Below are 288,358 nucleotides of genomic sequence, written 5' to 3'. Positions count from 1 at the left end.
GAAGAGAAGGCTCAGGGTAGATCTCATCAATGTATAAAAATGTGACCTGTCTACAGGTCACTCTCTAAAGAAGGATGATGAATGATTGTCTCAGTTACTGCATAGCGTGCTCTAACCAACAAGCCTTGCTGTTTTCTTTTTGAGTGCATTCTCCAGCCCTCCTTGCCTGGTACAGGCAGAACTGTACCAGACTCAGCTTTGTGCGAAGTGAGCATGGCCTCCTGTTGCCTAGCACAAGAAAGTGGTCTTTGGAGTATAGAAAAAAAACGAGACTTGCTCCCTTCCATCTCCACTGCCAATGAAGCATCCCAACCTGAAAGGCATCAAACTTTCTTGTAGTCTTTTCTTTGATGTTGTTGCCTTTCCCCTAGGTTCTGCATTTTTGGCTTCAGAGAATCTGAACTTGAACAGCAGAAAATGCTCTCACCAAAGATACGCATGGCCTGGAAGTCTGGTCAGTCTTCTGGTGACAGTGTTAATCACAATCATGCAGAATAGAAGCCAAAAGGAGGCACTGCCATCACCACCCAAGTTGGCTTGGATCCTGAGCAGATGGAGGCACTTCCTTCTGGCTTTCCATACCCTCAGTGGAAGAGACACAATGAAGCGGTGGCATAACTTTGTGTTAGAGTCCTAGTTCTCTGAAAATAATAATAAAAATAATAATAAATAATAAACAAAAACAGTGCATAAGGAAGGTCCGACATTAGATGGATTAGATACTCATTGTCACTGTCTGTAGTGCAGGGCTCCAGTCTGCCTGGTGTTGCTTGTTCCCATGTTGCCCAGAGAACAATTTCCTAGGAGTTTGTACTCCAGTAGAAGAAACCTTGCTGTCTGCACACCTGTCTTCCTCCCCCAGGGCTTTACCCCTGTTGCTGCTTTTGCAACGGTGACCTCATTTTATTCTTAATGGGAATTTTAAACCCTATCTCCTTTACCCCAGACTAGTCCTTGGCTTTCTTACTGCAGCACATATAGCTGCAGCTGCTGGCATTTCATAGGATTTTTCTGTAACCCATGATTGCTTCCAGCCTTCTGATTTCCCCTTTATCCATTGGTCCAACCCCAAACATTCTCTTTACTTTCAGTATTCCCCCCTCGCACCAGTTAATAAGTAAGTGATTTAATGATCCTTTTAAAATTTCAGAGATCTACCTGGCAACCTCTACAGCTTGCATAATTATCTGCAAGAAATTCTGGAAGTAGTAAGAACAGATGAGTAAACATCTAAAGACACAGCACAAAAGAGCAGGAATCAAAATGCTCAGAAATCCAGCCAGCATTTTTGATTCTGTCATTATCACAACATTACCAACATTAGCTCTGAAAGCCAATCAGCCAGTGGAGCTCTTGGAAGTTACCCCCGGGGCCATGCATATATTTGCACAAACACACCACATTGCACATGACTGCAGTCTACTCAGAAGTGTGCAGTCTAATCAGGAGAGGAGGAAAAACTTTTCTAGCTTCAATCTACCTGAAGCTGGTAGCAGCAGGAGCATCAGAACCAAGCATGGGCTAGCTACCCGTGTTTTATGCAAACCCCATGCATGTAAGCCTATGATTGCCAATTCTTCTCTCTTATTGGTATCAACAGACCTAGATTTCTGCCACCTTGGGTACAGCTACAAATGCTACAGTCACACCTGACTGCCCTGCAGACTTGCTGTAGGCATGAAAGCCTTTGAATGTTAGGTTTGCATACAGTTGCCACATCACATTAGCTCCATCTATTGCTTTCCAGTAACTTGCTATATCCTCCTGCTGATGACCAATCTTTCCATTATGCTGAAAGAGCATAGCCCAGCACAACTAAATTAGAAAAACAACTAGGCAAAACGTTGTAATAATAACAGCATTTGAAAGCAGAAGGTAATTCATCTGTTGAAGAATAAGACTTCAAAGAGTACAGAAGTGACCCATTGACTTCTTTCTCCCTAATCTTCTGTGCAGATCTTTCCATCGACAATGAAAATTACACAGCAACTAGTGATTAGCATACTGGTTTTTATTTTTACTTTTTCTCTTTTCTTTTTTTTTTTTTCAGTTTCTTTTTTCTTTTCTTTTCTTTTATTTATTTTATTTTATTTATTTATTTATTTTCAGACAAGGATAATTTTGTGGTATTGGATATTCTACTTTGGAGCAGCTAAGGAAACCCAAGGAAGTTCAAAGATCTTTACTAAGGCCTACACAACCATCTATCTCAGAGTTTAAGCCTTCATATGTGCAGATCAAATTACTCTATAGAGAAATATAAACAAATAAAAATTTTATTTGCTCTACCTTTAAACATGAAGATGGGAGTAAAACTTAAACATTCGGAAAAAGGGAACCAGACCTGAAGTGTCTGAAAGAGACAAAAATAGCATACCCTTCTGAAGATATGAAGCCACACACATGCACACAAACACACAAAGATCCCTGACAAAATACCGAAGCATGCTGTCCTTTCTACAAAGGAAGGATAAAAAAATGCCTCTAGTTGCTATGCCTAAAAATGGGAACTAGATTGTAACTCTGCCCTTGTACAAGACTGTTTTAATGGCGCATTTAGAACTCATTCAATTCAATAGATCAGCCTTCACCGATAGTATCTCATGTGGGGAAACCTAAGCAGTCACGTGTTGTTTCCAGCTCAACCAGTTCTGCAAACTCAGTATATAAATGGACTCAGATCATCAATGCTATAAACTGAAGAGATGACAAAGGCACCCAATGATTTAAGTGCTTTTGAAATCCATTAGGCAGCACTGGGATGAACTAAGTGCTTTCTAGACCTACAGTGAGGGCCTCTTCACATTCAAGGAGTTCAATTTATGAAACGGCAAATGCTTAGGTTAGGGAGAAACATTATTAAGTATATAGCAACTTAACAACTAATGTTGTTTGTCATACAATAAAATGGAAAAAAGCATTCAAAATGATTTAAACACAAATAAATTCAATGTAGAAATATAACAGTAAGATTTCTAATGGCCCTTAACACATTTTGCATAAAGCAGATTACATAAAAGATTTCCCATTCTTAGCATGCAAAGCAAATGATAAGTGCATAGACAAGTAAATTGCTTATTATCTGGAAAATATTGTGGCCAAAAAATAGGGGGAGTGGGGAGAAGAAGAGAGAGAGAGGAAAAAAACTGTCTGAAGAGCAAATGTTTACCATCTCTGAATAGATCGAAATACGCATCTCCCAAGCCATCTGTTTAATTTGTGACCCACTCTATTAAAGCTATTGCAGTAAATCAGACTCTGAGGCACACACCAGCATTTCTGTAGATGTGGAGCTGGTGTACTAGATGTTAACAGACATGCATGCTGATACAAAGAGATTAATTTCTTCCCAAAAGAATTCACATTTGAAGACAAGAGACAGTTCAAAGGCTGAGAATGTGAAGTACAAATGCTATAACTAACTTTTCTAGAATATTCCAAAGTTGTCTAACGTTTCTCACAGCACCTCCTAGACCAGAGAATTTCTGAAAACTTATGTGATGTGAAATATTTCTAATGAAATGAAAGCAACTAAAGAGCAAGGGGAAGTTCAGGATTCTAAAAGCACTGAACTACTGACCTGTTTTTTATGAAAACACATTTAACAAGAGGTAATGGGTGTACTGGAATAACACTACCTTTTAATAATGTCCTTAGATTACAGTAATAAGTAAAGTACTTATTTTACCTCCTCCTTCTTTTTACTGTGTATTGTAATTATAGTTTCAAAACACTAGACATTTAGAGTTAATCTTTGATAGAAGAAACACCACCATTTCTTCCTTGTAGTTCTCAGACGGCAGCCTGGGAGAATTAATTCACTACAATTGGAAGAAACTGCAGAAAAGTTCTGTACATGAGCTCAGTAGTTTTTAACAACTCTGAGGCAGTGGCCACTTAATTACATTCAGGCAGAAGCAAAGATGGTGCATGCTGACTCTGAACACATTTGACTGTATCATAGACACTGGTGATGCTTTTACAATCTCCATTCATTAAACACCGGTCTATAACAGACCGGTCTGGGAACTAATTCCGGGAACTTTCTGCTGCCATCTACAGGCTGGTGTTGCAGCAGCTTGAAGCTAGGGCACTTCTCAACGAGTGAACCTTCAGGTCGTATCAAAGACTGAAGACATTAATGTAATGGGTAAACTGACGATCTTATGCTTCGTGATCACATAAAAATTGCATCCATGGAAGTAAAAAGAAGTTATTTATCATATTTAAAGTTTATCCATGCGTACTCTGCATATATAGGCACTGTGGTTTGTGCAGGTGCAACAGCATTATTTTTAAACCGCAGCGCTAGCAGGAACTAACCCATTTATCTGTCTGTCCTCCCCTTGAGGTGAAGAGTGGTATGTCAAGGCGCTTAAATATTTGACAAAAGTGTAAATTTTTTATTGTTTGTTAAAAAAATTGAAAGTCTTCTAGAATGAACTTGGAGGACAAAATAAAATTTAAAAAGCAAATCAGAAAGAATTGCTTCAAAACACCACCTATGAATTAGAGACAAACCTTATATGAAGTGATAACTACAGGCTCAGAAATAGGCTACTCAGATTCAGTAGTGACTGACCAGAGGAGAATGAGTTTTTAAAGTGATTAATAAACAAAATTTATAAGGTTAGTAATGCTGTGCCAGTGTTAAAACAAAAATGCCTTATGAGAACATAGTAGTGTATTGGAAACTAAGAATGAAAGTAAATACTCTCCACCAACTAAAGTGAATTAAAATTCAAGGACTACATTCACAAACAGAAGTTTCATTCCTGAATAAATCACCCTCTTCTTAAAAATCTCATAGCCTCTTTACTCTCCAGCTTTCAGCCTCCCACAAGTTTTCTGTTACCTTGTTTCATCATTTCTAGATATAGAATCCCAACCACAAATCAGTTCCCCTGCATCCTTCTCTTTACAGTGCTCGTCTCCTGTTCCATCAGCAGCGGTTCTACTTCCTCTTCCACAGAGACATTGGGATGTACTTTTGTGTGAATGTCCAAGATACCTGGGTGATCCAGCATTAGCTGCTGCAGTTCCTTCATCTCTAAGCTAGGGCTGACAAAATGAAGGATCACGAGGTACTTCACAGCAAGTCTGCCTTTCAATATTTTGCTCTCTCAGGTTTAAAAGTTTCAAGCTGTAATGCCACCAGAAGCCCTTAGAACAGACAGCAGGCATGTCAAAAAAAATTAGAGAGTCACAAATATTTTCAGTGAAGAAGGCCTAGTCTAGAGCAATTAAGGACGGACTAGTTTCTTCTAACTTAGGCTAGTGTGAACATTGATGATGGATTAGACAACCCTTAATGATCACAGCAACAGCTTCTGTCTCAACAGAATTATTTCACCTTCACAGTAAGACCTGTTCAAATAGTCAGAGTTAAAACAAGCAAGTCTGACATTTGAGGTTGAGCATGTTGCTACTGTGTATCTCATCTTCAGTGTCTTGGGTGGTAGTGGTGGTGGGAGTTGGGGGTGCGCTAAACCAAAAATCCCCCAGGAATTTACTGAGATGGCTGCAGTATGACTGAGCAAGTAGATTTTAATGAAGCAGTGAAACTAACCAAGGGTCTTTTTCTCTCTGTTCTTATTCAAAACTACATAGAATCATTGAGAAGTAATGAAATACCATTTACTCTATGCCAGCACAAACAACTCCTCCACGTTAGGCAAAGAAAACACCATCTGTCGTCTTTTCTCTTCAAGTTATAGATTAGAGAACTGAATAAAACATTTTTGGGCATATTTCTAGAGGAGCTCTATCATTGCCTATGAGTAGCTACCTTGCGAGAAGACACCTGAGAGGGAAAAAACAACAACAACAACCAAACAAAAAACAACTACAACAACAACAACAAAATCTTAAAGAATCACAGAGAATAATCTAAGGAACAAAGCCCCTCAATCAACTAGTGCTACAGAGCAAACATCTCTGTACCTGGAGAGGGTCTCACGGGACCTCCTAATTGAATAGAATTGGTCAACAAGCAAATCCTAACCTCTATAAATTGGCCATTGAAGATCTACCAAGATTTAACACTTGCAAATTAATGTTCACATTGGCCAGGTTTCACCAAAGGTACAAATGTTAAGATGCTTGAAACAGGTGGTAAGCAATGTGAGGCATTTATCTAGCAGATGTTATCTTTAAATAATCCCTGGATACCTTTTTCAAAACAGGTAAGCTTTAGTCCATGCAGAAGTACTGGCTTATTTTAAATAGGTCAGACTGAAAGGACAGAGGAGAACTGCAAAAAATTAAGGGAAAAGCAAGATACATGGTCAAAAATTGTCAAAATAGTTCTGCATAAGAAATAATTAAGTGAAGACTCTTCAGTGAAGATTTCTAAGTGAGGACACTTCATGCTGGAAAAATAAACAACTAAGTGAGGTATATGACAGAGGTCAATAAAATCTCACAGCATGTAGACAGTGAATGGGAATTGACAGTTCACTCTGTGTTCCAGTGCAAGAGCTAGGAAGGGCACCAAAGGAAACTAACAGAAGGCAGATGCAAAACAAACACAAGGACGGAGTTTCCACACAGCATATGGTGAAGTTTTGGATAGTAATATTTTACATGGCTTTGAAAAGCAACTAGGCAAAATCATAGAATAAAAATACATAACTTATTATTATTATTATTATTATTGTTGTTGTTATTATTGTTATTATTGTTATATTGTTATATTGTTATATTGTTATTGTTATTGTTATTATTTTTTAATCAAAGCCATATGTGTCTTCAACTGGTCAAAGGGTGGGGGATTACATGTAAGAAAACTCATACATGGTTATCTTATTGTTATATGTTTCTAAAAGCAACTGCTTTTGGCCACTGTAAGGCATATTCTTATATTCTTTACAGTGAAATTCTGAAAGTTATTTTGAATGCTTTTAATATTATAAATGTTTTATAAGAGCATGTTGTTTCAGTGTACACTGACTGTAAATGGCATATTTTCACTGAGGTATGAATTATCTATTTATTTTTACTCTTTCCTAAACAGAGCAGGAATCTGAGCAGGAGATGAGATAACATTCTACATTTGATGTCTCTTCCTCTCATCTTTTAGGTCATGTGAAAAAATGATACAAATATTGTTCATAAGCTAATGTTGCTATGCTTGTGACTAGCTTCAAGTAAAAGTTATACAGATACGCGGCTCAACTATGTTGAACTTAGTATGTCAAATATTCTGGATCCTGTCCCTCAGTAACTCCTACGAGCAGAAAATTGGAAGTATTATATGAGATCTGTCACTTAGTAACAGAAACTCTTTTTCATCAGGAAGCAGCACCCCATCACCACCCAAAAAAAAAAAGGGGGAGGGTGGGTGGGGAGGGGGAACAACATGAAACAGAGTGCAGCAACAAAACAAGGATGAAAGAAATAACTGAAGAAATGGGTAATGGCAGTAAAGAAAAAAAGAAAAAAGAGAAAAAAAAAAAAAAAAAGAGAGAAAAAGAGGAAAAAAAAGAGGGATTAAAAATCCACTTACCATATAGACTCATATTTTCCCTTAATATGGATAGTATGGATGGATAACACCCCATCTACCAGTCTCTATAAAATGGGACTTTCAATACTAACCAGTTAGGTAGTGTGGGATAATGGAACATGGTTATCTGGGTGGCTCTACATTCTAAACCCCCTTACATTTCTCTGAAAGTAACTTAAATTCTCACAGCCCATGGTGCCAGCCAATGTCTGCTGGAATCAAGTGTTTCAGATTTTCCCTACTTGGAGATTAGTTGAGTTGTCTTTATGAGGTACAAAATTCCCAAACTGATTAACAACACAACAGCTAAAACTCAAAGGAATATACCACAGGTCACAAGACCTCCTGCGATTACAGGAGTTAATAAATCCATGAGCTTCCATTACATATCTTAGAAAATCATTTGAGAGACGCAGATGTGATTTCTGGTCTGCCTTCCATCATCTCTAGAGGTCACGGCCACCTGGAGAGACCCCAGATAACTGGAGACTGGCTAATGTGATGCCCATCTATAAGAAGGGCCGTAAGGAAGACCTGGGGAACTACAGGCCTGTCAGCCTGACCTCAGTGCCAGGGAATGTGATGGAACAGCTCATCTTGAATGCAATCACGCAGTGTATGTTGGACAACCAGGAGATCAGGCCCAGTCAGCATGGGTTCATGTCCTGCCTGAACAGCCTCTTCTCCATCTATGAGCGGGTGACCCACCTGGTGGATGGGGGAAAGCCTGTTGGTGTAGTCTGCCTGGACTTCAGCAAGGCCTTTGACACAGCCTCCCACACAATTCCCCTGGAGAAGCTGGCAGCCCATGGCTTGGAGAGCTGCACTCTGTGCTGGCTTAAAAACTGGCTGGATGGCTGGGCCCAGAGAGTGGTGGTAAACGGAGTGAAATCCAGCTGGTGACTGGTCACCAGTGGTGTTCCCCAGGGATCGGTGTTGTGGCCCATCCTCTTTAATATTTTTATTGATGATTTGGATGAAGGAATTGAGTACACCCGCAGTAAGGTTGTAGATGACACCAAGTTGAGGGAAAGTGTTGATCTGCCGCAGGGCAGGAACGCCCTGCAGAGGGACCTGGACAGGTTGGATTGATGGGCAGAGGCCAACGGGATGAGGTTCAATATGGCTGAGTGCTGGGTCCTGCACTTTGGCCACAACAACCCCATGCAGTGCTACAGGCTTGGGGGAGAGTGGCTGGAAATCTGTGCTGAGGAAAAGGATCTGGGGATGTTGGTCAATGCTTACCTGAACATTAGCCAGCAGTGAGCCCAGGTGGTCAAGAAGGCCAATGGCATCCTGGTTTGTATCAGGAATAGTGCAGCCAGCAGGAGCAGGGAGGTGATTGTCTGCCTGAACTCTGCTCTGGTGAGGCTGCACCTTGAGTGCTGTGCTCAGCTTTGGGCCCCTCACTACAAGAAGGACATCGAGGCCCTGGAACATGTCCAGAGAAGGGCTACGAAGCTGGTGAGGGGTCTGGAGCACAAGTCTTATGAGGAGCGGCTGAGGGCACTGAGGTTGTTTAGTCGGGAGAAGAGGAGGCTCAGGGGAGACCTCATTGCTCTCTACAGCTGCCTGAAAGGAAGGTGTGGGGAGCTGGGGGTTGGCCTCTTCTCACAGATAACTGGTGATAGACTAGAGGGAATGGCTTCAAGTTGTGCCAGGGGAGGTTCAGGTTGGCAATGAGGAGACATTTCTTCTCAGAAAGAGCAGTCAGGCATTGGGACGGGTTGCTGAGGGAGGAGGTGGTGTCACCATCCCTGGGGATGTTTTAGGAGAGGTTGGGCATGGTGCTTAGGGAGACGGTGTAGTGGGTGACTTTGGCAGTAGGGCAATGGTTGGACCAGATGATTTTGGAGGTCTTTTCAAACATTAATGATTCTATGATTCTATGAACCTTAGCCTGTATATGCAATTGCACTACAGCAGAGTAATAATGCCTCCATGTCAGTCATGGAGGAGAGTTTGTAGGATAGAGGTGTCTATAGTGGAAGTATTTATAAATGCACCTCACTTATACCATACAGAGGCTAGCTATGTCCCACGATGAAAACATTTCCATTGTATGAACACAGTGACTGTGTGCATCAGACTGTGAAATTCATCAGTTACACAATATGAGCAAGTTATTTTTCAGCAGGACAATGTACACATTGCTATGGCCAGAATAAATTAGACTGATATACTTAAATTACTACTTTGTGATGAACATGCAGATTCAGAACAATAAATTATGTCAGTATTTCATGTCTTTTATCAATTAGGTATTAATGAAGATTGCACTGATTAGAATCTATTCTTCTATACAGGGCTATAAAAACATGGTGAAAGATTAAACTGTAGTCAGAGACTGAAACCATGCTATCAGGACTTCTCACTGTTCAGAAAACCACTTTCATAGAAATGGATGTTAGGACTCTAGAAAATGGACAGGAAAATCCTTTGAGAACATACTTTTATTTCAGAGAGTAATGGAAATGTCATAGAGCTTCTAGGTTTCTTCCATGTATTTGAGGAACACTGTTATAAAAGTAATGTATCATGTAGCTCTGTTCAAGTCCAAATAGATTGATGTTTACATGTCATACAGTTTACTCCATCTCCCATGAGACTAGTGCAGATGGTTTCTTTCAAGACATTAGCTTTGAAATTATTTGGTCAGTAGTTATGTTAAGTATTCCATCCTCAAATTAAAAACAAACAGACAAAAACAAACAAAAAAGCACATAGTTTACCTGCATTTTTCTCTTCTCACAATACCTCACCATTGGTATAAATTGCTGTCTTTTAGCAACCTATTAAAGACCCCACAAGGGTACAAATACTAACAAGGTCTATGAATACCTACAAAAATGTAACTTACGGTTGGAACTGATCTTCCAGTGATGCATTTAATATTTAGTTTCATGTTGCACTTTGCAAGTGGCTTCTGTTTGACTGCTTGATGTCAGCAGTGGCTACACCACTTTGAGCCTACTTGATAGACCTATGTGCCGGAGTTATAAGCAAATCTTTTAATTAACTGTGATTTGGAAGTTTGATCACTTTTGGAGGGAGCTACTAGATGTGGTTACCCATAAATGCAGGAGACCAGAAATAAATGGTATTTTTGGCTACTCCTCTGAGGCTGAATTCTTTGACTGCTGACAGTGTTAAGCAGCTATTCTACCCTGGGGAAGCTGAATGGATTTCTTGGAGGCTGTCTGAGAGCTTCTTGGCAATATATTTCCAGAACCACTTCAGGGTGAAGGGGCCCTGTGCACTAACAGATCCTGCTTCTCTGTTTCTTGTCACACCCACTGGGATTTTACCCCTCTTCGAGAGAGTATAGTGTAGATTAGTGCAGTGCACTGAAGCCTCTTATGTGCTAGCCAAGGCAATTAACAATGTACAACAGACTTTACCAGAAGACCACACCATAACTGGCAGTCCAGGAGAGGTGAGGCTGCCATGGCTCCATCTCACCAGCTGAGCATATACTGTCAGCAGGCACACAATTACACTGCATGTGCACTTGTAGCAGCCAGCCAAAGACACAGGGTGCTCGTGTAAAGAGCATACAGTGACACACCACCCATCTTTCTCCTGTGGCTCCCCAAGCTCCTCTAGCAGCTGGATAGGACTTCCATGGGTCTCTGCAATAGATAGGATCCTCCTGTGGTCTGCTTTTCAGAGAGGTGCCCACATGCCTGGCTTGCTGGCCACTTCACCTCCTTGCTAGCTGGCTGGGCTTGGTTGTTTGTCACTCCTGCACTTGCTCCAGCTGCTGGTACCATGGACACAGGTCCCCGTGGCCCAAAGTCCCACTCCAGTGACTGGTGCTGGTCTGGTGTCACAGCTGGACCATGGGGCTGAAGCTTTCCTGGGACAGCCCTGGGAGTGCCCAGATGAGGTTCCCTGTCCTCAGAGTCCTCAGTCTGTTTTTCTGCCTGTTTTTAGGCCCCCGTGCTTCACAGAGCATGTGGAGATGGGCTTTGTATAGGCTGGTGGCTCCTCTTTTGAGCCTGGGAGGAGCTATGGCGGGGTGTTAGTGGGCTCTTCCATCACCACTGCCTCTCTGTGCCCCTTTGTGGGTGTGAGCAAAGGAGAGTTTATCACAAAGCCTAACAGGCATGGCCAGTGACCCAGGGGTCCCTTTGAATTATCTGGCTTCCAAAATATGAGCTGAGGTAATGCAACTGATGCTGTCCTGTATATCTGGAAGTGCTGGCAATGTGAATTCATGTCAGAGCTACCATGAGAGCTACCTGCCCTGTTCCCCTCCCTGGCGTGTCAGTATTATCCAGATGCTAAACAATTTGGCAGGAACAAAAAAAGATCAGGCCTGTGGCCAAATGTGGGGGAGAAGGGAAGAGAAGAAAGGGAGAGTGAAGGAACAGGAAGCTGTCTGAATCTAGGAGCTGCAGAGTGAAGATGAGTGAAAGTTGAGACAGGAGAGAGTATAAAGTTATCGATATTGTACTTTGATAAAATAAACAGAAAGAATGTAAAGTCAGACAAGAGTGCATTAGTAAGACTTTCCAGAATTCAAAATCATATCTCTAGAAAACAGAACAAGAATTCAGTCACACTTCAGCAGAGGCTTTTGTCATGCTGTTGATTAATTTTAACTTACTTGTTTACAAAAGTTAAAATTGCCTAGGTACAGATAACATATACTTTCTTTGTAATGGATTTCTAAGACTTGTGACAAGTTACACACTTTAACAAGAAATATTTTTGCTGTTGGTTCCTGGGAAAGATGTTTTGATTGTCTGCTTGTTTAGAACCCTGAACTGTGCTATTGTTCACATGAGCTAAAAACACAAGCGTTATGACTATCTTGTCTACTTAGCAATCACTTCACTGCTATAACTACAGACAATTTAAAACACAGCTATTATTTCAAACTATTTAGCACCACCCAAAAGCTGTGCCAAGTGGTAGTAAGCACATAAAATTACTGTTCCAAAGTATCCCAGTACTATTCCAAATATAGAAGATGGAATATTCAAGGAGAGAAAATGTACAAGAGTATGAAACACTTAAACACCTAAAATGTGCATGTACAGAAATTTGTGTGGACAAGTTTTAAAATTCTGTGATGTATAAAGATGAAGCTACTGAGGTATATGTTGCTTGACCACTGGGCCAATGACAAGATTTACTACATACAGTATATGTATCCACATGTAATATGTATAGTATACTACAAGTCAATGGATCCACCTACATCTTCTTGCCACAAGAAGAATTAAATGAGAAGCAAACTAATGCAAAATGCTTCTCTCTGGACTATCTGTCCAACATTTTTCTGTCACAGAAACAGAGCAGAGAGATTAACTATAGAAAATTCCCATTAACACACAGTTAATTTTCCAGACCTCTTAGAAAAAGAAGAGACCACTTTGGCCTTCCAGCGTATCTTGCGTTTTAATGTACTGTTCCTTTGAAGAATGTTGCTCTCTTGATAGAGTTTGAGCCTCTTACTTCTAGAGAAGTGCATGAAAGCATGTGTCATAGCATCCTTCAAATATATTAAAACTCCTTAAACTCTGAGTAGAGCCTTATTCAATCTCTACCTTGCTGTACACACAGAAAATCAATGTGACTGAAGCCACTTGAGGTTTTATGATTTCTGGGCTGTACACAGACTCTCCCTGACCTCTATCACACTGCCTTTGTTACTGAAGAATTGGAAGCTTTTAATTGTCTGAACGATACTACACAAATCATTGAATTACCTTCTACTTCTTGTTGCTTACACACACGCTTTCCTTGAGCAATAACCTTGCTTTTTGCCTCGATGGAAACCTGGTAATTTGCACAGATTTTACTCATACTTTCTTGCCTATATCTTAGCAGAGTGCTCTAGCAACTTGCTGAGTTTTAGTCTGTGTCCTGTCCCTTCCATTCCCTGCCCCCAAAGTGATCTTTCAGGATCCCATCTGAGAAAAGAAGTGCCTTTCCTTCTGGAAATGAATCATTTCCTAAAAATGTTCTGCTAGACATTTTTATCTCATCTGAGGCTGCCTCAAGGACTCTCCCCATATATATATATATATAAAAAAAAAAAAGAGAGAGAGAGAGAGAGACCAAAAAACAAAAACAAAACAAAACAAAACAAAAAAAAACAATGTAGTTGTCTCCAGTAAGTTTCAGAATATGTTCTGAATTTCTTCCCACATGCTGTTATTCTCATGTAATATTGAACCCTGAGATATATTTTAATAACAATCACCTGAAAAGACAAACCTAACACCCTGACACAGAGAAAGAACTATTTATTTGGACTATGCCACAGGGTTGCACCAAATCTCAGAAAGCAAGTCACAGAACTGAAGGATGCTTTTAAAATAATCAGGTTTAGTCTCCTGCCATAATCTTATCTGAAAAAATGGTTTACGTCTCTTGTATCCACCTGTAAATCTGAAGCAGCACTACGTTGCTCTACTAGTTTACTTACTTAATACTTCCAATATTACATATGTAAAATATAACCAGGATGAAGATAAAATCCATGATGTCAAGTGTGTTTTGGACAGACTGAGAAAACTGAGGCATTTATTAAGTCCATATCATTAGCTGATTAGGACAGAATGTGTGTTAAAACAATTACATCATGTTCATTAGTCAAAAAGGTTTGCTTATTTTCAACTGCTAATGACATTTTCACAAAGGAAATTACTCAGACATCCTAGATAAATGTATCCTACTTAACTGAAAAGATACGATACATGCTTTAAAATCTTAGAGCTGTAAGTTCTTAGCCTGCATGTGCTGTAAGTAGTTTACATTTTACAAAGATAAGGTGGCTATATTTGTAAGAAAAAATAAGACATAGGGAGTGTTCTTGCTTAAAGGAGAAAAACGACAGAATGAAAGCTACAGACACACTGACAAATTATGACTAAAAACTCTAGGGAAAAAAAATAATCCATTTATACATATAGTAACACATAATAGTAATCCATTTGTGGAAATTTAAGAGAATTAAATTTTTCAGAACATATACTATACAGAAAGAAATTGCTGGAAACAAGCATTTCAGTCTAGCCTGAAAATCCTAGGAGTCACAAGAACTCATGTTCTGTCTTGAAAATAACCATATAAAACATATGTTCATATAATCTTTATGACGATATTAGTCCTGCACACAAACAAAGTTAAAATCATAAAAGCATCTGCAAAAACAGCATATTCAAACTTCCTTGTAAAAGAATACACCCATTGTAGAAGTAAGTGTAGCGGGAAAAGGGCTTCCAGTTCTGCCGTTGTCAGCCATTAGTTCCTCTTTACTGCCTGACCCATGATTTCCTTAAACCTACTGCAGCTCAAACTGTAGGCAGAACAAATGGGCAGACAGTGAGCATGGCTACCGGTATGAGACCACTACAAGTAAATGCATATCGGACTCTGGGACTGCAGTGCTGCAAAAACTGGCTCCTTTAAACCTGTTCCCTTTCTTGGGGTGGTGGGAGAAAAAAAGGAAATGTGGCAGAGACTAAGATTTTAACAACGTAATTGCAAAAATCATAACAAAATGGGTTCCCAAAATAACACTACAGTTGGAAATTGATGGATAGTTCCAAGAAGCTTTCAGTGTAACAAATTTCTAGGAAAGGTATATTATGAAAACTTTCAGCTTAACACATTTCTAGAAGAAAGCATTAGCCTTACAAACAAGGAGGGTTAGTTGTTGCTGTGAGTTCTCCTAGACAAGTTCTATCAACAAAGCATCTTAATATTTTAGTGCAGAATCCTGTCTTCGGTTCAACATCTGCCCTTTGAAGAAACATAAACTCAGCTTTCTATTTTTGTTTTCGTATTGGTCTGATAAAAGATTTACTTTTTTAAATCTGAATTGTACTTCCTGAGTGGGACCTGAGTAATATGTCTTTCTTCTCAAGGAACACTTGCTTCAGTCATGGTGGATTTTGAGATTAACATAAAGAAGTCACTTCTGCTCTTCGTTATTAAACTTCTATCTGCACCAAATCAGGAATTCCTCAACAGGACAGAGATAATGAGTTAGAACAGGCACATGTCCACAAGTTACTCCTTGCTGATATTACTCACGCACATCACTATAATCATTGGCAATTCGTAGAAAACACAATGAAGTGACTGCTTTCAATTAAGATTACTTTAGAATATCATCCTGAGACTGGAAGGTAACAAAACAGCTTTAGGTGCAGCTCCAAACTGGTATATTCTTTCTATTATATTATTTATGTAACAAGAAAATGTGGGACCAGTAGTTCTTACAAACAAGTGTCTTACATTCCAAAATTTGTGTTAATGATAATAGTGAAGATTTTTAGTTATTATTTTTTTTTCAGGTTATGCTTTTATCCTTTTATTACCAGGGCAACCAAGTAAGCACAGACTGACCGTAATTACATAATTAGGCTGTGAACCCACAAAACACTACTCATTTCCTGTGTGTGATAAATTTCTTCAGCACATTATCTGTGCTTTTGTTCCGTGGCCAAGACACAGACATTGCACCTGCAGAATGGTGCACTTCTTGACAGGCTCAGTCGAGAACTCTCTTTGCCATTGGCATATTACCGAGGCCGTCTGTCCTAGATACAAAAGGTGTTCCTGTTGGAAAGCGAAGAGCTGGGAAGGCAGCAAGAAAGAGCAGATTAAAGACACAAAGGAAAAGAAGAGACAAAGCCAAAGATAATCCTTGAATATGTAATTGAAACCTATCCGAAATATGTTCAAAACATTTTGGAGATAAGAAATACTATTTACTCAGACTTTATAAGTGAGGGGCTTCCTGGTTCACTAAGATTACATGATTGGGTTTTCTCTTGAGGGAAAAAATATTTTTATCAAATTCAGAAAGCTATCTGGCATTTCAGAACAGGCTTGGAGGATCCCTAATACAGTAAATCATGGAGTGGCCACTGTATCAAGAGATAAGGCAAGAAAGATTAAAACCATGTGTGTAGTTGGATTTGGATCTTTTACTGAGTTTGCTGCATTTGGGAGAAATCTCAAGAACCCCTGAACATTAGTAACTGCTGCGCCAGACTGTCTTCTCTGGGTTGTAGACAACACTATGTAGGATTTTGAAGGACTTGTGGGCCAGGACTCTTCAAACAATTGATGACTGATTGTAAGACTTCACCTATACACATGCTACATACCTGGACATGAACCAGCCATGTGCCCAGATGGCCAAGAAAGCCAATGGCATCAGAAATAGCGTGGCCAGCAGGACTAGGGAAGTGATTGTCCATCTGTACCTGGCACTGGTGAGACTGCAGCTCGAGTACTGTAATTACCTTTGGGCCCCTCACTACAAGAAGGACATCGAGGTGCTCGAGTGTGTGCAGAGAAAACCAACAAAGCGGATGAAGGGACTAGAGAACAAGACTTATCAGGAGTGGCTGAGGGAACTGGGGTTGCTTCTTATGGAGGAGGCCTCATTGCTCTCTACAGCTACCTGAGGTGGCAACAAGGACAGTGTTGGTCTCTTGTCCGAGGTGACAAGTGACAGGACGTGAGGCCTCAAGTTGCTCCAGGAGAGGTTTAGATTGGATATTAGGAAGAATTCCTTCACGGAGAGGCTGGTCAAGCCTTCAAGTGGGCTGCCCAGGGAAGCAGTGAAGCCCCCGTCCCTGAAGGTATTCAAGAGGTGTGTGGAGGTGGCACTAAGGGACATGGTTTAGTAACTTGGTAGGTTAGGTTAGTGGTTGGACTTTACGATCCTGAAGGCCTTTTCCAACCTCATGATTCCAGATTCTCTATCACTATTACTGATGCTACTGCTACACACTCTAAGTGTGTACAGAACACTACTGCCACTTACACCACTCTAATGATGAAGTGTGACCATTGCTTTTGAAAGTGGAGGTGGGATAAAAACTGACCTGTTCAGATTGCACTGAAAGGGCTAGGCATGAGAGCAACAGAATTCATTCATTGGAAATCTTGTAGAAAAGATTACATTAGTTTCTTAATATCAGATGATGCAAGAAGATGAAGAAAAAAAACAAAAAAGGAGATTGCATGATACTTCCACCTTTTATTCTTCAGCTCAGGATATCTTCTGAATGGAGTCAGCATTTGAATCTCCTAACTGGTTTTACTGTCAACTTTGTGAATAATGTGAATGTTGATTTTTCTTTTTTTTTCCAAGGGCAGAGGTGGAGTGTATACTAATAAAATATATAAACCAAATCATTTAGGAAAATCATGGTTCTTCTTCCAGATATAAAGACACATTATTCTGCAGTTTGTTTTCATACATGCCATATTCCAGTGGGATCCAAAAAGGAAATATTCATGTCTAGCTTGTTTACTTGCTGTGTCTAGCAAAATAATAGCCAGTATTTTTCCTGACCCACTAACGGCAAGTAAGAAAAAGTCACTATACTACAGTATAGCACAAGTCACAGTTAGATGAGGTTAACTAAAGGAATATCTAACAGATTCCAAAATTTTATAAGGCTCTATCTACAATTTAATAAGGAAAATTAGCCCTTTTCTCTACCATGCTTGTTTTCAGACAGTTCTTTCAAGTGCAGCTGCCTCAGCAACAAAATATTTATTTTGCTTTCCTGCCATCTTGTGGCTTAACCACAAAGCACATTTCTTTTAAAAAGTTACAATTGATATTTTGTGAAGAGAGAGCTTTTTTTTTTTCTTTTTTTTTTTTTTTAAATATTATTTGGTCTAAGCCGTGCTCCACCACCACTACCCCACCCTGCACCACCTTACAGCATTATGACTTGCAGCTGCATGGACTGTAAATTCAATGGATTTCTCAGACAATTTGATCCAACAAAAAGACATTTTGTGTAATAGCCCAGATAGCCCATGGAGTTAGATGATGGGCCATTCTGTCATCCAGAGACTTGCCTTTGACTCGGGTCTGGCAAAGTCAGTGACTGTTTTAATGGATTCATATTTCTTATTTAACTATGCACACTTTAAACTGATAATGTGAGAAGTGAGACAAGTTCCAGTCTGGCTTACTATAGAGCAGAGACAAATGCTATCAGTACTATACCAATGAAACAAGGAAGACTTCTAGCTAGGCTTCTGCCCACCTGGGGAGTTGCATTTGTGAATACACTAGTGCTAAAACCTTTTGGGTTTTGCATTTACAAAGAATGGTCAAGACAGCTAACTCAACACAGCTGATTTAATACAGCTGATATTAGGAAAAAAAAAAAAAAATGAAATTCCACTTCTACAGGTAAATGTGGTCCAGCACAAAATACACAAATTCTTGCTTTCCATCACTCTGATGGAAAAGCAGCACATAGTGCACTTACCTGAATCCAGACAAAGAAGAATTAAAATAACTGTTTGAAGGTCATATGTGAAGAATATCAGACGTTTTCTACACAGGTCTTTTGTTGAGGCTTATTTTTTAATAATATTGCAGGAATCATTATCTGGCAAGCAATTCAGAACAGCTCCACTGACTGAAGTGCCTAATAGCACAAAACAAGTTCTTTGTTTTCTTCATACTTTCAAATGTTTCTATGGAAAACAAACAAACAAACAAAAAAAAAAACACCAACTTTTCTCCATCCTGGATTAGAGAGAGCCTCCTAACATGGACCTCTGGTCAGTTGCATTTAGTGGCTTGTGTGACATTTAGTGCTTGGATAACATTTGTGTCTTTTTAACATAAACTCTTAGGAGTCAATATTTCTCTGGCTGATGTTCCAAATGAGCTGGACATCAGTGTTCCTGCGGGATGAAATACTGTGCTAGCCTGACTAAAAACATCAGCAGAGGCTTAGGGCAACGCCATTCTTCCAGTCTGTTATTTAGAAACTTTTGGGTTTCCAAAAGTTTCCAAACATTTTGGATTAGTTGTTAGTTTGTTTCAAGAAAAACAGAATGTGTTGTAGTTACACGTAGACACAAACTATTCCCCCTAAGCATTGGGAAGTAATTATTTGTTGTGCTGGTGATGGAGCACTGACACAGGTTGCCGGAGAAACTGTGGAGTCTCACTCCTAGGATGTATTCCAAAGCCATCTGGACATGGTCCTGCACAACCTGCTCTGTGTCTCTGCTTGGGCAGGGCCTTGGACCAGATGGCCTCTGCAGGTCCACATCAACCTCAGCCCTTCTGCCATGATTCTGCCTGATACACAGGTATCTGTAGTTTTGAAGGGCTACAGAACCTATGTGTGTTGTGCATGGCTGAAGGTCGGGGTCTAAAAAGGTTTAAGTCTTACCATGAAAGCTGGTGGCTGTGCAAAAGTCCCAGAAGTGCAGAACTTTGACAGGTGTGGAATGTTTTCTGCTTTTCACACTTAAGAGCAGAATGTCAGAAAAAATCAACAAGGTTCTGAATCATGCCTGCAGTTTTAAATACCTTCCATTGCCTGAAATTAATGAGATCACTTTGCACTAATAAGTATTTGTAAATTCACGTCTAATGCTCTAGTAACTCTGAGCACAATATCCAGCTCAGGGAAACTGAGCAGCCAGATGAGAATAATGGAAAACATGATGTTCATGAACAAACTGAGCACTTGTCTAGGAACACATGAATTGATCAACATAATATTCTTTAATACCCTACAGAAGTATCTGAACACAAAAAAAAAAAATAAAAAATCAGTGATGTTTCAGATAAAATTGTACCAAAAAAAAAGCATGTATTGGCATGGGCATTGCAGTTACTTCTCATGACTACATAACCATTAAAAAAGGCTTGGGCTCAGAGTGAATATATTAAACTACTTTGGTGGTAGTCATTGGGAGAACCTTTGGTACCCTGCACTGATATATTGTAGTCTATTCACCAGAAAATAAGGAGTTTAGTAGTTTGGTAAGGAAGTACTGCTTCCCTCTCTCCCCTCTTCCTTCCCCATCCCCCTCCACACCCACCCTGAAAGTGTTAAGCAATATTACTTTTAGTTACATTTTCCTCCTCAGAATTTTGTATAACTGCTTTTGCCCACTCACCAGTCAAAGGGAATGCAGGTGCCCAGCAGAAGACAGCATTTATTATTTATTTATTATTATCTAATTTTTATTTATTTATTATTTTTATTTATTTATTATTTTTATCTATTTATTATTATCTCCAGACTCCTGTACGTCAATTCTGTATGCGAATTACACCTTTAAGTGTGCAAGTCTTAGTCGATGCTTGCACTTGGCAGAAAGACCCTAATTAAGCAGAAAATTACAGAAAAAAAAAATAATCTACTTTTTCAAATCTGTTAGTAAGGGCAGCCCATTAGCTTTCTTCTTAAAAGGGCACTAGTCTGCTAGTGTGTCTGGAGACATTTACATTTAAGAAAAAATACATTGGTTAACGTTAATGAGGCAGCCATGTGCCTACTGCTCTTTGTCCACCAGCAGCTGACATTCAGGCTTGATCCGGTAAACTACTTCAGCCCTGGTTTGGTTTGGAAGCAGCCCACTGAGTGTCAGATAGGAGTAAGCACATTAAATATTAGTGGCTCTATCCTCTTTGCTACAAAAGCAGAATTTGGTCCATAATCTTTGGCAAACTTCATCTATTTTTTTACCTTCCCTGCACCTCCAAGATGTGAAGGTTAGATGTATGCATTTTCTTTTATTTGAAAACAATCCACAAATATTCTTACTATGAGTTATATGCATTTCACAAAGGAACACCTTCAGCAGTCAAGCCCATTGCTAGGCACAGTTCAGCTGAAATTAAGTAGCAGTAGTTAGTCTCATACTTCTCCATAAAGTACTATTTCTAGGATGAACTATCAGCTATCCTGGGACAACTGATTGGCTTCATGGGGCTGTGCATTTTGCAGGAGAAATTTGATTTTTCAGGTATTTTCATGTCCTCCAAGCTCAAGATTGGTGCACCCCTATGAGAAAGAAGTCAAGCAAGGTGGGCAGGAGACCTGCATGGATGGCATGTTAGGAATAAAAACTGTTAGGTTGTCCAATGTGAAACAGGAACACATGAATTGTGTTGCCTTGTTGTAAGAGTAGCAAGGCGGAACTCTGGCCTTGCAATGATACACATTGCTTGTTCAGCAATATGGCACCAGGCCACAAGTCATCTGGTATGAGACAATGCTGCCATCTGCACAGGACAGGCTGGCCACACAGCTGTACACGATCACAGAAGCCTATAGAGGACTGCCCAGTGCTCCCCTGAGGCTGGGGCTGCCACTTGTGTGCTACCCTATGCTTGGGAGCATGCAGGGGCAAAACCTATAAACAGAGAAAGTTGCTCTGCGTCGGTGAGGCAGGAACATCAACTGAGGTCAATATTGCCTCCGCGGGGATGGCTGCAAGACTTTGATACCTACTGCACCAACAGGATGCCCACCATGACCTGGCTAAGTACCAACGACATCAATGACTGGGAAAAACATCACGCTCTTTGGGTCGGTATGTTAACAAGCTAACTCAGTGACAAATTCTTTGTCTTTCTATCGCTGCTTAAGTGTGAGTGTGTGTGTGAGTGAATCTGACATCCCCAAATAGCTCATTTGCTTTAGATATATATATAGTTCTTGTCTGATCCTTGCTGGGCTGAACCAATCGGCTTCAACCCCCAGAATCTAACTAGAACAGATGGGTAAAAAGCTCTTGGGAAAACGTAAACAGAAAAAAAAAAAAAAAAAAAAAAAAAAAAAAAAAAAAAAAAAAGCATAGATAATGTGCAAGAAGGGGCAGACCACTTAGGTGGAATATAGGGACATTGTCAGAGAATGCAAGGATGCATGAAGGAAGGCCAAGGCCCTGTAGAATTAAATTTAGCAAGAGACATCAAGGGTAACACGAAGGGCTTCTTCAAATACATCATCAGCATAAGGAAATCTAAGGAAAATGTGGGTGTGCTGTTAAATGAGGTGGGTGCCTTAGTGATGACAGATACAGTGAAGGCAAAGTTACTGAATGCCTTCTTTGCTTCAGTCTTCACTGCTAAGGCTAGTCCCCAAGTACTACCAAGCTTGGAAAAAAGAGAGAAAACCTGGAGAGAGGAAGACTTTCCCCTGGTTTAAGAGGATAGACGTTATTTAGGCAAGCTGGACACCCTCAGATCTATGGGACCTGATGGCATGCACCTGAGGGTGCTGAAGGAGTTGGCAGATGTGATTGCCTGTTTGCTTTCCATCATCTATCATTGGTCTTTGTCACCTGGAGAGACCCCAGATAACTGGAGACTGGCTAATGTGACGCCCATCTATAAGAAGGGCCGTAAGGAGGACCTGGGGAACTACAGGCCTGTCAGCCTGACCTCAGTGCCAGGGAATGTGATGGAACAGCTCATCTTGAATGCAATCACGCAATGTATGTGGGACAACCTGGTGATCAGGCCCAGTCAGCATGGGTTCATGAAAGGCAAGTCCTGCCTGAACAGCCTCTTCTCCTTCTATGAGCGGGTGACCTGCCTGGTGGATGGGGGAAAGCCTGTTGATGTAGTCTGCTTGGACTTCAGCAAGACCTATGACAAGGTCTCCCACACAATTCCCCTGGAGAAGCTGGCAGCCCATGGCTTGGACAGGTACACTCTGTGCTGGCTTAAAAACTGGCTGGATGGCTGGGCGCAGAGAGTGGTGGTAAACGGAGTGAAATCCAGCTGGCAACCAGTCATCGGTGGTGTTCCCCAGGGGTGGGTGTTGGGGCCAGCAGGATTCAGTGCAGCCAGCAGGAGCATGGAGGTGATCGTCTGTACTGGGTCTGGCTGGGATGTTAACTTTCCCTGCAGCAGCCCGTACAGTGCTGTGCTCTGCACTTGTAGCTGGAACAGCAGTGGTATCACACCAGTGTTGTGTCTGCTGCTGAGCAGTGCTGGCACAGCATCGGGCCTCTCTCTAACCCTCCTAGGGGGTGGGCAAAAAGTGAGAAGAGAAACATCACCAGGGCAGCTGACCTAAACCAGCCAAAGGGATATTCCATACCATATGGTGTCTCATCCAGCAATAAAAGGTGGAAACAGGAAGAATTGGGGTGGGGTGGGCTCTCGTTGTGAAAACGTTGGTCCTGCCGAACGCCGGCTACGTGCATTGAGGTCCTACTTCAAGGACGTGGTCAATCATCGCTCATTTGTGGGAAGTACAGAGTAATTTCTTTCCACTGCACTGCCACACGGCCTTTACTTTTTTTTTTTTTTTTTTTTTTGTTCCCTTTCCCCTTGCTTGTCCCCTTTCCAGTTTTTTTTTCCCTTTAGTTAAATTGTTTAATTAATAATAATCCTTCCTTAATAGTTATTTTTCCCTTTAATTAAATTATCCTTATCTTAACCTGCCAGTTGTTCTTTGCTTTACTTCTTTCCCTCCTCTTCTAAGGAGGGTGAGTGAGAGAGCAGTTGTGGTGGAGTTCAGCTGCTCAGCATGGTAAAACCACCACGTTGTCCCCCTGTACTCTGCTCTGGTGAGGCCACACCTCGAGTGCTGTGTTCAGCTTTGGGCCCCTCACTACAAGAAGGACATCGAGGTGCTGGAGGGTGTCCAGAGAAGGGTGACGAAGCCGGTGAGGGGCCTGGAGCACAAGGCCTGTGAAGAGTGGCTGAGGGAACTGGGGGTGTTTGGGCTGGGGAAGAGGAGGCTCAGGGGAGACCTCATTGCTGACTGCAACTGCCTGAAAGGAAGGTGTGGGGAGCTGGGGGTCAGCCTCTGCTCACAGATAACTGGCGATAGACTAGAGGGAATGGCCTCAAGTTGTGCCAGGGGAGGTTCAGGTGGGAAATGAGGAGACATTTCTGCTCAGAAAGAGCAGTCAGGCATTGGGACGGGTTGCCCAGGGAGGTGGCGGAGTCACCGTCCCTGGGGGTGCTCAAGGAGAGGCTGGACGTGGTGCTTGGGGACACGGTGTAGGGGGTGACACTGGTGGCAGGGGTGTGGTTGGAGCAGACGACCTTGGAGGGCTTTTCCAACATTAATGGTTCTGTGATTCTATAAATATAGTGTTAACCCAAAATCGTCATTTTCAAAGAAAAAAGCGTCATTTCCCCCCGTGCGCACTCTGACGCTACAGAACCCAACCCCGCCCGCTGACGGGCAGGAGCCTGACGGAAAACCCCGCTCCCCGCGGCCAATCAGAGCGCCCGCCCTCCCCGCGGCAGCCAACGGTCAGGCGCCCTGCGGCCGCCAGCTCGTGACGACACGCCGCCGGCGCGTCGCGCCATGCCGGGCGGCCGCGAGCTTGGGCGGGGACCGCTCCGGCCCCGCCCCGCCCCGCCCCGCCCCACCGCCCGCCCGCCGCGCGCGCTCTCCCGAGGGCGGGCAGCTTCGCCATTGGCTGCAGCGGCGAGCCGGCCGCGCTCCCATTGGCTGCCGCCGTCGGCCGTTGGGCGGCCGTTGCTCGGCGGTTGGGCGGCCGTTGGGCGGGCGGAGCGGGGCGGCCGGCGGTGAGCGGGGGGCTCTGGGACCCGGCATCGGCCTCCGTGACTGGGGAGCGGCGCCGGGCCCCGCTGGCGACCGTGTGAGTGTGAGTGTGTGTGCGGTTCCGCGGGGGAGCGAGATGGAGCCGCTGCCCAGCGCGGCGCCCCTGGCCACGAAGCTGCGGAACACCCTGGTGCAGTACCACGGCATCGCGGACAGCGAGTGGCGGGTCGCCAAGAAAACGGTGAGTGGGCGGCTGCAGGTCACCCCCTGGGAGCAACAACAGAGAGGGAGGGGTGTGATGGGGTGTGACGCGGGTGTGAGGCATCTGGCTGTTATCGCAGGGCGTTCTGAGAGGCCCTCTGAAGTGAACCTGCATGGACAGGGCAGCTTGGGATGGCAGGAGGGGTTTTCCCGGACGTAGTGTGTCATGGCTTGTAGCTGTTGATGTGGAAGGCCCGCACAGTCCTAGCTGTGTGGGGCTGGGGCTTGAAGCAAAAGGGAGGTGTGGGGAGTTGGTGGTCGGCCTCTTCTCACAGGTAACTAGTGATGGGACCAGAGGGAATGGCCTCAAGTTGTGCCAGGGGAGGTTCAGGTTGGAAATGAGGAGACATTTCTTCTCAGAAAGAGCAGTCAGGCATTGGGACGGGTTGCCCAGGGAGGTGGTGGAGTCACCATCCCTGGGGGTGTTCAAGGACAGGCTGGACCTGGTGCTTAGGGACATGTTTAGTGGGTGACATTGGTGGTAGGGGGGTGGTTGGACCAGGTGATCTTGAAGGTCTTTTCCAACCTGAATGATTCTGTGAAAATTTGAAATGCTGCTAGCGCTAGCAGTGCTGTGATATGCTCATTTGTACTTTCCAATTAACCAGCCACAGCCTTGTAGTTAGGCTCTGCTGGCTTTTGGTATCTCTTTTTGTCAATAATCATAGAATCAATTACGTTTGAAAAAAGTCTTCAAGAACACATGCTTTAGCTTCCAAATGTCTTCCTCATAAAATGTGAGATCACTGTCTGTTCCTTCCCTCATGTTGCTTCATATGTTTTCATTGCCTTCAAGCTGTGACTGTTTATCAGAGCCTCCATGGTATGAGAAGGCCCCCCCCCCTCCCTTGAAGAGAATGAGAGAATGCAGCTCCTGCTTTCCCAAAGCAGTTTGCCATATCCTTCTGTTGAGCTGCTTGGCTTCTCAGAGTTCTGCTTCATTAAGCTAAATAGACTTTGGTGCATCAACTGTAGGCTGTTGGAACACTTTTTACCCCTGTCTTGCACAGCAGGTAGAAATGTGTTTTGACATCTCAGTTTGGCAGTGTGGTGGGACTAGTGGAGGAAATTTGCGTCCCCCTCTCCTGCTATGGGCAGGGACACCTTCCATTACGTTAGATGTCCCAGAGGCCCCCTCCAGCCTGACAATGAACAGATCCAGGAATGGGGATTCCACAGCTTCTCTGGGCAACCTGTTCTCAGCACTCTCAGAATAAAGAATTTCTTCCTTATATCTAATATAAATCTTTTAGTTTAAAGCCATTACCTACTGCTACATACCCAGTAAGGTACTGAAAGGGCACTAAGTTCTCTCCAGAGCCTTCTCCAGGCTGAACAATTCAAACTTTTTCAACTTCTCTTCATAGGACTATGATTATCCTCATGGCCCTCCTCTGGACTTGTTCTAATACATCCATGTCCTTCTTGTGCTGGGTGCACCAGAGCTGAACACGGTGGTCCAGTGGGGTCTCATGAGAGCAGGGCAGAGGGGGACAATCACCTCCATCACCAAGCTGACCACACTACTTTGGGTGCAGCCTTGGACACAGTTGGCTTTCTGGGCTGCAAGCACACATTGCTGGCTCGTGTTGAGCTTCTCATCAACCAGCACCCCCATGTCCTTCTCTTCAGGGCTGCTCTCAATCTCTGTCCAGCCTGTGTTTGTGCTTGGGATTGCCCTGACCCAGTTGCAGGGCCTCGTATGTGGCCTTGTTGAATTTCATGAGGTTCTCACAGGCACACCTCTCAGCATGTCCAGGTCCCTCCGGATGACATCACTTCCTTTCCTCCCGTGTGTTGACTGCACCACTCAGCCTGGTGTCATCAGCAAATGTGCTGAGGGTGGACTCGATCCCACTGTTGTGTACTTGTGGATGCAGTACTTATGCTACTGTTGTTTAGGATGTTTAAGCCTTAGAGCTTATGTAGTCATGATCCCAAACAAAAAGTAAGTAGTATTTTCTTTAATGATGAATTTCAGAGATTTTGTATGTAGGTTCCATTTTATAGTTAGATAATAATCAGAGGTTACCATTTTCCTTATTTTATCTGGCATACTCTAAAACAAATAGACCACTTTGCAAGACATTTCTAGTCAGGCATATAGGAGGGAAGGGTAATTTAAGCTTGCTTGTATGCTATTGTCAGCACTTCCTGTACACATCTGCTTGGTCATGTGTTACAGGAGTGCAGGCACAGACTGTATGGTCTTCCTGTCTGGATAGTGGTTTTCCAGTTGCCTTTAATTGAAAAGCTGTATCTAATATGTCTTTCCGTTATTCTGTATGTATTCCTAGTAAATTGGCTTGGCCTGCAAAGCTGTTTATCTGCTCAGACTTCTAGTACTTGATACAGAGAAAGGCAATTGACTGATTTTTTTTGAAAGAATGGAGGATTACCAGCAAAGACATCTGAAAGATGTCTGCTTTTCTATAGGAAAATATACAAGAGAGCACTTTGGGGTGAGCCACAGTTAATGATAGCGTATTTTGCTTTTCATTAGAAAAACTGAGGCATTTTCTCGACATCTTAGAATGGTATGTAAGTGGCAAGTAACATCATATCTTCCATTTTATTTCAGAAAGATGCAACGGTGTGGCGTAAACCATCAGAGGAATTCAGTGGATACCTGTAAGTTTGCCTGCAGACTAGATCAATTTTTAAGGTTCCACAGATGTGCTTTATAGAGTTCAGATATGAAGGTTCTGATTCTTCACAGGAGAAGCTAAGTGGGTCATCTGGTGTGCCTTGTTGTCATTTAAAGGCCTGTACCATTTATTTTGGGTGTTATGCTTTGATGATTTGTGCTTTCTTGGTGTCCAGACACCACAAAACTCCCACTGGCTGATGTGGGCAACAACATAAGTCCAAACTTCTTAGAAATATACATCACATACAGGTTCAGTAGGTCTGCAGCATTACTGAGTGACAAGCCAGTCAGTGTTTGCACACTGTTAGTGACTATGCAACTGGTAGAGTAAAACATCAAGCATGTAGTTGTGGGCAAGATGTGTGACATAAAGACCATTCCCATGTGAGTTTCTGTCATTGGGTTCTGTAGTTAGTGGTAGGTTTAAATGGAGAAATAGTTATTAGAAAGCAGCAGTTTGAAGAAAGGAAGAGTGCTGTGTAAAGGTAGTGTTTGAAAGTACATGAAGGACTGATATGCTTGGGGTACTGCAAGTCCTGGTGAATCTGCTAGAACTGACAACCCCAGGTACCACAAGTCTACTGACTCTGTACTGGGCCACCAGTACAGTAGCATGAACACCAAGTTGTGTGAGTTAAACCACTGCCAAAAAAGTCAGCTGCTATATGCAGCTGACTCCAGGATTGTGAACACACCCTATTTAAAAAAGGACACTGAAATTTCCAAACAGCCACCAGGCACTGGCATTCTTGGTGTACACTGAGGCTGGCCACAGTCAGCTAACTATGAGTGAAAAGGGGTGAAATGTGCAAGAGAAAAAATGAATGGGTTGTGTGACTGGTTGCCTACTATTAATAAGAAGAGCTTAATGAATAAGAAGTGTTTTGAAAATAGTGATTATTAACATTTTTTCCCTCTCAGGAGAATGAGACCTAGTAATTCAAGTAATCAACATTTCTAGTATCTACTTAACATAATGAATGTTCTGTAAAGTCTTACACCAAATTATTTGGTACTCTAATAGGCCACCAAGGCATAATGTAGTTTCTTGTTAGCTTGGTTCTACTACTGTTACCTCTACTTTATGAGGACTGTGACTGTTTTTCTCATTGTATACCTGCTCTCTTTTCTATTCGCTTGTAGTTTTACTTGTCCCTGGTGACCTCCTTTGCTCCCATTGCAAGAGCAGCAAAATAACAAGCTGTTAGAGAAATAAACATGATGATTTTTATTTGAGGAAAGAGGTTGCAATTTAAGAAATACAGATTGCAGCATAAGGACAAAGCTTCCTAGAATTATGCCTATTGCAGAAAAGGATACACGCAGGGATCTTCTGTACTGTCTTTCTGATACAATTATCCACTGACTATAATTCCAGATACCAAGGCATTATAGTCAGTGTATTGTTGCAAACTAAAGGAATACTGAATGAGAATTTCTGACTTAAATGTAAACTTATGTTTCTCTAGCTACAAAGCTCAAGGAGTGGTGGAAGATGTTACTAACAGAATTGTGGATCATATTCGCCCTGGACCTTATAGGCTGCACTGGGACAGCTTAATGACTACGATGGACATCATGGAAACATTTGAGGAGGTAAAGACTTGCATACAGATTTTTAAAGGAAATGTGTGTAGGCACGTATGTGAATCTAACATCACAGAAAAGCAGTAGTTCCAATTAGTACTGATATTTTTACTTGTGTTTTCTTCAATGCATGTTTATTTGCATGGACAGTATGAATACATGCTGTGGGTAACTTCAGAAGATGCTTTCTGGCTGCACAGCCCTCTTCTGCAGCTTGACATTCAGCTTTCCATGAATGAAAAAACAGAAAGGAATAAAACCTGAAAGGTTGCAGCTGAAATGTGGGAGCTGTGGTACAATTCACATGTAGAAGAGTTATAGTGTAATATTCTACACATCAGAGGCTTTACATTCTCCTCACTTTCATCTATTCCACAGTCAATAAGGTTGTTGGTATTAATAATCCACTCGTGCTTCTACAGAAACTACAACCTGTTCCTAAAAGGTTTTCTTAGCTGTGTGGCAGGGCTTTGTGCTGAGCGCAAAAATAATTTGTACTGGAGGGCAAGACTTGATAAAGAGGGATACTTTTGAAATTGGTTATGTAGAAGTTGTTAACCTTGTTTTGGTTACTGGGGACATCCACTATGACTTTAAAACCCTGTAGGCATCTGGCTTAAACACAGATGCATTGTTTCGTGCTCTGGCTTTTCAGGAGGATTTATATGATAATGTGTTTTTGCTAATTGCTCCTTAGTATTTACACAAACTTAAGTGTCTCATAAGAAAGGCTTTTTGGAAGACTTGTTTGCATTCTGTTTTGTTCACTTGGTGGATTAAAAGCCCTTGACAGAGGATCTTAGTACTGAGTGCAGCTTCTTGCAGTTTATTCATGATCTTTTCAGACTTGCTAGGTAGTGGGAAGGGAATGTAAAATCCACATGGCTTTCAGTTCCCAGACATAACTTAAAATTCTATTGTTTTAATCAGGATGGTTTAAAGGAGCCAGATACCCTCAGCCTCTGCAGTGCTCAGTTGCAGACTACAAGTTCTTAAGAACTTCCAGCCTGTAGACCAAAAATGACACTTCCGTTAAGATCTCACTGAAGTTTTCTGGACAGCATGTAGTTGAAAGATAGCACCATCTTTTTTGGAAAAGGCTAGCTGCCTACCAGCTTAAATATCCCTGTATTCATTATAATAAGGTATTTTTGTTTTGTTACTGTCCTCGTTCTGTCACTCAACAAGAACTGCTGTGTGATGCGTTACACCACTGCTGGCCAGCTCTGGAATATCATAGCACCAAGGGAGTTTGTTGACTTCTCTTACACCACAAACTACGAAGATGGTCTTCTAACATGTGGTAAGGCACCACTTACCTTTGCTCAATTCTTATTTTGCAGCACCTGTCTGCCTTAAGATTTGGTTCAAATTAAGTATAGTTCTGTAGTAAACATTCAAAAATGATATAAAATGGTCTCCAATTAGTATTTCAGAGGTATTTTAGAGATTTTACAGATTTAAAGAAGTATACAAGTTATTGCTTTGCCCATTAGCCATTCATGTGTGACAGGACTCATTTATGCCAACTGTAGGACGGGAGTGGTAGAGACAAATTGTGTAGTTTGTCTCAGCTTATACAGCAAACTGAGTGAAGTAAAAAGCTTCCTAGTAAGTGGGAGGAATGTCTTTACTGTCCATTTCTGCTTGTTAAGCTCGGCTTATTTGTGAAGGAGTGTGGATGACAAGCAGGCAGCTTTCAGGTATGCAAGTATCCAAAAGCTTAAAGTGTTCCTGTCACTACTACTAAATTCCACAGGTAGAAACTTTTATTTTTTCTCTCTCTGAAATTAATTTTCCTTTTCTTTTTTGTTTTCCTTGACAGGTATTAGCCTTGAGTATGGAGAGGTGAGACCTGATTTTGTCCGTGGATTCAATCACCCTTGCGGTTGGTTCTGCGTCCCTCTTAAAGACTATCCTAACCACAGTCTTTTGACGGGTTACATTCAGACAGAACTGCGAGGGATGCTGCCACAATCTGCAGTAGACACTGCCATGGCTAGTACTCTGGCCAATTTCTACTCTGACCTCAAAAAGGCACTGAAAACATAGGCAAAAAGTGACTCAGAAGCCCATGCATTTCTTGCAATCAAATTACATTGTTTAGCTTAGCATAGGTTAGCTACTGAGTTCAGAGGTAACATTGTTCCTGAATGGTTCCTGAACCTTTATGTAGAAGGATCCAAACAACTTTGATGTGATAACTTAGCATACATTCCTAATTCACAGCACAAGATTTTGTTTCTTGCTCAGCACACTGCAACTGTGTGAGGAGTAGTCTGAATCTAAACACAAGATGAGTGTGGGCATGAAAAATGCATACAAACTCAGCTCTCACCAACACTATTGAGAGTAGAGTACTCAGGATTTTGTGGGTGCAGGTTGCTGTACAGGCAGCATCTCATTGGAGATGTAATTTTGTAATATATATATATATTTTTATATTTAAGTTTTTGGTTTGTGTAGTTTGTAAAGGTGCATCTTTAATTTCTGTTTTAGAAATTTGCTTTGATTTACTATTGAGATGGTCCATAGCTAAATTTTTAAACAGTACTGTTCATAAGAAAGTTATTTGCTCATGTTAGCAAAATAAGTATTCATTACTGGCATTTCTTTGATATTGTAACTGTAGCTTGATAACTGTTGTAAGTAACAGTCTCAGTGCATAGATAAAGAAATGTCTTTACAGCTGATCCAAAGCTCATTTAAGTCATCACGTGTCTTTTCATAGTATAGTGGGGTTTTAGTCATGCAAATAATTGTCAAAAGAGCAAACATCCAGTGGATCCTCTGTAATACTCTGCACTCCTAAATGATTTTTTACTTGAATTTGCATGTAATTGTGTTCTCTAGCTTAATTTTTGTCTTCCTAAACTGAAAAACCAGGAGTTACTAGAAGTACAGACAGTACCACTAACTTGCTTCAGACATAGTCATTGGTTTAACCACAAGAGTACAGACTGCACTGCACTAGGGCTTTCTGTTGATTTTTGCAATAAATGAAATGAGCATCTTAAAACACAAGGAACTGAAGGTCAAAGCACAAGCTGTAGAGTTGCTCAGAGCCGCTGGATAGTGGAAGATCAAATTTTTAAGGATATTCAGTCTCACAGTGATGCTGATGGCTATACAGGAGGGGCTTTCAAAAGCCTACTGTCTGTGCTGCTAGGAACCCGAATTCTCTAAAACATTACGTTGAGAATTTAATGTTGGTATGCATCATTTGCTCAGGTAAGATTGTAATTGTCTCTGTGCTTTACTAGTGTAAGTGCAGCTGCACAGTAGTTTGGGAAAGTACCCTAGAGCCATAATATTGTGGGACCATTGTATACATACAATCCAAGGACACAAAACAGTGGCCTCAAGTTGTGCCAGGGGAGTTTTGGATTGGACATTAAGAAGAACATCTTCATGGAAAAGGTGGTTAGGGATTGGAACAGGCTGCCCAGGAGGGAAGTGGTGGAGTCACACTTCCTGGAGGTATTTAGGAAATTTGTGGACCTGGCACTAAAGGACATGGTTTAGCAGTTGCCTTGGTGTTAGGTGGATGGTTGGCTTAATAATCTTAAGGGTCGTCTCCAATTTAAATGATCCTATGATAACAGAGGAAGCCATGCATAGACTACATGTATAGTCACTAATCTGTGCGTATTGATGTCTCCTTTTTTTAAAGCTTCTGGGCTGATTGAGGGGTTTTGATACAGATGTATAAAGAGCAAAATACTCCATTGCTCCATAAAGAGCAGAGATTAAACCTTCACAGAGCCACATCAGTGTTACAGAAGCAGGTCGAAGGGAGCTCAAGACTCTTATGAGAGGATGTTTGCAGAGCACTAGATACTGCAGAAAAGATCACAAGGTCCTTGTAGTAAATACCTATTATAAGGGCTCTAGCATCACCAGAATATCAAGCCTTATTTGTGTTAAGTGAAATGGCTTTTTACACTTTCAATGAAGATAGGCTGATGAAGCACAGAGCAGCCAAAGAAAGAAGGCTTGCGTTTAAACAGAAGAAAATCACTGGCATTTTAAGTATGAAGGTGGTTTTTATATACATTTTCTCCATGAAGGTTTCCTTTTTATTTTCCTTTATTTTATTTCCTTTTTAGTTTTCAATAACAGTCCTAGGGGTGGAAAGATCTTGTGATGAAGGGCAAATATCTGAAAGCAAAGCAGGCCTTCTATTTTGCATTGTGGTACATTATAATTTGTTCCTTTAGCACTGATTCAGCTGGCTTCATACGTTTTAACACCAGTAGTCTATTGCTTCTGCCAATGAGTCTGAACATTAAAATTAATAACAGAATAGAGATTACAGAGGCAGAGACAGGAGCTAGATGTTTTTATGTCAGCATAATACAATTCTTCTGTTTTCATATAGGGAGAAATTATGGAAGGTGCTAGCAAACCTTAAGGATTTATTTTCTTGGGGATTCTCATTCCTGTAAAAAAATTACTCATTCAAGTAAAAAAATTTCTAGTTTAGGAGCACAACAATTGACAAGGTATGCTGATTACACTGCTGAAGCAATGCATAGTTGGTAGCCCTACACTGATTATTCTAAACAGTTCATCTGTGGAGTAATACTAAACTGTAAGAAAGGTGTCCAGTTTCATATGGTATTGTATTCGTTTAAAATCAAAACTTTCTTTCTTTTTATATAGCTAGGGATTGAGAGGAGTGTTAGATCATGCAGCAGAGCTGTTCTTTAACCAGAGTACATTCAGAACGAAGAAAGCCATGAAATCAAGTACTGATCAGAAAAGAACTTCTTTCCACATCACTGCATTGCTTTCCTCCTAAGGTAATGGACAGCCTAGATGGAACAAGGTGGTACAAATAGGAAGAGAACTGAAGGGACAGAAGTGCAGGAACATGTTACTTAGCTTGTTAGGAGGTAGTTTGAGACAAAGTAAATTATTTTGTGTAGATTGCTGTCATCATCACAACAGCAGAATTTGTGCACATTTGTGAGGTTAGCCAATATTTTTGTTGGGAAGGGTCACAGGCTACATTTGTTACTTCAATTTAGTGTTTCAGCTAAACTAGAACAGGACTGTGTCATCTGAAAGCAGCTTCTGAATGAGGCACCCAAGATACCAGTTTTTGCTGGAGAAATAGCATGTACATATATATAAATGCATCAGAATTATTTTTATATGACTAGTAACTGGGGGGGAAAAATAAATACTCTTTTCAGGGGCTTAGGCAATATACCAGTTTATTTAAAGTTTGGCACTTTAACTAGTTCCTGTGTGTGTGGATGGGAAGGATGGCTAATGATAAGATGATTTGCATGTTTAGCTTTTGTTTGTCATTGAAAACCTTCATCATTGAATCTTGTGCGTAATTGTGCTGCTTGTTTTGTATTCTACCACAGCCTGCTAGGAGGTGGAACAGTACCTCAGACAGATACTCTGGGAACAGCACAAGCCTTGATCTCACATTTGATTAATTTATAATGCTTTTAATAGACCAAAATGTGATGACAGTGTGTAATTCCTTCAGTAATCATAAATAACGAGAACTATTTGACTGTGTGAACTGGTGATTAATAAACCTATAAGGTTCATTGCTGGAAAAAGAGCCATGGTTCTATTGAAACCAGTCAAGTTGTACCTATGTTCAGAAAGTATAAATCAATCTGTCTTAACAGTGGTTTTAACTGACTGTGTTCAGTGCTTAAGAGATTTGTGGTTTATATTTTGAATGCAATTGCAGAATAAATTAAAACATGAACTCCAACAGACTCATGATGCATCTTTTTCAATACTTGTGCAGTTGGATGTAGTATTTGGCTCGTTTGGGGGGAGTTGTGTCTGGTTAACTAGCATCTTCAACTGCATGGTGATGTAATACTGTCAGTCTCCATATACTTAAAAACAAACTCCAGTATCTTTATTTAAAATCATGATTCAGCCTAGGAAGATTTCAACTTCCCAGAACAACTCAGACTCATATTTCTGCTAAATTAAAATATCTTGAAAAAGATACAGGTAGGATTTTCTCATAACTTTTATGTACATATTTTTAATGACCCCACGATTGCTGTGGAAGAACTTAGTTTTCTCTTAATATTACTTGTCTTTTAACATGTTCAAGAAATGGTTTCTTAACCATCATAATTAAGTGCATCCTAAACACATGGGCACATAGCATCTTGCAAAAAATGTGTATTAGGGTTACATTCCAGAACATTTATTTTGACATGTATTTAATAAACAAGCAAAGGAAGAAAATACCAGTACCATATGCAGAATCTTTGCTTTTGTCTCTTTTTAAGCCTATAGGAAGGCGGGAGAGCTCTGTAGCATTTTACTTCAGAGCAGAGTTGCAGCCATCTTATCTTGCTTAGGAAAGGAACTGTGCCTCTGAGATACAGCACACTCTTGTAGGGAATGTAACATCTCACCGTATTACAAAGTGGGGTAGAGGTAGGTACAGAAGCTACTTCAGATCATTGGAAAATGATTAAGTATGCTAGTTAGGATTATTAAGAAAAACTGTGATGTTTAATCCTAATCTAAACCCATTTTATGATGGAAGACAGGAAGATGGAAGCAATTAATAAAATACATGCTAAAGATGAAATGTTCTGTAGGGACATCTGAAGTCCTAGACCAGAAGCTACGCTATATGATACATTCTGCCTTTTCCAGTCCTCACTGGGGTGTGCTGGTGACTCAGAATACAGGTACGGACTGATAAATGTGGAGTCCATCTTCCCAGGAACTGTGCCTCTAGCAGGGGGAAAACAGACGCAAATGATATCAGAACATGACAGGAGATGCTTGCACATGTTTCACAGTTGATCCCCACAGGAAGAGGTGTCACGATACCCTTGCTTAGGCATCTGGCTTAAAGTGCCCCCAAATCAGCACATTATCCAGAAACGTCTTTTCTAAAGTGAATTTCTCTTTCAGTGAGTCAAGCCAATATGAATACATAAGGATCCTTGAAAAGTTTTGTTTTGTTTTGTTTTGGTTTGGTTTGGTTTGGTTTTTGTTTGTTTTTTGTTTTTGTTTTTGTTTTTTTGTTTTGTTTTTTGATACAGGTGATGTCTGTGAAGCTATTAGATCAACAACTTAATTATTAGATCAACAACTTAAGAAACAACTTGCTCAGGCTGGCCAAGGGGGCTGATTTGGCTGTGCTCTCATGCCTCATAGAAAGCATTTCCTGAGCTCTCTGCCTGGGTCTTCTCACCTGCTTTGCAACACAGATCCAGCTCCTAGGCATGTTATGAGCTCAGAGTACAGGACAACAAAATACCATCCTGAGTAAGATTCCCTGACTTGCTCACGATTACTACCCGAGCACTGCCTTTAATTTGGGTTTCAGTTGCACAGCATTAAGGCTAGCACGTTGATGTTATTAATTCAGGCCTTCAGGCTCACTGGACAGTGCTCCAAGGGAGTGCATCTGAGCAGTTGCAAGCATGAGTCCTTTGTTATTTGGATGCAATCCAAAATTTTAGTAGCCTTTGGATTCATAATAAACGTTTGCAGAAAACAGATCTCCATGATAGACAAGCTGCTAACTGCAACACAATGACTCAGAACTTTATAGAACACTTTCTGGTCACAAGAATAGCAAAACAGAGATCGCTCAAGGAGTTTGCAGTGCTTCATTGCTGGAGGTCTTTAAGAACAAATAAAATGTCTATCTACCTCACATAACCCTCCATGGGGCACAGCGATACACCTTACAATAGTCCTTCCAGTCCTCTTGTTCTGTATTCCACCACTTGTAACAGATTTATCAGATTTTTTATTATTTTATTATTTTTTTTTTAATCCAACTGCTAAGCTTTTAAGGGAAGAGAAGTTGAAATGTTATGCCAAGTTGGAAGTAATTCACAACTGTGCTAGGAACTGATGAGACACATAATTTCATCTCACTATAATGATGACTACCATCCCTTATTCCACACTGAACATTAGCTGTCAGTAAATAACAGATGTAAGCATGTCTAGATTAACTATTTTATTTAGCATCATATCAGTCATGCAAGCCACTTATTAAAAACAGACTTTCCACCATAAAATTGTATTTTCACAGCTTATCAGCATTTCTATACAAGCACACAAGCAGGTACATTGGTCCCCAATAAAACACACTGAAACAACAAAGCTGACTTTTTCTGGTTCCAGTTTCTCTCCGGTTCATTTATACAGAGTATCAGAAAAGTTACTACACAAACGGGTTTAGTCTGAAGTAAATGTGTACAATTAAACAAGCAGTCCACGAATTTCTATTTAGTCACTAACATCTTTGCTAGTACAAGCAGTGTTGACAGTACAAGTTTTCTTACACGTATCTTCATTATTGTTAGGGGTCCAACCACCATTGCTCTGAGATGATGAGCTTCTGTAACAGGCTTATAGCAAACATATTTCGTGTTACAAGTCCATAGCACCATTTGTCTGTTTGCCTTAGAAGCATCAGGACATACCCTACCTGTGCAGCTTATGCTCATCTTTAATCAAGGGAAGCACAAAGCTTCCTTCTTTTGGCTTGGTCCTCATCCAGCCTCAAAGCCAAGAGCCACCAGGAGCCTCCAAACCAAGGCCAAGCCCTTCATTAGCCCTTCACGTACTGCACCACCCCCGGTGAAAAACAGCTCAGGCGGAGGAATAATGTGACTCCGAGCTCCTTAGCAAGGGGCTGGAGCAGCCAACCAGACTGCTCGGTGCCTCCCAGGCTTGCAAGAGGACATCATAGTACTGCATCTTCAAACTAACAGATTGCTTCCCCCAGGTGAGAAAGACATGCTGACCCTTCCCCTCTTCTCCTGTTCCCTACTCACCCCGCTGGATCAGCCATCCTAGCTGTTCTTCATTTTCCCACAAGCAAAGGTCTCTTAACACTGTTTCTTCTAAAAAAAAAAAAAAAAAAAGTCCCCTCTGAAACATTAAATGAAATTTCTGGTATTTAATCAGGAGCACTAGGATGGCTTCTCGTGAGCATGTAGTGTGAATAAGGAAGCGGTTCCTGTTGTGCGTAGTAGCACCAAGCCACAGCTGGGATTTGCTCATAGTAGCTAGCTCTTGTTTGCTATTAATCTTAGTAAAAGCTCTCATAGTGTTTAGTTACTGTTTCCACGCAGCCAAGAAAGTAAAGATTTGGGCACAGCAAACAAGGCACCCACTACTGCAGTGAGGGCAGTAGGTTGGTGACAGCAACTGCTTGGGACTCCACGGGTCCAATGGGTTTTATGGGTCCCCATTGTTCCCCAGGTCGGTGTTACCTAGAGAGGACACCGCTGCTGCAGGGTATAGGAAATCCTCCAGAGATTTTTTTTTTTTTTTTTCCTAAATATGCACACTGTCCATTTTGCTTAGTTTCATGAATGTTTCTCAGTGATGTTGCTCACCAGCAAAGACTACTCCAGGCCTATGGAGTAACAACATGCTGCTGAGAAAGACATGCTCCATAGCAAACCAAGGACAAGACTGGGAGCTGGAGTAATAGCATAAGCAAAACAGCTTTGATTTCTTACTCATGAAAAGAAGTGGGGCTAGGGGTGGGAATTTTCCACCTAGAAGATTTATTTGCTCTCCTTTTGTATGCATGGCTGATTGTGAGGTCTGAAAAAATAGAAAAGGACTTACAGATACATTTCCCCTTTTTCCTTGTTCAGACAACACTACGGAGGAACTCTCTTTGGTGCACTTGGTAGCAAAATTCTCCAGTATTTCTGTTGTGGGAAATCATTGTTCAGTGGTACTTAGGGATCTGTGGGGGTGGTTGTGCTTGTTTATGGAGAGTTACCATTTTTAAGTGACAAAATTATGCCTTGGTTTTCTTTTCCTCTTTCTGTTTCCCTTGGGTTTCTGTAGGTATGGTGCTTACATTTCTCACAGCTTCTTGGAACTAGTATTTGGAGGGTTTAGTGGTTAATGTCTGTAAACATTATGCATTAATCTGTAAAGATATTATCACGTGTGCCTTTATTGCTGTGACTAGGCCAATTGATATAAATTGACCAAGTCATTTTGGTTAACATCAAGTAGAAGTGTCAGATGGACCTTCACAGCAATGTTTCAGATAAGTGTCTCTTCAACAACCATGGATTTTTGCACTTTGCTCTTCATACACCCTGTTTGTTTAGTCAGGTATGGCTTAAACTGGTAATTTGCTCACTGGACATTTGCAAAGCCTACAGCTCCTCTAGCTTGTCTGGTGTGCAGAGAGAGAGCCTTGGGCAGGATTAAAACAACATTGCCTCAACGTAGCCCAAGACTATTGCTTTGCAAGGGGTCAGAAAACAGGTCCTCATGGGGCAGCAGCATCAAGGCAACTTGGATTAACTACTGTTGACTTAGTGCTATTTTAAATTTCTTAAATGAGTAACAAAAAAAGGTTGTGTATTTTATTTTATTTTATGTATTATTTTTTTCCTTTCCTGAAAGTGGTCGCTCTAAAAGACATGGCAGATAATACCAAGGGCTGAGATGATAAAGCAGAGCTCTGTGCATGGTTCTGTGGATGAATAAATATGAGTCAGTATATTATCTCTGGAAGAGATCACAGGCCATTTACAGCTATAAACCATACCCAAGGGCTTGCCTCACCTTCTGAGCTACCAGAATAACTGTCTGAAGTCTAAGACACACTAATTTCACTTAGGAGAGCCATCTCAGGTCCACCCAAAATAGGGATAAGAATTGCATTTTTTTCTCTCTGTTTGATTGACTTTCCCCATGTGTACTGATGTAGGTGAATGATTGATTCTAAAGTGTATTATATATAGACAACAATGAGGACCAAGTGTTATGAACTGACTTCGCTGTTTCTTCTGCCAGCACTCTTAAGTATTAATGCTGCATAAAGTAGGATACCATTACATGTACATCAACTGACATTAAGTACATGATACTAAAAGAACATTGCTCATAGCACAAGTGAAGTTTTTTGGGAGTTCCTGAGTATGTGTTTCTTCGGGATGGCTGAAGCCACATCTCCATGGAAGGAGGAAGATGCAGTTGATGAAGCAGGCTCCTGGTGCTCAGGAGCAGCACCTGGCCTTCTGCTGTTCTCGTGTCACTGTGCTCTGAGCCCCTCGCTCCCTCAGTGTTACCAGCTGGCAGCCACAAAGCATCTGAGGCAAACCAGGTGCCTTTGTCTTCTGTTTAGAAAATAACACAAGTTGCTGAACTCTTTGCTGGCTCTGGCATTTGTTGCATAGCTTTGTGCTATTTCTGTCAGCCAGGTATATGCTTCTGAGAAAGGAAACAGAAGGCACCAGAAGGCAGTGTGACTCTAGGAAATGGGGAGGAAGAGGAGACACCACCTGCACCCCACCTGGGAACTGACTGGCAACGACTGATCACACCAAGGACGGCTCATATGGGAATACGTTCATACTTCAGCAGTGCACCCAGACTTTTTGGAGTACAATCTATTCAAAGAAGAAGGGCAAAAGCATCTGACAGACCCAAGGGCCATGGCAGGTTTGTCAGGACAGCATATCCAAAACTTGCCAAGTGTCAGAGGCTCCTTGCCCACTGGCTGGCAGCTGGTGGCACTTCCCGGGTGCCCTGTGGGGTCTGTGGCCAGGAAAGAGGATGGAGCTTAGAGGGGAAGAAAAACAACAAGCTGTCTGGCCCTGAATGCATGTCACCAGTTCTCGAAAACAGTATTTCTACTGGAAATACACAAAAGAGCCTTTTCTTTTAAGCTTTGCTCTCTACGTATCGGCATATAGCAGTCTCCAGTGCTGCATCTCAGGCAGGCAGAAGAAAGCAGTGGATGGTCTTCATTACAGGAGGATCTCTCTGCTATTTAATAGGAGCAAACACATGGCGTTTAACGCCCTTTGGACAATAAATGTCTTCCCGGTGTACAAGTTAGGGGTTAGATTCTCAGTTCCTGCTCAGACATGCTGTGCATGGAGCACAGCTGGGTAGGGGCTTCTGGTGCTGTTCAGGGCAGCTCTCACTCACCACAAAATGCTGTACTGGTATTGTCACCCCACTGTATTGTCACCCCACACGCCCCGTGTCCTTGGCTTGCAAAAGGATGAGGACACTGAAGCACTCTTTTCCCAGCTGTGTCTTGGTAGAAAGGGGCCCAAGATGGGGAAAACTCTGTTCCGCTGTGTTTATTAATCTTTCATATGTTGATGTCCATTACACTGAATGCCATCTAGACATGATCCATGTATACAGGAATGTGAAACACTATGGTTTCAGTTCCAGCTGAGCAATGCTGGCAAATGGCAGAGGATGACTTAGAAAGTTACTGTAGCTGCTAATACAGACAGGGGTCTCAAAGACTCTTCGGCAGTCTCTGCTTCTTTCAATAACTTTACACAGCTGTGTGAGCACATGTATATATTTATATATATATAAAGCTTTAAATTTAATTTTATTGATAAATTCAGAATTGGGCCACTGTGACTATTTTGTCCTGTTCTTGCTTATGTGCCATGCCTATCCCAACAAGATCTGAACGCCTTCCCACAATGACTGTGTTTTTGTTCTCTGTTCCACTCTGGAGGGGATGAAGATCATGCAAAGCAGGTTTTCATTGTTGTTGTTTTGCAGGATTTTTAATCGTATACATGTATGTTGTTACATCCTTACGTTAGAGGATTCACGTTGCAAAGGTTACACTCTGTGTTTGTAATGACCCTCCATTGATCTTCACTTAATTACTCTGGCCAGAAGTTTTAACTCCCAGGCATAAAGCAAAATTTTGCTTATGTGGAGAATGTAGTCTTGTAAGTAGAAATGTATACATGTTCTGGAACCAATATCCTTACATTCCAGAGATAACTAGACCAGGTGTTTATTTTATTCTTATTTTTCTCATCTTAGATTCTTATCCTATTTCTTATTTTCCAGCATGGCTAATGACTTTTGTTCAATACAATGCAGTATTGTGTAGGGGCTTAGCTGGGAAACAAATATTCTTTATACAACAGCAGAATTATCTTCCACCACTATGGTTGTATGATCTAACCAGAATGACTCTAAAGGGGAAGAAAGGACATTCTTTAAGGTAATACTGTTTTGTAAAGTAGTTTTAAGGATGTTCTGTGCTGTCTCTTGGTTACCTTTGGTATCTTCAGGATTTTCTTGTATCACTGCCACTAGGTACAGCTGTATATCCTGCTTGGTCAGCAGCATTTCTGCTTTGTTCCCTTATACAAAGGTATGTTTATTACTTGAATGCCATACCTATATAGGCTGCAATCCAGTAACCTGAGCAGCAACAAGCAGAGTCAGCCACACAAAACTGAATTATTTGCCAAGAAATATACAAAATATTTGCACAAGCCAGGAGACAGGGCACTGTGCCGAGACTTGTGAGCGTTTATCCCTCTGGAAGCAGGCAATACACAGGGCACTGTGCAAGTATCTGCTGTGAGTCCTCCACCCATATTTCCATGTGATTCTCTTGAAAGAACAGGGGGCTGCATGGCAGGACTCTGCCAACAGCATGCCCCAGGATGTGTGCAGGAGCTGAGGGGCAGTTGCCACTTGTTGTTTGAAAATGTGTGTATTTTCTAGAGTCCTCCTGTACTTGCTGCTTAGCAAATACTGCTATACATCCACTAAATTGGACTCTTACAGCTCTTAACACCTTCTTCTCTCTCCTTGCTGGAGAAATGTCTTTACTAAAAGTTGTGCAACATTGGAACAGGCTGCCCAGGGAACATCCCTGGAGGTCTTCAAGAAACATGTAGATGTAAGAATTTAGAAACTTGGTTTAGTGGCAGACTTGTCAGTGCTAGGTCGGACTAGGTGACCTTAGAGGTCTTTTCCAACCTGGAAATGGTTCTGTGATTCTGTGATAACTGTGGAGGTGTCCTCACTTCCCTGTGACTTCCAGATGCATCCATGCCTCACTGGCAGCAGGAGCGGCAGGAGACAGATCCTTACTCAACAAATGCTGAGCCGCAGCCCCCACCAGCCTGTGACTGCCTGCTCCTGCTAGCCTAAGAGCCTTCCCAAAACTTTTTGGTTGCCATATTCATCCCACTCTAGCACCATGTAGCTTTTCACAGCACTTTGCTTTATTCACCAAGGCATGGGTCCTCGCAAAGGGGATGCTCAGTCACTCACCTTCACACCTGACAGCCAGCTCTCCTGCAGGGACTGAGCTGTTACTGCCCGTCTTCTGAAGGGCATGTTGGATCAAAATCCTGCTCTTATGGTCTTTTGCATTCAAAAGTTTGATTATGGTGTGCCAGCATCTTTACTTGCACAATGCCAAATTACAATTTGATAGACTTGAAAAATACAATCTTCAGCTAACAAGACATCACTGGGTGGATGCAGTGCAATTTACTGTGTCATAAACAAAACCACAAAGTATTCAGAAGGATAGGAAATCTGTTACCGTTTCAGAGTGAATCTTTCTGAACTTGTAAAAAATCCTCTTCTTGTGCAAAGGCAGGAAATCACTGTCAGTTTAACAGCTGCCAGCTCCACAGTATAACTCTCAAATTTTAGCTTTTAATTACCTAATACTACAATTTCCATCCAGAGGAAAAGTTCAGATATTTCAGGAAGATGGCAAGGTTTTCCCTTTTGTACCTGAAGAACTCTGCTGATACATTGAACACTTTAAAAATTTAAAGTTTAGGGTTTCAACAGAAAAGGATATTATTAATTTTTTACCTAGTTTATAACTGCAGATGTGGAACTGGCCTGCCTCCAATAGCTTTAGGGTGTGTTTGTATTTTTTATCCACAATATTACACAGCACTGGCATTGCACTCCCAGGTCTGAATTATGGGGTGTGATTTTCCAGACAAAACCAATGCACATAACATTTCCTTCTTCAGTTAAGTGCATACACCCTGGTGCTGCTGTTCCTTCTGCACAGTATTGTCATACCAACCATGCTATTTTCCTGAGTCACATATTGGTAATTCTTTAGCACAGACGTCCTGATTGTTTCAAAGTGAACATAATGAAAGAAAACTAAGCAAAACCATTTTAAGCCCCAGAGCCTTCATGCGCAAGCCTGAGCTGCTGCCAAGATCATGCTTTCACAGAGCAGTCTCTGGTTGCATGGAGCTGGTTCATAGTTATGATACACCACGGTGTAATTTAGCAGCATATACATTTAAGACTCAACTAGAACTATATTACTTTTCATCTCAGACACACCATGTTTCAGATGAAGATATTTCTGCTCGAGCACTGATAGGTGTGCAATGACTTTTGTAGGTCAGAAGCAACTGTCCCCACTGAAGGATGAAACATTACAAAATCTAACCCCCCTCACTGACCCAATTTCAATGCCTCCTCAGGCTGTGAGGGAGGAGATCTGTGGCTCAGAAATGCATTAGTCCTGCAGTCCCTTCATAGAAGATAAGAAAGACAGCAAAAAATTAGGCAGATGGATGAATCCATCACCTTCTCCAAAGTGGTTATTCCTACAGGATTTTTTTTCCAAGGGAAAATCTGCAAACGTGTCTTGTTGCCCTGCTCACAGTGAGAACGATAAGATCAGGCAGAGACCTCAGCATGACTCTACAGCTGCCTGGCCCTTGCCAGCCTCTCCAGCTGACGGCCCTGTACTGCCTCAAAGTGTGCCATCACCTAGGGAAAAGCTGGATGCATGTACTTTATATTTCAACCTCACTCAATTAGCAAATCTTTTTGTACGAGTTCAAAGAGTTTTAAGAAATGGAAATGGGAAAAAAAATCAAGTACAGTACATTCATTAGCATGTATCCATAACTTGTAAAGACAGTATCTTATCTCTTCTTTCTTGTGTTAAGCTAAATTACATTTTATTTAGAAAACCTACCATGTGAGTGACATCCTTGGACCTTTTATTTTAATTTCATCAGGAAATGTAGCTACTGAATATTTGAATATTTTATCAGTGACTATTTTTGGTAGCCAATATATTTTTGAAAGCAAATTGTGCGAGGCCTAACTTAAAATAAAAACAAAGCAAAAGAGGAATGTTGAGCATGTAAGGGCTTTAGGTAACTATCATCATTAAAAAGTTTAACAAACACAAACGACATTGTTGTACATAAGATTCTTTTTGCAATTTCTGTAATACATCAATAACATTATGAAATCCCCATGCTATCAAAGTGATAACAAAGAAGTGTAAACGGCCATACATACTGATTCTTGATAGTTTCTCAGTTCCTATCGATCACATTCAAAAAAAAAAGACTAAGACAGCTGAAGAGCCTGATCCTAATTTCACAAGCTGATCCATGCACATGGCTTATAACTTCAGACACAGGAGCTCTAAGTGGATGCAAGATCTGTGCTGGTGGATCATTTTGCGGGAGGGGCCCTTTGTCGGGAAAATCTGAACTAACTGCTCTGATGAGTGAGACGGGTTACTCGTGAGGTTAAACTATCTAGGAAGCAGCCAGATTACACTACTGTCTCCCAGACCTTGTATAAGAGTGTTCCCCCAGAGCAAAATCATTATGTTGTGGAATAGCTTCCTTCAAGCATTTAAAACTTTTGTAATTGCAGATTATTCCCTTAGGCCCTATAAAAACGTTTTCTAGCTGCACAGTTTAGAAATACATGAGTAAATACAATGGCATTCAAAAAATTTGCATTTACTCTAATCCCCTATTCTTCTGTCATTTCGTTTGGCTAACAGTTTACTAGAGAATGAGATAGCAGAAGTCTGAGTAATTTTGGTTGTCATTAAAATGCTGTATATAAACAGGAAAAGTCAGAGTAAGGCATTCTCAAAACAAGCTTGAGGAATGTACATTTTCATGCCCAGTCGAACTAACATTTCAATTTCTTCCCAGAAGTAGTGGAATGTTTCTTGCATATAAATCCCCAAACACTTTCTTTTTTTTTTTTTTTCTTTTTTTTTTTTTTCTTTTTTCATTATTTTTTAACTTTACAGGTAAAAAGCATTATTTCATACATTATTTTTAAAAGCTATTTGTTTGGTATTTCCTTCCATTTTGTCTACTGCAGGACTATGAATCTGAAAGGAAGCAGTTCAAAGAAAGTCATGACATACAGAAGACACCTACTTCCGTAAAACTGAATTAAATAGTATTTGTTTCAAACGCCATCTAGAAACACTGTATAGATGTATATGGAGTATACGCATTATGGTAGGTAGTTATTCATTCCCATGTTTTTTTACCTGCCAGTATTACTGCAAAGAACACTGTTTCCATGACATGCCTTATGGAACAGTTTACTATTTTCATAAGCAGTCACATGCATTGAAGGTAGAATCACCAGCCAGTGCGTTTGGCACCCCAAAGCAGAACCAGAGAGGTCAAGCTTACAAATCTCTCTTGCTGAATGACAAGTTAGCTGGTGTATGAAATGACAGATTTCAGCTGAAGCAAGGAAGCACATTGACCTAAGACATTTCTTCTGGAGCTGCTTCTGCTTCCTGAGTGGGTTTCTCTTCAGGTTTGCCATCGTGCACAGGAGATGGGTTACGGCTGGGCTTGTTGCTGTCATGAGTGCTATGACTGCTGGCGCTGCCAAGGCGAGTCGATGCCACAACTGCTTTTACTGCAGCCTGAGAAAGAGAGGATCAAACAATCATTCCTTAAAGGACACAGCCTGCCAGCACTACAGCCTTAGCATCACTGTGCTGGGGAACATTATGGTGCTTGCTGTTCATGGTAATGTCATCCAGATACCTGCATGAGCTCAGTCAGGTTTAGAAGGGCATTTGAAATACTGGACTGAGGTTTAAAAGAGCTGCTTTCATAAGGTTACAAAGTTCACCAACATGAACAGGAATTTTATTTCATCTGCACATGTGGCATTATTTTTAAAAACTTCAGACCTGCTGCTCTGAAGTTAGATGGCAAAAACAGAGTTCTTTTCCATCTTACCAATAAATGAATTACCATTGATTACTCAAGGGAAACAATATTTATCACTACTGTATATGCCAAGCACACCAGTGGATGGCATATGGGCAACTGCCCATAGGGCTATATATACACATATGCACACATATATAGGTATACACACATATATATATTTACAGACACATATACAAAGAAGTAAATTTTTGGGACAGGCTCTCATAGCGTATAAAATGTCAAAAACATCAAAAAGGGAGGACGCATATAAAGGCAGTTTTCTTAGCCCTTGCCTTTATTACCAGAAAAACAAAAACAAACCAAAACAAAACCAAACAAAAAACATAGAAAGAAAGAAGAAATACTATCTTTGTGTATGACAACTCTAGCTCTTGTTGACCTAGGTGGCTGTCTGCATAAGCATCACGGACGTGGGTCTGCAGGAAGGGATGAGAAGGTTTATATGTATTTGTGGATGGTTTTGTAGAGGTGACCATGTGAAAAAAAAATAAAGAACAAACAAACAAACAAAACAACAACAACCATTCAAACAGACAAAAAAAGATACTAATGAAAAAACAGGTTATATAAGAGTTGGCGTCAGTGAAGAATCATCATCAGAATATGAAGTCAAAATGAGTGAATAAAAGTGGCAAGAATTTTGAAGGTGGGAGTCTAGACCTCTTAAAGGAAAATCACAGGTATCTATATTAAATGGCGAGAGCATTTCAGAAAACAGGTTAAAAACAGAACAAGCCTCTTGATATTTGAATGCATAAAGATACTTTTAATGTCCTTTACTCTCACTAGGCATGTAAATATTTATGAAAAAAATCAACAAATCTATTAAAAAATATAATCACTGAGAGCTTTAGAATTATTATGTAACATATTCCTTTATTTAAAGAAAAGTCTGTAACTGGTCTTGTATGCTGGGACAGAGAGTGTAATTTTATATTATTCTTATAATATTAACAAAACAAATAGTTTTTATTCACTGCCTGTTTTTCTTCTTCGTTCTTGTTTTCATGAACAAGAATTAATTATCTACAAATTTACGGGTTGTTTTATATGCATGTAGGTATAAAACTAAAACTGTACAATAACTGCAAACTTTAATAAATTATTTTTAATTAATAATTACAGAATCGGTCATTTAGCTTTTGATGGAAAAGCAATGAAGAAATAAATTCATAAAAAGCAACAGCTTTTAAACACAGAGGTACAAATTTGTTGACTAAATTGGTCTAAATAAACTGAACATCGAAAAATCAAGCTAGTGGTCAAAGTTGTAAGACTATAGAGAGAATTAAGACCAAAACATGCAAAAAGGGCACATGGCTCTTTGTGACCTCCTGGGCAGGGAATGTAACAGTTCATTCAGAAATAATGAATTTTATGACTTTGTTCAGTGCTCTTAAATCATTTTGATGTAACAATGTTATACAGCTTCTTCAATGAATGCACAGCAATACTGCTATAAGGTTACAGAAATCTTTTGGAAGGGAGCAATGTTAATAGACACGCTTAGCCAGTTCTGCAGGGGCAAAGCATCACTGAATTATATCTACCACATCCAAGAACTTCATAAATGACAAAACTTTTTTCTTTGCTCTGTAGCAATTCTCTGTCACAGTTCCCTAATAACACTGAAAAAAATAATCAAAAACAAAATTAAGGGTAATTTCTTCATGAATTTCGTTTTGCATGATATTGTAAAGTTCACAGTCAAGATGCTTTTAACTCTTGTTCCCCAGGGCTACAAAGGCAGTTTCCCAAGTAGCTCTTGGGAATGATTTCCCTGCTGAAGTAGCCCTGGAAGTTTCTTCTAAGCAGACACAGATCTTGAACAACTGAAGAAGGGACTAGGGAAAAAGGAATTTTCCTGACATTATACCAGTTAGGTGCCCAGTCACCTGCAATTTGCACCTTATTTTTTTTTCCCTTCTTCCTACCAAGGCAGATAAATAGATTAGATTGTAAAAGAGCAATGTGGTGATACAAAATCTAATGGAATTCTCACTGCAGGTCCTGCCTGCAGTCTTGCCTTATGACACTTAATTTCCAGATAAATAATTCCACATTTGTTCTCAGAGGTACTTGCAAACACATATTTTGGGCCTATTAATCACAGCCCAAGATGTCAAAAATGCTGGCTCTAATCATACAGCGGGATGGCTTACGTTCCTGTTTCATATTGGTAAGTATTTCTATATTATCTCTCTATATTTGTATTTCTATGTTATATATATATATGTTTCTACTGTAGGTAGCTTACATATCAAAAGCTTCTGCAGTAGGCTAAATATTTTCCAGATTTATGGATATATATCTTCTTAAGAAAGTACTCAGAATTTTGTTCTTTCTGGTCAGCACTCCAAGGGTGCAGCAAACAGCACTAAGCAGGATGTATATACATGCATGCATGTATGTAGGAAGGAAGGAAGGGAGAGATTTTGGGAAATCTGTGTACACTCTCAGCAGTTCCGTCTGTGCAGAGTTTTCAGTCAACCTCATATTTTTTTGTCTCTTTGCAGACACTGATGAAATCATTTTCAAGTTTTCCACCTACGTCAGTTATCTTAAATAAAAAGCTTCCATACCACCACATGGACATTGTTCTGGAAAGTCTGCAAGGCCCCTGTAAGCTATGGATTTTACTGCACACTTTCACAGCCAAAACAGAAACTATGTCCAGAGACTTGCCTTAAGTTTACGCCGGGCATTGAATTCTTGAAGTTTCTTTTGTGCATTGTCCATATGTGCAAAATTTGCTGCCTTTCCTGTCACCCATGGGTGCTGCAAAGCCTGTAGAGTTGTGAGGCGTTTCTTGGGGTCTAAAACAATTAACTTTTTAACCTGCATCACAAAGATAAAATGCACAAGACTGTTAACCTTATTCCATGTGCAGAATTGGACCATGCAGTCATATCAAAAATCAAGTGTTTCATTCAGTCACTGCATAACCTTGTGTAAACATGAAGTGGAAAGTACCGTGTAAGTATTTCTCTCTTAGTCCACTCTGAAACTAATGCTACCTATGCCACTGTTTTTGCTGTTGTGATAAGGAGAATTGCACCTCTCTGAACACAAGAGTGGGAAATTTTGGAAACACAGCACTGCAGACATACCCCTGGATCCAATTTACTCTATCCAGTATTTTTTTGGATAAACAAATACAGCACAAATAGGCCTTACATTTATATACCTACTGAGAAAGTGTTTAAATAGACAGAAAAAAGCTGTCATCAAAATGAGGGGGGGGGGGGGGGGATGACACATCACTTTTTATAATCTTTTTATATTCCTCTTCTGAAGTTCTGACAGTTCTGACTTGAGAACTGCACAGGACATAGGGTCTGTTTCTACATTCTCTGAAGGTGGATGCCCTGGAAAACCAGAACAATTAAACATCTCAAGAGTGAGAGAGAAAGCCAGGCATAGATGAATGAAGTTTTGATCACCAACAATCTGTGGCTTTGTTCACAGATGGACTTCAATATCCATGGTTTTGAGTGCTTAGTAACTTGTAAAATTACAGCAGTGGGCTACCAGGGGATATTTTACAGCACCATAATTAAACAGTGATAAGAAGAAAAGCAAGGAGCCACATAAGCAATTAATTAACCACTTGTTCTTCCCCTCACCCCACCCTAAAATGCATTCTCTTTTCCAGTGTAAGTGAAACTAATAAAATATGTATTAGCAAAGGTATTGCACTCTTGTTTTTGTTTTACTTACTAAATCCTTGGCATTCAGAGACACATCATCCCACCAGGGGGACACAAAGTCATATTCACAGTTCAGGATTCTCTTAAACATGTACTGATCTCCCCTTTCATCATAAAACGGTTCAAAGCCACAGAGTCTGCAAGGATAAAAGAAAGAGAAGTTCATCAAGCATTACTTGGCATCAGTTCCTGGTACTTCATGGTCTGTATGCTGCTTTGGAAAACAGACCTGGATGTGCACATGAACTTTGCACACAACTTCTACGACAGAGCAAACCAAAGTGTGTTTGTAATAACTCACGAATACTGGTATTGGCTGGTCAAAGTGATTATTTTCCATTGTCACATACCTGTAATTGGAATTATTAATACAGGAGCGTAACGCAACGGCAGCCATAAAATGTCAGACCATTCATTAAGTATTCCAGCCTCTGACTAGCTAAAATCAGACATCTAGGGAGGAGCAGAAAAAACTGTGATTCATGGCTCTCAGACTTCTTTAGCTGAAATGGATATGTTTGTACCAAATACACTTCCTTGGTTCTTTCATCTGATCTTTTCCCCTTACTTTCTGAACTGCTGTAAAGTTGCTGCACCCACATCTTGCAGACAGGTGCACCAGGTCCAGCTGCACACCCTGGTGGGAGTTTGCTTCTGGAGCTTTCATTCAGCAAGCCCTGTGATTGTTCTGGAGGAAAACTGCAAACAGCTGATCATGACAATTAGTCATTGCTCAGCCTGAAGCCTTTGCTCTTTCCTGCCCTCTTCTGTAGATATTCTCCAGCTCTGAGTCTTTTTGAAGTGGGTGCGAATGCTAGTCAGCATGGCCACACTGTGGCCTTGCGTATTAAAAAACTTTTGATGAATGCTTTTGATTTTAATCTCCGTTACTTTCCTAGCAACTCCTGACCTTAGACCAGCTTGTTTGGAATGTTTACAAGCAGAGAGTTAACACGTTCAGAGAGCAATTATCAGAATCCCTCTATGTGCTCCCTGAGAAAACAGAATTAGCCTTCATTTTGCCTGTGAAGTTAGAAGCTTTTCTATGTCAAGTCAGCACTGTTTTTTGATTATGTTCATCGCTGTACGTTCTTTCATCCTATCACCTAGGCACTCAGTAACACAAAATCCTTTAGCAGCTTTTCATCAGCAGCTTTCATCTTTACCTGGGTAACCTAAGTATTATCAGGAAGTTTGGTAACCTCACTAATGAATGTATTTATGAATATATAGAATAATACAGATCCCGACAGATCCACATTGCTGACCCTGGGGAAGGCAAACTAATAGAAGTGGTTCTACTTATATAATGTCATTTTTGCACTTCATTGCACTTTAATCATGTTTGCACACATAATCTGGTGTTTTAAAGTGCATTTCTTAATCAACCAGTAAGTGTTTTCTGAGCTACAAAAAAGCTATATCTTCTACTAGCCTATCTTCTACTCTGTCTCCAGAAAATGCAACAAGCAACATGAGGATGATAGCAAACTGAAAAGAACAAGATGACAACAAATCTAGTAAACGTAACCTTGCATGTTAACTTCTTGTATTTTAAAGTCAGTCAGTGTGCTTACATTCCTGAAAAAGGAGACAGCTGTTCAAGCAACAAATGTTTTTTAGAGAGTGGTATGCAGCCTGAACAGCTGCATCACTGGACTGCTGCAGAGGAAAAATCCTGCCCTGTGAGCACATTCCAGGTGTACTATTTATCTCCAAGTCTGGCAAAGATGGATTATAATATGACGATCTAGCCTACAAATACTGTACTTTGGTAGGTAAAAGCCAGTCATGGTTACCCTTCCCGTTTCCCCCCATTTGACTCCCGGCACCATTTGTGAGCTTGTTCCAGGTCAGTTCCTTTCCCCAGGGAGCACCTCTGATGAGCCGAGTCCTTGGACCACAACTGTTTCAGCCAAAATTAGCCTCTGGTTACCAGGTAACTGATTACATGCAGTGAGACCATGCTCAAGGCTTGCTCTCACTGTGCTGGATGCCTTCTAAGTGATTCTCTATTTACACCTAAAAATATTTTCATCATTACTCACTACTATTAGCTACTGTTGTCTTACTAACAATCACTATAGATACACTTTCACCCTCCAAAAACTTCCATTTCAGCGGACAGATTTTTCACTACATGTCCTGTTAGATCAGTAAAACTATAGGTGCAATTTCAAATTAGATAAATGTTAAAACCCAGCATGGCTGCTCTTGATTTCATTTAAAATAGCATTATGTTGATTCATTTTAAATCATTTACTAACTAAATAAAAAAAAATCAATGTAGTCAGGTTAAAAATTAGTTATACACTACCAGACAGTGCTTTTTGCACTTTTAAATCCATTGTTAAAAAATACTTTTAATTAAATCCATGCAATTTTGACTACAGATGAAACCTACATATTTGTTGACTGCTATCTGCTTCTTGAATGAGCAGTGGTATTTCTAACCTGTTGCAAGAATACAAAAGGACTGCTCCTCTACGTTATTAAAAGTGTGGCTTCCCTGGAGTTATGACAGTTAACATCAGGAATTATTTTTTCTGTCAAGTATGTGTCAAAGTTTTTTAGTCACCTGGTAAGTCAGCTTTGTATTAGTGAGAAGACAGAGTTTTATATGCACATCTTCTGTAGCATGATAGTTAATTACTATCTCTTACTCTTACATATGTTCTGTTGGGAGGGGAGGCATATTCAACAAGACATTTTTGGATTGAACGTATCTGCATCCCATCTGCTGGAATATGAGGATGGGACATGCAACATTGTCTTTTAGGCTGCAGGATTAATGAATTAGTTACTGTTCAGGTGCCAGCCTGTCTGGTCTCAGCTTCTAACCTATTAGAAAAGTTGACCTGAAAATCTTTGCATTCACTGGCTAAATGGAAGAGACAGGTGCAACAGACTGGTACCCTTTTTTTTGTCTGGCTTGTTCCTGTAGGTCAAATGGGATTTCAATGGTGCAGGATGAGGAGAAGACCAGGAAGAGGAAGCACAGCAGGAGCTCACATGCTTGTTTACACCAGTGCAGAGGTTTAATGTGGCTTGGGAGCATGTCCTGAACAACTGGAAGATTTAGAAAGGCTGCACATAGCAAATACCACTTCATATATTAAAATAGGAATTTGCTCTATGTTCTCAGTTGGTGCTTGACTACACTTGAAAGCAAATTCTGCTTAAAGAAAGCTCTCAACTTCAAGCAGAAAAGCCATTCATCAATTGCTCAATAGGTAGGCAAGCCTATGCCTTAATTCATGTATCCTTGTAAAGGGACAACAAAAGGCATCTCTCCTAATCTCAGTGACAGCCCTGTGGCAAACCTCAAATCTCTCCATCTCTCTCGTGTGGGCACTAGAGCTGATGAGAAACGATTGCCTGCACAAATGACCCACCCTCCTACCAAACTCAGCCTTGGAATTTTACACAAATGAACTATATGAGCTGAAATAAAAGTGTAAGTGGGATGGTACCCAAGCTGGCATTATCAGGACACTGGGTGTAAGAGCAGGCAATGTTTGAGACGTGATCTACAGACTTGAACCATGCCTTTAGACAAAGATTCACATTTTTAAAGGAACAGTTAAAACAATCACAACAAAACCATGACAAGAATGGAAAGCATGGCCTCCAAAAGTCATCATTATTAGAAACATGTATTTTCTGGCATATTGTAGGAATAATGAATCCAATTATTCCTACAGGGACACAAAAGGAGATCAATGAATTATTTGAAGCTGATGTACAGAAGATTTCTGGTATTCCCATCGGAGTGTTTATATACCATTGCAAGTACCTTTACTATAAACCCTAAAAAATATAATTGTGTCTTTCCAAAATATAGAAACAAAATATTTGTACTATTATGCACTGTACTTGCTGGACAGATAGTGAATTTTAGAAGGAGAAAAAAAAAAAAGCCTAAATATAGAAAACATTCTGTATTTTTAATGTATATCTGCAAAATTCTGCTTTCTTTCTACTAAAAGCATCCCACAAGTATCATATACAACAAGCCAGTTTAGCATCCATGTTGGCAAGGGAATAAATGAAGTTATTTATTCTCCCATAAAGAGAAGTGTCAGTACAATGGACACAATTTTCCCTTCTCAAAACTCTTTCTTTGAAAGATTCCATTGATGCCATAAAATAATTGCAGTGCTTGCCAACTGAATTAGGACTAGCCATATTAAAATGCAGCAGTAAGTGCTTATCTTTAGACACAACTCTTTGAAAATTTTGGTCTACAGCTGAAATTTCATCTCTTTACGTATGGCCTGCATTGCTCACAGCCCTTTGTCAGCTGAATCTCTGGATATTTTGTAAGAGGTGGAACACTTCTTTTTCATCATTAATCAGTTTACCAATCAGACTGAAATCATTTTACCAATCAGACTGATCTGAAGACAAGGTCCAGGGCTGTCTCCTGCCTTCTGGCTATGGTGGGGCTGAGCCTTAGACTGCAGAACTGAGTCTGCAGCCAAAAGCTGCTGCAGCATACGTGGCTGACACAGAGGAACATGTCTTCGGCAATATTCAGAGGCACTGCAAAACTATTGCATTCACCTTAGCTTCTCTTTGCCCAGTCTGAAGTTGAGATGTTACTTAGAATAATGGTACATTTTGTAGTTTCTGTGAAAGAGGAAAGAATGTACAACACTTACTGACTTTTTTTTTCTTTGCTTTCGTCATCTTCACTGCAGTTCATTCACATTAACAGCATGGTTCTGCACAAACCTTGCTGCTATTCATGATGAAGTGTTATATTCATCAAATACATCACCTGTATATTTTGCCACGCTCCTTTAGCTTTTAACTTCCTTAAACAACATTAGGAACATCACAACTCAAGTTCAGCATCTTTTTGTTTTGCAATAGCATATTCCATATATAATGCCATAAAAAAATGCAGTTGCTGTATTTTAAACCAAAGGAACCAGCTACATACCACCCCACAGCACTGCCTGCACTTACAGGATGTAGGTGATAATCCCCAGAGACCACATGTCCACCTCAGGGCCATAGGCACATCCTCGTAGTATCTCTGGTGCTGCAGACGGTAAAAGTGTTGTCAACAAGATGAAACTTGAATGCAGAAATAACAGTCAAAAAAGTCGACATAAACTATGTGCATGCTTACAGGAATCTTTGAAAGAGATCGTCCTTATGATTATGATTAACATGATAATTTTTAGGGCCTGCTCCTTAAAGCCCTTAATTAGACAAGTGATTCCTTCCACTGAGTATAAAGCAACAGAAGTGATGTCCAAGCATGGGAAGAATAAAGTGCAAAGTGACACAGTGAGGTAAAATTTGGTGTCAAATGGCTTTTTAGGTTAGATTTGCACAAGTAAAAGGGATAGCCACATCAGCACTGGAGATGCAGTGTGGCAAAGGAGGTGGCATTCTAACTTTGGTATTTGGTTTACTTTGTAGTTCATTGGGGCTTTATTTTTGGTATTTTAATTGTATGAATATATCTAATGCTGATGTGTAACATGGTAGGCATATTTTATTCCAACCCACCATTCTGACCACATATGGATTTTCCTTTTTTTTTCCTCCCACAGCCTACCCCTTCCTTCCACAGTCCTTCATTTTTTTTTATTTGTTTTTTCTTAACTGTAGTCCTATGCTTTAGTTTGGTTTGTAAACTCCACTACATTACAAGGAAATTGAGGACTACATCCCTCTGTCTGCAGCTGAGGAACTGCAGGTCCTATTGCCTCAGAAATGTGTCTTTTCTTAGCTCCCAGCTCCTCAGCTAGCTGAGGAAAAACAAGACACGTTTAGGCAATTGCTGCTTCTGCAGGGCAGAGAAGGTGGAAAGAAATGGTGCTCTTGGGGGACTCTAGCTCTAAAATGGTAGAGTCAACCTTTGTCTGAGTAGCTTGACAATCAGACCTTGAGGAAAGCTGAGCAGCCTGGCTCACCCTGCAGGCAGTAGCTGCTGCTGCCATGTGTGACCAAAAATGTGCACTTCTGCACACTGATACTGTGATGTGCCCACCCTGAGCACCTCATGTCCCCAGGCTGTCAGCTCCAAGCAGCCTCCAGAGAGGCCTCTGACCCAGGCCAGCCTCCCTGGGCTATGTGCCTGAGTGACAGGATGCGAATGTCAGAGGAGATCCACAGAGGAAATGGAATTGCCAGCACTTGACACTGGGGGAACCAAGACTCTTCCCTCCCTTACCTTTTGGACACAGAAAAGACATAGCCAACTAGTGTTGGAAAAAATAATCAAAGTAATCAAAATGATACTGCTGAGCAATTCTTCCAAGTGTCTGCAGATCTTATTGACAGCAAACATTATATCTGTGTGCTGCAACATCCCTGTGGAGTGAGGTTCCCCAGAACAAGACATTAGTCGGAGCACACACGACTCCCTAAGGGCCTCCAGGCAGCTGGCTCAGACTTCAACCTACCTGAAAGATCTATCATACTAGGAAATACTAAGCATTTTTACAAGTCATTAATATAGGAGGCAAAGGACATTAATAGACAAGTTTTGCCATATAGTACTTTCACACCTGGGAAACTTTCCCTGCCTCTTCATTCTTCTGTCAGGTCAGATGGTGAGCTGGTGAGTTTTTGAGGAGGGATACCAGGTCCCAATGGGTCTGAATTCAGATCAACCTGTAGCTAACAGAACAGCCTAGAGGCAAGGCAACCAATGACCTTAGAGAAAGACATGCAGATTGTCCAAGAAAAGAGGTGTCACTCAGTGTTCCCTTTGTCATATTTGCTAATGCCAGATGGCGTGCTATGAACTAGACAGGACGTTTTTTCTTTTTGATGGCTGATATGTTTCTTCTAAAGCAAACAACATTTTTTGGGGTGACTTCTTGCTTCAGATAAGAGCAGAAGAAGCTTTTAGCCCTTTTTTCCACTTTCCTCCTCTTTCCACCGTAAAATGGCCACAAAGACACCAACACCCTCACTTCATCCATCCATCCATCCATCCATCCATCCATCCATCCATCCATCCATCCATCCATCCATCCAGGTCTGCCTTGATGTCTAGACTGTGATTACACAGTTGTATGATTGTTTGTGTACTTTCAAAAGTTTGCTTTTGGCAAATGAATTGCACTGAGGTGTTGTTAATTTAGATGTTGGCTGTAACAGACTGATCATGAATCACTGCACTGCATTGCCTTGTTTTCCTGTGCTACTGTAAGCAATCACCTATGCCTCTCTTGTTAAGTTCATTCAAAGGACAATGTCTCAACAGGCTAAGTTCCTTGTTACCATCTTTCTTTCAGTCTTCTGCATCCCTTTGCTTGTTGCAGGGACTATGGACTGCTAAGTCTTGATGCCAAAGTATCCTCACCCCAACTGTATGTTTTCCTTGCTGTGTCCTTCCTGGAGAAGTTGCTGATAGTAGGGTGGGCAGGATGTGGGAGTTGGCAGCCTGTGGCTATCAATTATTCATAGTTTAATTTGGCGTTTCAACAGTATCACACCTGGGTTTCCTCCATTTGTGGAAAGTAATGCTTTATTACTACCTTCCAAGCACCAGGAATTCTGCAGGGTTGGTTAACTCAGGTCATGAAGCAATGATTGCAGGTCTGTGTCTGCAGGCACAAAGCTCCTTTCACCACTCCTCAACACAGTCATTCAGCCTCAACCCTCACACCAACCATCACTACTCTGAGGGCTCTTATGTGTGAAAAAGCCTTATCATAATATTTTAATAGTATATAAAAATAGGCATAATAAGGGCTAAATGTTATCTATAATTTTATGGCATTTGTAACATAACAGCCATGAGAGAAGACAAGACCATTAATAGTCAATATTCAAAGTACAGTCTGATGAAGCTAAGCAGATAGGAACCCAGTGCTACTCCAAATCATTCTTGGCACCTGTGTGTGCTAGAGTGAGAAAGATATACAAGCTAATGGACATGTCACCTGAACTGCACTATCAGATGGGCTATAAGCTCAATAATCTTATCGTCTTCTCCCATGTTCTCTTTCCTTTGCTTCTACAGTTAAAAAGGCAAACGTCAAATTTCTAGTTTCCATGTGGCTTGGCTCAGCTCTGTCCAACACTACCTGAGAGGCTTACAGCCCAGCACACTGCTAGGAAGTTGCAACCTCTCATATGAGCCCGTTCAGGGCCAGAAGTACAGGAAGGACACCAGAAATACATTTCTCCACAGGATTACAGTGGCTGCTGGGGGTGAGCATCCACCATGCCAAGCCTAGGAAGCTTGCCCCGGGGTAAACAAGATCATCAACTTCTTTGACCACCAGCTTCTTTCCTCAGGCAGAAGTGCCTTGCAGTGAAGGGTGAGCAGACTGCAGAGGCAGCTGCAATCCTCTTTTACATGGGGCCTCCTTCTTTTGCATGTTCTGGCAGTGCAGGATCTAGTTCTGCTGCATTTGGTGGCCCCAAGAGTCCAGGCAAGCTTCTCCTCTCTTCTCCACCAGAAGTGCAGCTGTGCATAAAGATGCTGAACAGGGAGCCCAGCAGGGTGCACAGGATGCACTGCTGAAAGTTGCTGGACAGTCTGCAAGGCTCCTTTCAGCACCGATACTACACCTGTAGTCCTCTGTTATATGGGTCCAGCATGGACCAGAATATTCCAAGTAAAGCGTGCATTTAAAACCATGTGTTTACTTAAATGCTTTGGATTTAGGGGGTTAAATTATGAGCATGCTATAAAGAATACTTTGATTTCCTCTGTGTTAAGAAAGTATTATTTTAAGATAAATTCACTATAGTTATTATTCAAATATTTGTAACTTCTATACGTTTTTAAAGTTTTCCATTAAGCCTTCCAAGCCCCAAATTTCTGCTGATGCCTCTCCAGTATTATTTTAGTAATTTCAGTATTTTTATGATGTTTGGACTTATTGCCATGCAAATAATGGACTTGCACCAAAACATATGTTTTGATTAAGCTTTGTAGATTTGATTAAGGTGGACAATATGAATACCTCTCCTTTGAAGGCAGGCTGGAAAGAAAAAATGTAACATCCTCACATTAAATCCATCATCATGTAAATAACAAAGCAACATACCACAGTACCCTGGAGTTCCGCAAACTGTCTTCATGGTCACCTGATCTTCCACAATCTTGGAAAGTCCAAAATCAGCTGTTAAGATTTTTTATAAATGTTAGCATTTTCATTTCCTTGTAAAATCACTTTTCTCACATTGTATATGTAGTTAAATGAACAGTACTGTCATTTCCAGAGATGAGGGCCAGTTTAAGGAATCTACCCAGACTGCAATCCAGAACTAAAATTTGTCTGTACAAATGGGTTTTCCTGGCTCCTGACTGACCCAAATTTAACTTGTGTATCCTGAAGACTGCATACACCCAATGCAATGAGATGCCTGAGGGCACAAAATCAGTGATACAGAAATGCATTTTAAAAAGCTGTACCTTTGTCTCACTTCAATTTTATCTAATTTGCTACTCACTGGTATGGTAGCAATGCTGGGCACAGGCTGGCCTCTGGGGAAGAAGATGGAAGGTGAGCTGAGAATGGAGGTGAGGGCATCCCTAGTAGTGCTCCTCTTTGGGCAAATGCTATAGAAGCCCTTACACCACTCTGGCCATCACACCAAGGCTGCATTAAACTATTACATTATCAGAGCCTTTCCAGGAAAGATAAGAACGAGGACAGAATGTAAATCAGGATACTATGATCCGGAGATGCAAGACTTTCCTAGAAATGTGTATGAAAGTGCTTGCAAATAGTTCTTGGAAATCTGGATCCTTGAAACCCGTGATGAACATGGCAACACTTTCATTCCTTGCTTCCTTCACTTCCTCACTTCACATGCTCCCTGTCAAGGCAGCATGAGGTGGTATTTCTAAACTGATTGCAGTTCAGGAGCACAGCACACTTGGAGTATCACCTGCTGGGTGCATGGCAGAGCTCTGTTTCTTTAAGAAGAAGAGAGCAGAAGGCTCAGGGTTTTTGTTGTTTTTCTTTTAGTATGTACAAATCAGTCCTTTTCCTGCTTAACACATCTGAACTGACACAGCCCACTTTCCACCAGGGGGTACACTTCACTGCTCCGTATGACCTAGCCCAGCAGCTGCCCATAGCTGAACACAACAGAGCACAACAGAACACAACACAACACAAAACAGTACAGCACAGCATAGTACAACACAACACCACACTACAGGCTTCTTCAGAGTTCCTCTTTGCTCCAACAAGAGCTGGGCATACCTAGCTTTGAAGGTCAGGCTCTAGGCAAGTGGCTGCTGCTCCTGAGGGTATTGGCTTAACACACCCCCGCTCAGGAGAGCCTGACCTCACCTCCATCTCCTCACCCCTCAATGAATCTTTTCCTTTAAAATACTAGTTTAACAGAACAGAGACAGAGAAGTACGTCTGTACGCTAATCTCATGATCCATCTTGTTCCTCCCACACTCTTTATCATCTGCCACTTTCTGTATGGTTTTAGCTGTAAATTTCCCAGGACAAGAGGCTAGCTTTGTGTTTGTTTTTAAAATACCATGCACAACCATGCTGCTGAGGAAGAAATATGCCATGCATCTGAGTATTAGCGTTAGATTAGAATAAAGTAACAGTGAGAAGTATATATAGTTAACACATACTACTGGTACAAAGGAATTAGGGAAGCAACTATTTGATGGTGCTTACCTATTTTCAGTGGTGCATCTGGTGCTGGTGTTGCATAGAGTAGATTTTCTGGCTTCAAGTCACGGTGCACAATCCCATTTGCATGCAGGTACTATAAAGAGAGAATGTCAAAACATTTACCACAGTGTAAGATTACAGTCAAGTACGAGTTAACAACTTCCTACTAATATATAGCAGCAGTTCATTGACTGCTACCTATGTGACACAAAGTCAACTAACTAACTTTCATCAGCTTTTTTATGCAAACTTGCTCAGCACAGAACCCTTAGATACATATCGAGATCTGGATAGGAAAATGAAAATTGGGAAGGCAAAGATGGCATCATGTCCATTTGAGAAGAAAAGCTTCTCAGAAAATGTTGCTGACCTTTTAATAGTGGTAACTCCTAGAAAGTAATCTAATAGATGCTGAGATACAGAAGTCTGCCTCAGAGAAAGGCAGCTTCTGCATATTACAACATTCTAAGAGATAATAAAAAAAAAGTCATATAACTATTAAACTACATGTATTAAATAGAAAACCTTGAAAAGAAAAAATGTAGCACGTGTATTCTGTCAACTACAAAATCCTTATGGTCTCTTGACCAAGACTTCTAAAAGGTTTTAATACCACACAGTTGTAGGTGCACGGATTTCCAGCTGTCTTGGTGAAGCTTGTACAGTACTTGTGAATTCACTCTTCACTAAACTCCTGTATAGATGTTGTCCTTGCCTTGCCATAACAGAAGGAAGCACTTCTGGCATACATATGGGAACTTTCTACATTGCTAGGGATGAACAATGAAAAAAGGCATAAAAATGATAAACTAGTGAAACAAATTCTGTATTTCTTGATTTTCTTTCTTTTTTTATTTTCTTTCTCCAGCTGAAGTCTCTAAAACCTTGGAAATACGATGCTTAAGGGAAAACTCGGAGTATCTATCTTATTTGAAAACTTCCTGGTCTACAATTTAGTAGAACCTCTCAGATATGTTTTGACTATTGAAAAAAGAAAAAAAAAAAAACAAAACAAAAAAAACAAAACAAAACAAAACAAAACAAAAAAAACAAATATAGTGTGTGCACTACTATGCAGCAAATAGCAAATTGTTGAACATTTGTTTGGAAAGTACAGTTACAGTGTTCACTTGAGTTAGCATCTGAGATGAACTGTGCATCAAAAGTTTGCAAAGTTGCCAGTGATTAAATGACATTAAGTATGAATATATAGCTCTTTCCATAAGCATCATTTTACTGACATTGAATGCTTTGTAAGAGTGTTTCTTACAGTGCAATAAATATATTTTGTTGACTTCCTCTAAAATCATAAAGTATCAGTATTTATCATGATGTTGCTAGTGGAGATAGGCCAAATACTATAATCTAATTTATTTTGCAGTGGAATCTAAGTGCTCGTCCCACCTGTGTTTTCTACAATGAGATGGCTAATTAGTTATATTGCACTCTGCTACGTTGTTTATTGTGGTCATATCTGCATGGATGCACATAATCACATCCAGCCTGGATAAAAATACATATTTATCTTCCAGTGAAGACATAACTGCACAAAGAGGCTACCACAGTTTATACCACTAATGTGTCTGACATGCAGAGGTAGTGGAAACAGGTAGTGTCCTACACTGCAGTGGACAGAAAGATTTCTGAACTGATCTGTATTCACACACTGCAAATCAGTTTAGTTGAAGCTGTAGGAGAGAGAAGGAACAGATATCTTGCAACCACTCAGTGGAAAGCAGACACTTCCAACTCTTTCACATGGAAAAGTTTAGAACAAATTTGTGCAGAGAAATGATCCAGCCAAGTTTGCAGAATGTCTTTTAGCAGGTCATTTTTTACACAGGCCTGTAACTTAAAAACATTTTATGGTTTGAGGCTGAAAATATCAAAATTTTCTTCTCTTCTAAAAAGTCCATTTTTGTGAGAGCAAAATTTGGGAAAAGCAGTGGAAAAGCTGTTCAACTTTTCCTGTGTTAAGTCATAAAGTGAGCCAGGCTCACAGGACTCCTTCTCACATACTTCAAGAACTGTAAACAACTATGCCTGCTAACTGCGTTTGCATTTCATGACTTATTGATTTCTTGACAGATTTGTACTGAATTTGCAGCATGAAATCCTTTTCATTATACATCTGTAAGATCCATAAGGAAAATCACCTCCTCTATCCAGCCCACCATATGAAGAAAACTCACAGGATGCAGGTGGGAGTGCAACAGATGTGTGAATTCCCTCAATGACCTAATCAATGTCTTGCTACATTCATTGCCCTCTCTATCCCCTCCACCACACCTCACCTTATCTCCCAACATCTCCTACACCCCTCCCCACCCAACCCTCACTAATACCCTCACCTCCTCTGCCCTCTCCATGTGGAAATGCAGATCCTTTCATGTTTGCTACAATCCCTGATCTCACTCCCCTCTGTTTTGTCCTCTCTCTTCCGTGGTTTCTTTTGCTTGACTGGGCACAGGATGAGGTGCTCAGACTAGCCAAGACCCACAGGTATGCTGGCTCACCAGCCTGCCGCTGTCTCTCAGTTACTGGCAGAAGTACTGCATACAGCTGGGGCTCCCTCAAACTGCCAAGTCATATGTTTAACAGATATCTTGTTGGCATCTCGTGTCTTTTAGACCTTGCCTTCTGTCAAATTTTATTGACATGAGCCTATAGAGTCAACAGTTACATTGTAAACCTATTGAAAAAGGGACAAATGGACTGCAATAACAGCAACAACAACAACAACAACACAGTATTTTCACTGATGAAGAAAGCCCATTCTTCAACAACACAAAAGTATCAGCTATCCTTATGGAGGTGAGCGGTTTCTCACTGGAGTTCTTTAAGATGTACCTGTCTCCCAACAGCCTTGTTACTGGAGGTTTCCAGACCAGCCAGTGGCCTTACTTTTCCCCTTTCCGTTTGTGTGCAAAGAACAAAAAAGATGATGAGGAGATGAGAAGACAAGATTCATGAGGAGAAGTTGAGGGAACTGAGGTAGTTTAGACTGGAGAGTTTAGACCAGGTAGTTTAGACCAGGTAGTATAGACTGGAGAAAAGGAGGCTAAGGAGAGATCTCATCCCTCCCTATAACCACCTGAAAGAGGGCTGAAGCAAGGAGGAGTATGTCGGTCTTTTTTCTTCTTTGACAACTGATAAAACGGGAGGAAATGGTCTCAAATTTTTTCAGGAGGGGTTTAAATTGGATGTTAGGAAGAATTTCTTCACAGAAGAAAGGCTCCTCAGGTCAGGCTCCTCAGGGAGGTGGTAGATTCCCTATCCCTTTAGGTATTGAAGAGATGCATCCAATCATCAACCTGACATTTACCAAACCTAATCAACCCTGGGCTTTTTTTGCTAGTTTTCATCAGACCCAATAGGCAAAGTGAAGAGAGCATAGCCACCAACTCTGCAGCATCACATAACACAGTGGCTCCTGGTATTGAAGACTACTTGGTAATTACATTGCTTTTGATGAAAGTGAACAGTATTCTGAGCTTTACTGTTAGAAATTTTTACTGATTTTTTTTTTTTTTTATTATTATCTAATTAGAAATTGATTTAGTTAAATTAGCATAATTTTCTTTGTATAGCACCTCTTTCAATTTATATATACTTTATTTTGGTTTCTCTTCACTTTACTTCTTACATATTGATTTTAATGAATAGAAGTTTCCTTTACAGCCAGTGCCTCTGCAGCATAAGTTCAAAGATAATTGTTTCTGTCTCCCACTTCAGAGTATAGCTTTGGGCATGACATACTCTCATACTAGAAGAATAGCTAACCCGTGCTTTACTGTTTGAATGTTATGCCTCTCAATGGCTAAATAACTTGATTAAAAGTGAAGATCATGGCCTAAGTATCTAGTCAGAAGAGGTAATACTGACTCTCTTTATGATCTAAGCTTTGCTGAGTTACATAATTTTCCCCACCTGTAAAATGCAGATGAAACGTGAAAAACAATTGCTTTCTATGGATAGATGAAGAGTTTTTAGCTGCAGAGTGCTGTACAACAATTTAGCATAGCAGGCATATAAAATGTGATTATAACATGAAGAGAGATTCCTTCAGTAGCTAAAAAGGTCCTATATTCACTTTCTTCTGGTTTTCAGTAGGTAATACACTAGAAGAAAATATGGGCATAGCAGTTGTCTGATTGCAGCTTTGCTTATTTGTGTTAGTGAAATAAGGTGGATACAGAAAATTTATTTTTACATCATAGTGTTATATTTCCATGGCAACATTACATGGGTATATTTACATGTAAATCTGGTTATGTCCTGTAACATCTATGTATCAAATGTTATATTCACTGATAGAATAACAGCCTTTGGTCTGGCCTGATGAGATGTAGATGGAAGAGAGGCCACCACAGAATATCAGAGCAAGACCTGTGGAAGAAGCCTTGTGGAAGGAGTCTTCTCCATGTACGGTGGTAGATTAATTATGCCTTCTCATGTACTCATGTACCTGTACCTGTTTCTCTCTCTCTCTCTTTTTTTTTTTTTTTTTAACAGCAAAGACACTTGCAAGGCAGTACTGATTTTAAGGAGCGTTCCTTATAAGGAATGGCTGTTCCACTTAGTGAAAGAAAATGAACAAGAAAAAAATAAAATGGAAACTAGAAACAACAGAGACCTGGAACGGTGTGTCAGTATATATTAAATGAGTGAATGTAAATGCAAATGAAATCAAATAAAGTAAAATACATAGTGACAAAACTATATTTGCTAAACACAGGGTCTTACACATCCTCTGAAGACAAGGAGATGTAAGTTGGCCAGGCAGGTGAACTGTATATGCTTCAGGCACACAGCAGGCTACTGCTTTATCACTGTATAGCGTCTCAGATAATCAAGGACAAATGTATTCTAGCAAAATTGAGTGTGATAGTCTTACTACTCTTTGAAAAAACTTGAGGACAAACTCAGCAAGACACTAGTTGGGAACAGTACACAGAGACTTTTCTAAAAGAATCACCATTTTAAATAAAGGCAGCCTTCACCTTGGCCTGTATTCCCATGGCATACAACAGCAGCTCTTGACTGAACAATTGTCATGACTGTAATTGTGACTACAGAAGAAAGATTTTTTTTGCCTTTTTTCCTTTTCAGAAGCTTCTTTCTAATTGCTCCATGACAGTTTCCTTTTCTGTTTGTTTAATCCTTTAATAATTAAGGTTCCTATCTAACTTTAAAGATTTTATGACAAAAGGATGAATGAAGACTGCTTAAAATTCTGGCCTTTTTTCTTAGTTTTATTTATGGTACCTATTACAGAGAACTGTACAAAAGTAGGGCTGAAATCAGCCTGAATGATCTACTCCTCTCCATGCTCCTAGACAGAATGAATTACATCTGCAACAGTTGTTTGTCCAATTTATACTTAAAGATCTCTGATACCAGTGACTCTGCAACCTCCCCGAGCAATTTATTTCAAGGCTGTGCTGTCTTGACCTGTGACTTATCTGGATTGCAATGGGAGCAGATGAAGCACTATTACTTCTATTACTTTGCTTCTTACATACCATAAATGAAGAAGGCATATGTCTTCCTCTTCCTCCCCCCTCCCTCCCCCCCCCCCCCACTTTTTTCCAAAGGTCTTTTGTGTACTTAGCATGCACAAGACCAAGCTTCCCTCATAAGACTAAAAGATTTAGTCTTTTCTTACAGACCACCTTTTCTAGGTTCATGATCCTTCTTGTTGCTCTTCTCCAGGCTGTTTTGACTTGCATCAATGTGTTCAAAATGTAAATAGGTATTCCATTTGTGGCCTGACAAATTTTACAGGATGTATTCATAACAGTATTTGCCTTTTTCTGCAACATATCTGACTCCTGTTTGCCTTTTGATCCAGTGTAACCTTCTGGTCCTTTCTTTTTTGATCACACTCTTAGGTTTTACTGTTGACTAGTCAAGTTCAGGTACAATTTTGTCATTGGCAGTACAGAAGAGACATTGAATTTTACTAAAGTTTTTTTTTTTTTTTTTTTTTTTTTTGGAATCCTAGTCTCTGACGTACTTGCAGCCTTTCCCAATTTTATGGTGTTCAATATTTTCATCAGTGTACTTTATATTCTGTCATCCAGGGCTGCCAACAAAAGCAGTGAAAGAGGCAAACCCAAGAAGATTTTTTTCTTGCACCTCTGCTCTTGTAACTCTAGATACACTGTTAGCACTCCCTTGGTACATGTAGCTGGTCTAAACTCCATCCAGCTTAAAATCACAGCATTGTAACCACATTTCCCTAATTTACCCTGAAATTGGCAGGTGAAAAAAATGCTAAAAGCTCTACTCATGCTGAGTATGCATGATATCCCCTGTTCCTCCCCTATTAATAATGCCTCTTACACTGCTTGAGAAAAAATTAGACTAATCTGGCATGACTTGATCCTAAGAAAAAACTTGCCTTACTGATGATCTCCATGTTCTGTTATTTCTCAGGTGCCTAATGTTCATTTGTTCATTATTTACCATGGATTATTTTCTGGGAAGTAGAACCAAGTCAGCTGGCCTATAATTCTTCCCTTCCTTCCTCTTGAAATGTGTACTACCTATATATGGTTCTCTGCCTCTCCTCTAGGAGAAATAATGGTTAACTGTTTAATCTGTTTCAGACTCAAGAAGCTCATTCTTTAAAGATTGTAGTAAGGAGGTCACCAGGTGCAGCCAATTAAAAAAAGGTCTAAATGATTTGAAGGATCTCTAACCTAGTCTTTTCTTATTCTAGGCTTACATTTTATCACTCTGTCACTGGTGTTAATTGTGCTAAGCATCTAGTAATAGCTGAACTTTTAATGAAAAGAATAAACATTAAAAAAAAAAACTACCCTTCTTATCTCCTGCTAGGTGCATCTCATTTTCTGCACTGGCCTTTCTGGCTTTATCCTTCACACTCCTTCTATGCTTCTAACTCCAGCTTAGAAAAACTGACCTATTTTCTGTTTTCTATATACTTCAGGTTATGTTTAACTCCAGGATGTACAGTTCCTGGCTGAGCACCATCCTTCGTTTAAATGGAGTGATGAGAAACCAGGTGACCCTTGACTGCATTACTATGCTCCCAGGGTCTTGCACTCTCTCTGAAGGGCACAGGGCTGCTGCTGGCAGCACTGCAAGTTGCCTTCTGTCTGCAGGTAGGGAGAAGGTCCTAAAATACCTTTGCTTCCACTTGTGAGAGTGACTGTGAGCCTCAGAGCCTTTGGGTTTTGTGGTGTCTCTTCATGACCCAGGGGAGTTATCATCAAATGAACTTCTGCCAAGCATGCCTACAGTATGACTGACACATTCATGAGCACCAGATTCACTGTTTTCAAAGGGAAAATTTCTACCATTTTTATTAGTACACAGGATCTCTTTAGGACTTGCATGCTGAACTTGTTAAGAAATCAAGACTGCAGGGTTATGAAAGGAACTGTGGGTAGAAGTTCAGTATTGGACATCTTTGGCTATAAATACAGTCCCTAAACCTTTAACAGGCTGAAAACAGTATTTTTTTCTCCCTTTTCAAGACTGTCTAGACTTGTAATTAAGGCCTTTCTGCAGCCCTTACAGTAGTGTGTCATTTTGTAATGAAAGCTACTGCTCAGTAATTTAGTTTGATTTATCACTATATATCATTTGATAGGGATGTAGTTAATTGATAAAGTTTCAGAAGCAGTTAAGAGAAAGTTTAAATAACCTTTTAATGATCTAACAGGGCAGAGAGGGATTATTCACGAAAGAAGAAAATATACATTCCTGTTTTCTATTCTTAGGAAAGTGAGTGAGCTCTCTATTAATCACTTTGTACATATAGAAAGGCACAGCCAGTTTCCATGTAATTGGTGTCTGAAATAATCACAGAGCACATATCTTACAGAGTACAGAGAGACAAATACTCAGCATTCAAATGTATACTTACTCACACTCTACATTGGTGTAGACTTTGGAAAATAAGCCACATGCAGCTTGGTAACCAGATTTTGGGGGTTCAAGACAAATCTAAAATGTCACAGTTAGCAGGCACCTGTATCCTGTTACAGTCTTCTGCACATATCCAGTGATTTACAATTCACACATAATTACACACAAATTACAGGCTGGTACAAGGATAAGATATGTGACCTGCTCTGTACCCTACAGCAAAAGCTGTGGTCCCTCTGCACCACAGGTTCCACATCCTTAAAACTGTTGTGACATGCAAGCTGTGTTTTACATGTCTGAGTGACAAGTGCAAAATGGGAATGGGGCTACATCGCGGTCATCATTGAAACTGTGCTATCCTGACTGAAGTCCCTGTAAAACTCCACTGCCTCAACTGATTCAGGTTATATTTGAAAACAGCAGTACAAACACTGAGTGGCCTGTTTCTATGCTTCCACTTATCTCTCAGGGAACTGGACCCAAATCCTGTATGTTTGGACTACGGATGTTGGGTCATGCGATTTATGCTGATTATGAAAGAGTACATTTATTTGATTTGGTATTTGACATGTATAAACAAATTATTTAGGACTACATGTATAATCACTTTTTTTTTTCTTTTTTTTTTTTTTTCCCCAGAATGGAAAACAATCATTGAAATATTTTCAAAATGTAGAGATTGTTTTTATAAGTGATGCAGAGCCTGAGAATTCTTGCTTAAAGAGATTATAAACAGTGATGCTGTCAGAACCTAGCTCCAAAGAATCAATGAGGCTGCTGTAGTAAAACCGTGAAATAAAGTTATATACACAGCATAGTTTTCCCTCTTCCACTATCCCCTTACTAGTTGCATTAACTCTGAAACAAAATGAACAGAAGACCATTTTATCTTTGCAGAAGAAAAAAAAAAAAGATTTATTTTCTGGATATCTTTCAGAAAGTCTGAGATTTCTTTTCTGGTTAACAATAAAATGGAGTCTTTTGATAAATGATAAAAGGGATCAAATTCTAAAAGCTTCCCCAAATGTCTTGGAGGAAGATTATTCTTTGCATCTGTCTTCCTTTTACAGGTTGTTCTGGGAAACTGGAAGACAGCATTAAGTCTGCTACTTGATACACTGACTTCCAAACATTTTCATAAAACTCACTAAACATAGTTTAGTGAAACTCATTTAACAGAATATTATTTAAGTAGAACAAAGCACATTTGCCTTCATACTTTACACAAATATGCATTAATACAACTAATTTAATTTATTAATTCAGTTTATAAATCTGTGTATTACTATGAAGTATGTAGAAATGCATTAGTATAGATGCATAAATCCAAATCGTTTTATTTTCTTTGCTAGTCTACTAAATCCAAAGGTATGAAATAACTCAGATGGAATTTTTTAATTCAGCAATTAGATTATATTAAATTTTAACTGCAAGCTCCACAGCTACTTTCTTTTACATTTAGAAACAGTTTTGTTTTTTAATGTTCCTGATTTTAGAAGAGTGAGGCACCCTTGAGGATGACAACATTATACCAGGTGTGATTGCAGCAAATCACGTACAGCCATTTCTGCACAGTCTAACATATGTAGGAGAGGATAAAGCACACACCTTCCCACACAAATCCCAAACAAATGAGCTCTGTTCAGGGAGCTAACTGTTTGCAGTGGCATAAAATTCTCCTCTTAAACTGTAAGTAGGCCACAGCAACAGAGTAGGTAGAACAGATTTGCTGCAGCGGCTTCATTTCAGATCCATGCAGAGAAGCCACCCACTTGCAGACTGAATTCAGTGAAGAATTAACATATATTAACACTGTTCCTCACACAGCCCCTCTGCTCAAGCTTCCTTTTTTTCTGCTTGCCTGGCATGCAGATGACAAGGATGCCATTTCTCTTCCTGCAGCAGAAGCCTCTGCTCAGATGAGCTTTCCCACTGCAGTCTCCTCACCTACTGGGCACCCACCGTGTGCCTGCCCTCTGTCAGGTGTCTTACTAAAAAGGTGAAGGATTTATGTTCTTCTGGGAAAACTCAGTCATCTATGATGAAATTCAAAAGGACTATGTATCAGATGAAGTGCAGTATCACAAAATGGTAATGGGCTAATTAAATTGTGTAACTTTACACATCAAAGCTGCCAAGGTGCAGTACATTTTGTTCCTGCACAAGCAGGATTTGCAACTTCCCCTCTTCCCCCCCCCCCCCAAATAATAATAATAATAATAATAATAATAATAATAATAATAATAATAATAATAATAATAATAAATATATATGTGTCAACGACAACAACTAAAACCAGAGGAAAACTAAAAACTAAAAATAAAAATCATCAACTCCCTCCCCTAAATACATGTCAAAAACCAGCAGTCCTGCTCCTCATGCCAGCTCCCATTCCTTCTATAGCTCTGCACAACTCACAGAGCCTCTCTGCTTGGCCAGCTTCATTTACAGCACCATGTACAACCCACCAAAGCATGATGAACTTTTATTGTTTGTACAGTGCTCTGAAGACAAAGAACATTTCTATCACTTTCTTCTTTTTATTCTGTCTTCAACATTTCTTACTTGAGTTAACTACAATTATACTCTAAACAAGAAGAAGAATCCAGAATAAGCAGGGAATTCAATTAATTTCAAAATATGAATAATATTTGAAAGGTACTAGAGATGCAAGTATTTAAGACTAAGCTGAAAGAAAATTCAAAAGCTTCATGAATTGACTATAAGTGAGAGTTTTTTTCATAAAATAATGTAACAAAGGGGTAGGTTAGAGTCTTTACCACTTGATTCTGAAGAATAAGGTGATTTTTTTTCCTGCCTGTGTAGTACAATTACACTAATAAGTTAAGCTGTGCCAAGGAATGTTCCTGGGTGCAAAAACTCATTTGTCTACACCATTAAACTTTCAGAACAGTCCTGGGTAGATGAGCACTGACAGAAACAACTCCTTGACACAGTTAGCCACTCCAAGGGTTAGTCCCAACAGGTGACATGAATCTGGCCACTTTGGAAAGCTGCAATGATCTGATGCCATGGATATAGGCTGCTGCAAGCTGTATGGCCTTACTGAGGGACAGTGTCCCCAGCTGATTGCCTAGAACCCACAGGGATCTCAAAACAGTGGGGTGCTGGCACAACCAGACTGCTGAGCTTTACACCACGGGTGCACTGACCTCAGCAGTGCACAGCACCTTTCATATGTGTGTTTTGGCAAGTAAATCAAAAGATTTACAATGTGTTTTGAAGGTAACATTTCAAGGTAGTAAATCTATGAAGGGTGATTAAATTTCTCTTGCCAATCTGTGAAACTTTCTTCCTGAACTATGTGTACAAAAAGTCTAACCGTTTTACCACATAAATGTAGCTAATGAAGACATATTTACATACATAAATTTCCATTTTTACACACACATTAAACTTGTTAATTGTACTGCATTCCTTGAATGGTGAAGTTTGGCCTACATGTGGTAGCATCACTTCCGAAGCCTAATATTGATCTTACACATAAGAAAGGAATGCAGGCTTTACTCATAAAACCAAGATTTTATTTATTATTATTATTATTATTATTATTATTATTATTATTATTATTATTATTCACTTTTACAAAACACAGACTTTTTACAAAATACAGTTCTCAACACACATCTTTCAAGGGCCACATGCACAGCAGTTTTTGGATTTATTCATCCACTCAAGGTGAGGGCTGGCCTTGGGCAATGTGAAGTCCCACCTCAGTCTCGCCGGCACTATGATGTTACCCTGAAGATACAGTGCAGAAGGCTCAGACTGATCCCAGCCCCGCAGGACAGGGACACTGGCACACTTCTATTCTGACACAAGGAAGGAAATCTATATGTGGTTTCTGGCAGCTCCCCCATACCTCAGGAACTTCCTCTCTTGAGGTACACCTTAGAGACCAGATCTGCCAATTATCTCACCTGTTAGTGCTTTTGCAAAACAAAATGTACACTTAAAGATGGAAAAGAAGTCCACTATAGCCCTAGCATGGTCAATCAGCACCCTGTCCATTTAAAAAAACAGTCTTAGTGGGTAGTTATTTAGGATCCCCAAAGCTGCTGGAATTCATAACACTCGTTTCTATTCTAGGTTTTCAAGCCTGAATTTGTCTCCAGGTGATGACATTAACAACAAACATTTTTGCCATATATGACAAAGTACCACAGTGTTTGTGAAGAAATCATATATCTTAAAAAACTGAAGCCTTAAAAATGACCTAAGCCTGCAAAAAGCATAACTACAAGGAGCTAAGAAATTCTCATCTGCTAAAAAGAGGAGGTGGTCAGGATGATTAGGCTGTGGATATCTCTATTATGTAGGTGACTGGCTCCTTTGGAAAGCTCTCTCAGATTGCATATGAATATAATTATGTGTTTTCTGGAAATAAATATTACATGATTTGTGCAGGCTCCTGAATGCAAAAGAACAATTCAGATTCTGCTTGGAAATGTGACAGCCTTATTAAGTCATTTGGCGTTTGTTTTTCCCTGAATGCCTAATGCTGCTCGACTGGAATTCTGAAATATCACATGCCACCTGGAAAAACACTGAACTGTAAACGTGAATTTGCCATCAGCCCATCCGTCTTCAGAAAGATTAGGAACAGATCAATGTGGGATGTTTTATTTCTGTGTAATGAAGAAAACTTGCCATATTATTGATGTCTCAAGTACAAAAGGCTACAAATACTCTTCTTTGTGAGATCCACTGGTAGTGGAAAACATAATTATAGTATTTATCTAGATCTCTTTTTTTCCTCAGGAAAAAAAAAATCAGTTGTGGTTCCATCCTTATTTTCCTGAGTGTCTACATGTTTCTCTCTTCATATCTGTCTTCATTAAATCCCAAATTCTGCTGCTATAGTGGAGATATCCAAAAAGAGCCTACAAAAGTTAAGTTTCTGTTCCTCAGCTACTGTGCCATATTCTTCTCAGGGTTCAGTAAAATCTGGTAAAGATACTTGAATGGAAGAAAAATATGGTGACAGGTAACACATTCTTCCAGTGTTCACAGCTATGGAATTTGACAATTTCACTTTAATTCATGGACAGATGGTATTCCTAATGCAATATAAGGCAACCTTTTCCCCTTTCCCTGTTGCCTTAAGACAAATTTTTTCTGCCCCCGGGCAAACCCCGGGTATATTTTTGTAGGAAAATGACAATAATTCTTAATAAACTCCTATAATACGAGCACTTTCTGCAGTAAGTAGAGAAAAAAAATCTGTGTAGGAACATGCTGGAGCCTCTGAGCCTACCTCAGATTCTCTAGTCAGAAAAGCTGTTCATGGCAGAGGAGTACGGGATGCAAAGCTTGCTCACATATATGTATTATGGGCTACTGGGAAATATTAATCTTCAGTTAGGACTTACAACTTGAAAAAACATCAGCCTCACATGACAAAATGCAATGATTCCACTGAAATCAGTGGAAACGTTTCTGTTACCTTCAATGAAAGCAAAGTACCTGTGCTAGTTTTGGTCTTTATAACACACTACCGTCATAATTCGAGTATCTTTCTAGCCTTGATCAGCCTACAGCCAACAACATAACTGTCAAAGAGAGCTGAGGCCTTCTCATATAAAACTCCAAAAATTAAATGCATTGACCATCACTCAGTTACATGTTGTCACTGTTCTTGCTCTGAGGAATGAAACATTATACAAGGTGAAAAACAAATTAAGGTGGATATATATATATATATATATATACACATATATATTTGTATTTTAATTTAGGATTTGGCTTTTTTATGGAGTGTACAAGAGGCTTAAAGATTAGGGACAGGATTTAATTTATTCTTATGCTAAAGACTACCTGCAGAATAATTAGCATTCGGTCTGATCCACAGTCTGATCTTTGGTGATTTAGTCTGACAATTGTTATGAGATATAAAGTGTATTTACTGTTACAGAGTAAATGTTGAATTGGGGGAATTTCAGCTTCAGGCCATTCCTCTTGTTTTGCTTGTTGTGTGGGAGGAGACCGAGCCCAAAACCACTACAACCTCCTTTCAGGTAGCTGTAGAGAGCAATAAGGTTTCCCCTGAGCCTCCTCTTCTCCAGCTCCCTCAGCCACTCTTCACAGGACTTGTGTTCTAGGCCCTTCACCAGCTTTGTAGCCCTTCTCTGGACATGCTCTAGGGCCTTGATGTCCTTTTTGTAGTGAGGGGCCCAAAACTGAACACAGCACTCAAGGTGCAGCCTCCTCAGAGAAGAGTACAGCGGAACGATCACCTCCCTGGTCCTGCTGGCCACACTATTCCTGATACAAGCCAGGATGCTGTTGGCCTTCTTGGCCTCCCAAGAACACTGTTGGCTCAGTCGAAGAAATGCAAAGAGGATGGGAAAGCAGCTCACTTGAAGAGGACAGTGGTGAAAATAGAAAAATGAGGCTGAGGAATGCTGAAGGAATTATTTTTCTCTAGCAACTCCACTTGTTTGGTATTTCCTAAATTTCAAAAAATTTAGAGCACCCTTGTTTTGTTGGACAGGAGCACATTATTAGTACCCAGGAGAGCATCACTTAGGAAAAAAAAAGAAGAAACAAAAGGCACCTAAGATACTGGAAAATCAGTATTAAGGAATGCAAACAAATAAGGAGTAAAACTTAGCTCTACGAGTTGCTAATAGGCTACTTGACATCAATATGATATAGCTCTGAAAACGCTAAATGTAATCCAAGGGCAAAGCAGGTAAAGTATTTATTTCCAGAAGACAGTGGAAAGGATTTAACTGATGGCAGAAGACTGTGGAGAAACCTCTTCTGGATAACTAGGGATCAACAGGAAGGCTGCTGTGTGATGAGATGATGCCAAAGTTTCCTTGTTCAGCAAAGCAAAATGAAGGCTTGAAGGAGGATTTGACCACTGTCTATAACTTGAACACACAGCAGGGTGGAAGGCAGTGATTTAAGTAAAGGATACTTGGCACAAAATAAAAAATAAAAGAAAAAATCCAGAAACTAGCTGTGAATATCTTTAGGCTAGAAGTAAGAAAAAGGCTCTGACTGTGAAAGTTTCAAGTATTCAGGGCAACCTTCCAAGAAGCATGTAGAGGTCAAAATATGAACTGCTGCTGGGGTAATGCTCAGCACACTTAAAAGGCTACACGTTATGGCTCCTGTATGGGCAGGGACTGCAACTGAGAGGTAGGGAGATATGTGCCATAAGGGTTCAGGGCCCTGAGAAGAGAAACTCCTCCATCTTGCTTCAGAGGGGTTTGTGATAGTTACCAAACCCAGCTAGATCACCTCTCTCATAGTGGGCACCAAAGAAAATCGCCTGGCTTTCCCATGACCCACTTGAGCCCGGCTGCCAATCTTTTCCCTTTTCCTCCATCTCCTGTTCCTTCCCATGCTGCCTCTGCTCCTCAATCCACTACAGCACATAGAGTGTGTTAATTTTTTCTTTTTTTCCCTCCTCTCCCCCATTTTTTTTTTTTTAATTTATTTTCTAGCTATTTGAATGGCTTTTAGTTGCAACTTCTAGTGTCTTCAGTGGGTTGTGCTGCTTAGCTGACAATTTTAGGGATTCTCCCACCAGGCTTTACATACTATTGCTCACATAAGAGCAGGCTTCTAGCACTTGTGCAGTGGGATTGGAGGAAGACACGGGGTTTGGAAGCAGGAAGGCCAAAAGGAAAACAGTGAGCTGGGAGGACTTTGTTCCATCAATGACCTGGAAAAAACAGCTATGTCCTCATTTAAATACTGATCTCAATTCAGTGCCTGTCAGGGTGAACATCCCACTAAGGGACTGTCTCTGCTCAGCTGAGGCAGCAGTATACAAAATACTGTAAGCAAGGAAGGGGAAATGGCTTTCCCATCTGCTCAGAGCTGCACTGGAAGAATTTCAGATGAGGAATGTCTTTTGTCAGGCAAGAACAGCCCAGGCTCAGAGCTGTTAGCAACATGTCAAAGGGGAATGATTTAAGGGGCTGCTAGCTTCCTTTCAAGGGTGAATGTGGAGCAGAGAGATCTCAGAGCTCTGAGGAAGTGATTAAAGGGAAAGTTACTGCTGAAAATTACTTCTTTCAGTCTGTGAGGCTTGGAGAAAACTGGCACGTGTTTTTCTCAGACTTCTGTCAAACACCAAAGATAGCACTGCAAGAATACGAGGCTGAGCTTCTGTGCTGTCTCAGTTATGACAAGGTCTCTAGTTTATATGCATTCTTTTGCTTACATTTTTTATTTTGGGAAATTAACATTCTTCTATTTGTCCCTCATAAATCTGCTAATAGATCGTCTATAATCCATCTTTGCTTCTATTACTGCATGTTAAAAGCAGTTTCCAGATACCTTTTTTTTTTTTTTTTTTTTCCTTTTAATTTATTTTTCTTTTCTTTCTTGTTTTTCATCCCACAAGGCTAAATAGACAAGTCACTTATATTTTCTCAGTCCTTTGGGGGCCTACTGCTCCTCTCTACTATCAAACTGACAGTTTTAGCCAGAACATGTCTACCTGATCAGGTCTTTTACACCTCCTTTCACTGCTCCTACACCAGGATGCCATCACCAAGATCTGCAACATGCACTAGCTCACATTCTCTGTGCATCCTCCAGCATCCTGACAGCACATCCTCTAATACATAAAGCTCTGCTATTTTCCTTGCACGGCACAGAGAAATGGCTTCACATGACTGCTAGAGATGAACAGCATTCAGTATTGGCAGGTCTACTGTGATCTGTAAAATATCAACTCCTCTCAAGGGTGATAATCATTTCTGTTACTGGACATCTGTAAAATGTTGGAAAGCACACAGATGTGGAGTCATCAGCTGGAAACAGCAGAGGAGAAGGACTTAGGCTCATTTGTATACCACTAGACAGTTATGAATTCCTAGTGTGAACTTTTATTATTATTATTTTTATTTTTTTTGCATCAGACAAATGCATCCCTTGGATGTAGCCATGGAGGTATTCCTACAGAGAGAGTGCTGCAAAAGGCAGCTCTTGTTAGGCCTGATGCCAAGACAGGCTGACAGCTGTGCTACCCTACACTGAAACACCAAATTCTATAATGAAACTTCTCCAAGCTTAAAAACATGCAAGTGCTTTGGAGAACATGAAAATTCTCATTTTGTCAAGGAAAAGATTTATCTGGGATATGATGTTTTGAATGTATCATGGGATGTGTGCAGAGTTAAGGTCTAGCTGGATGGTCAGGAGCATTTTTTTCATTTTCAATTATTTTTCCTTAAACATGTACACCTGCAATGGTATCTTTCAATAGAAGTCTGTCAGAATAGTTAAAAGCTCAGGCCAGTCAGGAATACGTTAGTTCTGGAGACTGGGTCCTTATCAGCAGAGATTAAATATAGCCTGACTTAGGTCTTGCAAAAATTGGAGGCTGTGTGGGGAAGCAACTGCTCTTTCTCAAGACATCAGATAAACACCTGGAATGCAGCAGATGAAAGAAGGAATGAAAAGTCACAGCTGTTCCCTAACCATGGAGACATAAACAGCTTTCCAACAGGAATTTGGGAGCAAAAAAGCTGACTGGTCTTACAATTCAGGCTCATTGCATTGTGAGTGCAATGACGGTGGCAAATCCCAGAGCACCATGCATTTCCATCCAACCTGTAAAGGAAGCACAACACTGCAAAATATAAGTGTCTAAACTAGAGCCATGGAGAAGGTGGAAACAAAAGGCTGAACTTCACATTCAACCATCCTCCACAGGCTCCAAAAGGGAGCAGCCCTGTGAAGTCGGGATGCTTCATTTCCAACCAGTGGAGTCAGTGAGGCTAAACTTTCAACTGCTGTGTTTGCTCCACAGACTTCAGTGGTTCATTTAGGACCCACATGGACAGGGGATCTAATCATGGTAAAATCAGTTCTTTTATGCAATGTATACCTATGTTTCAGTGCAGGCATGTATTTTTTTTTCCTGCTAAATCAGTGAACACAAAGTCTGGGGCTTCTGCTGATAGTTATGAGCAGTCAGCATTCAGCATCTGTGAGCTTGCAGAGATGAGAGTAACTGTGTTTAGACACATATGACTAAACAAAGAGAGAGGAGTTTCAGATAAACCAATGCTGTTTCCAAACAAGGAAATAGACACTATCAGGCAACACTGTCAAAGACAGGATTTAGCAGAAATAGATGAGAAATATAACACTGATGAAAATGCCAACGTTTTCAACCATTACAATGACATTTACTGGTGTTACTTCTTAGGGGAACTTAATTATGTTAAATGCCACTGTGTTTAAGCTATCTCATCCCAGGCTTTGGAAGCTTTTCTCACTGAACTGTAACAACATGCATATAAACTGTGTGCAAAAGTTGATTTCTACAGACACACTTAAATACTGCTGTGCCTACTGAGCAGCCAATGTTACTTTACAAACCATGAAATTACATGTACGACTGCATGCGTATAAATACATACCAGCACACCGTACACAAACAAAATTAAAACAGACGTACTTTCCCTAGATGAAGACAAACAGACATTTAACTTGGTAAACATCAGTGCAAAACTGAGAGCTGTGAAGCACACTGGCATTGCTCCCAGGTACACTCATACCTGGTGCTGCCCGTGGTTAGCCCCTGCTACTGCTGAGGGACTTTATGTCTGCATATGTCTATTGTCTACAGGCATTTTGAGACCTCTGCTCAATAACCTATGGACACTGAAGAATGGGATACCAGCTTGCTGACAGTCACACAGCTGGTCCGTGTAGCAAAAAAAGCAAAGAGGGGTCACACAATAACAGCTGCTGGGCCCACCAGGAACGTACCAAGCAGTGGCTCTAGCTGCATTCTGCTGGCCCACTTTCTTTTAAAAATGTCTGTAAAAGATGTGCAAAGATTTCAGCAGGAGCTTTCTTTTCTTTTTTTTTTTTTTTGATCAGAGGGAATATAGGCTTGTATTTCCTTACTCTGATCATAATATTTTCCATTGCTTTATATAACCCTTTGAGAAATCAAAACAGAGATTGATTCTGGGGGTATGATTATCTGCCATGAACTAAATATGCCAAAATGAGTTAAACCAATCCCTAGGAAAAAGTGCAGTTTTAGGAAAATACTTGCCAAAACCAAAAGTTCTGAAAATCAGTACAGGACCTAAAAACAGTAGTCTAAAAAGCTTCTGTTTTTTTGAGACAGTTTGAGTAGCTTCAGCTTATCATTATGTGACACCTGAGGCTGTATGTACCGCATCTTAAAGACTGAATGTACTTCTCTGTGGACTGCACATTAGAATATGTGACTATGCTGAGCCTCAGTCCTTTCCTGAAGATAAACTGCTTCTTTTCAGGCAAAATGCCAGAAGCAAAGTACTGAAAAAAAACCCACCACCAACAAAAAACAACCACCAACCAACCAAATACTAAAAGGATTTAATTTTAGCAGCCAAGCTTTGCTGTTGTTGTTGTTATTGTTGCTTTTTTTTTTTTTTTTTTTTTTTTTTTCTGTAAATGGCTGCAGGCCATTTTTTTGTTTGTTTTTGATTTAGGAACACCATCTTCTCAAGGTAAATCCAGTATAAAAATATTTCCATTGCAGTGGGAGTTTCAGGCAGAAATCCATAAGAACAGTTCACACTAAAACTCACTCTCAGTGTGCTGCCATCTACTGCAAATCCTTTTAAAACATTCCTTCTTCTGACCTTCACTACATGAGAAGAGACAAAAGCTCACACAGCCTGTGGTTGACAAATGCTGTTAATTCTACCAGTCAAGGCAAAAACATGAGTTGTATCCACTAACAATAGAGAGGGCACTATCAATTCTCTAGACTTTTTTTCCGCTTTATTTTAAATCTAGGAAGATGAAAGTTTCATGATTTCTTTTCTTCTTTTCCATCAACCAGCATGGCACAACAGCGGCTCCAAGGGACCACTACTGCCCAAAGCAAGGCAGAAAGCAGGGTCGCTGCTTCCAGCACTTGGACCCTCTTTCTGGAGGGACCAAATCCAAGGACACAGACATGGCCACAAGTTCCAGGGACACAGCAGCCCCTGGGGGACAGGCACCTTGATCTTGCAAGAAGGGGCCCAGCATGTACACCCTGCTCATTGAGGGCTAAACTTTCCAGGCTCAGAAAGGGTAACCCAATGTGGTCTCAATCAGCTTTTTTTTTTTTTTTTTCTTTCTTTCTTTCTTTTTTTTTTTCTTTTCCAGATTTCATTCTGGGTTTATTCCAGTCTTGTTCAGGTCATATTTATGAGCAAATCTGTATTCCAACACATTTCTTTCCTCTTTGTATTGAAGCACAGTAAGGAAGCTTACTCAAATGAAACATAAATTATGTTCTAAAGGAATTTATTTCTAATATTGGATTGAAATATGTTGTGTTTAACCTGCAGAATGCCCTAGTTTAAGAAGATGACTTATTTGAAATAAAAAAATTGATGTATATTAATAAATATCTTTAAACAATTTTCTAAGTTAATTCAAATGTATGTTCTGTACGCTTAAAGTCAGTTTGGTATACTTAAAGTCATTTCTGTATACTTAAAGTGTTTGGTGTCTTAGGAGCAAAACATGCCACTAATGTTATCAATAAAATCTGCAGGTAAAGTAATTTTTAACACACTGCTTATTAGAAGGAACACTGGCATATTGTTTGTTAGTAATGCTACCTTGCTTGTAGAGAAGAAAGTTTACACCAAATACATGGAAAATACAACAAAAGAAGACCTATGCTAGAACACAAGTAAGAGTGGCCAAGCCAAGTTCACAGTGCCTTTCCATAGAGTTACAAAACATTCATTCACAAATAGCCTGCAAGTTATCTTCAAATACCATACCTACATTATATGTAAGAAGAACTCTGCCCCTAAAGTGATCATTATAACTGCCTGCCCTGTTGAAAGGTCCCATTGGCAAATCGTCCTTTCAGGGTGCCCTGCAAATACCTTTACCTTGCTCAGGCCATGGCTGTAAGGTCAAGGACATTCCTATGTAGAAGTTCAGTGGTACAAAGAAACTTCTTGCCTAAATACCATGTCTGCCTTATTTACCACCTTCTTTAAAGCCTCATTATTACCACTTTTTTAAAGCCTCATTATTGCCACTTATTTACCACTTTACTTAAATGCTCATTATTTTAACCAGACACCTAAAAGATCATTGGTAGCAAGGAGCCTTTACCTAAGGCTGAGTAACAGTAAGGGAGAGTTTCAATGCATGCAACACTTGACTTACTGGAACTTTTTCCCTGTCCACTGTAATGTGGATACCAGACCTTGACTGAAATCAAATATTACTAGGGCCAGAAGGCAATGAGAGATTGAACCTCCTGACATCAGATAGAAAATGCAGAAATCAGTAATGAAAGTCTTCCACTTGGATAAAAATTACCTTCCCCACAAGTTGCAAATGTTGTGACTGGCATTTTCCTGGGACAGATATGAGTAAAAGCTTGGATGATTCCAGAGCTATCTCATCACACATTAATCTCTGGATCCTGTACCTCATTTAGTGAAACCAGGCAGTGAAAAGCAGTCATTCATTCCAACTATAAGGTCCCATATGCCTGTGTTATTACAGAAAGAGCAGTCCCTGAATCTAATTATCATTAAGTATAATTGCTGACATTGTCATGCATGACAAAAAGAAAGTAACTTAACAGCTTTTCAGGAATACAAATTTTGACTGAATATTTCACTCTTGTATACTTTTTTGTTACTCCAAAATAATTTTGACACGTGCATGTAAAAAAATAAGAGGAAATAAAAATATCAGCTGAACAGAATGACAATATGCTACAGCTTATCCTTTTGTTTTACGTAGTTACTTCCAATGCATATCTAAAAAGCTTTATGGGCCTATACCTGCAGTGGAAGGGATGGACAAAAGCCAAAAATGTAGAATCAATTTTGTTTCAGTACAAAAGATAGCATTCAGAGAGGTCTCAGAGCTGGGTTTTTGAACTCCCAACACTTTAGACATATATTTCTTTGTATGTCTCTGCTGGTGTGCTGGATTGTGTGATGAAAGGACCTTTAGACATTTAGGAACTGGAGAGCATTTATGGCCCACCATACTGTATTTATTTGCATTTGCTAATCACCCTTAAGCATGAATACAGCTGTCCACAGTTTAGGATTACAGGAGAAACCACAGAGAAGGTCCACATGGTATCTAATACCCCAAAAACACCACTAAAGACTGCATCTCATGGAACCTGGCAGATGACCTCCTTCCTTCTCCAAGTGCATTTCAGAGCTCTCAGAACATTCACAAAATGCAATATTTTTCTGTTCTCCCCTGAGTGCTGCAGTGCTAACATAAGAGCAGTAACCTAAAGCAGGAGAACAAGAAATTCAGTCAGGAACACCAGTGGCTGAAATGTCTGCAGTCACTACTGGTATGGGCACTTATCTGTGTACGCAGTGCTTCTCACACCGTTTCTCATGAATAGGCTTTTGTGGGCTCTCTGGGACCCTAGGGACCTTCCATCTGAAGGGCTGCCAGGCTCTTTTCATCACCTCTGTCTGCAGAAGAAACTTTTGAAAGGGGCTGTGTCAGGGATGCTTTTGGTTGATTTTTGGGGAAGGGTTATGAAGAAGGCTTTTATTCCTATGATCTCTGGTGGGCAGACCAGCAGGGAAGCTTGAAGAGCTACCTTATGTGGCCTGTGTAGTTTCTTCTCACATTTCCAAAGCTGCGTGGAAGGATTCCAGTCAAAGACCCTTGCCAAGTAAGCAACATATTGGATAGGGCTCTGAAACAAACCCCAACTCTCCAAGGAAGATTATGTTTGAAAACAACAGCCCAGTGAATCACCTCTTGTCTTTTGCTCAGCTGTGCCCTACCACATTTTATTTATTTATTTATTTATATAAATATAAATATATAAAATATTTTTCCTTGCCTAAATCAAACACATCAGCTGTAAGATTTTAAATGTACAAATAACACTGAAAAATTTACAGAATGCCAGGAACCAGACCAGGGTTTTTCACTGATTAGGTACATTGGTCCATGTTTCATTCTGAAAAATAATTCTATGAAACAATAAAAAAAGAAATGGTCACAAGAGAAGAAAAGCACAGGAAGAACAATAATGAAGATGTAAGATAATCAGAGATAAATAGTTTACTTTTAAAAAGCCACATGCTTATTCTGTGTAGCAATTTAACTACATCATATCAAGTATCCCCAGCCTGTGGGGTTGCAGCGTTTCATGAATTTTTGCTCTCACCGATCAGAGGCTTGCAGGGGAAGACAGCATTAGCTGCATTGCAGAGGCTGCCTACCTAGCTCGAGCTGTCTCTGCCACTTGCTCCGGGAGAGAGGTGCCCACAGGCTGGAGCACAGGGGCTGAGCAGCCCAGGGGCACGTCTTGCACATCTGTGTGGAGGTGGCGACATGGGGAGCAGAGCCCACTGCCACAGCGACGCCTCTGCCTTTCTCCTGCCACCGGCTGTGAGCCACAAAACACCATCAAAAAAGCACCCTATGTGAGGGGAGGCTGCAGACAACTGTCCCAACATCTAGGTGGTCCTCAAGTTTGACTACCCAGTGTCCAGACAGTGTCCAACAGATTTTTAAAAGCTACAAAACGGACATACGTTTTGCTAGCTATCTAGTAGCTATTAATCCTAGTAGCTACATATCCTAGTAGCTATTTATCCCAGGAGTTATACGTCCTAGTAGCAAGTGCTCCAGCACCAATATTAACTCAACTATGTAATTCTTCTGCTTCACATACCCAATGGTTTGGAAAATATGTTTATAATCTTATTTAAACATTTCTTCTTTTTACTAAAACACAATTATAAATATTTTCCATGCGTTCCTGAAACCAGATAAATCATTCAAAAAAAGAGATATCTTCCCTTATTTTTTATTTTGTCTAAAACTATGCTGTTCTCTTCTGCAGAGCTGAGCTTACGTTCACTTTTTCCATTAACTAACTGGTATATGAACATTAGATTCCATCCTACATGAAATACATACCACCAAGAATTAAATGCCTGACTTGACACTGAATCATTGCACACCCTTCCAAATGTATTTCAAACAATCCAGAGAAGATGGATCTTTCTTACATTTCTCTCTCAGTTTTTCTCTCAGTTTTGCTACTGAATCTATACATTTAAGCCATGGAACAAGCAATGGAAAATTGGTCCCTCACGACTGACATGTCCTGTCCCAGAGGAGTTACAAGCAGTGTGAGGAGCTACACTGTTACACTGAGTTTAGATAAAACTGGAGCCCTTTCTTTTTCTTGTGGGAGTATTGCTGCAGTGGTTTACATGCGTTGCTGGCATATGCACAGCATTCACTACAGACAAACTAAAAGCAGCCCACTGTTTGCTGTGCCACAGTGCTCAAGATGCTTCTTCACGACAGATCATTTTAACTGCTGGAGTATGACTCCTTTGAGACCCATCTCTCATCTCTCTCTAGAATGGAGTGAAAAACAAACAAACAAAACAAACAAACAAACAAACAAAAACAGTCAGAGATCTTTTTATTCCTGTCACCAAGGGAAAGACTGCAACACAAGACAGACCATCAATATACATTTGAATGCTCATGTGTTGCTCAAATTACAAGCACTTCAAAGAAGCATGCTTGCAGGAAAAAAGCATTCTTATTTTGGAGAGATATGGAGCTGTTAGGCTGATAGTTTGTGAGTTTATTCAATTATTCTTCCTCATGAGCTATTCTTATCACATGAGCTGTTATTCTAGGGTATTGTATCTGTGCAGAAAACTATGTTGCCTTTTTTGTTAGCAACAGTCTTCCACAATATATCTTACCACATCATAACAGAGTTTTAGATTAATTTTTGATTTTTAAAGGAAAGACATAATTTTAAGGCTCTAAAACTGACTTTTTTTTTTTTCTCTCTCTCTCTCTCTTTTTTTTTTTTTTTTTTTTTATTTTTTTATTGCATGCCTTTCAAGTTTCTTTATAGCATTATAAAAACACACAGGTCACATCGAAAAGTACAAGAACATCAGTGAAGTATGCACAGTTAGATGCAAGAAAAAGGATGTACTTACAGCCATAATAGTTTATGGTACCTAGCTCTACAGTTACTGAAATTTGCATATGAAAATAAAATCCAGTATTACCAAATTTTATTACCATAAAGTATGACCATAAAGTATGGTAATACTTCATATGTGAGAGACCACAATAGGACAACAATGTAATTTTAAAATCCAAACGAAAAAAGATCTGTATGTTTACTTGATAACCAAAAACATTCTGATTTGCTGCTATTGCTACTTATTACTTGGACTGAGATGAATGCAGCAGTTGGAAAAACCCATTCCAGTAATGAAATACACTGTTTACTTACACTCCAGCTTCTGCCCATTATTACTAATGCACAACAGCTTGTGTCTGAAAATCACCCCACATCTAACACTGTTCACCACAAAATCAAATTTGTGCTTGAAAACCTAACCTCCACTGGCTTTGCCCTGCATTCATTTACAACAGGATAAATCTGGAAGGCCTGTGTTTCTGAAGAAGCCCCTGAACACCTGTGACCCGAATCAAAGAGACACCCTAGTTCTTATATAAATATATTTCCTGAAGTGGCACTGACTCCTGAAAACAAGATCCTCATTATTCACCTCTGCTAAACTTTGGATCTTCCAGACCCAGGAGTCTAGGAAAACCTCAACAGAAGATAAGGGGTTTATGTTATTTAAGCCCGAGACACCCCCTACTTTTGCTGATAGCTATTGGGACACATTACAAATGGAAGTACAAAAGTCAAAAAGCAAATTACATGGGTGAGAAAACCAGTATGACATCATATAAAACCAGTCAAACAGAGACATAAAAACAATTAGGAAAGAGTAAATAAAGAAAATGAGAGAAACAAACTCATTATGGGTTCAAAAATATCAACAGTTTCTCACATTTCAGGAGATAAGTTAGGAAATTCAAATGCACTGTCTTTTTTTGTTGTTGTTGTTTTGTTTTGTTTTGTTTTGTTTTGTTTTTCATGGTGTCAATACCACAGAAATGAAACTGGTTATCTGAAACAAGAACTGATAAATTATTATAGAGAGTCTGTTTAGGAGTGATCACAGTCAGTTTCAGCCCATGTCATTCCCTGTCACTTCATAAGCTTCCCCTGAAGACTACAGGTATTTTCTTAGCTTTTCTTCAAACCACAAGCACAGGGGTTTCTTTTACCTAATGAAAAATGTAATTTTGTAAATAGCCACTTGGCTGAGAGCCTGCTATCCGGTCAGTTTGGTACTATGAAACTAGCAACAAAAGAGTGCACAAGACTGTAATAGGACTGTTGAGCAATTGCTTTGCAAATGCCTCTCATTAAATAGGTTCAATTGCATTTTACTTCTGAACAATCGGTGTATTTTCCTCCTTACTGTGATTACTGAGGCAAGAACAAGAAGACACAGATAGACAAGCTTGTCCCCATGTACATCTGCAGGCACGACAGGCATGCGAATGGTGACAGCTGAAGAAAGGGGCCTCCTTAGGCTTGAGCAAATCTTTCTGGAGTCAAAGCAGTGACTTCTGCAAATGTACTTCTGTGCACCAGTTCACCAAGGTTGCATGGTCTGCATGAAGAGCAGCAATTACTGCTGACAATCCCGCAGTGCCAGCTAGCATTTCTCCACTACTTATTGATGCCTAGCTGAGTGGTTTTCTAGTTACTATTTCCCCTCCGGCAACTTCTGAGGCAGGATGTCCTTAGTCTGCAGTGCAATCTGCCAAGAGCCCTTTTTGCTGCTTTCTGTATCATCAGATCACTAGTGGCTGAGTTTATTGTGAAATGTATACTGTAGATATGAAAAGTACACTGTTTATGTCTCACAGGGACAGGTATTCAGACCTCATGTCCCTGAATGACAGTTTGCACACTACATGCAATTAAAAACAAAAGAATTCTGGCAGGTAAAAGTGTTTTGTGTCAGATAACAGGGCATATTTGCTGTGTCAGGCAGTCTCTCCTCCTGGGAGGAGATGAGCAGATGGGAATCCCTCGGTTCCAGATAAAACTCACAAAAGGGGCCAGCAGGGCCATCGGGGTAGCTCATCGGGTAGACATACCCGGGGCTTTGGGCTGGTCAGCACCTTGCACACAGCACAGTCAACAGCCTATCTTATAAATGAAGGTACAGGCAAATCTCCCCCCATCTGTCTGAGATGAATGGGAATGTGCCAAATCCTCAAGTCCTTAATCAGTTTTTGGACAGCGACTTCCCCATAAATGGCACTTTCCTTGAATAAGAATCAATTTTAGGCACAGGCTCAGGAAAAACAGAATTTGGCACTTTGCTTGTGGTGTGTTTTGAATTAAAGCAAGAGCTAACTAATCACTTTCATAGCTATTCTAAAATATTTTTCAGAAATAATATTTTAGCCACTTGCTTTCAAAATGAGGAAAGGACACCTTATTTAGATGAAAGCATAATTTAAGATGCTAATAACCTAGCAAATATGACCCTGACTTTTTGATGCACTGGACATTAACTGTAATACAGCAGATCTGCAGCATGATCATTAGTGCTTGTTCCATTTCCTCTATTAGAGATAATCGCAAATACAATACCCTCATTTCCTTATTGCTGATGGCAGCAGCACTGCCAGACTCTTTTGACTGCAAATCTTCTTTTCCCTGTGTGCTGCAAAAGGAGCTTTGTAGACAGCTCAAAGCAGGTGTCCAAAAACATTTTTGACAAAATAATTCTGAGTCAAGGTACTGATAAAGTAGGCTGGTGTGATAGAAAAGCCTGCTCTATTCCGTTTCATTTGAATATTTAAATATATTATTGACAAGAAAAAATAGTTGTAAATCTGTTTACAACAAGCAAGTGAAACAAATGAATGTAATCCAGCAAAATGTATCCACTCATTCAAAATGCCCATGCTCCCTAAACAGATTAGCCTGTGCATGAAGCCATTTGTTATTTAACCGTGCTTCAGAGAGAGAGTATTAGGACATAAATGCCTTCCTCTCCCAGGCAGTGGCAGTGCTTCAGTAGGTTTCTTACAAAACTTAACAGTTCAACTACCTGCTTATTTGTTCTTGACAGTAACATGCTAGAAGGGTCTTCACAGGATGCTCACGAAGCCTTGTTAAGATGTTGTCACCAAATGGGATCAAAGGCTGAGATTATCTCCCAGCCTCTCTGGAGCCCTGTCTGTACATGATGTGTTAAACCACCATTCTCTGGAAGGAGGCACCCTCAAACCTCACAAGAGATTTTAAATCAAGGGGAAAATGCCTATATTTTTCCCACAGAACAGTATGATATAAATCCAACCATTGGTTCTACCTGCTTTCACTAACTGCAATTATAAGAGAAAACAAACCTCTCTCCCCTCATTTCATTCCTTCTCTCTGTCTGACACCCTGCCTTGATACATAGGGTCTATTATGTGTCAGAGACAGGATCTTTTTTACAGAAGTCCTTTTTAAAACCATTGTTAGAACCTCTTTATTCTGTAGTCTGATACAATGACCATTATGTTTATGATATTTCAAGAGGCTACAAACAAGATCATAGCACACAGATGATAATATGTTTCTCACTATAAGCAGATTTGTCTATCTTTCTTGTGCTGTGATTTCACTACAATATTGTAAATAGTAAAATTATAATTATACAAGCTCTCTCCCCTCACTCACTGTGACATCCCATGCACTGTAGAACCATTTGTAGTGAGCTATCGATACATTAGGATGCCATTTAGTTATTGTCTTGTACTTTACTTCAGGACACACTTCACACAGAATTTAGAATACCTGATGATTATCCCAATTTTGTTAAATGAGGTAGTACAATGAGTATATCTCTGCACGAATTTTCATAACAAAGAAATGTCACATTGAAACTTTTTAAGAGTTCTAACTCTGACACATCCGTCTTCAGGTCAGGCATTTCTTTGTAACCCACAATTTAAAATTGTTGGAAACACTGTTTGCAGTCATTACATCTACTTTCACTTTAAGGTTATATCTATGTATACATACATGTATAATTTTGTCACATCCACAAAATTAACTTATTAGAAGTAGATAAAACTGTCACTGTGGAGGCTTACACTCCAGAATATATTCCACAGGAAATCTTTTTGGTCTACAGTCAGTCACACAAGTTACAGGTGAGTTGAGTGCTAGATACACTGTTCTGAACCTAAACAAGATACAACACAAAAGAAAACAGTTTTTTGTTATTGTTGCTTGTGTTTTGTTTTGTTTTGTTTTGTTTTTAACCGAGTGAGAGAGTTGACACAAGTGAGGTCACTTCTCATAAGTTGATATGTGTGGATGCAGGAGAAAGGGGACAATTTGGCATGTTGCATGAGACAGAAAAAGGCAGGCAACATTTTAAAAAAAAGTTTCTTTAAGTACACTGCAGATCATAACTGATCACAACTGAAGCGATTTGCCACAGGAAGTAAAGAAATATATGAATACAGCTGCCTTTAATGTGCAGGTGGTAGCTCTTCAGGTATTCAGCTAAATTGCTGTAAAATATTTAGCACTTAACCTACTTCCCACAATTAAAAATTCAATATTCTGTGTTTCAGCATCAATGAGTAATTATTAAGAATGGTATTTTTTTTCTCTTTAAATAAAGTGCAAATTACCAGTAAAAAAGGTCAACAAAAGGAGGGGACGTAGAAAATATTGGGTGCCCTGTAACCAAATTTGATAACTTGGTGCCATATTTGTTAAATGAACAGATTTTTTAACTAATGGGAGAAATCATGATGGATCCACTATTTCCAATTGCTATTGGCCTGTTGAGTGGCATGGGATTACTCAAGAATTCGTTTTCGTAATTCTTCAGTCAGTGTCACTTTCACAGTTGAGTAAAATGAATTACATCTAGCCAACAGCAACAAACTTTGTACATGTCCTGTCATGTCAGTAGCTTACCATTCATTAAGATTTTCTAAAAACGGAGATTTCTTAATGGTAACAAAAAAGTTACATTTAAAAAAAATGCATTTTATCTTTTTTTTTTTTTTTTTTGAGAAATACTTCCAGGCTTAAATATACAGTATTTGAATTTTCTATGTCAGTTTGCTAAAGTTATGTTTAATAAACTTATTTGACCATAAAACATCTGAAATAGAACTGCCAAAAGACTGCCTATACTGTGTAGGAATTTTTAAATTTAGGGCTCCATTAAACACACTGGATCCTATGTAGTTGCATTAGCATTATAGTAAACTCACAGAGGATAATAATACAGAAAGTTATATAGAAAGCTCCTCACATATTCCCATGCAGATTCCCATACAAATCAGTAAAACGCTAATGGATTTCTCCTCGGAAGACATTTTGGAATAAGTATGACAAGACCTATGCTGGACCCATCTGCTCCTCTTTTTTCACAACTTATATCTTTCCCAAAATACGGAAAACAGCTCAAATCTGAGTGCACAGACATGTTTACACTAGCCCTGGTGAGTTCCCAGGACTTAAGGCCACTACGTTCTGCACTGCATCACTGCTGAACACAGTAAAGCAAGCATAAGTCCTAAACTTCAAATGTTATTTTAGAAAACCTTTTTCTCTAGTGTTGATCTTGAATAGACCAGGAGAGGAGCCAGCAGTATGATGGAATCACTGTTGCTTTTTGGAGAAAGAGCATGTTGCAGAGTCCTCACTACAAGCCATCCTTACATACCAGGCTGAGTACTTAGTTGGTCTTCCAGAGTACGTCTTACTCTTCACCTTCCTCAACAAGCCAAGAGAAGATACCACTTGCAAAGGGCAGCAAGGGTGTTTTGCCTTACTCTTCACAGTGGCAGGACACCAAAGGAGGATGGTTCCACCTGGAAGAGGCTCTTCTCTCTTTCATGTGGTCCAAGGAAGTTCACCCAAAGATTTTCATCTCAGAGTTTTTTTCCCAAGAAAGAGAAGATTATGCAAAATACCTGTAGTTAATACTAACAGCTGCAATGAAGAAACCCAAGGATGTATACAGTTCTGCACATATTCTACTCCTCTTTCTTCAAGGGCCAAAGTTTTAGAAGATCAAAGAAGCTAGTCTAGAGAGATAGAAAGTACTCTGAACAAGATTTGGTGACTGGATATTGGGGAGCAAAGACTCCTGCTGGGTAAAAGTACATTTGTATGAATTTTACAGTCACAGTTGCTGAATCTGAAGCACAGTAGCTGGTAAATATGAAGATGATATTACAAACAAGTGGGTGTTGTGTTTACAACAGTGTGCATATTACAGCTCTAAGCAGACCTCATCTGACAATAAAACACTCCATAATAACATCCTGTGTATCCACCACTTGCAACTCATTTGACACACAATTCGTTACATGACAGAGTGTAAAACAAAACCCAGCAACAAATACATAGCAATGCATGCAAAATATTATATTCATATAGTCATTTTTTCCAGGATATTACATCTAATATTCCTGTAAGAAAAAAAATATTATACTTAGGACTTTGAGACTGTTTCATCCTTTAAAAAGGGGCAACATGCACTCTAAGCTGTGCTTTGCTACAGGAATCAGAGTGAGGACAGCTCTTGAACACTGCCACCAGCCACTGGCACCAACTGCTCTGAACTACTTATGGCTCAGGGACATGGGTGTGAACATCTTGATGAAGGTTCTGCAAGCAAGCTGTACCTCCTAGGCAGGCTTGAGGATGAACATAACTCATACCACCTCTGTGACATGAGATGGGTGAAGAATTTGGACAAAAAATAAAAGAGACTCATAGCCTAGACTTTCTAGCTTGTATTTTTCCCTTTGTTGGTTACCATAAAAGTGATATACAAATTTTCTTTTGCATGTTGAATACCTTTTTCTTTCTAAAAAAGAGCACAAATGCAAGTGTTTTTAATTATATATTTGTCGTGGTTTAACCCGACCGGCAGCTAAACACCACGCAGCCGTTCGCTCACCCTCCCCCCTCCCTCTCTGGGACGGGGGAGAGAAATGGAAAGTGAAGCCCGTGAGTTGAGATAAAGACAGTTTAATAAGACAGGAAAAAAATAACAAAAATAATAATAACAATAATAATAATGATGATACAATGGTGATAATACGAAAGTAATAATAGTATGTACAAACAAGTGATGCACAATGCAATTGCTCACCACCCGCTGACCGATGCCCAGCCTAACCCCGAGCAGTCCGGCCCCCTCCCCCCGGCTAGCCACCCCTATATATTGTTTAGCATGACGTCAGATGGTATGGAATACCCCTTTGGCTAGTTTGGGTCACCTGTCCTGGGTCTGTCCCCTCCCAGCTCTTACTGCACCCCCCAGCCTGCCCGTTGGCAGGACAGAGCAAAGGCTGAGATGTCCTTGGCTTAGTATAAGCACTGCTCTGCAACAATTAAAGCATCGGGGTGTTATCAGCACTCTTCTCATTCTAAGCCAAAACACAGCATTCCACCAGCTACTAGGAAGAAAATTAATTCTGTGCTAACTGAAACCAGGACATCTATCCACCCCTTATTCCATACCATTTATGTCATGCTCAGGTTACACTCTTTTCCATACATTCTAATTAGTCACCTATAGTAATCATGGTAGTGATAACATACAGTATAATATACTATTTAACATGGTGCAATTCAGTTCATGGGCTATTCTCACCCAGTATTAAATCTCCTTGAGGTACACACCGGACCTCTCCGTTCTTTTGCATCACCCACCAAGTATATCCAGGTCCCTGAGCGAAAACAATTCCACGAATAGGTTTTCCTTTTCCTGAGGCAGGAGTAGCCCAGACTGTTTTACCCAGCATATTTTTTACATGCACTACAGGAACTTTATCCCCATCTACAGTACGTAACAGGTTTGATTGGGCAGGTCCAGCTCGGTTGGTAGATCCCCTAGTATTGACTAACCAGGTGGCCTTTGCCAAATGCGTATCCCAGTTTTTGAACGTCCCAGCGCCCATTGCTTTCAAGGTAGTCTTTAACAGGCCATTGTATCGTTCAACTTTCCCGGAGGCTGGTGCATGATAGGGGATGTGATACACCCATTCAATACCATGTTCTTTGGCCCAAGTGTCTATAAGGTTGTTTCGGAAGTGAGTCCCATTGTCTGATTCTATTCTTTCTGGGGTGCCATGTCGCCATAGGACTTGCTTTTCAAGGCCCAGGATGGTGTTCCGGGCGGTAGCATGAGGCACAGGATATGTTTCCAGCCATCCGGTGGTTGCTTCCACCATTGTAAGTACGTGGCGCTTGCCATTGCGAGTTTGAGGGAGTGTGATGTAATCAATCTGCCAGGCCTCTCCATATTTATATTTCAGCCATCGTCCTCCATACCAAAGAGGCTTTGACCGTTTGGCTTGCTTGATTGCAGCACATGTTTCACAGTCATGAATAACCTGTGCTATAGCGTCCATGGTCAAGTCCACCCCTCGATCACGAGCCCATCTGTATGTTGCATCTCTACCTTGATGGCCTGAGGTGTCATGGGCCCATCGGGCTATAAATAATTCACCTTTATGCTGCCAATCGAGGTCCACCTGAGCTACTTCAATCTTAGCAGCCTGATCCACCTGCTGGTTGTTTTGATGTTCTTCAGTAGCCCGATTCTTGGGCACATGAGCATCTACGTGGCGTACTTTCACAGCCAGGTTCTCTACCCGAGCAGCAATATCTTGCCACAATGCAGCAGCCCAGATAGGTTTGCCCCTACGCTGCCAGTTGTTTTGCTTCCATTGCTGTAACCATCCCCACAGGGCATTTGCTACCATCCATGAATCGGTGTAGAGATAGAGAACTGGCCATTTTTCTCGTTCAGCAATGTCTAAAGCCAGCTGAATGGCTTTCACTTCTGCAAACTGACTCGATTCACCTTCTCCCTCAGCAGCTTCTGCAACTCGTCGCGTAGGACTCCATACAGCAGCCTTCCATCTCCGATGCTTCCCCACAATACGACAGGACCCATCAGTGAACAGGGCATATTTCTTTTCATTCTCTGGCAACTGGTTGTACAGTGGGGCTTCTTCAGCACGACCCACCTCCTCCTCTGATGATATCCCAAAGTATTTGCCTTCTGGCCAGTCCATGATCACTTCCAATATTCCTGGGCGACTGGGGTTTCCTATTCGAGCCCGCTGAGTAATCAGTGCAACCCACTTGCTCCATGTAGCATCAGTTGCATGATGCGTAGAGGGGACCCTTCCCTTGAACATCCAGCCTAGTACCGGTAATCGGGGTGCTAGGAGGAGCTGCGCTTCAGTACCGACCACCTCCGAAGCAGATCGAACTCCTTCATATGCTGCCAATATCTCCTTTTCAGTTGGAGTATAGCGGGCCTCAGATCCTCTGTATCCCCGACTCCAAAACCCCAGAGGCCGACCTCGAGTTTCCCCAGGTTCTTTCTGCCAGAGGCTCCAGGTGGGGCCGTTCTCCCCGGCTGCAGTGTAGAGCACATTCTTTACATCTGGTCCTGTTCGAACTGGCCCAAGGGCTACTGCATGGACTATTTCCTGCTTGATTTGTTCAAAGGCTTGTCGTTGTTCAGGGCCCCATTCAAACTCATTCTTCTTACGAGTTACTTGGTAGAGTGGGTTTACAATCAGACTGTAATTTGGGATGTGCATTCTCCAAAACCCCACAACACCTAGGAAAGTCTGTGTTTCTTTTTTGTTAGTTGGTGGAGACATAGCTGTTATTTTGTTGATCACATCCATTGGGATTTGACGACGTCCATCTTGCCATTTTATTCCTAAAAACTGGATCTCCCGTGCAGGTCCTTTGACTTTATTTTGTTTTATGGCAAAACCGGCTTTCAGAAGGATTTGGACTATTTTCTTCCCTTTCTCGAAAACTTCCTCTGCTGTGTCACCCCACACAATAATGTCATCGATGTACTGCAGGTGTTCAGGAGCTTCCCCCTGCTCTAGTGCAGACTGGATCAGCCCATGGCAAATGGTAGGGCTGTGTTTCCACCCCTGGGGCAGCCTATTCCAAGTATATTGGACTCCCCTCCAAGTGAAGGCAAATTGTGGCCTGCACTCTGCTGCTAGAGGGATGGAGAAAAATGCATTAGCGATATCAATTGTGGCGTACCACTTGGCTGCCTTCGATTCAAGTTCATACTGAAGTTCCAGCATGTCCGGCACTGCAGCACTCAGTGGTGGCGTGACTTCGTTCAGGCCGCGATAGTCCACTGTTAGTCTCCACTCGCCATTAGACTTTCGCACTGGCCATATGGGACTATTGAAAGGTGAATGAGTCTTGCTGATCACTCCTTGGCTCTCCAATTGACGAATTAGCTTATGGATGGGAATCAGGGAGTCTCGGTTGGTGCGATATTGCCGCCGGTGCACAGTTGTGGTAGCAATTGGCACTTGCTGTTCTTCGACCCTCAGCAACCCCACAACAGAGGGGTCCTCTGAGAGACCAGGCAAGGTAGATAATTGTTTAATGCCCTCTGTCTCTAAGGCAGCAATACCAAAAGCCCACCGGAACCCTTTTGGGTCCTTGCAGTATCCTCTTCTAAGATAGTCTATGCCAAGGATACATGGAGCATCCGGACCAGTCACAATGCGGTGCTTTTCCCACTCATTCCCAGTCAGACTCACTTCAGCCTCCAATACAGTCAACTGCTGAGATCCCCCTGTCACTCCACAAATATAGATGGGCTCTGGTCCTTTATAGCTCGATGGCATTATAGTACATTGTGCACCGGTGTCTACTAAAGCCTTATACTTCTGTGCGCGTGATGTGCCAGGCCATCGAATCCACACAGTCCAATAAACTCGATTGTCCCTTTCCTCCCCCTGGCTGGAGGCAGGGCCCCCCTAATCCTGGTCAGAATCTTCCTCGTTTCTGTGTTTGAAGGACTGTCTGCTGGAAGTTGGAGCAGCAAACTTTTCGGAGAATCCCTTTTTCCTGATTGTTTTCTTTTGCAACTCACGTACCCGTGCCTCTAGGGTCGCGGTAGATTTTCCATCCCACTTTCTCATGTCCTCTCCATGGTCTCGTAAGTAAAACCACAGGGTGGCACGGGGTGAGTACCCACCATATCGTCTTCCTTGTGTGGGTGAACGCCTACCCCTGACAGCTGAGACACTGCTTTGTACAGGTGCGAAGGAGAATAATCTCTCTTCAAGTTGGTGAACCTTTTCAGAAAGTTTCTCCCAAGTGTTCTCCTTTGGTCGGTGGGCACTGGTTGGTTCAGGTGGGGAGGACAATAGATTCTCTTCAAGTTGGTGAACCTTTTCAGAAAGTTTCTCCACAGCTGAGACGCAGGCCTGTAAGGAAGAGGAGAGACTTTCTTCGTACTGCCGGAGTTGTTTAGCCGCTTCACCCACTGTGGGTTCCTCATCCTCTTTCCAGGCCATTATTGCCAATGAGCTGGCATATGATGATGGTGCACTCCGTACAAACTTCCGCCACATGGGTCGTGTACACTTGACTTCATCTGGATCTGTGGATGTTTGTTTGAGGTCTGGATCCTCATAAATCACTTCCCGTACGGCTAATTCCCTCAGGTACTGGATTCCCTTCTCCATAGTGGTCCACTTGCCTGGTAGACATAAAATATCTTCCTTGAAGGGATACCTTTCCCTCACAGCTGAGAGGAGACGCCTCCAGAGGCTGGTGGGTCGTGCTCCATCTGCAATTGCTTTGTCAATGCCGGCGTCTCGAGCAAGGGATCCCAGCCGCTTGGCTTCCCTGCCGTCTAATTCCACACAATTGGCTCCAGAGTCCCAGCACCGGAGCAGCCAGGTGACAAGCTGCTCACCTATACAGCGACCAAAATCTTTTCGCACATCTCGTAGCTCGCGCTCGTTTAGGCTTCGGGTAGTTACTGTTGCTCTTTCGGCATCCTCATCTTCCTCCTCCTGAATCCTTGACGGCCCAGCGTCGTCATCATCTTCGTCATCTCTATACTTAGTTTTGGCAGAAGCCTTACCTGGATTGGCAGAAGACTCTCTGCGTTCTAAACGACTTGAATTTCTATACCATATTTTCACCTTCTCTACAGGGGCAGCTTGCACTGCTACTGCTCGTTTCTCTGACTTCGTTACAGGGTCTGCCACAGGGGTTGGAATGCCCTCTGCAGGGTCAACTTGCACTGCTACAGCTCGTTTCTCTGACACGGCCACAGGAGCTGGAGCGGCTACAGGAGCTGGAGCAGTTGCAGGAACCGGAGCTGTAGCGGCTACAGGAGCTGGAGCTGGAGCTGGAGCAGTTGCAGGAGCTGGGACTGGAGCAGCAGTAGGAGCTGGAGCTGGAGCGGCTTCAGGAGCTGGAGCTGGAGCGGCTTCAGGAGCTGGGACTGGAGCAGTTGCAGGAACTGGGACTGGAGTAGCGGCCGGAGCTGGAACTGGAGCGACTGCAGGAACTGGGACTGGAGCAGCTGCAGGAGCTGGAGCTGGAGCGGCTTCAGGAGCTGGAGCTGGAGCAGCTTCAGGAGCTGGGACTGGAGCAGTTGCAGGAACTGGGACTGGAGTAGCGGCCGGAGCTGGAACTGGAGCGACTGCAGGAACTGGGACTGGAGCAGCTGCAGGAGCTGGGACTGGAGCGGCTGCAGGAGCTGGGACTGGAGCGGCTGCAGGAGCTGGAGCTGGAGCGGCTGCAGGAGCTGGGACTGGAGCGGCTGCAGGAGCTGGGACTGGAGCGGCTGCATGAGCTGGGACTGGAGCGGCTGCAGGAGCTGGGACTGGAGCGGCTGCAGAATCCACCGTAGGGGTCACAGTGGCCGTTGGATCTGTCACAGGGTTTGGAGTGGCCGCAGGGTCTGTCACTAAGTTGACAGCAGTATCAATGGCAGCTCGATAGGCATGAGCCAGGCCCCAGCACGTTACAATGATTTGTGTTACTTTGGAACTGCCAGAATCATTACACCTTTTTTTCAAGCATTCTGCCAGTTTTTGAGGATTTTGCCATTGTTCAGGGGTGAATTTCCAACACACTGGGGGTGCCAACTGCTCTAGATGCCTGCCCATATCCACCCATACTCCCTGCCACCCACAACTATACTGCCTCCGGGCAGATCTCCGGATGAGCTTCATAAGTAGTTGTTTAACTTTAAGCAGAATCTGAAGTGCATTCATGAGGCAGAACAACAAGACTATGGTATTCTGAGTATTCCAGAAATATTCAATATCTTGGAGAGCTATTGTGACAAGCTCAGGGGATAAGAGGGTGGTGAAGGAGGAAGGCAGAGTGACCCAGGAGGATACAGGGGTGGTGAAGGAGAAAGGGAGAGTAAGCAAGTAAGGAAAAATATCCTCCCCTTTCCCCTCCACAGATTGACTCTCTAATGGAGAAAAACAATAGGTATAATTGCTAATAGTTCCCAAGATGCTGTTTCCAAAGTACAGAGTCCACGATGTTACTGAGTATAAATACCAAGTTAGAGTCATGACCAGATATCTTATCGTCTCATAAGCCATTGCTATAACACTTAGTACCATAATGGTCTGAAACCAGGGCCCGGAGAGGAGAAACAACACTACAGAGAGCAAATACGGAAAATAATGTACTATAATACTCAATTTGGAAAACAGGCGCAGCAGAGTTGTGATTAAAGCAATCAGCATCATGACAAGTGACTATTAAGCAGGTCTAATCCTTCCACCAATTTTAGTTTAACACACTCTGATCAGATCTGCCGTTATCTCAACCTTTCGGGCCCCACGTTGGGCGCCAAAAAGACTGTCGTGGTTTAACCCGACCGGCAGCTAAACACCACGCAGCCGTTCGCTCACCCTCCCCCCTCCCTCTCTGGGACGGGGGAGAGAAATGGAAAGTGAAGCCCGTGAGTTGAGATAAAGACAGTTTAATAAGACAGGAAAAAAATAACAAAAATAATAATAACAATAATAATAATGATGATACAATGGTGATAATACGAAAGTAATAATAGTATGTACAAACAAGTGATGCACAATGCAATTGCTCACCACCCGCTGACCGATGCCCAGCCTAACCCCGAGCAGTCCGGCCCCCTCCCCCCGGCTAGCCACCCCTATATATTGTTTAGCATGACGTCAGATGGTATGGAATACCCCTTTGGCTAGTTTGGGTCACCTGTCCTGGGTCTGTCCCCTCCCAGCTCTTACTGCACCCCCCAGCCTGCCCGTTGGCAGGACAGAGCAAAGGCTGAGATGTCCTTGGCTTAGTATAAGCACTGCTCTGCAACAATTAAAGCATCGGGGTGTTATCAGCACTCTTCTCATTCTAAGCCAAAACACAGCATTCCACCAGCTACTAGGAAGAAAATTAATTCTGTGCTAACTGAAACCAGGACAATATTTTCCCAAATAGACAACAGCTAGTGTCTCTCACCTGAATTCAGTGTTCACCTCCTTGTTCTTCCAAAATGTTGCCAATCAAACTTCCCAAACTGAAGAATGCCAGAGTGCAAGTGTTAAATTTGAAAACCAACAATTTCTGTGCTTTTCTTCTGGATCATGCTGGTGGATTAGATGGAGAATGGCAAAAGTGGATGGTACCACTAGGGAACATGATACAACATCATAATCCTTAGCACAGAACTGCTGCCAGATAAAACAAATTTCTTTTGTCTTATAGTATTAAGATTTGGGCCTTTTAATCACAGCGGCGCACTCAAAGAGCATGCTGGATCTAGACTAAAACTTCAAGTTACAGAAATATCATTTTTGAATAAACATGATGAAAATTTTAAAAATGTTATATTTCCCCTTTATGGACATGACTAAGAATTGTTTCTTCCTCAGCAAAAAAGCCTGAATGAGATCAGAACCACTGCTGTTTGCCAACCATAACTCAAATAACACATACGCCAGGACCAGATTCAGAAAACCATTCCCTAATACCAGTAAGGTATTAGGTTCATCAGGGAATGGGAAGATATTTGCAAGTATAAATGTCTCTTCTATTATAAAGGAAATCTTTTGTAAGATCATCTAAAGAGGTGGAAAATAGATATGATAGAAGATATATATATGTTATTAGAAGATATATATATATATAGTATATATATATTATTATATAAAGAGAGGACATAGATATTCTTCAATATCTACAATCATACATAAGATTCCTCGTCATATACACAGAATTCACAAATTTTGTTACTATTCTACACAGGTCTTTATCCTGTGATGCAATATATAGCCATCCCTGACATTGTCTTTGGTGGAATTTAACTTGATGAGATTTTGCTTTCTACAAAATTGAGTCCCAGGTTTCCTCCCTACTTGTCTCAATAAACTTACTACCTACGTGTGTATTGACAATATAACATAATATCCTTGTTCAAAATTTCAAATTTTGTAACATCTATACCTTGGTTAAGTTTCCTTTGTAGCTGGTGGCTCAAACCAAAATCCATCAGTCATCTGCATCTCAAATTTGGACTAACTCAATGATTGCACAAAAAATATGAAACCTTTCCTTCCTCATTCTTCTAACGTTCACTTGCAAAAAGGTTACTTAAATGTTCACTTGACGCTAAAATCCCGAGATATTTTAATCAAGTCCCCTGGGTCTTAACACTCTTTAAAGATCTGATTTCCTAGTTTGCTCTAAGCTCTAGTTGTGAGACACACCAGTTACTCAGCGTTAGTAAAATGAAATTGCAAGCTGCATGTTCATTTTTGGTTCTTAACTACTATCATACAGGATAGGTCAGGTGAAAGTTCATTGAAATAAATAGTAACCTTTGATCTAGATTTTTCCACTCAAAGCTGCAAATGTATGAGTGCCCTCAGCTGCCGCAGTCATAGATGAGAATTCAGCACATGCCCTGTGAATTTACCTGACAAGGAATGGAATAGAACTGCAGGCATACAACAAGCTTGAAGTGGCAGAAAACTGAAATAAAAAATAGAAACATACAGGGGGTACCAAAGATAGCTTCATGAAAATGTTCCTATCTAGACAGGATAATGGCCAGTCAGAAGAAAACAACCTATTATAAAATGTGATGGGAAATTAACTTAGATTCTGCTGGATGAGTTCAAAATTACATATAAAAGGTATGCTTGTAACTACCCTAATTACAAAAAGAAAATTGTTAAAAATTATTTTAACATTCAAAAATAATGAAAGAAGTAATTTAACCCTCAAGCAGAAACCTATCACTTTGACACTAATAAAAAGTAGGCAAGAAGGAATATGGTTTATTTTTAGTGACAAATATAAAGTACTGAAAGTACACATTCAAAAAAAAAAAAAGTGTAATTTTGTTAAGTTTCATCAGCTAAGTACAATATATTTTACAATGAAAATGCTTAAATGTCTTCTTCTGACTTATATTTCAAAGATGCTCTGAATTCCCTAACATCAGTAGCTCATTCTGCAAGTCAGGTAGTTGAAGACCTGGCCTCAGGACATCTGTGTGCAAAAATTCACTTATGACACAAAACAGAAAAGCTGCCACCAGAATAAGCATGCAGGAAAACCATTCTGTATTCAGCTCATACTCTGAGAAGGAGAGGAAGGACAATGGTGTGCAAAGAGAAAGAAAGTCCCCATATGCATCTTCACTCAGCAATGTGATTCACACTGTTCTGAAATGTTGGATAGCAGCAACACCTCCCCAAACAGCACAGCAAAAGAGTTAAGGGGATGAACACTGGCTTGCCCTAGTTTCATAAAGGTCTTTTATCTTATGAAAGAGGCTGTCTTCTGGCTTGAAGAACAGGGGAAGTATAACTGAAAAGGTGAAGGTGTGGCAGAGTGGAAAAAAATTCTTCCCACCAATACAGTCATGGGCCTTGAAAACTGGATCAGATATGTAACCACCAGCATACAGAGAAACTGTGGAAAAGGCAAAATGAACACTTTAGTATTTGGGCAAAATTGATAATATTGTTTTTGTTGCTTCCCCTGTTCTTGGGAAAACAGATAACTGATACCTTTATGCTGGTTTGCGACCTGGAAGATTAAGATTCATTTTCTGCGTGCTGGTCTGACTGCCTGCATAATTCTTGGTATGCCAGTTAGAGACAGGCTTTCAGGTATTCAGGTACTGCAAGAAGCAAATAAGCTTAGAAGCTTTGGGGTTTAATTTAATTTAATTTAATTTATTATTATTATTTTTTTAACAGTATAACTCTATTGGATTTAACAATTTCAAAAGGAACTAAATAAAAATGTTTAAGTGCTTTTAAAATCCCACTACCCTTGATTAAATGCTTTCAAAGTGTCTCTGAAAGACCTTTGTTAAATGAAGAGATAATACCTCCTTGTGTCAATGATACACTGTGAGGACAGATCTATTACTACAGTATTACAGTAGCCCTTAACTAGGGATGTATAAAACAAGCACACTACTTTGAGACAGTTTAGCAAAGTGATGTCTAAATGCTTCTCTTGCTAGAAGCAATTTCTTTAAATTGCGGAGGCCAAAATGCTTAACTGGTGTCAGCACGGTATTACTTGACATGGTCTGTTGAGAAGACTGTGTAATTATCTGTTTTGGAGAATGACCAACTGATATATATTCTTTTATTTGGGAAAGATTACTCTTCTGCAGCAGTATTTTCCAGACAGATCCTAACGGTAACTCCAGTTCTGCTCACAAACACCATTCTGCCATGTTTTCAGTCCAGTCTAGCACAGTATCTCAGTTGGGCTGCAAAGATCCCAGTTTGGGAACAGCCACTTCCACATCTTTCATAGCTTTGGCATGGATATTGAGTGCCAGGTGTAAAAGCAAAAATCAATACAAACTTTCTAACCAGGGATCTAGTACCACAATCTATAAAATCTAAACTTGAGCTAGTGCATGCTCATGTAAAGTCCAGCTTTTTGGCTTTTGTACATTTCTGTTCCATTAATTTTAACCAAGCTAATACAGTTCATACAAGCTGGAGATCTTCATCTTCTTCCTGCCTTTTAAAATAAAGAGCTGAAATGTCTTCTGAACCATCTTTCAGAAAAACATAACCACATTTTTGCAAAAAAAGATGGATAAATAATGGAGAACCAACCTAACTGGGGCACTCCCACTGAAAGAAAAAGTCAGAAAAAAAATAATAATCTGACCTAATTTTAAGAACACAAACAGATTATGTTGTGCACTAAACTTAAATATATAATTTAGACTACACATTAACTTCTTCTCACTACTAGGTACCTTCCACAGACGTCAGCCATCACCCCAGTCCTATCCTGGGGAGCACCTCTGAGACACTACATCTCCTCCAACAATCTGTACAATTCCTGCTCTACACTGCCATCCACCTCTCTTTTGCATGTTTCTTTTCAGTTTTTTTTTTTTGTTTGTTTGTTTGTTTGTTTGTTTGAAGAGTCCCACACTCTAGGAATACAGACAAAGTCAGTCACATCCCATCCGCATTATTTGCACACTGCTGAGTGATTATGTCTGCTTCAAGATCTTTGCAGTCTTTCTGCTACCTGACTGCTTCACCCCAAGCATCTGCTACAGGCAACCACAAAATGCCACAACCCAAAATACCTGCAGCTGACCCTGAATTTGGACTGTCAGGCACATCCTTACTAACATCTTATTATCACAAGTTAAAATAGCCTCCATATTTCTATTTATCTGAAATCCTCTGAATATCCCAACTGGACTGTTTCTTCATGTCCAGCATGGTCCCTGTCATCTGCCCTGGAAGCCATCAGTGCTAGTATATAGACTAGAAAGTCAAGAAATTAATTTCTTAGTTATTTCCCAGCATCTGATTGCTGGTTTGATGAACATACAGTGTGAGATCATATGGGAGATTACAAGTGACAAAGAAAAAGAGATAGTGTGCAGAAATACTGTATGCAGCCATTAGAAGCCATCATCTTCTTTGCTCAAAAATCTTACTACCTTCCTCTAGGTGGCAGAATATGAAATAGTTGTGCAAAAATTCAAATTCTTGAAAACCATACAAAATACAGAGGTAAAAGCTAGACAATCTACTAGGCCCATGCTTTATTCTGCCCTCTCTCAGTACTACTGTCATTTTGTGTATATGCAATCTGAAGAACAGTGAGAATTAATTTTTGGTTGGGCATGTTTTAAACTATGCTGTCTACCTTCCTTATAGTCCACACTTTCTTGTGACGAGTCTTGTTTATCGCTTCTGCATAACATCAGAAACTGTGATGGGTCACCTTCAGGCAACGACTGGAAATGAAGCATAGCTATTTTCATGACAATCTTCTGCAGGAATCTCTCATTCAAATTCCTATAACTTTTTACACCATCTAAAATGATTAGTCAATCTATTATCCTTTTAACTTGAGGGAAAAGTAATGCACTCTCTTTAAGGTTCCAAGCAAAAAAAAAAAAAAAAAAAAAAGCCACACAAGTGCCAGTGATTACAAATTACTTTTAGGGCTAAAATGATCGGGTTTTGAGACTGGACAAAGTATGTACGTCACTAGAATAGATGACAGAGTATTAAACGTATTGCTGACTGCCATTCTATGCCACTTTTTACCCTTAAAAGTGCCACAACCTTAAAAAAAAGATCAATACAAAAATAATTACAGGAAGGAAGTTGTGTGCGTTACCTCCAGTGAATTTTTCTGTTTCTTTCATACCTAAGTATTTATTGAGCCATTACAGGTGAAAAATTAGATGTTAAGCATATAAGGCTAGATAATACTCACAGCAACTGCCTCCAGGATTTGTTTAACAGCATCAGCAGCATCTCGTTCACTGTAATAACCCTTTTCCACAATCCTACAGGAAAAGCAATGAAAGAAATTGCATTCAGGATTATGCATCAAGGTAAATAAACTATGCAGTCAAAAGCTTCTTTTGAAAAATGAGCTAGACAACAATCAAATTTGAATACTCCTGGGAGTCTGGAGTGCCCTCTAAAGCATAGAAAACAGCCCTTTTGCAATTCAGGTTACTTTGATTCCAGCTAAATGAGAAGCTGAAGTTGAGATATCAACTCAGCAAGAAGAAATAATACATACATATACAGCTGAAAGAGTTTGGAATTTTCTAAAACTCATGGAATCTGAATTGCTCTCATATAAAACTAAGCATCCTTCAAGAACTGCTTCTTCAGATTTACATTTCTCTCTGTACCTCCTTTGTTTATTTATTTTAAAAAAAGCATCATACCCTGTCAACACAGATCTGAACTGTATAGAAGAAAGGGTTGGTGTCAAAATCTACCAAATTTAAATTATCCACTCAGTATCACAGCCTGAACAATTGTCTTTCGTACCTAATCTGCAGGAAATCAGGACACTGTTGTGGAAAAAAAAAGCAGTTTCATTAAAACTTAAACTATTTTTTTCTTCTTAATGTAAACTGCCAGTATACTATATTTATTTTGTACAAATTACATGCAATACTGTGTTTGTACACATGCTGACCACATGTAGTTTTTGATGAGTTCAACTACTATGTGTTCTGAACATCCTGAAAAATCTCCTCTGCCCCCTGCCTTTGCTTTTACATCAAGTCACTTACAGAAAAACAAACAAAACCCCAACTTTCTTCTTTAATAATGTTATCTCCCTGCAGTATGGGTTAATGCCATTTTCTGGGCTGCCCTGCTAAAGCCCTGCTGCGTTACTGCATGCTTCACTTTTGGAAGAACATGGGCCTGAGTGCTGACTCGGGATTTTCATCACATGTTCTGCAATAATTGGAATTGACATTACGGAATAAAGCACAACATGAATGCACGGTTCATTTCAACAGCAGGAGAACCAGATTTGCACAGGGACATGTAAGAAATTAATAAAAGAAGAACATATCACTAACACTCATTAATGGCCCATAATAATGGTTTGGCAAGAAACCCAACAGTCTTTTTACCTTCATATTTAACTACACACATTATTTTTGAACCAGAATAATTCTCCCTCAAAGAATTTGACCTAAAAGGTTAAATCTTTGACCTGAAGTTTTGATTTTTCACCATATTCAGTTTTTGAAGCCCAAGAAAACATAGATAATGTCTAGAAATTGAACCTGTGCTGCCTAGTCATGTATTTCATCAAGTGATCTGCAAGCATACAAACTAATATTAGAATACAATGCTCAAAGAACCTCAAGAATCTGGAGAGGAACAAGCCTAAAAAGTCTGAAGTCAAGAGTTATTGGAAAGACCTCCTGCCTCAGGGTCCAGGACTGGATTCTGCTTATACCAAGAACAGTATCCTCCTTTCTCCCTACTCATCCCACCCTTTTCTCTTAGACAAGAAGTTTTAAAGTATGCAATCAAATGCCACATTACATTTGAAAGCACAATTCTTCTTTGCTACCTCAGGCGCTCTGGATTATCCCTGTCTGGTAGGTTACACTGAGAGAACCAAGCCTAGTGACCCTTTTGCCTGGGTCTTTGTTACCCTGTAGTGTCTTGGCTTCCTCCTTCTTTTGAATTTAGTATTTATTAATCTATATGAAAAGTATTTAGGTTTAGCCAGCAATTTCCTGTCTTCAGCATTTGAAAGCATTTCTGAGAACACTGACTTCACTCCCATCCCTCCATCCCTCTTCCCTGCTAGTGTTTTGGGTGCTAACCTGCTCCTCCCACCATACCACAACAAACATGTTAAAAACACTGCCCTTGTCTTTCAGGATTTAACGTATTAAAGACATTCACAACATAATAATTTTATTAAGCTTACAATCTTTAGTAAGGCATGGCAGACAGCAACAACATTTCAAAGTTGGTAACGAGGTAATGAAACCAGAAAGCCTGTGCTTCCCTGCTGCCACTTTTGTGATCACATTGCTCCTGCTAATGACCAGGTTCTTGAGGCTTGGCAGCGGGAGTGTCCCACTGCTGGTAGGTCCTTGCAGCTACAGCAGAGGGGCTGTGCTAGTTTGACCCCCTGCTTCCAAATTGCCATAGCTTTTAGAATATATTCCACAAAGCGCTGTAGGGAAAAAAACAAACAAACAAAAAACAAACAAACAAGCGAACAAAAAGCATGGGGTCTATGGATGTGCTGCACACCAGCTGAGCTGCTGGAAGCTCTCAGGGTTTAGTTGCAATTCCGGTCATGCATACATCCCCTGGGAAAGGGACACCCTGCTCATGCTGGAGTCAACACAATCCAATAGCTGCAAGATCACCTTGTGTATCTCAGCTTGGACATGGTCCAGGCAGGAGGCAGACAGTTTTAAGGTTGCACCAGGATTTGAAATACTCAGATTTTCCAACATAGGTGTTTACAATCAGAGAAATACATGGCAATTCAGTTACAGTTCAATATACCTTTCTCCATCTAACAAATGCCTGATTTTCTGATTTTATGGTCTATAGTCCAGTATTTGCTCTATTCTTTCTTTTTCAAACAGATAAAGGTAAGAATTTAAAAAAAAAAAAAAAAAGTTAAATGGAGCCACGCAGCCTTTTTTTTTTTTTTTTTCCTCCAATCATCACAATCACAGAAATATTAAAGCTCCTGTCTTCCTGTCAATTCCCAGCAAATGCTGAAAATGCAGCTACCAATTGCCTGTCTCCTGGAAACACGGGAGATCAAAGAGATGCTCAGGACGGGCACCCTGACCAGCACATGTAGATCAGAACTCCCTGCCTCACACAACTATGTATCAGTATTGATAGGATATTGTTTCCATTATTTACATTTAAACACTCAATGGAAGAAGCACACAGATGCTGAAGATGAAGACACTGTGAATTTACAATTTACAGTAAATGGATGTAATGAATCATGGGCCCATATTTCAGGGGAGCAATTCAAGACAACTGTAAAATTATTGTGCAATGCGCATGGCTCGCCAGCTGAAGTTACATGTGAGTAACATGCACTGGCAAGCCAATTACACCTCATGTCACATGCAGTTATCTTACTCATTTTTCAGAAGTCTAGAGCCCAGAGAGATTGAGAATACAAACCTTACTCTTAATTAATGATAATCCAGCAAGTAGAAAGCCTAGTCTTCTGTAACAGCAGTAAATGAAATAAGACATACTTATTCATACTACAGATGAAAATTTATTTTTAAGGGTATTCTGCTTTAAAACTGAAACCAGCTCTTAGGCAGTAAGGAATAGTACTGAAAGAAGACTCCTGTAGTTTAGGTCTGTTAATAAAGCTGGGGTATCATCTGCATATCTATTTTTTGCATCCTCCTTGTGATAAGTTTACATAAGACAAAGGGTAGGTGTGCCAGTTTGCTACCTGAGACTAGTGAAGCTTCTTTACAAGGATTTTTCAGTTTCAGCTGGCAGCTTAACACTGACTCATTGCCCTTTTTTTTCTGTAAAGGGAAGGAAACTTGCAGGAATGACTTATTTTTTTATTATGGAAATTAAACAATTATTTATACCTAGCTTACAGAATGATCTTTAAGAAATGCCTAGATGAAAAAAAAATAAAAAAAATCAAGCCTTCACTGAGAGGACAGAAAAACAAGAGTGGTAATGGTAAGGAACTAACTAAATCCTGTCTTTGATATGCAAATGAAAGAGCCTGGTAGGCCAGAAGAGTGTTTGAGAGAAAAACTGGTAGGAAGGCAGAAGGGAATGGGAAAGAATGGATACAGAAATCCCATGTTAAGAGTCAAAGAAAAATTGGGTTGTAAGAACACTAAATTTGCTGGCACAAACATTCAGCAAATTCAAGACAGAACTTCACATCAATAATGACTTTCTAGAGCAAGCAAAAATATCATACTAATGCTATAGACAATTTATATTCCCATACCTACCTGTATAGAACCACATCCATGCCTGTACATACAGATTTAATGAAATATGCCAATTCAGTTGTTTACACTTGTACCTGGCCAGACACACCTAACAGAGTATATACTGATGGACATCAAGCTGCAAGTCTCCTAAAATGCCACCTGGTTTAACCTTACCTTTCCAAGCACAAATGAATGAATTTGAAACAAAACCTACTCCTGCTATAAGGAGAAGCATTTCCCAAATGCATCTCCCCTGCTCTCCTGTATGGTAGCTAGGGATGCCAGTGCTCAGCTAAAGAACAAAACCATCCATAGTGGCACACTGCCCCACAAATCAAAAGGTAGCCCGGGGAAAGGCTGCAACTTTTCTCCTGTGATTAACACTCTTGTCTATGCAGCAGGCAGATGAAATCTGGCAGCTTCCACATGGTCATTAAAAATGCATACTGAAATGTTTAATAACTTGCAGTATCACTTGCCAGATCCCACCTGGCCTTGGTAACGTTTCTGTTCATTCTGAGTACTGTGAGGCTTCTGACAATATCCTTTAGTTTTCCAGGCACTTTGCAGTGTAGCCTCTGGACATCTATACTGTTGCTCTACTATGGAAGTGTGAAGCATCCTTTGCTTCTTATAATGTTTTCATTATGTACATCTTCATCAGAGTCTATATCAGCATTGGCATAAAGTCCTACAGATGTTCATCCCACAACTGCAGCCTGCAGTATAATTTGGAAGGACCATACACTGCATTTTACTCTTGTTGGGACCTTCTCCTTATGACTTGCTACTTAACATTCATATGAAGCCACTGAAATCAATAGGGTATCACTGCAAAAAAATGTGGCCACACTTGCTCTGCAGAAACTGTATTACTCATGTGGAAAACAATAAAAGCAGGAATGCAGTCCTGTTAAACTAAACACATTTGATCTAAAAATCAATGAGGAAAGAGATGGGGAATCCCAACATGTCATTTCAGAATCCATTTTTAGAGATGTATTAAAATTATATTGACATACAATTGTGCAGTTGACACATGTACACGTGTCTGGTAGATGTATCTGGGGATTGATGACAAGCATTTTAGGCAACAAGTGGGAACAACCAATCCCCTACTAAAGCAAGCAAGTCAACATTTTATCACAGAAGGACCAAGTCAACTGCTGCCCCTCCATCGAGGTCCTGGCCAGGCATGAGGAGGGGCTGGGTGTCCATCCCTGTCCATTCAGTACAGTCCTGGCATCACTCCAAGCCCTGAACAGCAGCAGGTGCTATAACTTGTGCCAGGATGTGGAAGAAGCAATACAGTAGAGGAAACAAAATACACTAGAAAAGGTTACTGCACCAGCTCCCTCACCCAAAGACTAAAAATCTATTGGGAAAGTTTTGCTTTTCTTGGGAAGGGAAATCCCGTGCAAAGAGCATCTCTGCATTTTTAAACAAAAACTGTTCCTGTGATTCCTTGTGACCAAGTAAATCTTACCCACTTTAATAAACTGACCTGTTCCTCCTCCACTCTCTACATTGACTCGTTTTCCTATTCTTAGTTTTAATTCCCTTCCTACCTACACAACCCACCCTACACATCCTCTAGTGTAGCCTGAAAGCTGAGCATGGAAAGTCTGTTTCTTGCTTCCTTTACTTCAGATTGATAAATTAAGTTAATTATTATGCAAATCAGTCTAAACAGTTACTCAAAAATTTGCAATTTCTAGCCATCATTTAATATTGTTGCTATAAATAATATTTCTCCACACAGTGGAATTGGATATATTTCAGTATTAAATAGATCGAGAAACATACAATTCAGCTTGCAAAAGGCCTCCTGAATATATTTAGTTGTCCTAAAGAGTAAAATCTCACGTCTACTCTATACTACCTTACCAGCTTCCAATATAATTTCTCTTTATTTCTTCATGCTAAGTTCATATTTGATATATATATATATTTTTTTGATTATTCTTTATAAATACCACAATGTCAGAAAAATAAACACTATTCTCAGGATCACTTTCATTCTGTCTCTGGCTGAGTTTTATCTTAAACTTTCACAACACATTATGAGTGGTCTTCATCCCATTACATCACGTACAGTATAAATGAGACACTAGCCTATAAAAATACAAGATCTGTTTCAAGGGCAGTATGTTCTAAACCATTTTAAAAATATTTGCTTTTATATAATCAATGTTCATTTATCTAAAATACTTTAGTTGCCATGGAGCTTTTCTCTGTATATATTCACTTAATTCTTATGCAAAGGTAATTCTAAAATGAAATTGGAATTCTACAAAGTAAAATAAGACTGAAAATTAGTCAGAAATGGGAAAAAAATGACATCACTTTATTCAAAAGCAAAAAAAAAAAAAAAAAGGTTTCCATGAAGATCACCTTCTCAATGAGTGACTCATAGATATATTGGCTTGTACATGTACCTAGGTGGTTTCAATTCCTTGTTGCTTTAATGTATTTGTTTAGTTAAAATGTAAGCCTTTCTTTGACTATTTATGTATTTTCCTTAATGCAGCACTGAAAAGTAATAAATATAAATACCACAGCTCTGATTATGTTATCTGATTTTCCATTGTTTTATGAACATTCTCATAATTCCTCACAGAATAGCTGTACATCACTAATGACTCAAACTGTCTGCCCTTAATCTGAAAAAAGATAATGGGATATACAGAATTAGCTTTGGATCTGTCTACAGGTCAATCAAAGAAGACATTTTTTGTTCAACAGCTTGTTTAGAAATGAAATGTTGCACTACAATCATTTAGGAAATCCATTTTTCCTCCATCATTGTAATGATAAGTGGTAGTTTCTGAAAAGCATGGCATGCAGGAGAATTTAAGGAAAGATTCCATATTTCTTATAATTTGTACTGATGCTTGTTTTCCCCACTTTTAATTCTTTCTACTTCCTACTGAGCATTTCTACAGAACCCACAGAACCAAAAAAAAAAAAAAAGAAGCCCAAAAAACACCCTCTTAGCTAAAACAGGATTTAACCATTAAAAGCCTGGATAATATAAAAGTATAGCCACATCTTCAGAAGGAGCCATTGTTCAGCCATCTTCACTGAAATTAGTAAGAACAGTTCAGTCCATCATTTTTAAAAACATAGGTTCATCTTTCAGAGTTTAATTTCAGTTTAATCATCTTTTTGATGGTTCAAGACATTTTTAATAGTTTTTAATGGCTGAAAGATACTGCCCAAGCTCAGCTAAATAACCTCATTTCAGCCCTCCATGTTAAAAAAGCACCGCTGTAGCTGTCCTGTCCACATTGCACTACAGCTCCCTCTGGCATACTGTTACCTTCCCCAAAAGACTGAAGCACATGGCCATTAAATTCTGAAGATGAATACGGCATACATAATATAAAATGTACATATATCCCTTTATGTCACAGTGCATAAGAACATTTGTATAATCAGTTCAGGAGTATTTAAGGTTCACCTTCTTCAGTCCATCAGTGGTTTTGGCACCTCTTAAGAGTGCATGGATGTTGTAATATGTTCCTTACTCCAGCAGTTAAGCTTCAACATTGAACTGAGAAGTACATTAGCTGAAAAGAATTTACTTTTCAGGTTTTCATTGTACGATCAACTTGTCATTTAGGACAAGAATTTTGGTGCCCTGAATATTTAGGATAACTGTACTTCTTCCTGAAATATTTGGCTTCCCATTGTACTCTTGTCATAAAATAATTAGAAAAATCAATGAGAAATAAAATGTACGAAACAGTCATATCCTAACTGTTTTTATAGTTTAAGGAAAGATCTTTAATCAAGGCACAGGAGAAACAATGTTAGCTCTTGGGTCTGTCAGACACTTCCTGTAAACATTATAGTCTACAGTTACAGAGTCTGTAGGTATATACTTAACCTTGTCACCTGCACAGAGCTGTTAAGAACTCTGCATTTCAAACAAATTTGAAAGCTAATTTTGTAGATAATTGAGGAAATCAGCAAGGACTTGATCCTATTTCTTTTTAAATTAACAGAGGCGTATGTCTATCTTCCCTAGCATTCAGGACATGTCTACATAATATGTCTACTTTTTTTTTTTTTTTTTCCTCAGTCTTCACCAGCAAGAGTTTCAGCCACATAGCCCAGGCCCCAGAAGGCAAGGGCAGAGACTGGAAGAATGAAGAAGCACCCACAGTAGGAGAAGAACAAGTCTGAGACCAGCTAAGGAACCTGAAGGAGCATGGGACCTTATGAGATACACCTATGGGTCCTGAGGAAACTGGTGGATTAAGTTGCTAAACCACTGCCCACCATATTTTAGAAGTGGTGGATGTCTGGTGAAGTTCCCACTGACTGTAAGAGGGGAAACATAAAACCCTAATTTTTAAAAATGGAAAAAATGAAGGCCCACAGAACTACATGTCAGTCAGTCTCACCTCTGTGCCCAGCAAGATTGTGAGATAGATCCTCCTTGAAACTATACAAAGGCATGTGGAAAATAAGGAAGAGATTAGTGACAGCCAACATGGCTTCACTAAGGACAGATCATGCCTGACAAATCTGGTGGCCTTCCACAATAGGTTATAGCATTGGTGAATAGGGGAAGAGCAATTGACATCATCTACCTGGACTTGTGCAAAGCATCTGACACTCCCCCATGATATCCTTATATCTAGATTTGAGACACATGGATTTGATGGATGGACCACTTGGTGGGTAAGTAATTGACTGAATGGTTGCACTCAAAGAGTTGTGGTCAATGGCTCAATGTCCAGCTGGAGATCAGTGACGAGTAGTGTTCCTGAGGGGTAAGTATTGGGCTGGCACTGTTTAACATCTTTGTCAGTAACAAGGACAATGAAACTCTGTGCACCCTCAGCACACCAAGCTTTGTAGTGCAGTCAACACACTAGAGGGAAGGGATGCCATCCAGAGGGATGTGGACAGGCTGAGAGGTGCACCTGTGACAAAATACTGAAGTTCAACATGGCCAAGTACAAGGTCCTGCACCTTTATCAGGGCAATCCTAGGCACAAATACAGGCTGGGCAGAGAACAGATTGTGAGCAGCTCTGAGAAGCAGTGGGTTGTGGGTTGATGAGAAGCTCAACATGAAACAGCAATGTGCACATGCAGCCCAGAAAGCCAACTGTATCCTGGTCTGCATCAAAAGACGTGTGGCCAGCAGGTTGAGGGAGGTGATTCTCCTCCTCTAATCTGTTCTTGAGAGACCCCACCTGGAGCTCTGAGTTCTGTTCTGGGGCCCTCAGAACAAGAAGGACATGAACCTCTTGGAGAAAGTCCAGAGGAGGACCATGATGGTCCACGTCAAAGGACTGGAGCACCTTCCCTATGAAGACAGAGAGAACTGAGTTTATTTATCCTAGAAAAGAGAAACCTCTGGATAGACTTTATAGGAAACTTTGCATACTTAAGAGGGGCTTTTACAAAAGCTGGGGAGGAATGCTTCATCAGGAAGTGCATTGAGACAAGGGGTAATGAGTTTAAACTAAAAGATTTCAATTATATGTAAGTAAGAAGTTCTCTACTCTGAGGGTGGTGAGGCACTGGCACAGGTTGCCCAGAACAGCTGTGGATGCCCCATCCCTGGAAGTGTTCAATGTGAGGCTGGATGGGGCTTTGAACAACCTGGTCTGGTGGGAGGTGTCCCTGCCCATGGCAGGGGGTTTAAATCTGGGTGGTCTTGAAGGTCCCTTCCAACCCAAACCATTCTATGATTCCATTACAGAGATGAGATCATAGCAGAAAAAGTTTGCTAGTGATGGTGGAATTGCAAAGAGTCTCAGTATTGATGGTATTTAAGGAACTTAGAGCTTCACAGGCACTGTTTTGTTCTCCCTTAAAAACGTTTGCCCCCTTTTCTGAATGGGTTAATGGCATACAGCTTGATCCAAACTAGGACAAACCCATGGCAATAATCCCTGCAAAGCTATTCCTGTTGTTTCTTGAGCAATAACAACAAAAGGCAAGAGGAGAATTTAAATGAAAATGTTTTAAATGAAAAGGCTTCCATGGTGGAGTTAAGAACCAGGCAAGCTTTAATGTTACATCAGTTCACAATTAGAGAGTGGCAGGAAGCCAGCCAGTATTATAATTACACCATCATCATTGTTTGAGTCATTTATCCATATATAGAGAGCCGTAATTATGTGTCCTCTGGTGCCTGGTATTTCATCTAAGTGCAAGCACTGACCACACCGTAAGTTGTATCTTATATACAACCATTTCAAAAATGATTTGTATTTCTTGTCTTGAAGAGAATATTGTAGTCAAATAGACACTGGCTGACTTAGAGCAATTGTGGCTAGTGATGGAGAATAAGGTGCTGACTGTAAACAAATCTAAAGGCATTATTACAATTCTGTACAGGAAAGAAATATCAAATTACATTAGAAAGCCTACAAATGAGCCATAACACACACCTCTTTATTCTGTAAATTACTGTTTTTTATCATTACTACAGCTGAAATCAAGAGACACTAAATGAGCTATTATGACATCAGTAAGCACTTTTACTAGAGCCAATTTGTGTGTTGCCTTCTGTTTTTCATAGAATAGGGCACATTTGGTGAAGCCAGTCAGACTTTTTTTTTTTTTCCTCTTTTCTTTTTTTTCACAGTCCTGAAAAAGTGAAGAGGCTCTATCTTCCTTATGTAAAATAGAATCCAAAGGACTGCTGTGACTCATGCTCAGAAGACAAATTGCCACCACTTAATGGGACCAGGCAGCAGAAACAAATAAAAGATACTACTCTGCCACTGATTTATAAAACACCCATACTTTTGGGACCAGTAAATTCTCTTATTCTTTTACATGTACCTTAGCAATTCTAATTTCCAGATGCAGAAACAAGAAGGCTTCAGGAAATTTTGTTCACAAGAGGCAATCATTTCAGTATCTCTTAAAAAGGCAAGTTCTTTAGAAAAAGTAATTCCTATATATGCTACCATAAAAGAAGGTACTATCAGTTTAAATCTATGTTTCAGAGGAAATTATAAGAAATCTGAAATGAAAAGTGAACCAAGAGGTAGTCGGCCATAGGCAGTACTTTTAGACAATGGTTGATGTACTTAATGAAACGAAGAAAGAAACAAAAGAGCCTGTGGTCAAGATGACAAAGTATAGACAAAGAAAACATATGGATTATCATAATCATTTCAAACACAAAAAAGAAATAGGCTAACAAAAACTATTCTTATCAATCTGCACATATTTTGAGCAAAATTACGTTTAAGTAAAGCTATTCTTTTCTTTTAATTTAAAGTAGAGCCTTTTGCTGAAATTAATATTTGTAAATGTGATGTATCAGTGATTCAGCTGAAAGGCAATACATATCAATAAAATCTGAATGGAAAAGACCAACTTCAAGAAAATGTAGCTTATAAAAAACAGATACCAGACTTCATTGAACTGCAAGACCTATTACTGCCTGTCACAATAAAGAGGCTAATTGGTAGAAGCAAAAACAGATCAACAAAGGGACGAAGAATCTGATGAAACACATCCAATAGAAAAGAAAGTCAAAGTATCCAGCAATTACATTTAAGTAGAGAGCGATGAAGGGATGGAGGGTAAAAGGAAGAGACAAGAGAAAAATATAACTGAACCAAGCTTAGGTCATTATTTTATAGAAAAGAACTGTAAAGAAAAGTGATGAAAGTAATCAAAGGTTTTAACAGAATATGAGAGGATTGAGTACATATGTAAACAAACTTGCAACAGTCTAAAGCTTACTGATTATTAATCAGTGTGTTAAAAAAATAGCTTGGTGAACAATTTGGTTCTATCAAACAGTCAAATCTAATATCTTTTCTAGGAAAAAGACATCAATTTTTATGGTGTCAAGTCATTCTACATTCCCTGACCACTACTGAATTTAACTTTTTTTTTTTCTTTTTTTTTTTTTCCCATGGACATCTTAAATTTATATTAAAATGTTTAATTTAATTTATTTGAGCTTGAATTCAGTTCTATCTGTCTGAGAGTATTTAGAGGCTTAATTCCATCAATTCTGCCATTATCTTTGTCCTTTGAAATGGAGAAGAGGTGAAATGGAGAAAAGCTTTTTGATTATAAATCTGCCTTTTAAAGTATCCACACAGGGTTTATCATTTTATTCTGTATGCACGATATAATGTCATACAAAAAAATAATAAAACTCAATTTAATTATTTCTTTCCATCACTCAGACTTCTCATATAAGAGATGTGTCTATGGTCTGAACTCAGTGACACACTTCATAAGAAGATGTGGTGAGAAGGGTGATATGATAGAGGGATGAAAACTGATCTTTTCCCTACACTTTCTCCTCACCCTGCAATTTCCTACCCACAAATGTAGTAGAAAAAAGGTCCTTAAGAGACTGGTCTTGCAGACAGAGAAAGCAAGGACGAATGTTAGTGCAATCAGTGTACCATGCATTTGAATAGCTGGGTTACATCTGGATTTCTGTTTTTCTCAGTGAGATCATGCCCCAGCACCAGTGAAGACTGGCATCAATATTGCAGCAGTGCAAGAAACGTAGCCACGTGCTGTTAGACATAACAGGGCCAGGATGCTCAGAAGCATCAGAGTTGTCCTTCAGGACTCTGTCACAATGCCATAGTTTAAAATGTTCTTCAAGCATGCATGGCTGTTTCAAACACCCAGGAAAGAAAGAGGAAGGCCAAACAATTTTAAAGGCATGTCTGCCAGAACTGGGCTGGAGACACAGCTTTAGGAATGAACTAGAATCTCACTTAATTTACACCTATTAGACTTACTGGTGTTCTCTCTGTTTTGGTCATTGGTTTGTTTTATTTCACAACCGTTGTTACTGCTCACTTACTGGGGTGATGAAAGTCATCATGCGAACTAGCAATAAGTATTGTTATTTAAACTTCTCCAATTTGGTGTGCAGTTGTATTTATTGTGTATGGCATGTCAGAATATGGCCTACAATGTGACTTATGAAGTCTGAGAAACAGCCTTTTAAATATACAAGCAAAACCAACTTGATCCAATTATACTAGCTAGGTGTGTAACAGACATTTTTGTTTGAATTTATTGCCTTTGGGGTAACATAATTGACCATCATATGATAGGTTATTTAAGCAGTAACATGGATTATATGATAGAAATACTAAATATGGTGAAGGAAGTTTGTGTTAGAGTGGCATGAAACCTGCAGAACATCAGGAAAAGTAGTACAATTCCAGAGAGTGAATCTGACTTGGGTATTTTCAAAATTGCCTTTATGATAAGGGGAAAGAGTGTATGAACAAATTTGCTCACCTGTAGCTCAAATACTGTGTAAAAGAAGAATGGGCAAATGGCAGAAAGCAGTAAAACAGATAATAAAAAAAGTATCTTAATGTTATCAGAATGAGCAGTACCTGTAACACCAATGAATGTGTTCATAGCAAGGAGAGCAGATACAGCAGTGTAATTGATCCAGTTCTATCATCCGCTAGCAGATAATTTGGAAGAGGCCAAACGACAGCTCCTTCAGAGTTCAAAAGTCACTTTGCTGTCTGTGTATAGCAGGTGGTTTACAAAGTCATATAGCTGTCCACCAAGCACGTAAGGTCCTGCAAACCCATGGGGTGGTCCCTGCCCACATCACAGTCCTGCTTGCCCACATGCTCTCTGTACAGTGTCTTGTCTCAAAAACAAGGGAGATTCTTGAGACTTCGTGAAGTCTACCATCCATATCTGACACAACCTCACTGTCCAGCAGGAGATTTCCCAGAGCTGTTTGGCTTTAGACTGAGACAGGAGTCATGCAAGCACAGTGGAGGGAGTGCACTGAGTTTCTTGCTATGTCAGAATATTCAGGATGTTATCTTTCATACTTGATATAAAGATATACAGATTGAAAAGGTAAAGCATGAAAGGGGAATTCTAAGAAAGCGAAGTTTATTTTCAGTGAAACTCAAAAGACAGCCACTGTATCTCATAATACAAGAGTTAGCCCTTCAGCCCTGCTGAAAAAGAAGAAAGGGACAGCTACCATTTAATTCATGTTATTAGAGTAGAACATCTTGGCTGCATATTTCTATTAGAGGTGGTTTTTTTTGGACTAAGCTTGAAGAGCAAAGTAATACTTCAATTGCTATTTTAACAGCTAAAAATAATTTTATTTATTTTTTTTTTCCAGATCACATACCAGATAAGACTGCATTGCGAAAGTTTCCAGTTTTGTTATATATGGAGAAAAGGAGGGGGCTTAACTCAGAAGAGCTCCATAGTATTAGTTCTCATTTGTAGCATCACAAGGGGGCACCGCAATTCTAGTAAGCATCTCTCTTCAGTCAATGCCAGGCAGCTTTTTGTAAGCAAACTGTAAAACCAAACCAAACTTGTAAACTTGTAACCCAGCTTGTAAACCAAGCCACTAAGCATATGATTTTGGTGAAAGATCAACCTGAGTACTCAAATGCCATAATCATATCCTGAGTACAGACGACAGAATGTTGAAAATGTCCCAATATTGAATTCTAGTTCTGTCATGTAACACAGTGCCACATCCCAGATCACATGTGGTCTTTTCAGTTCTCCCCCTCTACTCTGCTCATGTGAGGCCCACCTGGAGTAGATGATTCAGCTCTGGGGTGCCCAGCACAAGAAGGGCATGGGTCTGTTGGTGGAAGTCCAGAGGAGGGCCATGAGGATGATCAGAGGGCTGGAGCACCTCTCCTATGAAGACAGGCTGAGAGAGCTGGGGTTATTTAGCCCAGAGGATGGTGAGGCACTAGGACAGGTTGCCCAGAGAAGTTGTGGGTGTCCCATCCTTAGAAGTGTATAAGGCTGGGCAGTATGGGGCTTTGAGCAACCCAGTTTTGCGGAAGATGACCCTGCCTGTGGCAGAGGATTTGGAACTGGATGGTCTGGAAGGTCCCTTCCAACCCAAACTGTTCCATGACTCTATGATTCTTCTATCACACACATAGTTGATGCTCAGAAAGTAAATATTTTACTGGCCTAGTTGTGTTCTTCCCTTTGCAAACTCTCATTAAACACTCCTGTATAGTATCTCAACCTTCTGAAAAAATGCCTAATCTGAAGCCATGTAGATATACAAAAGGCTATGTGAAAGGTAAGTCATCTTGCACAGGGTCCTGTATAGCTTGGTGCTTATTGGTTGTTTAACTTGTAGCACATCTGTCCTGATTGCTTTGACTAACTATTGAGAGACCACGCACCTTTCTTCTGTTGAACCACAGACATTACAAGAGGAGTTGTTTTTGTTATTATATTTCAGAAGTAGTTCATCTCAAGGCTGTAGCTATGAACACAGTATACAGAAGAGTATGCTTTTGTTTTCTCAGTCAAAGAACCCTTCAGACTGTGTCTTCAATGCATGCTTTATATAACAGTCCTCTAAAATATTAAACTTTAATAACAAAGAAGGAAGATTAAATTGCCTGTCCTTGCATGAGTTTGAAGGCACAGTACCTTCCTGTACTTTCTGTAATCTAACTTCAGTGAACTAACTGATTTACTCAAACCAGTATAAAGTGCTTTTCATATTTTCTCTTGCTCTAAAACAAACAAACAAAAAACAACAACAACAAAACAAACAACAACAACAACAAACATCAAATCTACAACAGCAGAGTATCGTCACAACACTATCATAGATTTTTTTTTAACATTAAGTATGTGCGTATACTCCACAAGGATGTGCAGCACCATGAACAAATTACTTTCAGACTCAATAGCTGTCTTGCAGAACCATTGTAGCAAAAGGAGAGGTTTTATAAATAGAATGACTATCAAGTAATATTTCTTTTTTGCTATTCTGCTTATCAACTTTTTATCTGACATAACACGATCCTCCTGGCTGGCTGATTGCCACCTACCACATTTTATGATGACCTGTCAATGTGATTTTACCAGTTTTCCCTGCCTTTTGTCTGTTTCAGCATGCTTTAATACTAAACACCTGCTGAACACCTTTCTTGCACTGCATATGCTCTTCAGAACTTACTGACAATTTCTTCCATTCTCTAGGCATGTAACATTTCCAAAACAAAATCCTGATAATCACATTTCCAAATATGTTTTTGCAATTAGTTCTTGCAAATATTTACTCGTGTGAATAAATCATATGTTGATTAAATAATTCCAGTAATTACTGACACATGGACTATGTGCAGAGCAAAAACCTGGTCTATAACTTCCCAGAGGGAGGTACAGAGTGAGGTTTGTACAGACAACTTACCTGTCAAATAGTTCTCCACCTGTGACCAATTCCAGAACAAGGCTGATTTCGGTAGGGGTCTCAAATATCTCCTTCAGTTTTATCTGGTAAAAAAAAAAAAAAAAAAGGATTCATTTTTGTATTTGTCTTCTTGTTTGGCATATCATGGGGCCAACAGAAAGACACAGACTCTAGACAGTAAAGCAGAGGATGATACCAGCTGAAGTTGGTGTCTCATTTACTTTGCAGTTCAGCACATTATTATACACATTCTCTCATACTTTTTATTTATTTATTTATTTATTTTTCTGGCTTTACTCCCTTTACATTCCCCTTTTTGTTGCTCATTGCTATAAATCTTTCTGCAACCTCTATGTAATACAAGAATTTTAGAATCTACTTTCTTTAGCGTTCGTCAATAACTCTCTGTAAATCTTTCAGAGTAAGCTGAAGTCTCCCCAAAGACTGAAAATGCCAAATTTCTCCTATCCTTTACAGAGCTCTTTTTGCACAGTTTCTGACTGAACTCTGTAAGAACATCAATAATTTACTTTAAAGTATAATTCAACAGTCTTGCATAATGAATTGCTAATGAGCACATGAGAAGAAACCAAAGCTTTAATCTAAGACTCTCACAAATCTATATAGGTGAACCACAGTAGTCCATGCGGAGCTCTTGGGAATACAGGCATTCTTATTTTTTTATTTTTTAAAAAGGAATGGATTGGAACATAGCTGAACTTACGATGTTGGGATGTGAAAGGCGAAGAAGCACTCCAATTTCTGTGCGGACAATTTTCTTGTCTACCTGGTTAAAAGCAGGGAGGAAAAAGGTGAATAGTTGATTTCTCTGTTCACTATAGAAACTTCCAGTTGTATCACAGAAAAAGATGTATGAACAGCCATTCTAAATCTCTTGGGAGAAAACAATGATGCAAGGTACGCAAATCAAGTATACTGTAAAGAACAGTCTTCCATCATCACAAGACAGATACTATAACAGAAAAACATATCTGTCTAGCAAAATGATGACAAATGTACATATAAGTCATGCACGAAGTAGACTATAGAGAAGGTATCAGAGAAAGCTGCATGAATTCCTATTTTTATTCAAGCTCTGCCCTTGTGTACTGCTACTCTCTAGTTTTTGCCAGAATAGCTTCCTTTCAACACACTCTGATCACCAGCTGCACTTACATAGTTTTCTGCAGGTAGGATGAGCACATCAAAGCAGTGTAACATGCTGCTTAGGACAAAAAAGCAATGCAAAGGTCAGACGGAAGCAAGGTATAAGGCTTAACTTCAACTTGCTTCAGACATATCTGACAGAAAGGTCTACTTACGCAAAGACTATCCCTTTGATTAAACTCTGAGAGGATTAGCTTTACCCTTTCTTTCCCTTCTCAAATTGCTGGCTTTTATGATCCAGGCACAACCACTCTATGCCCTCTTGGGGGAAATTGGTCATTTCTCACAAGAAATGCAGACATGGGCAGTATTTCAGTCAGGAGAGATAACTGTTGATCACCCTGAACTTGAATGCTTAAGCAAGCAAGAAAAATGCTCATAAGCAAATTAAGCATGCTTTTTATGTTACTAGCGTAATCAATACATTTATGTGGGGGTGCGGGGGGGGGGGGAGGAGAAGAAAACTCTCTTGGTTGCAAATATTTTCTCAAAATCAAGAGGAATTCTACAACAATGAAAATTATAAACATTTTTCTTCTACATCAGTCTTCATCTCAGGGGTTATGAGCTTTTTCCAAATTGATGACACAAATGAAGTCAACCAGATTTTTTTGTTTGTTTGTTTTTAGCAGAGGCTTTTCATCAAACATTTATTTTTGTTTTTGTTGTTCATTTGTTTTACACAGTTGTTCATAGATGAACGGTTATACTATATAAATCTTTAGAAGGGACATATCTTCAAATTCTTAATGAAGAAGACTTGCTTAAAAAATGATCCCTTCTTTACAACCTGAAAGACAAGAAGCTCTTCTCTGTACCTAATTTTTCCCAGCAATGACAAAATACAAGTATCAGTCACACTCAGAACTACAGAACAAGCAGAATTTGATTCTCCCTGTGTGAGTGTAAGTCAGGAACAATTCCAGGACAGCAGTGCTGCAGTGGTTTGTCAGTTGTGTAAAGCAGTAGAGATATAGAGCCCTGAGGGACTTCTTGAAACTCCTTGACATTTACCTGCTTTTAGTAGCTCTGACAGGAAGCAAAAACCAACTTTGAACAGGTTTGATGCATCAGAGAACAAGCAGCAGAAAACAAAAATTAAAGAGGAATAAAACACTCCTTTCCCTGAATACCTAATGGGAGATAAAGAGCAGGGTCAATAGCTAAACCTTCTTGTGATAAGATGAACATGCATCAGCACATTCCTTTGCCTCTCTGTCACTGGTGCAGTTGCATAGCTGGGACTTGGAGGCTGTGGTGATCCTGGGAGTAATAATACATGCCTGGGATCTTTTTATAGGCTTGGCACCTCAGACTGGATCAGAAAAATTAATGTGCTGTATCGCAGGGACAGCTGCTGCTTAGACTGAGCAACTCACCCCCTTCAAGGCTCCCGTACAAACTGAACAATCTGCAGTTTGTTTTCTCCAGTTCTGAAAATGTTCACCCATCATGTATGCCTGGCAATGAGAATGTAAGAGTCTGCCCAAATCCGAAATATATTTCTTTTAGTACTAAGTAGATACTACTGACAAATGACAAAGGCCCCCTCTCAACTCACTGGTGGCAACAAATTAAGTGAAAAAGTAACTTGAGGCTCAGTTTCAGATAGGCAGGTCCCTCTGTGATACAGCTCCTGACCTGGCACGCATACTGTTTTTCTAATGCTTCTTCAGGTGATAGAATGAGAAAAAGGTACCTAAAAAATCAAGATGCTGGGTTGCAATGGCAAATAAAGTCACATACACATGCTTAGGAGTATTAAATATTTAAAAGCACACAAGAAAATGTCTATTGGGGTATTTTTTACATGAGAAGTGTTCATGTGTAAGTGATATAAATAGTTTTAGAGTAAAAGCAGCAGCATATTTAGCCACAACATTCTACTATAGGGAACCTCCTGTTTTTTAACTTGTTGCATTCTCACATCCTCCTAAGTATAGAAAGTACAGAGTTATATCAAAACCCATCTTGTTGCAGCTCATTCCAAGAAAATATATGTACCTAAATCAGTGTCAGAGTTGGCCTATTTGCAGTTTCATCAGGAATATCAACAATTCAGCTACAAATATTCTTGACAGAAGTGATCTGACAGGGTGACAGCCAGGCAGTTCACTCTAGCATATTTTGCTAGAGCAACAAATTTTTAAAATTTGGATAGTTTAGCCAGAATACTCTTTTACCACAAATGTTTGTGCAGATGTTCAGATGTAATACCTTAGAAAAATGAGGTTGTGAAACCATTTATTTTTGCCTCTTCCTTTCTGGACATAATTTAGGAATCTAGCACATTATCTAACAACTAATTGTTAGATAGCTTTCCTTAAATAAAAGTTACTCACAGCATTGTCAGTGAGACCTATGCAATTATATCACAGTCAAGAATAATAAAGTCAGCGGAAGTCGTCTATTTGTTAAGAGAAAAAACAATCACATGCTACCTTTCAAATGGGTCCCAGTTCTATTAGTTTATTGATTACTCTTCTACAAGCTTTCTTTATTCTTTGTTTTTAATTTATGTTAAACAGACTAGAGTGTGCTTCTAATCAAATATTTCATTAGTATTTTAGTCTTAGTATTAATAATTTCATTTTATTACTTAATTTCTGTTTGCATGCTTATTTTTCATTTGCTTGAAAAAGCTATCTTAATTCTTTACCTGGTTGTGTGTCTGTCTGGTTGTGTAATTTTAACAGTGGAGTGATTTTATGGAGCTATATTTTCTGTTTGTTAACTTCATACTGCAAGCAGTCAAAAAGCATTTGCTGTGATAGGCCTGTAAAGCAGGCTTCTGCATTTCTCCTTGGAGGATCTACATCAGTTTGAGAAGGTCTTCTCCAGGCAATCTTGAAACACTTATTTATCTATTCTCCACTGCTGACCATAAGAACTGAGTTTCCACTGCCCATGGACAAGAAAATCAAAACAAACTGTTAATGACTAAAACTTCCATTTATATGTTTCCACAGCTGTCCTGTGAAGACACTCAAATGAAGTGCTAACATGCAGCAAACCAGCAAGAACTACTTGCAGGTGTAACAAAGCACTGCCTTGTTCTGTGGCTTGCAGTGGTACACCTCTGTCAGTAAAGTGCATCAGGAGCCATGACTGCAGCACAGGTAAGTGTCTGCACACTGGCTTTCATATAACTAGCTAAAGTACCTACAGCAGCAAAGATCCAAAAACTGAATTTAGGAGCAGGAGGCATCCAAGAATCCAGTGCATTTAACAGAAATGGCTCTCCGCACTGCCGCCACTGCAGGTTGTGGCTTTGCTGTGCTTTTGGATGTGGCCCCTAGATGAATGGCAGCATGCTGCGTGCACTCAAACCTGAACTCCCATGTCCTGATTACAGACAGACACAGGGTTAACAGCATTAGTAGGGTATTTCCTTCAACAAAGACAGAGTCAGGACAGCATTTATCAGTGTAGATCAGTGAAATTATCCACCCACTTTATATTAAAACATTTACTTAAGGATGTAATTATTCCTGAATGTGTTAGTATTTTGTCTATCCAATTGCTTCACTTTTCTAGATCTAGGCATTCATCTGTCTTACAGATGTATGTCTAAAAGCACTGCATCTTCAAAAGATGATCCTGGTCACTCAATGGAGTTTGGTTTACAATCAGTCTATTTCTGGTTTATAAATTTCAGACTATTTTGGCAAGGGAAAGGGCTGTAAAAATTCTTAATGAAAGCTGAGATTCTTCTGTGTTTCCACATCCTGAGATGGTGAGGCTGAGTGATGCTATAAACCCCTGAGATGTGAACGTGTTGCTTCTATCTGAATTAAATCAAACACAAAATAAAACAAACTGTTACTGTGAAGAGGTTAGTCTAACTGCTTCCTTGCAGTAAGGTACATACATCATCCTGAAAACACAAGTGGCCAACAGAAGTAAAGGCCCCTCAAACTTAGTAGATAGCAAGAAGCAGAGTGAATTCCTCATTCTACAAGCCTGTACTTTTCTGTCCTCCTTTCCCAGGGCCCTACAGACACAGAGGGACACATCTGGCCAGATGTGGCCACCAGGCACATCAGGTGAGAATGCTGTGCCCTGGCAAGTGGCACAAAGCAGCTTTTGAGGAGCTTCACAGCACAGCCCACCTTACTGAGGCTGTTCAGCACAGCTCTGCACAGCTCCTTATTAAATATCCCAGTCAGTTATTGACTCACATGAACACCTCTAAGTGGAGCAAATGAATACTTTATTGAACCAATGGTTCAGCCTCTGAACACGTACTTCCTTACATTTACAGAGAGCATGCTGCAAATTATTATTGGCTTACCACAACTCTCTGCCAAAAAGTGCTTCTAAGAAACAATTTTTATTTTCATCTCAGTTAGAGGAACTCCTCTGCAGCCTAGACCTTTCTGTACTTCATGGTGTCAATTGCTAACTACTCTTTTTAATTTTGCCATTATTTTATTTACTTGTTAAAAAGTATGACCACATAAACTACCTGCAAGCAGAGATGCTGGATCTCTGCTAGTCTACAGATCTGTTCCCAACTGTCATGAGTATGCGAAGGGCCACTGGGTTACCCAGCCTCTCTTGAAAAGTTTTAAGACAAAGTGAAATGAGTTTCTGAGCATGAATTTAAATAAATATTCACAAGAAGATTCAAACTACGTATTTTCTATTTAGTTTTAGGTTTTGTTTTTTAATTTCAGAATGTCCAGAAATTATAGTTTCTGCCCAGCTCATACACAGAATGTCTTCTCAGGAAGCCTTTCAGTCACAACAAATATTAAAACACTCTAAAGATGACTTTTGAGTCTGCCTTTTCATCTGTGCAAAGCTGGTTAGTGCCATGTAAAACATCCATCTGAGCTGGCTTACGTATCAATTCAAGATAAAGATGTCATCCTTCACCATAAGTAATAAAAAGTCTCAGGGAACACAAGAAGCGTCATGGCTGTAAATCCCATAGCAGATGAAAATAGGTGCTTTTTATGTGTTCCCATCTATTTCTTTAGGTTAGTCTGGTGTTACTTTGTACCAGTATAGCAGTGGAGTGGGTGTAAAAGTGGAGTTAAAAAAAGCTGAACCTTCTGAACAAAAAGATACTTCTTTGTTTGAATTAGGGAATTTATTTAACACCTATTTCAGGTGATTTGATTCTTTGTGTGTCCTTTTTCAGAGGAAAACATGAGTTTTTGCAATAAAGAATTCCTCCCGTGTTTTAGGGGTTGTTTTGAGTGGGGTATTGCTTGACCTTCCCAGCAATGTCAGCAGCTCTCTTTTCATTAGGTAGCAACCTTTGTACTCATAATGCACTAATATTATCTTTAAATAATAAAAAAAGGTTCAAAAAGGTTTGTTTTGTGTGTGTGTGTGTATTTTAAGCTTAGCAGACTTTTCCAGCTCTATCTCTATTCAAGCTGAACATGAGGTCCCTGAAGAACGCATCAAACAATAAAGCACAGCAGTAATTGCACAGCCCTGCAGTATGTTCTATAAACTCAGCAGGGAGTTTTCATTTTGTAGGTTGCTGACAAATTTTTTTAAGCCTCCATAAATCAACTAGTATTATTAGTGTAAAGAAAACAGACCACTCCTTATTAAAGCAAATATTTTCTGTATTTAGGCATGGGACCACACTTCTAATTTGCATCTACAATACTTCAATGGATACATACACTTCAGATTGTACATGCTTGCATGGAACTGCAAGTTACATTAATATGTCTGCATTAGTCCTGTGAAGTGCCTAAAAGTCTGCTTGCACATGCAAACTGGCTGGCTGCAAATACAGATCAGATGGGCTTGTACAAACATATGCTTTTTAAAAAATGAAGGAGAAAAGTAGTATCTGTATATGATAATACTGTTAAACCGTTACATATAAATTTTTCCATCAAGGGAGCAACACTTGCATTTGTCAAAAAGCACTCGATATTTTGTTTGCAAACCATCACATGGATAAAGATGATTTGTGGGGTTGTATATATTTAAGCATAATAAAGCAAATGCTGATTTACCTGATTAATAGCCCCTGCACTTTGTAATATAAGATTTTAATGGTAAAGCTGGCCAGATGCAGGTCATATTGCCATATTCTCCAAAAACATACAGACTTTTGTGAAGGGTGTCCTACTGCTCATCCACATTAACTTAATGGCATCACAAAAGGGTGAATCACAAAGTTCCTGTGGCTTGAACAGAGGTGATTTGCAATAACACATTATCTGTACAAGTTCAATACAAGTTACATGTTCATTAGAACAGGCCTTATTGAATGTTGTATTCTAACTATCTGACTAATTTGGTTGTTATTTCTGCTCTTGACTCATTTTTACACAGATTTCCTCAAATATGTTTGATAAATGTTGAACCATTTATGCAAACAAATTTCAAGCTATTAGGTATTCATGAGCTGCTCATTTCACCTATTCACTGTTTATAGTGTGTCACTGCTATTGCTAGAGTTCCCAAAGCTGGGTCAGGGAAGACATTTAAAGCAGAAGAACAATGTGTAAATCAAAGGTAATTACATTTTTTTTCCAGTTTAAAATAGTCACATTTATGGGATTATGTAGCAAATTGTACTTGCCATTTCCTTGCCCATTCTTCTCATTTCATTTATACGGCTACAAACCCCAAAATTACGTCTCTTCCCAGTTAAAATTTATTAATTTAACTTTTACTTTAAGTAATGTAACCAATTTTAGACATCTGGCATTCTGTAAAAGGCTTCACATTCACACCACGACTCCAAATAAATAAACTGTATTGCCATATAATAGAAGTCCCCTAGAAACTGAGAGCTATTAGAGACAGAATATTGTATCTTATATGAGATAGAACATTTCCTATCATCTTCCTCTCATCAAGTACATTTTATCTTAAAGCTATTCTAATTTCTTAGGAGTCCTCAAATGCATGAGAAAGATCTGGAATATATTATACTTACTTACATTATTAGCCAAGTGTGATGCCTACTGCAATTTAAGAAATTGCACAGAAATATTAAGCTAATGTACACACTGTTCTCTGCATTAACTCACACTCACAGATGGATGTGAAACTTCAGTTCAGTCCAGTGAAGCTCTGATGCATAAAGACTACCATTAGTATTGTAATCTCCATCACAGATACCAAATTATTCTGTGTAATCAAATACACGCTCTAACACTTCATTTTGTAAGGCCTGGTTGTGAGTCTGCTGATCAAACAAGAATATTTTGTTCAACATACGTCAGGAAAGAAGAAATCTTGACAACTTCAGGTAAAGATAAAGTCTTGTGTGTAATCCCTGATAAAATGCCCTGAACCTCTGGACCTGCTGCTTAAATGGCACCTGAACTAGCAGACTTGCAGTCTCCTGATGCTAGACAAGCCTTCTGGCAGATCAGCCCCAAACACCAATGAGGGGTCCTGAAGTCACAAAGTCACTTCTGTATTATTTGACCATAGATATAACCAAATAAATGACTCCATGTCCCCAGAACTCCCTATAATTTACAGATTATACATTTTATAATCTGAATAGCACATAAAACTGGTATATCTTCAAAGGGAGAAAAAATCCCTTGTGGCAGCTTTTAGGGATTGAGAATGAAAAATGTTTGATACAATTGGAAGGGGAACCAGAGAAGCATGTAGAGATGGTGAGATAATTAAGACAAGTAGATAGACATCTGAAAGCATGACCATACAACTAACTTAAAGAGCCCAGTTCATAGATTAGAAACTGTAAACTGAGTTTCTTCTTAGTGCTAAGTGTCAACAAATATCATCAGAACTTACAGGACTGTTTCTGCCTCTACATTTCTTCAGTCCTTATGGAGGATATCTCAACTACATTAACGACAGGCACACTAGTTTGCCTCCTCTGCCAGGATCTACGAGCCATGCTGAAAAAAAAGGAGAAGCAACTGAGCTGGCTGAGAGCAGCAGGAATGTACAGTGACCTTCCTCTCCAGCAGATCAGACAGAAGATCAGCTTAGACTAAATCCCAACATGTGAATTCTGCACAAAAGTGCTGCAGGGTGCCTTCCATATTTAATCTGGAGTCCCTGATTCTTTATTCATTTTAGGAGTCAGTGAGGGAGATGCTGAGGAGGAGGCTGATATAAACTTGAACTAGAGCTTGAACTAGAGCTTGAACGTGAGCTTGAACTAGACCAGATGGATATTTGAATTTCAGTAGACTCACCTCTCTCTCTCTCCCCTTACTGCCATCAAATTCACATGCAGATTTGGCAAATCACGTAGAATCAGAGCTACAAGATATCTCTGATTCATAAAGTGCTATTTGGGGATCAATTTTGGTACCTACATAGAATAACAAATCCTGAGGACCTCTTATACTCTTCTGTTACTGCAGGTAAAATCTGTGGCTCAATCAGCTTTTGGTGAGGTCCAGCTACTCTAGGATGAGAAACTAAACGGGACCTACAAACAAATTTTTTGAAGTCTCCATTATAACTGCAATACTCTGACCATTCTCTCATAATCATAGGAAGGGCAGGTTCTGCATGATGCTCAGCAGTAGCTGTCTCTCTTTGAACAAATTTCACACATCCATGACACAGGAGAGAGAAAATCTGGCTTGTAACACACAAGTTACATGGCAGACATGGCATCCACAAACACTATGGACATTTCCACATTGAATACATCACCAACAACAAATAAAATGAAGAGTTCAAAAGAACAAGAAACTTTTATGAAACACTTGCAGAGTTGCGCATTCTTTCATTTCTGCCTCCCAGCATCGTTTTAACATGAAAGATGGAACATAGGAAAGCTTACAGCTGATAATGGCATTCTTCTGATATGGTTTACACCTCTAATGTGGTGAAGGATGCTAAAGAGTTCCACAGACCTGCAAAAGTGTTTCATTATGGAGTTGCAATACAGAAGAGCACTGGCACCACCATCACCTTAAATCCTCATTACACCTTTGAAAAGAATAACGTAGAGATCTGAAAGGCTTTGAACTATGAACCCCAATTTCTACAGAGCGCTCCTTTCACCAGAGTTTGAGAAAAGCTGAGATCTAATACTCCACTCCTTTCTCTCTTCAGCCCTTTGTGCTGGCACTCTTCATTCTAAAAGCTAATGTAAAACAACAAAATAAGGGAAAAGAAGCCTTAACCAAAGGTTTGCACATGCCTGCCTTATCTCCATGGATTTTATCTGTGAAGAAAAGCATGCAGGATGTAGTCATTGCTGCTTTATGCACTATCTTACTAATTGCCTGGATACAAATCTGTTACAGATCCAGTTCCTAGTCTCAGCTCCTCAAGTGTCTGCCATCCATAAAATATGAAAAAACTACCAAGTTCACTGTGGTGCTGCAGCTAGAACACAGCAATGGCCCCCAAATAATAGCTGAAATAGGCTATAATGGTGACATGAATAGTTTTCCTAGAGTTCTGATAAACAGATTTTTGTCTTCTCATTTGTAGGAAACAGGACTCTCCTCTGCAGACATTAAGACCTTTCTCACAAATTCTTGAAAGCCATGACACAGAGTTCTTCTGACTCAGTATTTTCTCATACATTTACATTCAAATTCTGATCCTACTGTATTTGCCACTCAAGTCAGAAATCTACAATTATTTATCATGCTCTCTCTTCTTGTAGCACTATTGTTTTATTAGGGTGCAAACAGCTAAAAACACTATGATTGTTATGTATTCTTGAAGACACTATCTAAATTTCTGCAGGTTGATATTCCTGATAATACTGCTTAGAGATTCACAGGAGTTGGATCTTTGCAATACTAAATACACTTCAAGTAATAATTTTCTCAAAAAGACTGTAAATCAAAATGACTTGAATACCTCAATACTGATATATATATATTATATATATATGTATTTAAGATATATATAATATATTATAATATATGTATATGCATAAATCTAAAATTGAATTTTGTTTTAAATGATTTTATTAATGGAAAATATCAGCTCTGAGAGGAAAATTTTAGATTTTAAATATGCATATGTATGTAAATACATATTGTAAACATTTCCAACCTGGACAAATAAAATAAAATAAAATAAAATAAAATAAAATAAAATAAAATAAAATAAAATAAAATAAAATAAAATAAAATACTGCCATAGCACTTCAGACAAATTAGAATATTATGTCAGTCTCTCACTTTTTCTGTGGACTGGTTTTCTCAGCTAAATTTCTGTTCTTCTCAGATGCCAGTACAGAAAGGCTGCTGATTATTACTGCATCACCGGACCAATATATACAGGTTTCATCAATATGTACAGTCTACAGCAATGGAGAAACATGGTGGCAGGGAAATATGGAGGCTTCTGTAAGGTCACATGGCAGCAGTTAGATATTTTCATTTTATAGACACAGACATAGGAGCTTTTTCTACAAAAGTCCTATTTACTAACTCTGGCAATCTGCACGAGTGACACACAGTCCCTAAACCCATTTTTCAGAGTAAACACCTGTGGCACTTGCCATCTCAGTCAATTGGAAAGGTTCAACCAAAAGCAGCACTCTTCCAGGAAAACAAATGTGATATTTGCACAAGCCTCTTGAGTATGACTTAATACCACCAATTCACTGCAACTCAGAATAAAAAGCCCAGCCCACGATAATGTCTGTACAGCTGGGAATAAATAAGTTTATAACATATATATGTATATTATGTATACATATATAACACTTGAAAACCAACCCCACTTATGCAGGAGGGAAGCTTGTTACCTTTACATTTGTTGACACTCCTTTCTGCTCCACAGACATAAAGTATTTATTGTTCTCAAATTGTCTGATTAGTATAATTAGACCAATTCCAGCATAGCCATTGCCAACATGTATCTTGCAAACTGTTGCTGTGTTTCTGATCTGAGAACTTTATGTGCCTGAACAACATCAACCAGTCTTCAAGAAGAATGTTGCTTCATTAAAAAACAAAACAAAAACAAAAACAAACAAACAAAAAAACATATTTTAAGTAAATGCCTGGGAAGTAGTAGCTAAGTATCACAAACCCTGTGAAGGAGGATGCCAACATATGAAAAAAAATAAATAAATAAAATTAAAGTTCTCCAAAATAGTCTCACTTATTCAGTTGCCTCATTGGCTGAGACACAGAACACCTACAATTTCATAATACTTAACCCATTTTATGGGGCAGTATATATCAGTTAAAACCTACAAATAATATCCAGGCAATCTTACAAAACACTACTATTAAACAAATCAAATAAATATTATCTCCATGTTATGAATGACAAAGCTGAAACAAAAGCAGTAAATAACTTGGTCAACAGCGCAGGCTGAGCTTGGAGTACAGAAGGACCCAAGCTCCAGGCAACCTGACTCAGAATCCCTTTCCTGAGTGTGTTGCTTTCCTGCAGTGACAGCTCCCAAATTACTTCTGTTACAGTTGTTAACACATCTAAAAAGATGTACATCTAAAAAGAGGTACATCTAAAAAGATGGCAGGCCCTCCATGTTTCGATTTGCAAAATGACAGAGCAGAGGCCATCTGTTTTCTTCATGGTGACACTCACTAATATTTTTTAAGCAACTCATCCAGACCACAGCAGGAAATTTAAAGGCAGAGGTGGACCTAATTTCTTGGAAGGCATTTATTTACCTGCTCAAATAACAAGACGATCTCCAGGCAGGACCTTGGTTCAAATGTTGCCTAGCTTCCTCAGAACACACCAGAAAGAGGCAAAGGTCTGCAGAGTAGAGGTTTTACTCTATAAATAGCACATTTTACTCCCTTCATGAATCCAGTGTTCTTCCAGTATGATCCGTATGATATATACTGTATACAACAACTGTTTCAGAATGATTGATTACAAATCTCATGTAATTCTTAGTCCCTGCATAGAGTAGTAACAATCATGTTTGTAAAATGTATCCTAAAGATACTTCATTTTTCTTAAGCAAATACTGAGTCACCTTTGCAGAAGTGCATAGTGAAAAGCAAACTGACCTCATATTTGCAACTGGAAGTTTGTAAGTTCATCTCTGTACTTACCTCATTTGATGATTATATTTTTTTTCTGAAGCACTGTACGAATCTGCTTTTTTTTTTTTTTTTTTTTTTTTTTTTTTTTTCCCTGCTTGAAATGGATTTTCTTATAAAGGTATTCAATGAATATGATTCAATTATTTACATCTACAACCTTTACAAAAAGAAAGAAATCTGCTAAACACAGGAGATTGAAAAATGAGTAGATAATACAACCTTATGTTTCAGTTAAGCTCAGAAGACTAACAGCATAAAGTTTGAATAAGGCATTTAAGCAAATCAAAGACAACAGTTTAGCACATTAATTCACTGCCCATAGATGTAGGCTTTTAAGTTTATTTCTTTTTATATCTCTTATGAACAATTCCACATTTAATTTTGTGTACATTATATCAGAGTTTTTTTGTTTTGTTTTGTTTTCCCTGCTAATAGATGTATCAACTTTTCTTTTGGCTTCTTTACCTCTTCTAACAGTTGCATTTTAGCTACTTTGGAAGTATGGTATTAATTCATTTCCTAACTCTGGCAGTCAGAAATTTCAAGAGTAAGAACTATAAAGGTTTCTTGAACTAAGTTTTGTTCACCTAGATGATGAACTAATATCAATTACAGAAGCTTCTAAAAACTCACGTCTTTCCACAAGTATGTGTACTCATAATTGACTGGTACATCTTGCCAAAACCTTTATTTGCTTTTAAACAGGACTGCATTAGGTGAAATGAAAAATTAATCTTATTACTTAAATAAAAAGAACATTGATAAGCATTTTATGTTTCTTACTGTCTATTCCCAGCATGCTACTTCAGTCCAAAAGGATCATTTGTTTCTTGTCTGAGCTGTTCTCTTGAGACAAAAGTAATGATTTCAGAAACTTTGTTTTAAAGGACAGTACAGTAATGATCAGCGCTCACAGTCTGGAGCTGCCAGACTTCTAACCACACGCCACTTGCTGCCATTTCCAGAACATGCTGGACCACTCGCTCCCTGACCCACCATTTTCATGGACACTCTTCCTTGCTGAGTTAGTCTTGCTCTGTGCAATGTTTAAAGTTAGGCAGTTTGAATGGAAAAATTAGAGTATTTGATCTTTTATCATCTTTGTCTTCTAATTTCCTGTGCCCTTTGAAACTCCTTTGAGTGCACATAAGAAAGGGAATTGAAGAATGGGTCTGTGTATCAAAAGCTACCATTCGCAGGCTCTTCCTCTTTCTCTCCCTTCAACTCCTCCACTATTGAACTGCCATTTATTTACTTATTTTTATTAATATTTAATAATTGTTTTAAAAAGTCAACAGGAATCTTAAGCTGATCAACATATCACTGTTTGACTTGGCCCACACTTGCTTATTTTTACTGGGAAAGGATCTGAGCAAAGATCAGGCCTCCTACTGTGGGAGCAGTGTAACACACAGTTAGTTCTGTCTCTGTGATAATAATTATGTCTCCAATTTGGAAGACAGCTACAGTAGCTCGTCATACACAGACACAAGCTGCATATCGTTACAGTATCTGTAATCAGTATCATGTTCTTAATTATACAAATAAGCCCAGTTATACAGTAATACACTTATTCTCATAACACAACAAAATGTGTATCATTACCCTGGGAAGAGCTCATTTACACAAGTTGTTTAATCATACTGCCGATACAATCAAGGTTGCATTAAGCTAACCTATTGATGTTCTGCAAATAACTTACATAACCATTTTCTTATGTCCTTCTTGCTTGCCATTTTTCTAGTATTGCTATCATTATAAAAAGAAATCTGTGTTAAAATAAGTCTGCTAAAAATCTGAAGTGAATAGTTCCCAGACACATATAGATGGATCTAGTATTAATGTGGCCATGGTGAACATGAATTAATCTCCACAAAGGCCAAAAACAGGGCAAAGAAATGGTTTTAAGTAATATCTTTCTTCCAAGTGCACTGCACAATGACAATCATGAAAAAAAAAAAAAGTCCTTTGCATTTCCATAGGAAAGAGAGTGTAGGCTGCAGCAATGCAAACTGTGCTTCCTCCAATGCACCAGATGCAAATTCAAAAGCAGCAAACAGGACTGAATTTCTATGCCAGTTTAAACTTTGGCTTACTTTCAGAAATGACAAATTAATGCCAACATTTTACTCATGTAGAACCCACTTATTATGTCTTGCACAGAGACCACCAGTTAATTCAGCATTTAGACATGTTTACGCCTACCCACCCATCATTATGTTGTTACATGCGAACATTCCTGAACTTTATGGAATAATGGATGATTTAACACTAGAATAAACTGAATCAAAACCACTCATGAATAAAAATCATACCCATGCTTCACAGCTTGCTTGCTTCCTTCAGATTTATCTTTGTTAAGAACATGAGCTACTCTTCCCTATCCCCCACTATTCTCTTGCTGCTTGAAGTTTCTCAGACCATTACTAGCCTTTCCTCTTTAGTCTTTCTTCATGCTTTCCACCATCTATTTCACGACACACACAAAAATAGCTGTGGTATAAGTATTATATATATGGAGCTCTAAAAATAAATGTCACAACTGTTTCTTTTGTAATTTTGTAGGGAGAGAAAAAAAAAAACACAAAAAACTATGAAATATTTAATTTTACTTGAGTTTGGGTTGATGTTTTAATCCATTTATGAAAAAGCTAAATCATATAATGATATTTTTTGAGCAAATCAATGTACTAAAACAATACGAAATCACAGAGTACATAAATAAAACCTGTTTCTTTTTCACAGTGAAAGAAATTTTCATCTAAAATGTTTTGCCCAAATCTAGGTCCATAATGCCAATACCAGATGAAGATACAAACAAGATTTGTGAAGATAAGGGGTTTGCAACAGAGTACTATTACATCTAAAAGCTGTTTTAACTATAAGGAGCTGAAGAAGTCCCCCTACAGAAAATACAAAGCTTAGTGGGGTCCTAAATCTAGTCCATTTCCCCCATGAAGAAACTGCACCGAAAGGGAAACAAACAAACAAACAAAACAAACAAAACAAAACAAACATACAAACAAACAAACAAACAAAAAAAAAAAACCAGAAAGTCAGAAACAGATCCCAAAGCAAAAACAAAAACAAAATAAACAAACAAACAAAAACAGGAAAACAAACAAAAAAGCCATAAACCAAAAACAAAACCAAACCAAACCAAAAACAAAACCAAAAAACACTTACTGTCTTCTTCAACATTTTGACGGCGTAAGGTTTCTGGGTCCCTTTCTGCCTGCATCTGTAGACAATGGATGTAGCCCCACTAAATTAAAAAAAAAAAAAAAAAAAAGGGAAGAACAGTTGTACATATGCCTCTTTGAATATGTCAATAAACAGAGTTGCCTAGCTGAAACTATGTTTTCTACTTCTTCCAGCTTGGGCAAAAATACCTTATTTTTCCCCACAGATGCAACCAAAAATATGGTCTAAAAACTGTTCTCTGTCAAACCAGTGAACTTCAGTGACTGATTATTCAGCCAACAGAACTGTAAGATCTCAAGGTGCCTCTTCGTCATGCCTTCTATGGATCCTGACGTATCCTGACATCCTGGATGACTCTTTAGGGCAGCAAGAAACATAACCTGGTCCAAAATATGTGGCAACCTATCATGTCTTTTTTAAGGCAATGCATTTGCAACAATCATTAGAGATGTTTTCTTTTTTCTTGTTGTTGTTGTTTGCCAACCATTGATGGCAGTAATGGTGACAGAGACACAAAAGAGGAAAAGATATAAGTATTGTGCTACTTCCTTCCTGGTTGCCCAAACAGACACATAGAGCACCAGATGGATCAAGCAGTACTTCTGTTTTAGTGGGAACTGAAGGGAACAATCAAATTACAAATTACACCTTCAGGTCACCTTCAAGGCTTACTTGCTTGAATGTGTTAAATGTGTGCACTCAAAGTTACGGCACTGCTGGTTGGAAGACACTTTTCTGAGTGGGAGGTTGAGACCTCTCCAGAGGTCTAGGTCAGGGCAGTCTCAGCAGCTTTACTTGTTACCTTCAAGGAAGGGACCTGTACTCTATGAATTTGGTAGGGGGGAAAAAAACTCAGGCTAAACTGTAACAGTTATAAAGGATTCAGATAACTTTATATTCTACCACATTTATGCTTAGATGCCTCTAAGCAACCCAGTGACAGCCACCAGTAAAATGGAGGCACTAAAATGCTACATCTCAGCACTGGCTTTAAGGCACTTTTGGAGCCATCAGCAGCACGGAGCACATGTGCCAGAGCAAGGAAGCCTGTCCTCAGGAGATGTGCTAACCTCTGTAAGACTTACAATTCCCATTAGCTGCAGATTTTCAAGTGTTGTGGTTTAACCCCCAACAGACAGCTAAGTGCCACACAGCCACTTGCTCAAACTCCCCACGTGTGATGAGGGAGAGAATCAGAAAGGAAACAGTGCAAGAACTCAAGGGTTGAGATAAAGGCAGTTCATTAGGTAAAGCAAAAGCCACATGCACAAGCAAAGCAAAACAAGGAATTCATTCTCTGCTTCCCATTGGCAGGCACGTAGTCAGCCATTCCCAGGAAAGCAAGGCTCATCAGATGGAATGGTTTCTTGGATAGAAAAGCGCCATCATTACAAACACCTCTCTTTCCTCCCCACCTTCTTTCCCAGCTTTTATTGCTGACCATCATTCAATAGGGGATGGGACATCCCTTTGGTCAGTCTGTGTGAGCTGTCCTGGTTGTGTCCCCTCCCAGCTCCTGGTATACCCCCAGATTCCTCACTGGCAGGGCAGCACCAGAAATTGAAAAGGCCTTGGCTCTGTGCAAGCACTGCTCTGCAACAGCTAAACACATCAGTGGGTTATCACCACTGTTTTCATCAGAAATCCAAAACACATCATCATAGAAACCTCTACAAAGAAATTATCCCAGTCAAAACCATGATATTAAGCTAGAGGGTACTGGCACTATCATACACAGCTTCCTGAAAAACATACACAGCAGAACCTCATGAAATGAAAGGATATCACATAGACCATGCAGCCAATGGCACTGCAGATCTCTTTCAGTCAGAAGAAACCCACACTAGTATAAGAGACAGCCATGAGATACAGCATGACACAAACAGCTTGCTTTTGAACACGGTTCAGACATGTTGACTGTATGAATTAAGCTGTCCCATGGGGTTTATTATTCCGGATATGTTATTTCTATACAAAAACAGCTTCTATGCTACTGGCATGCATGCTCTGCACTTCCTTCTCCTCCATATGGGCACAGGTAATGCTGGGTAATGCTCTACACAGGCATGTCCAAGTGAGCACGGGAGTTGGTACCTGGCTGAGAAGATTTATTTCAGGGAAAACCTCTTCATCAGGAAAGGTCACCTGCTGTAAGGTTTATGCAGCTCAGTCATCTGAGGGCTTGTGTACATCAAACACACATAACGTAATCTTCAACTCAAATGCTAAAATGATTTGTCTCTCATAACGGTGTATTGATAAATGTGTGGGAGTACTGCAAGCCTCAGTGACTCCCAGAATCATCACATGAATTTAATTAGATCCCTCCTTGGCCAACTCTCAGAAGACTTTATTTAGCAAAAAAGAAAATAAATGAAAAATTAATGCCATATTAAAAAAAATAGAAATAAAAATCATGTCTTAAGGACAACCAAAAATGTTGAAAGATAAAATTCTAAGGACCTGCTATGATAAAGTTTGTAACTCTAATATTTTACTCCAGCACTGTAATGGGGAATTCACTACATAAACTGCTAATCACTCCTATATGCTACTTATTCAGAGTACAATATAAACATTAAACTAATTGATCTACGTATGCTCTTGTTAAGTAGGCAGCAAACCTTCTAGGACTGACTTGATCAGGTTGAAGACACAGTTAGGTAAGCTTTGCAGCTGATTATCCCAACAGATAGATCATCATTTCTGTGCCCATCTCCAGGCATTCACTGTGGCTGCTGTGACTGAGGGCAATCACTGCCACTCAGTAATGCTGTTGTCAGTGATTAATTTACTTTTTTGTAATTTGGCTCTGCAAAGTCTTGCCCAAGAATAAAACTCTGGCCACTAGTACACCCCTGATGATTTTACAGAACAGGATTCATGATGGAATGGACAGCTAAACCAGCAGTGGTGTATACTGGTGTATCGCAGGCTCAGTTCGGGAAGGACAGCATCCCATGGGAGGGACCCCACAGGGAGCAGGGGCAGAGAGGGACCCTGAAGAGGCAGTGGAGATGAAGCATCAGCGACTGATCCTTCCCCTGCGCTGCTCAAGGGTAGGAGGAAGGAAAAGATGGGTGGGGAGAAGTTTCTTTTTCTTTTTTTTTTTTTTTTTTTTGTCTTCACTGCTCTAGCTTTTTACTAATTGACAATAAATCACATTAATCTTCCCAAACCTGACTTTTGCCCATGATGGTAACTGACGAATAATCTTCTTGGCCCTCTCTCAGCCCAAGAGGTGTTGTTTTGTTTGTTTTAGTTTTTCTCATCATATTTTCTCCCCTTTTTCTGTTGAGGAGGGGAAGTGAGAAAGCTGCATGGTGGTGCTGAGCTATCTATCAGTGTGAAACCACTGTAGGGTGGCACGGCACTGCCTTTAACAGTTCATCCAAATGTACCCAAAGCCAGGGGAGTGTCAGCATAATCTTTGAGAGGCAAATAACAGCACTAAGAAACAGATACTTAAGAAGGCATGTCCAGGTAAGCAGCTTGCCTTCAGTCTTTTTAGTCACTTTTAGTAACACACAGAAGAGGCGAGTTTAGAAATTATGCCCTGTTGTAAAGATTTCTGACAGCATGTCTCTGGAGTTCTAATCTGGGGACAAAATGATAAGATACCACAAGACTTGGGAATGGTTTTAGAGAGATCTCCTCTGGTTTATGTGCCTATGCTGTTCCAAGGAAGAGGTCACTGAGCTAATGGCTGACACCACCTTTTTCCTCCATGCCAGAAAACAGCACCAATAGTCAGGAACAGGATTTCACCACACCTGGTGCAAACCTTAGCAGATAACTGTTACTACTACAGACCTTACTCCTTGTCTTGTTGGTGATAAATTGATCTCCTTGCTTCTTCCCATTAAAACAAAACAAAACAAAACAAACAAACAAAAAAGGTATGGGGATGGGGAGAAAGCAGCCTGCAAAACTTAACAGAAATGTGCAAACAGAACTGTCTTGTGTAGAGTAGTGCATTTTACTTTGCTTATTTTGGCTTCCTACGCTGTGAGCCTTTTGCTGAATCAGCACATGTAGTTTTCCAGAGCCTGTATGACTTGGGAGGTCACCACTGGGAGGTCACCAGTATAATCAGAGTGATTCAAGGCTCCATTACCCGGAGGAGTGAGGAGCTTCAGTGGCAAAAACCTCATGTGCATCTGAAGAGCTGAGAGCTGGTAACAGGAGAAGTCTCTTGCTCTCATCTTGAGCTCTTCAGAATCAAACCGTGAATGCAAATAATAACACCCTCAGAAGCTGGTCTGGAATTCATATCAACTAAATATTTTGTTGATGTTTTTGGTCAGGAAGCAGAAATATGTAGAAAGCAAAAATTATTGTGGCAACATACATGCCACTTTCTGTAAGTATGTTCCACTATATCAGAATGATAAATGTTAATACTGATACCATAACTATCATGCCAGCAAATACCAAAGCTACAGAATATTTAATCCAACAACATGAGCAGTTTCAAGAGAAGAAACTGAGAGGACCCTAAGCCCAAGCAGCTAATAACCATTTGCAGACGTATATTGCAGTGTGTGATTGACAATGAATCCATTTCCAATTCAGCCTAGAAACCAGAAATTAAGCACCCCATACATCAGATGAATCCAACCACAAAAGTACTCACTATATAGCTTCAGATATTCCTAACAACTCTTCCCTCTTCATAGCTTGCAAATATGTACATACATATCTTTATGTATACAAGGTATATATACACTTACAATTATATGAAGTATATTTCTGTAGTTGAATGTGTATTTGTTTACTTTTAAAGAAAATTATGTTTAGAGGAATACCCGGTTACTACCTTTTTCCTTGTAACTCTCTTCTCTGTACCTATCAGGCTGCCTGAATTCAGAGCATAAGTTATTTGAAGTTGGCTGGAACAATAAGAAAAAAGGCATACTCTTGGAATATTTAGCTCACCAAATTAGAGAACAGTAAAAATTAGAATTCCTACATTGTTGAAAACATCAGCATTCTCTTTTACTGACATATGTGTTTCTGTCTGGAAAGTTGTTTAATGATTCTGTAAAATATTTACTTTTAAAAGTCCACATATAATTGTGAACATGCACAAGATGAAAAAAAAAAATGGAAAGAAAAAAAAAAAAAAGGAAAAAACACTGTAATATATGCTATGCTAAATAACTGGGTTTCTATGTCTTAACTACTTGGTCATAATAAAAACATTTGCTTCCATGTCATACCACCTACACCAAGACCAGTGACAACTCATGAAAAACTTCATGATGTGCCTTACATGAAACGAATCACAGCTGCTACACAACCCATTTATATTACCACAGAATTAGTTTTCCTGCAGTACAAATTCTTCAGTGACATGATAAACTCACTCAGCCATTAGTCCAAATGATCACTTAAAAGTGTTAAAAAAAACACTTAATATATGAAATCAGAATAGAACTTGTTGTGTGACATCAGCACTTGCAGGGCAAGCAGGCGATCAGGCCCAGTCAGCATGGCTTTATGAAAGGCAGGTCATGCCTGATGAACCTGATCTCCTTCTATGACAAAGTGACGCGCTGGGTGGATGAGGGAAAGGCTGTGGATGTGGTCTACCTTGACTTCAGCAAGGCTTTTGACACCGTCTCCCACAGCATTCTCCTCAAGAAACTGGCTGCTCTTGGCTTGGACTGGCTCACGCTTCGTTGGGTTAGAAACTGGCTGGATAGCCGGGCCCAAAGAGTCGTGGTGAATGGAGCCAAGTCCAGTTGGAGGCCAGTCACTAGTGGCGTCCCCCAGGGCTCGGTGCTGGGGCCGGTCCTCTTTAATATCTTCATCGATGATCTGGACGAGGGCATCGAGTGCACCCTCAGTAAGCTTGCAGATGACACCAAGTTAGGTGCGTGTGTCGATCTGCTTGAGGGTAGGAAAGCTCTGCAGGAGGATCTGGATAGGCTGCACCAATGGGCTGAGGTCAACTGCATGAAGTTTAACAAGGCCAAGTGCCGGGTCCTGCACCTGGGGCGCAATAACCCCAAGCAGAGCTACAGGCTGGGAGAGGAATGGTTGGAAAGCTGCCAGGCAGAGAAGGACCTGGGAGTGATGGTGGATAGTCGGCTGAATATGAGCCAGCAGTGTGCTCAGGTGGCCAAGAAGGCCAACAGCATCCTGGCTTGTATCAGGAACAGTGTGGCCAGCAGGGCTAGGGAGGTGATTGTCCCCCTGTACTCAGCTCTGGTGAGGCCACACCTCGAGTACTGTGTTCAGTTTTGGGCCCCTCGCTACAAGAAGGACATCAAGGTGCTTGAGCGGGTGCAGAGAAGGGCGACGAAGCTGGTGAGGGGCCTGGAGAACAAGTCCTACGAGGAGCGGCTGAGGGAGCTGGGCTTGTTCAGCCTGGAGAAGAGGAGGCTCAGGGGTGACCTTATCGCTCTCTACAGGTACCTCAAGGGAGGCTGTAGCGAGGTGGGGGTTGGCCTGTTCTCCCACGTGCCTGGTGACAGGACGAGGGGGAATGGGCTTAAGTTGAGCCAGGGGAGTTTTAGGTTAGATGTTAGGAAGAACTTCTTCACTGAAAGGGTTGTGAGGCACTGGAACAGGCTGCCCAGGGAAGTGGTGGAGTCACCATCCCTGGAAGTCTTCAAAAGACGTTTAGATGTAGAGCTTAGGGATATGGTTTAGTGGAGGGCTGTTAGCGTTAGGTTGGAGGTTGGACTCGATGACCTTGAGGTCTCTTCCAACCTAGAAAATTCTGTGATTCTGTGATCTCTATGTGTGTTGTTTTCCACCTATGTTTGAAAAACATTTTAAAATACTAAAAATCTATGTGTGCAACTTTTTGTATTCCCTCCCCTCTCAATTCAAAATGAGTATTTTGAATTATTTTTCTGCATATTTACCTTGGGTTTCATTGAATTCACAATTATTTTAGAAGGACACTATTTTAGAGATTGAAGTATTTTAAATGCTTAAAGTAAGTAGAACAGCAGAGATGGTTATATGTATGCTACATTTGGTTGGCAGATACCAAATATCAAGTGGATAGCAGAGAATGTGTTCATCAGTGCACACAACAGAGCTGGGCTATGGTAAAAGAAGAAGAGGTGCTTGTCCTCGTATGAAGGGCAGGACTCAGCAACCTCCAAAGGATGGACTTGCTAAGCTGGTGAGGTTGTCATGATGAGATTAACACCTTTCACTATAGAAGAGGGTAGAAAAAAGTGGAAAAAACACTTACACAGGTCATTAGAAAATAAAAAGAATTAATAGGAATAGATCCAAAAATTAACAAGGAGTTTGAAAAAAACTGGGACTTAAAAAGTCTAAAGGGAACTTAAAAGAAACTTGCATTTTACTTGCCTCAGACACTGCAGTTAATCAGCACAGGGTAGCTATTTAATCTGCATATCAGAGGTAAACCATGATTGACCCATGCGGACGACTGTTGGATGGCAGGGTCTAGTTTCCCTGTACACACAGGCAGCAGGGCGGCGGAGCTCTGCCTGTGCTACGGAGATCAGACTGCAAAGCCAAGAGAAAAGGAACAGTCACACTTGAAGTACACGAAGTCAGAAATGGACGCACAGATGGAAGACCCATGGAGAACGTTATGGAGGTGAAAGAGATGAGAATTTTCAAGTAAAGACAATAAAGGATAAAATGGATTTTGAAGAACCAGGCTTGGAATCATGGGGGAGACTGGCACAGAGAGAAAACAAGGCAAGAAAACATGCAGAATTTGAGCTGGTTTGGTAAAAGCTTGTTACCTCCACCCTAAACCACCAGGACCATAAGTCCTTCTACCTCTGAAACAGGAGAAGTAAAATGAAACCGTCACACATTTATTTGGTCACAGGTAGGAAGGAAGGGTGAATTCCTAGAGCTGCAGTTTTTCTAACAAATCAAACAACACTGTCAGTATTTCCATTAGAAATAGAAAAATTGGTCCTTTTAAAAATAATTCAGCATCTTCATATCACGCTAGCATCCTTGGCTTTATACTGCATTTTGAATCAACTCAGTACAAATACACTCCCCAATGTAATCTCCTCTAAATTTCATTTGGATTAAATTCCTTAAGTTCTGAATTGATTTTTTAAAAATACATTAGTTTGTGCTTCATGCAGTCAAAGAATGATTACACAATTTGATTTGCCCAATGAAATTAGATGAAAGAATGAACAGTCCCAGGAAAACCATGCCTAATGCAGAGCCAGAGAAATCTGTGCTGCCAGAACTGAAGTAACATTAAAATTCAGTATCAGTTCCCATAAAGAATACTACATTTTTATACAGCTTACAGAATTTTGTCACCAGGATGGTGGTCAGTTACTGAAATAGGCTTCCTAGAGAAATGGTTGATGCCCCATACCTGTCAGTGTTCAGGAGGCATTTGGGCAATGCCCTCAATAATATGTTTTAAGTTTTGGTTAGCCCTGAAGTGGTGATGCAGTTGCACTTGATCTTTATAAGTCCCTTGCAACTGAACAATTATGTTCTTTCTTTTCTAAACATATTTTCGAATGAATATTACATTAAATATATATATATATATGTATATATATATGATGGTATTACTATTTTCTGCATTTTAAAAATCCCATACATATAAATTCAGAAAATATCTCAACTCACATTTCATGTGAATATTTATCAAAACAATCTTCTGAGCAATTGTTAAAGCACTATTCAAATCTGATCTAAAATCTTCTTATAAACTTCACTCTGTATATGTGTAGGACTTGCACACAATTCTGTGCAGCTGCAGCCCTACCTTTCCCCTCATTATTTGACAACTTGTAATGAAAATAGGAAACTTCAAAAAGTGAACATAATGTGGGGGAAAAATAGTTTGAGCTCCCATCTTCTATAAGGAGTAAAACTAATCATTGAAGAAAGCAGGGCTGGTAGAAAAAAAAATAGTAATTCATACTTCAGGAAAGAAAAGCTAATTGAATTTAATTTTCAGAGCTGTGTCTGGTTTGATTTTTACAAGAAAGGAAATCTACACCCTTTCAGATTTTGATACAATGAATTTTAGCTGTGGTGCTGACTTTCTAACATCTAGTGTTTTAGCCATCAATTCCTGTTAAGGCTGACTCTCAAAGGCAATGCAATGGACCCAGATGGTATATTCTATATTCAGACTTCACTACATTGTATAGACAAACAAAAATTGCTTTATATAAGCACATTCCTAATAAAAAACACATGCAGTTCTTAAGTGAAAAGTAAGCATACTAATTTTCTTGAACCCATACAATCCACAGGTAACAATATGTATAGCTGTAATCCCTTGGATGTGGGTTAGTTTGGCTGGTGAATTAATTAAAATGCAGCAACCCAAGCCACCCCTGCTGAATTGGCTGGACTAGTAGATGATAATTCCTGCTGGGGCTGGGGCAGTTTATTTCTCACTAGTTGGGCTATTGTATGAAATTTATAGAAAGAGACCCCTTTCCCTCAGGGATTCTAAACACTTCACTACATCTGGCATTATTACCTGTTAAAACAAAGGATATCCAGCTAGGGGTTAAATTAGCTGCATTCTATAGTATTCACATTAACAATAAACTCTTTCCCTCACCTCAAATACTATTTCTTGTGTCTCTGTTTACCTGCTGGGCAAATGTTGAGGAGTAGAAACAGACCACCAAAATAGCATATTTTAAAGCGTCTTGTGAAATCTGCCTTTCAATTAATGGAAAAATATAACTGACCCAGGCTTACTAAAAAACAAGTTTCAGAAGCCCGCAGATCTTCATCTGAAAACCTGGAAGAAAATGTCAAATACAGTGAATTTCAGAGGTTCACTACACATACATCCTGAATAATGCTTCAGGATTTCTGAAATGCAGATACAAGGTGGTGATCAGAGCACTTAATACTGCATTATGGAAGACAAAGGTATAAAAAATACTGAAGGGATTCATTCTTTTTCCTTTAAGCCCTTTAAAAAAATGGGTTAGTCTGCACATAATAATTATTAACTGTGTTTCTAAAACAGCAGGGGTCTTCTCAATAGCAAAAATAATTTCATTCAAAACTGAAAAAATCTTGCAGCTGGAAGTTGGCTGAAAACCAGCTTGTAACAGCATCAGGATTATTTTTCAACATGTAACTCCTGCCATGCAATAGATCCAGGAGATTATTGTGAATATTTTATTTAGAACAGAGTTTTCCATTGAGGCTGCTCTTCTCTTTTTAGGGACAAAAGAGTAGTTATCTACTCGTGTTCAGGCCGTTCAATGAAATACAGAGAAAAGGAAGTAGAAGAGAGGACCCAGTAAACTCCTGCTGCTCCAACAGATTCTCATCCTTAGTCCTAAACTTTGGAAACACATGAGCAAATACTCAGAACCAGTTGCTACTACCTGTGCAAGATGTAGAACCAAAGCCTTGGGCTGGCAGTCACTATGCATACTCTCACAGCTACAGATTCTGTGCACATGCCTTCCATCTACACAACATGCCAAACAGCTACTGACCCTCCCTACGTGACACACAAAGCTTGATAACTGACAGAGCTCCTGTAGAAGTATGCATGACTTATTTTAAGCACCTTTTACAGCATTGGCTCACAAGCAGTGAACACTTTTTTTTTTCTTCTGAGAGACACTAATGACGAATACACATTCTATTGTCATTGTTTATTTATTCTTAAGTAGGGTATGCATCAAGGAGCAAAAATTTGTATTTAAAATAAACAAACAAAAACAAACAGAAACAAACAGAAACAAACAAACAAAAAAGCTTTGAAAGTGAGACCTTTCCTTCTAAGCCACTGCAGAAAAAAATGCCCGTTTTCCTCCTGTGACACATTCCTTCATCAGGCTATATGCCACTGGAGGAAGTGTTTTAAGCAGCCTGTACTTTGACCATGTGTCAACATCATTGATTACTGTTCGTCATCATGATTTCCAGGGGCAGAAGGCAAACAGACATTTGCACTAAATGACAACAAGTGGCAGCGCAGCTTCAGACACCCTGTAGTGATTCTTGGAGAACAGCACATTTTCCTGGTCAATGGAATGGAAGCAGAAGGAAGGCTATGGAAGTTGACTACGAGCAGATTGCTCTGTATAGAAAAGAAGTTACCTTTCTAAAATCAGATGGGAAAAAAAATATTTATATCTACATATCAAAACTAAGCTTTGATCAAAATTTTCTACCAACTAATCTAGGCCAAATCATTTCCAGGATTCTGCAAGCTCTTGTGCTCATTTTGGTAAGCTACACAGCTTTCTATGTGGAGGCTCATGTTGTGCTGAATCATCAACTCCTATGCAACAGCTTCTCAGCAGTAAGCTGCTTTTGCCAGAAAGTTTATGTTCAGTGCCAACACAGGACCTCATACCAGAAGACAAAGTTTAAATACACAACAGATTTAAAAGTTCATTGGCTTTTTTCTAGCTACTTCGAGTATTTTCTTCTTTAAACTGGGTGGGACAGCCATTTCTAATCATAAGAGTGAGAGCCAGGCAATGCAAAACAGTTAAGATTGTTATATTTTGCTAGTGCTCCCTAAATGAATATGTTTTACAATATTTTGCAATTTCTGATCACATGTATGTATATTCTCTGTTAAAGATACAGTATTTTTAAGTAAATTTGGGGGGTACTGGTTGATAACTGGCTGCATACAAGCCAGCAGTGTTCTTTCTCAGTTGGCCAAGAAGGCCAACAGCATCCTGGCTTGTATCAGAAATAGCAAGGCCAGCAGGACTAGGGAAGTGATTGTCCCCCTGTACTCGGCTCTGGTGAGGCCACACCTCGAGTACTGTGTTCAGTTTTGGGCCTCTCACTACAAGAAGGACATCGTGGTGCTGGAGTGTGTCCAAAGAGAGGCAGTTAAGTTGGTGAGGAGTCTAAAGAACAAGTCCTGCAATGAGTGGCTGAGGGAGCTGAGGTTAGTTAGCCTAGAGAAAAGGAGGCTCAGGGGAGACCTTATCACTCTTTACAATTACCTTAAAGGAGGTTGTAATGAGATGGGGATTGGGCCCTTCTCCCAGGCACCAAACAATAAGATGAGGGAAAATGAAAATGGCTGCAAGTTGCATCTGGGGAAGGTTTAGGTTGGATATTAGGAGAAATGTCTTCACTGAAAGGGTTGTGTGGCATTGGAATAGGCTGACTAGGGAAGTGGTTGAGTCAGCATCCCTGGAGGTCTTCAAGAAATGTGAAGATATAGGACTTAGAAGCATGTTTTAGTGGTGGAATTTAGTACTAGGTTAAAAGTTGGACTAGATGATCTTAGAGGTCTTTACCAACCTGAATGATTCTATGAGTCTAAAAAAATAAATTGAAATAACAAATTTTCCATAATGTCGCTTTTAATGTGCCTTTTCTAATATTTTTAACAGTCTAAAAAAAAAAAAAAGCAACTAATTTGCCACCCTAAACCATCATCATAAAAATAACCCAATAAAAAACCACAGTAGAAAGGGGAAGGTGCAGCAGTGAGCACAGTGATATTAAACAGAAAAACATTTAAAAAACAAAACAAAACAAAACAAAAACAAACAAACAAACAAACAAAAAAAACAGAAAACAGAAAAACAAATTTTCTGGGAATATGAAGATATCAGTAAGGCAACACACTCTGCTACCGCTTGTGTCAATGGGGGGCTTAATTCCATCAAAACAACAAGATTTGCTGTTCTTGTTAGTCTGGTGTGTGAAGGGCAGCTTACTTCCAGTGCGGGGGAGGCATCCAGTGAGGTGTGACCTCCCAGTCCTATAATGCCCTCTGTTTTTAGCTGGGCAGACTTCACTGCTGGTGGCCAGGAAAGATCAGAGCAGGCCTATCCCTTCCCTAAGTACTGGGCCTCTGATGGATGTGCAGGGAAGGGCGTGGGGTCAGTCCTGAGTCATCCCCACCCAAGTGGCAAAGCAGGTGGGAGGCTGGAGCCATCGCATCTCTCTCCCCAGTTACAGGAATGCCATGCACAACCCTGTGAAAGCTCATCAGAGGTTGAGGCCCACTGCATGCACTGTGCCCGCCTTACCCCTCAGACATGGGCCCTCTGCAAGAAAAAGCAAACAAAAAGCACCAAGTTACTGCTCTTGCGAATTCATCATTTAGCAACTTGCTTTAATGTTTCTCCAGGGACTGATGTAAGCCATACAGAACTACAGTCTACGTGCTTAATTGCCCTGCCCTCCACCCTTTCTTCACTCCCATGTATTTTGCTTTTATTTCTAGCCTTTTCAGACCTCTTCTCTGTGTTGTCAGTTCTCAGGAACAACAGCTAATGGCTCAGGTTTTGCTTCAGAGAGTTTTTTTCTTCAGCATTTTGGGGTGAACTTCACCAATTTACCACCAACATCAGTTCTCCTGATATACCTAAATACCCTCACATCTGTTTTGTTTGGGCATTCAGTATTCTTTTAATCTTTTATGAAGACCTCAGCTTTCACTTCACAATGTTTTATTTCCTTGTCCCACCTATTAGGTAAAGACCTGTTGTTGTTGCTCTTTTGTTGTTGTTTTTTGTTTGTTTGCTCATTGTTTTTTGTTTGTTTCCTTTTTCTGTTTCCTCACCCTCCTAGCTCATTTCTCAAATCTCTTCCCTGGCAAATGTCAACAACATTGAGCCTTCATCTTTCCTCAGTCCTAGAGCTAGTGCGGTGTCTTCTGCTTTATATTATTTATTTATTTATTTTCTTTTTCTGACTTTTTGGTGAAATTCTGCTTTTTATCTCCCCATTATTTGACAGCTCCCAGTACAGATATTTATACCTACAGGAACTTGAAAAGGATTCACAGCATGACACAGAAATCATTCCTAGTGGTGGTGATCACAGACCTTCCTTATAACTAATGATGAACACATTCAAGCAAGTATATGTATGAGTGACATATTCAAGAATATGTCGCTACGACCCGACTTGAGATAAGGAAACCCTTTTCTGTAACTACAAGTGAAATTTCTGTTTTCCAGGAGAAAAATCCAGACTTTCTAGTCCATCAGCATCTTTATATTATTTTTGCTTGAGGCTCCCTATAGCAGCCACTGAAAAAGCCACTGTTTAACCAGCTATACTAGAGAGAGACCACAGTTTCCAATGACTGCAGTTTCCTTTTTTAAAGAGTGGGGGCTTTTTAGCTGTCAGACCTGGTCTGTAATTCAAGATAATGATTCTAATCCAATCTATGTCAGTCTGAACTCACATACATGAAGAACTCAGCACAATGATGTATTACAAATTTAAAACTAAATTAATTCTTTCATGTTCTCCACATAGTACTGAAACTTTAAGTGTAACATACTCTAATGACACACTTGAAGACTGGCATTTTCAACCTGTATTACGAATGTAAAACAGAATCACATTTAAGCTGTATATGGAACATACTCCCTGTAGGATTTACAGATTCCATTTATTTATTTTATTTATTTATTAAAAAAAAAAAAAAAACATATTCATGAAAGTTCCCCAAGTACTTTAGGTTTGGAATAAACAGTGCTGTCAATTACACCCATGCATAACTTACGCATTTACATGCACCAAGTTATGGCCACGCAATTGGCTGTTGATGTACACATGCTGCCCATGCCTACCCTGCAGCAAATGCCCTCTGAAGCCTATGTCAGCCACAGCTTGACACTGCACTGCTATGAGATCTCTGAAGAGACCTGTGTTGAACAAGCATAGGCAAAGTATTTGACACAGACCTTCATGAGGTTGATCACAGATAAGCAGGCATTTCAAGAGTGCTGTCCAGGAACACTGCACAACTCTGTGTATCCCAAAAAGAGGTAATCAAACACTGCATTCATATGCACTTATTTTACAGTGGCAAGAAATAAGGCTACTACTGTTATATCCTCAAAGCAGAATCATTGTTCAGTTTTGGAACTCACAGCAAAGCCCATTGAAACAATCAGAAGCACATTTACCCTGTCAGGGGTCAAATTTGTGTTAATGATATTGTGACATACTATCCTATCCTATCTCAGAACTTAGGGTCTCCCTAATTTCTAAGGAAAAAGCAAGAGCTACTTTTAGCACTATTAATCCTACCCTGGATTCACAGGGCAGCTGCAGACCTAAGCATAGACAGAACCTGTGTGTGCATGAGCTAGTCTTGCTTCCGCATGGGGAAGTCCTTCAACATGCCAAGCAACCCTCAACAAAAGCACTGCTCTGCTGACAGTATATAGTGCTGGGCACTTATCAGAGGCTTTTCCTTACAGCAAGCGACAGTTAGGCATGCTAGCCAAATGAAACCAAAAAACAGTGAGGGATTTTTCTTGGTCTCATATTATATATAAATGTTAACAGAATGATCCCAGAATTATGCTCAGGAATAAGAACCAAGCTGCCAAAAGGCATCACATACTCCTTCCCCAAATTGGTTTTATTGATTCTTGGAAAGAAAGTACCCTTAATGAGATCTTCTGCACTGCCAGCTACTGAAGTCATCTACCCAGGAAATAGTGAGGTTCATGTGTCCCTAACTGCTGCTTCAGAGTGGAGACTTGTGTACCCAATTTTCCAAAACTAGCCCAAAATTATAATGATTCTTTTTTGAAGATCTAACAATTTTTAGTATTCATTCTGATCAGTAGTCTGTCCATCCAGATTGATTAATAATGAATTTGTAGTGTTTTTGCATGCAGTGCAAGTGTCTAATTAATAATGCCTTGCAGAAGATAAATCTTTAAGTTTTAGCATATGTCCAATATATAAAGAATTTTGGCAATGTTAGATTTCCTAAAGCTTTAACTTCAAAGTATACTGTAAATTTATATTACTTCTTTGATCCTGGGGAAAAAAGAACACATACTTTTTGAGGTTCACTATAATGCTGACTGAGAAGTTAATCCAATTTTACTTATGGAGTTCCTTTCATTCTTTCCTTTTGCCTCTGTCTGTAGTCTTTGAAAATACAATCCAGCCCTCACCCCCTGATTTCATAGTAAACCTGTTAGAAGTGAAAAATTTGGATATTTAGTCATTAAAATCTAGTGGTTTTATTCACTAATAGAAAGAATAGAATAGTTAGATGGAAGGGATCTACAAAGATTGAGTCCAACTACCTCACCACTACAGGGCTAACCAAAAGTTAAAGCATATTAATGAGAACATTGTCCTAATGCCTCTTGAACTCTGACAAGCATCAGGCATCAACCACCTATCTAGAAAGCCTAATGTTTAACAACCCTCACGGTAAAGACATTTTGCCTAATGCCCAGTCTGAACCTCCCCAGGCACAGCGGTGTGCTGTTCTCATGTGTCCTGCATCGGTTACTGGGGAGCAGAGACCAGCACCTCCTTCTCCCCTTCTCTTCCTCAGGAAGCTGTAAAGAGCAACAGTCTCCTCTGAGACTTCTTTTCTTCAGACCAGACAACCCAGGTGTCCTCAGCCTCTCCTCACAGGTCATACCTTCCAGCCCTTTTACCATCTTTGTTGTCCTCCTCTGGATGCATTCAACCATCTTAAAATCCTTTCTATGCTGCGGAGCCCAGAGCTGCACACAATATTCAAGGTGAGGCCACACCAAAGCTAAACGTAGTAGGAGCATCACTGCTTTTGACTGTCTGGTTGGTGATGCTGTGTTTAGTGCAACCTTTTAATGTGGCTCACCCCCTTGGCTGCCAGGGCACACTGCTGGCCATGCTCCTTTCTGCTGAGCTTCTCTCCAGGCACTCATCTCCCAGCCTGTGCCTGTGTCTGGCATTTCTCTGCCCCAGGTGCAGCACCTGGCATTTCCCTTTGTTGAACTTCATGTCACTGTTGATGGCCCAGTGCTCTGATCTATCCAGATCCCTCCGCAAGGCTTCTCATCCCAGCAGAGAGCCAACAGCACCTCCTAGTTAAAATCATCAGCAAACTTGCTGAGAATGCATTTCACTCCTGCAATTTTTATCCATTGATAAAAATGTTGAGCAGGACCAGCCCTAGAATTGAGCCCTAGGGAACACCGCTCCTGACTGGCCACCAGCCAGATGCAGCCCCATTCACAAAACCCTTTGAGCTCAGCCATTCAGCCAGCCCAACACCCAGCATAACATGTAGCTGCTCATCTCACAGGTGGACAATTTGTCCAGAAGGCTGCTGTGAGGGACACTATTCAAAGGCCTTACTAAAATGCAAAATGCCTTCTTAGTGTTTTCAGAGGTATGCTAAGCAACACCATATCACACTACAACCAAAAACACTGGCAAGAAAAACTAGATTTGTCTGTTTTCCTGGGGAAAAAAAAATATTATACAAAATAAAGCCATAAACACAGAGCCATCAGAAGAACATTGCTAAGACTTTTTTTTCTAGTATTTACAGGAAAACAGAAGTTTTTAATACAAGCAATTCACTCAGACAGTTCTCCTGGTAGAAAAGAAGTTTGATACTCTTTAGAGTTGACAGAGAACCTCAAACACATTCTGCTGCTGCTCTGAGAGGTTAGAAAGACTGTCTCTCCATTCAGAGACAGTAGGAATTTGAGGTAGGACATAATGAGTGAAGAGAAAGGCTATTGTGTAACTCAGCCACAACTGTGGACATCTGGTACAGGCCTGAAAAACGGTTTAGGTCAAAAGTGGGACATGCTGATGTCACGCAGTTGTGCATGTAGACAATGGCTCCACAATTTGGAATAATATGCTAGTTTAAAAAAAAAAAAAAAAAAAAAGGACAAAACGTGCTCAAAGGAGCCTAACATTAAAGAATCAGACCTGGCATGACAGCATAGAAGAATGGTGTCATACCTGTCTAGCTCTATCTGTTAATCTTTCAGATATGTAAGTAATTAATTCACTCCAAAACAAATTTTATTAACAAATGTTTCTATCTGTTATATATTCTTGTTTTTACATAAAGCTAGTGACATGCTATTGCTAGCCAATTTGGAGTTTTATGTCAAGTGTTTCAAATTAATTGCTTCATTTCTCTGTATTTCTGTCTCTGAATAGGAACCTTCAAAGCCATTGTGTCAATTCCCTTGGGAAAAAAACTTGGTGCCTGAAAAACACTACTATCCTACATTTTTTCTGTCTCTGGATTTCACCGTGTAGCTGCATTTAGCCAGCTAAAATACTTTTGAGGACCTCTTTTTTTTTTTTTTTTTTTATGTAGTAACATAAATGTAAAACTTATCTACAGGGCAAATTTGACATCAGCAACACAGCAGGATTAGGACTTAATTCTGTAGTGTTGTAGCATCAAATCTGTACGGATTGGTAATCACAGCATTAAGTGTATATCATCATTGTGCCAAAATAATTTAAAAAAGGGTGTCTTTCTATAGCAGCATCACTCTTCTGACATAGGACTACTAATGCACTAAAACAAAACAAAACAAACAAACAACAACAACATCATCAAAAAACAGAAGAGGGAAATGGAAAAGAAACAAGATACATCTATGGCAAAAAATCCTTCTCATCAGAGACATCACAAATAGCTCCAGAAAGACCTGGACTTACTGTGGGGACTGTTTTGTAGTGTTGAACTACATTCACAGAAGACAAGTTATTATAATTAAGTAAATTTCCTGAAAAAATGCCCAGAGACAGAAACTCTCTTTGTTAAAACACATTTATTTGTACCAGTAAGAGCTAGTCTGTATCAGGGACATTATTATCTGAGAAAATCACTTCCCCATGCTATATTATTCTGGCATTTGTGTCCTTTGGGGAAGTCAAGTTAGAATGACTTTTTAAGAAGTGACAGTCAGCCTTTCTGAAAGGTAAAAACCAAGGTATTTAAATACACATACATTGCACCTCTAGTGAAAATCACTAGTCTCTGATACAACCCATCTGCTAATCTTTCAGCAGAGTGGGCCTGGCTACAGGGAGAGAAATCAGTGCTGCTACTGCAGAGATACTCAGATAGCCTGGCCATATGGTGAAGCTCTGCAGAGAGAAAGAGGGAAACAAATTCAAAAAAGGTGACCCTGACTCAGAAGACCCACATTTCTCTGTCTGATTCATTTGGGTCATTAAACAGCTCTTGGTTTTGGTCACTAGATCACTCTCAATGGGTAAGCACACAGGGCAAATATTGAGTTATGCTCAGCAAATACTTCAGCATATACATTTTTGTTGTTAGTTGCATATCCTCCCTCTCCTCTCAATAGAAATGAAAGAAATGGGACAGATGGAATCAGACATTTCCAGCGCATTTATTAGCACATCATGTATCACTAAGAAATTTGAGGTACATTTTCAATTATCTCTTTTTTCTAGCCACATAAGAGGAGATTAACTGTATTATTTCTATTGAGTCAGACATTTCTCCCTTATTGAACTCATTGGAGACCATATTTCCCCTGCTTGGGGATCTAATATTAATTCACTAAGTTTCATGAGGCTCCATTACCTTGTTCACTGTCCATGAGTTCAAATGAATTGTCTTCACTTCATGGATGTATAGTCAAGAGCAGAAAACACAATAGTTAATTCTTAACACTGCAAGAAACTGAATCACTTCTTCACTGTAGCATATAAACTAAAACATCTCACCAGTGCACAAGAACTGGAGGAAGAGTGCTTTATATGCATGATTTTTAGCCAGAAATTATTTCATCCTGCATTTAAGAGAGAGCAATAAATATTACAAAAATGCTCACATGAGCCACAAGAGAGAGAGAGACTAGGGCAGTGCTTTTTATGAAAATGCCAGCATACCCAGGCAATATATATTTTTTGTGTTTGTTCCATTTACATTTTCAAATACTGAATTATTTCTTCTCTCAACTACCTCCCCCCTCCAAAAAAAAAAAAAAAAAAAAAAAAAAAGGTAATCTAAAGAAACTTTCCATCATCTTGTTTTGTGATTTCCTGGAGATTGGTCTTACCACAGCATACTGCCTCCTAGTAAATGTACATGGACTTACGACAAAGAATGTCCCCTTTCACATCAAAGAACATCTCTCATGGTCTTGTAAGGGCTCATGGATAATTCCTCAACTTCTGGAAATTTCTGTATGTTACACTATGAAAGTACTGTAAAAGAGCAAGTGCTCTGCATAAAAAATACACTGGAATACACTGCCAGATCCAGGCTATCCACAAAACCAGACAGAGGGCACAGCCATGCTGATGCATCCTCTGATGAACACAGGACCTCTGAGGCTTCAGCATGCCACCCACACTTGGACACGACACCGTTCTGCAGGAAAAGTACACCATACCCACACTGGCTCCTGAGATGAGTTGTTCAGTGTTGAATCAACCTAGCCAGTAAATTTTTCCCTGTTAAGAAAACTGGGCAAAGAGGAAGTCATCTTTAAGGAAAACTCAATAGGCATTCAGACAGTACTCAGGCAGTATCAAGCTTTCAAATGTTTTAATAAACCATGGTTGGAAGGAGAAAAAAAATGCACAGCATGCTGATTTCCATTTGCAAGGTAAGAGAGAAAGGTAATGTGCCTAGCTTTAGTGAAAATTAAAACCTAAGCTGAGAAAGTCTCAACCATTTAAATCTGAAAAAATATATATCTGCTGCTTGTTCAGACACAGCACTGTGAAGATAAATGAACAGGACAATCAACTGTGATAATATTGTTAGCACTATTCAGGATCTCAGTGAGTTCCATGCTGTACTTCAGACAATGATTTTGCCACACACGTGACATTTTTTATACATTTGTGGGTAACAACACTTACGGAATTTGTCTTAGATAAGTAAACTATGGTATAATATAAGCATTACTTGAGTATATACATCACTGCAGTAATGCTACAGTAACACAGACAGAAAAAGTAATTACCAGTTAAGAGCAATTTCTAGACTTACTGGTTGATTGCTGGGAAATAGCACAGATTCTGTGAGATGTCAGAGATGACTTCATTAACTTTTTATTACTATTATTATTTATTTATTTATAATTAAACTATGGTTGGAAAAGACTTTAACAGCCTCTGATTTGAATGTCTCAACAAACATCCTGAGTTTCCTGCTAACAACTAATCACTTACTCAACACAGGTTTTTAAATATTAAAAAGTAATAATCGGCACACTTCATATTTAGTGTTTCATACAACTAACCATCTCAGTTCTATCTTCACTACTACTTTGTGCTCCTAAAGGAGGAACACAGCATTCTTCATATTTTCTACTGTTATCAGAAAGTACTAGTGCCAGTACCATTAACAAAATCAATACTTAACTTCTGTTTTCTCCCAATTTGCTTTATTAACTTCCCTGACTAGAGTTTAAAGATGTAAAATTATTCCCCTAGGTTTCAAGTCTACTCCTATCAGCTCTAATGATTGTAAGTAAGAGCTTCATAGTTTTTTCCATAAGAGTGAATCTAATTTGCAAAGAGTTAACAGTAGGTACGCATAAACAAAGACTTATGGGTAATTAGTCTGGATGCTTAGCGTATGGCAATGTAGTTTGCCAAATAATGAACAACATTGCTGTAATTAATGAAAGCCCTTTGCCTCTACTAGAGTAAAAGAAAAGAGGAGATCATTAATAAGAGAAGTCTGGCTTTGTGTTTTTGTTACTCCTTGGTCAGCAAGATGCATCCATCAGTCTGCATCCCCGAGATATACATTTGAACAGGGGACAGCCTCATTCGAGAAGCAAGCCCTGCCAGTGCCCAGTGTGGAGAAGAGGAGCAGGGTCACACAGTATACCAGCCATGAGCCCTAAGGTGTGGGAACACACAGGGCTGTGACAGGGGGACAGGAGCTCCAGGGCTCCATGGGGAGGAGCCGCAGCTGCCCCCAGTGACAGGAGGCAGCCCTCTAGTAGAAGAGCCCAGGAGAGCATCCTCCTGCTACCAATACTTCACCACCTCACGGACTGCTTCGTATGCACAATTGTTCCATGTACAGAAAACCAGGAAATGCAGTTACTTACAGCATGGCTGCCCATATAGGTTTACAAGTATTTTGGTTGGAGCCACATTCTTTTGGTTTGATTTGAGTTGCTTTTAAGAACTTGTGAAGTGCTGTGGGTTTTTTGTTGTTTGCTATGTTTTTGATTTATCCTCAAAATCTAGATTTCCTGGACTAATAGTTATAAACACACAAAGTTACTTTATTATTATTATTATTATTATTATTATTATTTATTTATTTATTATTTTTAAACTCAGCAGTACTAGAAGTGGACAGTATATAATTTGAAATTATTTCCATTTAATCAGATACTCCCACAGTGCCACACAGCATCATAAACCAAATTGGCTCTCTGGTTCCATTTCAGAAACATATGCATGAGTCAAAAAAAAAAAAAAAAAAAGACTCCATAGCTATTTTAAGTATTCATATGATTAAGTGAACATCATATTCTCACAGCAATTTTAAGAGGAATAATGATATTTTAGCTATGAGTCTAAGATGGCAAGCTTTGCATGAAAAGAAAGCAAACTAATAGGCATACTGACATTGGTGGAAAAACTGTTTTTAGTAAACACTAAAAAATGAAAATGCTTAGGGTTTCCTTGTAAAGACTGAAATGCTGTGTCACAGAGCATTGAAAAGAGTTTAGTGTATGACAACACTCAAAATTTGTTCTCCTACTGATTTTTTTAAAGCTTTCACTGTCTAGCATACCTTATTCATAGATTGAACTGACTCTTTACCTTCGTGTTTTATACAATCAAGAAGAATTGGTCCAGAGTACCTAAGATGACACCTATCAGCACAATGTATTCTGGCAGACCAGTTAAAACCTTTGTGAGCATCAGTAAAATAGCCTCAAAGTTAGCTGGGCTCTTTTGAAACAACTATTCTTCCCAGTCTAATTCTAAAGTGCACCTAGGGAATTGTTTCTCTTCAGAGAGGAAAAAAAGAGTGGAAAGCAAACAATGCCAGTTCAAGGTAATTTAAAAAGATGTGCTTCTGCAAAGTAAGACTGAGACATAATGTATTTAATTCCTGTGGCTGTTTTTCCCTCCCCACAATATTGACATCAGCTCTTGTTAAAACACAGGACTCTGAGCAATTTTTCCTTATTATCAGACTCATCGGATGTCTCATGAGCACAAACAGCCTTGCTTTACCCTGGCCTTATCTCCCCATTTGTATAACAGTCTGTGATGTTAACACAAGTGTTGAATACCTATCCTCAGCCATCAAACTACTTTTCTGACTCAATACAATCTGATTCTTTCCAATTGAGTCTGTACAAAAACTGAGCAAAACTCATCTGATCAGATGTTGTCATTTACTTCAGAGATAATCACCTAAATTCCTTCTGTAGTTAAAAGAGAGAAATGGGCGATTCTGGAGCGTGATTCACCTCATTCTAAGGACATTTGGAACAGGTCAGGTGGAACATGCCCTGAAAGTGTTTCTTTTTTCTTCCTCTGATCATGAAGAAAGCTTTATATAGGCAACCATAATAGTAACTCTCTGTGGTTAGGAGAAATTACTCCCACTCTTTCTAAGTACTGCATCCAATATAGCATGGCCTTGATGAAAGAAACAACTCTCCACAGCAGACTCTCCATAGCAGCAGGAAACTCACCATGATTCCCTTTCCTCATGAACCCAGGGCACTGACTTATCTCTGAAAAGGAACTCTCTTAATATAGCTAATACTGAAAAAATCATACACCTCTCTATCTTCTGCCTCCTCCATGACCCCTCCTGACCAGTGCGGACTGTCAGGAGTGATGAAACCACAGTGATAAAACAGCTACCTTGTATGGTGTGGTGTGCACCAAGGTTGTGCCTTATAGTAAACCTGCATTGAAAGCAGCAGGAGAAAGACCACTGGGAAACCATCCCAGGTGGGAAAACAGAGAAAGACACATATACCTGTATATCTGGAGGAAAGATGGGCAGAGACAGCAAGACTCTAAGGAAGTCTGAGGAGGGAAGCATGGTGAAGTAAGAAGGTGGCGAGAGGAGAGGGTGGAGGGAGAGCACGGAGTGGGACAGGAGATGTTACAAGTCAAGAGGTAGCTGGTAAGAAAGTAAGTAAGAAAAGGACATCAGGACAGTGAGAAAAAGAGCCAGACAGGAGTGCAAAGTGTGAGTGCAATAACTACATTGCTTTATAAGTTCTGAACAGGAATAGGAACGAATGAAAGAATAAAATGATTTTTCTTTTTTTCTCCAGCTTGGCTCCTTCTCCTATCCTAAAGGATATGCAAAACTTGCAAAATGAGATAGTTGTTTTACCAATGTTTTAAGCTCAATGTAGCATCAAAAGTGGCAAGTAAAAAAAAAAAAAAAAAAAAGTGCTACAGACTTATTACACTTAATGTTGTTTCAAACTTTCCACATTCAGAAAATGGAAAAAGAATTTTCACACAAAATATATCTACAGTGGCACCTGCATCAAGCTCAAGCATCAAACCCCAGTCTTGTACATAAACATAACTTGACACCTTCAACGGAATGTGATTCAACAAGACTGACAATTTTACACAGCTCTGCTGTGAAACCTATCAGTCTGAGATTGACACAGGCTATTGTGACCAACACTACTTAAACCAGATATTCCTCAACCAACCTGAAAATCTGATCTTTGTATAAAAGTAAACACACTCTGTAGACTGAAAAACAAACAAACAAAAACAAAAACAAAACAAACAAAAAAAACACACACACACACACACACAAAAGCAAACCCTCAAATTCTAAAGAGGAATGCAAAAAGTAACAGTATCAATCTACCTTTGACAGTTTGCCAATACTTTTCTCCTCAAGCCCCTCTTCTCTTGTACATTTACAGAAATTCCATTGTGCTCCTAAATGTACATTAAAAATAAACCACCTTAACTTGATCTTCTATTAACAATAGATTCTGTAAGCAAACCCTGCCCTCTTGCATTGTCTTTACCCACCTACTGGCATTCTGTAAATGTCAGGTTTTTAATGACAACTGTAGCATTTAATTTCAAGCACACTTGCAGCATATCACTTAACATTTAAATTAAAAAGGAGCTGCTTTTCCTATTGCTGTTGTAATTATTGATCATCTACAGCATTCCTGCTATGGTAACAAAAGAATAAATCTTGGTTTGACTGGAAGAGAGGAGAATATAATGGTTCTGGACAAATCCTGGCTGCCATGACAGGGTCTCTACAGGCAACAGCTGGAGTAAAGCTGAGTACACTTCAAATCTTGTTACTCTGAATAAAATAAACAAGACCTGCATTCATTTTTGTAGTAAAGACTAAAGGATAATGTGTCATGAATTTTGAAAAATGGCACTGGTATAACGTAATCAGATAAACTGTACAGCTCTTGTTTTTCAATAAATATACAAGGTACTGGGTGGTTTTACTCTAACTACATTCCACTGGCTTATTAAAAAGCTGTCCAGTCATCACTGAGACAATAAATTGGGCAGGTACTTTTGGAAGCACTTTCATGCTTCTCTAGCAGGCCAGCTGTAGATATCATGGCTGACACACAGTGAGCAGGAAGTCTAGTAAGAATTCTGCCATTTGCTGCAGTAAAATGTACATGACACATAAGATTTATTTAACGGTGCTAACAACAGCTTATCCAGAACTCAGATAAAGGACACTATACATTTTTCTATGGCTGGATTTGAACGAGATGCCTGTATCAACCTACTTACTTCTCATATTCTGTGGGGCATAAAGTTTTTTTTTACCATGCTAAGAAATGTACTTATTTCTTTTAAGGTTGTTGGTTCCAGAAGCTCATTACAGAGGGGCACAAATGGTACAGCAAAGGCATTGTCACTGGGTTCTAAATAGCCAACACCTGCACCAAGTGGTCAGGATGCCCTAGTACCAATGTGCAACAAATGTATTTTTCAAAAGAAAAAGGAAAGGTGAAAAAAGGACAAAATACAGAAAAGCAATGTGACAAATACTTAAAAAAACAATCAATCGAGCAAAAAAATAAATAGATGTGATTTTGAAATAACTGGATTTGAAAAACCTGTACGGTCAGATGTCATATCACCACTACTAGCTAAGTGCATAACTACAAAATGACAACACACTTCTGTTTTCTTTATACATATAGTTTCTTTCTAGTTGTTTTATTCATGCAGCATGATGACATGTACAATGTTTATAGTAGATCTATGCCTATTTGTACTGTTTTCCCCTACTCTTATATTTTCAAAAACAAGATATAATAACCTTGCTTAAAAGCATCTGACATCACTAGTTATTTCATTAACAGATGACCTCAGGGGAACATATAGAGTATTATACAGTACTCATGCTTTTAAAAAAATAAGAGATCACAAATCCATAAGCAAGGGTTTCAGCACAAGATTGCAACACCACTCTGGTTCTCCATACCTGCTTGCATTAACTTCTTACTGCTGGTGTATCTTCTAAGATACCCGTGATTACAGTGAATTGGGAACATTGTATGCTGCTGCTGCTTAAATACACTCTTTAAATCAAGTCTGCTCGGCAAGACATTTGAAGAGATTCCTGAAAACGTTTGGTCATTGTAGGTTAACCCAGCATACTAACAGGCTGATAAAAAGTATAAATCTAATTTCAAAAGCTGGAGAAAAAAATGTTGCTTGTTAAGCATCATGCATGAGACTGAGGTAAACTTAATTTGGTTTAAGAAGAGTAGATATGCATGCATAAATTTAGCCTGCTAAAATACTAACAGAGGCTGCAACCTGTTGCACTGAAACCTTAAAAACCACCCCAGGTGGTTGAGGAACCATGTGTTATAATTCACAATATATTAAACAGAAGAATTCAAAATGGTATACAATATAAATCACAGTGCATTTACTTTTTATATCACCTAAATTATGTTATCACTTCCTGGAAAAAAGCAGAAATCCTGATTTTTCCTGACAAACCATATATTTTACTTTCTTAATTCTAGCTATTCCTTAAGTGCTGGAAGACAAAGTTTGCTACTTGAGCAACACACCGTTCTCCCCAGGCTAGGCAAGCAGAAAAATAACCAGAATTCTTTAAACTATTCTCTGTACAAACATCATTTCAATACTTAAGCAAATAAATCAGCTAATAAATACTACTGCTGGTATTTGTTTTCCACACTTTCCCAGCAAGTAGGTCTTTGTTAATGGGATAGACACAGGATTATTTTTGCCAGCTATTCAATTTTTTTTTTTTTTTTTTTTTTTCTGTCACTGAATTCATGGACTTGAGTTAGCTTCTATTTTCTTTACAAATACCACTTGAATGGAAAAATCATTTTATTTCTTATCAACCTTCTCCTTTTCAAAGGATTTTCTTTCTTATTTTGTTATAGAAAATATAGTCTTTTAACGACTTCTCATTATTAAACTGATGTGTGAAAAAGGCTACAGAAAAGATTTTGGTAGAGTACATGCTTTTGCTGCTCAATGAATTCCTCAAGATAACTATGGCAGAGAAAAAAAGGATGGCATGATGCCAGCCTTTCAAGTGATTAATGGGCTAGGGAAATTTTTATATTAAGATACGTTTTCTTTCCATACAGAAAGACAGCCTTTTTATATTTCTCTCTTACAGCCATAATAGGTATCGTCCAAAAATTTCCTGTCTTTTTCAAATTTGACACCTGGTGATTTAAATACTTGTGTCTGTCTTCAGCAAATCACCAGGACTGAAGAGGTTAGCTGCTAAGTTTTCTATATAGTAATCAATTGTAGTTGTTTATATTATTCTTGTATTTCTCATTACAACAACAAAATATATTTAACTTGAATTACAGTAGGCACAGTTTCAGAGGATTTCTCCTGTAACCCTGCTCTTATGTTTGAGAGCAGAAGTAAACCAGGTAATCAAAAAAAAAAAAAAAAAAAAAAAAAAACTTTTTTAAAAAAATAATTCTCCTCAACACTAATTAGGTGACTGATTAGATACTGCAACCCTTTATCTACCAGATTCTAAATTCTATGCATGTCTCAAGCAGATGGGCAGGGCTTTTTTTTGTGAAAATTCCTGCAGGGACGTAGACTTATGTGAGTTGGCAGAACATTATGAATATTTAAGTGGATGAACTCCCCAACCTCACACCAAGTCTCTGCTTCAGACAAGAATCTGCAAAACAACTGGAAAACTTGTCTGAAATGGTGAGCAACAAGTTCATGAATTTAGGAACTGTGGTGCACATTTTCCATTTTTCTCTGCACTGGGTATATTGAAAGAAGAGAAAACTAACAATTCAAAACTTGGCTCTGCATTTCTAAATTAAATCCAAGCATGTGGTTTTGATCATTCTTCAGTCACAGGGATCCTAAGATTCCAAGAAAAATATGTACTAATCTTGTTACGGGGGTAACAATAATGACCAACCTTCCTATATGCACTGTTTTCATTCTGCTGCAACGCAACTTTTTTTTTTTTTTTTTCTCCAAAAACATCTGAATTCCCTCATCCTTTCCTGAACTGTATTTAACTTATTACAGTTTCTTGTTGTTGCCATCAGGCAGCCAAGAAATAAAACAGTTAATCTTCTAATTTAGTGACAGGTATTAATCATTAACTCTGTTTGAAACATAATGAATTCATAAAAAAAAAAAAAAGGAATAAATTAAAAAAATCTTAGATTCCTTGTACTTCTTATGAATTAGAAAAGGTTTTAACTGAGAAACATCTCATTAGATGAAGCCTGAGGTCTGCTGTGTTTTTAGCCAAAGGTCAAATGCTTCTTCTGTTTCTATAAATGCTGCAGTTCTGGAAGGTTGTTGCAGATCAATAGTAAAGAAAATGAAATTTCTTGGCATTGCTAGAAAAAAAGACATTTCTTTTTCTCTAAACAATGTTACATAGCAAAGAGTAAACAGACTTGTGTTATTAACTAAGGTCCATGCCTTACAATAACCGTATTTCACTAGCATATTACTAGCATATCTTTAATTATAATAGGCACATTTATTCCAGTAACATTTCTTTTGCACTAATTTTTGTGAGATTTCCACAGGTACTATTATAAGAATGTAAAAGTTTCACTCAATTTAAGTACAAATCGTATGTTAATTGCATGTATATCATTCAAAATGATTTGATCATCTATCTTTTTTAAGATTATGTTTCAAGATACCTTGTTCATTGGCTTAACACATCACATTTTTTTATTTTTTTTTTTTAAACATACATATTCTTGAAGTTCTAAGCATTTCTGTATGCACCTTGTACTTTTCCAGTAATCAGTCAGAAGTGACTGAGATATGATCAAGCTTATATTTTTTGTTTCATTTGTTTTTGGTAAAGACTAACAACAACAAAAAGAAACAAATAAACAAACAAAAATCATCTCATAGGAATGAACATCTGCCTAGAGACTATTTTGATCAGATAGATTGGTTCTTCAAAAGTAGAAGAAATCAAAGCTCTCATATTGCTGAAAGCAACTGTGAAAATATAATGGATTCTGTATTTCTAAACATAATGGCTAATTGGCTAAGGTATTACTACTACAAATGGACTACCAAGGCACTTCAGATCTATTTTGTTATACAAAGCTGAACAAAAGACTGTACATAGGACTGTCAGGAGCCAGTAAGAAGAAATAAGCTTTACGCAGAGATCATATAGAAAGAAAACAGCAACATGAGAAAAAGCATTGCACAAACCCAGCAGTACCAAAGGCTTTAGCGGACTTCAATGAAGCATTAGAATTCAATAGAATTTATTAGTTCATTGTGAGAGGATAAGGACTAGAAGAGGAATTACAAGGTCAGTCTCATAAGCCAAAGGAGACCAAGAAATAGAGAGCATTGAGAAGTACTAAGCCACCAGAAAAGTCATGGATTCAGTTCTTCAAAAAGACTAGTTTTGAGTTTCTTTACCATGGAGGGGAAAGAACCATCTGACATAAAGAATAGGGTCTGTTTCAAAACACAAGGGGTGTAAAGTGACTATAGCTGCCTTAGCTCAGAAATTAAGCACATTTAACCCCCAGAGAAATCAGGTTTCGATGAAGCTGATTTGTTCTGATAGGAACAAATGGCACAAACAGCTGAACCCTGGAGCAGGAGCATGACTGACTTATGAAAAGGGTTATAAAGTAAGACTTGAAGAAATGGTATTGGACTGAGACACAAGCTAAAGAACATAAATGTATGGTTTCTGGTTTTAATACACTCTACTAACTTACCAGCTTAAAATTAAACCTGTACAGGGATTTTTAAATCACTGAATTATATTTGGCCGATATTGATTGCAGTCTAGGTTTACTTGGTGAAGGCATCCATAAATTGAAGAGAGGACTATTAACTAGAAAATGAACTTTAGATGGGATCTGGAGAAATTCAGGGATATTCCATGCAACACAACAGAGAGATGTATGAGCAAAATTATTGCTGACCAGCAGAAATGCAGAATTTCTGGAATTGATTACACAAGCCACAACTGTATTTTTTTTTCTCCCTGAAATGCATTAGGGAGATTCCAGCTGCTTTGTTTTATTCAGAGCTGATGGCCTCAAACATCCAACACTGCTTGATGTATATGCCTGTGGCTTTTGCCTTTCCAGTAGATGGGGAGTTTCTCTGGAGCAAAGACTTCCTTCCTTGCCACGTATTGTTTTACACACACTTTGTAACAACATTAGCATTCTTGGTTTTGTGCTATACATAACAATATAAAGTAAAAGCCATGCTAAATGGCATTGCCAAAAGCCAAATAATTACACCCTTGAAAAATACCATAAAAAATTCCCCTCCAAGTATCAAGCCAGTTTGTTGAAGAACTTACATTCATACAAGATTTTTACTTCTAGTTCAAAGAATCAGCTCTTGGTTCTGTCTTTCCTCTGTTCCATCCCATTTCCATTGCAGAATATTTTAAGTCCACCTTTCTAGTAGACAGTCTTAGTTCCATCACATTATTACATTAAACAAAAGAAAGCCTTGGTGAAACTCCATGAGCTATCCTACATAGGAATTTAGATTCAAATAGTGTGTTGATCCTTTCTGAACCTAAAAGCACAATGAATCTCTCTCATCACTGAGAGAAATCATAGCACATATTTCCACATGTAGCTAAGCTCTATGTAATCATCTTGCATGCTAACAGAGCTTGCAAACAAGATACAATACAGGCATGCTGAGATTTAAAGTCTGATTTCATGTTTATGTAAAATAGAAATCTGTTCAGATACACTGATCCCACAGGAACATATTATCTAAAGTCTCTAGCTACAGTTCATATGAAGTACTACAACTGAAAACCATCAACAACCCTTCAGAAGTCTGTTGAGTTCCTCCAGCTCATGTAACTGAGAAAAAATTTTGGATTTTTGGAAAAGAAGCTGAAAATGGCTGAGCACAGCATTGAATTCACTGTTTAGCTGAATTATGAAATGACTGTAGCATGTGACATCCCTTTCTCAGCCCTGTTAAATCATACCTATTTACAAAGCTAGAAACATCCATGACTAGATTAAAGAGACTGAAATGACACTTAAGAAGCAATGTTCCTATATTCTCTTTGACAGCGTTAAGTGCTGAATGACATAACCAACTTTAATACCTACTTGTTACTGTTTTCCTGCTAGGTTGAGTAGTTTCTCTGTTCCTCAATGTGTTCACTCACTGTAGTTATAATTCATTTGCAGTATTTCTAGTTTATTTCAGATTAGTTTTCCAGTCTACAACACCTTATTTTTACCACCAGGTAAATGCTCTGGCTACACAAGACAACTTTTGATTGGAAAAAACATCTCCTGGAATTTACATATATTTTCCATGGCACATCACACTGAAACAAACCAAACAGTAACGATCATATGCTTTTGCCATAATGCATTCCTACAGTGACATACAACTTACTCCCTGAATCGGCAATGACTAACACTTATGTTTCCTTGACTTCACTCTTCCATAATGGCTCTTTACTGCATCATATTTTTTTATTTGATTATTTTATTTTATTTTATTTTATTTTATTTTATTTTATTTTATTTTATTTTATTTTATTTTATTTTATTTTATTTTATTTTATTTTATTTTATTTTATTTTTTACTTTTTCCCAACTTACAAGCTAAACTACCAGAATTTTAAAATTGTCTTTAAAAATATTTTCCTCTAAACTTGAATCACTCAGATCTGTCAATCTGTCATTCTTGCACAACATATCTTGCCCCAAAAAATTCTAAACTATAACGCATAACTAGGTAAAGGTTTTTGATTCAGTAGGTGCTCAGTAAATAAAATTAACCTTGGGGAAAATGAACCACAGAGTCATAGAACAGCCCAGGATGGAAGGGATCTCAGATTTTATGGAGAAGACAGCCAAGATGAGATTATCTAGCAACCTGACCAGTTGCATCTTGAAAACTACAGTGATGGTAACTCCACCATATCCCTGGGGAGGTCATTCCCATGACTGATTATTGTTCTCACTGTTAAAAAATTCTTTCACATCAACATAAAACCTTTCCCAGTGCCACTTGTACCTATTGCCCCTTGTTTCTCCATGTGGCTCCGTACAGTGGAAGAACCTGCATTCTCTCTATAGGCACCCTTTAAGCAGTGGAAAACTGTGGTGAGGACCCCCTGAACCTTCTCTTCTCCGGGGAGAAAAGACTTAACTACTTCAGTCTTTCCTCAAAGAGTAAGTTCTCCAGCTCTCTGATCATCTTCATAGTCCTCCTCTGGACTCTTTCCAGTCTGCCTGTGGTTTTTGTTTCTTTTTTGAATGGTGGGGACACAGTACTTATGCAGCCTGACAAACACTGAGTGGGGTGAGATGATCATATCTACTGTCTCTGATAGTAGCGCCCCGACAGATGCAGCCTAGGATCTCATTTGCCTTTGATGTTGCAGCAGCACTGTGTGCTCAGTTTGTTGTCCTTCAGCACTGACAAGTCCCTTTCAAAAAGGCTGTTCCCTAGTCACACAGATAACTTTCAAATAGGAACAAGAAATAAATGAAATTTAAAAATTAAACAAAATGATACTGCCAAAGGAGACCCAAAGCCTATGAAGGTATATAGACCTGGGCATCCTGGGCTGCGTTATGAAGAGCATTGCCCACAGGTCAAGGGAGGAGATCCCTCCCATCTGAGACTCATCTGAAGTGCTTGGTCCAATTCTGGGCTCCCCCTGCAAGAAAGGCAAGGACATACTGTCATGAGTCCAGCAAAGGACCATGAATATGATTAAGAGGCATCTAGTGTACAAAAAGGCTGAGAGAGCTGGACTGCTCAGTCTGAACAAGAGTCAGGGAAGATCTCCTTCCTCACTGTATGTAAATACCTGCTTGGGGTGTAGCTGAAGTACTAAAACTGACAGATCCAGACCCTTGTCAGTGATACACAGTGATGGGAGAAAAGGCAATGGACAAAACATAAAATACAGGAAGTATCATTTAAGCATAAGAAAAAATATTTTGCTAGGAAGTTGGTTGTACATTAGGTGAGGCTACCCAGAGATGCTGTGGAGTTTCCATCCTTGAAGATGCTCAAAACTCAACTGGAGCAGTCCTAAGCAAGCTGCTGTAGCTGCATCTGGTTTGAGTGTGTGGTGGAACTAGATAATCTCCATAGGTTCCTGCCAATTTCAGCCACTCTAAAATTGCATGATCCAGTTGTCAGCACATTCTTAACCTCCTTTACATAATACATCATTTTTATCATTCATCTCAGGAGAACCACTAAACGCTAGCCCAAAGGATGTAAGTAACTATATGTTATAAGATCTTCCATCCAGTTCCTCAATATTTTCTTAATATTTTCTATCTAGGAGACCTATTAAGAAAGAATCTATGTTGGTAATTACTTTTAAAGAGGACCTCCTTAGCTTCTGTAAGATATTACCACATATTCTAATTGGGAGGGAGCAACTTTTATGAGACTTTTTGAATGGATGAAACTATTTTAAAATGGAATTTCTTTCAAATACATAGCTTCTCCCCTATTTACACTTAGGTCCTAGTAAAGTCAAGTCCATCTCACTATCATTATTGGAAACCATTTTTCTAGTCAAAACTCCCTAAGAGATTTAACAAGGAGCAAATCAGGCAGCATCTCAGACTGAGACAATGCATCTTTCTCTAATTCATTTCCTAAAATTCAAGGATTTAGGCAATAACTGTCATTTTGTAAATTTTTTCTTTTACGTGAGCAGGCATAAGAAACACAAATTTGAAAAAAAAAAAGTTAGATTGTATAAGCCTCTGAGATTCCTTTGTTTGTTTGTTTGTTTTTTATAAGAGTTAATTTTTAATAGGGATCCACAAGTAAGAATACATCATTACAAAGCCAGAGGCTCAGCTATTATGTCATTGAAGTCCATGAAGTTAAGTAACTGCACCTAAGTTGAATTTTTGATTCATCAAACCTCGTTTTTAAGATATTTAATGTTTTCTATGCAAGTTTAGCTCTCAGACAAGACAGTAGACTTAAACAGTAGAAGAACCAAAACCACAAAACCACAAGATGATTAGCACTTTCAAACACTCTCAGCACTCAGCACGATTTAATTAAGAAGTCAAAGGTAACAGGACTGATACCACATTGCCAGCTACTCTGAGCCAACTAATTTCCCAGCCATCTTGCAAAGCTTTAAAGTGCTTTTAAAATTTGTTTTACAATGCAGATGGACAATACATGATTTTATATTACCAGTGACTAATGATAATATATAGAAAAGGTATGATTAATAACTGTGTGGTTTGGGGTTTTGTTTTTGACATGCTAAATGCTTTTGTGTCCTTTGCACATCATTATTACGCAAATTCACTTCACCTGTGTGCTTTTAAAAGTTCATAATATCTCTCTATTTTAATTTCCTGAAAATCTTTTTATATGTCTTAATCATATCTGATTAAGATATGATTATCAAGATCTGGTGACTAATTTTCTGCCAACATCCTCTAACATGATGACATGAAACAAATGTATAACGCAAAGCTGATACATATTTTGGCAACTAGGCTGATTGTGCTTAATGATCACATAAGACAAAGAAATTTGATCCTGACCAGAATTAAGATCAAAAGACCTAGCTGCACATTTAAGTCTACCAAGTGACATCCTATACTGCATCAAATCACACAACTGCAATGCAGTATTTAAAAAAAAAAAAAAATCCATTGGAAAAATGTGGTACATTTTTGCAGCAGAAAACCAGAAAATAAAAGGAGTTTATGGGTTAATTATTGTGTTCTGTAGTTCCAAAAGCTATTGACAGGGATATTTTTGCAAGGATCTAAACTGCCATTGCAGCCAATGTGGAAAAATAAATAAATAAATATAAAATCTAAAAAAAAAAATAATCAATCAACAAAAGCCAATGGTGTGCTAAATCATCATAGCAAAAAAAAAAAGAAAAAAAAATTAACCTGATTTTTCTAAAATGTAAGTTTTATGGAAATTAAGTTATCAACTAGTCACAAAAATGAGAACAGAAGGGTATGGTACTTGACACCAACAGGATGTGGTTTAGCTTAACTTTCCTTCAAGACTATTTTTTATTCTGTGAGGTTGTCTGAGAAGGAATTTCTGATTCATCTATTATAGATATGCACACATAGAGATAGTAATAAACAGAGACAACTAAAAACCACTGAGGAAATAAATAAATCAGATATACTTTGGGTTACAAGACAAATCAATAATATTCCTTAGATTTTCTTTCAGGGTGTGCAATAACAATGTACTGGCATTGGAAATAGTCATGTCAACTTTGCAGTTGATAAGTCTTAGAAGAGAGATTAAAAGAAACAATATGCATCCCAAAATGGAAAAAGTGAAAATGATATGAATACACAGATAGGTGCTAATAATCAAAGAGTATAGCAACTGATGCAACAAGTTGTTAATGTGCAAGAATTAAAAGAACATTCACAGAGGAAGGAAATGTAAGGTCTCCCAGGTGCAAAATATACTCTAAAAAGAACAGAGATCTCCTGAATTTCAGAGTTGCACATTGATTCTCATTGGGCCATAGAAATATTTTCCCCCAAGTTTTAATAGAATAAACTCAAAAAATGTTGGTAGCAACCAAACCCATTTCCTTTCTTGACAGCCACATTAGCTTACCTACATAAGTTTCTGCTTAGATCCCGATCCACAGATATTCACATCACAAAGAGTTTATCACATTAAGTGCTGTAAATAACTGTTTTTAGAATGTCACAAACAACTTTGAAGACTGCATTTCTCTGTCAACATTTTGAGATTTCTTTTTTGCATCATCTGCATATACATCTGCATATGAAAAAGCAAGAATCATAAAGATTTAGTGTTTATGCTGCGGGTATATGAAGGATTTCACATCTCTAGGATGATTTTCCCATTTTTACTTCTAGGAAAAAGCAAATTGGAAAATGTTTAGACCAATATGTGAAACATATTTTTGAAGGCAAGGTGTTTCTAATCTTTCAGTGCCCAGTATATTGGATCTGAAAACAGTAATTGACTTTTACACTGCCAGACTAAACTGCATTTGGACATTAGCAGTGTTTACAGTCAGATAAGCATTAGAGAAAGGATGCAGATGTTATTCCACCAACTGCTCTGAAAATGTTAGCTCTGAGTTAAAATGGTAGGTGGTAAGGAACTCCAGTAGACCAAGAAACCTCATGTATAAGAAAGACCAGAGCATCAATGTTCTGCCATCAAAATTAAATGTCACCTATAAAGGTTGGAGACTCAAAGAGTAACAAGCCTGATCTTTGATTTGTCAACACAGTAATGATGACTGAATTTGTCTGTGGATCATGTTATTCAAAACAAAACAAAAACAAAACCTCCAGAGAAAGGTAAAAGATAAAAGATAAAAGACAGTTTTTATGGTACCCCTGTAGAAAAAATGGAGAGTGGACTTAGAGGATCCTGTGGTGGACAGAGTGTGATTAGGAAGCACTACTTATTTTATTCCTCTTCATAAAACAATGGATTTCTTTCATCATCTTGTGGTTGCATTTTGGGGTGAAATATGACCCGTTAACCTAATGGACTAACATATATCTATAGAATAGGGTGCAGCTGATTTTCCAAAAAGAAGGTATTTTTACCTTTGCTCCATAACAGAATTTAAGAAAACAGTAGCCCTAAATAAAAAACTAACAATTCCATATAACACCTATTCCAAACAAGATTATTATTTTGCTTTCCTGCTAATAAAAAAAGATGTTGGAGACAAGGATCTGGTGCTCCAGAGGTCATCTTTTGTCAACTTTTTCAAAACATTCCCACCAGCCACCTAAACAGTGGGATCTATAAACATTCATCTGTTCTGTTCTTCTATAGCATATTTCTGTGCAGCAGAATGTGTTGTTACAGATCAAAACTAATTAATTACTAGGACACATCATCTCTCAATGTTCTTATATGTTCTCACTTTCCAGTAACTATCTTTGTTTCACAGAAGTTCCTTAAATGGCATTTTCCTTCCTGTATTTCCAAATGCTTTTCTATGTACATGCTGACTTCATCATTCCACCCTTATCACAACAGTCCTGTGGCTCCTGCAGAATCTAGGTGTTTCACAGGTAGCTTCTCTCTCCAAGCTTATGTCTGCTATAAGCTGAGAAAACAACACAGAAAATCTTCTTTGGACAATCTGTTTCTATTTTCAAAAGGCAAAAAGCAAGTAAACATTTTCTGGCTCAGTTACCCACCTATTCTTCCTCCAAGGGAAACTCACAGCATTGCTTCTTCTCTGAAAGCTCATCCAAACTTCCCTGACTCATCACATCAAAACAAAGCCCCAGCCTCTGAGCCACTAGCCTGACTTGCTTTTCCAAGTTCAGAGTGAAACTTCAGATTAAATGAAGCATTTGGAACTTTATTTCAAGGTATCAAAGACAGAGGATATTGTAAGGCTATTTTCTTCTACATTCAATGAACAAATGACTTAGTCATCCTATTCAGTTACAGTCCACCTGATTGTACATACAACCCTGACTATTTCATCTGCAAGCTGATCATCTTTCTTTTTTTTTTTTAAGCTCAATAAACTTTTTTTTTTTTTTTACACTTGCACATGGAACACAAAAAAAAATGGCAAGAATTATATCACAAGCATATTTTCCAGCTAGTTACAAACTCTTTTCATTTATTTCCATGAAAAGCAAAGCTACTTAATTTGTACCTTTGCATAATATATTGCAAATGCAAAACTATATTTGTGTGAAGTATATAAGATTTTGCAAGTCTTTGTAATAAAATATTGTATTGAGTTTTCATGAAAGCAGTATATTGAAATAATATCTAAAAGAGTAACATAGCTTTTCATAAAATAATAATGATTGTTTTAGACTTGTGCTGTTTTTGCTTGTATTCTGTAGTGGCCTGGTTTTCATTTATTTAATCTCAACAAGGACTCAGCAACATCGCTTAGTGAAAGTTAGGATGACAGAATTTGATCTTATTAGCTGTGATTTCCCCATTTTGGACACTGGTGAAACTGGTGAAATAGTGATGACTGATGAAATGGTGATGAACTGGTGAATGATGAACTGGTGATGAACTAGTGATGACTAGAACTCTGAAAGGTTTGCATCCTATACTTTCTTGACTGGGTTTTGCTAGTCTATTTAAGGATACATAGAGAACACCATTGCCAAAAAAAGTCTGCCTTCATCAAAGGGCTCAAAATCTGCATACTTCCATAATATTTAATCATCTAGATTACGTAGAAAGTAACATTAGATGATCTAAGAATGCTTTCTATTTTCAGACTATTAAATCTATTAATAAAATTAAAGCTGGTTACTGTAGAAGGGTTAACAAAACAACGGGCTTGTTGCATCTGATTTTTCTTGTGGCAAGAAAAATCATGATTTTTTTTCTGCTTCTCAACACTTTAACCAAAGAAAATGAGTAATTCATTGTGCCTTATTGAAATCAATTGTTGTCTAATTTCACAAGGGAGAGATTTGTTAATAGCTACATTACCAACAGTAAAACAAAACAAGCAGGATGCCTTGTTCATCCACATCTTCTAGTATAAATAAAAAAGTGACTTGCAGCAGATTCATAGGGGGAGAATTTCAACCACAGATGGCTGGCTGCAAAGACGGATATCAAAAAATAATGTTGACTACTAATTCACTCATGAGGGAGAAATTAAGCGCAGGCTTGGCAAGTGCAGATGCACAGCAAAAGGAGGTTCTTCCAAAATGTTCAAACCTGTCTTTTTCATCTAGCGTGTTCATATGCAATGAGACTTCAAAAAATGCAGCACAGCATATAGAATCTTAACTTTTAAAATTGTTTTTGCCAGGCTGGACAGAGGAAGACACTGGCAGAGAGGGTTTCTGCTGCTGAGGGGAAAACAGGATTACTCATTATTGACATATTTGCCACTTACCAGTACCTCAAAGAGATAAAGAAAACTGTTTCTGACTTACAAACAGAATAAATAGGTCAATGTATAACATTTCAATGTTTCTACAGTGACAAGGAAGAAAAGCTCTCAGGTGTGTCATTTTACTATGTAACTTGAGCCAGCCATAGAAAAATTTGTTCTCTCACTTATGAGGAAGTGCAAGAGTAGAAGAGTTTCAGAGGTGACTAGCTGTAATTCATTGCTGTTCTCTCTCTCCTTTTCTCATAGTACTTCTAACTCCCACCAGCTTGTTCTGCCACACAGAAGAAACGATGCAGCTCATTGTTGAAATTATTATACCAGCAATTCTGTAATAAGCCTGATGAAAAGAGGGTTTAAATTCAACTTAGGTAATTTACTCAAGAAGTTTAACAACATTTTCAAATTCTGAGTTCTGCATTGTGCTAGCACCCTTGCTCACAATAACAAGGAAAAAGAAGTAATTGTCTTTATTCTTTCTTCATTTCTCTGCCGGAATCACCTGCCCCTTCCCTCTTTTTTTCTGTGAGCAACAACTGCTGTGGGACAGGGCCCAGCACCCTGGTCAGCGCCACCTGGCCACACCACACCGGAGAGATGCCCTCCAGGGCATTGCTAACCAGCCATGCAGTGGCACAATACAATGAATATACATATATACATACATACTCTCCCTCTTAGTACATGGCTGAGTTTGAGACCTGTGGGCACACTGGCTGCCCACAGGCCAGGCCAGCACTCCACTTGTTGTTTGTCAGAAGGAGAAGAATGAGGCCTAGCATGGACTACCACTTCCCTCCACCCTCATCAGCCTCTAACAGCGATCGCCCTTCTCCTCCCTTTGGCAGTGTTACATCTGTGGCCGCTCAGCCAGCAGGTACTTTACAGATGGTGTCAAGATGAAGTCTTCCCTAATGAAACTGTGATATCAAAGGAAATCGTTAATCTTTGTCCTCCTTTTTCTTTGTGAGTAGAATACAAGTGTTACTAACAAGACATGGGTGCCCTGATGCTGCATTGTTTTAAGGCAGATGTTGCTCCTGAATGACACTGCAGCACACAGTATGAAAATAAAATCCAGGCAAAATACTGTTTGTAAGCAGAAACTGCCTAACATAATGATGCTGCAGACAGGCAACTACTGACCTGGGTTTTACAGAGCTCATTCACAATCTCTGTTTATATGAGTGCTGCTCAAATTTCATTATGCTTAAAACAATCCCCTTGGGAAAAGCATCTGGAAGGTCCAGAACACATCTATTCCAGATCTGCTAAATAAATATAAATGCACAGTTACATAAATGCACAATGCTTTATAAATATCTAATGCTAATCTCATTCTCCGGTTCAAATACAATTTGCTGACATTGCTTTTTATGGAAGGCGCATTATTGCTAAAAATGCTAAAAGTGATCTTGCATAACTCTAGTTAAAAGACTTACTAACACATCTTACTCACACTCCTTTTATTAAAAGAAAAACACAGGCAATGTTACCAATTGGCTTTGGTCCCATATCCAGATTTGGTAGGCTTATAAAGTTTCTGAGTGACAGGTATATAAATTTATATAAATGCTGATGTGTTTCAGATCACACATTTTCTGGACCTCAACTTCTATTCAGCCTCCACCCCTCCTCCATACGGCTTTCTAAAATAACTGCTGTTCTGTCACTTGCTGACAGAACACACATCTGCAGTTACTCTGACTTTTTAATTTTCTTGCCTATTTAAAGATCTTAGATTTGAGTTCATAAATCATGAAATTAGCTTTTTTTTCTTACCAAAAAAAAATATGCATAGAAGCAAATAGTTAAATATCAAGTCAGCAAAATCAGAAGTTGTGGTGAAAAGCTTCAGATGACATGTATTTAAACGATACCCATGCAAAGCAGCTTAGAAATTAAAAATAACTCACAATTAAAATAAAGGATGCTTTTGTTTACATAAAAGTAATTTTTCCTATAGCAGAGGCCTGGAAGCAACTTTAGTTTCTGATCAGGTGAATATACTATCATCTGCTTGCACGGCACCGTACTCATGAATCACATCTATCCTCAGTAATATGCAAGTACCTATGCTGTATTGTTATGTTATGAAAGACACATAATCCACTACATTTTACTAATCATTGTAACACCTTATAGATTTAAATGAAATGTATAGCATATACCTGTCAAAACTTATCTTGCAGACAATCATTTTACTCAATGTGCCAAGGTGCTAACATTGGAAATCGTGCTTGTTTTATGGACTCAGAGAAAGCATCACACATTTTTACATATTGTCTCTGCAATGCAAGAGAGAACAGAATAGTGAGCTCATACTACTTCATCTCAACGTCAACAGTTCAACTGTGGTAAGTGGCCCTGACCTATTATAGCTTTTAAGCCTAGTCTTAGTATTAAGCATAAAAGTAATACTACTGACTTCAGTTCTGAAGTGCCTTCACAAGTTGAGGATTAAGTTCAGACTGAAAATTATTATTATTGGTCAAGCACAATGATAAGGAGCAGGAAAAATCTCATTTATAAAAAATAAATAAAAATCAGGAGATTTAATCTTGGAGTCAACAAAATTTTTATAAAAAATAAATAGATCTGTAAAAACTCTGAATGCTATTCACAGTGTTACTTTTCAGAATAGAAATGTTTTTGTCTTCTCTCTCTTTTCTTGCAGGTTTCTATTTTTATACTACCCTCCTAACTGCAAAGCCTTTCACTCTTAAAAAAAGAAAGCGTATTTTGTCATTTAAATCTCCTAAAATCTCCATAATTTCCTCAAGTAAATAGTATTGGTTCACAGCAAACCAGTAATTTTCACAACTATGATCAACACGAAAGCTTTTCCTTTTGTTGTAAATTTAGAGCAGATAAGTAAGCTTACATAAACTTCTAATAAATGAAATGGGATTTAAAGGGTGAAAAAAGAACAAGTTTGAAGAAACATATTTTTGAGTCTGCTCCAAAGCTTAATTTAGGAAAAATTCCCTGCTAACCATACAACCAACCAGAAAAAGAAGAAGAACATTTTCTGTGATGCTCCTAGGCATCACTGGAACATTTAGAGTCTCTGAAAGATTTTTATCTTTTCTATCATACATCCCTTTTCAGGTTAAGTTCAAAATCTGTTTGAAACTAAATTCAGACAACTTTGACAGTATGAACATGAACAGGTTCTAAGCATACTTGTAATTAATCCCTTGCCATCTGTGTGTTACTTAGCTCCATGCATTTTTACGACCTCATTCAGCATTTCAAGACATTATGAGGAGAGTTCAAGCTGAGGACACTGATGATCTTATCAAAACTATGTTCACTGTAACAGGCCAAAGAAATAAATTTATTTTGATAGTACCCATTTGACATTTACTAACTCATTTACCTGTGTGTTGTTTGTACTTTTCTGAACTGTCTGTATTTGCCTTTTTCTGTGTTTTGGTATAAAAGGCCTATATATCTCCTTCACACAGTTAAAATGAGACCCTTATCAAGTAGACTGTTTAAATTTGAGAGAATATTGTTGCTTTGATTGACAGATTTATTTAAAACACTAGTCAGTAGAAGTATTTTATATGTACTTAAGGTATTTTTATATGTATTTAAGAATATGTGTTCCTGATAACTCTCCTAAGGCAATTTTGATTGTGCAACTGTTTGCTTTTCATGTCAACAACAAAACAGAACAGCTACCCAGTGAGTACACTCAAGTATAATTTCATTGATATATTTCATTTATAATTTGAATGAACGAGCTCTTTCATTTCATTATGGTTTACTGAAATGTTTAAAATGCATCTCATCTTCTTGATGCTATACATTTTATAGAACCGTAGGAAAAACCTAACTTAGCGTTATCAAAATTCCTAAGTGTTTTTCATTGCATATCATACTTTTTCTGCTATCTCAAGTGACTCTGCTGTTGGATTAAGAGCTTCTACTTTGCATATAGGCCAACAGTAGACTCCATAACAGACGCTAGCTTTACATTCAATTTAAAACATGTATGCCTGATTTCACAGCAAGAGCCATTAACTGACAACATACCAGGGAATGTGGAATATTAGAAAGAAAAATTTTAAGTTTGTCATAGCTGCTATGGTTTAGTAACATGCACCTCTAACTAAAGAAATGAATTCTTTGAGTAAAAAGCTGGCTTTGCAAAAAAAAATATTTTTTTATTACAATAATTGGATGAAGTTACCTCGGAATGCACCATACTAGCTTATTAATTTGCAACTGAAACTAAACAGTAAGGTTACTCTGTATGAGCTAAAACATGAAAGCAGAAGGTCGTTGTTTGAAAACATAATTAGACAGACAGTCTGAGGTCTCAGCAATAAAACTAAAAATGAACTCTGCTGTTATAAACCACTTAGAGTTTATTTTTATATCACCTACTGCCAGATATTCCTGAAGGTAAATGATGACATAATTAAAGGTTCAATGGTGCCACACAGAAAGAAAGGTATATTAAGATATACATCAATATTGCAGTCACATCCACAGGCCAGACAATTGAATCTTAAAAGTGAGTACAAACAAAAGCCATTTCACTATTTTGAATTCAGTTTTGGCAGAATCTGAAAGTCTGAAACATGCCAACCAACAAATCTACATTGAACTAGTCAGTCTGCTATCTATATTTCCTTTGTGTAGCATGTTCTGAGAAAACAAAAAAATAGCACAGGTGATATAAATTGTAAAAACTTGTCCTTAATATTCAAATGCTAATAAAACAAAGGTGTTTTAGTTTCAGCAAGCACTGCATTAGTAACATCAGAATGCAGTTGTGAACTTTGTAGATACCATAGTACCTCCACTCCTGTGGCATTATCATAGCAGGTATTGTATTTGTTCACATATTTTCCACTGTGTTTCCAGAAGTGTCTTTGCTTTTAAAAATTGAAGGTGGTACATCTCTAACAACAAAAAGATTAAAATTTTTTCCTCTTATTTAGGTTCTTACAAAGACACTTTTTTTTTTTTTTCCCCTATTATTTAGAGAGTAGGTAAAAAAAAAAAAAAAAATTCTCTGAATTACAGATAGTAAAAATTGTTTCTATATTCCGGAAAGCAGGAAAGCAGAATGACTCAAGAAAAATTGCACTGAAAGTTTAAGAAACTGAAATCTCATATTCACAGTATTGAGCAGAAACACCACCTTAAATGAAACTCAAAGCTTCTGTTATAACTCTGTCAAAGGCATTATATCATATTTTGGAGGATACAACTTTTTAGGAGAGCAAGCCTTTTCAGTATCCAGGATTTTTCCCACCCTTAGAAATGCAAATAGTGTATGAAAATTATTGCCAAGCAGAATAGTATTTTTGTCAACTTCTGAATGTATCTGAGAATATATGACTCTCTCTGGAAATTTTGTATGAACAAGTGTAGGTATATATAACACACAATTTCTAACAGACTGCTCAGGAATGGTAAGAAATCCCTACATTTATGAACAGTATATCCTGCCATTGCTGAAATAAGTATGCCCACAAGGTTTTGTTTAGTTTTGTTTTTCAGTCTGAAAACAGTTTTAATAACTCTACACTTCAGTTCATGTCAGTATTACAATCAAAAGTATTCCCATGGATTAAATTAATCCATATAGCTAACATTTATTCTGTTTGCTGTTGACAGGTCCACTATACAAAGGAGCATATTTATAAAGCAACCAGTGTCTTTTTGGCTTCAAAGAGAGGGTAGTGATTGGTACACATCACTATATAAAAGCCTTTTCAAATTCCAACAACAGACAGATTTTCAATATACCTCAGCTATGCAGTTTTCTAGCATATTCTTGGATAACTGTTTTATGAGTAAACTACAACAATTAATAATTTTTACTGAAGTAATTTTACCTAAATGAAGTGTCATAAGAGAAATCGACCCCCCATAGCCTACTTAACAAATTTAATAGTTCTGACTATATAGAGAAGACGTAGTAGGATCACATTAGGAATAAACAACAAAACAAGAAGTCATGAAACACAAAAGCTATTCACACCTGTACTAAACTGTTCATAACTGTTATACTTGTTTCCCATTGTCCCTTGCTGAGAAATTTCAATGTCTCATATTACTCACTATAAAAACTTTGAATGTTTATGTATACATGCAATGTGACTCAAATACTACCAGAATGTTTCAGAGATGTAGTTAAATTAGACTCTTCATTGACTGCTGTGATTAAAAAAAAAAAAAAAAAAAGTGAGAGTGAGATACACGAAGATGAAGATCTGACTTGGCCTCCTACTCAGTACAGAGAGAAAGCAATTGTCATAAACTTGTGTTTTGTGGAGGTTTTAATGCCTTTCTGCCACTAACAGGTCAGCTGTGTACAGATGAACAGAATTAGTATTTTAACAGCTGAAGACCGTCCAGAGAATATACCAAAGAGTACCTGGATAAATTATATGTTACCAAATTAGTTAGTCTTCATGAATTTTACTTTAGCATATTAGAAGACTGATCCAAAGAAATTTCATAGCCATGACTGTCAATATTTGATACCTCAGGGGAAATAAGTGAGGGAGAAAAAGACTGGATGAAAGGCTGTTAGTGTGTCTAAAAGAAAAAATAAAAAAAAGAATGAAACATGAAACCAGGATCCAGACAGCTTTGCACCCTGGAGAAACTGCAGAACAAGAAAAATTAGGCAAACTATTTGTCAGCACCAGAGAATGAGGAGGAGATGACTGGCAACCAATATATTTTTCAAGAACGCACCATTAGCAAACTGAAAACTTTCTTCTACATTGTAATAGGTCTCATTGGTGGAGGCAGCTGATGACAGCACACTATTACATCCACAAAGCTTATGACCTTCTCAGAAATAATACCGTGAGACAGTCTAGGAGACTAATTACCTAAATGAAAAAAAAAGGTTATTAATGGATAGGTCATTAGTTGATTAGAAGGATAAAAATATGGTGGTCTCTTGTTTGTTTGTTTTAAACATGGATGCTACAAAGCTGGGAACATACACTGGAAAGCATACAAGAGTTATCTCAGCAGACAAGACAAACTGTTCAGGAAGACCCCTTTTCCTCAAATAACTAACACTAAAAAGTGCAAATGCCTTCTTCAGACAAAGTTCATCATTAATTGTGTGAGATAGCTCCACTTGGAGATCAATCTTGCTACACATACATACCCTTTTCAACACAGAGGCAAATCTGGAGACAGCTAAACACATTTCATATTCAGTTATTTCACAATTAGGGAGAAAAAATGGTCCCAAAATGACTACATTTCTTTTTGTCCCAAAAGTTTCCTGCAAGATACTTGATAGTACAAGGAGAAACTAGCCACATTTCCGAGTTTCAGTTATGTTTCAAGGTGATGTTTGGATGTAGATCTGTCACAACAAAATAGTGGCTGTGAACTCTCTCTCTTGTAAAATCAGCCTAGCTAATGCATCAGTATTGTTACATTTCCTAATTTGGGCTTCAGAAGCTGCTCCTAAGAAATCCTGTTAGAAGTATAATCAACCGGAATTCAGCCTCAAGCCTACACTGAAGTGCTTTATTGGAGCAGCTCTCCCACTCCTTCCCTTACTTAGACTTTTTTTCTTTTGATTTAGTTAAAAAAATTAAATTATATTTAATTAAAAATAGAGAACAAAAAAAAATTCATTGAAACAAATCCAGTAGAACACTCTTCTAGTACAATTGATATAACACCATTCTATAAACAGAATTCCATCTGTTTGTTGGCAAGATAGTCCACACAGTCTTCATCCAGAAGATTACAAATGCTCTGTTATTCCATAATTTGATGCTAATGCTTCATTTTCAACTGTAATGGCTTATTTAGGTCTTTTATCCTATTAGGTATAATCTAGGGCATTACTCAAGCTGCAGAGATAAGACAGGTGAGTCGGCCTGATTTGCTTTATTGATATTCTTGGAAATGGACACATAAAACTACATTTGTATATTCACTCTATTCAGGCAGACAGAACTCATCCAACAAAAAACAAGTTTACAGCACAGCTCTTGAAAAGGTGCTGCATGGTTTCTTTAAACATGCTGTGGTTCAATTCACATCTTAATGTGAGTTATGCAAATACATTTGGTTTAATCCTCCAGGGCATCCTCTACAGTTAATGGAGGCCCCTTCAGAAGGTGATCCATTGATTTGTAAGACAGGTTTTGAACACGGGTACAATGAATTATTTGCTTCTCTCTCTAGTGACCACAGCAGGGGTCTACTTAGGCATGTACTTTCTCTAGGCACTATATAATTAGCTAGATAAAGTTAAGATATCCTAACTTTTATCCTCCTGTTAGTGCTCAAAGCCAGATGGGCATAGGCTTTAAAATAAATAAATAATAAATAAATATGCTTTCAGAATCTTCACGAAACATATTTTCCTTTGACTTATTTTAAATTCAGAAGCTTCCATGACGGGCCATTATTGAAGACCTGACATCACTTAGTTGCACATAAATGACATTATATAGCTACTTCAAGACCACCACTGTTACCATAAAAAAGGGGAAAAAAAAAAAAAAAAAAAAAAGAAAAACATATTTCATACTACTAAATAAATAAATAAATTAATTAATTAATTAATCTGTTTCTCCTACATGTATCTAAGATATAATTGTGGCACATAGGCACATCTATGACACCTTAAGTCAGGTTGAGAATGTAGCTATTGTGGTAGCAAATTAACAGGATGCAAAGGTGATTATCAGCTGTTCAAAGCTCTATAATAATGGTAACAATGTCCCTTTGAAAAAAGCAAAATAATGGGAGATACACTGTTGTTTATATGCATTTTTTCTTCCCTAAAATAATCACTGGCAGCCTTGTTGTGTTACAAATACACCTTCACTTGTATCGCAACTATTGCTCTTCTAAACACCATAGTGCATGTTCCAAGTCTCCAATTAGTTTTCAGAATCCTTTGTTTGGGCTTCCCAAATAACTTATGCATCACTGTGTAGCAAAAACAACCATCATTCCTACAGGAAATTTGTTCAGTAGGAGGAAGAGAATAGCAGAACCAATGCACAGAAGGAATAAATTTATACATTTAATATGTAGAGGGTGGAAAAAAAGTCTTTACTTGCTGAAGTGGTGAGCAATGAATGTCCTGTAAAGTAAAAGCCACATAAAAAGTCTGTTTTCTAAGTACCCAGGTTCCATTTAGCTATTTGACTTTAGCTAGAACAACTGTGCCTACTCAAACTGAGTATACATCTGAATGAGTTCAAGGTAACTTTCATGCTAACATTTTACTTCACTGACTGATGGTGATACGGGAGAAGAACAGGTTGAACCCAGTTTTTAAAGCTGGATTTACCACATTTAGGAAAGTTTAAGTTACCTGAAAGTGAGTTTTATTTTTGCTGTGGATGACACTTTGCATTTGCTATTATGGATAATATTTCTTAAAAATGAACAAAAAATATTTTACTATAAAAGGTTCCATTTTGTCATTTAAAATAACGTTATTTTTCTTATGTTAAATGTATTTTAAATGTAAAAATAAATCAGCATTTTTTCATCATGATTGCAATTGTCTGAGAAGTACTGTCTGCGTATTAAACAGCACTCTTCTATCAACAGTTTTTCAGACTTAAACTTCAGAAAATAGTAATGGTTTCAGTGGTAGATTAGTCTTATATTTGGTGTAGAAAAGATCAATGAAAAGCAATAAAATGAGTCATCCCAATCCTGTCAGAGTTCAGTCTTATGAATCCCAGATGCAAAAGTTTGCATTGTCAATTAGTAATTTTTGTATTTCACATTTGTATTTCAATGTAAGTTTAATCAGCTTCAGAAGCCAGTCCAACACATGAGAATTATTTTTACAAAAATGGTACATTTAAAAAATGTATTTTGCTTTGGAGTTTGAATTTAAATCACTGCCATAACAGCATACCACTGACTCACTTTAATTGCATTGTGGGGCAAATCCGGTAATGAGCACCAATTCTAGGTAGAGCCCATCATGAAGTTCAGCACTGCACAACAAACAGTTTATGAATTATGTAACACTTCTTTTGTTTACCAGTCTCCTATCCAGAATTTTGAGAACAGTTGACTTTACATGAGTAACTTTCCTTTTGGACTGAATGAAAATATTCACTTCTGAATGACCAAGGGACATGATTAAAATGTATTGTATCCCAGTAGCAGAAAGTTCTAACAAAATTCAAGGTTGCAGAAAAGGCAAAATCAGAGATGATGGGCTTCTGATAGTTCTTTGAAAAAGTTAAAAGTGAAGAAGAATATAGCCACACTAGCTTTTCTCCACACTGCTCAAGGAATTGTAATGGGGCAGCTGGAGTGCAATGAACATACAGTAAAATTATTTGGAGGTGAGGGATAGGGTATAAATAGTTCTTGCATCTACACATATATAATTATAACTGTTTGTATATACATCCTTAAACACTGAAGATCAGAGGATGATATTGCCTGTAGCTAGCAGTCATGCCTACATCTTTGAAGTCTATAAAACTCCCAGAGGTACAACCAGCATCATACCCTGGCCCGGCTCTGGCTAGCAGTGGGTCCCTTTTGGAGCAGCTGGAGCTGGCTCTGATCTGATATGTCTCAGCTGCTGGGCTCTGCACACAGAGGCCACCCCTGCAGCCCCCCTGCTACCAAAACCTTTCCATGTAAACCCAAATACACTTATAAATCATATTAGAAAGGTGACCCTAAGAAGACACACAAAATGAGTGTTTTGCTGGAGAAAGACAAATTGCCAAGCAGCCTGTAGCTACCACTAGATATTTACAAGCAATTATTAACCTCAGCTATTAACAGAAATTTGACAATTGGAGAAGAGATGTGGAGTCAACAAAATGCAGAAATTAAAGAATTTACCTAGATCCCAAGTATCTCTTCTGAGCACCTCTGTACTAGGTGGAAAGGAAGAACTGAGGGCAGCATCGACAGGGATGCTGACAGTGCCTCAGAAATTTCCCATACTTGGAGTATCTCTGTTAAGGAGAAGCATGGACAGTCTTTGAGAGGCTGCTGTGCACACCCCACAAAGATCAACATGCCTTCAGAAAGTTGTGCATCCTCTGGTTTAGGGCCAAGAGGGCTTGCAGCAGATGAGTCTTCTAACCAAAATTTAAAATGCTACATCTTCTATCACTAACAATTCTCAAGAGCAGCTTTGATTGAGAGCCTCTAACAATCTTCAAAAAGACTTTTTACCTAAATTCAGAATGCTCCATTGTCAATCACTGATAAAAGCTAGGACCAGCATTTCCAAAGAAAAATAAGTCTTACATCAGGCTTCTAAATGTGTGTCATCAATTTCATTTTCAGCACTACAGACTCTCGGGCAGTTCCAATTCATCTGCCAGCACAAGGAACTATAAACATCATTACACTTGAAAAATTTTTAAGTTACTTTCTCATCCATCTGAGGGATGCCTCCATGTGTATGTGTGTATACATGAACACACATTTGAAGAACCTACACAAATTGCAGTGAGTTCAAAACAGTAACTCTTAAGTTATTATGGACAATGCGAAGCACTTTTGCACCATTACTTTCAGTCAATATCATCACTTATCTGTTTTACTTCCAGGTAGTTAAACAACATTGAGATTTTTTTCTACAGCATAACAGATACTGTAATGTACGGCTATAGATGAATGCTGACATGAAGAAGGAGAAGAATAATAAGCCAAAGACCTAGCAGTCAAATTACTGATTACTAAATATTGGAACTCTCTTCACATAGCTGAGCCAGGCTAAACAGAGGTAGTTTAGGGAGGGATTTCACTGGCTAATGCTGACAATATTTTTCCAGGGATTCTGTTGCACACATTACCCTTATAACCTACAGAAACAAGTTAGTACCTGAATCATTCCCTGTACCACCAGAAAATGTCTTGCATTGATACATGACTTCTAATTTTCATTCATTATTTCAATACCAAAACCTGCGTATAACAGCAAGTAAATTTTACTCAATCTGCCTATTAGCTAAGAAACTTGTAACCCTTGGCTTGTAACTTAGCTTAAAGAAAAATAAAATATAATAAAATAAAAATAAAAATAAATTTAAACTTGTAACCCTTAGCTTGTAACCCTTGGCTTCCCCAAATGTTCCGTCCCTTGAACAGTTCACCAAAAAGAAAAATGAACTGATAAGTCATAGCATAGAGATGTAGAATAATTTCACAAAATTTTTGCTTATCTTTAGTCATATAGACTTCTCCTTGGCAGAACTTAGCCACTAACATACATAAATATAGTAAAACATACTTAAAAGCCAGTAAAATATAGTAGAACATACATGAAAGCTAGTAAAAATAAGCAAAGACCTTTGCCTTGCCAAAACCATGCCAAAACACACGAAAAGGAAGATGTAGGAAGAAATCTCACAAAGACAAATGGTAGTTGTCTGCTTCTGCCTCATTCTTCCTTCAGACCTTCTACTGACAGGCACTTGCCACAAGAGACAGAAGAGCAACCTCTTGCCTGTTCTTCACTGAATGAAAAATAATCTGCTTTGAAGGCAACCTTTACAGGAGTTTGCAGCATGGTATGGCACAGTGAAGAGCAGCTGCACTGTGATAACAAAATCTTAATTCTGTAAAAATATAACTGTGAAAGAGCTGATGTTACAGAATGTGAAGTTTTATGAACACTGGAACCTTTCCTTAGGGGTACTCAGTAGATAAATGGTAAAGAGTCTTCAAACATCTCAAACTGAAGACAGAGTGAAGAAGTAGAAGAGCTTATGGAACCAACAGATAAAATGAACAATAGTACATCATTGGCAGCAGCTAGGACTCAGTTGTTTAACTGGAACTCGTAGAGGGAATAGCTCAAATTAAAGTGTTGTGTAACCTCTTACACAACTCTTACTTAGCCTTTCTAGACTGGAAAGAAACAAACATAATAATGAATTTTAAAAAGGTTTCTGAAGAACATATGGAGAACTGGGGGACCATACACTTGCTCTATATTGGCCAGGTCATTTAAAGATCTAGGAATAGGATCAGTGGACATACAGGTACACACGATAGCCTGGGGAAGAATCAATGTGGTGTCTATAAAATTAGGTCATGTCTCAAAACCACAGAACTTCTTTGAAAGCTTTGTCAAGTATATGAATAAATTAAATTTAGTTGATTAGTCTAATTGGATTTCCAAAACTTAATTGATAGGGCCCCTCATCAAAGGTTCTCAAGGAAGCCACAGAAAGAGAAAATAAATTAATGGTTGGTTACAAGCTACAAAACAGGTACAGAATAAGCGCTCGGTTCTCAGTGCACAGAGGTCATCTGTGAAGTCTGATGGCCCAGAGCTGACATGTCTGCCACTCAGTGAGCCAGTACAGGAGTTTGCATTTTCAATCCACGCCCCCCACACACCCCTCTCCCCTCCTTTTTTCTTTAATCAAAGTTCTCCATAATACTAAGTTTCTGCCTTGTTCAAGAGCTGCAATGGGACTCTACTGAGTCCTCTTCATTCATGTCGTATTCATTGATGGGGTACTGAATGGCAGATGAAATTCCATGTAAATAAATATAAAATGCTGAATATCAAACACCATCCTAATTTAATATATTAAACAGACTAAATGTCCAGTTATTACAAGCAAAGACAACTTGAAAATTAAGTAAGAGTTCCACAAATTATCAACTCAGTGCTCATCTATAGTCAAAACAAGCACACACCAAAACCCCACCAAAACAGCTGTTAGAAAGTATGAAGTATTGTCTCCTATATAAACTCCTTGTATGAATATCTCCATTTGTGGAAATATTTGAAACCCAAGTGGACATGAACTTGGGAAACTTGCTGTAGTTGACCCAGGTTAATTACACTGGACTAGATTATGTTAAAAAATGTCTCTTTATTCTGTGATCGGGTTTTACATATTGTCCTGGTTTCTGCTGGGGCAGAGTTAATGTTCTTCCTAGGAGCTGCTATGGTGTTGTGTTTTGGATTTAGGATGAGAATAATGCTGATAACACAGCGATGTTTCAGTTTTTGCAGAGCAGTGCTTGCACAGAACCAAGGACTTTTCAGCTCCTGGTGCTGCCCCACCAGCAAGGAGGCTGGGTGTGCACCAGGAGTTGGGGACGCAGCCAGGACAGCTGGCCCAGACTGGCCAAAGGGATGTCCCCTACCATGTAGAACCATGCTGAACAAAAAAAATTGGGGGATTTGGGTGAGGGGGAAAGGAAGGTGGCCATGGCTTGGGGATGGGGTAGGCATTGGCCAGAGGGTGGTGAGCAATTCCATTGTTTATCACTTGTTTTGTGTATTCTTTTGACACTGTTACTATTATTTCTCTTCTTTTTCTGTCCTATCAAACTGTCTTTATCTCAACCTACTAGTTTTACCTTGTTTCTGACTCCACTGGGGAGGAGTGAGTGAATGGCTGTGGGGTGTCGTGCTTAGCTGCCTGTAGAGTTAAACCACAAAACATATTGAGCACTTCATGCAAATCTACATTACTATTCTGATATGAGGAATGGAGCTGAAACTTCAAGTTAGTCTTTGGAGTTTTGAAGGCTGAGGTATTGCTCTGGCCTAGTAACTTTACACACTGGCCCTGTACTTACACTCCTGTATAGGTATTTGCTTCTTGTTACAGCTGCAGACAGCATATTAACCTAGGAAGACCTCTGATCTGACCCTGCACTGTTGTTCTTACATTATGAAGGCTAAAGTAGTCTAGGATTACCAGTTCATTTTAGATTTATCCTGCAAACATATATGCACATACTACTCAATATATAGAAGACAGGATTTTTAGATGTGACTTTATCTGAGATTTTTGAAATGGCTAAAAGCTCTGAAAACAAATGGTTAGTGTTTCTGGATAAGATGCTTCTAGAAATAGCAGCACTAGGCAGAGTAGAAAATTTATCCATCCTATAGTTTGAGTTACTTATAAATTTAAACTTCCTTCAAACAACACAAAACATATAGCCAGTGTGCTACATACTCATTTCTGACAACAATAGCCTCACTTTGGATAGATTTTCCAGTAGTCAGGTATTTACAATGTAAAAGAACACGATATGAGCTTCTGAAGAGATTTTCATTTCAGTTTGAGGTAGGAATGTGACCAGAAGTTGGCTGGTACCTCGGTATTGTCAAAAGATCAATATTGAACTTGCTATCAACAAGATGATGACATTGAAAAATCAATGCAATTATTCTGAAGATAGGCTGGAAGAACTCTCCCAAATCATCAAAACAGCTGTTGGCACCATGGACAACCATGTCACACAGCCTCTTTCACAAAATGACCATATTCAGATTTTAAGCACATTTCTTGTCTCTCCTGTTTGTATTGCTACCAAACTGCAGATGGCTAGACACTTTCTCCTGAATTACATTTGGTATTGTAATCACAGTCAAGTTATTTCCCTCCTCCGTTCCATGGAGGAACAGTCCTTAAATTTAAGTGAAATATTCTACTTCACAGGTGTGATTCTCTGCTGGGGAGCTATCATCACCTTTCTCCAACACCATCTGTTGGACTAAATAAATCCAATTCCTCCACAGTATATTTTCAAATGATAAAACTTACAGATAAGTTTAAACCAGATTTTTCATAATGTATATGTAGGTTAGTGTTTTATACCACCGTTCCACCATTGCAGTCAGTTTTCATGGCTACAATTATTATGCTGGATGAAAACCAAGGACAAATCGGGATCTATATTTCACATACTTGCATAATTTTCAAGTGCCACTTAAAAACATATTTTTTTTTAATTTTTTTTTTTTTACATAATTATTGGAGCTGAGTCCTTCTACATTCAGAAGTCATGAAGTTCATCTGTAATAAATCCACATTCCTAAAATGGGAGGAAGAAGATGGTATGTAGTTCAGAAACCAATCTGAATAATGAAATCTAATCCCTCACATCCTCTGAAACATCAAGATTTGACATCTTTCTGACTAGCATACCAATTATATCTTTGTTTGGCACTTATTGCAGGAAGATAGCTGCAGAATGGCCAACATTTCAGCTTCTGACATTGCACCCTTTAAATATATTGGATGATATTTCTTCCTCTTTGCATAAAGTCGGTTGAGATTGCTTTCTAATGAAAGTACTAGGTGCTTAAAGGAAGGAAACTGAGAATAGCCCTAGGCATCCTTAGCTAAAAGAGCAAGGAGTCATCAAAAGAAGAAAAAAAGAACAAATTCATCCTTGGTATGGCCAATGTTGTAAGAATTTTGATTATTACAAGTTTAAGTGAAATAATAGGGAAAAAAAAAATTATAAGCCTTTTGTTGTTTGGGATTTTTCTCCTTGACTATGAAATTTGCCTGTGCAATCTAACCCTCATAAAAAACTTGCCAGAAACACACTGCTCATCTTTACTTCAGTGTCTCTATTTTGTTCCAACACACATATTTAAACAACATTCCTTTGGTTGGTTAGACATCCTTTTTAGTATTTTCATAAATGACTTTGGCACAAACTTACAACTATGACATTTAAGCCTGATGATGACAAAGGTGGGAGGCATTGACAATGCAGGAGAGGGCTGTAATATCAGAAGGGAAGAACTGTGCTACTCGGAGAGCAGGAACACAAAGAATGGGGAAAAAATTAAGAGTATTAAATGTAAGGGCATGCATTTCAGACAAATAACAGGAGCTTTGATATAAAACAGAATTTTCGTCAGTCATAAGCCAAAGGAAAATGGAACACACAGAGTCTGGGCAACAAGCAACTAGATAGCTATAAGCTACCAAGACAAAAACAGTTGCTAGAAAGGCAAAAATTGATCCTATCCCATTCAGTAATGTGTATTGTTCTTATTAGAAAAGTCTGTGAGTTTTATAACTGGATTCAGTAGAAAAATGCTATTTCTGCAAACTCCCTCTATAACTGTAGGAGAATATATCAAATGAAAGATGATCCACTTTTGGAGTAACATGTAAAAGACAGTTCAAACAGGAACCAAGGACAAGGTGAAAACAGGAAAAAGAGGCACTTCCATAAAAATTCTCATAAGGCACCCTGGTACAATAGATAAATGTAATTTGATCTTAAATCTGGTTAGTTTGATTAACAAATATCTTTAATTTTCACAAAATGTAAAATAGGAAAGTGTCCGTAAACTTAATGCAAAATTGTTGAAAAATTCCATGCTCTGAAATGGTCCATTATCCATATCATGTAAACACTTCGGTTACTTACCCTAAATCAAAATAAAAACAAGGACCAATATACTTAAATTAATCATGGGATGGAAATTGTGGAGTTTCTCATCTCTGGCTATTCACTATTGTAAGAATGTGAATATTTAACAGTTGAACATGATCATCTTTGAGGTCCTTTTCAATCTAAGTGATTCTATGATTTATATAAAACAAGCTTTAATAAACATGACTTTACAGCATGAAATGCGGTCTTCCAATGGCTACATGCCATCATGGATGAATAAAACCTCTTCTACACATTATTATTTTGTTTAGTATGTTCATGTGGGCTGTGGGAAAAACACAATTAAATGATCTTATTAGGTATTCAGTACAGCTAAAACATGTGATTTATGTGAAGCACTATGTCAAACTATTTTAACAGGTTATCTGGTAAATATTTATTGTATTCATTCAGAATTAACAAACATAACCAGTTCACAAAATATGGACTGACAGGAGAAAAACTAACAGTAGGTTGGACAATCTATTTAAAGAATAAATTTCACCAGCTTTAATTTAGATGGTTATCTGCAAGAGAAATTCTAATCTGATTACTTCCATCACAAAAGATGTTTCATCTTATCTAAAGTCATGTAGAAAAAAGAATGTGAGAAGGTTACAAAAATTTTGGTTCCTTTCCTTTTTAATATATTACTGTTGCAAGAACAATAAACAAGTATAGATCAAGCCAGCTGAAATGACTTTACAGTAACTTGGGCTACTGTCTTTTAACTAAACAAGCCAAATCTTTAAATACTCGAAAAGGTATTGTGCTGCTTAGAAGGTGAAGGCGGGGAAGGAGGTGACCTGGATTGTTTTCTCATTTTAAATGAATTATTCTCTGGAAACAGACGAGTCTTCTCTCTATGCTACTGCCAATCAGATAAACTCTTTGAGCAAGGTCTTATAGTAATAATCAAATGTTTTTTCACTCAGTTTTAATCCTGTTCCACCTTCTTTTGAACACCTAGTATATGAATTATGCATTGAGATGTGATTTGAATTTAATTAAAAAAATAATAATTAACTTGCATGTTTTCCGATACCCACTGACATAATTTGGCACTTGCAGTTTACATCTGGCTGCAAAGCCTGAAAGAAAAAAAAAAAAAAAAAAAAAAAAAAAAGTTTGTCATACTTCTTCATCTTCCTTTCTTCAAAAAATACAACAAACAAACAAAAAACAACAACAACAACTAGTCATATTCTAAATGGTAATCACTATCTACACCATGTAAGTGTTTTGCCTCATGTACAGGTTTGGGTACTGTAATGTAAGAAGGACATAATACTGTTAGAGTGTCCAAAGGAGGGTTACAAAGATTGTGAGGGTCTGGAGGGCAGGATGAATGAGGAGTAGCTGAGGTGCCTTGGTTTGCTCAGCCCAGAGTAGAGCAGGCTGAGGAGAGGCTTCCTGGTGGCCTGCAACTTCCTCGTGAGGGGAGTGGAGGGGCAGGCGCTGAGCTCTGCTCTTTGGGGACAGCGACAGGACCCGAGGGAACGGCATGGAGCTGGGACAGGGGAGGGTCAGGCTGGGGGTTAGGGAAAGGGTCTGCACCCAGAGGTGGTCAGGCACTGGGACAGGCTCCCCAGGGTGGTGGTCATTGCACCAAGCCTGCTGGAGTTCAAGAAGTGTTTGGACAACACTCTCAGACACAAGGCCTGGTTTTTGGGTGCTCCTGTGTGGAGCCAGGAGTTCGACTTGATGATCCTTGTGGGTCCCTTCCAATTTAGGATGTTCTGTGATTCAATGAAGTGCTGCTTTGCATTATAAAATTAACTTTTCAGCCCTTCTCTTTTTCATTTTACTAAATTAATAAGCCAGAAAATGATGAGGGCTTGAAGCGAATTTAGAGAGGTAGGTTGCTTGCTGCTCTTACAGCAAAAAGAACTGGTGTGGGAGGCATCCAATGAAGCCAGAAGGTAAAAACATCCATGCAGACGTTTCTTGCAGGTCCTTATGCTTCGATTATGTTTATAACACCATGGAAAGCTAGTAAGCAAACACTCCCCACCAGGAAAGTAAAAAACTGTAAGGCACTGTGTTCATATACCAGAACAGAATGGTAATTTGTTAATCCAGAAATGTAGATTAAGAAAAAATCTGTACTCATCCATGACACACTTGTCCAAAAAAAAAGCATGTTCTTCAAATACTCTTGTTGGTCCAGAATGTTGGACTGGTGCAGGACAGCTAATAAATCAAACAGCAAACATCTTGTATATTTAACAAGTCTGAAAGACATACTTTCTCTAGTTTAAATAAAATTCAAACTTAGTCTCCAAAGAGCATTAGCATCTAGGAAGTCTCATTATCATCTGAAAGTTGTACAAATTATGATCAGCCTTCTATAGAAAGGGTATGTAAATCCACTCTTTTTAGCACAGTATTATTTTTTAACACTAAGAACCAAATAAAATCATGTAACACAACAGTCTTTGGTACAGGCAGTGTGCCTCTGTTAACAGGATTATTTAAATAAAAATCAATAAGAATATTAATATAAAAGTACTTTAATATAATACTAGACCTATATTCCATGGATAGTCATTAAGATCTCACATGCTTCTTTATTTCATTCATTCACAACAGCAAAATTGCTCACTGAATATAGTTTATTAAGATTAAAATGGAAACCCTGGATTTCATTTCTGAGCTAATCTCAACTTCTTTATATGAATTTGTTATCTGCCAGTGTCAGTGATTTTTTATTTATTTTTTTATATATGAAAAAATGCCAACAAGCTATACACAATTTGTCATGACTGATCTGATTGACAAACTCCCTCTGTCACAGAATGCTCTGCTACCGCATTAGAAAACAAAATCAAACCATACATAGAACCTTTTTTTGTTTATGCAATATTCAGTTCTCCAAAAGTTTGTGGAACAATCAGGGTCATCCTCATAATCAAAAACACACACACACAAAAAATAATATTTTAAGATGTAGTGTGATTTCACAAAGGCAATGAACCTGGTAGATATGAATATGTTTTAAAGATTAAAGATAGAATATAAGTAATGGTATTGATACATTTATGATATCCTCAGCTCAGAAGAAACTATTAATACTTTCAAGAAGGAAAAAATATTCAGAGGAAAAGAAAATTGTTCTAGAATTCTGTTCTTCCTTAAACCTGAGCAACTGCTTTTTCCAAGAAGCCTGGAGAAAAGCCAGAGGAGAGATGCATCACTTGCTTCTAGTGGGGAGAATTTGGAGAAAAGGACTGAGGAGATGACATCAGCTCTGAGGTAAAGTTGCAGTTCTGGCACCTTATTCACGACATATGGATGCTCACAGTGAGCTATGCGTCTGAGCAGAGACTATACATTTGTTCAAGGGTTTAAATTTTTATGTTGCTATTTTTGAGGCTATGCATTTGGAATGTTGGGCTTGTTTTGCCAGTGCTTTATCCCCAGAAAAGCCATGATAAATAGATAGTAAACTGTCAAAGAGCAACACATTTTACAAATACATACTTTTTTTTTTTTTTTCCCCTCAGATGGGTTGTTATTTTCTTTATCTTTTGATTTACATGTTATGGTTCTTGAATTCTAGCAGGGATAACTGTATATGTGAAAAGAGGAGAACTTAAGCTGCAGCACTAAGTTGTTCAGAGAATTACTTCACTTCTGTTAGAATTAACATTCAATTCTAACCATGTAATTTGGTGGTTCATGTCAAATAATTACTCTCCTGTTATTCCCTGTGGATGAAATTCAAAGAGAATGTAAGTTTTGCTTGTTACAGAATGAATGGTCTCTTCCAAGGTCATAATGCAGGGTCACCTATCTTTAGAATTATTTTACAAGGAAAGCAATTGTTATAAATGAGGTCTGAATTCAATCTGAATTTTGTAATATTTATAGAACAAATATTTCTAAAAGGTATAAAAGGCAAGTAAACAGTGCTGGGTGTGCGGGGAGTCTACGCTCCACCAACACGCACACACAAACATCAGACATTCTAAATACATGTATACAGAACACTGCTTTACATAATAACCCGAGTATGCCTATACATACATACAATCAGGATAGGTAACAAACAATCCTTTAAGTTCCATAACTTAACAGTCTCCGTTTTGAATTCCTTTTGTTGATTACAAACAAGTCTCCATTTTCCATTCCTTTTGAACAATCAACTTGGTCTTCAGGCCTTATGTATCCCATTCTTCCCAGATCGAAGAAAAGCATATCCATCTCCTTTTCAAGGCCAATAGGCCTGGGTCAAAAGGCACGTCCAGGTCAACAGGGGGCGTAACAGCAAAAGCCTTCGATGGCTGTAGCAGCATGGTGATGGCGTAGCAGTCGGATCAGTAAAGGAGCCCGCAGCTCCCTCACTATCTGGCAAGCCTCACGTTTGTGATTGTGGCTCCACACGGCTCTTTAAGGCCTCAGAGGTTGCTTGCCAGGTGCCGAGCAATCCCACTGCAACCTTGTCGTTTTTAGTTGCAGAGTCCCACACCTTGACCTCAGTTTGGTCCCATGTTTCAGGCTCATAATCTGTGCAATTGTTAATAAGGAGAATAAGCTGTAAGGTTACCAGGACAGTCTTTGTTCCTAAGGACGTATGATTCCCCATAATGCGCAACTGCTTACCAGCGAGGGGCAGCTGTGTGCACGGCTCCGCTTCTCTCAGCTTGAGCTTCTCTCCAGCTCCAGTGCGCCCACTTCCAGTGACTTTCTGTACGAGCTTCTCCGAGCAGTTTGCTGAGTCTGGCCAAACCTATCCTCATGAGGCAATCAATGTGCCTGCTCCCGTCCTGGTCTCCATTCTGCCAGCCTGTTCCTCTTCACTTCTTTTTCCTGCTTCTTTATTGATATAACTTCATGGTGCTGCCTTTTTTATCTTGAGGGCAGGCTCCCCTCTTATACCCTTCTCTCCACAGCAGTTCTTTTCCAAACAACTTTGCATTAGTCAGACAACTTTGAATGTAACAACAACAGCAAACACCCAGAAACATCCATGCCTTAACGGCTGGAGAACAAGAGACCAGCTGGAGAACAAGAAACCGGACACTACATGGAGTCTCCTGAATCACCCTTCTTCGTCCCCTCTAAACTCTTTTATATTCCTGGTCATTAAGAGTCTAATGTTATCTCAACCATGGGGCTTTCCAACCCCCATGGCCACATTCCCAAATCTCCCCCTTCTTTATTAATATCAACCATTTTCTCTACACGAATTACCACTCCATATATAACACAATGCTGCCTTGGAAATCTGTTCTCAGAACAACGGATGCAAATATTGATGGTTCTTGGAACTCGGTGTGTTTTAAGCTATGGCAGTAACTATACCATTTTTGTTTATGTTCTATAACAAAACATACATTAGCAATGGGTATTGTTATAGTGTTGTATCACCACTACTCTATCTTTCTGTTTTAAACACTATGTAGTCTAAGAAATTGAGGACACACAATGCATATGCTTATCAAACATCCCACATTGGAAAATGTTCTAGAAAATCTCATCCTCAATGATCTTTCCTATTGCACCATGCTAATAGATCTTAAAAAACAGAGCTAACCCAGGAGATATGCAGGCTTCCACGTACCCAGCCACAACCCTCCCTTGCCGCCCAGTAGCCTCAGGGGAAATGTCATTCTGCCCTAAAGACACATAATCCTCAGCAGATCCAGTACATCTAGTCTGTTGCAAAGCATGCTGCCAGCCAGGAGGATCACTCTGACCTGCACCTTCCCTACTAACCCTGGTCACAGCAAAAAATAAAGCTAGCTCCCAGAACAGGTCTTATTTCCCAGGTTAGAAACAGCTGGGAAAGTGTCACAGGCTACAATCTAGGGCCTTGGAGAGGAGAAAGAAAGATGTACATTTCTCTTGACTTGTTCAGAAGTTTCCAGATGTTTAAAAACTAATATGGGTAAACTGGAAAAATGCATCCTGTGCGCTTCTGTCTCTGAAAAGACCTTTTGCAACACTGAGATAGAAAAGTAAGGCAAAGGCGACAACAACAACAAAAAAATGTGCTTCCACAATACAAACAATCCTACATGATATGCCATCTTACATATCACAAAGCTGCTCTCTTGGATTCCAAAACCCAACACAGCAAAGTAACTTACAAGATAAATTTAGTTTTTAAGAACAGGAACAAGTAAGTTAAAATGCATTTTCTGGTGATTACTGATTCACTGAAGACACTGGCAATGCAAAGCCAAATGAAGGATCACTAACGTGTGGAAGAGTATTTCCAAGGTACCAATGAGTGTTTGTAAAAGCTGTCATTCTTAGACGTTTTTTAAAATGAGGGAGACAGAAAATACTAAATTTTGTAAATACTAAAAAAGATATTAGACAAATCAAGAACTAAAAGCAGCATCATTATTAAAACTCATGGCATGTTTGCCTACCCTTTCTCAAATAAGTATCACTACACTGTAAAAAGATTATCCCTTGTGAAATTAATGACTCTGTTCAAATAATAAAGGTTTGCTTATTGTGAAAAGAGAATGCAGAAATGGTAAGAACTCCTAAATGGAGAAATCAATAGTAAATATGTAAGTGTATAGGCCTAAATTCTGTTTCACCATGAAAATGCAAAGGATTACTTTTTTTTTTTTTTTCTTTTTATGCAATAGTAACTCCTAAGATTCATGATTGCTGAACCTACATAGATGAAAGAAATATTCCAATTGTTGCACTTTTTTTAACAGAACATTTCTTATTAGAAGGTTGCTTTCCCAAAGTCATGCCAGTTTTCTGGGTAGCCTAATACCACACAAAAAACATTTGTCTTTACTGTGAAAAGACAGCTCAGCTACTTGCACTATACACACGACAAGTGCTGGGGATGACCACTTCTTTAGTTCCCAATTGACCTTTTCAGACAATATTCAGTGAGTTAAAATTTCTTCAATCTGAGTGTCTTACAGTCTCTGTAGTGGATAGCTAGCCCCTCCTAGCAAGCATTTGGATGAATGTGTAACAGCAAAGAGTGAGTATTCTTCCGCAGACTACCACACATAATTGAAAACAAGTGTTTTGAAATGTGGCTATTTGCAGTGTAAGCAAGCATTTAAACATCTGTTACCCATTGAATTCTGTTTTGTTTTTGGTTTTGTTTTTTTTTTTTTTAGTTTACAATCATTACAATTCCTTGCACAGTACCGTGTATACTCAGACACACACCTAAAACTGGACAGTGGAATTAGCAGATAGTTATTTAACTCTTCTATGACAGGACTTCAGTAAGTTTACCTGTCTTCCATCTAGAATCATTTAAGCATTTCATACAGTCGCACTTAGAAAAATGTTTTCAACTGAACTTGCAAATACTTATTCAATTTCACATATACTGTTTCTGTACCAAGCTAAAAGAACAACTTTGTTATATCTGGCCCCTTGCAGCCTACTGTAATGTTTTTCAAATATGACATATTCTTGTATTAACACAAATGATGTCATTACTTTCAACTCCTATAAGCTGTATCCGCAAAAAATTTCTACAGTATTCTTGAGAGTACTTACTTCAAGAGCTATTCATTTTCTTCACTAGAAATACATTATTTAATTAAAAAGAAGAGAAGTAAAACCAATGACAAAAATGCATAGGGGCTGAAGGAATAAGTAAGCTGAAAATAAAGAAAAAATAGTTCAAAAAGTGTTATCATAGAACTGTTAAGAGTTTTTGTTAAGTTCAAGAAAGCTGTGAAAATTACACAGAATGATCATCTACTCAGTTCAGCTATTCAAAGCTCCAACCCTCATTTTATAGAAAAAAATGTTAATGGCTCAATTTATTGGCAGAACAATGCACTCAGTACACAGACTAATTAATAAGAGTACAAAGGTAATGCAATACTCTGCAAGGTCTAACTATCCTTTCACTGCCCACTCTATGCACTAAATTTTCATTAACATAATATATGTTCCCTGTAGCTAATAAGTTAATTAAAATTTGAGTAGACAGACATTGACCTGAGCATTATGTTGAGTGTGTGATACTATAAGCATTCTATTCTCATCTTGCAGATTAACTATTTAGATTCAAATACAGTATCACTAGGGCATATAATCTAGATATGCACTAGTTCATAGCATGGTGCAGTAGGAGAGCAACAGATCTTGTCAACATGCTAATACCAACATACCAACTTTATGCAGTTTTTACTTCAGACTAGCTATAACCTGGTCCTGTGAACTGAGTGTTCACAAGAGGTTAGAGTGGATTAAGTACGCCTGAACTGTGTCTTCTCAGCATTCAGTCTGCTCTGTGCACACCAAGAATTCCCCGTGGTGATGAGCAACGCATGGTGTGAGGGGATAAGTGAGACTTTTGTTTCAAAAACTTCACTCATGACCCAAATTAAAACTTCAGTATAGATGGATCCACAAATTACCCTTTAAAAATGGTGCAATATAACATTAAAAATAAAATTGCAATGCTTCTGTAAATGAAAGCATGAAATACATGCTCTCATCAGTAGTCTATTTTGGTTCATATTTAGAAGAAGGAAAGCTTATTTAAAATATACTATTTTTGAAATAATGCAGATAGGACTTAGACAAAATATTACTGCTTGTACTAAAAAAAAATAAAAAAAAAAGTTATCGAAGTTATCTGAGTATCTGTTTATTTGCAGAGGTAACAGGACAGTTCCTTGCACACAACCAATTAACCATTAACCTATTCCTAGAAGGCATTAGGCTATGGCAGATTTAGCTTCTCTGATGTGACTAGCCACAAGCATTGACATAAACATTTTATCCACAGTAGCAAACCTATTTTCTGTCATTCCAAGATGGAAGTAATGCAGTAATGCCTCAATCAAAGTATCAAAAGGAATCAGATATACACATAATCCATTGTTAAATGTGTATTTTATCATCTATTTTCTAAGCCCCAGTGAAGCAAGTGCTGAGTTAGCAGTTCAAAGAAATTCTCCTAGATGCAGGAGAATAAGAGTTTTGTCACAAATCCCAACTGTAAAGGAATTTAAACAACAGTCTGATGTTTTGACAGAGTTATTTTTTAGACAAGTATCTAAGCATCTGAGACAGGTGTTTGGACAACAAGAGTTAATAACAATCTTCCATGGCAAGGTTCACATGCCTACCTTTTTGTTTTGTTTTGTTTTCTCCAAAATACCTGCCCATTTTTCTCCATTATTAGAGACCTTTAGGTGAAATGGTATGTCTATTCTCAATTTCTTTTAATTAAAGAATCATAGAGGAAATTTTCTTTAGTTATTTCTTCAACACCTATTTTTTTTTCGTTCTGAATCAAACTACTGAATTGAACAAGATGCAAAGAAGAAAATATTCTCCCTTCACCAAATAAAGTGATTTAGTTGTCAAAATGTGGGTTATTACCATGACAAGTTCTGGTTCCTGGTACCAACTCCATGCATTTCACCCAGAACATTGGACTGAGAAGCTATAGAGCTTCCATAGAAAGAATTCACTATTGGATATAATTTTTTGTTTATGACTCTCTGTAGGTCAACATACATTTTAATAATGACTGACAACACCCCCCCAACCTACCCCTTGCTCTCTTCCCTTAGAGCATCATTTCACTTCACAAAAATTTCTGATGTCCTCTTTTTGGCCAAATTAAAGTTGGACTGTCTTCTCCATAAGAGCATAGCTTTAATAGAAGAGGCAAAGCCCATGCTCACCATGGAAGAGCCTGTTGTCACATGTTTAAGATATTTTTCAAGGACAAAGATGGGACATATCCCTTCAAGTGGAAAGGATATGAAAATCTTCAGGTAGACCTGGTGCAATGCATGAAGACAATTCTCCATGTTCACCTACTTCCATATGCCTTTGCCAGCACCCACAAGGACCCCATGTCCTGTCTTACTCCTATCTTCTTACCTCAGGCGAGGTCCCGATACACCACAACAATGCTAAGCAAGACCTCAGACCCTCATCTTCCCTACTAGCTGATCAGCAGGAATTGCTTGCATGAAAACACCTATTGCTCATCCACAGGTGTGAGCTGTCAGGGTAAAAAGCAAGTTGCAATTAGTAGCACTACATGACCTGGGCAGAGGCAAGTCTACCTGTGCAGTTCCTGCTCAAAGATGATTCTCCATGTGGAATTCTCAATTTGGTTTATCAAAGCAGCCCACCTCCTCCTCCCTCCCTCCCCCCCCCAAAAATTTTTAGACAGCTAGCACCGGGTACTATCAGCAGCACACATGTCTCCCTACAAAATCCTCAAGCCCAGTACTGAAAGTCACAAACAAGTAAGAAGTGCTGCTGAAGAAGGGAGTGACCTACTTTAAATGCATCCCAATGAAAAATGACCAAGTGTTTTTCAAAGTGAACATGGCAAACAGTCTGTATAACAAACGATTGTTGAGACAGAAAATAAGTCCCACTTTCTATATTTTTTTTAAATGGATGAATGGAAGAGAAACTAACTGGAACACTTTCAAAGCAAAATCTGTTTGAACTTCAAAGCATTAAGTGCAAAAGCAACCCATTTCTATAAAATGAAGCTTATACAAAGGAGTTGCCTGATTTCATCTACTGCTGCCATTGCAAAAGTAAATGCTACTATGTCAGCATTCATAAACAGGATTGACAGACTAAGAAATGTTATCCTGCACACTGAAATCTTGAGTGTAAACCACTCTTTGGATTTAAACTCTGTGCTCAGAACTCCTCAAGGACATTCAGCTCACACTGTCAATTCAAAGTTGCAAGTACCAAGCATCTTTCAGTTCCAGGTCCTCAGCAAGGATCACACAACTAAGTAAAATGTAACCTTGGAAGATCCTGACTCCTTCTTACACTCACACTCACACACACACACTCACACAAAGTGACTTTTGAGTTTGTTCGTTTTGATCTTATTTAAGAAACTAAAAGAAAGTCCCAAATATTTTGGTAGTAGATACTTCCAACTGCTCTTGATCATTTAATAGATCTGCAGTATGCCTACAATAACAGCATTAGTTTCAACTCAAATGCTTGTGAAGTTTGGCATGGTAAGGCAAAAGAGCGGGCATAATAAGTAGAACATTTACTAAAATTCCAACAAAGCAAAATTTTTGTAATATGGGTGAGTATCAAAATATTTCTTACTGAATATCCTCTTCCTTCATTTAATGCTGTTATGCTAATCCTGATTTTGGAAACATTTTACCAAATGATATAGCTTGGGCTATACAAGACTAACAAAAGATTTTAGTCTTTAAAGAATGTACAGGCTTAGAACCTAAAATTAATAAAATCTTTTTCCAAGAGAGTGTAGAAAATAAGCTTTTAGCTGAAATAGACTCTGAACAAAACTCAAAAATCCACAACTCATCAATGTTGTTACTTTCAGGGAAGTAACAAATAATCTTCCTAAAACAAAGACAAAAATATCATTTTTACAGCATTTTGGAAATGCACTAAAGGGAAGATGAGCAGGCAAACTTTGAGTAAGCCATCCTGGGTGAAAGTAAAATTCTGTCTCAGCCAGAATACTGTCTCTAACAGGGGCCAAACACAGAAGAATATGAATAGAGCAAACGTATCAATACTGTCAAAGGATATTGCCACAACACTGAACAGCTTACAGTTCAATAATCAGTATATTTTTTTATTGGCAGTCTGAAAGGATTTCCCTAGTGTAAACTTGCCTGGCTGCTTATTGTACCAAGGTAAGTTTTCAGCATCCACAGTATCCAGTGGCCATGAGATCCACCACTTAAATACGCCCTGTGCTGAAATGGTCTTAAGTCCTGTTATTCATCTTTGACCTGCTGGCTTTGCTTGATGCACCAAAGAAAACCTCCAACCAGGTGTTCCATGGCATATACACCCCCCAAATCTGTCTTAGCCTCACTATAGGGTTTACAAGGAAAAGAAAATAGACACCAACATTTTATTTGGAGGATTTTTAATCACTAGGGTGCACAGAGCCAGTACTTTCATAAAGCTGTAAACTGCAACTGTAACAATTCAATCAGATTTCATCTTTCTATGTGCAGCTTAATGTTTTCTCCCCTAGCCCCATGTGCATTTATTCATCTAAACTGAATTTCATCTGCCATTTAAATGTCCTATCAGTCCACTAATGTCTTTCTCCAATAACTCATATTGCCTCTAAAAACCCTCTATAAGCAAATATCACTCTCCAGCCCCTTATGTATGAGTATTTTGAGCAGCATGGCCCAATGAACTGATCCCTGTGGAATCCCCCTGTTGAAAGCTGACTGTTTACTCCTAGCCAAGTTTTTAGCCTTTTTCCTGCTAGCAGGAGCTTCCTCCTCTTCTCTCCTTTTCTCCCATGACTCCTTAGTTGGTCACACAAGAAAGAACTTCTAGCTGCCATGGCTTAGGGATTTGCCAGGCACACTCTGTGGAAAGGGCACTCCCATTCTGGGCAACCACTGTCCAAATACATGTCATTGCAGTCTAACAAAAGACATCTTCCAGTCCCTGTGCTTGTTAAAGACATTTCATGATAGTACCACCTGTTACTTAGTTTATTATTTCAACTTACTGCATCTAACAGGATGATATGCCCACATTTTTCAGCCTGATCCAGATATGTTTTCACCATCACTAACCTAAGCACTGTGTATTCTTTGTAGATGTACTCAAAATTACCTCCAACATTAAAAGGTTGAAGACAAGATTACCAAGAGGATACAACACAATTTTATATTACACTTAGGAGCCAAGAGAAATTGTTGGATCTCTTTTGGATTTGCTAAGACACACCTGAGCTGCTAGAGGGGTCTGAGATATGCAGCATCACTCTGGATGGTAGCACATAATGCATGGATCTCCAGGACAGCCTTGGGACCTGCAGACTAAGATGTTGCTGCCAAATCCTTGAGTGCAGTTCCCCTTCAAAGTGTGCACCACTCTGAGTTCTTCTTGCTCCCATACTTACCCCATGGTATTTGTTTAAGATGGTTCTTATCTCCTATTTGCTTCCTACTTTTATTTGAAATCTTATTTCCTGATTCCGTCCAATAGCACAGTAGGTTTGGTGGCTTACTTCTCTGCACCGTTAGGGTGTGGTCATTTCTTATCCAAACCCTCTGTTGGGGTTTCAGCATATACTGTCTCACCGTGCAAGGTAGAAAAACCCCACTGTACTGCAGCTTTTGTTGATTCTGCCTTCCTCAGACAGGAAAGTTCACATTTTTTACCCCTTCTCCCAAGCTATAGAATAAATACATGATGCATCAGCAACACAAACTCCTCAAAAATTAAGCCCACAGTCTCTGGCAGGCATGCTAAAAGGACTCTTGATAGACCACTGATAGCAGTATCAATACAGGTGGCAGAGTTGCTACCTACTGCTGTTGCTCAGCAGCACACACTTCTGTGTTAAGTCTGAAAACAAAACCAACATGACTATTTCCTCCTTTACGTTTTTATGTTCCTGCATAGGTGTGTAGTGAAGCACAAGATGGAAAAAGGTACACAATCCCATGCCTATTTAAATGTGGCTAGCATGAGTAGCAATAGTGGCAAAAAGGCAGCAGCAAATACTTGAGACCCAGCCAGCAAGTGAAGAATAATGCTATATTGTGTTGCTACAGCCTTTCCTACCACTGCTAGTTACAGTATGGCAATCACAGGTGTTCTTTGTAGGAGTACCTTTCATTGCAGGTCCTTCCTGCGAAAATACTGTACCAAGGCAACCATGTTATTACCTGCAGATTTCCTATTGTCATCCAGGATTTTAATAGTTGATTGTTGTCAAAATTAACAATTACTGTTATCTACTGGTTTACTAACTAAAATGGTCTAGTGTGAGACATTTAATGAAACTTTCAGTTTCCTCTTTTTTTCTTTTTGAGTATGTTATTTTCTACCCACAAATGCAGCATAAACCAACAACTGCATTTAGAAAGGGAAAACTGAACATTAGATATTGGCAACAGCATCTTATGCAGGGGTTCAGTTTGGAAAAAAAAAAGATAAAGAAAGAAAAAGAAGAAGGAAAGGAGCAGCTGAACACTTGGGACCTTTAACTTGCCATGCAGAAGCATCAGGGCAGTAGAGCAGAATTCATGAATGAACGTGTACCAGCTCATTCGCCTGCGCCGCGCTCCAATGGAGTGGCTCTGCTTGCAGAGGCCTAATCACGGCTCCTGTCTTGGGTGGGAGTTTTGTCAGCCCGAGGTCTGAGGGTGCTGGCACGGCGGCAGGGACAACAGCTCTCGCATGAAGCGAGGCTGCGAACAGGCAGGCATTTTAGGGCTCTCACAGCGATGCCGACCACCCCCCACACCCTTCCCGATGCAGAGCTGGGTCTGGGCTGTTCGCGTGGACCCGCGCTTACCGAAAGGGTCTGACGCCTTCCCCTGGGAACCACCGGTTTATGTGGGGGGGCTGGGGGGAGTCTGCAGATCGCGGTCCCTAGGAGGCATCGCGTCCCTCCCGCATGCCGCCAGACCCAGCGCGCCCCCCCGGTGCCGCTCACGCCCGCCGAAGTTTGGCAGCTCCCGAGGTGGCAGCGCCGCGGTGACGGCCCGGAGGGGACCCCGACACCCCTGTCCCCATCCCCGTCCCCTTCCCCGTCCCCATCCCCACCCGCAACCCGCCTCCTCACCGTCCCAGCTCGGACTCCAGCTCGAAGTAGTGGGCCAGGGTGTCCTTGTTGGAGCCGTCGATCCAGTAGTCGGGCGCGGCGCCCCCGGGGCGGCCGGCGGCCGCGGAGCCCGAGGAGGAGGAGGAGGAGGACGACGAGGAGGACGAGGAGGAGGAGGAGGAGGGCATGGTGACTTTCAGCATGCCGGGACGCCAGGCGGGGGCTGCCCCCTCCTCCGCACCGGCTGCAGAAAGCAAGAGCGACAAAGCTGCTGGCGGCGGCACCTCGCCTCCCTCCCTCTCCGCTTCCCTCCCTCCCTCCCTTTCCCTTCTTCCTCCTCCTCTTCCTCCTCCTCCTCCCTCCCCGCCGGGCCGGGCCGGGCTGGAGCAGAGGCGGCGGCAGCGGCTCCCCCCAGCCCTGGGGGGGGGCGGCAGGGGGCGGTCGCACGGAGCCGCCCCGGGGCGGGGGTCGCGGAGCACGGAGCCGCCCACGGGCGCCCCCCGGCCCGGCCCAATTTGGGGAGAACTTGAGGAAGGGAGAGGCACCGGCACGGGGTCGGAGAACAGCCGGGGAGAGGGGGGGCAGACAGGGAAGGATGCACAGCCCGCGAGGCACCGGGGGTGCTGCTCCGTTTTCCCGGTTCCAGGTGTGGGATCGGTGGTCGTGGGGCGATAAGGGAGCTGGGAGGTGCCCTGACTGCATCTGCTCTGGTTTGGGGGAGGTGAGTGTGGAGGAAGATCCTGGGCAAGACGAATATCAGTGGGAAAGAGCTCAAACGCGGTGTCCAAGCCAGTAGAAGGCAAAAAATAGGGCTTCACTTCCCACCGCTGAACTACAAGAAGCCATAAAGAAATAAAATTGCCGTGCTGCAATGGCATTCTTAACAGGTTTTGGAATCTGCAGCTTACGAGATGCATGCAAATATATTGTATTCCTGCCTGCAAAAACCTTAGCCAGAAGTGCCTATATACGGGCAGTCGCTATTGGTGTCGTGGTGGCATAAAGCAGCAGCAGTTGTGTGTGCCTCGCATGCATAGTATGCCAGATCAATCCTACTCACATCCTCTCCATGCTATTACACCCACTCTTACTGTCATGCAAGCACAGGCAGGAGGTAAAATGGACCATATGCAAGCCTGTGCAGCAGAAGTGACAGAAGTATTGTCCTCTAATTTTCAACCACAATCCGCTAGCCTGTTTTTAAACACTGTATCCTTGCTCAGACAAACCACGGTATCCTGTTCAGTGTTGTGTTGACTCAAGTATGTTAATGTTTCCCAGCCTGTTTTGTTTTGTTTTCCCCCTACAAACAAGTCTGTCTCTTATTGTCCCCTAGCTTTCTTCCAGAACTGGGGAACAAGCAATCTTAATTTTGAATCTCTTAATTCCTCAAAGACCTAATAAAAAAATAAATTTATATAAATAATAACAATGAAAAAGCTCTTATTGATAATCTCTCTACTATCTCAACAAGATAATAATAATAATAATAAAAAAAAATCTGCTAATCTAGTCTTTGGTACTGGTAGGAAAGGATAAAAGAGATAAATGAGATAGACAAAAGAGAGATAATGCCCTTTCCTCTCAAGTTTACTTTCTGCAGTTTTAAAATTACAACGGAGATCCCCATCACAATTTGAGATTTTATCATTTTCAAATTAAGATTGGGTAGGCAGCAAAAAAAGTAACTCAAAGTCCTGTTTTGCAAACCAAGTTTTTTGCAAGCCAGTTTAATAGGAACTCCAAGCCTCCCTTTAGATTGAGCATGGGCCCTGAGTACCTACCACAGCCGGGCTGCGATCAGCCCCAGAGCAGCAAAGAGGCAACCTTCCCACTGCTCCTCATGCCTCCTCCCAACTCCCCACCTCACTCCATATCTTCTGGTCAGCACGGAACTTTTCTTCATAAAGCCTCAGTTGCTAGGTGACATTTCCTCCTCTTTTCTTATGGCATTTTCTGACACATCTCCTGGGAGCAGAAATAGTCACTGATCATGAGAATCACACACAGACACAAAATAGCCAATTGCCACAATAGAAAGCAGCCATATGAAATATTATTTTTTTGTTTAGTCAAGTGTCTAATATGTTCTGTAATAAAAAAGGTACACATATTTCTAATATTCCTGTTTGTGTTTTTGTTTTGTGTCGTTTGTTTTGTTTTGCTTGTCAGTTTTATGGTTTATCCAGGTATCTGCACTCAGATTTGTATCCCGGATGTTCTAGATATACTTTACCTTGGGCCTTTATGTGTTAATGGCATAACACAATGGATTTATTTACTTATTTTTGTGCTGGACCAGCTATGTGGAACTGGATGATCTTCAGAGGCCCATTCCAATCCAAACCATTCTGTATGGAAGGCATTTGACTTTCCTTAAAATAATTCCTCAACATGATTTGGATCACACCATACTGACAAGCTAGTCCTTTAAAACTGACTAGACCTTATTCTCTGGGAGCTCCACTTCCTTAAACAAAAATAAAATAACAGTATATAAATATGCAATTAAAAAAAGTATTCAGGTTGAATATTGCACATGACCAGCATATGAACGCCTTCCTCAGTCTTCAGAGAGCCAGCGGCACCATTTCAGATGTGCAGTGCTCCACTCATCTCTGAGCTATGTTGACAATCTGAAGATCTGCTTTGTCATTACTCGACATGAGACTAAACAATGGAGAAAACCTCATTTATGTATTTGTGTGTGAAATTTTATTTTGGAGCCACAAATACCATAATTTTCCTGCCAGCAAACTGAGGTTATGAACTCAGAGGAAAAAAGCAGGTCAAGGAGGCATGCAACTTTTGCAGAGGAAGCAGTTTTTATGAACACAAAAACATGTACAAGAGATGTACAAATTCCCGTCCCTGTCCTACCACCCACAAATTAAACCCAAAAGAAGGAAGTTAATTTAGTGTGCTGGTGGAGATGGGGTCAGTAATCTTTCTGCCCTTCCAGTGGCTGTGTTTCTGTTTTGTGAATACTCATGTCCTTTTATACAGACATCACTGCGTCAGATGCAAGCAATACACACTTTACAGCATTTCCTTCAAAAATAAATACAGGACAAGAACCTTTTAAATTTGGCTTCTGACATTTTTGTACAATTCAAGTAGCTAGACCTTTGGTAGAAACACAAAAAGAAAATTCTTCAGAGTTTTGAATAGGTTGTTCACAGTTTATGGGCACCATTTCAAAGAGTAGTATGTTAGCCTTGCCAGCTTAGGCTAACATTTTTTCTTGAACAAACTGTCTTGAAACAGCACATATCTCCAAGGTACTTAAAAAATATTTGTTTGTCCATTATATGCTTTTTAAAATGTATTGTGGTTGCTTATTGAAGGTATGTGCTGTCCACATCTGTTTTAGATACACAGACATACAAAATGACAAAACTCTCAGACTGTGTCATCATTAAGGAAAATTCCTCTTAAAGTAGTTTGCATGTAGTGGAGCTTCCTCCTTTGCATAGATAATCCAGTACAGAACCCATGTTTGCACACATGCTAGATCTGATCTTTATCTGCTACTCATGTAAATCAAATTGGGTCTTCTGAAAGAGAACTTACTCAAAATGTGCACATATAAGCCAAAAAGGTCAGATTGTGGCAAATCCCCCAATTCTCTTCTTCTTCCTTTCATGGATTTTCTGTGCTGAACACCAAGCCTCACATTACGTTTTAGTTTCTGTAATATCTTCCATCTTGTACTGAACTTCCTGTACCTCTGGATGACTATGCAAGCCTTCATAGTATGCCCATCAGTTAGGAATGACAAAACCTTCAGTCATTGTCTCTATTTATGTAGAAGAAGCCTTATGACTTATATTGAACAAGTTCATCATAATTTCTTATCATCTTTCATGCTGTTTTATATGTAAATGTGAGGCTACTTAATGATTAATAGAGCTGCTGGATAAAGACAGCATCTTTTGTCAGCTGTTTATGTGAGTAGATCAAATCAGGTAAGAATGAGCACAGGGTGCAAGGAGAGGCCAGAAGAGAAGTGATGGCAGGGAGATATTATTTTTTTTTTTTTATGCCAAAGAACAAAGAGGAGGAACAGACTGTCATGAGCTGCTTCATAGAGTGACAATAGGGGAGAAGGAGGACAGCAGCAACATGCCCTTTTGTATCAATCTCTCCTCATGTTTTTATTATTATTATTATTATTATTGTTACTAACGTCTGGGGAAAGCAAATATGTAAATGGGGATAAAAAAAGTAACTCCCTGAGGAAGTACAATTAGAAAACAATGCGATTCAACCATCCCTGAACCACGTTCTTTGTGCCCCACGTATCAACAGGATCATTTTATAGTCACTGTTAGAGGATAGACAGAACAGTTATTTTTGCAACATAGTCACAGCACCTATCTTTCATGTCCCTCTTTAAATGATTTAATCGATCTTTTGATTTCAAGAGTGTAGAGGAATTCTTGAAGCATTCTCTTTCATTTTCAGGATCAAAGAGTATCCTTTGGTTCACTAAAGAAAACAAAGCAGATCCACAAGCCTTCACGAGTCATTAAATCCAAATAAAACAATCCGTTGAGGGCAGGCTTCACAAACCACAAGCCAGCCAGCAGGACCCACAGAAGATACACACTGCCCTTCCTGAATGAAACCCACTGAACTGCTTCTGCCTCCCTACTCCCTGCTCAAATGAGCTCCAGCTGGATATTCCCTGCCATCATTAGCAGTTCAAGAAATTCCTCTAGGACAAAATGGATGCTTGCTTTTTTATGTGCAGATGTTTTTGGTTTGGTTGTGTGGATTTGTTTGTTTGTTTCCTAGAATGCAATTATGCAGTTTAAACAACACTCCAGCCCAGGGTACAGAAAACAAACAAACAACAACAAAAACACTATGTAGTGAGCTCTAAAATGTGTATGTAAGAATACAAACTCTCTCAGGGCTCAATATGATTCCAGTAATACAGAAAGTTGAAAAGACAGGAAATGTTATTAAAACAGACACAAAGAGTCACAACCAAGCACTTTTAATAATATTTGAAAACTTGGCAATGTTTAATATTCTTCCTTTCCCTTCATAGAAGAAGAAGACAATTTCACCTTTGTTTTGGTATTTGGAAAAAGACATCTAGATACAGACAATTATATAAAAACTGCAAGAAAAGGCAAAGTTAGCAGTTTCTGAGAAACAGTCATTCATATGAGGTAAACTCACTTTCAGATGGTAGGCTAGGTTCCAACCTCAATTCTGTAGTATAGTAGATACTTTGGAGGAAGGTTAAATGCATGTGTACACACAAGAGCATTATTACCTTGGGTGGATATACAGAGAACCGAAGAACTAAGATAACACGGTTTAAAAACTTACTTTTCTTCTTTTTTTTTTATTTTTTATTTTTTTTTTTTTTATTTTCCTAATGTCTACAACTTATATTTTGGCCATACTCAAAGCAAATAATAAGGATTCATATGAAGAGAAACAGCTGCTACTCTCCCAATTTTAAAAGCTACTCAAAGGTTGTGCAAGTCCCTTTGCTGACTTGTGAATAAGTTGGCTAAAATTCAGCAGATCCCTCCATGTTACATTGCCAACTAAGGAGAATGACTCTAGAAGCTATTTGCTCAGTTCTCCTATTTAATTTTCTTCAGATTCAGCGGCTCAAGATTTCTTACTACAGATGTAAAGGGAACTGAGGAGTCCTCAGTTCCAGAATCTCAGCATCTAATCCAGCAGCAAAGTGTGTTCAGTAGCTGTTCCACTAGCAGAGATGTTAATAGCCATGGCTATAGTCATGGGGCTAGAAATCAAGGCTCATTCCTACTGACTTTCCATATAGCTGTCCAAACTGTTCTAGCTAGTAACTTGATTTTCTAGCTGTATTAGTTTACAACACACATCCAAAAGAAAACAAATAAAACCCCACTGTGTTGTGAAATATAAAATAAAATAAAATAAAATAAAATAAAATAAAATAAAATAAAATAAAATAAAATAAAATAAAATAATAAAATAAAATAAAATAAAATAAAATAAAATAAAATAAAATAAAATAAAATAAAATAAAATAAAATAAAATAAAATAAAGTAAAATAAAAGCTATTATGACCGTTGGTTCTGATTGTTGCTGTCCAGTATAGAACTGATCTTCTTTGTTTCACTCATTTGCCTCATATTTGAGTAGCTGCAAGTTGAGAGTGCTCTGTTTACCATGTAATTGTCCCTGGGTCTCTTGTCACATCAGTGCTAGTGAAAACTGGGGCTAAGTATCAGGACACCATACTTAGGAAGAAAAGTAGCTATTGTCACTCACTCCAGTGATTTCTGATTGTATCAATGCCAGTTCTGTAAATTCTGGAAAACTGCAGCTTTTATAAGCAAGGAAATGGTTGTGGTTTCTTGTTGTTCTGTACTTTCTGGTTAAACATCCAGATATGGCCTTGCTTAATTGCAGTCTAATTTCTTTGAGTGCCCTGCCAGATATTGATGATAATAGACCTGTTATGTGTTCACAAAAAGGTTGCAAGAAAAGATCAAACCCCAGGGGAAACAACAACAACAACAAAACAGATATTACAACATCATCCAATTTAAAAATAAAAACTAACTAATTATCTATGTGTTATGGTCAGGGATTAAACTGTACATTGGATCTTCATGGGGACAATTATTTCAAGTGGCATCAGACACCTGATGTTTTTATTCATGGTTTGTACAAAGATGAATGAGATGACAGTCATGGAAAAGAGCTTTTGCATAAAATCTGAAGGAGTCAAAATACTTGCACTTCCATATTTCTGCCTATACAGTCCAGAGAAGGATAGACTTACCTTAGACTCACCTTAGACTGACCTATGGACTTATGTCCTTTTCTTTTTTGTAAGTCACCTGACTCCTTGAATTCATCTCATCCTAGTCACAAAATGAAGGAATCACAGAATGATTTGGATTGGATGGGACCTTCAAGACCATCTAATTCCAACCTCTCTGCCATGGACAGGGACACCACCCACTAGATCAGGTTGCCCAAAGTCCTATCCAGCCTGGCCTTGGACACTTCCAGAAATGGGGCATCCACAGCTTCTCTGGGCAACCTGTGCCAGTGCCTCACCACCTTCTGAATGAAGAAAGTTTTCCTTATAGCTAATATAAACCTCCCCTCTTTCAATCTAAAACCATTGTCCCTTGTCCTATCACCACACCCCCTGACAAAGAGTTCCTCTCCATCTTTCCTGTAGATCTTCTTTAGGTACTGGAAGGCCGCTATAAAGTTTTCCCGGAGCCTTCTCTACTCTAGGCTGAGCAACCCCAACTCTCTCAGCCTATATTCATAGGAGAGAGGGCTCCAGCCCTCTGATCATCCTCATGGCCCTCCCCTGGACTTGCTCCAACAAGTCGATGCCTTTTTTTAAGATGAGGGCCCCAGAGCTAAACACAGTACTACTACAAGTACTCCAGGTAGACATTGCTATTGATTTCTGTCTGACACAGTTTGACCAGAGATACACAGCAGATGAGCATCCTTGTTCCAGGAAGTACTATTTATAAGCTTATCTGCAGACGAGTGACAAGGAAGGGATTAGGAAAATACAATCTTGAGCTTCTATTGTCTCTCCTAAGCATGATGCTAGTTTCAGGCCAGTAGGAAGGCCTTCTTGAGATTACCTCCACTTTGTCCCCTCAGACACCTTTTACTTAAAGGCTTAGCTCTTAACAGTTCTCATACAAAAGCTCTGAGGCTTCAAATTGAAACTTTCCTCTTTATGATCACCCTTCTATATATTATTCCTGGATTTGCCTACAACCATTCACTTTTGATTCCTGAAAATTTGCTGTGACTAATTTAACTCTTAGGCACGAGAAAAGGTTACTGTTAGGTGAAAGGAATTATAGTACATCATCTGCTGATAAGCATCATGTGAGAGAGCTTTTAGCCTGTATTTATTACATTTCAAAAGTAATTACTGTAATTCAAGCAGGTACATAGGGATAGCGTACAGTATTGCTGATGAACTGCAAGGTCTTGGTATTTTTCAGCATCTCAGCATTATTCAACACACTAATAGAAATGCACCTATAGCACAGATAAATCCTGCAGTTTTCATTTAAAACAAAACAAAACAAAAACCAAGAGACTCTACTGGAATTAACTAAAAAATTTAGTTATGACATAAAATCATGTGAGATTATACTCTCAAAGAAGACATTACATCTTGTAAAATAAAAAATCTGAATCCCTCCAAGGCAAAAGAGAGCTTAATATGACCAAGTTACAGCAATGTAATTTCTTCTTTAGAAAATTATATACATGTTCTAACAAATTGCACCAAATTGTGCTTTTCAGAGTAAAAGTGATGTTTTATTTGTGCTTTTTTGAAAAGCAGCTACTGTTTATTTCATATACCTTCCTGTGTAGCTTAATTTTTTAAATGTGACCCCCTCGTTTAATTACAGTATTGGGAACTAACAATGACAACCACATTGCCAGTCTGAACAAATGATGTATGATATTATTATTGTATTTGTCCCTCCAACTATTACTTCTAACAAAGTTGAGCAGGGATTAAATGAAGAATTATGAAGACATCTGGTAGAATTTCTACTTGAGCTCAGTGGATATCGTGTATAAACACTGTATTTCAGAATCTGCACCTTCATGTCCCAGTATAACCACCAAAAGTCAAAAGCAAAAAGCAGAACAGTTTCATTGCTTATGTAAACAGTTTTTTCTTGTTTATTTCTTACTCGGTAGGTTTGCTACTATATATACCTTTATCATTGCTTAGATCCTTGATTTACGTAATGTTTCTAAGAGCCTTGGTAACATTGGATATGGACAAATAACTTTATAAGGAACCATAAATTCCTTTTGCTGCCATTAAAAGTGTTAGGAACAAAACTAGAGACATTGTTTTCCTCCAGGTAGTATTTCTCACTTTTCTTCCTTTCTTCCTCTCTTTCTAAACTCAAACACAATCAGTAAAATATTGAATATGGAATTCAGTGAAGAAGAACTTTCTACTAAATCAAAATGTTATGATTACAAATGAGTGTTTTATTCAGATGAATCTACTTTTTTTGCTTAGATTCAGTGCTCAAAATTAAACATAAATACTTAAGTTGTGCTGGCCTTTACAGTAAGGCTGAGCTCACCCACAGAATAAAAATGATTCTTCAGCATTTATAAGAGTAAACAAAAAGATGTGTATGTTAAAAATCATGCATAATTCGAGTGCTGATCTGCACATGATTACAGTTTCTGTATATAAAGCTTATGTACTTAATAAATAAATAAATAAATCCTCCTGCTTCCACAGAGTTGCTTTGCAGGAAGGTAATATTAAAATTTTTGACTAGTATTTAGAAACAAAGGTACCAAAGTATCAGGAGCACACCTGCTAGTCTTGTGGTATGTTTTTCAGTGTTTCTTGCCTTCTGTCTCATAGATAGTGGCTCTCAATAATAGATTTTTATTGTCTGATTAAAGATTAAACAATTATTTATATGATTTATTAATAGGCCAGACACTAATGTGGTTTGTTTGTTTTGGTTTGGTTTTTCACCTGTTTGATGCCAATGAACTCTGCACATTATGAGCACATTGGCAACACTTTTATTCCAGTGTCAGAAGCTGTAAAACTGACTTGGAAAATAATATTTTTTGTTGTTGTTATTTGTTTGGTTTTTTGTTTGTTTTGTTTTAAAACCAGTTGAGAACTGACCTGGATAATGCTCTACTGACCAGATAATAATGCCTTTTCCTACTTGAAATTTCCAGAAAATGAGCACTCTAACAATGTAAGACTGCTTCTATTTTACCTGCAACTTTCACACTTCTGTAGGAGCTGCAGAACTGTTATGAAATGTCAACAGTTATGTAGATAAGCATCTTCACTCATAGAAGAAAGGAAATGTGAGTTATCTGAAGTGAACTGAAGAATCGTAGAGCTCATTATGTTTTGCTGACTTTATTTGGAAGGATGTACTTTCAGTATGAAATGAGAGGAAACAACAGAAAGAGTCTCTTTACTCTTGACTAGAGTGAAGACAGCATTGTGTGTTTTCTCTTTCTCTGAGACTAGCTCTGAAAAAGACTTCCTGGTTGGTCATCTGAATCCCACACAGACTTACTCAAGGCAACTTAAAATCACTATTTTGGGATTTTGCACTAAAATGCAAATTGCTTATTTCAAGCCATCAAATAAACACTTCATTTTACTCAGTTCTGGTTATCTTTCTCAACAGATTTTTTATAAGAACAAAGTTATTTTAGAAGCAAAACATTTATTTTAAAAAGTATCTACACAAAACATTTGATTATTTCCAGCATTTTTCTCATACAGAATTATTGATTGAGTTTAGCTCAAAAAGTACATTTAGTTTCTACGAAAGTTGTTTTTCTGTTAAGAAACTGTTAGTTAAAAAATTCTGCAGTTCAATGAGAGAGAAACAGCAACACAGAAACATAAAGAAACTTTGTTCGCAGCAATGTAGAGCTTAAAAGACAGGAAAAGTGAAGAAGAACCGTCTGTTTGGTACATTTATCTTGGTTTTGGCTTTTTACTTCTATCAGAGTAAAGCAGCTTACCATGGCAAAACACAAAATGCTTTTGGTTAGCACTTGCAGCCATTTTCTTGGGTAATTCTTCTCTGTTGGGATGTCAGTAGGAAAACCATCCAGCAGAAGAGAGACTAAGAAAGCTCGAATTTGCCACTGTGACATTCAAACAAATGGAAATAATGCTATATATGTATAGTATATATAAGTGTTGTCATGTGAAGATTTTCCTTTAGACTTTAAGGACAACACAGCTAGGTTAACACCTTGCAATGAGAAAGATGCAATAAGATTCTTTCTCCTTACAAAGTAGAAAAAGCATTGCCCTTTATTTATTTATTTATTTATTTGCTTTTCAAAAGAGCTACAATTATACAGTAGAAGATGGAAGACTGACTTAATATCAAGACTGACAATATCATCTACATCAAGATCTATATTTTGGTCTATTATTTAGCAAACACCTGTCCCTAAAAGGAGGAATAAAGTAATTTTTTTTTTTAATTTTTTTTTTTTTTTTTTTTAGCTGAATCTTGAAGTCTTTACTGGCAGATCCAAAATCTGTTAACATAAATGAGATTCTTTGCTCTTAAAAGTCAACATTTAAATCATATCTTTTTTCTCCTTGTACCACTCTTCAATAGCCGCACCTGGGACTTGATGATCCATCAGTGGGAAAACTGTTTCCTGTATAAAAAACTGCATGAGAGAAACACTGTGGGGCAAATATCCCTGATGTATCTGCACAGAAATTGTGTCTGCCGGAACAGACCCATCTCCACTTCCTTCAATCTCACTTTGGTGGGGGTATAAAGGCACTTTACTGCTTATTGTACCACATTTATTATTTTCACAGTTGCAGAAAAGATAGAGGTATTAATGGCAATTAAAAGGAGAGTAAGATTTGTCCAAGTCTTTCTCACCATGTTCAGTTACAATAATGAAGAGAGTATAATTGCAGGTATGACTATGCATAACATCTTCTTCCTCTATCTTTAATGTATTCCGTTAGCAATTCTTTCATTGAAAATGATTTCTTCTTTACCTGCCCTGAATTTTGACAGCATGTAAATGATGGGAATGAGGATTCTAGAAAACTAAAATTAAGTTTACTTGGAAGCCACATAAAACACCCTGTCATTAGAGAAGAGAAATCTAATCAAATAAAAAATTGAAAATCAGTATATTCTTGGCTTTACACTGATTTGCACAATTCTATATGGGACAATTTCCTAAAATCTCCAGCCTTAAGTCTGAGCTCCTTCTATCTACCTTCCTAAAACAGAAATTTCTTATGGAAGTCACTGTGATTTGTGTAAAATGTTTAGAACTAAGCAGTAAAGTGAGGACTAAAGAATAACAGATTACTAAGATACATAAAAATGTCTATTCTAAATGTATCTATTCTCATAAGCAAGTTTAGGACACCGTTTTAAAAGTGCACATTGTGTTTATATATATTTTTTTTTTATTATTATTTTTTTATTAAAGAATCTAATCTTCTCCTTGTACAGTTAGATTGGTAAACACTCAGCAATTCAGTCAATAAACATAGTATGTTTACAGAGCAATTTGACAGTTTATATACCCGAAATGGCACTTTTCTGTAGAACTCTAGAATTGTTATTGGACGGACAATTTAAATCCAAACTTTGTTGCCAGTAGGGAAGGGAAGGGAAGGGAAGGGAAGGGAAGGGAAGGGAAGGGAAGGGAAGGGAAGGGAAGGGAAGGGAAGGGAAGGGAAGGGAAGGGAAGGGAAGGGAAGGGAAGGGAAGGGAAGGGAAGGGAAGGGAAGGGAAGGGAAGGGAAGGGAAGGGAAGGGAAGGGAAGGGAAGGGAAGGGAAGGGAAGGGAAGGGAAGGGAAGGGAAGGGAAGGTACTGTCTTCATTTAAAACATATTAAACATATTTTTCCTCTAGAATTCTAGTCAGCAATACATAAATATTTTTAAATATAAAAGTTGTACCACTGACACTAGACTATTAATAGATTTTCAGAATGAAGAGAGTGAAGACCTTTTTTTTTTTTTTTTTCTAACAGAATCTAAGAATCACTCCCTCAGCAAAAACTATTTTTTTTACTACTTTACTACTTTGCTGAATCCAAAAAGAAATAGTATAACATCAGAAAACAAAAAGAGAGAGGCAGAACCAAGTTTTGATAGCCAGACTAACAATACAGAACAGACCTGAAATAAGGAATGCTTCATAGACACCCTATTTGATGTGTGTCTGTGACAAATTACAGAGGCAGACATGCAGATAAGAGGTTGAATGTCTGGTCCCACTCACGTCAGTGGAATTTTTGTTACAATAGACTCATGGTAGAATTGCACATATCGATGGTATCCACACAAACCATGCATCGTTTCATAAATGCAGGTAACACAAGCAGCTCTTGCCACCAAGCCTACCTGCTCTCAGTTTGGTCAGGCAGCACAGAAGACTGTACTGATCTGCTGAAATGACATTTTGGATGAGTTTGGATCATGACCCATTATATGGTACTTTGAGTGTGCCCCTGCACTACTGTCACATCCCCTCCCCTCTAGTCACTGGTGACCGTGACATGATCCATTCTTTTCAGAAATGCTTCTTTGAAGTTCCTAATGGAGGAACAGGAAGTCAGTTGCTTCCGATTGATTATAGGTGCGTAATTAGCACGTACCACACTGAAAATAAGGCAGGTTCCCTTTTAAAGTTCCAGTCCACTACATACTAATCCTAGAAAATAGGCTCTCTTTCTAAGATTTAAACAACTTTATTTTACAAGACATAAATAATGGACTTCAACTCATATCATTGATTTTGATGAAACTTAAGCAAGTAAATATGTCTTGCTGAACAAAATCAGAGACTCATTGGTGAATCACTGGATAGGTGAATAAACTTAAGTCCTGGCACTCAATACAACCAATAGCAAAATTTGGGTTTTAGAAGAACAGATTTAGCTCCATGCCACTGGATTATATAGCCTCCCTCGTTAACTTCCTAAAAATGAAGGTTCTTTATAACAGAAGCTACACAAACTGCAAACTTTTGTAGCAGACTACAGGAAATGTTACCCATAAGTAGTCTCTGTCAAATTTTCTTAGGTAAAAAGGTGGACAAAAGATCAAGTATGCATACGTTTAAAACAAACAACTAGACACCAAGAAAACGAAAAGACCCTCTGCCTAAGACACCTATATTATATATATACATATATATATATATATATGTATATATATACATATATATATATATATACATATTACATTATTATTATTACATATATATACATATTACAGTGACCTGCCAAAATCATGTATATATACTTAATTCTTAAAATGTTGATTTTAAATGGAAGCAATGCAGCCCCTAAAGAGGACAGTAGCAGAAGGAGCTCATATAAATTTCAGCAAAGACTCCAGAGGCTGGCTCTTCAACTTATTAGACTCTTGCTAGATAGGTATTCTCCACGGCAAGATTTAATTACTTTGCAGTAGTCTAGTAAATAGAAATACATCTGTGAGCAATCATGCATAGTTCACATACCTCAAGTACAGGCAGGTTCAATTTTTCCATGAAAAGAATTACCCACTGACAAACAGAAAACTGCCTGTGAAGCTGGGTTGTTTATGTTTATTATTGAAAAAGAGGAGTCCTGGGCAATGGTGCCAAATGTAGTGCAATGCCTTTAGCACTTCGATACAAAGCAATTATTTTCCTTTGCAGGCAGATGTAGCAGTGATGTGGCATACTGTGTGGGCCACTCCAGCTGCATTTTAATTTAGAAGGCAATGGACTAAGTTGTTAAAAGATGAAAATTGGTTGAAGAGGAAGGAGTTACAGATCATTGCACTTGAAGGAAAACCAGTTCTAGTCGCTGCCCTTGCTCCTTCTGCATCAGGAGGAGGAAATGAAGCTCAGAAAGACAAGCACAGGGTGACGAGACCTGCACAGCATCCCACTGGAGGGGCTAACCACCATGCCTGCCTCAGCACAGGAAAGAAAAGGGGCCAAATGCCAGCTGGGAAGGAAGGGCAGCCAAGTGGCAGGAAGATCAGATGATGGGAAGGAGGACTTCTTCCATGGGAAGCACAGAGGCTGGAGCTGGGCATTAGTCCTAGGGTTGCTGCCAAGCTCTTTAGGGCAGAGACATGGAGGTCAGCTCATTTTTCCCCTTTGGGGAAAAAAAAAAAATAAGGCAACTACCACAGACCAAATCCACACCCCTGCTGCTCTCTTCCTGGGCCTCTCTGACTTTGGGCAATTTCCAGAAGCTGGACCCACGTTCTATACCTCCCTTGCCCCCATTTTCTCTTTCTTAAAGTGCCTGTAAAATTCTGTCCAAGACCTTTACAATCTGAATGCAGGCTTGTACATGAAAGCAGAAGGATACTAAAGAATGTGTGTGAGTTACAAAATTGTCTTCAAGTGTTATCTCATTTTCTCATTAAATGTTAGGTCAAAAATAGCTGTTGCATGCTGGCAATGTAACGAGTGTACCACCAGTTAGATCCTATCAACATGTTCCTTTTATTTCCTTTTTTTTTTTTTTTTTTGCCTTTTTTTTTTTCTTTTCTCCCCTTTCTGGAACTTCCTGTTCAATTTATCCCACAAGGTTTATTATTAAAATCTTGCAATCTTCAAAGTATTTAGATTTTTGTATCTCAAACCTGCTTAACTCCTGGAAAACTTCAACACTTGCATTTAGCGCATGCATCATTGCTAACATAGATAGAACAGATACACCTTTTGTAACAGTGTTAGCTGGCAGGGAGTTTTGTTCCCAACAGGGGTCAAATAACTGACCATGTGAAATACACAAACGATATTTAAAAGCTTGAGGTATGCTGAAAATATTTTCTGGCTTAAAAAAAGGAAAACACGTAAACCAGAATGAGTTAACATGTTTGCAAATATTTTTAGCTGGTAAGGTTCCTTTTGTTCAGACTGCAAAGATTTTAAATGGGTGCAGCTTTCCTCCAGTTAAGGAACAAATCCTTGACAAATTTTATTTATGAATATATAACAAGAATCAGCTAGCACATTATGGACAGCACACAAAGCATTATTAAAAAATCCGTACCATCACTGACTACGTACACATGTCAATACCAGCATGACTGGGTCTTGTACAATTTTGTCTTTTCCTTATATATCCAGAAGTTTCCACTACTCTGAATCAGAATTCAATTAACTTACAAAAGTAAATAAAAAATATCTTTGTGGTTGCAAATGATATTTAGGGAAATAAAAAATGAAAAAGTGTTATTTTGAAAGTAAGAATGGGGGAAAAAAGAAAGAAGGAATTAAGTATTTGTTTTTATAGATCTTAAGTGCTTTATAAATCACAAGAGCCTTCACTCGGGAGATGCACCCAAGTCACCTGTGGAAATGAACAACATTCTTCCTATTGACTTGGTTTAGGTATCAACAGAAGAAGTGAGCTGTTGTCGTGGTTTAACCCGGCTGGCAGCTAAACACCACGCAGCCGTTCGCTCACCCTCCCCCCTCCCTCTCTGGGACGGGGGAGAGAAATGGAAAGTGAAGCCCGTGAGTTGAGATAAAGACAGTTTAATAAGACAGGAAAATAATAATAATAATAATAATAATAATAATAATAGTACAATGATGATAATAGTACTACTAATAATAATATGTACAAACAAGTGATGCACAATGCAATTGCTCACCACCCGCTGACCGATGCCCAGCCTAACCCCGAGCAGTCCGGCCCCCTCCCCCCGGCTAGCCACCCCTATATATTGTTTAGCATGACGTCAGATGGTATGGAATACCCCTTTGGCTAGTTTGGGTCACCTGTCCTGGGTCTGTCCCCTCCCAGCTCTTACTGCACCCCCCAGCCTGCCCGTTGGCAGGACAGAGCAAAGGCTGAGATGTCCTTGGCTTAGTATAAGCACTGCTCTGCAACAATTAAAGCATCGGGGTGTTATCAGCACTCTTCTCATTCTAAGCCAAAACACAGCATTCCACCAGCTACTAGGAAGAAAATTAATTCTGTGCTAACTGAAACCAGGACAGCTGTTAAGACCACGTTTTCTTGTTCAAGAGCTATAGACTTCCTTCCTTCCTATTGCTATCAATAGGAAGGCAGCTTAAACCCCACCACCCTCATGAGTGAGTAGTTTTTGTGCATTCAGTAGCACACATGGTGCCTGACTTCCCATTCCACTATAGGCTACTTCAGACTTTCCTTTTCTGATGCAACCAGTAGCTCAGCAACAGTGAAGTCATTAGCTTTTGTAAGGTAATCCAATCCTTTTGCATAGCTAGAAAAGGCCACGAAAATAATCACTCAAAGAATAATGTTGCTTACAACAGTGGAAGAATGTCTGGACTTTTTTTAAGCCTAAGAAGTTGGTCCTGAACAGACTGGCCACGCCTCCACAAAGTGAGTCACTTTGGCCCCTGAGGCTGTCCTGGACTGGATGAACCAAAGGTGGGAAAGCTGCACAATGATTCAGTGCTGTGGCAAACATGCATCAAGAACTTGTCTGAATCATCAGAAATTCCAGGTGTGAAGGGGAAATGGGTATGGTGACAACAAGCTATTATTGTAGGGCCAAGGAACTTCAAGGCAGATAGTAGCTGGAGAGCTACCCGCCACCTCGTCTGTCAAGAGGAAGAAATGGAGCTTATAGCAGTCATTTTGGCAGCTGACTTAGGTACTGGGTGCAACTTTTAATGTCTGATTTCTACTAACCACTTTCAGTCCAGCCTTAATTGCAGATACATTCTTTCAACATTGCCAACACATCTGCCTGCCATCTGGATTACATGTGTGACCCCAATATCCCTGGCCACAAAGCAGGCTGTGTCTAAGTCTTGCAGATTCCTCTCAGATAGTAATTTTGAATATATATTTTTTCCTACCTATCCATGTAACTAAAACTATTCACATCTCAATGACTTCAAATTCTGATCCTGGACTTCAGCATATGCAATTTAGCCTTACACGATATGGTGCTGATAAAATAATTTGCCTCCCAAACTGTTGTTTTGTTTGTGACTCCTCTAGTTCAAGTCATCAAACAAAAAATGACTTGTTTGTGCCTCTGAGTCCCTTCACAGCCCATGCTCACAACCCTCACACTCTCACCATTAGCATGACAACTCCCCCATTCAGTAGACCGTCGTTCCCTTGTTACATCTGTGCAGAATTTCGATATTCTTTCATGTTCTGCCCACATGCTTGGGATGGCAGCCTTGCAGCCACCTGCTATCACATGTCTTTAGTTTACCTTACCAAGAGATAATTTCACTGTCCGTAACGCAAAGGGTTGAACATAAAATTGTTCAAGAATCTTAATACACCAAAATTTGACATTTACAATCAAAAGCCGCCAATGTAAATTTATAGCAAACCATATGTTTCTCTGGTTTGAGTCAGGTCCAGTGATGTTTCTACCAGTTCCTGTAACAGAAATTCCTGGCAAATGTTTTTCTCCACAACACACTCAATCTGAAACGATCTAGGTTATTGGGAAAGAGCCTTGGAAAGCATCCAAATTACTTAATCATTCTGACTATTATGAGACGCCAACTACTGGAAAGATTTTGTGAAAGCTAAATGCAACTGCTCTAAGAAAACATGTAGAAGCACAATGTGATGCCCTGGCACAGAACAGACCACAGCCTTTAGATGCCAGAGTATTACTTGCATATTGAGCATGATGTTCCCTTCTAGAGTGTCACTTTGTTTTGCTTATTTCTTTAAAATTTCCCTTGAATTCCTGGTAACAGTAACACACTGAGCGTTGCTTCACTGATGAAAGAACTAAAGAATACATTACTGATTTATTTATAGTCACTGAGAGATGGTGACAGATCTGAGTACAGAGCTTACAATTTTCTGTTCTAGTTTTGCATGCAACACAAGAAAATGCTGCTTTTCCACAATCTCAGTCTTAACTGTTAAGTTTTGACTTTCTTGCAACGTTGCTCCTTATTGTGATCCCTGCTTAGTATATTTGTCTTTACTAAAGTGGAACTCATCATGGCAATTAGAAAGACTTTAGGCAGCTTAAACCCCTAAACAAACAAAAAGATCAGACGAGCAGTCTGAAGTCCTACTGAGAACAAGCACCCTTAATAGGAACAAATACATGACATACTCCATAATTTCCATTAGCTCTGGATCAGCACAGAAACTTGCATAATAAATGTCATATTTAATTTATCAGTTAGCAGCATTTACTTCACAGAACCTGAACATTAACATTCAATATGTTTTTTATAATTTTTACAGAGTCCCAGAGAAGTTACTGTGCTCTCAGATACTGTGAGTGATGTCATTAAAATAAGAAAAACATTTAACTATGTATGTAGAAGAGAGAACACAATAAACCACTCATATTCTCAGTGATATTTCCACCTGTTTAAGTGTTACACACCAGGTCACACATGCATTCTGAGATAACAGTCCATGCATGCAGCTAAAGCTAAGCATGCTTCACCATCTGCCAGCTAACTCTTCAACATGAAAGAGAGCAAAAAGTACTTGGATTATCACAACCCCTACCCAATATCTGCTTTGGTCAGATTTATCATAGCCATAACTTGTACTGTTACATATAAATTTCACATTTCTTAGATCAGCTTAAGGAAAAATTTATACAGTAAGTTAGATAAAAATATGATCTTAATGACTTGAATTTTCCTGTAAGTTATTTTCATAAATAAACTTTTTGTTCATCATAGCACAGAAGAACTTTCGCCAAGAAAACCTCCTACCATGTGTGCATTCCTGAGGCACTTGTACAACTAATTAGTTACTGATTGTTTTTATATCTATCTTGGATCCCACCAAGTTTGGAGCTCTATGCGGTGCCTCACTACACCTTAGGAGTTGCAAAGAAGTCTAATGTGGTGTTTTTAATGCCATGTGGTACATGTATGATTGAAGCTATATGAGACTAAGCCAGAAACTGTGAGGAAATAGTAGGCCACTTTAATAAGGTATTGCACTGGTATTACAACAGTAGCTCCACAGATAACGAAAAGCCTGAAAACACAAGTCAGACATATGACAAAAACCTGTTATCTAGTCTTTCTGTTGCACCTCTGTGTATATTTATGACCCTTCATTGTATAAACATCAGGGATAGGACTTGTGTGCTCTGAAGCAAATATCAGAGCAATTTAAAGTTTTACTACCATGTAGCTGTATGCGCATATACCATATTTCTGCCCTGTAGAACAGGAAGAGAAGTAAATGCAAAGCTTGTGCTTCATCATTAGTTCTTTGACCTCCTTGTTTTATTGTTTTGACTAAATCAAAAATGAGTGAAATGGTTGAGGGATAAAGACATATTCTTTACTATCACTTTGGCTATCCAGGTAGTCTTCACAGAGGAAATGTAAAAAGAGAGGGGACAACATTTAAAAACATGAGACTAGTTTTGTCAGAATTCACATGCCTACATGATGGCTCAAATGACCAAAGTGATCTAAATTCACAGAACAATTCCTCAACTATTTCATTTCTGGGTAGAATCAAACCCAGAAGTTATTATCTACTCACCTATGAATATGAACTCTGTTACACCAACTGATCTTACAAGAAGCCAGATTTAATCATTTAATATTTGTTTACTCTTGCTAGAAACAAATTGGCTCGAATTAAAGTACAATGAAGCTGTAAGCATTTGACTGTGCCGTAACTTACTTTGCATAATGATGATATATTACTTTATTTTCCTTATAAACCTAGAAGTGCTATTTGGAGCTAATACAGGTGTGCACAGAAGGCTTCTGCCAGAGATTGAGACGATAAGCTAAATTACTAGAACTCCGACGTAATGCTTGAGCAGTGATCGCCGCAAAAGCACGATTGGTCAGATCTCAAAACAGAAGACTGCAACATGGAAACTTAAAGCTGGCGTTTGCTCATATCCACCTTATCATCAGTACATAAAGCTTGATCATCTTTGCACCTTCTATCTTAAAAAGATTGGGCACAGAGGAAAAGTGAACTGAGTGGCAGGGCAAAAGGCCAAGAGCTGGAATTCCTCTGTATTATTTCCAGTCACTTCTGACTTATTAGCGGGCATTCAGCAAGGAACAATGGATTCATCAAAGTTACATGATGAAGAAAGTTAGAGAACAAGCTAGCACCGAACTACTCATGCCTGGAAGCCATAAGCATCAACCCAATTTAATTGTACAACTCCCTGATCTCTAGGCAGCACTCTCACAAGACAGTTATTTCTACATGGTACCATATTATACTGCTCATTTTCCTACATGTAACTCAGTTCTGATAAAACTTACCTACATTTGTGGGTCGCTGTCAAGCTAAACATATCCAAGTAAACTAAATCGTAGGACGAAAGGACCTCCCATTCAGTAAGTGGAAATTATTACTGACATTAAGAAATGAGTGGGTGCTGCCTAGACTGAGAATTAGCTCTTCATAAGGTGGTTGCTAACGAAGCAACAATGGAAAAGAAGCAAATGCCTTTCAAGTTAGTCTCTAACACGAATAGAAGCAGACTGTGACAAAGGATAATTGTTACAATTTGAATGCTAGAGTGAGAATTAAAGAGATTAATGGAACAAATAAGATTTTTCCTTTATTTTAGTACAATCTGAGGAACAATCCCATCATTTTAGAAAGACACCCTCCCTTTCAGTCAAAAGTGCAAAACATAACTAGCAATCTAGAGAGGGAATCTTGTTTAAAAATAAGGAAAGCAGATTAAAAAAGGTTGAACTGACCAGATGTGCCTACAATGTTACATTCTGGCCTTAAAAAATCTATATTTACATCAGTAGCGTAAATACTGTGAGAACAACTTCACCAAAACAGAGACAAGATTGGAAGAAATAATTTGAAATTTCATCTGTCAATGCTAGGAAACATTTGTTTTTCTGGTTTGGGGAGGATCACAGTATGGCTAAGAAAGAAGATGATTTTGACAGTGTCTTTTGGGGAAAAAAAAAAAAAAAAAAGCTGATTGGAAGAGAAATGAATTATACAATTCTCCAATTCTCTTAGGCACAAAATGTTACAGTTTATTAGATTTTAAATCTGTTTTCATTTATCTTTTGCTAGTTGCACTTATTTCTGATACCTAGTTAGTTTCATACTTATGAAAGACAAAAAGCTTATTATGAAAAAGTAATTTTCCTTCCTGTTTTTTTTTTTTTTTTTTTTTACAGAAGGCTCTATTGTAGCATAGAAGCCTTTCTCTTGTCAGTGGTTACAGATTCACTGTACATATCTCTGATGAACAGGAATCTCTTATCTTAATTGACAGTTCACTTGGGACTGTCAGTTATTAAAAGCATAGGGCTAATACAGCTTAATATTTACCTAGATCACAGCAATTCTTTTAGGTCTGTACCAGGTATTTCAAACAGTAATTAAATCAGGAAAACAGTAAATCTGGAGTAACAAATAAAGCTGTACTACAGATGGGCTGGTGTGACCACTTCCTTGTTGGTTGAACCCAGAAGACTCTACCAGCAAGGTTTGGGTTTGTTTCCTTCTCTACTGCCAGTGCTCAGATGAACATAGACACGCCAATTCCAAAATAGCAGCCCACAGCTCTCACTAATTATTTCAAATGAAGTTAGATTCATCTTCTCTGAATCATTTTCATCTGATGGCCAAAGTCATTGCAACATGTGAAATCAGATAATTTTCCAAATCCTTTGTTTCACATAAGGCTGACCAGGCTTACCTAGGAGTTTACCCATGGTTAAGTTGTATATCAACAAACAAGGCCATCAAGTCAATACATAAGCTGAGAAAATGTGTGTTAGAGCTGTGCTACGGTTCTGTTTGAAAACTCCTTTGAATATGAAAGCAAAGGGCATGTGACAGAACAGCACCTCCACAGTCTCATTGAAGTAGTCTTATACATGTATGATGTAACCAAGATTTATTCTCAAGCTATCAGGCACTGTGTTAAAAAATATTCTCATATGCCTAAACCAAAGAACAGAGAATCTAACATGGTTAAGTTTTCATTGGCATGCAATATTTTCAGTATCTTCATTCTTTAGAGTCAAAAGTTACTTCATTGTTTTATTTCTAACATTTCTTTCATTTTTTTTTTTAAATCAACTATTCAATATTGTCTTTCTTTATAAGGTAGATTAGCATAAATCAAATATTTATAAAGTAGGTTAACAAATTTTCCAGTCTCATAAAGATGGATATTCTATTGAAAAAAAAATAACAGAAGTGTAATGTAAGATGTCAATTTTTTGTAGAGACAATCTGTTCAGGTCTTGACAACCCTTGGAAACATTTAGTGTATCTCACCAATAGGTTTCTGTTGGCAAAAAAAACAGTACATTTTGAAAAATTTCCACATAATTTTTATGAAATAAATGCTTCAAAAATATCTTTATAATTGCCCACTACATCGTTTTTTTCATGTCACCTTTTAAGATCTTGACATTGGCAACCACAGTACACAGGCACAAATCCCAATTTGTATAAAAACAGCTACAGTTCTGTGAGAGACTGAATTCCAGTTTTGGCTCCCCTCTTTACCAGAAAATCATACCTGCCTGGTCCACTAAGGACAGCCACAAGGCATCTTGCAACATGCGTGTAACAAAGAAGTATTGTCATGCAGGCAACATCCCCAGTGTTTAACATTAGCCACCTGGAGCCACTTCTGGGTTTTGGGGCCCTGTCCTAGCAGACTTGCCCATGCAAGCTATGCAAGGCCTCAAGACAAAATCTGGCAGCCACCTGGCAGTGAGGAAAGGAGGGCTCCTACAGCTTGACCACAATACTCCCACTATTAGCCATAGGAGGAAAATATGGATGCCCATCTCTACCCACCACGTGCTTTCAACAAACAGATCCTTGCTTTCCTGCAGGATTTACCATTTCCTTCACTCTCTCCTGTTTCTTCAGTGTAGAAAGAACAGCCTCTGTGTTCCTCTCTTCCAAGCAGTTTTTTTGTCATAACTCCTTCTGGAATGGTATTTAGGTTATCTGCTCTGCTGCTGTCAGATGACTGGGAGATGCTGCAAAGGGAATCACTGGAAAGGACAGCCTCTCCTGGACCAAGTACCACTGTACCAGGGGTCCATCCCCCCTCCTGAGGGCTGACGATGGTTCTCACTTCTGACTACTCAGGTTCTTTACAGTGCCTTGGACTTTTTCCTTGCTAAGGAGTGAGATTTAATTGCAGTAAGCCCCCAGTTCCTGAAAAGAGATCTCAGTCTGTTCCTTTTACTAATTTGAGATTCCTGCTGTCTCCAAGCCCAAGCAGTAGAGTCTTGCTCAGGAAATACATTCCCACACACTACTTTTTTCACTAAGACTTTGACTCTTTCTCAGCTGGCTACATGCTTTTACAGCCCCTTGTAATAGGGTTGCTGGATCTCTCAAGGTATGTCATTCCCAGACCTTGTACACTGGGAAACAGGTCTTTGCCCAAGCAGAAGCTGTGGTACCAAACGGCCATAAAACACTCAGGCTGTAGAGGCTATTAGAAAACAAAGAAAGGTCTGCAGTTGCAGCAGGGGATATAATCTGGTGGTAATTCACGAGAATGAAACCTGCAGGGATAAAAGGAAAGGGCCTGTAAAACTGTCAAATGTATTGTGGCACCCACGAATTTTAGAACCATTTTTCTTATCAGACGTTCACTTGAAATACTTTCAACTCGTTTGGTAGTCTAATTCTTCTATGCCTCATTGCAAATCTCACAAATGCCAGTGGCATTATCCAACATTGCTGCATCTTAATTTATTGAGCTTCTTTGCTATGGGATATTTAACAAAATAATGCTTGAGGCATAATTAGAACATGACTAAATTAATTTCTTTAATGCTGATTATACTGAGTTACTGCACAAGCAATTCAACTCTGCTGCAGAACCTCTATCACCCATAAGCCAGATAACAGTATAAAAGGTACATGGCACAGAATGCAATGAGCAAGTACCAAAATTTGCAAAACCTGCAGTGACAGCATGCCTATTGACTAGAATGCTACCATTTTGCAATTTTTAATAATAGAATACTAAACAATTAAATGCTGTTCTACATGCATTGAATTTTATTATTAAATTCACAGCTCTTCCTTTGTACATCTAACCAGTAATTTGATACTAGAAAGCAAGCAGCTTGGTCAGGCATGATTCTGCCTTGTGAATCTCCTCTGTCTGTTCTTCATCATCTTGTCCTCGGTGTATCTGGACTCCAAAAACACTCTGCACTTGCTTCATGATTATTTTGGAGAGTAAGGTAAGTTTGGTCAACCTATAGTTCCCCAGATCCTCCACATTTCTTAACACTAGCATCCTATATGTCTTATGGAGTCAGCTCATCAGCCCTCTAACCCACCGGATAGTAAGAGCAATAGTATGCACCTCCACTGAGCCAAACTTCTGTGAACTAACAGTGCACACATCAGTGGGGAAAAATCTTACAGTGACTGGCACTAACAAGCAAAGCTGCATGATGCACACCACTGCATCAGGGAGCTCACTCAACCTCCTGGGAAGCATGTAGAACCCCAGTAAAAAGGAGCTTAGCATTCTGACTTTCATTTCTTTTTCCGTAATTTATCACTGCTTCACAAACAGAAAAGCACAGGTAGTAAAGGACACATAAAGATTGCATTTTATTCTCCTCTAACACACACTGTAAATCCATTACAAAAGTCAAGCACACTCCTTGTACTGACATAAGGTAAGGCTCTGATTGGATTCCTCATCTCTAAAAAGGGAAATGATTTTTAAAAACAATCATATTTCACCAGATAATTCTTAACAAGCACTATTTTTACAAGAGGCATTGGGCTTAAAAGGCTGATGGGCTAACACATGGTGATCAGAAAACATCTGCTGATGTCAATGTTCAGAAGAAAAAGCTACTTACATTTTGATGATCTTTAATCAATGCTAAACTCTTTCAGCACAGCTCACCACCAGATTTCAAGATGCCAACAAATACTTGGGCTTTTCTCATTCACAGAAAGCAAGTTAGCATTTTCCACACTTTGGGACACCACCACTTGTGTTACAACAATCTGCAGACTTGTGGCCTTTCCTAATATTTCTTTTGAAGAAGTAAGAGTTAACAAATTTGAAATACACTGTGCTCAAATGCTTCAAGTCAGTGTCTGTGCTGGTCACAAAACGTGTTAACGTATACATCAATTAATTTTCACATTTCCACATTTTTCCTCATAATAATTTTTACTTGAAAGAAAAAAGAAAGTCGAGATTTTGAAAAAAGAAAAGTGAGGATTATGATTCAGAGAGAAGTAATCTTCACTGTTTGGAGTTCGAATCCAGCAACAAGTTCAGGGAACAAGGTCTAACTAACTGATGTCTGGTGTCAACACATCCATGAGTACCAAAGAGTCTTGAAATCACAATTGGAGTAACTTCTGAGATCTACCTTGACAAGGTTGCTGCACACAGGAGTTGCTGTGTGGAACGGCCATCATAAGAAACTTAAAAAGCAAACCATGGTGAAATCAGACACTAGAATCAGCTTATACAAGAATGAATAGTCAAACACTGATGAAATAGCAGTGATGAGAAGGAATGTTGAAAAAAAGGAAAAATGAAAAAAGTACGTGGGGTATCACAAACAGCAAAAGAGTATTTTCTGTAAGAAATGACTGAAGTGTTTAAGGTAGACTTAAAACTCATCTGTGTATGACATAAATTATATTAACACATCTGATGAGATCATCCACACTGCAAATGTTATGTCAACAGTGCTTAGTTTGTTGGTTCTGCTTTCAGAAGAATGGCCTGTTTAGCAAAAAAAAAAAAAAAAAAAAAAAAGTGTTTTCTTTTCCTAACTCCTTCAGGTAGTCCAACGAAAACAAAACAAACCAACCCACACATTACCTCTCCCTATAAATCTTAAAAGTTTTGAAGACAGATCTCGTACATACAGTTTTAAACATGTGCTGAAACAAATGTATGTCAGTGAAAAAGAACATGTGCAGACGCAGTAAAATGAAATATAGTTTCACAACTGCTTTATGGCTGAAGGACAGTGAAGCATGTAGAGACTGGAGCACCATTAGTATTTCTCACATTAGTTCTGCCAAGAACAAGGATGGACACACATTAGAAGGTAGCAGGTCAGGAATATGCAAACAGAACTACGTTATTTTCCTATAGCATCTAATTAAACTGTAGGTCCCATTACAACAGGATATTGTGGAGTATAACTAGGTTCTAAAAGAGATTAGATGAACTCGCAGAGAACAAACAGGTCTGTCACAGACGATTAAACACAATTGTTAAAATACAGCTGGGTCAGGAAGTATCCAAACAGCTGACCGCTGAAAGCCAGTGTAATGTGCTTGAAAAGGGACCACTTTTATACAGGACCTGCTTGCATCTATTCCTTGTTCCAGCTGGAGACTTGACACTTGACAGAGCTTTGCTCTCATACAGGAGGAAAATTCTTTTTCCACTGTTCCTTCAGCCACTGAGGAAGTTATTTAACTACTGCACATCCTGCCTCCTTTGTATATTCTAATAGCTTGATTCACATCAGTAACTTCAAAAAAATATTCTTTAATATCTCCTAAATCAAATAGTTACAGTGGCACACCTATAAGTTTTATCATTATTTATCATTATTTACTACCTTGAAATTAGAGGGATTTGGGCATGCCTCAGATCCATTCAAGAAAATTGGGAGTAACAGGTTCTTGAGAAGTGTACCATCAGAAACTAATCATTCTATATTTTAAAGAAAGATTTGAAATTTTAGCAGTGTGCTTCATAAAAAAGCTCAGGTGTCCATCACTCCCACTGACTCTGTATTTTCAATCCTAACTGGCTAAAATGCCCGTCTATAAAATTCCATATTAAATGTTGAAAAGAGAAATGTGTGGTAACCGTAGTTAAGTGTCAGAACAATGCAGAACAACTCCACACTACATTTACATGTTTGCAGATAATTTGTTCCAGGATGCACAACTAAAAAGACCCAAAATGAGATGGCATAAAAAAAAAAATCACATACACAGAAGAACGAAACTACATGATCATTTCAGTCAGATGGGTTCATGCCAAATGCAATGAACCCACCTTTCAAGTACTCATAAAAATTGCATGTTATACTATGCCTTTAAGGTGAAGCATATTAAATAACAGCAAGGGTCTTTATCAATAGACAGTACTCTTGAACAGCAAAGTTCAAGATATCTCTCATAAGTTCCCAAACTCTTCCCAAATGCTATCATTTCAAACCTAAATACCAATTCATAAAATTTGACTCAAAATATTTCTCAAAAGTCTAAGCTTTTATTTCTGTAATTTTCAATCCTCTTAATAAAATACTCCTAATTTCATCAGAAATTGAGCCTACAAAATTATACTGAGAAACTTGTTATAAAAAACAGGTTTTTTTTTTTTTTGAGCTTCCATTATTTGCTGTGCTGCTAGAAATCCCTGGTGTCAGAAATAAGTGTCTGAAGCAAAATAGTGAACATAGTTTGCCAACATCAGAACTTTTACAAACTTTATACAAAAAGCACTCTGATTTTAGAGGGATACAATTTTTTATATTCCTTTGCAAATTTAAACCAACGTTAAGAATTTGTTAGCAATTCAGTTGCTTTTTATTTTTGCATCGACAATATGGATTTATTAAGCACAACAGAAGTTTTGGTCTCCTGTACAGAAAATACGCTCCCACTTTTGTTTGTATTTCTTCTTTCTGATTTACATTTTTGGTCATGAAAACATAACTAGTTACTTTCCATTATCTACGGTCTTCCAACCGTTTGTTCATTGATAACAGAAACTAATGCAACATGTACATTTAAGCTGCACGTACTACATTTTTCCTGAACAAAATATTCAGTTATGCACGTTCTAAAATACTTTGCAATAAACAGATGACTAAAATACAGCATTGAAATTCCCAGTGTAATTCTTGTAATCCAGTATTTTTGGCAATAAGTTGTACTATTTTTCTGAGGGGATTTTTATATTGTCAAAACTCTTAAATAATTTATAGTAAAGCACTTTTCATGTATGTTAAGACACATAAACTCTGATTGAACAGAGTTCGTAAATGAATCCAGGTTTCCTCAAGTTGAGTTGACAATCTGGATACTTCTTCCAGTAGGCTTGGCTCTGATGAGACAATCTTAAGATGTAACTGAAAATAATAATAATAAAAAAAAAAAGCAGTTAGTGAAACATATACAGACTATCCACACATTCAGAGTATCAGCTTCTTCATTCAACTCCAATACTGTGCTTTTAGGAAAGTCCCGAGTAAATGAAGGATACTTCTCCTTTTAATTCCCTCCATTTAATCCTGACTCTGTTTTGCTAGTCTTTCAGAAGCTATTTTCCACCCATATATGTATTAGGTGGCTAAGGCAGCAAAATATCTTAAATATTTTACTGCTTTACTAGTTGCACTGCTGCTGCTGAATCTATCTTAATCATACACTTCCATAGAGAGTAACTTTCTACTCTTTCCAAAACCTGCATCACAAATTAATTTTCAGGCTAGAAAGATGAAACAGATGCCCATGAGATCAACCAGAATTACTATTTTAATTAGCAGTGTTGCATAATTCAAGAAGAATGCTGTTGGAGTATTCTACTGATACGGGAAAAAGTAGCTTTCTTCATACAATAAATAACAATCTTGGTAAAGCAAAAAGAGAAGCAGTATTTCAATCCTGCAGAAAGCCAGTATATTTTATGTATATATTAATGGATGGAATAGTTATTTTCCCAACTACAGCATAAATCTAGAAGTCTCACTAAGCTCAGAGCTGTTTTTTGTCCAATCCACAGCAAAAGATATTGGTGTGCACAAATCTCAGGGTGAATTTATAGTATTCTGCTATAGTTCACATTGGGAGTACATTTGTAAGGCCTACAGCTGTCCCCAGTACATTAACTGAATTTCTTTAATACAAAACTGAACAGAAAGATGAATTCTACCACCTATTCAACTATTAATTATATCCTGTCCATGGAACAAGACTAATCGTAAACAGACTAGTAACAAATAGGCAAAAAATTCATCATTACCTCATCCTGAAGTGTTTTACTCTACAGACCTATTGATATACACTACTTGTTCTTGTGGAGAAAGCCCCATGCATTCATTCCATTTAAACCCAAGGGAAAAAAAAAGGCCAAGAATAAACTCCTTTTTGTCTGGCAAAGAATAAACTCCTATTTGTCTGGCATAAAATCAATCCCTGCACTAATTCTGCTGAGATATTCTCAGTTCAATAACACATATGTCTGAACATTCATAACAACTCTCCTACTAAACTGAGAGTAATTGCTTCCTCACAATTCCATAGAGCAGAGTATCACAAAGGATACAGATCTTCTTAGATCTTCTACAGAACAACTTTAAGAGTAACTGCTGTTGCATTTATCACAATAACTTTCTAATTTACACACATCTACAATTAATTTTATTAGTTCTATGGAGCTTAACAGTTAACAGAAGAAAGGCAGCCCTTTGATATGCAAAGCCATCGTGCATTGAATTATTTAAAATATAACAAATCTTAACTTACCAGTAAACAACCATTAACAAGTTAGCTACGTTACAAATAATAAAACAATCCTAAGTAGCAAATACTAGAATAAAACCTGTCTGGCACAGTCCTCTTCATTATACCTGTTTACTTGACTGTGACCTGATGAACTGTCAAATTATCCAATGCAGTCTCCAGGTCGTTTGTAAACCATCCCAAACAGAAACCATTTAAGGTAATTCTTTCAAGCAGACATTTTGCACAGCTTTTTCATTGTTTTAAGGGACAGTGACCACTTTATACAGGACTAAAATCAAATAAAAAAAAAAAATTACCTTTAAATATAGTGCAAGGTATGCTTGAGCAAGTTCGAAGTTGTACTTCTTGTTCAGCATCATCCCAATCATTCTCAAAAAGCTTAGCATCACCTCCACAGAGCCACCACCTTCAGGGGCCAAACTCCTTAGTTCTATCTCAATATTAGATGGTCCCAAGTCTTTCAGCACGTTAAGTGGAGCTGCATCTGTGTTAAAGCATCGAGCAATACATTATCAGTAATATGTGTATAAAAGAATCTTAAAAATCTGTCAGGAGCACTTCAAAATTCTTGAAATATATATAAGTAACAGCTCAAATTTGTACTGTTTCCTTACTTTTTGCTTTCCACAAAATGCCACCCTGTGTTTAACTTTCTTTCATAACAGGCCTTAGAGAAATACACCTCTAATGAGGAAAATTTTTTCTTTTTTTTGTAAATCACCTTGAGAAATACAAGTATCACCTTTGCATTCTTATCACTTTTCTTTCATTTTTGTGTCTTACGATGAACACAGTATCTGATAACAGTCATTTTGTATTTTTCTTTGTCCAAAAGAAAGTATAAACTTGCATTTTAAGCTGTTACTAAAAACATACCCTAGAAGAGACAAACCAAATACAAAGTTTACTAGGGATCTTTAGTGTTTACTGGTACTGACATAAAGAGAGGTCAAACAATCTGGTGCATTGAAGGGAATTATTGCTCATCAAGTAAATTCCTCCTGTTGTTCTAGAAAAGAGGGGGAAATTCCTGGTGGAAATCCATGAAATTTACAAATATGTCTTTCCTCCTCTTCATAAATGCTTTTCCTCATGATTTTACAATATTGCTGGATCTTTGAGAATTGACTGTTTTAGAAATGCAGCAAAAAAAATACACGTTTGCAAACATAGCTGCTGGTAAGAAAATTTTAAATATTGTCTTATGATTAATATTTCAGCTTCTGAAGTTGCTAAGAAGCAGCTTCTTATACTCCCATATCATTGTAACTAATGGTATCAGGCATTGGCTAGTATTTCTTTGGTGGTTTAAATTTGATTCCACTCATGAATATTTGATTTCTCTGAAAATCATTCACTAAAGTGCAGTTGTGACATTAACAGTACTAAAAAGATGCATTAACTAATTTTTGTGCTGTGACAGATTAAAAAAAACAAGCAAGGATCATGGTATGAAATTGGTACACATTCGACATGGAAAAGGTGCCCATCTTAATTTATGTTTTACAGCCTTCCTCTGAGGTGCAAAACCCTGTCTCCATCCCAGTGGTAGGCCAGGATGGCTTCTAGTACGCTACTACTTACTTGCATGGCCTACTTGCCTTTGGAAGAGGCACCTGTAAACTAGCAAATACAGAGCCATGCTACACATCAGCACAGACATTGCAGTGCACAAGCCTTACAGCAGACCTATTGCCTGAGGGCAGCCGAGGGGACCACTATGTGCTTGCTACCTGTTGCAGCCAGCTAGCAGGGGCTTGATTAGATTTTTGTATTTTCACCTTGTGTTTCACTCTTCCCCGGGCAGCTCTGAAACAGCTTAATAGAACACTGTTAATTGACATACTAAAAACACAGCATAAAAACCACACCTTGCTTGTGACAGATGGCCATAATAAAGTATGCACACAACACATTTCAAGTGCATCTGAGTAAGCCGTTCATCTCAAAAGAGTTTAAGAAGGGGTAGGAAAAATTCCCAGCAGAACTGCTTCATAAAAAAGCTTTCAGTAGCTGTCCCTTTAAGTTTCCAAGTCAGCTATATTGCCAACTGTTTCCAAAACTCCGTATTCCAATAATTTTGTAGCAGCACAGTTTAAGAGAAAAACACAGCAGGTACAGTCAACCCCACCGGCACCTTAAGTGACTGAATTTCAAGAAGAAGTGAATGTCAAAAAAACAAACAAATATTATTTAAGTTAGCTACTTCTTCCTAAGCTTTTAATTATAAAGCAACTACTATTACTAAAAGTAAGTTTGGTGAATGTCTGGTGAAGTAGCCTTTGAAAATAGAACTCATTAGGCAAATGATATTTTTCATGTTTCAGTGAACCACCAGATTATTACTTACCACATCATTCCCTTCCTTTCTTACATTACAAATAATACAGAGCATATTTTTTTCTGCATGAGAGCATTACAATCTGCAGAAATATCTTAATAACCTTACCTGCTTTCTATATACAGCTTTTAGCCAGAACTTGGATCCATGCTGCAAGCAAGCTAGAGTAACAGTGTTTCTCTGATAAAGATCACCTATCTATGTACTACTCAGCTTCATAAATAGCAGACCTTCTTTTTGCCTTTGCTACTGTAGTATGTGTATCTTACGCCCCACATTAGAAATCAAACTTTTCAAAATATTACTAGCTTCTAGTAATAGTGGAATTTTCAGTGAAATTTCTCAACTTACATTTGTTAGTGCTCAGGGCTTCTTCAAGATGAATGTAGAAATCAGATTTCTGTGCCAGCACTCCAATGTTTACCACCTTTGACTAGATCATGAAAAAGTATGTGAGCATACTTGAATATGCAAACATATTTTTACATCTTAATCAGATTATTTTCTTGACAGGATGAAAGGCTCCAGAAAAGAAAGCAGTAAGTAGAAAGTAGATGCATTAAAAACTGTACTGTTAATCCTTTAGCAAAATTTATTAGGACTAAAAATCTTATTTAAGATTCTGTTGCAAAAATATACTAGATAAACACTATTATATTGAGTCATGTTTTTACCTGTGCATCATTTTCTTGCTCTGGAGCAGCATATCGGGGTATAAGACCAGGAACTGTTGGGATGAAGAAAGGGGCTGACGTGGGAACTTTCGGTGGCTCTCTTGGTTTGTTTTTTTTCTGTTAATTAGATATTTGAATAAAGTCACAATCATAGCAAGAACAAGTGAAAATTTTCTTTTAAAGAGATGAATTTTTAGAATTTCACAGATACTACTAGGATTAACTGAAAAGTAAACATACAGAAAAACATGTTTTGCTACTGAATACAAAACTATTATTTAGGATATCAAATCCCAGAAACCGTGAAAAGTAGTCTTTTGCAGTCTTCTACTTCAAAATCCTGAACAGTATCAGAAAAGCAGGATCAAGTGTCATGAACAGATAAATGCAGCTTATAGGTTAAAGTCAGGTAGCAGGCATCTGCCTGTACGCTAGTATTTTTTGCAAATTCTCTCTTTTTTTGTTTAATAGCAATGGCTGTTGGTTGTTTGAAGACAAAATTTAGATTTAGGAGCATGCATAAACTGCATTGACATATCTGGTACAGACAGCTATTTTGTATATTGTGGAAAAAATAATGGCAAGAGTTAATAAACAGTTCTTCCTTCTTAGGAATTTCTAGAATACCCAAGAGAATAGTTAGGACAACTGTTTTGCATTACAGAAGAAACAGTTTGTTTTTTTTTTTTTTTTTTTTTTTTAAACCTGCTTCTTAAACAACACCATCTAAATACTACAATAAACAATGGTGTGCCTATTATTATTACCTTGATAATATCAAGATTGAGGAGGTTTTTCCACCTTGATTCAGGTAATGAGGAAAGGGTCACCAGCTGTTCTCCCAATTGCTCAGGTGAGTCGTATTCTATCATTTCATCACATGTTTCTTCACCATCTGCCACATCCACATCTTTCAAAAACAGATATCTTTTATGAATATGTATACTTAACTTAAAAAAAAAAAAAAGAAAATAAAACCACAATTGTTTCTTTTGCTTTTTGTTTTAAACATGCATTGGGAGCTAGATACATGGGTGCTAGAGTAACAAATAGTTGACAAACCACAGAAACAAAACTTTGTCAACACAGTGAAATACTAAATTGAGAACAATTATGGCTAAAATGTAGAACTGGAAATACAAAATTTTAAAGACTGACAGGAAAACACTTTCACTTTCTGCTTTCTTTTTGCACAGTACTACATGGCTGAAAACATCAATGTGATAGAAAAGCCTAAAGGCATAAAGAAAAATGAAACATTAAAAGCTTCGAGCATCCAGACAAAAACCTTACACTGGCTGAAGACAGACAGTGAATTCAAGCATTCAGCCAGAATCAGTTTACAGATTAAAACATTAGAAATTCTGGGGCAAAATCCCATTTTTCTAATTCAAGCATCTGAAATAAGCACGTGCTTAATGAAGCACTTTACACAGAGCGGGGTTCCTTGCTCTTTTGTGCAGTCAACAGCTAAGTGTGTCTCTCCTCCTGATGGAGGTCTCCTGTTGGAGATCGAAATGTATTCAACCTCAGAAGAACTGCAAAATTTAGCAGACAAGATCTCCATCTAGAGGCCTTCAAAAACACAACTATTTCTACTAAATATGTCAAAAATCCAGTTTAAGCCTTTTTTTTTACAGTAGAAAACTAACACAGACACGTGGCATGTGAGCTGAACCCAGTCCTGTTGCCAACATGATAACATACAGAATTAAGTACCACAGCATAAATGCAGACAAAAACATTGGAGGAAATAAGAACAAACAACAGCCTCCTTCCTGCTGCGAAGTAGTAGTATTTATTTCAAAATGCTCTCACAGATGCCACAACTGAAGGTACTTAATAGCAGTCTGGGCTTAAAGAAAGCAAGCAAATAGCACAAGCTTTCTTATTACCCACAAAATCTACTCAATTAAGTGGAGATAATCACAATGTAATTATGTATGTCTGAATGTAGAAACATTAGTAGATTGTTATTAAGTAATATTAACACTAAAAGAGGATGCTAAAGAATGCAAAAAAAAATGATAGAAACAATAGGAAAAGTTCAGAAATAGAATGTTAAGACACACTAAGTTTTCACTGAGGAAACACAAGTGTCTTCTATTTGAAATTCATCAAACCGAATATATTCAAGATTACCTTCCAGAGGGCAAGTGCCAGGGAGTATTACCATAGACGGTTCATAGTCTGCTGGAAGGGGCCGTAAAGAAACAAGTGAATACAGAGAACGGTTTGACCTGGAAAATAAGACAGCCACTTTTAAAACAAGTTTCATGTGAATGGGAACAAACATTTTAGACAGAATTCTACCGCAGTCTAATACTACTGCACTTTGACTATTCACTAGATTCTATTCAAGATGAGGAAAACTTATTTATTAGATAAACACAAAATGATATATGATGATACACATCATCAAAATGTCTGAAATTATGGCAATATGAAATGAAATTACTTCAGTCACTCACAACTTCTGTATTATTTGAAATGGCAAAATTACCTAAAAAACTTGCTTGTAATTAGTATGTGCAATGTATTATGCAAATATAAACAAACATCCTGCTTTCACATAATTTCAGAGTAGTACATTTAGCAAATGTTTTTGGAATTTGGAACCTGCACACAAGCAATGCTGGCAATGACTTTCTATCAATACAAATTAGGAGTAAACAAGAATACATTTGCCATTATTCACAATAAAGTACTTTTACTTAAACAAAGAAAGGTCTAACAAGTGAATACCTATCAGGTAAAACTACAGCCAAAGAAGAAAAACCCATCTGCCAAAGAAAGACGAAGAAAAAAAAAAACAACCACAACAAATATATTAAACAGACTGTTACATTAGTCCTAGATCTAACCAACAATTTGCTTTAAATCTCTATAAAATTGAACAAAAATGCATTTTTACACCTGTGCTGATCAATAATAAAAAAATATTCATAATTTCCAAATTCTACCAAGAAGTCTCAGACAATGTTGTATACTAGGAGAAGAAAACTAGTCCTTCAGATGGTGACACAGTATGACACTGACATTTAAAAAGGACAGAAAAAAAAAGAGAAGAACGAAGGAGAAACTTTAGGAATGGCATACCAGGAATTCTTTAGAGTAAGAAACAGAAAAAAAAAACACACAAAGACTACTTAATTATCAGCATATCTTAACAATGAGAAATTTAAAGATCTACAGATCACAACAGCAGAAAATACCTCACTCTTTTAGAAACAAATATGATAAAACTCTTGAGATGATACTTTGCAGAACATTCATATATTTGCCATGAAGATGATTATAAGAAGTCCACCCCACTTGAAGTTCTATGTAGAAATAGTTATGTTACATACTCACCACAAATAAATTCCAAGATCATCCACATGTGCTGTAGCTAGAAAATCTCCTGTTGGAGACATAGTCAGGCTCACTGCTGCGGAGTCCAGCAGAAAGCAATCTATGAGGCTAAAGAGAGAAGATAAAGAAAAACCTGAACAAACTAAACTTTTTTTTTTAAATACATATCTGAATTACAGCACAAACAGGATTGAATGGAAGCAGGACACTGGAAACACATATACGAGCATATTAGAGCACTGAAATACAACATACATAAACTTAGCAAATGAATGGCACTGGGCAACAAACCACGTACCTCTATAAAATTTTCTGACAGCAGCTACATCTAGAATATTTATTCTACCTCCTTAGGCACCCATACTTTGTGGATAATATGCTGAACCATCTGTACACATTTAATCCCTTAGGTTTAATGCTAGCGTTTTCAGCAGCAATAAGTTTCATACTTCCAGTCAGCCCCATGCTGGTCTGAACTCATCTTTTAGTTCTCTGCCATTAGTTGTCAATTCTCTCTCTTCAGATACTTCGTAAGAATACTTGGTTAAAACTAGGGTCTAATGTCCCTAAAGTAAAGAATGAACTGTACCCTGCAAAATTTGATCATTTCCAATATTTTCTCTTGACACTATAAGAACTTTAACAAGATATATTTATTGTTCCTTGATCATTCCTTTTACTAATACAGAAAACTTAAAAAAGACGACAAAAAGAAAGTTACAATATTAAAGGATGTGTGACAGTTTTAACAAGCCACTTTTAAGTGGCTGATGATGCATACCCCAGTAGACTTCCTTTTAAGCTCACTTTCATAGCACGGCCGGTCACTTTGAGGTACAAATTTCAGTTACTTGAAATTGTAAGTAACTGAATGTGACAAGTAGCTCATTGACAGAAACAATAAAAACTGAATGGAAAGCACAAATGAAGGGATTGCTCTTTACAGACATAAAACACAAGTAAAGTGAGAAGCAATGACCGCAGCTAGTTCCACAAATCTGTTCTGTTCACAGAAATATATTAATGTAACAGAGTGGTTTAAAATGTAAAATCTTGGGAGCATACATTTTCTTAGGTACTCAGCACTTTTACAAAGGTTTGATGAATCAAGTTTAGAAATCCACTTTTGTACTTTCAATGGAACTTTTAATTTCATTTGCATGCTACTAGACAAACATTACAAGTAAAAAGTTAATCAGGTAGGAGCCACATTATTCACTACTTACAACAAAATATACAAACACTAAACCAATAAGTGCTAGAACATGTATCAGTGAGTGTACAGTGGCTGGAAGATTTACCGTAAATGCTGCTTTTAGTTGTAAATCCATACTTTTATCACAATCTTTATCAGTATCTGAGAATTATTGTTCAATAAAGTAGCCATAATGAAAAACAGAAGTAACAATAAATTTAATCAAGTCTTCCCTACGTATGAAATTTAAGCCGTGATTAAAATTACAGAGTTAGGAAAAAAAATCTGTCCATCTTGGAAGGGCAATGTGAGACATGCCCATGATTTTCACAGAAAATGTGTCCATGCAAGGTGTACTGCAGGAAAAAAACTTTGAGTAACACCAAGGTTCCTGCTTGTAAGAACCTCTACATAAATTGGTAATTTCTCCCCAGTTCTTACAAAGCCCTACATAAGCAAGCACAAACAGTTAAGCTGCATTATCAAGTAAAAACAGATGCTCAATAAGTAAATGGTATGACATATATTAAAGTCAGTAGGTATTTTTGTAACTTAAGACTCAGTCATGTTAATCATGTTTCTGTATTAGTCATGTTAATTATTTTCTGTCTTTTCAATATCAAAGCTCAGTCTTTAGAATGCACAGTTTATAATTCTATTCTTCTACTAAGCAGCAAACGTGCTATAGTAGAAGTAAATCAAGCACCTGACTTTCTATGAAGAGCTGTTCCTTTTCAATATATTCTCCTCAGCCTACAGTTATAGGAAAACCTTTTATTAAAATAAAAAATTAAGAAAATTTACAAATTTTCTCAAATAAAAAACTCATCTAATCATTTTCAAAACCAGTGCGTGTCATGTAGCTGTCTAGATTTCAGCTTGATCAGAACTTCTTGCAGTTCTGAAGCAAAGCGTATCATATGTTAAAGTGAACGTGAGTGAGAATGGGCTTTATTCAGAAAACAAAATGGATTAATCCTTCAGCATATCAGAAAGCATTCACTTTAGGCAACCTCTTTCCATTTAGATTAAGGAGCTACTTCCAGAAAAATTCACACTTATTCATACTTATATGACAACTCCAGATTTCATCATATCTTCAAGACACTACTAATGTGTATTCCCAAAAAAAGGGCACAAAACCCAGTCCACTTGGGTGACTTCCATTACTTGGACATTCGTTTGGAAAATAACATAGCAGTGAACAAGTTGTCTGGTTCCTGGAATGTACTAAGGACTACTTCCTGCCACTAATGCTGGACGTGACTAGGAACAGTACACCACTCTATTTACTGCTCACAAACCAAGATGACTTGTTATTCAAGAACAGCATCCTGGAGGCAGAAGAACCATCCATCTCTGGCAATGGGAAAAGAAGAAGACAGAACAAGAGACTGTCCTGGTTTACTGACCAGCTTTTGGGTATGCTTAAAAGGAAAAAAAAAAAAAAAAAAGAAGCGTACCAGCTATGGAAAGGCAGCCAAATACTCATCAAGGACAAGAGCCTTGCTAGGACATGCAGAGATGCAGTCAGAAAGATTAAGGTTCCACAAGAAATGAAACTGGCAGGGTTTTAAGAAAAGTGCCTGACATAGTTGCAACACCCATCCATGATCTTTGAAAAGCGGAAATCAGAGGATGTCCTTGATGATTGGAAGAAGGCAAATACACATCCACACGAAGGTCCTGAAAGAGGGCCCAGGAAAGTATGGGCCCTCTTACTTGTCTTACTGCAGTCCTTGGGAAAGTGAAGGAAGGAGTCCTCCTAGGAACTGTTGCAAGCCAATTGAAGCAGATGACTGGGAATAGACAACACAGATCTAGATTTACCAAAGGCAAATCATGCCTGACTAACCTGGACACTTTCTACAACAAGAGCAGTGGATATTAATTACCTGGACTTCAACAAAGCACTCCACAATGCTTACGACAGCCTTCTAGCCAAAAAGGGAAGATACAAACTAGCTGGGTGGTCTGTGAGACAGGTAGGAAATTGGCCAACAAGCTACAATCACAATGTGGTGATCAATTGTTGTAGCTTGGGCAGGCAGCCTGTCACAAGCCAGGTCCCCTGGTGATTGATTCTAGCCTCCGTGCTGTTTAGAAGATAAATGATCTGGACAACAGGATTGAAAGCACCTACACCAACCATGCTAATGATAGTAAACCAGGTGGGTGATGTGGACCTATCAAAATGAAGAGCCACCTTACAAAGGGACCTGGACAGACTGCCACAGTAGGCAAGCAAGAACTGTCTGAGTTTTAATGAATAGAAGTGCAAGGTCTTGCATGTGGAATGACATAACCAAAGATCCCGAAACAGGTTAGGATCTATGTGGCTGAAGAACAGGATTGCTGAAAGGGACCTGGGAGTCCTGGCAGACATCAAGCTGAGCACGAGTCAGCAGTGTGCTGCTACGGAAACAAAGGCCAATTGGATCAGATCAGGCTGCACCTGCAGTGGCATCATTAGTAGAGATAGAGAGGGGATCATACTCTACTCAGTCCTTCTTAGGCCGCCCCTGGAGTACTGTGCCAAGTTCTGATTCCAACAGTTCAAGAAAGACATGGACAGATGCAGAAGGTCCAAAGGAGGGCTATGGAGATGACCAAAGGACTGGAGCACTTGACCTTTGAGTAAAGGGAAAGAACAAGGCCTTTCTACCCTGGAGAAAGGAAGGCTCTTGGGCACCTCACTCCAGTACTTAGAGAGGATAGGAAGAAGAAGAAGTCTCTCCCTTTGTACAAAGCCACATGAAGAAGACCAGGGACAAAAGGTACAAGTAGCACCGGGAGATGTTTTATCTTGATGGATGACATTTTTAACAGTGAGAACAGTTACTGTAACGACCTCCCCAGGAGGTCATTGCTGTAGATTTTCAAGATGAAACTGGTCAGGGTGCTAAATTATCCTGTCTAGGCTACCTTTTCCATAAAAGGTAGGATCTTAAAAGGCCATTTCAAAGCTGTTCTACAATTCTGTGACTGCTAGCATCGCACACAATTAATATACTGGATACTGTGCTCTTTCCCCACGTATAACTTTGAGTATCATATAGTACAGTTTGGTGACATAATCAAGCAAGAATGACTTTTTACCATTTAAGAGACAGAAATCAAACTACAAAAAGTTTTGCTATAGCTTTTTCAATTGACTCACCATCCAGATGGAAGGTCCCAAGTCTTAATGGTACAGTCCATTGATGAAGTTATTAGCCAGCGACCATCAGGACTGAAAGTCTAAAATAAAATACTAAATTTAAGTATGACAACTGACAAGTCAGGAAGTTCTCTTTTACACAGTTGAAAATTAGATTGCTCCCTAAGATCATGATGAAATAGTCTGGCCATAGTAACAAAACTGACAACACCTTATTAAAGAGGGAAAAGGACAAAAACAGAAGCTATTTCAGAACAAGTCTAAATATACTGACAGAGGTTACTGACAGAGGTTACTGACAGAGGTTATATAACTTCAAGTGAAAGCATTTTGGTCCTCATTTTTACATTAACAACAGAAAACACTTAACATAAAACTGAAGAAATCAAATACTTCCTAGCACTAAAAACTAAATCAGAAGCTAAAAATGAATTATTTTCATGAACAATGCAAAGCACAATTACACAAGATGTAAATAAGTAAATATCAGCGTGTGGTATAATCTCAGATCTGTTCATGCTATGTATTTACCTGGTTTATTTTTTGTACATGTGCAGTTTAGGACTGTAGTGCAATGTTATGCTCAACTTGACTTCCGTTATTTCTAATGTTTTATTTTGTTAAACCCAAAAGTAGCTTCTTGGATGACTATAGTAAAACCCCAAACTACATTAAAAATACACTGCCGTTTGAACATGATATATTTTAACTTGAAAACGAATGTGGCCAAACTATTTCACTGTTCATCACTGAATAAAATAATCAGTGACTGCATATATGTAAAGAATTCCATCCTCTTTAAAATGAATTTAGCACATGCATACATCACCTATTACAGTAAGTGAGTTAACAATTACCATGTCATTAATCCGTCCATGGTGTCCTGAGAACTTCCTGACAATCTTCCTGGTTTCTATATCGAAAACACTAATACTGAAGTCATCAAAGGCAATTCCCAGAATACCACTGCCAAAAATAAATAGCATATATGACCATGAATACTCAGAGATTAAAAAAAGGAAAACATCAATAACCTTGCTCCAAAAATATCATTACCCTGAAATAATCTCAGGGAAATCAGTTTACACACTCCTTCAGACTAGCACTACTTCTCGTACAACTAGCAGTCTGTTGTACTTCAAGCATCAAAAACTTAAGTTTCATTAGAAAATTTGTGATCCTACACTTTTATATGCGCAGCAAAACAATATGCGTATGAAATACCTTTGGTTTCTTACCTGTCTCTGTGAAGCAGAATTCCACTTGGAGAAGATGAAAGATCAGTGGAGTGAACTAGATCTTTAGTTTTGAACTTCCAAAATTTAATTAACCCTTCACTACCAGCTGTGATTGTCAGCTGGTTTAATCCATCCACTGCTAACCCCCTTATGGACCCCTCATGTGCTGCAAATCAAAGGGAAAAAGAAAGTTTTATTTCAGACTTGAAACACAGTTTAGAAATCAGCATACTGCTGAATGCTGTTCTGTTTGTCTCTGCTTAACTACATAAAATAAGCCATAAGCATGTGACAAACAATTCCAAAGTGACCTGACAAGACCAGTTGAATTGTAAAGTCTTTGTTTATTTTATCAGTACAGAAACCAAATACACCAAACTAACTTGTATTCAAGTAAGCATCTAGGAATACATAACAAATTCAAATAACACAAAAGTTGTGCATCGTTGAGGCTGAAGATTAGGTTTTCAGTTTGGGAGACTTTTTTGAACATTAAACTTAAGGGACTTTTTTTTTTTTTTTGTATCATTTAAGGATTTTTTCCAAGGAACTTGACCACTTCACACAGAATTTACAGCTTCAGATCTTGCCAAAAGTCTGTTCCACCACGCCCCCCAGACAACTTCATACTGCATTATAAAGAGGAGCTTATCTGTTTTTGGATAAATTTTATTTCTTATTCTATGCCTATGGTTACTGGCCAGTAACCAAGCTTATAGAACTGATCTCACTACCAAGGAATAATGATATTGTAAGAAACTGCTTCAGATTTCCCAAGTTAGATGGCTTTTAGCATCCTGTCAAGGTTTGAAAATTCATCAGGACTCTTTGCTTCTACAACTAAAACCATCAGACTATAAGGGCCCTACTATGAATTGCAGATTTACAAAGCAGCAGCAAATACACATGACATGCAATATATATGTGCACAACCACTGGAGGGAGATGAACACCATTATTCACATAAAGTCTGAAGTTTGCAGCTGGGTAATTAGATAAAAGTATTTGCAAAGATCGGGAATTTCTTACAAATTTCCATTTCCTGTGTATACAAAGTATTCTTTCATTTTTAAGCAGGGCACAAGAAACATGTGAAACTACCTCTGAGAAAGAACAGTATAACAAGAAGCCAAGTACCAAATGAGACCTCAGGGTCTCATTTCAGTGCTAAACATATTGGTAACTGCCAAAGTTACGCTGATTAAAATGAAACAGATGCTAATGTCACAGCTATTAAAAGTAGGTGGGATGTCCTTCAGAGTAGGTCTCAAATTACTGCTGATCACAGTACAAGCTAGGACAGTACACAGTAGTTACGGAAAAGGAAAGGACTCATTCCCAAATTCAAATCGGAAAGTATGTTAGATTCCTCAGATGACAGAATACTAAATTGTTGCTGTTCTGCTGTTCAAGTAAATACTTTAGAAATTCCTACCTCTTTCTTTGCCATAGCACCCTCTGTGAAGACCAGATTGCATGTTATATACATCTACCCGTCCTGTTGACATCCCAATTACAGCGAAGTTCCCACAGCTGGTAATGTCAACAGCCTTTGAGGGGAAAAAAACAATTATGAAAACAATTCTTAAAATGTATATCTCATTAGAAAAATTGTTAGAAGATAAATAATGTACAACAGGAATGCAAAATACTGTATGTTTTTATTAAACTTCAAGGAAAGCTCCATGGAATGAACAACAGATTACACCTCTAAAAAGTATAGAGGAAATATTAAAATAAGCAAATCTGCAAGTAAATAAGGCAGTGGATGCTTATTAAGGATAATGAAATACTGCCTTGGTGACGTTTTCATTCAGAAATATACCTAGCAACATCAAAAGTCGTAATCTAAATGAGTAACTTAAATAATCAAGGCATCCATGATTTCAGTACCTAACATATGGACCAAGCATACCTACTGCCACTCTGCTTGAATACCAGTACTGCTGATGGCACCCCAGAACAGGCTAAATTCACACAGAGCTTAAGTAGTGAGAGAAAATGGTCTAACGTCTTTAGAAAGACAAAGAATCCGTTAGGAGAAAGCAGGTATTTACAGCTGAACTGACCTACCACTTAACTGCTAAGCATAATGTTATAAATACAAAATTTACCCTCAGATAAATTAGTACTATGAACACATAGCACATGAGCTACATGTGCCACAGAAACTACTTGTACTGAAAACTGGTAAACCCTCAGTAAGCATTTATTTCTTTTATTGACTGCTTGGCTCTCATGGTGGCCAGCTCAAGTTGCAAAGCATTTTGAAGAGACTATCCTGTCTGCAATTTGAAAATACACTTTTCGATATTGCCAGGAAAAAAAAAAAGCATCTTCAGCAATTTGTATTCACAGCACAAGTATATAAAAAGGCATACAGTCGAATTTAAGTCATTATGAGAAAACCTTGGTAAATATTAACCATTTAACCATCTGAGCTTGAAAAATTGAATCTTCAGCTAAATGGTATGCTTAAAGAAAAAAATACATATGCAGCATTTCTCTTAATAACATTACTAAACAGCAGGACACACTGAGCGATTGGAAAGAACTCTGCAAAGCAACTAAAACACCGCTAGATAATGTTTTTTCATTATAAATATTGCTTCTGTACAAAATCAAGACAGCATATACCATAATCCTGATATTATTATAGATAAACTTACTGTTGCATATATATCAACAGGCTTGTTTTTGCTAAATTCTTCTGGCCTCAGTTTATGAATTCCCATAGAAGTTTTCTGATAGTTCCAGGTTGTACAGGTTATATACCCTTGATGACAGGCAACAATACCATCCCAGTCACTTTGATGTGCCACTTCTGCAATGCAACACACACGTTTGTTTCAGAAAAAAAGCATTCAATCAAATCAGCTTTTTCTGATATCGTAAGAAATAGTATTTTAAAATACCTTTAGGCAAAACGGTTTACATTTAGTGTTCTTACTGGACAGATAAAGGGTTATCATTTAGGAAAAAAATGCCTGGCAAACTGTTATGCATGTGCTATTAAAACTAAAATGCTAACAAAACCACACACGTTTTTCTGGTTTGTCACATTTCACATCTTTAAATATTTGAGCCTATGTGGTTTGAAAAGCATATTTAAACATAAATGGTTTGGTTAAATTGTTCAAGCTGTACCTATTTCCAGATGAGTATCCTAATCTTTTCTTAATCTGCTGAAGCAGTTAAAAGCCACTAGTTTATCCACTTAGAGCAGGGTTTAAAAGCTACATCTGCATCACATAGTGGAAGTTTTTTCTATGTTTGTGGAAAAACCTTTCTTCAAAAATTTACTTGTTATGATAACAAAGTTCTGATAATATGACCAATCATATGGACTTCTAAATAACAAGTAAATTTGCATTTTTTTCTGGAATTAATATGTGAAAAAAACTTTTTAGATCTTGCAATTGAGTAATTCTATAACTTTAAAGAATAAAGTAACCAGGAACAAGCCAATTCACCCTAGCTATGGAAGACAATATAGCAACAAAGAAGAAACACTAAGCAAAATGTACTTTTATCAGTTTTCTTGTACCCCCAAACATACCTAAGGTACTCTAATACCTTAAATTTATCAAGCAGAACATCTAACATACATTAAAAAAATGCACATACACATATACATCTTTCTGCAACAAGTACGTACCATTGAATTGTGCAAAATATAACAACTATATTTAGTAAGAGGGCTACACAAATTGTAAATTCAAACTGCTCAAAACACAAAACATTGAACCATGGTTGGAAGACAAAAGAATAGCTGCATTTACGATAAAAACCTGAAATCTGAAGAGGAGGAGCTTCATTTGAAGAAGTCAATTTTGATAAAGCAAAGATAACTGCAATTCTGCTTCAAAAAGTTAGGTTCACTGAATCACAAATGAACTAAATAACTGAATTTTTTCTTTGAGAACTAACAGAGAAACGGGCAGATCAAAAAATCAGCTGCTACAACTAAGCATTCCTTAGCTGACAGAGATCTTCCTGCTGGTTCTCCAGCCTCAAGTACCACAAATGCCAGAAGATACTAGCTCCCCTATTGGAGATTTTCAAGCCAACAGCTGGTTGAACCTGAAGATGTTTGAAATGAAATGCTCTTTTTTGAATTAAGAATGGAATTGAGCAGGTAAAATGTCATTTTATTGCTCATGAAGGGCCATAATCTCAGCAATTTCTTCGCAAAACAGCACCATCTTTCAATACACTTGTGTCTTTAAAAGGGTTAAAAGGTATGATGAAGATGTGACAAGTTCTATCACATATCACACAAGTACTACTTACCTGAAGCAAAGGCTGTAATCGGTGGAAGTGCCATTGTATCATGCTGAAGACCCTTCTTTTTTGATTTCTTTTTGTTAATTGAACCTTAAAATAAAAAAGCAAGTAAGTGTCTCAACCTCATGATCTGATCTTATTGGTTTAAAATAGATTATTTACTACATGTAAAGTTCCTATAAAACTTTGAAAATTTTGACTTATATTTACATAGCAGTAGAGTCTGAAAAGCTAAGAAGATTAGCAGAGTTCCTGTCAAAATCCATGTGAGGTTGAGCTAATTGTTACCCTAATATATTCACAGATATACTACTCAACTCATTTGTTCCGGAATGTTGTGTTGACTTCCTCAGGCAGAGATCCATCATCACAAAAAAAGGTGTGGTCATACAGACATGACTATATAAAGCAATATACAACACTCAGCAATTTCAGTATCCAAAGACTCAGGAATTTTAAATTTATGCCCGAAGGACATAACCATCCAATTAATCTACGTCTGTCTATTTAAATATGTATAAAACTATATACAGAAATTTAAAAATAAGAATTATCTCAGTCTCTCTGAGCCTCACTCTACAGGAACAATGAAAATATCCCTTAAGTGTGGCAGTGTGTAGATTTTTTTTTTTTTAAATGACACTTTACAACGTATCAGAGAAACTGAAGCCAAGAAATCTGAATGAACTGTATTAATTTAGCGTATTAAACAGAAAAGGAAAATGAATGGGGAGAAAAGGTGTTAAAATGAAACACGATAAATGTCACTTAAGTTATATATTTTTAATATAAAAATCATGCCCAACATTTCCCACAGTGAAATAATACTCCTTGTAGGCTACATAAATTAGTTTTCCAAGTATTCAACCAGCCAAATACTTCTGAGAGTTTAATTTATACATCAGGAGGACTGAGTTTGAAGAGCAGATGAGGTGAATAATTTTTATATAACAGTTAAAGTGAAAACAAGACCTACCTAATGCTGTCACATGTGTTTACATAAATACATTTGCAGTTTTTTCATCAATATTGGTACTTTCACTGAAATACTTACCACGTCCTAAACTTTTATTGAATCTTTCGTGCACTGTTGAAAAAGATTGCAACGTTCCATCTTGACCTGACAAAACATTAGCAGAAATCACTCAAGGGTGAAAACAAACCAACTTTCTATTTACTCATAAGCTATCTGAACAAGAAAAGCAGAAGATAAACTCTCAGAAATCTCAGAACACCATAATAATTTAATAAAAATTCTGATCTAAGAAAAAATACAGGTAAATTATAACTACTGGAACTAATGGAACACAGTTTTTCTATGGCCTATATTCCAATTCCTACTACTTTATACACACAGAAAATGACAGTTTTTTTTTTTTTTTTTAAATTATCTTCTCCACGTTCAATTACTGTGTCCCCTACTTTCTCCACCACAATATCTAGCTGTTTCCAGCTTTCTGTCGTTACTACCATATATACACTATGTTCTTCAAGTAACTTCACAGTACCTCCTTAACTTTCCCATAACTACATACTACTCTCACCAATTACAATATTCTTTTCTTATTCTCTCTCTATCCAATACATGCCATGGCTGGCTAAGAACTACACATAAGTTAACCAAACACAAATGGTACAGGCTGAGTTCTCCATCCCTCCTGCAGACCAGGACACTAATGGGGCTTCCCTACTCCATCTGGTATCCATTGTTCACAGTGTTTAGAGGGATTTAATTTAGAAGAGGGATGGAAGACTCAATTTTGAAACATTCAGATCCAAAAACTTTGTGGGGATGACACGGACAAGGCAGAATTAAGAATTAACAGAAAACATAACTGTACAACACACATAAAATCAAAGGCACTATATTTAAAGGTCAGAAGAATCACAGAACATGGTTATTAGGAAAACAAGTATGGAAACAGAAAATTATTCAAAGTGAACTTAAACAATCTGAAAGACACTGAACACAAAACTCAAGCACCTTGACTTGTGTATTGTAGAAGGAGTAACAAAAAGCCTCTACAAGGCAGAAAAATTCAGAAGCAATACACTGCAAAGAAAAAAAGATTCTTTTGCATGGGAGCCAGGACAAATGTACTGTGAACTGGGAACATCAAGCAGGATGAAGCCATGGACGTTAGTGAATTTTTATTGTGTATTTGTAGGGAAGCCTGTCTAGAGAAAACAGTAGCACTTGAAAGGCACTGCAATCTCATTTTTGTTGCATGAAGTTTTAGCACTGTTTCAGAAAGGAATGAAGAGAGTCAGTCCCTTTACACTGCAGAAAAATCAGATCTCAAAGCTTGAGACCTCAGACCTTGCCGCTGTGTTCATTCCATATTTTTCAGTATAGTTAACAAAACAGTGAAATAAAATAACAAACATGAGGATTTGTTAAGCAACGCAATTGTTACAGTGGCTAATCCAGACTGAGCTGAGCTACAGTCAGGTAACTAGCTACTCAAGTACAAGTTACGTAGTTGGACAATCAGCAACAAATTTTAGCACAGAATGGTTGAGGTTGGAAGGAACCTCCAGAAGCCACCTTGTCCACCCACCCTGCTCAAGCAGGGCCACCTAGAGCAGGCTGCCTAAGACCACATACAGATGTCTTTTAAAGATCTCCAAGGGAGAACCCACAGCATTTCTGGGCAACCTGCTCCAGTGCTCATACAGTAAAGAAGTGCTTCCTCATGTTTGGATAGAAGCTCCTGTGCTCCAGTTTGAGCCCCCTTCTCCTTTCCTGGCTAAACAGTCGCAGTTGTGCCAGCCTCTTCTCACAGAAGAGGTGCTCCTGTCCCTGAATCATCTTCGTGGCTCAATGTTGGATTTTTCCAGGATGTTAATGTCATGTATACAGCGGGGGCCAAAGCTGGTATACCAGTGTATTGCTGGGCCATATTAATGTAACATTCATCAAAACGTAATGTTTTCAAGTGTTGCTCATGTAGACAATTTAATTATTTCAGAGTGATTAAAGATTAAGTGATGTGTCTCTTATTCCATTTTTGAAGTGCTCTGGGCCACAAAACATTCTGAACTAGGCCATTAAGGAAATTAAGGACTATTAATTGATTCTAAATATGTTAGTTTCTAAGGAAGGGTAGTCACAAACTTTTTACATTAGTATCTTGGTACCAAGTGACCTTGGGAAGATATAATCTAGATACAACTAAACTGTAACAAATTACAAAGAAGTCATAATCCACAGTGCTTGCTCAAACTTGAGAGAAGTGGATTGGCTCCTCTAAGTTACAAAATGCATTGTTTCCTATTTTTGTCCTCTGTTATAGTTTCATGTTTCATAACTATGTTTTTATCCGTAGTATCTGTTACAGTTTTTTGTTTTACTGATGTAAGCTTGGGATGTTTTCTTTATAACAACAGGAAGTCATACTGGAGAATAAAAATGAGAATTCATACCTGCACTGAGAATTTGCTCTCCATTTTGTCCATGGTATCTGATTTTTGTTGGTGGTGCACTATGTCCCATTCGACTTCTCAACACACGACCTGTGCCACCAGGTCCATCAAAAATCCATACCTGCCTCCCCAAGAAAAGCAGAAAAATGAAGGTGTTGAACATTGCTGTGCCAACAACTAAAATTCTTGGCAGGGGAACAGGGTAAAGTGGAAACTGGTAGAGCAAACCTCACATAATGGCTTTCACATTTGACACTAAAACTCTGGAGGTTTACAATGCAGCAGCAAATTGCTCTCCACTGTTCATTATGCCCCTCCACCAGATCAAAGAATGCAAAACACCAGGGACATTTATCAACTGCAACAGTTCACAACACAGAATATTACACAAAAACTGAAATAGATCATGACTTAAGTTAGTAACTGGTTTGGGATGCATGGATCCAAAGCTTTACTCCTCAAGGTTACCATGAAGCAATAATGGAAACTACATCATGGCAGCAAAACCATAAGTTTCTCCACTAACAAATTGGCTGAGAGCCAGCAATTTCAGTAATTTTAGTTTCATTGTATTTGTTTCATTTGTAAACTGCTACTTTAAATTAGAGTACACATTTACACTTCAAAGGATTGTAGGAGAAAAAAACAAAAACACTACAGCAAAGAGCAGCAGCTATTATAACTTACCCTTATAGCATTATCAGCACCATTAGTAATAAGAAGTGGCTCTCCAGGGACAAACGACATACCAGCTATCGCTGTGGAATGGGCATTTCGCATTTGACTAATAAGTTTTTTCTCTTCTAAATCCCACAAAGCAATGTGTCCAACAGGGCTACCAGCTGCCATTACTGGGTGTCCATCTGCTCAAACAAAATTTAAGAGATTTGCGTCTTGACTTTCAGTTCATCAGTTCCTTACAAACTTTGTACATCTTAAAACTGATGCCAAAAAAAAAAAAAAAAAAAAAAAAGATCAAAACCAAAGGAGAAAAAAACATTATCAAGATTTGGTGTTCTATCTGAAATATCCTAACATTTCAAACTTGAAACTACACAAAGGTGACTTATAAATTGATGATTACACAACCAAATATATCTAAGTTCAGCAACCAAGGCTGGAAAGCCCACAAGACCTTGACCTGCAACATTTTTTAAGACATTACTTTCTATCTCAGGTTCTTCCCCAAACTTGTAAGCCTTCACACTTCAGCACATGAAAGTTGATGACATCTTTATTCAATCACTCTAAGTAATAATTAAAATTCTAATTTCAAGGGATTTCTAGTTTTTGTTCTACTTCTTGTGTCCTGTCTATTATTAAGGAAACAAACACGTCACACTAACTTCTAAAAACATACGACAAATACTCTAGTAAGTATGTTTAACTCTCATCGTGTCAAGATAAAACTCTGCTGTTTCCTGCATAACTGGAAACTAATCTTTCAGGCCTAATAAAATAAAAGCACAGCTTCAAATTACAACTGCACACTTCATGGACATCCAAAACAGGACTAGAGTTTTCTTCTGTGGTATGGGAATTTCTTCACCAGTATGGAAATTTGCCAAGTTCATTCTCATTTAAATGAAGAACATTTCATTTAAATGAAGAACGCAAAGACTGCAATAAGTATATGAATTCATAAGAACCAGGTTACATTTACATTTCCTAACCATAAAGACAGGAAGAGAGACAGATTAGAGAGAGATTGGAGAGAGTGTGAAGCTGCATGTTCAAGCAGGCAAGTTAAGTTACTTAACTCTACTAATATTTTGAGTTAAATGGCTGGAACAAAAACGCTCTCTGCACTTCAATCAAGTCTCTCCAGGAGCATCTCTCACCAGCAGGCTTTGCATCAATGCACATGCTGTTAAGGTTTGCATGCTTCTCTATTCATATGACTGACTAGAATCAGCATCACAGCCTGTAGGCAAGATCAGTGCTACAGTAACTAGCTTGAGTATTTAGTATGTGTTCACTGGACACACACACACAAAAAGTTAACATAGTGTTCCTCTGAAACAGCCATTCAGTTGTGGCCCAAGTATTAACATTCTAACTTGTCTTCCTTGGGAGGACACCAGACAACAAATTTGACAATACATTTGGATACGAACTTAGGGTACTGATTACTCTGCAGTAACTCCGATAATTATGAAAATAATTAATAATAATTAAAATAATTAAAAATAATAATAATTATGAGAGGCATTAGCTCTTGGCACATAAATAACAGGCTTATTTTTCTTTAAAGAAAAGTATTGTATGCCTGCGCATATCTCCTGTGCACTGAGTTCGTACATGGGAAAGTGCTATGAAATAAGCCTAATCTCCCTTACTCTTTGATAGTTTTTCTAGATTACCCACAGCCTTTGAAAACTGAAATTCTCATCCCAAACTTCGGTTCACAAATGCTTTTTTAAAACATTTTCCCAACTTCCATTTAGTTTTAGTTATTTTATATGTATTTTCAAAAGACGTACCTGTACGAAAAGATATTGCTGTGATGGGGCCCCAGTCTTGTTGAAATTTCATAAGAGTTTCATCAAACTTAATATTATGTACAATGATATGACCAGATACAAGACCAACTGCAATGACATCCACAGCTGGGGCCTGCAGGAAATATTGAAAGACAACTGGAAGTGAAAAAAGCTGGCCACTACCCTATTAATAGCAGTACATACAAAACACTGCATCTAAGAACAAATAGTGCAGAAACAAAGGTATCTCATGATATCCTCTATCTACACTTCCATAACTGAAATTGAACATATGGTAAATCTAAACCAATAAAAAAGAGCTGCAAGATTTTGCACCTCCTCTTCACAGAACACAACAATTCAATTTCCATTAGTTAGAACTTCTTGGAAAAACATTTCTGGTAGACCATTATGCACCCTGTCACATGTATGTATTTAAAAGTTTTACCCAGATGACTAAAGATCATTTTCAAAGCTGTTACCAATACTTTAACCACTACCACCAAGTTTTAATTATTTTTTATATCTAGAAAACAAAAAACAAAACAAACAAACAAACAAAAATCTTCTGTTGACTCAGCAAAACCCACATTTTATTAACCTCTGAGGTAAAAAAAAATAAAAATAAAAATAAACAGCAAGAAACTGCCAGCGTCACAAAAGTCGCACGATATACCTACAATTTGCAAACAATTACTTTCTATTAATTAGTTATGTAATTAATTGAATACAGACTACAGAATAATGAGCACAAAATGGCTAAGATGCTAAACATGGAAGAACTGGGACTAGAGGAAGGCTATGTAATTAGCCTTCAAGTCTACGTCTCTTCATCTAGTATGTTCAAGAGGATTTTTAGTTTGACTTGAGCGAAGACAAGTCATTTTTATTGCTGCAATTTTAAATGACAGTGTTTTGTTTGCTATACTTCACCAATTGTATAAGAAAATAAGATTAAAAAAAACATACTAACTTGTTCAAGAGTTGTGACCCCTAAGCCCCATCCTGGAAATGAATACAAGAGTTTGCTGGAAAACAAAAGATAAATCAATTATAACTTTTCAGGATTTTCCACATCAAAATGTGTGTTTTACATGCATTTACACAAAAAAACAAACAAACAAACAAAACAACAACAACAACAAAAAAAAATGTCCTTACACACCTTTTAAGAGGAAAAAAAATACTGATAAATAAGGTTCAGAATAAAACTTACAGTACATTTTCATTGGAAAAAGTTAGCGTCACACTTTAATACTTCAAAGGTGACACAATCACATAATGCAATAGAGAATACAACCTATTCCATGTCAGTTGCATGTGTTTCTGCTTTAAATACGCCTCTTCAGAATTCATAAGATCAACATAGGAAGCCAGTCTTCCTCCAGAGTAACTCCCTTACAAGAAGGCACTTCCTCGTACTACAAGTACACACATCTTGTTTCTTTCAAGAACATAAACGGCCAAAACATCAAGCCAAATTGGTCATGCTTAATAAGGGTGAAATTATAAACACATAATTGAAAAATGATTCTATCACCACAGATAATGATTATCATTCTTAAAAGATGGCTAGCAGCCTTCTACTTCCATCCCTAACTTTCTTCTCTTGACAGAGATTATCAGTATTCCTCCTCAGTTCAACAATTTAGTTTTTAATCGTGCCAACGCCTATCCACAAAATATTTTTTTTTGTTTTAGGGAACAAACAACAGAAAATAGAAATTACTTATCTTAGCCATGTTGTCAAAAGAGCAGTAACATGTCTATAAATTCTCATACAGTTAAGGAAGAAACTAAGAGATCTAAAAGAGGTTTAACATCTAGGATATATTGCATCCTAGAAGCTGTGATGTGGATTAAAGACGCAAAAGTAGTATGAGTGCAGACATTTGCTTTTCTGTATTTTTTAGGTTATTTCTACTTCATGATTTATATAGCATATACTGCGTTTCCAAAACATTTGAACGTGAAGCAAAAAGTTAGCTGTACTTTCACTGTAAGTATATGGTACTTACGAGAATAAAACACTGAACTATGCAATCTAACACTTATTTGCAGTATGCACATTAATACATGGCAACAGTGAACCTCCCTCTACCTTTAATGAGTTAGAAAGCAGTTAATCATGGTAAGCATGAAATACTGTCATTATGGACAGTGCTCTACTGGGATACACTCAGAGACAACTACATGTCTACACACCTCTTTCTTAAGTCTAAGTATCAAACACTAATTACCTCCACACCACCTGCCAGCAGTTCCTTGGACCAGCACCAACCAGAAAAATTACACTTGGAAGAGCTGATGCAGGAGGCCTGAACATGCTTTTACTATCATTTTAATTATTTTCATGGGAAAGCTATGTGATTCCAAGAAACTAAAAAAAAGTAACTTGATAAAAAGAATTCTCGAACAATCCCTGACATTCTGCAGAGACAGTAAACAACATGTAATTTGAACAACATCAGCATGCAGGGAACAGCAACATTCTTTATTGCTGGAGGCAGACCAAGCAATAACTTATGCCAAAGTACTCAGTAAAATATTCCATGTTCAAATGCTGCCATAGTTAAAAATATTAGTTGACGTATACGAAACTACTTGGAGCATGAAGTATACCTAAGATAATAAGAATCTTACTTGGATCTTATATTCCACAGCTGCAAGCCCCCTTGCTCACTCCCAAGGAGAATTTTATTCAAATAGGTGCTGGGATGCAAAATTGCAGAAACTGCAAAAGTAGCTTTATCAAAAACCACTTGAAGATACTCCTCTGCAGAAAAAAAACAAAACAAAACAAAACAAAAAAACAATGTTAGCATGGCTACCCCTGAAAATTGGCAGGCTTGTTATCCTTTGGCAAATGTAAAAGGCACAAGAACATTTATTCTGCACTAATCCTACAATTGGTGTTTCTTCCATTAAAGGATTAGCTAATCTGTAACAGGACAGGCTAACCTTGTTTATTTTATAACATCTGTTTGCTTGAAGGTATGTTTTTTCTCCCCTGTGAACCTACCTAGCACAACAATGCTGGCAGAGCTGTAGTGATTTGTATCTTTCTGAAGGACTCAGGCTCCTGCCTGAGCAAAACACCTCATTTGATTAGCATACCTTTAGTTTGTTATAGCAACTTCAAATCGCTAAAGCCTGTCTACAGACACTTGGAGAGCTAGTAAGCAGGGAATGACATTGGCCAACATCAGTCTGAGAATACTTTCTAAAGAAAAAAAAAACACCCAAGGCCACTGAAACAGGATTCCATAAGGCACTGTTCACTGGCACAAGATGCTGCTGACACAATCACAAGATTATTAATTAAAACTTACTCTTACACAGACTGATAAACATCAAGGACTTATAGGATTTAGGAGATGCTGACAGAGCTGCTGTATCACAGTCTTTACCCCAAAGAATGGAACATTAATATGTGATTTATCTGCAAGATTTCTTTACACCTACACAAAACATTACAGAGTATCTACACGTGGTGCAGAATCAGTTCATGACAAATTATTGCTAGACGATGACCTCAAGTTACTGTTTCGGTAAAACCATTATATAAGGATTTTTTTTTTTTCAAAGAATAAAAAACTTCCTAACATGTGCTTAAAATACTTCTTACAAATGACTGAGTGTTTAACAGTCCTATTCCACAGAACAGTAGCAATAACAAAAACTGTCTCTCACCTTCTGACTGTATGTCCCAAACAATAAGAACATTAGCAACATCCACAGAGATGACATGATCACCAAAAGGCTGCAGAAGGTGTATTCTTGCCTTGTGACCTTTATAGGTATGAACTACCTGTAATTTCAAAGTAGAAAAGTTTTCAATACAAACCGTTTGGGTAGCATAGCACGTTAACGTAATACTTTAAAGTATTTAGTTTAATCGTCTATACACGAATTAACAACAAATTGATTTTTAAGTACTTATTTAACTATTACAATTAATGCATAAAAAATGGGTCAGACATCACCAAAGCTGTTCTTATACCCTCCTGTTTTATGCTCCCCCTTCTATAGTAAAACAGCTTTTCTAGAATTGAAGGTAATTAACAGTTACGGAAGTACAAGTCTGTAGAGAACCAACTATCTAGAAGACAAACGCTACACAACTGTTTTGTAGTACTAATTAATAAGTAAACTGATAAAAACCTCTTTGTTCCTGGCAACAGCATGGAAAACGTCACCGTATGAAGCAAATATCAACATTCGGTCCGCTGCCAAACAAGTGATGTCTTGAAGCAAAGCATTGCCTGTTAATCAAACAGAAAAGTTAAACAGGTTTCATATCCATAACAAAAGATAAAGTCTGACAACATGTCTGTTTAGCATGGTGACATACCAATAAAACCGTTCTCTTGTACGCATTTCTGTAAGAACACAATAATTTCAGATGAATGCAAGTACCACGGTGCATATCACGGTTGGTAACAAGATAAGTGCTACATTGATAAATCACAACGTGGTTCTTTGAAAAGACAGCAATTCATTAATTACTGAATTATCACTGCAAGTAAAGGCACATGTTAGCTTCTTCAAAGTTTACAAAATAACACTTCTACAGATTGTCAGAGCCCACAGCCTACTGGACTGTAAACAGATAATAAACCAAAAGCTCAGAGATAGCAATGCCTGTTAGTTTAAGTCTTCTGCAAACTTGCTGGTTTACAGAAGCCAGTGACCCACTCCTGCATCTGGTTATTCTAATCACAGTTGAAGAGACAGACAATTTACTGCTTTAAGAACGTATCTCACTTCCCACCTACTGACTGGTTCTGAAAGAGTATTGAGGATTGTGATCAACTATGTTACAAGCTCAAATGAAAAAAAAAAAAAGCTTAAGCTCCAAAGGCCTCTGAGAGGAAGCTGTTGTGGTTCTACTTGCTAGAAACCTGAAAAAAATACTCTACAGAAAAATATTCTTAAGTTTGTTGAAACAGAGAAACATGGATCACAAATTGCAGCACTTCCCAAATCTAAAGAGAAACTCCAGATGAAAAAATCAGTCACCAGAGGAGTTTGCCTGTGATGCAGGTGAATTACGTGATCATGTAGCATCCCTTCTGCCAATGTTGCTTTGTACTATGAATTATTATCAGCCAAAGAATCTTGAACTTAGCTGTACTGCTATGGAACTTTAACTGGAAGTATTAAGAAAATAAACAAGGTTGCATTCTATAAGAGGTTTCATTTGTTTGAACACTAGACAACTTCCCACAATACCTGCGAAGTGACTTAGGCACGTCATCGGGTTACAGAAATCTGGTACTCCACGTAGGCTGTGAGCCAGGCTGCTTAGACCAAGACTGTTTTAGACAAACCCTCTTGAAAAAGTTCAGAGCACCAACCACAAAACATCAATAGGCCAACACCAGCACACAGAGATGCACATCATTTATTTTCTCAATCACGATTCTGCATTTTAATATATCTGGATTTGTATTTTAATATCACAGTCTCAGAAAAAGCTTAAATGACTATGTCTATTAGAAGGCACAGCCCACCGAAAAAGATTTCACAGGCTATGCAATTGAAAAACAGAAGTTACACTTATTTGCTTATAGCTGCAAGTGTTCACTGCTTCTAAATCTAGTCGCAGCTTTGTGATGGGCGGTTCTCCAAATTATGGGGTCAACTATTACTGAAAAATATTTGGTTTTATGAAATCTGTGTGAGAACTTTGTGGTCTACAGCATTTGCGTCACTGAATCATCTAACTGTTGGCTGGATGGGATCTTTGGAAGTCATCTAGTTCACCCTCCTGCTCAGCTCTTCCCAAAGCTGGACTATCACCACTCAGGTTAACTGCAACTACGACCAGCTGAGTGTTGAGAACTTCTGTGGAGGGGAATCTCTCGATATTGATGCTGTACCACAGTTTTCTTTTAGTCACAGACATCTTTCCCAACCTCCAGTCTGACCTTTTGAAGCAATCTGTGCCTATTGCCCCTTGTTATGCCATCTACTACTACCCACCACAAATCCAACTGATGCTTTTGTAACTACCTTTCAGGTAATAGGGTAGTTCTTGGTCACCTTGTATTTTATCCCTCACCAGACAAAGCAGATTTATTTACTTCAATGCCCCTTCTTGGGTCATGTTCCTCAGCATCCCTCCTGAAGGAAAAGGGAGAGCTGTAGGACGAAAACACACAAGCTGGGTGTTGCAGTCCAGGTGTGGTCTCACCAGAGCGAAGTACAGGGCAAGAGCAGCCTTCCCTGTGCTGCTGGCTGTCTTCCTAGCACAGCTCAGAACGGGGGTTGTTTTTACTCATGGTGACTCCATCGCTGGCCCACGTTCAGCCTGGCAGCAGCACCACCTGAGCTACTTTCCAGCAGGGTGCCATGCAGGCAGTGAGTTCCCAGCAGGGTGCCATGCAGGCAGTCAGTTCCCAGCTTGTTGTGCTGTCCCAGGTGCAGAATCCTCTGCTTGCCCTTCATGAACACTGCAGGGTTTCTGTGGGCCCAGTCCAGGTATTTTGCAACAGCTCCACGGACTGAACCTCAGGATGCTGATGAAGGCACTGAACAACACGGGGACATGCCACTGACACCGCAGGTGCTTTGTCACATTACTAGCACCAAACTGGATGTCAAGCCATTGATTAACACCTTTTGTCCCCAGCAGTCCAGACAATCTTTTAATGCCATGGGGACTTTTAGTATCATCTACAGCAGCTCTGATCCTGCAATTATACATCTATCTTCTGTAAGGAAGGACTTGGCTACCTCCTTTATGGTGGCCAAGGCCTTTAGCTAGCCTTTATGGCTACCTTCTAGTAGCCATAAAGACAACAAAAAGTGATCAAAAAGTGAACTTTGACCCCTGCTTGTTCCTTTAATGCCTATGGCTGCTTCTGGATGAACACGGTGACAAAAACAGGAGGCTCACCAGGTTAGAGAACTAAATCACAGTCATAACAGCAACCCTGTTTCTAAATTGAGATCCACTCTTCCAGGGACACCTTCAGCACCCAGTTTCCCCTTTTGATCTGAGACCCGGGCGCAGCTACAGTTCAGGAAAGAAGAATGAACGATCCATGCATACTTACTGACAGCAACGATCCCGAGCTTCTTCACCTGCAAAAAAGGACATTAAAACGGCATTTTTAGCGATGTCAAACTGAATCTGCAGTAAACAGAAATTCAACAGTCAAGGAGCCAGCCTAGCTGCAACTAGGAATTTGCACGTCTTACATGAAAGAAAACCATATTTACTTTATCTTAAAACACCATCTACACGGGGACCCACAGGCAGCAGATCAGAAGGGAGGGGACAATACATCCTGAGAGACACCACGCCGGGAAGCTTTTACCTTAATGCACGTGAAGCTATGCACATGTTTAGATAACCAGCAAGGCCTGGGGAGGCTTGTGTTCACCTCACCTCTGGTTTTACATCATTTCCACCACAAGCACCTGATGTTATTAATTTGCCTCAGCTCATGACGGACAAAAGCTACCACTAAGAAGCCAGCAATAAGCCAATCCACCCGCTGCATGCAGTCTGTGACCTGCTGATCAACGTAAACTTATGATCCAGTTCTGTTATAGCCCCGATATAATGAAAATGCTTTTAAAGTGGCAAGAAAAGGCTTTATAGTGACAAAAAAAACAGGTTTTATAGGGACACAAAGGGCAGAGGTGGGCAGCAGGGCCACGGGAAGGCTCCTGCAGGTGCGGAGCCCGGCGGGGCGACGCCTCAGCGGGCGGCCCGGCCCTGCCCGGCCCGGTCTCCCCCCCGGTCCCGCCGCCGCCCCCCCGGCGCCGCACTCACGTTGTAGGTGTGCACGCTGCGCCCCACGGCCGTGGCCACGTAGAACTCGCGGTGCCGGCCGTGGTAGCGCAGGACGTGCGGGACGTGGCCCGAGTAGCGGCCGAGGGCGCGGAACCCGGCGAAGAGCCCCCCGCCGCCGCCCCCGCCGCCCCCGCCGCCCGCCGCCATCTGCCGCACGCGCCCGCCGCTGGCCGCCAGGAAGCGTCCCCAGGCTTCCGGCCGGGCACGCGGGGCGCCGGGCCGTGCCACGCGCAAAGCGCTCCCCGGCACACCGCGGCTGCGGGAGATGAGTTCCGCCCCTAAACCCACCCCCTCTCCCCCCCCCCCCCCCAGCTTCTCCCCCCTCCCGGCTCAGAGACACAGACCGGGGCCGCGGGGCGGGTGGTGGGAAAAAAGGCGTTTAATTCTGATAAAACAAAAAAGAAAGGCGTCGTGAGGAGGGCGGGGCGGTGTGCGTCTGTGTGTGTGTGCGTGTGTCTTCCGTTAATAAATTAAAAAAGACGAAAGAGGGGAAGGGAGGGGAGGGGAGGGGGGGGTCGGTGCGGGGGGTGCATAGCAATAAATAGTAGGTCGGGAGGGGGAGGAAAACGAAAAAATTAAAATAAGAAAACGTACAAAGGACACATGTACATTAAAATAAAAATAAAAATACACATACTTTGGAAAAAAAAAAAAAAAGTTAAAAAAAATTAAACTTTTTTTTTTTTTTTTTTTTTTTTTTTTTTTTTTTAAGCTGGCGCTGCCTACGCCAGGTTCATGTAGCTCCTCCACACGGCCAGCAGCTCCCGCACCTTGCCCTCGTCGCACAGCCCTCCTCCGGCCACGGCCTCGCGGGGCGCCGCCGTTCCTCGCCGCCACCCCTGCAGCACAGCACAGCACAGCACAGCACAGCCCGGCTCGGCTCAGCACAGCCCGGCTCGGCTCAGCCCGGCTCGGCTCAGCCCATCCCGGGCCCCCAGCACCCACCTGAGGCGGGCGGTACCCGCGGCAGTTGCGCTGCACCACCCGCAGCGTGCTGGGCCACAGCCCCCGGCCGCCGCAGCCCCGCGCCCCGTCGAGGACGCACTGCAGCAGGCGGCCCGCCCGCTGCGCCCGGAGCCGCTCCTGCGGGCACAGGGCGCTCAGCGGCCGCACCCCGCACCGGGCACCCCGCACCGGGCACCGGGCACCGGGCACCGAGCCCCGGCGGGGCGGCAGCGAGCAGCCGTCGAGCCGTCCAGCCGCTCGCCCTGCCCCGCCGGCGCCTCCCCGCGCAGCCCCGGCCTCCAGCGCCCTCGTGTCCCCCCCCTGCTCCCCGTCCCCGCCCTCTCCTCCCTCTTTCGGCCCCCCGTTTTCCCCTTCTCCGCCCTTGCTTCTTCCCCTTTTCTCGCCCTCTTATTCTCTCCCCTTCCTTCTCCCCCATTCCTTCTCCCCTCTTCGTTCTCCCTTCTTTCTTCCCCTCGCTTTCTTCCCCCCCATTTTCTCCCTCCCCTTTCCTTCCTCCTCTTTCCCTCCCACCCTTTTCTTCCCCCCTTCATTCTCCCTCCTTTCTTCTCCCCCCTTCCTTCTCCCTTTTTCCTCCCCCTCTTTCCCCTTCCCCATTTTCCCATCCCTTTCTCACCTTCCTTTTCATCCCTTCCCATTCTTCCCTTCCCTTTTTTCCCTTCCCTTTCTTTCCCTCCCTTTCTTCCCCTCCCTTTCTCACCCCCCTTCATGCTCTTTCCCCCATCCTCTCTCTCCCCCATTCCCTCTCCCCCCCCCCTTACCCCCCCCCCCCTTTTTTTTTGGTGTGCTTTCGCCTTTTTTTTTTTTTTTTTTTTTTTTCCACGGAAAGGGAATGCCACCTAGCCGTCGGGGGGGCTGCGTTCACCCTGGCGAACCTCGGACTGCTCCGGCCTCTCGGGCGCGTCCTCGCAGGTGTGAAAATCGAGCTGTAGCCCCTGGAGGGAGACAACAAAACGGGGGGTGCCCCTTAACGCCGCCGCCCCTCGACGGCGGGAGCTCGCACCCCGGGGCCGCCGTGGGAGCGGAGCGGGGCGGTGGGGGCAGGCGGTGCCGCCGGGCTCGGTGCCGGGCTCGGTGCCGGGCTCGGTGCCGGGATCCCGCTCTCCTCCCTCAGAGCCGCAGCCTGGTCTCCTTGCTAAGCGCTGTCTGTGCGCGCAAACCATCCGCGAGGCTTTTCTAAACCGCTGATCACCTTTGCGACCGTGAAACCGTCTTCGCCGTCGGCGCGGCAATGCACAAGCGGCTTTTCAGTCCTAGGGGTCTGCAAGGCGCCGGGAAGGGTCAGGTAGCGCTTTGGCAGCAGCCGCCCGGGCTCCTGCTCTCCGTCCCTGCCAGTCCCAGCTTCAGCGCACACTTTTAGGGAGGTCGCCGGAGGAGGAGGAGAGTAGGAGATAATTTCCCCGTCCTGTTCACATGCACCGGCTTACTAAACTAGCCAACTCCCGGCTTGCTAATCGAGATTTTCAGAAAGTAGCTGCCGGCGGTCAAGGATAAAATCGTGGAGGCAGTGCCGTCCCGAGTTTCCCTCCGATGCCACCAGAGAAACCACCAACCTCGTTTAAGGTCATGTACACATCCAAAACGTTTAGGAGATCCTCTCGTATCTCGTCGTGGTTACAGAGGCTGAAATTGTAGGCGGACTCCCACGATAAGTCGGCGATCTGAAGAAAGATGATGAAGCCACAAAAGACTGCGTAAGAAAAAGCCAGAGGTTAATTCTCCTGCACCGCTACGTGACCCGACAGGGCACGGAGGACAGATCTGAAGAGAGGGATGCCGGTGCCTCGGGAGCACTAGAAAAACTGGTTGGTTACCCTTGTGATTATCCATGGTGTCTTTACACGTTGTTTTTCTCCTGCTGGGCTTCAGATCGTTGCTGGCTTCATATATGTACCTGTACGCCTACGGAAATGATGGTTTCCAATTCCATAACCGGGGCTCATTGGGACGTCTCATGCACCTCTTTCCAGAACCCTAAATAATAAATATTCAGACTCGAAGCTGTGTCACCGATCCGAAAAGAAACACGGGATAATAAATAACAACCGACCGCAGCATCTAAATCCTAACCCAAACAAACCAAAGCGGAAAAAAAAAAAAAAAAAAAAAAAAACACAAAACAAAACAAAACAAAAAAACACTCCACAGCAGCCGGTCCCGCCCGAAACGAGTGGGGACAACGCCGCCAGCAGCAGCGAGGAGCCCACCTCCAGGGCTGGCTGTCGCGATATTGTCGCTCAAGCGACACACGACGCGGGGGGACCGCCCGGGGCAGGCGCTCACGCCCGCCGCGATGTGCTCCCGGCGGCACGTTTCAGCGCATCGCTTCGCGATGCTGGCGAGCGCTCGTTTCCCCGTCTCGCCTAGAGCTTTTTCCCGTCTTGCCTGGCCCTGTTCCTCCTCTGTCCTAGCCCTTTTCCCCCTTTCTCCCTTCCCAGCCGCCTCCCCCGGGGAGACCTTTCTCCCTCGCACGCTGCGGGATGCGCGCCCCCGGGGGCACCCGGCGGGCTCGGGACCCCGGTCGGGGAGAGGGGCGGGCAGCCCGTGCAGGTGTTTTCTGCTTTTGGGGGGTGGGATTGCTCCTGGTCATCCTTTCCGTCAGGGAAAGTGCCCCGGGATGCCCACCGGCAGCACCGCGGCGGGAGCGGTGCCAGCCGAGGGCACCGCGGCGGAGGGTTTAGAGGCAGCCTTATCTCAGTTTCGGGTAAAGCCTTTTCTTTTTTTTTTTTTTTTTTCTCGGGGAATGCCTCTCTGGAGTGACTCATCAGGGAAACCCAAGAGGACTGCCACCGCCGTGGGAGGGAGGGCATTTTTTTTGGCCCTCGGAGCCGGGGATGGGCCAAAAACAACTAATCCCCGTGTCGTGCCTGCACGCTGGAGTGCCCTCCCTCTCGTCTTCTTCCCGCCCCTTTCCCCGCAGCCCCGACGGCTGCTGCCTCCCTCCCTGCCCGGTCTGGGAGCGGGCAGGGGGTGCAGGGCTCTGGCCTGGCCGTGGGGGACCCGAGATGGCCGGATCAAAGCGTGGCTGTGTGCCACCGCTCGTAGAGGTGCGGGGATAAACCTAATCCCCGTGAAAGTCCACGTCTGCAAGTCGCCATCCTAAAATCTGTTGTGCGCACCGGGGTGCAAAGCAGGTGCGCTGAGGCTCGGCAGCGCTCAGGGGGCACCTGAGAGAGGGGCCACCATTTGGGAACCGTGCTGCCGAGACCCAAATGCAGGCAGCACACACCAAGAGTTTTGCCTTTTCATGAAACCAGCCGTGCCTAGTCTTCCGCCAGCTGGCACTGTGCACATCTGTTGGGATACCTGTGTTTCACGCTCTCCCAGAGCTGCCAAGCAAACCAACACGACCCCATTTCCCTAAAGGATGTCTTGTTCACCTATTCCAGAAGCTATTGGGCTTTTTATTAACTTGCAAACTCGTGTGCCTTCACCTTGCTCTAGGACTTCTTGTCTGACTCTGTTAATCAGCTTTAATAAACTTTAATAAGTTATCAGTTAATAAACTGATAACATTCAATTTCTCTAAATAGCTTTGTATTTCTCATTTTACAGCATCACAAATGAATGTGCAACCTAACGTAAAGGAATTCACTTTTAGGCATACTTTTTCTGTGATACTCATGAAAGCCAGCAGCGTAACTGACAAAGAGCCTGCTCCTGCCATGAAGTCAGTGTAATGCTCATCTAAGGATGCAATTCAGGACCAAGAAAATCTTATTTGTTACTTTCCACTGTTTATTTCTCTTTTATAATCAGATAAACACAATAAACCTGTTAATAAAGGTGCTTATTTGCCCTTTCTAAACATGGTGCAGTAGTCTTGGGAATAGTTCAAGCTTACAGCTTGTTTCGGTTTTAATACAAGCAATACTGGGCTCAAATTGTCTTCCATCACTACTAATATGCACATGGTTTTATCTCCGGCATGTGTGTCTCTGCAGTTAAGAGCAGAGCAAAGCTGCAGCAGCCTCTGGCAACATAATCAGATCAGCAAATGAGAAATGTATTTTTTAAAGGAACCAGAAATGGATATGCCTGTAAAAGAGTGTTTGGCATTGAAAACATGCTTCTAAGTAAGTTCAAATGAAAGACTATTAAGAAACACGGAATCCACTTATTTTTCTTTAATCATTTCTTTTTGTATTTGAAAAGTTCTGCAAGTAAATAGCATGTCAGCAATTCATCTGGCCTCTAGTTTCCACTCAGCAATCATCTTGAGTGACCTCCCTCTCTTTTTCTTCATCTCCTCACCCTGCAGCCCAGCCAGCTTCTGCCTCCCTGCCCAGGTCTTGGATCAGGCAGATGGGAGGAGAAGTAGCGAATGATATATATATTTTTTATTATTATCATATTAATTTCTGAAGAGGTCTGCATTGAGATACTGTGATAAGTGTCAGAAAAGCCGGGGAAAAAAAGTCACAACAATCTGTGCATATTTATAACTCAAGCACTCCAAAACTTTTAACTTTTACTTGCTCCAGACGTAATAATTCTGAGGTCTCACTTCTGACGACAGCTTTTGACCTGGGCAGTTGGCCAAATCTGAGGGATTTGCAAGCGGCTTCCATTAAGAGAAATAATAAAAGAGTTGTTGTTGTTGTTGTTGTGTTTTTTTTTTTTTTTTTTTTTTTTTTCTTGTAGCACTTTCTTCCCTAATGCTTGTTGCCTGGCAGTCCTGTTCCGTCTTGAAGATACCACATTTGCAACCATGCTTGAGCAGCAGTAAAATGGGATTGAGAAATATCTGTTGCTACTTTGCTGCAGGTCAAGATGATATCTGTGCAGGCAGGACTGCTGCCAGCCCCCCACTGGGAGAGGAATTTTGAAGCCAACGAGAAGTCACTGGCTTCAGTAGGCATTTCTGATCAATATTATTAATATTACTGGCATTATAATTCATCAGTCTGATTCGTATTTCCTGAGCCAGTTTTTGATTGTTACATCTTAGTACATGTAGCTGAAAGGCAAACCTTACACATTTTTTGTACACATGAGCAATATGTTCCTGCCTAAAACACCTCTCTGCTGCAGAAATGCCAGTCATATCCAGGATCTTAACATAATTATACTTTGGGGGTGTAGAATTTGGGAATTTCTTAAATTATGAAATTATGTACTTGGTGAGGAGACATGGAGGGAAATGGTGATTACCCAAGTGACGTCCGGGAGATGGGAAGGAAATGGGTTGGTGCTTGGTGCTTGAGAACATGCAGAGCATGTGCCACAGCCCAGGAGCCCATGGTAGGCTGCCCCGGGCCATGCAGGTGCATGCAGCCTGTCTGTATCCTGCCCACCCTTGGCAGGAGCTGTATGAGATCCATCTGGCTGGGCAAACACTGGTTTCTGTTTTCACGGGTCTGGATATGGTGGAAGAGTCCTAGGCTGGTGACTTTGCCATCACAGAGGGCACTGCACTCTGCTGTGATACTCCATGCTGTCTGACTACTGATGACAACATGCAGCCAGCTCACCAAAAATGCCCTCTCTGAGAGTCCCATACTCAGCAAAGCTGAAGGCAATATTAGAGGTACCTCTCAAGTGTTCAAAAGTCAGGCTGGACAGGGCATTGGGCAACCTGATCTAGTGATGGAAGGGGTGTTGGACTAGATAGTCTTTAAAGGTCCATTGCAACTCAAACCATTATACGATTGTCGTGTGTGCAGCATGGGGGTAAACACACAATGGCCTCACTTCTAAGATTTGTTTTTGTTGATACAGTTTACTTTAGGATTTCTTTTCTGATGAAATTATTAATACTTTTTTTTTTTTTTTTTTTTTTTTTTTAAAGTATTACCATTTCCACAATGGAAATTCAAAATGTTGGCCACATTTGTTTCCACATTCCCACCTGACACCTGGATCCTGGTCTTCCTGTTCTTAGGCACACAAACCTGTCTGTTTGTCCCTATGCCTGTGTAGAAGCTTACCTTCTTGAGCACAAGTAGCTTCTGAATGCTGGTGAAGCCCTCCACATGCTGCTCTGGAGATGCATGCATATCCCACTCACAAATACCCAAGGCTGGCTGGTGGCTGGCAATGAAGAAAACAGCTCTGAGATAGCATCGCAGTACTTGGTGTCAGTTGGTATACCTCAGCTCTCCCCAGAGATCGAAAGACTTGTCAGCAAAACACAGCATGTCTGCATTACTAAATAACAACAGTAATAATCATAACAACAACAACAATAATAATAATAAATCTAAACCTTTTGATCTAATAGTCTGTGTTGATATGGATTTTGATAGCTGCTGACTAGAGTATCTGCACTGCAGTGTGACTTAGGTCTGAGACAAATATAGAGTATCCTTCTCCCAAGTCTCCTAATGCTGTTGGCTTCCATGCAGCATATGGAAAAGTCCAGGCTTCAACTTTCAGGTCCCGTCACATGATAGCTGGCACATCCTCACTTTTAAGAACTCCATACAGTGCTCTTAACATTATTCTCAGGGTAAAAGGTTTCTAAAATTACCTGTCTCTTAAGGAAAGTGAAAACCTTTCAGGAGGAGAAGCTTCAGCACCACAAGTCAAACTGACTCAAAGCAAGTTATCTTGCTTTAGCAGGATCCAGATTTTATCTGAGATTACTTCTGTCTTGGCTGACTAATCATAGAAATGGGGACCTGTCATCTCTTTGTAGGACAGTCCAGTAGAAAGAGTCAGGTAGAAGGTAGAAGGAGGAAAATACACATTCCCAAGTGTTGTCACACTGTTTTGCTGCCAGAAGAGGACAGCAAAGATTCAGTGCACTTGTGATTAATATTAGATCTCCTGAAGGATCACAGTCTGTGGGTTAAATATCTTTCTCCCTTCTGTCTTGTCCAGCAATCTTCTGTCTCTATATTTTCAGTGTCAACTTCTTTTACCCTTCTACTCCTAACTTGTCCCAAGCATTTCCAAGTCCACATTTAAATGTTTATTTTCAAGTTACACCTTTCCTTCTTAACCACATGCTAACTCCTCCTCTGCTTTCTCCCAGCCCTCATCTTCTGAGATCCCATATGAAATTCTAAACAAATGTCTTAAGACATCAGTTGCATATAATCAGGTTCACAAATGCTCAAATATCAGAATTATAACAATGTAATAATTAAGGAGTTTCTCAGCTCATTTAAATTAAAGTTGTTGAAATACTTTAGTCTTGCTTGTCCATACCTTATTGACATGTTTTATGATAATATGTTCATGAATTAATGATTGGTCATTACAACAGTGTTGTTATTTTATTACCCTTTTCCTTCAGTATTACTCCGGTTTAACTCAGCTATTTTTCTTCTTCAAATTTATTATATTTATGTGGTAACTTACTTTCCCTGCTCTTCAAGATGTAGTATTAAAGGAGAAATAGAAAATACATACCCAAAAATGCTCCAGTCAAGTCTAGCGTGCACACAAAATCTCAACAAATAGAAGAGACCACTTCAGACTGGTAACAAAATAAATCCCAGCCACAGCAGGAATAGGATGAACCTGCCTTGCATTAGAAAATGTATCTGCTGTCTGTCATTACCACTGGATATGCCTGACTGTATGTGAAACATTTTTAAAATCACCAAAGCAGAGTTGGAAAACTCAACAGACCTTTCACTTTCAATCATTTTTTACTTCAAACTCTGGATATATAGCCACATTGGTCTAGGTTAGCTAAAAAATTTCCAACTAGCAATGACTAGTCAGGACACATCGGTTCCAAGAGTCTGAAATATTTCACTAACATATTTGCAACTAACATATCTGCGGTTTTTCTCATTCAAGAATTATTTCAGTAGAAACACAGTTGGATTATTGATGTGATTTGTCAAGGAGGAAACCCTGAGGCCCTTATGTAGCACGTTGAATTGATAATTGTGAATTCTTGAGAAAGTCTGCCTCACTGCTGTTGAAAGAAGTGAAACTGAAAGGACATACTTGCCATTGAGCAGATGCTTGATCCACAGGTTTTGGAGCAGGTCAAAATTCATCCAACTGGAAACACTGATTACTAAACAACTTTTTGTTTTTTATCCCAGCTGATCATCTTAAAACAGCGGCAGAAACAACAGCAAAATGGCAGTAGTATGTTTCTTCTCCTTTATTTGTTTTTCCATGCACTTTGTTGTTTACTTCAGCTTCATGCTGCGACTCTTTTCTAAAAGAATTCTGAACATTTCAGTTGCATGCTGTTTAACAGGAACGTATTTCTGTTAAATATAACAGGGCCAGGAAAAAAACTTGCTTTGTATTTGACATTGTTAGCGTAATTTAAGGAAACTGCAAAGAGAGAGATGAATTTGTAAGACTTTTTCTCAGAGGAATGAGCAAAGAATGTAGATTATTTAGGCCACAGGTTACTAAATGAGGAGATAAGCTCAAAGTTAAGCAATAATAATACCACTATATCACATTCACATTAGGGAACACCCTAATTTTAATCCTAGAAACAGATTGCTACAAAACAGTTTCTTGCCATGCCTGACTGAAGCAGGGTGTTGACAAGCGGTGCCTTTGTGTTGATTTGTTAAAAATTTGGAGCTGGTCTCTCCAGTACTGGAACATTCAAAATGAAGTGTGATTTAGCTGTGGTACTTCTAGGACTGCAGAACTGATCAGAATTAACCTTCTTCATTACCATCTGAATAGTTTTCTACCCAGCTACAATATGCTTTACATATTATTGTAGAAACATGTCATTTAGTTGAATTTTCTCTCCTTCATCACTCTGAAAAGAGCAATGTGCCAGATATCTGTTCTGTAAGTAACAACGAATTGTATTTCGTCAGCAGAGATCACTAGGCAGAGTTAATAGATAGATGCAGGACAGCCTCAGGGAATGGAAATTCCCACTACCTAGGATGAGGAACATGTCTACCTCTCACTGTACTTCTCATTTAAAGTGCTTCCACCCAGAAATGCAGCCCTCAGTGCTGCTGCTCAGCTCTTGCCTGCTCCAGGGTCACTCGCTCCCTGCCCAGAAGCCTTCCTTGTAGCATCCCAATTAACATCACAGACTCCATGCACCTCATGGCCTTGGATGTGCACCTTGTACTGCCTCGTGGTCTCTAGACAGCCTGGGGAAGGCGCAGCCATGGCTGCACCTGGCAGGAGGTGGTTTGGGGAGGCCTGGCTGGCAGTGGCAAGGTGGGCCGCTGGCCTGTGCCCTGGGTAAGGCAGCTACATGTATGTTCTCTGCCCAGCGCCACAGCCTGGTGTCCTACCCAGACCTGCAGGAGATTAAAAGCCAAGTGTTTGTCAAAATTTGGCTGCCCCATGCCAGTTTATAGGACACAGGGACTGAGAAGGAGCTGAAAGTCAGCCCTGTCAGTGGGTGGGACCTGGCTTGTGGCATACAAAGCCCAGTGGGGGAAATAGTTCTTACAGCCTGTGTACTTGTCCAAATCTATATCTACTAATGCATCTTGATGAAAAACATTAGCAGATAGATCCTACTTACCCAGCCATCTCAAAGCTAAAGCTATTTGTGAGTTGGCAGCCTATATCCCAAACACTTTCAAGGGCTCTTTGGAGAAGAGTATAAAGCACTCTACGTGGACATATGCACATAGCCAGCCTTACATGTGATGAAAGGAACTGAGCCCATTATTCTTCTGGTCTGGTGAGACTGGATTCCCTTTGTGGTATGTTGCAAGAAATTGATCGAGACTGCTTTCCAACTCCAGCATGGATTTTCTAGTTGTGTAAATCATAGAATCATAGCATGGTTTGGGTTGAAGAGACCTTCAAGACAATCTGGTTCCAGCCTACCTGCCATGGGTGGGGACACATATTACTAGACCAGGTTGCCTAAAATCCCATTTTGCCCAGCCTTGTACGCTGCCAAGGATGGGGCATCCACAGCTCCTCTGGGCAACCCATTCCAGTGCCTCACCACCCTCAGAGTAAAGAGCTCCTTCTAGGTATCTGATGTAAACCTTGTGTCTTTTACTTAAAAATCATTTCCAATTTTCCTGTCACTACACTCCCAGACAAAGAGTTCCTCAACAGGTTTCCTGTAGACCCTCTGTTAAACACTGGCAGGCCACTGTAAGGTCTCCACAGAGCCTTCTCTTCTCTGGATTGAACAACCTCAACTCCCCCAGCCTGTCTTTGCAGGAGAGGTGCTCCAGCCCTCTGATCATCATCCCCCAGGGATCATGGCCCTCCTCTGTACCTGCTCTAATAGATCCACGTCCTTATGTTGGGGACCCCATAGCTGAATGCAGTGCTCCAGGTAGGGTCTCACAAGATCATAGTTAAGAGGTAGAATCAATTCCATCAACACAGAATGGCCTGGGTTGAAAAGGACTTTAAAGATCATCTAGTTTCAACCCCCCCTCCTGCTCTGGACAGGGTTGCCAACCATTAAGACAGGCTGCCCAGAGCCGCATCCAGCCTGGCCTTGAATGCTTCCAGGGTTGGGGCATCCACAACATCCCTGGGCAACCTGTTCCAGTGCCTCACCACCCTCTGAGTGAAAAACTTTCTCCTAATTTCTAACCTAAATCTCCTCTGTCTTAGTTTAAAATCATTTCCCCTTGTTCTATCACTATCAACACATGTAAACAGGTGTTCCCCCTCCTGTTTATATGTTCTCTTCAAGTACTGGAAGGCTGCAATGAGGTCTCCCTTGAAGTCCTTTCTTCTCCAAGCTAAACAAGACCAGTTCCCTCAACCTTGCTGTATAGGAGAAGTGCTCCAGCCTGATCATCTTAGTGGCCTTCCTTTGGACCTGTTCCAAGAGCTCCACATACTTAAGATGTGGACGTTCGACATTATGGTCATGTTTCTTTTGATGCATCCCAGGATACAGATGTCTTTCTGAGCTGCAAGTACACATTGTTGGCTCATGTTCAGTTTTTCATCCACCAGTACCCCCAAGTCCTTCTCAGGGCTGCTGTCAACTCACTCATCACCCAGGCTGTATTTGTGCTTGGAAATAGATGGAGAAGCAGCAAAGCTGTGGTCTGTAGGACTGGAGGGGACCTTTCTACCTGAGACCCCACAATCAAGCAGTTACTTTACATGCTTACTGCACCATACAGATAGTCATCCACAAGGATAGCTCTGATTGATAACAGATCTTTAGCTCTTCAGTTCAGAATACTCCTTCCCTGTGGGGGGGAGGGGGGAAGGAAGGAAAAAAGAGAGGCTAGAAACTGAAATTCAGTCTGATCTTCATATATTCTGTATACACACCAAGTCTTGATACAAAAAGGTACTAAAATACAATAAGCAAGCAGAAACATTCCTAAAAAATAGATTTGGAAGGATTAATATAAAGGTTAACATCATGATGTATGGAGTGCAGTAGTGTAAATGTAACATTAATACATAGAAGTACAACATTTTGTATTTTAATGGGAAAGATACACAGCAGAGACTTTAAATTTACTGTTTAAATGTACTGTGTTTTTTTTTTTTTTGGGTTGTTGTTGTTTGTTTGTTTGTTTTTCCCAGTGCAATGTACTCATATTTAAAACTTCAAGAGTCAAAGAAAAAAAAAAAAAAAAACAGGAAATTTTATCTTTTCAGATAAAAACATTTTTAAAGTTTCTCAGTTTACAGGTTATTTTTTTTTTTTTTCTGGAGATAAATGATATATAACTCCTATTTAGATGAAACCATTTAGATGTTAATTTCAAAAAAAAAAATTTAAAGCAGATATTTTACATATTGAAATGCAGTATTTGTCACTTATTATAATATTCAAGTTACTTGAACTCTAAGGGTTGCTTAGGAGAAAAAAACAAATAAATTATTCCTTTTCCTATTCCATTCTAAGGAATGGAAGTACAACCTCACTTTCCTGGAGGCTTTGGAAAAAGTTTTAGAAAAGAAAATAAGTGTTTGTATATTTCTTGTGGTCATACTTTCCCAAAAGCTCTGTCCTCTACCTTCCATTGTTATCCCCAGTGTTTTTTGTACTTTCTCATCTTCCACAGAAAGCTTGAAAATCCCATAGCTCTACTCTGCTCTTAACTTGTGATAGATGTCAGAACAGGAGCCTGAACCCTCAAATTTTCCGTATGTCTCAGAACTTCTATTTTTTCTTTTAGACCTCAGAGAAAGATATGTAAGCAAGTCTCCATTTTTTTCTCTCTCTCTCTCATTTTTTTTTTCCTTTTATATTTTTTCTCTCCCAAAACCATCTGTGTGGCAGAAATAACTATATTTTTATTATAATATCATACCTCATTCCAACTCTATCCTTCTTTTTTTCAGTTGAACTATAAAGTTGACTTTCTAAAGTTGACTTTTCTTGTTTGCAGGTCTGAAATTATTTGGAAACATAACTATGTGATTTATATTTCATGTCCTGTTAGGGTATTTCTACCAAACTGAAACTTCAAAAATCTTCTCATCTTGCTCAATGTCCTGTACAGAATCACAGAATGGTCAGGGTTGGCAGGAACCTCTAGAGGACATCTGATCCCCGCCTTCCTGTTTAAGGAGGGTCACCTAGAGCAGGTTGCCCAGAACCATGCCCAGTGTGTATTTGGTTACCTCCAAGGAGGGTAACTCACAACTTCTCTTGGCAACCTATTTCAGTGCTCTATCACCCTCATAATAAGGAAGTGCTTTGAGATGTTCAGAGGGAACCTCCTGTCTTTGATTTTGTGTCCATTACCTCTGGCACTAGACACCACTGAAAAGAGCCTGGCCCCATCCTCTTTGCACTCTCCCTTCAGATATTTATATACCTGGCTTATGAATGCATATTGATGAGAACCCCTTTGAGTGTCCTCTTCTCCAGCCTGAACAGTCCCAGCTCTCACAGCCTTTCCTCACAGTAGTGGTGCTGCAGTCCCTTCATCTTCTTCATGGTCCTTCCTTAGACAGAATGGCCCTCTTGTACTGGGAGGGTCAGAACTAGACACGGTACTCCAAGTGTAGTTTCACCATTCCTGAGTAGAGGGGAAGGATCACCTCCCTCGATCTGCCAGGAGTTCTTTGCCTAATGTCACTAAAGAACACTATTAACTTTCTTAGTGGCAAGGGCATGTTGCTGGCTGATGTTCATCATCATGTTTGCCGGGGTCCTCAGTGGCTTTTCTGCAAAGCTGTTTCCATCTGGGTGGCCCAAGCATGTCCTAGTGCCTGGTGTTGTTCCTCCTGAGGTGCAGGACTTTCCACTTCCCCTTGTTGAACTTCATGATGTTCTGGTCTGCATTCCATCAGGACCCATTGATTTATGTATGCCCAGATGGCTTGAGTATTTCCTGACCTGATCCCTTGTCTAAGGGTTCATCTTCCTCGTCCCAGTCTTTCCCCAAGTTCTCTGGGGCCTGGGATTCCTGAAAGCTGGTCTAGCTAGTAAAGACTGAGGCAAAGAAAGCATTCAGTACCTCAGCCATTCCCATGTCCTGCATCTTCTTCAGCAGTAGGCCTCAATTTTCCTGAGTCTTCCTTTTGCCACCTGTGTTGTGGTGCTTTTACTTTGCTAGGCAGTTGAGCTTCACCACAACCTCTCTCACTCCCCCTTTTCAGAAGAGCAAGGGAAGAAGAAAAGGTAAAAAAAAAAAAAAAAAAATCGTGCATTGAAATAAGGACAATTTAATTAAAGGAAAAATATTTATTAAGGGAAGATTATTATTAAGAGAAAATTTAAAAAAATTACTAAAGGAAAAAGGAAAGGGGGGGGAACAAAACATACAAACAAACAAAACAACCAAGCAAAGGCCTTGTGGAAGCACAGAGAGAGAGGAAAGAAATTACTCTACTTCCCACCAACGAGCAGTACTTGACCATGTTGCTGAAGCAGGGCCTCAATATGCATAGCTGTTGTTCGGGAGGACAGATGTTTTCATAACGAGAGCCCATCCCTCCCTTCTCCTTCTCTTTTTCCACCTTTTATTGCTGAGTGTGACACCATATGGCATGGAATATCCCTTCGGTAGATTTAGGTCAGCTGTCCTGGTGAAGTCCCCTCCCCACCTTTTACTTACCCCCAGCTTGCTGGCTCTTGGAGGGTTTGGAGGGAGACCTGATGCTGTGCCAGCACTGCTCAGCAGTAGACCACAACACTGGTGTGATACCACTGCTGTTCTAGCTACAAGTGCAGAGCACAGCACTGTATGGGCTGCTGCAGGGAAAGTTAACATCCCAGCCACACCCAGTACATATATACATACAGAAGCCCTTCTTGTTGCCTTTGATGTCCTTGGTCAGATTCCATTCCAGCTGGGGTCTAGCTATTATACTCTCATATCCAAATGTCTCTGTATTCTTCCCAGGTTACCTGTCCCTGCGTCTACTCTCTCTATACTTCATTTTTCTGTTTGAGTTTGGCCTGGTGCTCCTCATTCGTTCACACAGAACTCCTGGCATTTTTTGCCTGACTTCCTCTTTGTTGGGATGGACCTCTTCTGAGCTTGGAAGAGGTGAGTCTTGAATATTAACCAGCTTCCTTGGGCCCCTCCTATCACCAGAGCCTTATTCTACAGTAATCTTCCAAGGAGATCTTTGAAGAAGCCAAAATATATTTTCCTGATGTCTAGGGTTCTGAGTGTGCTTTTCATCCCTGCCTTCAGGATCCTGAACTCCCCAACCTCACTGTCACTGCAGCCTGGGCTGCCTTTGGCCTTCACATTCTCAATAAACCACATGGTGGTGGTTAGTAGAAGGTCCAGCAGAATGCCTCTTCTTGTTGGTTCCTCTATCAGTTGGAGAAGGAAGTTATCATAATGCAATTCAGGAGCCTCTTAGATTGATTATACCCTTTTGTGTGTACCTCCAACAGATACTGGTGTGGTTGAAGTCTCCCATGAGGACCAGGACCTATGAACATGAAGTTGCTCCTTCCTGTCTGCAGAGGTATTTATCTGCTTGTTCTTCCTGCTCCAGTGGTCTTTGTCATACACACACTATAATGTCACCTTTATTGACCTTCAAGACCATCTATTTCCAACCCCCATACCATGGGCAGGGACACCTTTCACTAGACCAGGTTGCTCAGAGCCCCAGCCTGTCCGGTCTTGTACACTTCCAGGGAGGGGTCATCCACAGCTTCTCAGGGCAATCTGTTCCAGTGTCTTACCATACTACTAGTGAAGATTTTTTTTTTTTTTTCTGTATACCTAACCTAAATCTCCCCTCTATTACTTCAAAAACATTTTCCCTTGTCCTATCACCACACTCCTTGATAGTATCTCCCCAGATTTCCTGTAGCCCCCCTGTAGGTATTGGAAGGCAACTATATGGTCTCTCCTGGACCTTTTCTACTCCAAGCTGAATAACCCCAACTCCCTCAGCTTGTCTTTGTAGGAGAGGTACTCTAACCCTCTAATCATCTTTTTACTGAAGTCAAAAGGAAATCAAGAGGGCCAACTATTTAACTCATAAACTTTGATGACCTGGTTTGGTGTTCCTGCTTTAGATTACTCCGTCAAGATTCTCCTCAAGATTGTTCACTTTCTCTTGTGTCCTTTTCTGCCAGCACTGCTTTTATTTAAATTATTCTTTCTATGTCTGCATGGTTCTTAGGCTCCCAAGCCACATTTAATGTTTCTAAAACTCCAACAAGGCAATGTTCAAGAACCATTTCCTGCTTTTTTGTCTGTGTTTTGAACAAAAGCCTGAGTTCTCTGGATTCAGAGCAGCTATCTTCTATCACTTACACTGGAAAGTACTTCTTTCTCTTCCTGAGATGAGGAAAAAAGTTACACTCCATGACAAACTGCACACTCCTCTGAAAAGATTTTGTCATTGGTCTTTCTCAACATCCCAGCATCATATTTGGTTTGCCAGTAAAATTTTTCTAGGAAATATTTGTTTAAATATGGAAACATCAAAACCACATTTTTCTTTGCCCCTTCAGATGTGATATGTAATTAGGTTTTGTTATCATCCTCCAAATAGCACTTAAAGAAGGTTTGGTGGACCCCAAACCATTTCTTTTGTTCTAAGTGTGAATGTTAGTCTTGTTGAAGTTTTGCCAGTTCATCAGTATGGTACCATGTATACTGATTGTCTGGAAATCTCATTTTCACAGCTGTCTTATGTGGGCTTTCTTGAAGTTCATGAAGAAGTATGAAGTATCTGCTTGGTCTGTTTCTAGGAAACAAACTGAATAAATAATTCAGTGTATTGTCAAACGCGCTGTACTGCAAACTCTGAACACCATGAGGAAGGTAACCCCTTTTGAGTTTGTGACATACTAGTTTACGTTTTTCTCACTGGTTTTGACCTAAAAATTAGGTACTTCACTGTAGCAGAGAGACTGAAAACGTTTGAGCTACCCACTTATGCCACCTGTTAATTAAATGTCCGAACTCTTTTGTCTAAGAAGGGTGAACTACACAGATCTGCCCACCACCTGAACAGCATGATCAGGCACCGTCTTCTATTTCTTCCTGCTCTGTACTCCTCCAGCATGAGCACATATTTGATTACCAAGATCTGTCCAACTGCATTTCAAGTAAGCCTAGTAAATCAGGCCATTCCAAGAACTTGGAGAACTTTGAGTCCAGGTTTGGGCTTGTGGCAGGCTCCAGCCCCAGCTGCCCCAACACTGTGCCTCCAAGAGCACCTCCAAGACAGTGTTAAACATCCAGGGGAATCTGGGATTAAAAACGGGGAGTTTGACTTCATTGTCTGCCTTGAGGTGGTACTTAATACCAGGCTATCAAGTTGTTCTTTCAGAGACAAGCATATGAAAAGAGCTGCCTGAGTTGACAGTCTAATCACATAAAACCATCCTTTCCAGGCTTCTCTTTTTGAGTTTCTAAAATAAATGGAGTGAGAAAATCACTAATAAAACAGGAAATTAGAGGGTAAAATTACTCTCTGTTAACAGAGATCTCAGTCTATTTCCAGTGGTTACAAACCTCCATTGGTTCACAGAAAGGACTGCTACAGATTGTATGTTTCTGACAGAAAGAGTATTTACTGTGTTTTCAGGAAATGACTTGTTCAGTTAGATAAAATCTGGCAAAATTAAGGTCATGCAGGTCATATTTACAGTGAAATACTAATTATCAGAACACACACATACACACGCATATATATAGAAGAATAACATTGTATTTTGATTTTTAACTGACCACAGAAATGTTTGAGATAATTTGGATAGGTTAAAAAAATAAAGAGCACTTTTACCTGCTTAGATTTTCAAATTGAATGTAGCTAACAGAAAGAATCATTTCTTGATCTTCCTTAAGATTTCAACTTTGAAAGAACAAGTGAGTGCCTGAGCAACCATTGGCCTGAACACAATTATACAAGAGGCAAAGTGTACATCCTGAGCATTCAAACATTCCTGTGTTCAGATGGACATCCAAGTATTTCACTCCAAATACTGAAAATAAATAATACTAATTAAAAAAAATAATAAAAAACAAGCAACCTAGACATTGCTTTCCACATTTTATTATTTTATTTTATTTTATTTTATTTTATTTTATTTTATTTTATTTTATTTTATTTTATTTTATTTTATTTTATTTTATTTTATTTTATTTATTTTATTATTTTATTTTATTTATTTTTCTGGGGGGGGGGGGGGGAGGGGGGGAGAGAGGGGGTGTACAAGTTTGACTTTCCTAGACCTAATGTTTAAATTCTACATCTTACATGAGGGGTTAACAATTTCTGGAGGATGTTTGTATTTTATTACTTGTAAGGATCAGATTTAAAGGGTAATCACTCTCTTGCAGTAAAGAGAACTTAATTACATTTTCACTGATAACTCATGATAAGCTTCTTATGTCATTATTACTTTGTAGTTGTGAAGAAAAGGAAAAATGTTTGGTTACTCCATACACATAAATCACAAAATATCTTCCACCGTAGGCAACTAATCAGCAGAAGAAATTGTGTTAGATCCCACTTGCTAACACAAGAAAACCAGTTATTTGGAAGCACAGTTAAATTTTAAAAATCATATTGGGCAGGCATTACAAAAGAAAGCATACCATTCCCAAGCTATCATTTGTTAGGAACAGGAACTATACTAGCCCCTAATGAGTCCAGATTGTGAAATAACTGATTGCAGACCTTCCAAAGCTTGTCATGCAGGCATTGCAAAAGAAAGTGTACTATTTTAACTCCACTGTTTGTTAGGAATGGAAACCAAATGGTTTCTAAAGTTACTTGGAC

At 39.1% G+C, this 288,358-nt stretch overlaps 3 protein-coding genes across 5 annotated transcripts; 1 reads left to right on the top strand and 2 right to left on the bottom strand.

Moving 5' to 3' along the window:
- The first annotated feature begins 24,825 nt into the window (after positions 1 to 24,825).
- Positions 24,826 to 35,039, top strand: STARD4 (StAR related lipid transfer domain containing 4). Of its 3 annotated transcripts, XR_014319405.1 has the most exons (7): positions 24,826 to 25,042; positions 27,644 to 27,693; positions 29,182 to 29,308; positions 30,488 to 30,602; positions 31,125 to 31,147; positions 33,965 to 34,104; positions 34,681 to 35,039. XR_014319405.1 is itself a non-coding variant. In XM_082784073.1 (6 exons), the coding sequence occupies exons 1-6, from the start codon at positions 24,938 to 24,940 to the stop codon at positions 34,010 to 34,012; spliced, it is 468 nt and encodes a 155-aa protein (XP_082640199.1). In that variant the 5' UTR covers positions 24,826 to 24,937; the 3' UTR covers positions 34,013 to 35,039. The 3 variants fall into 3 exon arrangements, 2 of the variants coding, with proteins under 2 accessions (XP_082640199.1, XP_082640198.1); XM_082784073.1 differs by having other exon boundaries at positions 33,965 to 35,039; XM_082784072.1 differs by having other exon boundaries at positions 31,125 to 35,039.
- Positions 35,040 to 46,593: 11,554 nt separating this feature from the next.
- Positions 46,594 to 209,549, bottom strand: CAMK4 (calcium/calmodulin dependent protein kinase IV). Its single transcript, XM_082784144.1, has 11 exons — positions 209,319 to 209,549; positions 138,439 to 138,517; positions 122,826 to 122,888; positions 122,102 to 122,184; positions 105,880 to 105,952; positions 61,467 to 61,557; positions 59,861 to 59,935; positions 55,803 to 55,878; positions 50,839 to 50,965; positions 49,804 to 49,956; positions 46,594 to 46,802 (listed from the first exon to the last, which is right to left on the bottom strand). Exons 1-11 carry the CDS (start codon positions 209,498 to 209,500, stop codon positions 46,638 to 46,640), a joined length of 1,167 nt encoding a protein of 388 aa, XP_082640270.1. The 5' UTR covers positions 209,501 to 209,549; the 3' UTR covers positions 46,594 to 46,637.
- A 27,840-nt stretch (positions 209,550 to 237,389) lies between these two features.
- On the bottom strand, positions 237,390 to 270,924 carry WDR36 (WD repeat domain 36; the record flags this gene model as incomplete). The annotated part of the gene is made up of 26 exons (XM_082783916.1): positions 237,390 to 237,959; positions 239,652 to 239,839; positions 242,048 to 242,129; positions 242,371 to 242,487; positions 243,138 to 243,280; positions 244,513 to 244,610; positions 245,725 to 245,832; positions 250,080 to 250,159; positions 250,937 to 251,045; positions 251,318 to 251,483; positions 252,753 to 252,867; positions 253,987 to 254,141; positions 255,611 to 255,694; positions 256,659 to 256,724; positions 259,031 to 259,151; positions 259,718 to 259,893; positions 261,514 to 261,646; positions 262,487 to 262,541; positions 264,157 to 264,289; positions 265,207 to 265,324; positions 265,678 to 265,778; positions 268,578 to 268,605; positions 269,303 to 269,579; positions 270,050 to 270,162; positions 270,269 to 270,618; positions 270,903 to 270,924. The coding sequence occupies 26 exons, from the start codon at positions 270,922 to 270,924 to the stop codon at positions 237,810 to 237,812; spliced, it is 3,288 nt and encodes a 1,095-aa protein (XP_082640042.1). The 3' UTR covers positions 237,390 to 237,809.
- Positions 270,925 to 288,358: the final 17,434 nt, after the last annotated feature.

Source organism: Aythya marila (assembly GCF_965140915.1).
Source record: "Aythya marila genome assembly, chromosome: Z".
NCBI lineage: Eukaryota > Metazoa > Chordata > Aves > Anseriformes > Anatidae > Aythya > Aythya marila.
This window is presented reverse-complemented; position numbering and strand designations above follow the sequence as displayed.

Coding starts and splice junctions, on each gene's coding strand:
- CAMK4 (XM_082784144.1), bottom strand. CDS start 209,500: ATGCTGAAAGTCACCATGCCCTCCTCCTCCTCCTCCTCGTCCTCCTCG. Junction 50,966..55,802: donor GGGATTATCACCTACATCCT/GTAAGTGCAGGC, acceptor TTATCCTTGCAG/ACTCTGTGGCTTTGAACCGT. Junction 46,803..49,803: donor ATGCCCGGCGTAAACTTAAG/GCAAGTCTCTGG, acceptor TCTCTTTCTCAG/GCTGCAGTAAAAGCAGTTGT.
- STARD4 (XM_082784072.1), top strand. CDS start 24,938: ATGGAGCCGCTGCCCAGCGCGGCGCCCCTGGCCACGAAGCTGCGGAAC. Junction 29,309..30,487: donor TCATGGAAACATTTGAGGAG/GTAAAGACTTGC, acceptor TCACTCAACAAG/AACTGCTGTGTGATGCGTTA. Junction 30,603..31,124: donor AGATGGTCTTCTAACATGTG/GTAAGGCACCAC, acceptor TTTCCTTGACAG/GTATTAGCCTTGAGTATGGA.